Here is a 288,358-nt window from a genome sequence, read left to right on the forward strand (position 1 = left end):
CTGGCAGCAGAACTTGCTCATCGTGGACAAGTCCCCTAGTGGGTGGCACACCAAAACTAACACCTAAGCAGCAGGTGGGCCGGTGGCGGGGCCAGCATTTTTATAAGGGTGGCCGTGGCCCCCCTTGACCACCCCTTGGTGGTGCCTCTGTGGACCAGCCGTGGCGCTACGCAATTAATGATCCCATTAATAAAGTGGATCTGAAGTTGGCCAAACTAAAAAAAGGAAGGCATCAAGAATTGCTGTGTAGACGTCCAGTCGGTGACGGGCCGATGAAGACATGAGCCTCCTCCGTTCCGCCGGGCCGCTAATATACTGCATAATTATCCTGATCCCCGGGGGAGTCTGAACGCATATTTATAATTGCAGGTGAGCGTTACTCACTAACCTTGCCTGGCCCAGGTCTCCTGGTGGAACCGACTGCCGGACGCCCGGTTGCACCCAGCTGAAGGTGCTGAACCCCGGCCGCTGCCATTTTGGGACCGAGGAGTACCCAAGGGCTGTGGGACACAACCGAGCAGAGTCAGGACGCCTGAGAGAAGGGAGACACCACTGTGTCCTCTCGATCGGTGAGGTTGGGGGGGAGACCAGAGCAGTTTCCGGGGGGATCCCTGAGGCCTGGATGACACAACACCTGGGGCGACCCGCTTCACTGTTGGTGGAGGCGGACTGGAGAGGGCCATCAGTCCCCGGGGAGAGGCGCTCAAGCCCTTTTGACAGCGGGGCTGTAGGCCGACTAATAGCAGACTGCAACAGCTAAAGGGCCGGGATTTAGGCAGTGGGCCGTCACCCGCCAGGAGACGTAGTGCAGGAGCCGGCCACACTGTGCACCGCAGAACGATTGAGGCTGATACTAGCACCCAAACCCACATGAGGGACTGGGGTTCACTGTAGTGTGGTGGTGGTGGGGATCAGGATCCAGGCGGAAATAGTCGCTGCGAGATTCCAACAACCTAAGGCACAGGTGGAGAGGGACCACCCCCTTGCTGGGAGCGTCACAGTTGGGGAAGAAGCAAGGGATCAGAGCGACAGTCAGGAGATACCGGGACCCCCAAGTGGCAAGGTGGAAGAATTCTTGATTTGGCGAGGACCTAACTACAGTGGAGGATGGGGTGAGGGCAGCAGAGGAAGGCGAACCTTGATGAGCAGCACAAACACAGAGAGTCTGTTCCTTTGCTACATTGTGCCCTGAAAAGCCTGGCTTGGTCCCTCCCAGTTAATGAATGGCACCATGGTCAGGGACAAACTCAAAAAAACATCTACCCAAAGCAAAATTGACCAATATGCCACCAGCAGTGCCAACATCCCCAGTACACAGAGTACACAAGAGGGAGGCAATCCAGAAAATGGCAATATCTCCTTGCAAGACGTGATGGCCGCCATCGCAGGCTCCCGGTCCTCGATGGAGGGGAAGATTGACGGGCTTAGCTCGGAGGTGTCCATACTAAGGCAGGACCTACATAAAATATCCTCACGTGTGGAGGAAGCTTAGAAGCACATTTCAGATACTGAGGACACTGTGACACAGATGGAAAGTCAACTTGCAACTGTGGTACAGCAGCTCTGAGCTGTGAAGGACCGAGTGGATTAAGGAAAGGGTCGCTCCCGCCAAAATAATATTTGCATACTAGAGCTCCCTGCAAAATCAGAAAGACCTACTGTGGAATTTTTCCTTGAACAATTGATGGTAGACCTGGTGGCCCCCAAAACGTTTTCAAAATTCTTCTTGAATGAGAGAGCCCATCGAATGCCCACCCGAAGGCCTATTCTCGGGGCCAATCCACATACAGTGATCGCAAGGTTACTAAACTACAGGGACCGGGATACACAGCTTCAAATGATCCAGGCTAGGCTCACCTACAATGGATCCAAAATAGCATTCTTTCCAGACTATACAATGGAAGTGTAATATGCCAGACAGTCACTTGACCCACTTAAAGAAAAGCTGCTAACCCTCAGGGTTCAGTGCGAACTGCTATTCCCAGTCCAACTAAAAATATATCATAACAGAACCACCCTACACATCACAGATCCCTGCAAGGCCTGGACATGGGTCAAACAACATCTAGAAGGCGGAAAAAGGCCAGCTGAACAGGAATACAGCATTACTCAGCGAACAAAATCCCCATTGGCCCCTCCTCGTCGTCCGGCAGTCGACCGGGGGGCCGGTCCGACAGACGCAATGGAAGACGCTCACCCTGCTCAAGAAAAGGGATGAGGATAGTGGACCTATTAAGCAACTGCTCCTGTATCCTACCTGTTTGGTAAGGCTGTCTCACGGACTTACTGTATGGCCACAGCAGGGGAGGGATGTTTAGTTAAAGGAGAGAGCAACCTTCCTCATTTGAGTGCTCTTTTCTTTCTTCCTTTATTTCTAAAGCCATACAGTTGCGGCTACGAATGTTCGGGTGACAGGTACTTCGGGTGGGGTGGAGTACGGGGTGGTGGGAGTTGGGGAAGGTTTGGTATTGGTCACATCAGATGGGGTTAGCAGGTTTATACACCCCTCTACGGAGGTACGCACTCCTATAAGCGTAGGTGTCAAACTTTCTACGCACGTCACCCATTACACGTCTAAGCTCATGTGGTTATGACAGGGGGGAGATCTAGTAAGCTCTTTACCTGGAATGTAAATGGCCTTGGTTCTTGCATAAAAGGGGGAATAGGTTGGCAATTCCTTAACAGGTTCTCCCCTGACATTGTCCTTCTCACTGAAATGCACATGGCTGGAACAGCCTTTACACTCTTTTGCAGATCATACTATAGTACCGCACTACATTCTGGGTTTTCGAGGGGGGCCAGGGTGTATTAGTTCTGCTCCAGAAGCGCCTTCCCCTCAAGCTGCTGGTAGTACAACAAGACCCCAGAGGGAGGTTTGTCATGTTAACTGGCGATATATGGGGTGAAACTCTGGGCATTTTAGCGGTTTATGCCCCGCAACACTCTCGGCAGACTTGCTCAACCAATGGATTCTGGGAGGTGACTTCAATGATGTTATGGATGTAAGAATCTATCTATCTATTTATCTATTGATATTGATATTTTATTTGTATCGCGCTCGTACACAAGTGTTTCAGAGCGCGGCGAGGCAAGGGAGGGGAACAAGGGAGGAAAAACAACAATCTTACTAGTCCCAGTGACATTGAGAATGCGCAGGTGCATGAGAGAGGGAAAGGGGGAAAGTGCATGGGAAGGGGGAGAAATGGAAAGTGCTGAGCAAAGAAATAAAAATAAATAATAATTAAATAATAAAAAGCAACAAACAGTGGTAGTGCAGCCAGCAAGTGACAAGTGCTAGGTTTAAGGCAACAGACAAGGTGTGTCTGATAAGTGCAGGAAAAAAGGGCCGGGGGTGCTCTAGGGTTACAGAGTTACAGACCCCAGTACAAGGGATTTCCAGTAGGCATTGCGGGTGGATGGCAGGGTGAGCAGGTGCACGATGCCAAGACAGAACAGATCAGCAGGGGAGAGGAAGAGCGAAGCAGAAGAAAAGAGGAAGGTCTTGCAGTGCTTCCAGAACCGGAGATGGTTCTCCTCAAGTCCTCCTCAAGTTTCAGAGTGGCAGGGAGACTGTTCCAGAGGAAGGCCCCGGCTGAAGACAGATCTACTCCCAGCTCGTTCCTTTGAAAAACGACTGACCCTGAGGGAGGTAGAGGTGGAGGAGCGAAGAGTTCAGGAGGGATGGTTTTTACGGAGGGACAGCTGAAGGTATTTTAGACACAGGCCCCAGAAAGCCTTGTGGACAATGCAAAGGGTCTTGAATTTAATCCTTGCAGCCGCTGGGAGCCAATGGAGAGATTTCATGGCTGCAGAGATACGATCCCAGAGCTTGAAGCCAAGGACAAGTCTCGCAGACCTGTTCTGGATAAGTTGCAAAGAGCAGAGAGTAGAAGCAGGCAGATTTAGAAATAAGCCGTGGCAACAATCCAACCTAGAGAGAACCAGGGCTCAAGAGACAGTGAGCTTCTGGGGGAAGGAGAGGAAAGGCAGAATACCTCTGAGGAGGTGCAGTAGGAAGTTTTACTTTTTAGAGACATTAGAGATGTGGGCAGAGAAGGGAATCCTGGAGTCAACGATGACCCGAGGTTCTTAGCCTTGCAGGTTGGGGTAGGACGAGGGCCAAGGGAGGCCGGCCAGAGAGTGACAGGAAAGGAGGATGAAGGTGTGCCGATGAGGAGGATCTCCGTCTTGCTGGTATGCAGGCAGAGATCGTTGTTGGCACACCAGTCCTGAATGGCAGATAGGCAATCAGAGATGAGAGAAGGAGAAGAGGTGGCCGAGGTAAGCCTGATGAATGTCATCAGCATAGCACTGAAAATTGGAGCAGAAAGTGCCAATGTGGTGGGCGAGAGTTGCCAGGTATTGGTTGAAAAGCCAGGGTGAGAGGTTAGACCCCTGGGGAACACCGCAGGTAGAAAGGGAGATAGATGAAAGGACCCAAGTTGGACCTGGAGGGTCGATCAGAGAGGAAAGAGGTCAGCAAGGCCAGAGCCTGATCTGTGATACCCAGGTTGTCACAGAGACGGTTGAGCATGATGGCATGGTTGACCGTGTAGAAGGCAGAAGAGAGATTGAGTAGGATGAGGACAGATAGGATGTTAGTGTCAAGGTTGGAGAGCAGATTTTCACTGATGTTCAGGAGAGCAGTTTCCATGTTTCAGGCAGCTCTAAAGCCAGACTGATGGTCGTGGAGACAACCAACAGAATCAGAACGAAGGTTAAGCTGCAAGATGGCCAGCTTTTCCAGGAGTTTGCCAAGAAAAGGAGTGATGGAGATTGGGCGATAATTAGCCAGGCAATAAGGATCAGCTGTGGGTTTTTTGAGAAGAGGGTGCACAAGAGATTGCTTCAGAGGGGAGGGGAAGGTTCCTGAGGTGAAGGAGCAGTTGCAGAAATCAGCCAGGGAAGGAGCGAGGGTGTCAATGTGGTCCTTGATGGTTTTGGAAGAACGGGAGGATCCTGTTTTGACGAGACTTTCATAGATTGGGCTTGTCTAGAGACCTTGTCAGGGGAGAAAAGAGGAAAGGACGACAAAGAGGGTGGGGAGTGGCTATGGAAGGGCCAGAGGTCACAGAAGGAGAGGGGCGAAGAGAGGAGGGGACGAGAGGGTGGACAGGATATCCTGTTTTTTTAGATGAAGTGAGAGGTAAGGGCTGTGCAAAGGGCCTGGGAGGCGACAGGAGAGGTAGAGACTGCAGCAGGGTTGGCCAGCTCCTTGCAGATTTTAAAGAGTTTGGCCAAGTTGTTAGATGCTGCAGAGACATGGGCTTGGATGTGGGCTCTCTTCTTAGTGTGGACAGAGAATCAGTATCGCCTTTGAAGCAGGCGACAGGCCAGTTTGTCAGAGGAAGAACAAGAAGCCCTCAGTTCCTCTCAGACACCCTACACTTACATTTAAGTGTAGATAGGTCAGAGTCATACCAAGAATTGCACTTGGCTTTGGGCTTCAAATGGTTCCTCATGACAGGGGCAAGAGCTTCAAGAGTATCAGAAATAGAAGAGTAGAGCAGAGACAGGGCTGTGTCAGGATGTGAGTCAGCCAGAGGTGGAAGGGGGGGAGAGAAGGTGGCGGTAAAAGCCTCAAATGACACACGCTTCATGGCCCGGATGTCCGAGAAGGTTGGTGGCTGTGTTGTGGTAGGCTTGGCCTGGGCGGAAGAGAGGGAGAGAGGAGAGGAGAGAGGAGTGGTGAGAGGGATGGAGAGGGCGAAGTCAGAGGAAATCAAGACATCAAGTGTCTGACTTGCAGAGTGAGTCGGGCCAGAGGGGAGTATAGAAAGGGAGAGGGAATTACAGAAGTCACAGAAGAGAACCGAGGAAGAACAAGGAGAGTCTAGATGAATATTGTGGTCACCAAGAAGGAGGAGTTGAGTGGTCGAGGCCAGGAGGGAGGAGGAGCGGTCCGCCCACTCAGAGAGAAATTAGGTGATCTGGCCAGGAAGCCGTTAGATAGTAGCCACGGTAAGAGTGGCTAGGAGAGAGAGAAAGCCTGCAGACAAGGCATTCGAAAGAGGAGTATGTCTGTGTGGGAATGATAGAGGCAGGAATCCACTCAGGAAAGATGAGGTCTACTCCCCCTCTGGACGAGGTGGATCTCAGTGCGGAGAGGATCTTGTAGCCATCAGGGAGGAGAGTGTCAAAGCTCGTGACAGAGCTGGCCGTGAACCATGTCTCGGTAAGAACGAGGACATTGAGGTCAAGTTCTTCCAGGGGGTGGCATATATCAGAGGAGTGTTTGACGGCAGAGTGAGAGTTGAGAAAGGTAAGATGAAGAAGGTTGCCAGACTTGAAGGTCTTCCGGGGAGGGGTACAAATCAGAGGTACACCCTGCGGAGGTGAAGAAGTTAATTACCATTAACTATAAAACATTTGAATCATGTGTCTCAATTTTTTTACTTTTGTTGGGTACCAATAGCAATCAGTTTTTGAATCATTCAGAGCCAGAGAATTAGCAGCCATCAATATCTGTATGGCTTTAAATACTTTATTCACTCTATCTATCTATATATATCTTTTGTATCGCGCCACTCGCCCAAAGACCTCAGGGCGCTCACAAGACAGACAACAAAAAACAAAGAAAGGATTGCAAACAGTCTTTGTGTTATAGAGTTAAAGCAGAAGTCATATGATTATGAATCTATACCTCTATCAAAAAGAAACGTTTTCAGTTTTTTTTTAAACTGAATTATTGATGCACAGGCCCTAAGATCTAGAGGTAGTGAGTTACATAAGGTAGGTGCCCATGCATTAAAACCAGCACCACCAATCTTTTTTCTACGAGGAAACGTGGTTGATATAGTGTCATGCTATTGTTTGAACGAAGAGTCCGCCTAAAAGGAGTTATTTTCAGTCTTCAAGAAAGGTAGACAGGGGCTTCCCCTGAAAGACATTTGAACACCAGGACGGAGCCCTTGAACTGTATTCGCTGCTCGACTGGTAGCCAATACAACTTCCTGCGAGATGCAGAGATCTGGGATCGACGACCCAGCCCAAATACAGCGCAAACTGCTCCATTCTGTGACACTTGTAATTTCTTTATGGTAGCTTGGTGCCTACCAAAAGACTACAACAATAATCCAACCTCGTATTTACAATAGCTGCAGCAATCATAGCTCTATTAGCCTTTGACAGATACGGGTGAATCTGCCACAGCAGGTTGGTGTGTTAGGAACAGGACAATTTAAGGTATTAGATGTGTTTCTTAAAGGAAAGGTGTGAGTCGAAAAAGACTCAGAGAGTTTTAACTAAATCTGAAACCATAATGGCATTACCATCAACTATAAAACATTTGTACTATGTGTCTAGATTTTTTAACATTTGTTGGGTACCAATAGCAAGCAGCTCAGTTTTTGAATCACTCAGAGACAGAAAATTAGCATTGGGCATTCCCCTTAACCACATTGGCCGTTCTAGGTCCCAAGAAGGATTTGAACCAGCTTGCCTGTGGAGTACATTTTACTACCTTAAACAGTCTTTTGGCCAGCAATGCATGGTCAACAAAATCGAATGCCAATGAAAGGCCCAACAATAGAAGCAAAGCCGCACTACCTTCCTCGATAATGCCTGTAATGTTTGATTTTTTAATCCAGGAGGGCAGTCTCCGTCCCATGAGTCATATGAAGACCAGATTGTTCATTAGCCAGACCATCATTTTGTTCCACAAAATTCTGATATTGGGCACAAGCTATTTCGTCAATTATTTTTAGTATGAACGGAACATTCGTAATAGGTCTATAGTTCCCAGGGCCTGTTGGATCAAGGTTCTCCTTTTTTATTAGAGGGGTTATCCATGCCTCCTTAATATTTTCTGGGATATAAGCCTCTTGTAAAGAGAGATTAACAAATCTTGTAACCCAAGGGACAAGCGTTCTACCAAAATCCTTAAAGAACATTGCCGGAAAGATATCCCCCTTACAAGATGTGGGCTTCATTCTTTGTATTGTCTCCATTACCTCGCTTTCTGACACCTCTTTATATTCAAAGAGAACAGTATCTGGGTTAATTGTATTACAGGGAGATATTGTAATAGCATCAACAGGCTGTAACAACTTCACCTGATTCAGAATGCGTTGTTGATGCTGTGTTGTTTTTTTGGATGAAGCCTTCATGGATACGTTTGCACCAAGCATTGTCCTCAACAATAGCTGACTCAACCACATTTCCTTTTAATTCTTGTAGGACTGTAAACAGTTATCTAGGTTTTGATTTAGCCTTTTCTATTCTTGCATTAAAATTCTTTTCTTTGGCTTTAAACACTTCTTCCTTAAAAGATTTAGCTGCTAGCCTGTATGTTGCCATTGTGTCATTTGACAGGTTTTTCCGCCAATTGCGTTCCGCCTTACGTTTCACCCTCCTGGTATACACCTCTGTGGAAAACCACTGGTTAAAGCTGACCACTCTGTTCTGTTTTATCGGTCTTAAGGGAGCCAAAGATTCGAAGGCTTGATTTGTAGCAAACTCTAAAAGAAGATATAAAATGATCAAGGGAGAGATTCTCTTCCATAGATGGTAGTAAAGGTAACACTCGTAAATCAAAAGCCCCAATAGAGACTTTTTTACAGTTACGAGTTAGAATTGAGGGTCTAACTACTTTTAAGGCTTTAGTTGGAAAAGGAGGTGAGGGAACTTCGAAGACGAGGGAAAAGTGATCAGACCACATACACTTTTCCAGAGACGTTACCTGCACCTTCTAGTTCTTAGATAAAATCCAGTGCAAGGTATTACCCCTGTTATGTGTTGGGGCAAGAACGTGCTGATGGAAACCAACAGATTGGAGTGTTTGTAACAATGACAAGGCTTCATGATCCAGAGGGTTATTCGCCCATAGGTTAAAATCCCAGAGAATGGATCGCACACACCTCTGGGGTAGGAATCCAAACACACACACAAAATTAGCTGCCTTCTCCTCTGCATTGGGCCTATGTGATGTCGGGGGAGACTTACGCCCTTGTGAATGCGGATACTTGTTCCACTCTGGGGTCCACTCTTCCCTCTCTCGATTAGATAATTTTTTTATCCCATGGCGAGATGCGCACAGAGCAAAGACTGCAACCTAATTAGCTTGCGGTTTCTCGGATCATTCTACGCTGGTCATAGAGGTCCAGAGTGACGCAGCAAAGCTGGGCCCGAACTGGCATCTGAACAACTACTACTTGGGAGTTTGTAGAACACATTAAATCCAGAACTGCTGAATACTTTGAAATTAATGACGGCTCGGTGGAGAGCCCTGTGATGCTGTGTGGGGGATATAAACCGGTCCTCCGGGGGGAAATTATTTCATGGGTTGCAGCCCACAGAAAGGCCCAGGTCCAAAGAGTGCAGGAAGCTGAAAGTGAAGCAGTGAAACGGGAGGCAGAGTATATAACCTCCGGTTCTCCAGAGGTCCATCAAGCGCTAATCGCAGCTAGAGAGATTCTTAGGAATGTCTCCCTGGATAACACAAAACAGGCCCAATGGGCAAAGCGTCATCACGTTTTTGAAGAAAGCGATAAAGCTGGGAAAATGTTAGCTTGATTTGAGAGGAGGGATGAGGGGTTTACGAAGGGCGGGGAGGAAGTGGTGAAGACAGATGAAGAAATAACAGAGGCCTCGGCCGACTACTACGCAGTTCTCTACCAGAACCCATGAAAGGTGCAGGAGGGTGCCATACTAGATAATCTGACGCTTCTGCACCTGTCGGAGGCTCAAAGCCTACGACTAGAAGGGGACATAACCCAGGAAGAGATTGAGAATGCCATTGCCCAACTTAACTCGGGGAAAACCCTAGGCCTCAATTGATTCCCAATTGAGACCTGGAAGAAAATCGGGAAAAGTGTAGTTGAGCCCCTGTATAACATGTTTCAGCACTGTATGGGGCAGGGCATCTTCCCCCGGACTTGCGGAGGGTGGGTATAGCAGTCCTCCCCAAACATTCTAATCCAGCAGAGCTCTGTGGGTCCTACAGGCCTATCTCATTGATCACGGGGGAAGCAAAGATACTCACTAAGGTGCTAAGGAACCGCCTACTGCCGGTCATGTCGGCCCTTATACACCGCGACAAATGCAGGTTTATGCCTGAAAAGTCAACCTGGATGAATATTCATAGGTTGCAACTAGCGCCAGAGCACACCCCAGTGGTAGAAAAGCCACTTGCACTGTTAGCAATAGACTTTGAAAGGGCATTTGATTCGGTGGTGTGGGACAGCATCTGGGATACTATGGATGAGATGGGCTTCGGAGATAGCTTCATGGCCTGGGTAAGATGGGCTTCGGAGATAGCTTCTGTATGAAGCACTGATTGCAGAGGTATGGGTGAATGGGAGGGTCTCTAGGACCTTTCTGCTGGAACGGGGTACACTCCAGGGATGCCTTCTGTCCCCCTTGCTATTTACCATCGCCATTGAGCCTCTGGCAGTGTGACACTGTCAAGACAGTGCGTGGAGAGGTTTCTTTTGGTTGCAGGGACATGAAGACAAAGTCTCCTTATATGCAGATGATCGACTGATATATTTGGACACACCAACTCATTCATGTCCCATAGTAACACAAAGGCTGCACGATTATGAAATATACAGTGTTCTGTGGGTGAATTGGAGTAAATCGGTTCTCTACCCGGTTCAGGGTGCAGACTTAGCGATCACATCGAACTGCCCGTATCAGGTCGAAAATAACAACTTTCGTTACCTTGGAGTTCAAATCAGTAATAACTACAAGCTATTCCTTGCCCACAATCTACATCCGATCACTGATCGATTTGTTAGGGACGTTCAACACTGAAAGGCCCTGCCGCTGACCTTGATGGAGAGCGCAGCTTTGTTCAAAATGTTGGCATTGCCACGCTTCCTCTACGTACTGCAGAATGCCCCTCTGCTGATCACCGACCTAGAATTTAAGAGGATAGACTCTGCCCTACAGGAACTGCTGTGGAGTGGGAAACAGCCATGGATAGCCCTGGCCTCATTACAGCGATCAGTCTGGGAAAGGGGCATCGGACTTCCAAATGTCCGATGCTACTTCTGGGTGAGTCAAATGGCAGTAATCAATGACATATTACACAGGGACCCAAACATGCCACATATCCGAGCAGAGGAGAGGGGAATGGAAAATGCATTTCAGCTTAGCTACTTGTACAGACGGATGGAGCGAACCTCCCCCTCAACTGTGATGCAACATATAGTCCAGGTGTGGATGGCAGCCCATAAACATATCAGCAGGGGGGATAAACTAACTCTGGCTTAACCGCTCTGGGGTAGGCCGCTCTGGCCTGGCTGACCTCTTTCCTCTCAGATCGACCCTCCCAGGTCCAACTTGGGTCCTTCCTTTCATCTATCTTCCTCTCTACCTGTGGTGTTCCCCAAGGGTCTAACCTCTTGGCCTGGCTTTTCAACCAATACCTGGCAACTCTCGCCCTCTGCATTGCCACTTTCTGCTCAAATTTCGAGTGCTACGCTGACAACACTCATCTCATTTTCAGACTGCCCTCTGCCACCTCCTCTCCCTCTCTCATCTCTGATTGCCTAACAGCCATTCAAGATTGGTGTTCCGCCAATGATCTTTGTCTGAATGCCAGCAAGATGGAGATCCTCCTCATCGGCACACCTTCACCATCCTTTCCCCTCACTCTCTGGCCGGCCTCCCTTGGCCCTCCTCCTACCCCCACCTGCGAGGCTAAGAACCTCGGGGTCATCTTTGACTCCATCCTTTCCTTCTCCGCCCACATCTCTGAGGTCTCTAAAAAGTCACATTTCCGACTGCACCTCCTCAGAGGTACTCTGCCTTTCCTATCCTTCCCCCAGAAGCTCATGGTTTCCCAAGCTCTGGTTCTCTCTAGCTTGGATTATTGTAACAGCCTCTTTCTAAATCTACCTGCCTCTACTCTCCGCCCTCTGCAACTAATCCAGAACAGGACTGCAAGACTTGTCCTTGGCCACAAGCCCTGGGATCGTATCTCTCCAGCTCTGAAATCTCTCCACTGTCTCCCAGTGGATGCAAGAATTAAATTCAAAACCCTCTGCATTGTCCACAAGGCTTTCTGGGGCCTGGGTCCAAAATACCTTCAGCTATCCCTCCGCAAATACCTCCCCTCTCAAGCTCTTCGCTCCTCTACCTCCAACTCCCTCAGGGTCAGTCGTTTTTAAAAGAAACGAGCTGGGGGTAGATCTCTGTCTTCAGCTGGGGCCTCCCTCTGGAACAGCCTCCCTGCCACTCTAAAACTTGAGGAGAACCATCTCCGGTTCAAGAAGCACCTCAAGACCTTCCTCTTTTCTTCTGCCTTCGCTCCCCTGCTGATCTGTTCTCTCTTGGCACTGTGCACCTGGCCACCCTCTGTCCTTTGGGCCCAGGTACCTGCTCACCCTGCCACCCTCCCGCACTGCCTCCGGGCCACCCCTTGCACTGGGGTCTGTATCTGTACCCATACAGCCCCCCCTTTTCTTCCTGCACTTATCAGACCTACCCTGTCTGCTGTCTTAAACCTAGCACTTGCAAATTGCTGGCTGCATTACCACTGTTTGTTGCCTTTATTATTTATTTATTGTTATTTATCTGTTTCTCCTCTGCTTCGCACTTTCCACTTCTCCCTCCTTCCATGCACTTTTCCCCTCCACCTCTCCCATGCACTTGCGCGTTCTCAATGTCACTGGGCCTATTAAGATCGCTGTTTTGTTCTCCCCTGTTCCCCTCCCTTGCCTTGTCGCGCTCTGAAACACTTGTGTACGAGCGCAATAGAAATTAAATATCAATCAATTACCTACTGCCTGAACTGGTTAAACTGCTGGTACTGTCTCGGCGGGTCACAATGGAAATTCATACAGTGGGTGACATCCTCAAGGAAGTTGTCGCCTCCTCCTTTGTAGAGTTGCAGCAGGGGTTCGACCTGCCAGACAAGAAGCAATACCACTACCTACAGATCTCACACGCACTACGCACACAACTTGCAAACCAGCCCGTAACACTGCAAAGCTCCCCCTTGAGAAGAACATTGTATTGGAACGTGTCACCTCTAAGGTTACCTCCACCATTTCATAACTGCCTTTGCGACCCCAGAACTCTCCAATATCAAGGCTAGATGGGAAGTGGAGGTGGGACCCATTGAACCTGAAGATTGGGTGGAGGCCCTGATGTTCCCTAGGGAAGTGGCAATTGTGTCCAGGCTTTGCCTGGTGCAACTAAAAAGTTTGCTTGCACAGAGCATACTACCCCAGATTATCGATGTTCTGATGGGGTCACATTGACGGCCTTTATTGCTTGAGGTGTGGGGAGGAAGAAGGCTCCTTTATACACCTTCTCTGGAGCTGCTAACAGATCCAGCACTTTTGGGTAAGATGCTGCCACAAGCCGTCCAGGGCGCTGGGCACAAAACTCCCACTGGATCTTAAGATGCTGCTCCTGTGGATTTTGGGGGAGAACTCACATAATCAATATGAAAGGTTGTTTTTGTCCACGGCTATAGGGCTGATAAAGAGGAACATCACACAGAAATGGGAAGCCTTGGCGTGCCCCTCTGTTGGACAATGGGTGGTGGAAGTCAACATTTGTGAATCCATGGAGCTGTGCATATATACTGTGAGGGGCTGCCCAGGAAAGGCGAACAAGATCTGGGAGCGATGGGGAATGGATAGCTGATCAATCCATGAGGGGTGGATATGGGATCTGGAAATGATAAACGACAGTTGACAGGGAGGGTGCGAATGTTTGGCGCTGTACTTCCTTATTTATTTCAATGCTAACTTATTGTGATTCTATTTTCTTTATTGTTATGTCATTTAAAACCAATAAAATGGCTTAGGAAAAAAAAGAATTGCTGTGTAACTGCTAAACTATATTGATTATCCTACTTAGTTCATCCACAGGTATTACCTTGAAAATTCTTATTTGATCAAAAAGGGGTTGCCCCAAAATTAAGATAATTAATACAAGTACATGTTACCCAAACTTTACCCCAACTAATTAAGCAACTATACCTCCTGTCCTTTGATTTACAAATGCTCTTAAAAAGATTTTTAAACACCTGTAGGCTTGCCGTGATATTCGGTTAGTCAAGTCAATTCCATTCAGTTAACGTCTTCATTAATCTTTTATAGTGAAAAATCATACCTAATTTTAGATTTCACCTTGATATAGTGTAAATAATATTACCCTTGTGCAGTCCATTTACCTGTAGGAGTACTTAATGATTCAACTTCAACCTCCTTGCCACCCTTGTGCAGTCCATTTACCTGTAGGAGTACTTAATGATTCAACTTCAACCTCCTTGCTACCCTTGTGCAGTCCATTTACCTGGAGGAGTACTTAATGATTCAACTTCAACCTCCTTGCTACCCTTGTGCAGTCCATTTACCTGTAGGAGTACTTAATGATTCAACTTCAACCTCCTTGCTACCCTTGTGCAGTCCATGTACCTGTAGGAGTACTTAATGATTCAACTTCAACCTCTTTGCTACCCTTGTGCAGTCCATTTACCTGGAGGAGTACTTAATGATTCAACTTCAACCTCCTTGCTACCCTTGTGCAGTCCATTTACCTGGAGGAGTACTTAATGATTCAACTTCAACCTCCTTGCTACCCTTGTGCAGTCCATGTACCTGTAGGAGTACTTAATGATTCAACTTCAACCTCTTTGCTACCCTTGTGCAGTCCATTTACCTGGAGGAGTACTTAATGATTCAACTTCAACCTCCTTGCTACCCTTGTGCAGTCCATGTACCTGTAGGAGTACTTAATGATTCAACTTCAACCTCCTACTGGCTACTTCTAAGTAGCCAGGAGGTTGAAGTTGAATAGCAATACATGAACCTGCTTAAGAATGATTGAGTATGTGCAAAAATAGGCTAACCATATCCACATCAGTTAAGGATAGCGATTCATATATAAAATAATCTTTGTTTCTCTTTTTGTTTCCTTCTTTACATATGTTTGATTCTGTTCCTGGGGCTATTGATATATGTATGGGTATTTGACGTGTTTGTTTTCTCACATGTATTAATTGGATGGGAGCTTATGTTGTAAATTTGGAAACTTATCACATACCCATTGTCCTGATGACGCTCACCATGAATAAATGTATAACCTGGCGAGTAAACACGTGTTGGCACATAACTGGCACATTAACTAAACGATGATGCAAGAATCTAAAGTAACTGATGTTTACGTGTGCTCTAAACTCAATCTACACACAGGGAGGAGTTTTTTGATTTGAAGATGACTACAGTAAGTAGTTTTGCATAAAGGTTTTGAACAGAATTGTCATTTTTGACATTTTCTTTGGATTGAGGTATCTAAGGAAAATCACTGGCTCAGATCATATCATTTTTGGAAAGACATAAGAATGTGTGTTTCTTTGTATGTTTGTTCCATTTTGAAATGTGAGCGGATCTCTGACATTGTGTGCTAAACAATGGGATTGTGCAATAAAAGATTGAATTGTGTTTACCAAGACATTTGATTAAATATGAACTAGGAAAAGAAGTGAACTATGAAATATGATGTGCAATTGATATGGTTACTTTGTAGCGGGATAACTGTTGATGGCAACCTGTGTGATCTAGGGACTGTCTAGGCCCAAGCTGATGAACAAGAGACTTACCACCAGCAGACAGAAAGACATTACTCTCAGGTCGTGGGCGAAGCACTTGCTGTCATGTGTGGTGTGAACACTTCCATTTTTACATTGTTGCCCATTCAGTTATTGTAATCACCAATCACAAGCCATTAGTGCTGATTATGACTAGTATAGCCATCTGTCCGCCAGCCCAAATATAACACACCTTGTTTTAATAACAGGATTATGCAGTCACACTACAAGTCGAAGAAGGAGTGGACAACCCTGCTGATTTAATTTTTCAACACCCCAGGCAACCCAGCTGGTGCTGTGGTGTGGAGGAGACCTGGGTTAAAGATTACCTGGTCATGCAGGCGGACTACCTATATCGGTGTCCCTGGAGGACATCCGCGCTTCCGCGCTTGAAGATGGGTGCCTTCAAGCAATTCAAAACACGGTACATACTGGCAACTGGAAGGATTTGCTAGCATCGCATACGCAACACGCATAAGAAGCAAAGGCGCTATTCCAGCCACCCTGGTTGAAAAGGTTATAAAGCTTGCCTGTGTATGACATTAATGGGCAAGAAAGACAAAGGCCCCCATTATAATTTTAGAGGTATCCTGCCGGTAATTCTGGCGGGATACTGGCAAAACTGCCTTACGGTTTCTGCGGTCCGATATCCCAGTATTACTGGGATGTTACGGGCAGCAGAGACGCCGGTAAATTCCCATTTCATGGAGGGATGGAATTGCCAGAATTACCGCCACCAGTAATACCTGTGCCAGTGATGCTGGCATTTATTTGCCGGCAAGTGCTTGAACTACCAGCAGGTCAGGCCTACCGGTAGATCACTGCCCCCACGGGCAAACTTGTGTTTCCCCAGTCTGGGAAAAATGCCAGTGCTGGAATTACCTGCATTTTTTCAGAACTGGGTTGCTCATAATGAGCTGCAAAGATCGGTCCTAAGTGATATAATTGTTTTTTTGTTAAACCGTTATATCAAAGACTGATTTAGAAAGAATGATCTGTGCTCGCACAGAGTGGTCTTTCTAAATCAAACTGTCACGCCCCTGCCGCATACGAGTGTGTGCAGGGCTGACAGGCACGTCAGGACCCGGAAGCAGCGTCAGGGGAGATCGGGCAAGTTTATGTGTGCCTGTGTGTTTGTGTGTGTGTTGTGTGTCTGTGTGTGTTTTGTTTTGGGGGAGTCTTGGGTGGGGAGGTAGAGGCGGAGGCTGAGGGAAGGGGGATTCAGGGGGTTAAACCCCCTGACTTTGCACAAATCCAGCAAGTGAGGGTGGGGGGAGGGTGGGGGTGGGCTGGTGGGCATAGCAACATACTCTTTTTGCTTTTTGTAGGCCACCTAAAATCGGCCAAAAAAAATCTGTCTTTTTGTTAGGCGACCTACAAAAACTGAAAATAAGACATAGAAACCCAAAGTTTTGCCTAAGGGAGAAGGTATGGTTCACAGGGCTAATGTCAAAGGCGGACACCGTGATTTCAGTATGCATGTGGTGCCAAACGACAGGGAACAAGAATGCACAACCTACCGTGGAATTACCGGTGAGGAGTGAGACATGATCAGTGAAGATGTGGGGAAAGTATTAAATGATCAGCATTTAATTCTAATAGTTGACAAAAGGAGTTTGTCTCTTCAATTGCAGCTGACACGGTCATAACAGTTTTCAACAAGTTAATTGCAGCATATGGCTTGCAAGCCTCTGTGGGGTCAGACAATGGAACACCCTTTTAATAGGTGCAATTTGGGAGATTTCTGGAGGTCCTAGGAATTGGGTACAGACAGGTGGATCACTGCATGCTGGCTGATGGAGACGTTAAGCATTTAATGTGAGCTGTGAACAAAGCATTCCTAATTACTTGTAAACATGGAGAACCGCCACCAATAGCCCTCCACACTAATCTAGGTGAGTCGATCCAGCATAAGCATTTCTAGGGTGAAAGGTGAGAACCATAATCCTGGCATCTTGGCGGAACACCTGAAATGGACTCACAGGCTGAAGGACAGGAACAAATATCTGCAAATGAACAAGAGAAAGAGTGCAAGCACAAATGAACAAGAGTCCAAATGCAATAGAAATAAGAGAGCAATCATCCAATGATATTGTGCTAGACTCACAAACTGAGCATGCCTTTTGAACCAATTCCAACGACCGTGACAGTGATGAAAGGGGTAGATGAGCACTCACCAGGAACAAATGTTAGATCCAGAAGTTGGAAGAAAAAGCTGACCTCAGAACGCTGAATAGGAAGTAGATCCAGAACTGATATCTGGAAGCGAGATGGTGGTGAGTGACATAACACTTAAATAGTAGGGGGAAGCCCAGACATACACTATCTAGTGATATCCCTACCTTTTTCTGAGAAGGGGTAAACTATAAATTCAGGAGGTAGTTGGATAGTACAACTGTTCAACTCGGGGATACAAATTTGCTCAAAAAGTATCAACATTTGATTTAGAACTTAGTAGATAAAAAAACAACAGTCACATCATGTTGAATTATAAAGTGCATACATAGTAAAAACTATTTTAAAACAATAGTCTTGTGAAAACGATATCCTTAATGGTAGAACAATGAACAATTACTGTGTTCCATTTGTGATCATACAGCATCAGAGTAATTTATAATCTTTCTGCTAGTACCAAACACAGTTTTTGTTTTCATATATAGTTCTAGTTCAACAATTGCTAGAACTTTGAACTCAACATGTTTCTGTTCTCAGTGTTGATAGGGACCATTCATCAGGAGGAAGGTCACTTGGACTATAATTATTATACAAATCTAAATCTTCCTTTTTATGAAGATATAATGAGGAGGCTGGAGGACAGCAGTTGCCTTAACACACATTTCCTTTATTGGTCAAATATAAACAACTCAGCACCGTAAGGGAGTCTTTTCTGGAACTCAATGACTTGAGTCAGTCTTTTTGGAAAAACGAAAACTCTTCTTCCTATGTCTCCTTAGGTAGGGGTGGACCTGGAAGGTCTGGTGGCTAATCCTTGTACGCCCAGGTGGTCTCTGGAGCGGCTCTCTCCTCCACTGCTTGGTTGTTTTGCAAGAGAACAGTTGAACACCGCTCAGTCTGTCATTACTTTCCAGCTTATATAGGGGTTGGGTAATTCCTGGCCAATCAACATACACGTTACCCAATAGTCTATATCTGGCCCGTTGGGAGGGCATCTTGAGGCAGATGGCAGCACTCTGCAGTGGTGCCCAGCCCAGGGCTTAAAGGCAAAATGGATGGCAAGAGCCAATCAAATTCCTCACCTGGCAGAGAAGATTTACATTTAAACAATAATTTTAACGTGTCAGCAGAAGCAGCAAACGTGCGGAGGCAGATGACAAAAGCCTGATGTGAGGACTCGTCCCGAGATCTCACGAGAACGAGCACGCGAATAGCGCAAAGGAACAAGAAAGAGTTCAGACGGGGAACGGACAGTGAGGGCTACAGTTGTGCCACAGCGCTCCTCCTGAGGTGAGGCCTGAAGCCTCCATTGAGCAGCTAGACACCCTGGTGCTGTTCATCTCATGGCAGAGAGTAATTCCATGGCTACCAGATGGAGCCTCGTGGGAGCTCTTGTAAATAAGTTAAGACACTGAGGCAGAGACTAATACATCAGTGCAATGAGGCCAACTGCACTGACGCCTCTTGGGACAACCATCGGACTTGGGGCCTTGCACATATGGGCATAGTGGTCTGCAGCCCTGCAGCGGCCACACGACTTCCCAATTGGTGGACACTCCACCGGGTTTGGGAGGTCATACCCGCACTTCATACACGAGTTGACCGGCCCAGAACCTCTGTCGCGCTGCCCGCCTGTCAGACATCTGGACCTTCTGCCTCTGCCCACAGCACAGACGTCCTCCACCTTGTTGGGACACACCCCAGACTCCATGCAGGACGCCCGTAGCTCAGACACCTCATGTCACCTCCCCAGTGCTAAGATGCGAGGGAGGGTAATACCAGGTTCTCTCAGGATCTGTCGACGTAGCTTTCCAGAGGCACACCCTTGAATCAGCTGGTTCCTAATCATGGCATCAGGATTATCCCACGCACAGGGAACTGCTAGCCTGCACAGCCTCCCATAGAATGTGCCCAACGTCTCATCGTCCTTCTGGCGAGACGCACCCATGAGAAAACGTTAATAATCGGCATTTGCCAGAGGCAGAGAATAGTTGTGGAGGACATCCTTCGCTGCAGCTTACGAGTTGTCCTGAGGCTGGAGGGATAGAAACACTTCATGCACTGCAGGCCCAGCACAATACAACAGGGTTGCCACCTTGCTGTCATCGTTGTTTTCTATGGTGGCCCTGAAGTACATCTCCAGCCTGTCCATCCACTGTGCTGGAGGTGGTTGTTGTTGCACAGCTGGTGGGGGTTGCTGGACTGCCCCTGCAGGGGGTGGGTGGGGCGCAGCCTGGTCATCATTCATGGTGGTGAGCGCACAGGCACCCCAAATGGATTGAAAGGGCTGCAACTCGCACCTCCTCACCTTGCAGCGTGGACTTTACCCCTTCTCCACATAAACCAGTCACTGGCAGGCTGAAATTCTTCATCCGACATTCACCAGTGGGTATGCGAGAATGTGTTTCCCCACAGCAAGCACAGTTCCAGAGGCCATCGGGGGGCAGATGGTGCAGACAAGGCCCCTAAAATTAAGCTGGGTGGGCCCAGGGAACACACAAAGGAATAGGAGGCCTCCCCTGTCTCCACACCCAAAACTCGACCAAAATGGGCGAAAAATTTAGAAATTCACATCAAACAGCACATCATGTGCAAATTGCAGCTATCCGCCACAATGTGTTCCAGAAATTGGGCCTGGATGGCTCACCGTTGCTCCAGAATCGAGCTGTGATCCTTCGAGGCCCGGATTATAAAATGGACACCAGCCGCGTGGTTTGCATCCTTCTCTGCGGCATTTCGGATGGTGCAAATCTCATAAAAATCGAGATTGACACCTCCGCTTTCACCGCCGTGCCCAGGATTGCAGATCCGTTCTTTGTCGCCACTGTTGGCCCTCTCCGGCCCCTGCCGGAGATCCCGTGAGCCCCGCCCATCCACAGACACACACGCACACAGCTGCTTCAGGTTCAGGCTCCCCGGTCACACTGACTCGGCCGGGAACGACCCGTTTATTTATACCGCACACGACGGAGTGAAACGTCACTCCACCACGTGCGCACGTCCTTAAAGGGGCAGCGCCAAATTGGTGATCCTGGTAACTGCGTGTCCTGCTCCGGTGACCCGGGAGCAGGACATAACAGGCACGTGTAGATGAAAATGATGGGGTTAAAGTCCACACTACACAATAATCTCCAATGTATCTGTGGGTCGGTCCCTGCCTTTGTTGCGTGGGGGAGGGAGGTTGGGGGGCAAGAATGCTGGCTCATTTTTTTAAAAAAATCCTTGTTTGTAAAGTGTGTTGTCTTTGCTGAACGCAGAGTAAGGAGCCCAATGGGAGTGCTGCGGTCTGACAAAGAAGCCATTACATTTCCCGTCAGTCATTTTAGAACAGGCCATAAACCTGTCCCCGAAAAACACGCCATTGCCAGTTTCGTACACGTAAACCAAATGTCCTAAATGCTCCACCGGAATTGCCACGGGAGGTCAGTCCTGAGGTGTGACACCAAAGGTGCCTCGCCGCCGTGCAGCACAATGTGTGAGCTTCCCGAGACCTGTCCGTGTGCAGCTGGGAGCCTCGTTCTGAGCTCGGGCTCTGACGTCACGTGAAAGCCCTCTATCCCCCCTGGGATAGGGGGCGGGGCCGTCCCGAGCAGGCTCTCTTTGTGCACGGAGAGATGAGCTGCAGGGATGGTCAGAGCGGCGCTAGGCAGTAGCCACAGCCCGGCCGGGGTGGGCGCGGCAGGAGCGGCGCCCCCTGCCTGGGTCTGAGCCCCCTCGCCCCCCACCCCACTTCCACCGCATCGCCTGCAGGTAGGTGCAACGGGCACGGGCGTGCACGCCTTTCATACGCGCTGCGGCTGATGCACGCACACTGCACCGAGCAGAGGGGTGCATGATGTGTTGGCGTACAGCTGCAATCGGGGCGTTCAGAATAAAAGAGCAAGTTTGCATATATGGGAAATGTTTCAGTTTCCAGCTGGAATCCGCCGGACTAAGGCTGGCTGCTGCGGGAGCACACGAGCGGCCGCAGAAGCCGCAGGATTTAGGCGGCTGGGAGATTGCCCACCGCACTGCCTGGCTGGGAAATAGATTAATTTGAGGGTTCTGCTTCAAACGGATAACGTACTCTGCGCTTGCAGATCGGCTGCCTGCGGTATGTTGGAATGACTGCTGTGCCACACTGCGCCATGTGCCGTACACAATCCTGTAGAAGAATGTGGGCCAAAATATAAGCAAATAAAATGTGTCCTGCCATCCCGGATATTTTCTCTGCAGCGATGGGATGCTGAGATGTCCTGAGCCCGGTGCAGAATGCCTGTGTGTGTGTGGTGAAATGCCCTGAGCCCGGTGCAGAATGCCCATGTGTGTGTGTGTGTGTGTGTGTGTGTGTGTGGTGAGATGTCCTGAGCCCTGTGCAGAATGCCTCTGTGTGTGTGTGTGTGGTGAGATGTCCTGAGCCTGTGTGTGTGTGTGTGTGTGTGTGGTGAGATGTCCTGAGCCCTGTGCAGAATGCCTCTGTCTGTGTGTGTGTGGTGAGATGTCCTGAGCCTGTGTGTGTGTGTGTGTGGTGTGAGATGTCCTGAGCCCGGTGCAGAATGCCTGTGTGTGTGTGTGTGTGTGTGTGTGGTGAGACGTCCTGAGCCCTGTGCAGAATGCCTCTGTGTGTTTGTGTGTGGTGAGATGTCCTGAGCCCTGTGCAGAATGCCTGTGTGTGTGTGTGGTGAGATGTCCTGAGCCCGGTGCAGAATGCCTGTGTGTGTGTGTGTGTGTGTGTGTGGTGAGACGTCCTGAGCCCTGTGCAGAATGCCTCTGTGTGTTTGTGTGTGGTGAGATGTCCTGAGCCCTGTGCAGAATGCCTGTGTGTGTGTGTGGTGAGATGTCCTGAGCCCTGTGCAGAATGCCTGTGTGTGTGTGGTGAGATGTCCTGAGCCCTGTGCAGAATGCCTGTGTGTGTGTGTGTGTGTGTGTGGTGAGATGTCCTGAGCCCGGTGCAGAATGCCTGTGTGTGTGTGATGAGATGTCCTGAGCCCGGTGCAGAATTCCTGTGTGTGTGTGTCTGTGTGTGGTGAGATGTCCTGAGACCGGTGCAGAATGCCCATGTGTGTGTGTGTGTGTGTGTGTGTCTGTGTGTGGTGAGATGTCCTGAGACCGGTGCAGAATGCCCATGTGTGTGTGTGTGTGTGTGTGGTGAGATGTCCTGAGCCCAGGGGCAGAATGCCTGTGTGTGTGGCATGATGTCCTGAACCCGGTGAAGAATGCCTGTGTGTCTGTGTGGCATGATGTCCTGAGCCCGGTGCAGAATGCCTGTGTGTCTGTGTGGTGAGATGTTCTGAGCCCAGGGGCAGAATGCCTGTGTGTGTGGCATGATGTCCTGAGTCCGGTGAAGAGTGTGTGTGTGTGTGTGTGTGGTGTGTGTGTGGTGAGATGTCCTGAGCCCAGGGGCAGAATAGCTATGTGTGTGGCGAGATGTCCTGAGCCCAGGGGCAGAATGCCTGTGTGTATGGCATGATGTCCTGAGGCCGGTGCAGAATGCCTGTGTGTCTGTGTGTGTGTGTGGTGAGATGCCCTGAGTCCAGGGGCAGAATAGCTGTGTGTGTGGCGAGATGTCCTGAGCCCAGGAGCAGAATAGCTGTGGGTGTGGCGAGATGTCCTGGGGCAGAATGGGTATGTGTGTGGCGAGATGTCCTGGGGCAGAATGGGTGTGTGTGTGGCGAGATGTCGTGAGATGTCCTGAGCCCAGGAGCAGAATATCTGTGGGTGTGGCGAGATGTCCTGAGTCCCGGGTCAGAATGGTTGTGTGTGTGGTGAGATGTCCTGAGCCCCGGGTTAGAATGGCTGTGTGTGTGATGAGATGTCCTGAGCCCCGGGGCAGAATGGCTGTGTGTGTGTGGCGAGAAGTCGTGAGCCCAGGGCGGAATGTCTGTGTGTGTGTGGTGAGATGTCCTGAGCCCCGGGCCAGAATGGCTGTGGGTGTGGCGAGATGTCCTGAGCCCAGGGGCAGAATGGCTGTGGGTGTGGCGAGATGTCCTGAGCCCCAGGCCAGAATGGCTGTGTGTGGCGAGACGTCCTGAGCTCAGGGGCGGAATGGCTGTGTGTGTGTGTGTGTGTGTGGTGGACGGGCATGGCATGCGGCTATCAGCATTGCTGTGTCACAGACCCACCCAGCAGCTGCGGTCCTTGCCAGGAACGGGAAAGGGTCTTTTTTTACACGCAGACACCCCCCCCCCACCCCAGCCCCCACCACCCTCCCCCTACTGCTCTCCCCAGGCCTCATCTATTCCTGGATGCATTTCCCCTTCTTTGAAGCTTGTGTGTGTGGAAGGCTTCTGAATTTCCTGCACGATACGGCAGCCTTGGAAAACACGTGACAATTCATGGCATATTATGCTGTTTTGAAAAATCGAGCCGTACTCTCATTTTTCCTTGAGGTATGTGTATAATAGTTATTTATATAGCTTTTTTTCTAAAGAGCTTTTATGTAGAGCATTTTTAGAGAATCTCATCGTTAACCTGGAGAGCGCAGCACCACGATTGCTCGTTTCTAGGCGCTGCAATAATTGCTCTCATTGTCTCACGCAGATCTCCGTAGCGGGTGCTCAATTTATTGATGAGTCATATTGGTCTTCATTTTATTGCGCTATAATAGCTGTCTAATTTAAACGCAAATTACCTAACACATTTTGTAAACATTATTTTCCCATTATGAATGCAAAGTGTGCCATTTCTTCAGACCGGGCTCCACCGGAAACACAGTACAGATGGCACTTAGCGCAGCGAGGCCGCACCCATGCCGGGTTAGCGCTTTACACATACCCGTGCGACACTCACATACTTGAATAGTTTCAGGATTTTCAGGGCCGAGCACTAAGTTAAGAAAAGCAGCATTGTTTTATTAATAAGACACGCCATTCCCGCTACTCCGCCCAGTTCTTTCACCATGCATCGTACCACTCGCACACTGTCATGTAATGTCTGTAGGGTTTCATGGGCCATGATGTGCACTTTGAAGCGCAATGTATTGTGGGTACTCTTATTATCCCGACACACTGGGCCACGCTGTATCTCTTTCGTAAAGATAAAAAGGTGTACGTGGGACGCTCAGGGATTTAATTAAGCATGTTGTTGTACAGAGAGCTCAGCAGCAGGCGCGTTAACCCTCTGATCTATCCGAGCAGCCTTCATTGTGAATTTCAGCAGTACACTGGAGGGTACCACAACATCCCCCCCAGAAACTGAGCGTTTCATTAGTTTTGGCTATTTATAAGCCGAAACTATTGCAGCCAGTACAGCTAGGGAGAAATGGCATATGGGGAGGGACACACAGCTTGTAGGCGTTGTTTGGTTATTTACCCACCCATTGACTGGCCATGCTACTCCCAATAGCCATTCCCACCAACTTCCTGCCCAAAGCACATCCTCCTAGGATCTCTGGGCTAGCCACACCCTCAAACTGTGTGGGGGAAGTACACAACCTGACCATGTTTTTTCAAAGCAGTCTTCTGAGAGTTAATGGCTTAATTGGAGCTCTAAACGAGACTGGTGTAATAAAAATGTCAACAGCCACCTGATTTATAAGCACTGTGCTTGTCCATCACTGAAGTCCTGTAATAAACAAGATTGGCAAAGGCAGTTTTGGCTTGTGTACATGTATTATGCAGTTGCCAGTCACTGCTATTATATGCCCAGGTACTCGCACCCCTTTGCAGCTGCTACCACTGATGACCAGTTAATACCACCACGGCAGTGCCTGGCAAATGCCTTTCCCATGCCTACACAAAAGCCCAAAATGTTGGCATTGCCAATACTTGTTTTATATAGTTGCAGGGTTCTCTATCCATAACCTCAGTCAGGCAGTTTAGAATACCCTGCCTGAATGACCCTCTCAGCAGTTTAAGTTTGGATTTAGTTTGCGTTTTTACTTTGCGCTATTAACACTACCTTTAAGCCAACACAATTGGATTGGGGTAAACCCAGTGATCATTCTCAGGCACTACCTGTGTCTCACTGCAGAAAACACACCCGCCTAGGATCTCTTTGAGCTAGATTTATCACACAGTAACATCAAACGGTGTGCCCTATAAGGCCTCCATGGGCCATTTCTAAACAGTTTTCTGAGAGTTAATGGCTTTATTGCTGCTATAATGAGGTCCTGGTGTAATAAAAATGTTTTAAACAAGTTTGCCTTCGTTGATTTATATATACCAGTGTCTCTTCACATCTGTTCCTTGCACTGAAGTCCTGTTAATGTCAGGCATTGGCACGCCAGCAGTTTCGGCTTGTGTATAGGTAATAGAAAGACATTTGCAAGGTGCAAGCATTGTATGCCCAGGTACTCCGCACCGTTTTCCAGTTGTGCTATTTTGTGGTCTCATAGTACCATAATGCATACAGAAAAAAAAGCCAAAACTTTGGGCTTTGTCAATGCTTGATGGAGTTGGATTGCAGGCATTTTGCAATCTTGGAGACCTTAGCATCAAGCAAGTAGCTAAAGTTCAGGTTCAGCTCACATGTTGGCATGCTGACAACGAGAACTTCAACACACACACACAGATAATGTTAACTTACTTTTCAGCAAGGTGTTATTTTGGAAGGTAGTTTTTACAAAAATGCACACTCGGCTGATCTCACAACAACGATTGAACTCAAAATGCACAACAATGTGTCATAACGTTTTTGGAACTAAATGTTGTCACTCGGTGGAGTTCACATTTGTTTTTTGTCTCTTTTAAGAATGGAAATCTGCAGTAAGTTCGTATTCTGTTGTGGTGTGGAAGTGCATGCTGTTCGGCATTACAAAATGGTAACCCCTTGCTCCATATAAGTGCCACGGGCCATGTCTGACAAAGAAGCACAGCAGCTTCCGTGCCTCCTGATTTCCACAGTCTGGAACTGGAGCAGATCCCCACATGCCGGGGAGCATCTCAGATGCACAGCAGCTTCCGTGCCTCCTGATTCCACAGTCAATGCCGGGGAGCATCTCAGATGCACAGCAGCTTCCGTGCCTCCTGATTCCACAGTCTGGAACTGGAGCAGATCCCCACATGCCGGGGAGCATCTCAGATGCACAGCAGCTTCCGTGCCTCCTGATTCCACAGTCAATGCCGGGGAGCATCTCAGATGCACAGCAGCTTCTGTGCCTCCTGATTCCACAGTCTGGAACTGGAGCAGATCTGCAGATGCCGGGGAGCATCTCAGATGCACAGCAGCTTCCGTGCCTCCTGATTCCACAGTCTAGAACTGGAGCAGATCCCCCAGATGCCGGGGAGCATCTCAGATGCACAGCAGCTTCCGTGCCTCCTGATTCCACAGCCAATGCCGGGGAGCATCTCAGATGCACAGCAGCTTCTGTGCCTCCTGATTCCACAGTCTGGAACTGGAGCAGATCCGCAGATGCCGGGGAGCATCTCAGATGCACAGCAGCTTCTGTGCCTCCTGATTCCACAGTCTGGAACTGGGGCAGATCCCCAGATCCCGGGGAGCATCTCAGATGCACAGCAGCTTCTGTGCCTCCTGATTCCACAGTCTAGAACTGGGGCAGATCCCCAGATCCCGGGGAGCATCTCAGATGCACAGCAGCTTCTGTGCCTCCTGATTCCACAGTCTGGAACTGGAGCAGATCCGCAGATGCCGGGGAGCATCTCAGATGCACAGCAGCTTCCGTGCCTCCTGATTCCACAGTCTAGAACTGGAGCAGATCCCCAGATGCCGGAGAGCATCTCAGATGCACAGCAGCTTCCGTGCCTCCTGATTCCACAGCCAAGCTTCTGTGCCTCCTGATTCCACAGTCTGGAACTGGAGCAGATCCGCAGATGCCGGGGAGCATCTCAGATGCACAGCAGCTTCCGTGCCTCCTGATTCCACAGTCAATGCCGGGGAGCATCTCAGATGCACAGCAGCTTCCGTGCCTCCTGATTCCACAGTCTGGAACTGGAGCAGATCCCCACATGCCGGGGAGCATCTCAGATGCACAGCAGCTTCCGTGCCTCCTGATTCCACAGTCAATGCCGGGGAGCATCTCAGATGCACAGCAGCTTCTGTGCCTCCTGATTCCACAGTCTGGAACTGGAGCAGATCTGCAGATGCCGGGGAGCATCTCAGATGCACAGCAGCTTCCGTGCCTCCTGATTCCACAGTCTAGAACTGGAGCAGATCCCCCAGATGCCAGGGAGCATCTCAGATGCACAGCAGCTTCCGTGCCTCCTGATTCCACAGCCAATGCCGGGGAGCATCTCAGATGCACAGCAGCTTCTGTGCCTCCTGATACCACAGTCTGGAACTGGAGCAGATCCGCAGATGCCGGGGAGCATCTCAGATGCACAGCAGATTCTGTGCCTCCTGATTCCACAGTCTGGAACTGGGTCAGATCCCCAGATCCCGGGGAGCATCTCAGATGCACAGCAGCTTCTGTGCCTCCTGATTCCACAGTCTAGAACTGGGGCAGATCCCCAGATCCCGGGGAGCATCTCAGATGCACAGCAGCTTCTGTGCCTCATGATTCCACAGTGTGGAACTGGAGCAGATCCGCAGATGCCGGGGAGCATCTCAGATGCACAGCAGCTTCCGTGCCTCCTGATTCCACAGTCTAGAACTGGAGCAGATCCCCAGATGCCGGAGAGCATCTCAGATGCACAGCAGCTTCCGTGCCTCCTGATTCCACAGCCAAGCTTCTGTGCCTCCTGATTCCACAGTCTGGAACTGGAGCAGATCCGCAGATGCCGGGGAGCATCTCAGATGCACAGCAGCTTCTGTGCCTCCTGATTCCACAGTCTGGAACTGGAGCAGATCCCCAGATGCCGGGGAGCACCTCAGATGCACAGCAGCTTCAGTGCCTCCTGATTCCACAGTCTGGAACTGGAGCAGATCCCCAGATGCCGGGGAGCACCTCAGATGCACAGCAGCTTCCGTGCCTCCTGATTCCACAGTCTGGAACTGGGGCAGATCCCAATGCCGGGGAGTATCTCAGATGCACAGCAGCTTCTGTGCCTCCTGATTCCACAGTCTGGAACTGGAGCAGATCCCCAGATGCCGGGGAGCATCTCAGATGCACAGCAGCTTCCGTGCCTCCTGATTCCACAGTCTGCAACTGGAGCAGATCCCCAGATGCCGGGGAGCATCTCAGATGCACAGCAGCTTCCGTGCCTCCTGATTCCACAGTCTGCAACTGGAGCAGATCCGCAGATGCCGGGGAGCATCTCAGATGCACAGCAGCTTCTGTGCCTCCTGATTCCACAGTCTGCAACTGGAGCAGATCCCCAGATGCCGGGGAGCATCTCAGATGCACAGCAGCTTCCGTGCCTCCTGATTCCACAGTCTGGAACTGGAGCAGATCCCCAGATGCCGGGGAGCATCTCAGATGCACAGCAGCTTCCGAGCCTCCTGATTCCACAATCTGGAACTGGGGCAGATCCCCCAGATGCCAGGGAGCATCTCAGATGCACAGCAGCTTCCGTGCCTCCTGATTCCACAGTCAATGCCGGGGAGCATCTCAGATGCACAGCAGCTTCTGTGCCTCCTGATTCCACAGTCTGGAACTGGAGCAGATCCGCAGATGCCGGGGAGCATCTCAGATGCACAGCAGCTTCCGTGCCTCCTGATTCCACAGTCTGGAACTGGAGCAGATCCCCCAGATGCCGGGGAGCATCTCAGATGCACAGCAGCTTGGAACTGGAGCAGATCCCCCAGATGCCGGGGAGCATCTCAGATGCACAGCAGCTTCCGTGCCTCCTGATTCCACAGTCACTGCCGGGGAGCATCTCAGATGCACAGCAGCTTCCGTGCCTCCTGATTCCACAGTCTGGAACTGGGGCAGATCCCCAGATCCCGGGGAGCATATCAGATGCACAGCAGCTTCTGTGACTCCTGATTCCACAGTCTGGAACTGGAGCAGATCCGCAGATGCCGGGGAGCATCTCAGATGCACAGCAGCTTTTGTGCCTCCTGATTCCACAGTCTGGAACTGGAGCAGATCCCCAGATGCCGGGGAGCACCTCAGATGCACAGAAGCTTCTGTGCCACCTGATTCCACAGTCTGGAACTGGGGCAGATCTCCCAGATGCCGGGGAGCATCTCAGATGCACAGCAGGTTCCGTGCCTCCTGATTCCACAGTCACTGCCGGGGAGCATCTCAGATGCACAGCAGCTTCCGTGCCTCCTGATTCCACAGTCTGGAACTGGGGCAGATCCCCAGATCCCGGGGAGCATATCAGATGCACAGCAGCTTCCGTGCCTCCTGATTTCACAGTCACTGCCGGGGAGCATCTCAGATGCACAGCAGCTTCCGTGCCTCCTGATTCCACAGTCTGGAACTGGGGCAGATCCCCAGATCCCGGGGAGCATATCAGATGCACAGCAGCTTCTGTGCCTCCTGATTCCACAGTCTGGAACTGGAGCAGATCCGCAGATGCCGGGGAGCATCTCAGATGCACAGCAGCTTTTGTGCCTCCTGATTCCACAGTCTGGAACTGGAGCAGATCCCCAGATGCCGGGGAGCACCTCAGATGCACAGAAGCTTCTGTGCCACCTGATTCCACAGTCTGGAACTGGGGCAGATCTCCCAGATGCCGGGGAGCATCTCAGATGCACAGGAGCTTCCGTGCCTCCTGATTCCACAGTCAATGCCGGGGACAGATTCCACAGTCTGGAACTGGAGCAGATCCCCAGATGCCAGGGAGCATCTCAGATGCACAGCAGCTTCTGTGCCTCCTGATTCCACAGTCTGGAACTGGAGCAGATCCCCAGATGCCAGGGAGCATCTCAGATGCACAGCAGCTTCCGTGCCTCCTGATTCCACAGTCTGCAACTGGAGCAGATCCGCAGATGCCGGGGAGCATCTCAGATGCACAGCAGCTTCAGTGCCTCCTGATTCCACAGTCTGGAACTGGAGCAGATCCCCAGATGCCGGGGAGCATCTCAGATGCACAGCAGCTTCTGTACCTCCTGATTCCACAGTCTGGAACTGGAGCAGATCCCCAGATTTCGGGGAGCATCTCAGATGCACAGCAGCTTCCGTGCCTCCTGATTCCACAGTCTGGAACTGGGGCAGATCCCCCAGATGCCGGGGAGCATCTCAGATGCACAGCAGCTTCCGTGCCTCCTGATTCCACAGTCTGGAACTGGGGCAGATCCCCAGATGCCAGGGAGCACCTCAGATGCACAGTAGCTTCCATGCCCCCCGATTCCACAGTCTGGAACTGGAGCAGATCCGCAGATGCTGGGGAGCATCTCAGATGCACAGCAGCTTCCGTGCCTCCTGATTCCACAGTCTGAAACTGGAGCAGGTCCCCACATGCCGGGGAGCATCTCAGATGCACAGCAGCTTCCGTGCCTCCTGATTCCACAGTCAATGCCGGCGAGCATCTCAGATGCACAGCAGCTTCTGTGCCTCCTGATTCCACAGTCTGGAACTGGAGCAGATCCACAGATGCCGGGGAGCATCTGAGATGCACAGCAGCTTCTGTGCCTCCTGATTCCACAGTCTGGAACTGGAGCAGATCCCCAGATGCCGGGGAGCATCTCAGATGCACAGCAGCTTCCGTGCCTCCTGATTCCACAGTCTGGAACTGGGGCAGATCCCCCCAGATGCCGGGGAGCATCTGAGATGCACAGCAGCTTCCGTGCCTTGTGATTCCACAGTCAATGCCGGGGAGCATCTCAGATGCACAGCAGCTTCTGTGCCTCCTGATTCCACAGTCTGGAACTGGAGCAGATCCGCAGATGCCGGGGAGCATCTGAGATGCACAGCAGCTTCTGTGCCTCCTGATTCCACAGTCTGGAACTGGAGCAGATCCCCAGATGCCGGGGAGCATCTCAGATGCACAGCAGCTTCCGTGCCTCCTGATTCCACAGTCAGTGCCGGGGAGCATCTCAGATGCACAGCAGCTTGTGTGCCTCCTGATTCCACAGTCTGGAACTGGAGCAGATCCGCAGATGCCAGGGAGCATCTCAGATGCACAGCAGCTTCTGTGCCTCCTGATTCCACAGTCTGGAACTGGGGAAGATCCCCCAGATGCCGGGGAGCGTCTCAGATGCACAGCAGCTTCCGTGCCTCCTGATTCCACAGTCAATGCCAGGGAGCATCTCAGATGCACAGCAGCTTCTGTGCCTCCTGATTCCACAGTCTGGAACTGGGTCAGATCTGCAGATGCCGGGGAGCCTCTCAGATGCACAGCAGCTTCTGTGCCTCATGATTCCACAGTCTGGAACTGGGGCAGATCCCCAGCACAGCAGCTTCTGTGCCTCCTGATTTCACAGTCTGGAACTGGAGCAGATCTGCAGATGCCGGGGAGCATCTCAGATGCACAGCAGCTTCCGTGCCTCCTGATTCCACAGTCTGGAACTGGAGCAGATCCCCAGATGCCGGGGGGGGGGCATCTCAGATGCACCGCAGCTTCTGTGCCTCCTGATTCCACAGTCTGGAACTGGGGCAGATCCCCCAGATGCCAGGGAGCATCTCAGATGCACAGCAGCTTCCGTGCCTCCTGATTCCACAGTCTGGAACTGTAGCAGATCCCCACATGCCGGGGAGCATCTCAGATGCACAGCAGCTTCCGTGCCTCCTGATTCCACAGTCTGGAACTGGGGCAGATCCCCCAGATGCCGGGGAGCATCTCAGATGCACAGCAGCTTCTGTGCCTCCTGATTCCACAGTCTGGAACTGGGGCAGATCCGCAGATGCCGGGAAGCATCTCAGATGCACAGCAGCTTCTATCCCTCCTGATTCCACAGTCTGGAACTGGGGCAGATCCCCAGATGCCAGGGAGCACCTCAGATGCACAGTAGCTTCCGTGCCCCCCAATTCCACAGTCTGGAACTGGGGCAGATCCCCAGATGCCGGGGAGCATCTCAGATGCACAGCAGCTTCCATGCCTCCTGAATCCACAGTCTGGAACTGGGGTAGATCCCCAGATGCCGGCGAGTATCTCAGATGCACAGCAGCTTCTGTGCCCCTTGATTCCACAGTCTGGAACTGGAGCAGATCCCCCCCAGATGCCGGGGAGCATCTCAGATGCACAGCAGCTTCCGTGCCTCCTGATTCCACAGTCAATTCCGGGGAGCATCTCAGATGCACAGCAGCTTCTGTGCCTCCTGATTCCACAATCTGGAACTGGAGCCGATCCGCAGATGCCGGGGAGCATCTGAGATGCACAGAAGCTTCCGTGCCTCCTGATTCCACAGTCTGGAACTGGAGCAGATCCCCAGATGCCGGGGATTATCTCAGATGCACAGCAGCTTCCGTGCCTCCTGATTCCACAGTCTGGAACTGGGGCAGATCCCCCAGATGCCGGGGAGCATCTCAGATGCACAGCAGCTTCCGTGGCTCCTGATTCCACAGTCAATGCCGGGGAGCATCTCAGATGCACAGCAGCTTCTGTGCCTCCTGATTCCACAGTCTGGAACTGGGTCAGATCCGCAGATGCCGGGGAGCCTCTCAGATGAACAGCAGCTTCTGTGCCTCATTCCACAGTCTGGAACTGGGGCAGATCCCCAGATGCCAGGGAGCACCTCAGATGCACAGTAGGTTCCATGCCCCCCGATTCCACAGTCTGGAACTGGGGCAGATCCCCAGATGCCAGGGAGCACCTCAGATGCACAGTAGCTTCCGTGTCCCCCGATTCCACAGTCTGGAACTGGGGCAGATCCCCAGATGCCGGGGAGCATCTCAGATGCACAGTAGCTTCCATGCCTCCTGAATCCACAGTCTGGAACTGGGGTAGATCCCCAGATGCCGGCGAGTATCTCAGATGCACAGCAGCTTCTGTGCCTCTCGATTCCACAGTCTGGAACTGGAGCAGATCCCCCCCCAGATGCCGGGGAGCATCTCAGATGCACAGCAGCTTCCGTGCCTCCTGATTCCACAGTCAATGCCGGGGAGCATCTCAGATGCACAGCAGCTTCTGTGCCTCCTGATTCCACAGTCTGGAACTGGAGCAGATCCGCAGATGCCGGGGAGCATCTGAGATGCACAGCAGCTTCCGTGCCTCCTGATTCCACAGTCTGGAACTGGAGCAGATCCCCAGATGCCGGGGATTATCTCAGATGCACAGCAGCTTCCGTGCCTCCCGATTCCACAGTCTGGAACTGGGGCAGATCCCCCAGATGCCGGGGAGCATCTCAGATGCACAGCAGCTTCCGTGCCTCCTGATTCCACAGTCAATGCCGGGGAGCATCTCAGATGCACAGCAGCTTCTGTGCCTCCTGATTCCACAGTCTGGAACTGGGTCAGATCCGCAGATGCCAGGGAGCCTCTCAGATGTACAGCAGCTTCTGTGCCTCATGATCCCACAGTCTGGAACTGGGGCAGATCCCCAGATGCCAGGGAGCACCTCAGATGCACAGTAGCTTGCATGCCCCCCGATTCCACAGTCTGGAACTGGGGCAGATCCCCAGATGCTGGGGAGAATCTCAGATGCACAGCAGCTTCCGTGCCTCCTGATTCCACAGTCTGGAACTGGGGCAGGTCCCCAGATCCCGGGGAGCATCTCAGATGCACAGCAGCTTCCGTGCCTCCTGATTCCACAGTCTGGAACTGGGGCAGATCCCCAGCACAGCAGCTTCTGTGCCTCCTGATTTCACAGTCTGGAACTGGAGCAGATCCCCAGATGCGGGGGAGGGGGGCATCTCAGATGCACAGCAGCTTCTGTGCCTCCTGATTCCACAGTCTGGAACTGGGGCAGATCCCCCAGATGCCGGGGAGCATCTCAGATGCACAGCAGCTTCCGTGCTTCCTGATTCCACAGTCTGGAACTGGAGCAGATCCCCACATGCCGGGGAGCATCTCAGATGCACAGCAGCTTCCGTGCCTCCTGATTCCACAGTCTGGAACTGGGACAGATCCCCAGATGCCGGGGAGCATCTCAGATGCACAGCAGCTTCCATGCCTCCTGAATCCACAGTCTGGAACTGGGTAGATCCCCAGATGCCAGCGAGCATCTCAGATGCACAGCAGCTTCTGTGCCCCCCGATTCCACAGTCTGGAACTGGGGCGCATCTGGAGAGGCTCATGAGCAAGTGCTGTTCCCAAGATGTTCTGAATGGCACCTGGGAGATGCTCCCAGCACCCCCAGAAATGCTCCAATGTTCTAGTGGGCTCAGCAGGGAGGCAGCGGTAGAAACCACACAGACACATTGCTTTTTAGAAAAGGTAGAGCCACATTTATTTCAACACATCACAATCGTCATAAAGCTCCAAGGTATAAACGTAACCCTAAAATCAGAAAGCATACTTATTATTCAAAAGCTATTAACATTGTATGTACACATCATCGGGGGTTCCCCCTGTGACAGTTGGTCCAGGTGGAACTGCACACTCCGCCCCCCAGGGGTGCAGTACAGCAGTGAGGTCCACCTGTGTCATTGTGGACCTTCCAGCCATACCCTATGTTGGGGGGCAATCCCAGGTGGCACCGTTCCTTGTCCGAAACTGTCCGCCTCCTGGCCACGCCACCCCTTTGCTACCCTCCCTGTTGGACCCCCATCGGCCTGAAACCCCCAGTGAGAGGCAGACAGTGCCCTCGCCACTGCACCTTATTGGCCTCAGGGTCCCCCGGGAGGGGCACATCAATGACCCCTTGGTCCTCCCCCACCTGCCACAGGGCCCACGACCCACCGATCAGGGGGCACGTCCCCTCCCATCCCCCCAAAGTGTGTGGAGAGTATTAATGCCAGAAAGTTCCCAAGTAACAAATCAGTTCCTTTGCTCAATAGGTGCACCCATTCCTGATGCAGATTCTTCGAGCCTCTCCCCGAGCCAGGGGAGTTGCTAGGTCTGGAAAAGACCCGGGGCTAAGCTGATGTCGGGACTCGGGGCTAGCTAGTCATTTGGCTGTAGCTCCTGAGATTCTATCCGGGGCTACAACCAAAAGACCCGGTGCTATAGCCCCTAAGCTCCCCCTCCCCCCCCTAGCAACGCCCCTGCCCCGAGCCATTGGCCCCCACTGGGAGCCGTCCCCGAGCCCCTGCCAGTCTTGCTACATCGTTGTTTAGTTTTCTTGCTGAAATGTTCAAGGGCCTAGTGGGGCCCGGCACACCCCATCTTGTCCTCGGTATAATCTGTGACCAAGCGATCACTGTTTGCGGACAGCTAGAACCTGCCCATCCAACCGAAAAGTGACACCAGTGCCACGCGCATTTACTTCCGCCCCATGGGTGCCAAATCGTTCCACCCCCACATGGAGGATCACCAAATCCGATTCAGGCAGCCAATGTTCTGCCCTGCGTTTGGCTACTGGGACACGCACATCGCCCACCCGCATTCCCCCTTTATTGATCCAGGCAAATCGTCTTGTCTGCGTTACTTGAGAGGTCGGGTTTTGCCCCCTTTCCCTCCTGGTCGGTCTTTGATTTCCTTACCCAAATGTGCACCCAGCTGGCCACCCCAAAATGTACATCTGAGATGGCCAGCCCTCCTACCATGTCGTCCCTAGAGGCCCCAACTATTTCCACCAACCTGAAAGCCCCAAAGAAGGCTGTCCCAAAAGCTGCCCAAAAGAGTGCCACTTCGTATGTGTTCCTGCAAATCTCCTCCAGTGCCAAGAACTCAGTTGTGGTGGGTCCAAGGGCTTCCTGGAGTCACGCTTTCGATCGCCCAATCTCCGCCAACCTGCCAGCGCTTTTTTAATGGCGAAGTTGTTGGAGGGGCTATCTACCCGGACAAGGCCTGCCACAAACCTTACAGCTGCCACCTTCTCCTTAGCGGTCCCCGCATTGCAAATAAAATAAATATATGCCCTAAAAACAAGATCAGTGTATCCCTGTGGAACAGGTCACCCATCTCCCTGCCGCGGCAAAATCCCCCGTATTCCTCAAATGCTTTCTCGTAAGCTGTCTTTGACTTCTTGGTCAGAGTGCCTGCGATCAATGGTGCTATAACGGGGCACCAAGACTCCAGAGAGTATCAGGAAAGGGGGTCGTCCCCACCTCTGCCTGAGGTCGCCATCTCCGAAATTCCTGCATCTTGAAACGAGATAAAACATCTGCTGCGTTATTGAGCACCTCTGGGACGTGCCCACCCCTTTTCAATGTGCTTCAACAGCCTAAGTACCATGGGGCAAGATGCCCTTTGATTTTTAATCGCCATCACCACTGACATGCTGTCAGACCAAAATACCACATGTTTCCCTCGCAACCCCTCGGCCAATATTGCCAGGGCCACCGCGATGGGGAAAAAGCTCTAAAAATGCCACATTTCTTGTCAGCCCCCTGCTGGGTCATCTGTCTGGCCATTGCTGAGCACACCACTTGTCTCCCCATATTGCCCCGAAACCCACGCTCCCTGCCGCGTCTGTGTACAGCCCTACCTCTCTGTGGGAGTGGGCTTTTTCTGGCCAGGCCCGCACCTCATTAAATTCAGACAGAAACCTGTCCCAGACCCGTAAATCCTCTTTTACTCCCAGAGACAACCTTGTGTGTTGGTGGTTCTCCTTCAACCCTGACGTTGCTCCCGCTATTGCCCGCGAGAATGGGCGCCCCACACGTATGATCCTAAGTGCGAACTGTCCCACCAAGCGCTGCCGTCGGCCCAGCGTAACCTTCGTGGCCCGCAAGCAGGCGGGTGCGGACTTTCCTACCATTCCTCCACCTTTCCTGCCGGGAGTCTGCATATCCCCTGTGTAGAGTCAATCTCAATACCCAAGAAAGTAATGGTTGTGACGGGTCCCTCTGTTTTGTCTTGCGCCAGCGGGACCCCCAGTCTCCCCGCCACCTCCTGAAAAGCCCTTAGTTTGTGTACCACCCTGGCACCCTCTAGCTGCTGCTTCGTCACCCATTCCAAAAAGGTGCTGAAAGCTTCAAAATAACTGCAGGACATGCAACGGGCCATAGACCTGGGTTGGAGATGGGAGACGCCAGTGCCCTCGCATCCCCCACTGAGGTGACTGAAGTCGGAATTCCTGATGACCAGTGAGCCCCTACAGTCCCGACCCGACCGTCTATGCACCTGTATTTCCCACGCTCGGCTCAGGTCCCACAGGGCTCCCCCATGGTTGTGTTATGGTCCCTGGGGACCCTGCCCCAGCTCCAGTACTCCCCCCCCCCCCCATACCTATGCTCCCTGGTCCCGGAGCCCATTGCCCCGCCAAGAATCCCTCATTCACCAGTCCTGTGTCCCCTTGCAGTGCTTGGGTCCCTAGTACCTCTTGCATAGACCACCCAGAGTGACCCCCACCACCATACCCTGGTTGCCTTTCACCCAAGCCCCCTATGGCACGCCCCACTGGCTTCGTCCCGGGCCTGTTGCCCCCCTAGTACCGTATTACCTTCTGCCCCGCAAGGTGGTGTGGGGATCGCGGGTGCCGCAGCTGCCTGTATCGGGAGCTCATTGCTGTGGCCTCCACTTGCCCCAGTGCACCCGTGCCTCCCATGGGTGGGACCCTGACTGTATTGCCCCAGGAGCTGCATTTGTTGTGGCCATTCGCATCACTAGGCATTGTGGTGCCAACGCCTGCTGCCCCAATGTGCCCTGTCCCAATGCCTGCTGCCCCCCGACCCCACTCTTTCGCAAATCTGGGAAATTGCTGCACCCTCTGTCGCTACGGACGCCATATTGCTTGCCACTGCATTCATGTTGCACACTGTGGGTGCCGGTGGAGGTGCCGCCCTGCTGTTGCACAGGTGCCCCAGAGGAGCCAGCCTGTTCCTCTGTGGTAAGCATTCCTCCTTCACCCCCCCTCCCCCCTTTGCCCCTTTCCTTTTTTTTGCAGCAGAGAATGCCGCCCTAGGATGTACGTTCTTCCTCCTAGGGCGTGCTACCCTTTGTTCGGCAGCACCAGCCTCTGGAGGTTGCTCTCCTGTGCTGGACCCCAGTTGATCCATGACAGAATCTATCCCCCCACCCACCCCCATGTACTACCCAGGTAATGTAATCAGGCTTCCCCAAACCCTTTTCCCCACTTTGATCCCTTTAATGTACTCCTGTACGTGAGCGTTAGTTGCAGTTCACAGTTTTCTGTGCTATTCTTTGCCGGAGCGCAGGGACGTCATTTCACCAAAATGCCAGGGGTAGGGGAAATGACATCACATGACCCTTGACCTCTGATGACATCACAGGAAGGGATGTCATTTGACCACACCCCAAAGTTACATAATAGGAAGCGATGGTACACAACCTTTCACCCTTTGACAAGACAGGAAGTGGCATCCCATTGCATTGTTCCTAAGTACACTACGAGATATATAGTTATAATATCAATATAATGTGATATACATTTCATACAAGAATGGCTCACCATATGTATCATTAATATCAGGGTGTATAGGCCCATATTACTGTGAATTTCAAGCAGACGTCCAAAGCCAAATGATAATGTTGTGTTATTATATAGCACTTGCGCTTAAGCGCTGTATATAGATCAAATATACATAAAATATCACCCAACCTGTGTTGGTACTCATTTATCGAACTCAGAAAGATGAAAGTCTGAGTTGGCTTTGCCCGGATTGAAACTTAAAACCTGCAGATCACACATCGCAGCAGCGAGCGCTCAACCCACTGAGTTATCTTCCTGGCTATACCTATCTTACCGGCTATAGTAAAATGGGCAATTACATGTCTAAATGTTCTCAAAGTCAGAAAGCAAATTACAGTCTTTAGTGGATACCATTAAACTGGTAACTGAGATTTAAGAGCAGACCAGTTCATCTGCAGGTCTGGTGCAAAGCTGGCCACATGTCAAGCCTGCGTGGAACTACTTTTCAGGCTTTAGTGGTTGGCAAAATACATACCATTGGGAGGTTTCATAACTGTGTAGTAAAGAATTTAGAGTAGTACAGGGAAAGCAGCACACTCACACGGCATTCAATACTCTGGGCACTCCTTACCTCATACATGCAAACAAACATCCTGAACAGCATGCCATGGAGATGGGAAAGATGAACACATTACAAAAAAGCATTAATTGTGGCACAATCAAATCAAGCCCCACTTTATGTGCTCTGGTCAAATATTTCTACACCATACACAAGCTTTTAGGCACAAGGATTTTGTCAAGTGACCGAGGACACCGAGATGGAATGTCTTGTGATGATCGTAACAGAGACGACAGAAAAAAAACATGCTATAACTGCAACTTGCAAAAAGCAAAATACATATTCTGAAATTGATGCTTATTGTACTCTAAATGTTTTTTGGAATATTTTTTTATGCATTGTGAATTTGAGGTGTTGAAGAACAGAATAAGTCAGTGACTCACCCCCTGAGTGGGCCTGAAATAAACCTTTAATGAATCTAGCAGTTATTGTACAGAATTCCAGAAAGACACATTATTTGTTATTCCTATTCTTTCTTATTTGGGGTCACTGCTTGAAGTGTTACACTTGTGGAACCCCCTGTTTTTTTAAGAGGCCTGAACAAGAAAGTCAGCCACTCCAGAAACAAAGAGCCACATGGCACTGCCAGGAACATCAATTTAAATTTTTTTTTTCTTTTTCGGGGTACCAAGGGAGACCTCAGGGGTAGCAAGAGAGACTTCAGGTGTCGCAAGTGCGACCCCTGGTGAACCCCAAATGACAGGATAAGCGAATGTTCTACTGTGCCCTCCTGCCCCCTTTTAAGGACCATGTTGGCACCGCTGGCCCACCGCCCCTGCAATCCTCCAGATCTGCTCCAATGTTATGCTTTATGAATCAGGTGTAAGTCAGCAGGTGCAAATCTTTGATCTCCCAAATGTCTGTCCTCTCAGTCCAAAATTGCAAATGGCACCCTGAATCTGAAAGCAGGCTGGTGGCGCATTTTAGTGCGCACCTGTGGGACCAGCCAGTGCAGAACGCATGCCAGTTCACTTATCTACAAACTGCGCCTGGAGATATTGGTGCCTATTTTTTTTTATTTTCACTACAGGGCAAAACCCGTGCTGAACCCCTTCCCAGCTGGAAACAGTGCATTTTAAAGTAGATTTTACAGAATAAATGTAAAAAAGCTGAACAGATCTATAGGTTTCTCTCCACGTGTAATATCTCTGCAACAGCCACACAACCTGCTGTGCTACTGTTTAGCTTTGTGCTTTGGGGGCTGTCACTCAATTTTAAAGAGTTTAACAGTGCAGGTGGAGCCCTGAAAATGCACAAAGTCATAGCGGGGCTAGCCCTACTTTGCCGCCTATCCATATCATATGAGTTCACAAACTAGACCAGAGAGACACTAATATTTTTGGGAACAAACAGATCACAGTCAACAAAATGGATGGTCCCAGCCTACTTCAGCGTAAATGACCTACAACTCCTTTTGGGTGGCCCTTTCCAATTTCCATCTTCCACCAGTATTTGAAGTCCTTATTGTCCTCGGATGACCCCTGTTACTTCCGGTAATTTCATAGCAGACCACCACCTCTGGTTACCAGGCCAGTAAGCCTCCGACGCCCTGGGGTGGAGCGAATAACCCCGGGTCCTCTGCATTCAGTTGTCGGGGAGTATGAACTGTCCATAAGGGTGTCGGTGCCCGTCTAACCCCGATCCTGGCTCACGCGACCAGCGGGTAATCCTCACAGTCAGCAGCCGCAGCGTGACTCCTCCCCGGCTAGGGCCGCTTAGTAACTGGGCATCCACTCTAGTTCGGGTATCTCATGGCTTATAAGCCAATCTCCAGCATTGTCCATGTGTGCAGTCTCATTTGGGAAGTACCGTCTATGGGAGCACAGTGCGTGGTTCCTGCCAGGTTGCTACAGGAGCAAGGGGACAGCTGCCCCCTTTATTTATTTATTTCACACGCTCACAATCGAGGCGCTGTTACCTGCGTATTTATAATGCGCTTAATACCCAGCGGTTTTTAAGCGTGGACCCGGGGATCGAACCTGTGTTGCTTCGTGTCATGTTGTTTCCAAGGCGAGCACGTTGCCTCTGTGCTATCCTTAGCACCTGTTTCCGGCGTTTATGGCCACACCAGACAAAGCCCAGGACCGCGTGAGTGCCTCCCTCTGTGCATCCGAAAAAAAGCCTCCTATGAGCGCTGGCCACCGCCCTGGCTGGGTCTAGTGCGTGGCGCTGGCGCAGCAGAATTTCTGCGCACGCGGCGCAAATTGGCCACACGCAGTTGCTCTTTGTGAATCGCGCCATTTGACAATGTAATCTATTTTACCCGTTAGATGTAAAATGAGGCACCCACTGGACAGTCTTCCAAGGTTGGGATATGCCCCCAGTCGGCCTCGCGTTGGCAGTTCAGTTCTTGACACGTCTGTCAAGCTTGTCAGGTTAGGTTCTATTGCAGACACCTGAGCATTTATCTGCAGCCGGGATCCCACTGGGAACACCATGCTTAAGCCATCCTTCATTTTATTTTGAAAGCAGTCGAGACACCGCACGCTCTTCACAGCGTCTCGTTCAATTATTCAGTAGCTCGCGCACTCCCCCGTTTCCAGGAGTCGGGCGGTATTTCTAATTGACTATTAAGGGCACTTAAGAACAGGTATCTTTGGATATAGAATTTTCACTATATATCTGGGGCCATGGAGGTGTAGTATTAGATTAAACACTTCCTTAAAGCATTCAAGAGTCATTTTTGGTCTCGCCATATTTAATTTGTCTTGACCAAAACAACCCTTAACATAATATGAGTAGCTTTTTTAAAATTTTATTTTTATAGAACTCCATACCAGTCTCCCTATTTCATAGTTATTTAAATGGCAGGTGGCTCTATTGCGTGGTACTCATTTTAACGACCATGGCCGGATGAAAAACTCTACCGGAGGCGGGGCTATGTCTGCAGGTTACACACATTTGTTGAATCCCCGAGCTGCCCATAATACCCAGAATGAATCTTTGTGATTGACACTCAGGAACCCCTATCGGATGTGACTCTGTGGCTGCCTCGGACCTTCCCAAGATGGCTGCCCTCGTTGGTTCTCCATAAACACGAGAAGATAGCTGATCAGCCGTTGGCAAGCGTGTGAGTGCCCAATTACGGATGGCGTCAACCAGTGGCGTAACACAAAATGTGGGGGCCCCCCTGCGAGCCATGCTGAGGGGCCCCCCACAACTGGGCAACAAATCACAGTCGTGCCACACTCTGGGCCGGCCTAAATTATCACGCTTGCACAATACGCACAACCGTTCTGCTGAAGGGGTATGCCGCACACTGTACTAGGAGAAAGATATAAATATGTGTTTTAATGCAATTTACGGCACACTTTCTGAGAAAAATTGGCTAAAAAGCCAGAGTGTTTGCAATGGTTTTGTAGGGTAACACCAATCCAATACATGCAAGTCACCAACGGTGCACAGGAACATTAATGCTTTGCTATTAAAAATGCCATGCCACAATGAAAACATGTCCAACTGGCTGCACAATGTAGACCAGTGTAGACACGTTATAACATTACAGTAAAGCATGCCAGGCCACATTAAGACATGCCTAAACTGGTTGCACCAAAATGCCAGTCGAAGCAATAAGACTCATCAAGAAGAGAGCACACATTCAAGCCTGCGTTTCTGCCACCTCTAACAACATGGCCGAACACTTTAAAATCTGCAAGGTACTGGTCAATCCTGTTGCGGTCTCTACCTCTCCTGTTCCCTCCCAGGTCCTCTGTATGGCTCTGGCCTCCCACTTCTCTGCTAAAACTCAGGACATCCTGTCCTCTATCTCCTCTTCCCCCCCAGTTACCTTCAACTCTCTAAGAGTTTGACGCTTCTCCATGCAGAGAGTGGGGGGTAGATCTCTCTCCTCTGCAGGTGCCTCCCTCTGGAATGGCCTTCCTGCCCCTCTCAAACTTGAGCGGACCACATGAAGTTCTGGAAGCAGCTCAAAACTTTCCTCTTCTCCTCTGCTTTCTCTCTCTCCCTCCCCTGCTGACCTACCTAACTGCTGTACCGACTGGTTGCTTGGCTACCCTCAGTGTCTCACTGAGTCCAGGCTCTTTCTTGATAAGTCACCCTTGCACTGCCTCGGGGCCTGCCACACACTTAGGGGCTGTAACTGTAACTCTACAGTCCATTGTTCTCCTTGTACTACCCAGAGCCGCGCTGCCCTGGCTGCACTTACTAAGAGCATTACTGCCCTGTTTTCCCCTCCCCTCTTCCTTGCACTCCCCCCCCTCACTTTCCCCTTGCATTTCTCATTCTAGCACTTGCACGATCTGAATGACTCAAGGCCTAGTAAGATCGTTTGCCTTGTCCTCCCTCTATCTTCCCTCCCTTGTCCTTTTGCACCTAGAAACACTTGTGTACAGGCGTGTTATAGATGACTTATATCATATATAATTTTATCGCCCAAAGAAATATACAATGCCGCAGTAAGAAACGGTTAGACTGGCAGCATCCAAATGCCAGTCTAGCCACGTAATTACACTTAGCAGGACTGCTTTATCAGAAATGCCAAGTTAAAAAAAGTCATACCAAACTGGGGAATGACTAGACTGGCTGCACCAAAGAGCCTCACTAGCCACTAATACCACATATCAAGCCTACTTAGCATGGACATGGACAACCATTATGATTTATCACACAATCCCGCCCCCACACATCCCCTCTCCTTCTCACCCCCTACCCAACCTCCAAAATCAGCTCCTTGGCCCAGAATTACCACCACGTCCCTCTTCCTTGTCCCAGAGCTTACGTATGAGGTTCCTTGCCTCATAGGTAAGTACTGAGATGAGGAAGAGTGGGACTAGGAGTAATGAAGGTTACAGGTAGCTAAGTTAGGCATTACCTCCATGTACCTCTATCTCATCCAAGTACTTGTGTATGAGGCAGAGTGCCTCATACACAAGTACTGCCTCATACACAAGTATTGGGACAAGGGAGAATAGGGCTAGGAGTAATAATGATTACCAATAAGTAATCAAGGCATTAAACACAAGTAGTGGCGTAACACCATTGAGTTGACTGGGCTTCAGCACCCCTCCCCCCCTGAAAATGTGGGCTATGTTGACTCTACCTGGCTGACCTTCAGAGCAGTCACCGGACAGAACAGGACACAGATGTTAAACAGCACCTGGGTTTCGCTGTTAACAAGGGCCCGGCAATTACTAACGTAAAGCGTTTCACTGTTAGTACCTGCATTCACATGCCATATTTTTTAGGCAATTAAAATCGTGATATGGGTTTAGTACTTGCATGCCATGGGAGTGATTGGAATGGTAGAGAGGGAACAGGAGACCACTCATTCTCACAGCAGTCCATAAGTGGGTGCTTTCACACTTAAAGGAGAGCATTAACTGCTTGTAACATTGAAGCTGCACTAGAATAGTCTCATTAAAATGCGTAAGAAGTTAGATGCCCCCACACAAATAAGTGTGCCCCTCCCCCACCACCCGTGAAGTTGGCGCCTCTCCCAACATTTGAAGCATTAGCCACCCCGAAATGTAGGTTTTGTTGTGCCCCTGAATACAAGCACACACACCATTCACCGTATACACACATGCACACCCAGCCATCCATACATTTAAGTGTGCACCCTTTCTCCATACAAGCACACCCAAGCAGCCACCTGTACATTTAAGTGTGCACCCTTCCACCATAGAGGCACACACACCCAGGCACCCACCCATACATTTAAGTGTGCACCCTTTCATCATACACTCACACAGGCAGCCACCTATACATTGAAGTGTGCACCCTTTCACCATGCAGGCACACCCAGGCAGCCACCCATACATTAGTGTACACCCTTTCATCATACACTCACACACGCACACGTCATGGGGTTTAGGGGAGCCCTATTACTTCAAAAAGAAATTGTTTCTTTTTGAAGTTACTCTGACTTCATAAAGAAATTATATCCGTTAAAGACCAAACCATAACGGAAATAATTTCTTTATGAAGGCAGAGTGACTTCAAAAATAAACCTATTTTTGAAATCATGGGGCTCGCCACTCCCCATGACATGGAGGCCTCCAGCCTGGGGTCTTCCATATCACAGGGTGGGGGAGCCCTCGGACTTCAAAGAGAAAGTTTCTTTTTGTAGTCACTCTGCCTTCATAAAGAAATTATTTCTGTTACAGAAATAATGTCTTTATGAAGGCAGAGTGAATTCAGAAAGAAACCTTTTTTTGAAAAATAAATCTTTTGGAAAAAATATTTCTTTTCATTTTTTTCGCCCGAGCTCAGGCTCACTCCCAGACATGTGCTAGCAGGGCCCCCCCTCACTGCGGGGGCTGCAGGGACCCCTGTTACGCCAGTGGTGTCAACTCAGTCGGGTCTACAACCATGCGTTAGCCCTCTCTGCCAGCCCAGAGGCAAAATGCACATGTGCCTATTAGCCTGTGTCCGCCCACGAGTACCATCCGCACGGAAATACCGGGCAATTCTCCTCTGAGCCCAGGTACCACCAGCAACCCCAGCCTTGTTGGGCAACTCACCTCTATGAAGCCAACAGGTTCTTCTAAGTTTGAAATATTGAAGCCCACCGTAACATTGACATACTTCTGTTCCCGATCTTTATCCATGAACCCTTCAAGGAAGGGAAGGTGTTGGCGTGGCTAAGGGGAAGACTCATCTATGAACCTCTTTTCTTTGGCCATTTATTGCTCAATTTCTAATCTTCCTTTTGCAACAAAAATTATGGCGAAAGTGAGGCTTCGTGCAGGTATTTCTTCCACGCTGTCGCTGCTGGGTGACACACACCACACATGCAACTGCCCTCCCAGCGCTGGAGGATCATCGCTGATGTGGTTAGCAAGAGGCAGGTGCCACCATGGTCAACGTTTATCTATACGCCCTCATGTGGTCTTAGACTTCTCTCTCCACTCGCCACACTCACTGATTAGTTGTAAGGTCGATATGGAGCTCCACTTGTTCTCTTGAAGAAGTTTACATTTTGTTGTCCCCACGCGCTCAACGCTCACTTGTGCGTGTGGATCCTGAGCCATTCTGCATCACCTTTTGTCACACATGGATGGCATCCAAGGGAGTATGGGGCCCTTCAGTTAGACAATGGCCCTCATTACGAGTTCGGCCGAAATCGCGTCCGGGTCCTCAGAATGAGGAATTACCGGGCCATTCCGAGTTCGGAAGGCCCGGTAATTCCTCTCTCTAAGGACCCGGACCCGGTCCTTCCCCATTCCCATTTCAGCCCCCATAGGGCTGAATGGGAATGGGAGAGGGAGCAAACAACGGGCCATTACGAGATTTGCTCCCTCTTCCCCTCACGGGACCCGGTAAGCATGCCTGGTTTTCCCAGGCGTGCTTACCGTGTCCCGCGGGGGGAACTCGTAATGCGGCGGTACGGGGTGAACGGCGCCGGCACCTTTTACGGCGCCGTTCACCCCGTACTGCCAGGGTCGTAATGAGGCCCAATTGCTTACTGGGTCCCGCGAGGGGAAGAGGGAGCAAACAACGGGCCATCTCGTAATGGCTACCGCCGAACTCGTAATGAGGGACAATGTGTTTTGATAACACCAACTTTCCTATATGCCGAAGAGTACATTTGTTCATCTCTAGAGATTAAAAATATTTTTTGCCACAATAACAAGGAATGTGGGATCTCTTTTTTTCTTTATTATTATTATTTTTTAATTTGTTATAGTTGCCTTAACAACTTTTCAAATTTTTAACATACACATATACTTCCTATTTTACATTCACATCTCATCATTTTACTGATACAAATCCAGAGTAAGTAGATAAAAAGAAAACAAAATTGTTATACAAAGAAATACATAAAATTCATTATATCCATTATAATTTAACACAAGGAAGACTTAAAATACACCTTATTACTTAAAATTCATAGGATACCAAAAGGCTGGACACCATCATATCTTCGGGACACTTATCTACTTATTACAAGCACGCCCTTACTCGCCCACACCCAAAGGTGAGCTCATTTCCCTCCATAATTTTCCAATCCAGGTAACACCATTTGCAAATACTGGACTATGGCTATCTGCATCCTTGAACGCGTACTTGAAAACAATAAATGCCACATTTGGCCACTCTCCATGGAACTCTGTGTAATTATCACCCCTTCAAAACACCTTGCCCGTACTTCATATAGGGCTTCACACTCTACTATTAGGTGTTGAAGGGTTTCTCTTTGTTGTAATACACAGCAGTATCTACAATAGTTTTGTTCCTGTGTCAACCCTTTTCTTTTACAAAGTACATCTCTCGTGCACCATAGATTTAATCTGAATCTCAGATAACCCATTCGCACTTTCGGTGATGGGCTTTTTAGTAAATAACTCGCCATGACCCCGTATTTTTAAATCCCAATTAGAAGGATATTAAAATCTTTGTATTGTGAGCATCTTGTTAAGTTCTCAGACAAGTCTGCTAGATATATTTTCACTTTTGCTCTATCCAGATTTAACATCAACAATTCAATGGAGATATCAGCTTCAGCCAATTTGACCAGTACATGATTTCTCCACTCAGTAGCAAATGGGCTTCTAGATTTAACAAATGATAGGCTATCACCTCTAAGATGTTATTACTTTTTAGACCCAACAAACATTTGTGAAAAAACGCAGACTGCCTCCATGTTACCTGAGCATACTTGGATAAAAGTCCAAATTCATGGCGTATGATCGCTATCGGGACACTACTTGGTAAATGTAGTATGTTTCCAGTATCCTGATTCTAAGAGGTCCCAAAAGCTCCTTTTTTGGTAAATTTCCCTCAACACCATATAGCACGATTGGTAACACCTTCATTTTATAGAACAGTGCTATATGTTTCAAGGAAAATTTCCTACATTTATTGACTAAAACTCTTTACATTCTCATTGGATACCCCCAGATATTTGTACGGGGTAACACTCAGAAATTGAGCGTCCTGTAACTTTCATGAGTACTTCTTACTCGTTACACCCAGCTTCTTACCGCACCTTAGTATTTGGGTCTTCTCAATATTAATTTCCAAATTATTTGCTTGAACGTAGGACCCCAGCTGTGTCAACATTCTTTGAAGGCCTTGTGGCTTTTGTGACAACAGAACGAGGTCGTCCGCGTAAAGCAGATACAGAATTTTCTGTTCCCCCAACTTGGGAGGGTCACCCATGCAGTTATAGAATTCTTCACCAAGATCCAAGGTAAAGAAATTAAACAAGAAGGCTGCTAGGGAGCACCCCTGTTTTAGGCCTCTTTGCGTCACAATTAAAGGTGATAACTTGCCATCTAGGATAATCCGAACTCTCATTGAAGTGTTCGTATGAAAGAGGATTTTCAGCGAAAGGAGGGATTCAGGACAGTCATGATGTTTTAGTTTCTCAAATAGAATACTTCTATTGGCGGAGTCGAAAGCAGCTTTGAAGTCGATAAACCCCCTATACAGAGGCTGCTTTCGCTCTGCCTGCTGTGCTTGGATCATACTCAAGGTGATGATGTTTGGGATAGTCCCCATACCCTTCATGAACCCTGATTGCATGGGGTCAGTTAAGTTTTTACTCTTCACCCATACCTGTAGCTGTTTAAGGATTAACCTACAGAATAGTTTACCGGGAAAATCTAAAAGGGAGATAGGTCTATAGCTACTCGGTGATTGTCTATCGCCCTTTTTATAGATTGGGACCATGATGGCTTGCGTCCAAGTCTCCGGCAAAGTCTGAGTTGTATTCACCATTGAGAAGATCTTATACAATATTGAGGCCCAAATTTCTGGATGCTTTTTCAGCTGGTAATTAGACAGACCGTCCGGCCCACTTGCTCTAGAATTACTTGCTGTTCTAATAAGATCAAGTATATCTGACCATTCAAACTCTAGATAGAAGGAGGACAGTAAACCCAGCTGCTCCACTGTCTGATTATTCTTTACCTGGGCATACAACTGAGTAAAGTGTTCGACCCATACGTGTGTGAGGACTGCAGTTGACTGCATTACTACTTGTGGAGTTGCTACAGAATGGTTTATAGCAGTCCACATTCTGGAGATGTTTTTACTAGCCAATGTTTTTAACATCTTAGCGCTGTCTTCCTGATACATTGCAGCTCGATGGACCTTCACCCAATTTCTATAGCTTGTTCTAAGGCTATTGGTTAGCTGTTGTCTAAGAGGCATAGGCTCATTTCTTACATGTCTCAAATCAGCCCGGAGCTGCGCTTTCTTTTCTCTAACCGCCATGTCAAAAGTGTGAAGGTGAACTCGAGTGGATTTTACTTTATAACTTTGCTGTTGTAATACCTGTATTAAATCAAGGTATACATGTCTCATATTTCCAGAATGTTTACACTTTTCCCCTCGAGCCAGACTTAACATATTATTCAGTTGTGCTGCCTCCGACTCTGACCATCAGAGGCGATTTCCACCCGCATTCACCACACTAAGCTGTTGCAAGGAGTCCAATTTACTACTTTCAAGAGCACCTCTCACCCGCCATCGCGCCATAAGCATGTTATGATCACTTGCTTTTGATTTAATCACACAAAAATGTGTCATCACCGGCCACAATACCCTGTTTACATATATGTAATCGATCATTGATTTACCTTCACCTTTATGCCATGTCTCAACTGGTGAATATCCGGTGCCAGAGCTCCATTGCGCATGCACAAGCCTCTTGCCTCAATTAAGGAGTTCCATCTAGTATGTCTTGCCTTATTTCTAATATCTATTTTCTCCAAACACTTCACATTTAGATCACCTGCCATGACCAACGCACTAATCTTTGGATCTCCCATTACAAGAAAAACGTATCATCTGACATGGCAATCGGGTTCCAGTATACATTTAATATCGCATACCCATCTTTTGCAGACATTACTTTTACCAATACCATATATTAATTTGGGGCCGCACAGCGTTTGAAGGTCAACCCCCTCCCCATTTTTACCGTTGTTAGCATGCCGGAACTTAGGTGCCCAACAACTAGTTTTTGAGCAGCATTTATGTGAATTTCATGATTTTCCCAAAGCGGAAGTTCTGAGAGCCACGTCTCTTGAAGGAGTATTATGTCCCATTTATTTAACTCACTTTGATCATTATTAATGAGGTGTTTAAACCCCATCTTGTTCCAGATACTCGGCTCTCTTGTCCTTCTTCCTCTAGTTACTTCTGATTATGCTGGCAGCGGCACACACACATGGCTTTGTTCTGCTGACATGCCTGCATCATGTTTGTTTCGCCTGGTGTTTTTACTTGCACCTTCTCCTGATCTTTTCTCAAGTATTGCTCACTATTTCCTCGTGCCTCTGTACTCAGTGCAAACCCCAATTTAAACAACTCCTCTTTTGTCTGCCAAATTAAATTCTGTACTACCCTGGATTTAATCCAGAGTCTTACCGAATTTAGGCATCCCTTCCTAGTAAATTCAACTAGTGCTAAGTCGGAGGATACAATATCCTCCAATTGAGGAATCTCAGAGAATATGGCCATCACTGCTCTTCTATTCAAGTCCTATTGGGTGGCCGGCGGTGTTCTACATGCTAAAACCAGAGAATGGGCCGCAGGAGGTTTCCTAGGAGGGTTCCTTACATTTCTGACCTCACCCTGTTGTAATCTATCATTGAAAGCCGAATGGGTTGTTTGCAAGTTTTGCACCACCAGTTTACTTAATGCATTTTCTATTAAGCTAATGATGGTACCCGTCATATCCTTCTGCGCTCCCTGACTGTCATTTGGCAAGCTTTCTCCTAATGTTCGCGAGGTACATTGTGTAGCCCTGGTGGGAGGTCCCATCGGATACCTCTCCACTTCCTTGGTGGCTGTCACCATCTCACCACTTTCCCCCTCTCTAATACTCTGGCACGCAGGCCTGTTACTCTCATTTTTCGTATTTGTTACATTACCCTGCAACTGTAACTTGCCTACATCAGGACTGAATATATTCGGCATAAAGGATGGGGCCACAATTGGATGGCTAATTCCAGCCATGTATGCATCGACTGCCTTCCGAATTTCAGTTCTTTGAGCAGTCAGTACCACATCGCTGACCACCATTCCCTGGATGTCTTGTCGGGGTGCCCCCTGAGATCTTATCAATTCCTGGTTCACCACTTTCTCCCCCTCCAAGCTCTTTGAATCCAGCACCTCCATTAGCTCATCTAACGGGCGATATTCCATTGCTTGTACCGGGACAAACTTAAGGGTATCATTCCTTTCGGCTTGTGTAAGCTGTTGATATTTTTCTTTAATGGCCTGGGATGCTATTATAGTGTTTCGCTTAGGCAGTGAGATGGCTTTAAAGAAACGTTTCACTGAAGATGTGCCTATATTTTTGGGGACCTGTTGGTTTTCACCAATACTATCTCTTTTTTATTTTCAGGTGCTCCTGATGTTGATGACGTGGGTGACTTTCTTCGTAACTCTCTTTTACTTAGTTTAGAGGTGACTTGCTCTGTCCTTATAATATTCCCTTCCAGCTGTGCAGGGCAACCAAGAGCCTTATCATATATAATCTCTTTAATACACGGCAGCACAGGGCTAATTTCCTTTATTTCTTTTCCTAAAGCACTCTTTTTACTAGGCTGGTTTCTACCAGGCTTACTTTCCGTTTGGGACGCTACCGAGAACACACCCCTCTTTTTTCTTCCTTTGTTTACTTCCTTATCCCCCGAAGGACACCCAGTCGAACTTTGCCTCAAGGATTGCCATAATAATATTTTTTGTAGGCTTTCAGCCTGCGATTCTAATTTTTGTTCGCATGTTTGCAAAATTCTAGTAAAGGCCTGCATCGTTAAATTCATTGATTGTAAGGTTATACCGAGCATATTGTCCGATTGGTGAAAAATGAAAGATGTATTTGTGCTATGGTTAGACATAATCACTTTAATTGGGGACGGAGAGTCATCTGAGGCCAGAGATTCTTCAATACTCTGACTGCTCTCAGAAAACATCACCAGAGACCCCGAGAGATTTTCCGATAACAAATTATTTGAAAAAACTAAATCATTTGGCTCCAAGTCAATGATCACTACATCATTAGAGGTCTGCTGACTCGGTTCTATCATGTTTCGCATTGGGCATGTGACAGGAACAGACTCCAATATGGCAGTATCCGTTAAAGACTGTTGCGCAGTAGGATGCTCACCCCTCTCCTCACTAGATTTTTCAGTTACCATTAACTCATTAAATTTTTTCCCACAACTTTTACTAGGGCCTGCAAATTCCTTGCTTGACTCACCCCTCTCCGATGTATCAAGCACCGGGGTTACAATTTTTGCTCTAAACGCCGACAATGAGCCGTTACAGAATTGGCGGATGTCAACATTCCCCGATATTACATTAGAGTTGGCACCGTGTCTGGGTGTAGAACATGCAAGGGAAACAGACCTATGCTTCATTGGTAACGGGTCTTTCATCCTACGTAAAGGACTTCTTGCTGGCATCCCGGTTTTCAGCGTTTGAAGGATCATAATTCTTCACTTCTTGCTCAGGCCGCGTCGCTATGTGCTATGAGCCACTGCGAGCACTAAATTCAAAGTGCAAAATACACCAAGAAACCTTTGAGCAGGAGAAGTACCGGGGAGCACCTCTGCGTCTCGGCGAAGAGGCAAAGAGGTACTTCCCGGTACTTCGTGCTGGTGCACGCGCGCTGGTGCGCGCTCCTGCTCCCTTTTATCGCGTCACTTTTCTGTAGGCGTGGTGGTCTCACCCCTCACATATGCCACGGACTATAAAAGAGATTAAAAAGTAGATTAGTAAATAGTAATCTCAAGTCCTTAGTTAGTCCTTAGTTCTTTTGCATTAGCTGTGGTATAAATACTGTTGCAAGGCTTCACAAGGAGCGTCCCAAAACACAGCACAACAGCAGCACAGAACGCGGCCAGCAGGGTCGGCAAAGAGGTACTTCCCGGTACTTCGTGCTGGTGGGTTATACCCTCGCCCTCTCCCCACCCCTGGCTCTCTCTGCCTTCCCCTCCTGCTTAGCATGGCACAACCACAACATTGATTTTTTTTAATGATGTTAGTGCATATGGTGCTTATGAGTTCGGACCCGATGAAATTGAGTAAGTGAAGATCTCTCCAGTATCGAGCCTATACTCTAATTATATTATGGACCACAGGGAACCTCTTTTATGAAATCAATTAATATGGTTGTACATTCTTGTAAATGTGTAAAGTTTGTAAAATTCTAACATTGTGAAAGGTTTACTTTTTAACCATGACACAATAAATAAATAAAAAAAACATAAGATACCATGCTATAATGTGGGTTGAGAGATTGGGCATGAAATTCTAAATTGTGGGAAAGCAGCACATGAAAGGATATGTGGGAGGTTTGAGAGCTATAAAGTCATTCCAGATAGGATAAGTATGTTTGAACAATTCATTACAAAATTAGTCATTTCACCAAGGGGATTGGCGCACGGCACAATTATATCCTAGGTCTGATTTACTTTATTGGTGACGACCACGCTCGGCCTGGACAGGCATTTGGACGTGCACCATGGTGATGTGGGCTAAGTGGTGGACGACGGGTGTAATCAATTGGCCGTTCTTTCTCAGATGGACGAAGAGGATTCCATTTTGTATTTGGGGTGCAACTGTTGCCGAGTGGCGACCAAGTCCGCCTACACACCGATCAGTCTTGCAGGAGCTCACCTTCCTGACTGATATGACTGATATTCCTCACTCCGGTTCACCAGTGCTGATGGCTGTTGTATCTAGCAAAGGCAAAGCTGGATATCAAGGAAGGCCCTACTACATCACAAACTTGATGCAAGGCATAACATAAGCAGTGTTGCATAGCAATTTGCTGTGCAATGCTGTAGGTTTGCTAATTAAATTGACACTTATGTAGCAAAGCTAGCTATTTAAATGACCCTGTTCAATGAAAGCACAGCTCACCCTGCATTCCTCTCTTGCCCTCAGGGCTCCCTTCGTCCTCTTTTTTTTCTGTTCACTGCAAGCTCAATTGGGCTAATGGAGAGAGAGTGCAGGAGTAATCATGACCTTTACTCTTAAAAGCACCAAAGACCTGTGTGCCCGTGCTAGGCGAGAAAAGCTCTTTCTTTTTCAAATAATTGCAAACCAGGGTCCCTTCATGCAGCAAACCTTCACATTTTACAGCCTCGTCTCAGTATTGTCTTACTTCAGTGGTACACATAAATGGTGCTCTTTTTATGTCTTGGGCACAAATAACTTCTTGTGACATTAAAAATATGAGTACAACATTGCTAATCAAATATATTTAGCCACTCTGCTAATCCATTTTTGAAAACTAATGTATGCTTTGTGATGGGTGTACTAAAGCAGCCTCACCTCGCTAACAGTCTATAAGCTGAGAAGTGATCAGGGTGTCTAATGTAACTATCATTCCAGGTCTCATGTCCCATTGCTCCCCTGTTTCTCAGGGAGCCGAGTGTCTTCCACATAAGTGTTCTTGGGTGTGGCATCATATTGACCGCACCAAGCAGGCTCTGGCCTCAACACAGTCGGCAAGTGTGCACTCTGATAACAGCAAGACCATGAGCATCTGCTCCCATCTCACAATATCATCCGCCACCATTGCCTGACAGAAGCTACTATGCATCATCTAAGCAAAACCATGGGGATATAGTAAAGTGCCTGTCAGCGGGGGCCCAAAAGGCGCTTTAAAGGTTGTGCATGTGATGTGACCTCTCAGAATCTACTCACGCTTGAACCCAACAAAGATCCTTCCTAGACAGCATGTCAACATGTGTCCAAGAACCAACACCCTTGCCCCACCTGACCACATGGTTTGATCTTTGAAAAATCTATGGTACAAGTGTAACAAAATACGCATGTCAAAGGCAACAGTTGTGACTTTTGTGTAGGCATGGAAGAAGCATTTTCCAAGGCCTGCAATAATGACAATAATGGCATTACCTAGCCATAAGATGGTGGCAGCTGGCATATGGGGTTTGTACCTGGTCGTATCATGGCAGTGCCTAGCAAATGCCTATCTAATGACTATACAAGAACCAAAACACAAACCAAAACGTTGGCCTTTTCCAATGCTAGTTTCTAACAGGAAATGAGTGCAAGGAACAGATGTAAGGACACACATAGTCCTAATAAAGCAACTGGGTGCAGGCACACCTGGTTTAGACAGGTTATTCCATCAGGATCAGGTTTACTACTGCAATCAAGCCACTACCACTCAGCAAACCGCGTAGAACTGACATTGACAACGATTAACAGGACAGAGTTGGTTTCATAGGTGTGTTGTGGTTTGGGAGGGACAGGTAGTGGATGGGAATGGCCATCTGCATGTTAAAATCCTATCCCTTCTCTCTATCTTCAGTTCCCATGCCGATAGTGTCACGTTAGAAGCAGCTTATCTTAAAAACCAAAACTAAAAAGTAGTGGCACTCTGACCCCAACTGGGATGGGAAGAAACATGGAGCATGTTATTTTTTAATTTTTATTTATTTTAGTTGGTTTAATCAAACCTTTAGAAACAGCAGAAAAATGACAATCTTGTTACATCTAACATTTTGACATCTTCTGTTGCATTAACACCAGATTGTCAGTTAGAGTTCATAGAACATTCCCATTTGTGACCAATTTCAAGATTTGTTCGCTCCACATCAAGACATTCCTTTATGACCTGCAAAAAAGTAGTCGGTGCAAACACCGCTGTTCTATCTGACCCACCAAACATTACTTTCCACCAATCGTCAGCACTCAATGATTGATGTTTATTAATCACAGGACCCAAGATTTGTGTTCTTTGGTTTCGGAACGTAGAGCAAAACAGCGTTAAGAGCTTCAAAGTCTCCCTGTTTGCTCTGCAAAAGCGACATATAGGATCTAATTCCGCATAGCGCGCCCAGATGCCTAGGCGTTCTTTAGTCGCCAACACATTAAGCCTAAATTGCATGTACAAAAATCTCGATTTGTGGTCTGGAAAGCGAGGTAAGTAGGCTTGCAGCTGACCGTATGCTCTAGCTTCGCCAGGGGCCTCATTCATCAGTCTATATTTTGACCTTAAGTCACGTGTCTGGCGCCAGTCAGATCTCCATAGCTTCTTTTTAGCCAAGTCCGGATTTTCAATAAGTGTTTTTATGGTAATGTCATGTTCTTTCAAGGCTTCAAGACATTGTTCATTCCACATTGAAAGTACAGTGTACACTTTGTCATTATCGGGATTATGCAATATTTTTACTTGAGGGACTGGTATTGTTAGCATCCTTCTCCTGAATAAGGTTAATACATTCCAGCATACTCTAGCCTGGATTGAAATAAGGCCCAGTTCGTATCGTATGCAGACCGTCTGGGTTCCCTTAGGTAATTGTAACACTCTGACCCAAAAGATATTTTCAAGTGTATTCCACAGATCATGTGAACACCCAAAGGCGTTTTCCGCAACGTAGATTAGGGCCGGCACTACCTTTTGTTGGAAAAAGGTGATAGTTGGCTTTAGTGAGAATTTTCCATATTGCTTGTTTATCATGGAAGCTTGGCATGTTATAAGGTTTTTGTTTGGCAGGATTTGTTAGGGAACAGGGGTGAGAGGGATGTGCAAGAGAAGCTAAGTCACTTGGATTGTTTTTAATTTTATTCTCTTCTGTCAAAAGGATTTCTATTTAGATGAAACTGCTTGGACTTTGGATTTTTTCTTCCCAGTACACGTTTTCTAAAAACAAGCATTGGCAAAGCCAACAGGTCGGACATTTGTGCCGGCATGGGCTGGGCATTAACAAGGCACTGCTATAATGGTACCTCCTCGCCATACGATCTCAGCAGCTGGATGATGGAGTGATTACCTGGGCATATGATGCCAGTAACTGGCAACTGTATATTTAATACCTCAAGCCAAAACTGTTGGCTTAGTTACTGCTTGGCTTTAACAGGACTTCTGTGCATGGAAGAGATATACAGCAAGTGGCTTAAGGCACACTTGGTAAAAACATTTGTATTACACCACTGGCCATTTACAGCTGCAATTAAGCCGTTAACTTCAAGCAGAATTCTTAGGAATAACATTTACAAGCTAAAGTGTGATGTTACTTCTTGGTAGATCGAGCTCAAAGAAATCACAAGAAGATGTGTTTTGAAAGGCAGGAATGACCATAGGGTTAGCATGGCCACGGCAGCCAATGGGCGGGTCAATAGCCAAACAACACCCACAAGCTGCGTGTCCCTCCTCACATGTCATCTCCCTTCTACCTGTACTCCGATGCAATATTTTGGGATTATGGGTGGCGCTCGAGCCCCACCTAATAGCCCAACCTAAACACCTGGGAGGTGGCATTTGGATTTTTCTTTCTTTATCAACCTTGATGAGACATTTTGTATTGCTCCACACTCGCAATTTCTAATAGTTCAAGTGCAAAGAAATCTAGTGGTACAGCGACAGGTGTTTCGTAAAAAAACTAAATTCAAATGGAGGAGGGACATTCCTGACTGTTAAGGTAGCCCAGTAACCTAGTATTTCTGTAGGCTAGCAATTCAGTAACTTGTGTGACTCTCTGAGAGGATTTTGTACCAGAAATGTATATCACACAGGGGACTTGGTACCCCAATGGTAAATATCAGGCACATTTTAAAATATTCTTAAAGCTGAGATTGCGAAGCGACGGGGGATAGCTCTATGGCAACGTGCGGGTCTTGGAAGCAAGACCACGCTGAGCAAACAAACACAGGTAAGAAACCCGGATCCACGCTTGAAAACACTGAGCGCGTTATACATAACCTGCACTTCCACCATTAAATGAATCTAGCGCCTAGATACCTACGGGTTATGTGCGCTGCAAATAAATGCAATTTTCTTTTTTAATTAAACAAATACAAAATAATAAAAACTGAATAACGCTGGCGATATGTTGGTCCTTTTCACCTAAATATTCTAAGAGGAGATACTTTACTATCCCAGCTCTAATCCCAGGAAACCTGGGGAAAGAAAGGTTTTTGATTTTCCATCCCCGTGGGTGGAGTTGCAAGGAGTCCCCGCCGGAGACCTTTGAGAAACCACTTAAATATAGCACCAAAGGGAACAATGGAAGTTCATTTGCATATTTTAGGTTCGCATTTTGAATAATTGAGCAGTTGGGGTTGGGGGGTCCTCGGGGGTTGTATTAAGCCCTTTCATAGTTGCATGACTTGAGAACGACGCGTGCTTACCATCCTGCATTCTAAGTGTTTGGTGATCGCTGTCGAGTAATCTGTAAATTATGGAGTATTGTAACTGACGTGGCAGGGTTTTAGAGTTTCAGGGGTTAAATGTGTTGTGATATCTTTTTATCCCTGTATGTTTTATGATTTTTAATTTTAAATAAACACTAATCTTTCATGCAGCAGAGTCATTTTGACAAATATTGGCCTATATTGGCTCTGCATAGACCAGGGGTCTGCAACCTTTGGCTCTGCAGATGTTTTGGACTACAACTCCCATGATACCTTACAATTGACTATGGTGACTAGAGATGATGGGAGTTGTAGTCCAAAACATCTGCAGAGCCAAAGTGTTTTGGACTACAACTCCCATGATACCTTACAATTGACTATGGTGACTAGAGATGATGGGAGTTGTAGTCCAAAACATCTGCAGAGCCAAAGGTTGCAGACCCCTGGCATAGACTATGAAACAAGCTTTTGGAGGTGCTGATAATGACTCAAAAGTGGATCAAGGGGATGCCTTTATATAAGCAATACATGGGAACACCATTTGAGCATGCGCAAATAGATGTGCATAAACGCTATTACCAAAAGGTTTAGTTGATCCAGGTCAAAAGGTATTATCGCTGTTCCAGCACAACAGAAGCCCAAATTAGTCAGCTTTAAAGAGCCTGTCAAGTAAAATGTAGAGACATGCATTCATTCCAAATGCGGAGCATTTCTATGCAATGCCTGTGAAAAGCAGTCAAAAAATAGCAGTAGTGGAACACAGTTCCCTTTAGTAACCGCTCACTTCGACCTCTATTGAAAATTGGAAGCTCTTGGGAATTGGTTGTTAAACGATGCCAGGGCAGAGTAGGCATCCAGACTGTACCAACATAAATGGCGGTTCGGGGGCCATGGCTCGTTCGTACAGTGCAGCTGATATTCATTTCTGGGTGAAAGGTCACTGGTTCAAGCTCTGTCAAAGGAAGTTGTTCATGCTCCTATGTGGATACTGAATCTCGCTGCCAAGGATCAAGGAAGTCTTTTTTTTCTTTTTTCTTCCTGAATGGATGTGCCCTGAAAACAAAAAATCCTGAAATACTGGAAGGACGATTGAGGCCGGCGTTGAATGCACAGTAGCGGGCCTGTTTCCGGTGTAAGCGGAGATTCACGCTGACGCTGGAATATAATACGCACACTGGGCACAATGTGTACTCCCTCGCGTGTGTCCTTCTCACGCTTTATTCCGACCCAGGGCAGGTGTGCCCGGCATGAAGTGAGCTTGTTTGCAGTTAGGATCTGTGAACCCTGCATTGCACCACACCCCACTGAGCCACCCCAGGTAGGTTTAGCAGAGGACTGGGGGGTCACCTCGGAAGCAATGCCCCAGTTCTTTGCTTGTAGATGCCATTGTTATTTATTTATTTAGGAAACGTTTTTATAAAACACGCCCCAGAGCCCACACATAAAACAGAACAAGACCAAAAAACAGTCCAGGTAGAGCAAGGGATGCAGGGTGAGTAGGCAGGAAGAATCAAAGGTGGAGACAGATTACTCTGGCGGTAAATTGAAGGGATATGTCTTCAGCCTTTTTTTGAACTCCACGGTTGTTGAGATGGCTCTAAGGCCATATGGGAGCGCATTCCAGGCAGTCGGGCTCTGGACATCGAAACTACGTCCACCAGTCTTAGCGAGTTTGAATCTAGGCTGTACAATTCTGAGTTGGTTCTCAGACCTGAGAGTGTGGTTTGGACCATAGTGCAATAGGCGATCAGCAAGATATGTAGCGGCCAAATTGAGAAAACATTTGTGAGTCAACGTAAGCAGTTTGTGAGTGATTCTAAGCTTCACAGGGAGCCAATGGCGATCCTGCCTGGCAGCAGTTATATGAGCTCGCCCAGAGATGCCTGAAATGGCGCAAACTGCTCTGTTCTGGGAGACCTGAAGGGATGACACATTAAGCTGGGAGACCTGAAGGGATGACACATTAAGCTGGGAACAGGCACGTAGGAGGCTGTTACAGTAATCAATGTGAGAATTGATTAGGGCAGTGGCAAGGATAGCGTGTCAGGAAGGGTCGAATATTGCAAAGTAATTTGCTGATTAAGCCGCAAGATGAGCGAGTCTGAGCGACATGCTGGTTCATCGTAAGCTCTGCATCCAAGGTAACACCCAAGGTCTTAATTTTTTTGCCACAGGGATAATTGTACCAAAAATGGAAAAACTCTTGTATTCCAGTGGTAGGGATTTAGGTTTAGCGCTGGAGGCTACAATCAGAAGTACTGTCTTCTTGGTATTCAATGCCAAGGAGTTGGTAGCCATCCATGCATGGATTACGGAGTAGATGGAATTGAGATGAGCTAGATCCCGGGAATAGGAACCTGTAAGCTTTAAGGCGACCTGGGTATCATCGGCGTACTTGGTATACTGGACACCCAGGCCGTCCAGAAGTCTCAAGAAGGGGATGATGTAAACATTAAATAAGGAGGGGTAAAGGCAAGACCGCTGCGGAAATTCACAGGTTATAAGACTAGACTTGGAGGAGGCCTCAACCACAATGACTCTGGCATTGCGTGGACCAAGAAAAGAAGATCCCCATTGAGACGCCTTAGGGGAGCAGCCAACAACTGTACCGAGTCTATCTTCCAATAGTGCATGGTCCACAAGGTCAAATATATGATAGGTTATTTATTTATGCAGAGGACAGATCCAAAAGCAGCAACAATGCTGGTTGTCCGAGGTCATTGGTATTCGGTAGATTTGCCTTGAGGTCCAACTTAGCCGTTTCAGTACCATGCCCCATTCTGAAGCCCGACTGATGAACAACAAGAATCTAATTTTGTTCAATGAAGTGCTGAAACTGAGCATATGCCACTTTATCAAGGATCTTTAAAAGAAAGTGGACATTTGTAATTGGTCGATAGTTATCAGTAACAAAGGGATCAAGATTTTCCTTTTTCAGGAAGGGGGTAATCCAGGCCTCTTTAAGAAATAAAGGAACAGACGCCTCAGCAAATGGAAGGTTGATACATTTCGTACCCCATGGGCAAAGCTCGTCCATGCAGATGATGATAAGGCTAGAAGGGCAGGCATCGCCCTTGCACGAGGTAGGCTTCATGCAAGAGGTAATCTGAAGAATAGTAGATTCAGAGCAGCGAGTGAAAGAGAAGAGAGGAGCGGTACCCTGAGGACACTGAGATTCAACGCAAACAGCTTTGGGGTTGACCCCAGTATAGTGTGTGTCCCTAGTGGACTGGATGCTACTTTGGTGTGTATTAATTTTATTAATAAAGCCATTGTGGATGGATTGGCACCCGTCTGTGTTTTGCCGGGCTGGCATAGAACAACCCTTGCCCTTACATTCACTCAGAATAGCGAATAATTCCTTAGAACTGGTTTGGGCCTGCGTAATCCTGTTATACAGAGAAGATTTAGCAGCAATAATAGCTTCCTTATATTGCTTGACCAACAATTTATAGTTGGGCAAGGTGGTGGAAGAGGGATTCTTGCGCCAACAGCGTTCAGCGGTCCGTTTCTTCTGTCTAAAGTGGACAATAGTGTCATCAAACCAGCCCTGCAGATAAGGGTGTATCAGCCACTTTTACTCTCTAAAAATAGGCAAAAACTCCCGAAAAAACGGGGAGTAAAACACTCAACAAATAAATGGGAAGCAGGCACATATGACCATGTGCCCCTGCTTTGACTCACAGCTCCATGGATATGCTTGGACCAGACCACAGGAAGAAATAGCAATGGCAAGAAGTGAACCTGTATCTTTTTATGTGCATGAATAACTAGGTGCAAAGAAATCATTTTTACAAAAACATTTCCATTTTCCAGTAAAAAATTATTTTTACTCACTTATAACATACTCCGATTGGGAATTGGATTTACATTTGTACTCCCTAGAAAATCATTTTGCTCCCAACTTTAAAAAATAGGGATTACAATAATCGCGCTTCAAATTCGTATCTGGGGCTCTGCTTACTGGGCTTACTGGGCAATGAAGGCCCAGGACTGGAGCATCCTGGATGAAAAGCATGCATATATGGCTTGCAAAATCCTTTTCATTGGGTGTGTATAGAACAAGGGAACGATGAAGTAGTCTTGTCTAGTCTAATATATTGATCTCGCAATTATTACTTATTACATTTCAAAAGACCTCTGATCAGAAGCAAGATAGACATCTTCATAAAAATTTGAAGGGGAAAAAAAACATGCATCTATGAATTGAGAGGCCAAAAGTATGCACACGGCGGTGAGGGTGGGGGGTACAGACATTTCTTACTATGTTGTATATTGGTCAGTAGAATGGGGGAGGGGGAAGAGATCATGTCATGATGCCTACCTCCAAGGAGCCAGGTCCGACCCAGCAACCCCAGAGGCAGGCATCATTCCCCCCAGGGAAGTGCCAGCGGGCCCAAGCTGGGGCCCTTTTGACACAGTCCTGGCGCCTTAGGCGCCAGGCTCATGTTGGACCTCTGTCCTGGCGCCTTAGGCGCCAGGCTCATAAAGCTAGACATGTGTTCAAGTGTTTTAATGTGCACTTACCTGATGCAGACCATGCTGCTACATCCAGGCCCTCTTGAGGCCTGAATGGAACTACTTTACCTGTGGGACTACTTTCCACCTGGGTGTGGTCAGGGAAGGATACATACCTGATCGGTGGAAGGATACATATCTGGAACTTCTCCCAAAGCTATTTAAACCACGCCCGATCAGCAACTCACGCTTCGCGTTGTTCTGCTCCTCGCAGCTGGACGCTCACCGTGTCAGCTCCTGCATCTGGACTTCAGCCACGCCTGTCAGCATCCTGGGTCGCCTGCAAAGGGAGATAAGAGAGAATTGGGTGGGGAAAGAAGACCTTACCTGCTAAAGCTGCATCACGGAGACATCACACCGATGATCCTGAAAGGGAAGACATCATTTTAAAAGCATTTGGCTTCGATCGCTGCAGCACTGCATTTCACTCACCTATCCTGGGCACCTCCATCTTCAGCAGCGATCATCCGGATCCGCAGCCACTTCCCAGAGCCTAGAGAGAAAAAGACAAGAATAAGAGGTGAGAGAAGGAAGGGAATAGGAAAGGCTCAGTTTCCTTCTAAGACTTACTTGTTGGGTCATTCCCATTTCATTTCGGGTCCTGCCGCTTCCTGGCATTCCGGACCCCGGCCCCTATGGGGAAAAAAGACAAAGACATTGAATGAGCGAATGCAAAGACATTACCTGAACGCTCATCCAGAACTTACCTGTCATTTACTGGAACTGCACGTTTCACTTCGGGTCGGCGCCATATCTCCGGCATTCCGAACCCCGGCCCCTAAGGGGAAAAAGACATAAGCATTAGCGCTTGCTGCAAAAAGACAATGAACATTATTATTAAGCTTGAACTTTTGAACTTGCAACAGAACTCTTACAACGCCTCACCTGAATAGTCAAGCTTATTTTGAACTCCCATCAAACCTCAATCGAGTGAAGTAACTGGGTTTCAACGCGCCCCTGCATCAGAAGCAGGATGGAGAACTCATCCTTCCAGATCCTAAGGTGAGACTTCACGGGGAATCGTGGAAGGGTATCGTGGAGGGTTGGAAGGGAGTGGGAGGCTTGAGCATTATTCCGTCAGTAGGTAATACTCCCTTTTCACGCACAGGGGAATATTCCTGCGAGCCAGGAAAGCCAGAGTAGAGGGGCCCTTCCTGTCCATCTTCAGAGTCCTGCGCTTCACCATTGAAGAAGCATCAGCACTCGAAGCCAGACCTGCGCCTCCGTGGGAATCAGGTGAGCGTGACAGATCACGAGTGAGCCATACATGGCGGCCTCTGTATGGGAGGAGGAAGTCACCCTGGACGTTGGTTTCCCGACCTCATCACTCCGTGGCATACGCAAGTTTATCAGAAGTGACCCCGGCTCTGGTGGACTACATACATGGAATCATACCTAAGAGACAGATGTATTTTCTCTAACCGGCAGGTCAAATAGACCGAGTTCCATCTTTTCTGGAAAGAGGTGGTGGCGTGAAGTCAATTCCCAGCAGGAGTGTGGTAAAGCTTTACATAGGATCACCACAAGCACACACACACCCAGCATGTTTTTTTTTTTATTCTGGGGGAGGTTCCCCCCCCCAAGACCCCCACCTTTTATAATAATACCCCAACCCCAACAAAACACCCCCCAAAATAAAAAATTTAAAAAACGGGGTTTCTGGCGATGAAAAATCTGGCGATGAAAAGTACCACGACCAAAAATAGGTCGGCGAAATGCGTGTATACCCATCTAAGAGGGGGGCTTTTGGTGATGTATGTTGCATATAATGCGATTGAAAACATATTAATTTAGTAAGACTGGTTAAAACTAGTGTAGTAACTAATTAAACTGGCCCACTCAGGCAAAAAGAATGGTCCATTCTGTTTACAAAATACTGGGCCATCATTGAATCAGGGGCTGGCACTTTGGCATCGGCCTATTGCCCTATAGGCCAGTCCAAAGCTGCGTGTGGGTAGTACAGAGTCTGCAAACCATCTCAGCAAGCATCCCTAATCAGAAGTGTGTGAGGCGCAGGCTGGGTGCACAGGGTCCGGTGCCTACTGAGAGGGTGGGCCGTTGCTGACCCACTCGAGCCAGGACCTGAAGCAAAGCCTCTATCCAGGCGATGGCTTTCAACACTTTCTGGAAGGCTCGTAAGATCTCTGGTGATTTCCAGAGGTTGGCACTGTGCGCAGAGACAGCTCTCCATCTGCCTCTCATTTGTTTGAATCTGGTTTGGCACACTGTGATATCGCATTGCTTGACAAATCTTTCTTTGCGGGGTTCCAGACAGGCCCCTTCTACTCATAGTTGATGAGAATTACACATGTTTTGTATTTTTTTTTTATAACGCGCCTAATACCGTACCTGAGTTTGGTTTCTAAGCGTGGATCCGGGTTTCGAACCTCTTTTGCTCTGCGTGGTCTTGCTTTCAAGACCAGCGCGTTGCCCCAGTGCTTTAATCCGTTCACCAACGGAGCACGGACCTAGCTTCGGGAAGCAACAGAGCGCTTTACAAATCATAAGGGAAAGGACACGGTGAGGGAAGCAGAGATACAAGGGAGCACGGAGATCCCAAACGAGAGAGCGGGTAATTTGGCACAAAGGGATCAACAAGCAGTGGTCGAAGTGAGCAGGAACGGTCGGGAGTGCTGTTGCACTACTTTTATTTTTTACTGTTAAAAGCTCCACTACTTTTTGCAACTATTTTCACCATTCGGGAACTGTTCATCGTGATGTTAGCACACGCTTCTCCACTTCACCACCGGATATCAGTTACAGCTGAAGTGAAATCTGTTTCAACGCAATTGGCTGTCAATTGGATTGAAAAATGTGTTGCACGTTGCTCCCTTCCTTCCTACTCTGTCTGCCGCCCTAGTCACAGTTCCACGACTTTTCTGGTACACACCCAGGGTGGGGAGTGGAAGGTGTGTGGACCTAGGTGGTTGGGAGGAGCCATTACTCCCTATTTAGAATCATATGCTTAAGCGCCTAGATACCTCTGGGTTTTGTGCGCTATATAAATGTTTAAATAAATAAATATGCTTTGTTCCATTGGAAGCCACTAGAGGGATTTTAAGGCAGGGGGACTCCAGGGTCAACATACCAAGAGAATAATATCAGGTTTTTATTTAGCGCTTTGTGGCAGATTCCTCTGGCTTCTATGCGGTCTAATAGCTCTTATTACTACCCAATTTTGATTGTCAGTCTGGAGCGACCATAAAGCTTACATAATTCCAACCAATATATCATTCAACAGTGGGGCAGTTTCAGAATCTGTGCGCTTTGATGCGATATGGATTCAGGAAGCAAAATCTGAACCTTCAGCGGTGCTGAGGCACTTAGAAGTGCACAGGTCCCCCAACCTAGATTTATAACTATTTTTGGCAGTCTGCATAGCAGTGCTAGAAGTGTACCAATAAAAGTAGTGGAACTGTGACCCGGGCAGGGTGCAACGTGCAACACATCTTTCAAGGGTTGCAGTCCTGCTGCTTGACAGCCACTTGAGTTGAAAGAGATTTCAGTTCAGCTGTAACTGCTATTGGACGGCAAAGTGGAGAACTGTGCTTTAACTTTACAAAGAACAGTTCCAGACTGGTGAAAATGGTTGAAAAAAGTTGGGAAACTGTTAAAAGTAAAAAACAAGTAAAGTAGTGGAACTCTACTACCGACCATTCCCGCTCACTTCGACCTCTGGTTCATAGAACGCCATCTGTTGATCGACCACAGAGACTCCCAGCCTCGATCAGTAGCTACATACACCCAGCCTAAATGGGGGGAAGATATCTGCCAGAACAGTGTGGGAAGCGGAGATATATGGAAACGCATTTTGTTATTTTAGCTGCCGAGAATATGGACGATGCTCCATTAGCTCTCTGCTTCGCACAGATTTCTGACCTTGAACGGTTTTTAATATCTTCTTGGCTTGGTTCCGATAGCGTCCCTGCTTCCCTGGACTTTAACCCGTACTCTGGTGGTATTCCAGAGAGAACAACATCTATCGCTGCAACTGCTTACATGTTATCATCTTTCCAAAGGCCTGGCAGCTCTCCACTCATTGCATGTGGCTGAGGGCCGCTAGTCCCCGGCTCTAGGACTGAGGTCTACACCCTGTGGCTCGCCAGATCTTTTGCACTACAACTCCCAGGATCCATCAACATTGATTTTGATGGCTAGAGATAATGGGAGTTTTAGTTCATACCATCTGGAGAGCCTAGGCACATGGCTTTCTTTAAACAGGGACTTCCGTTTTTGCCAGCTAAAGTCACTCGGGATGTTCATTTCTAGGAGCTAAGTTGAGTGAGCCACGATTCGCGAAGATTGCCGGATGTTACAATGCGGGTACGTTTAGTTGTGCCTTTCCTGTGATTACAGCCACACTGCGGCACAGCCTCTACGTGGTTATCCATGAAATTGACGATCAGAGAAGTGTTTACCGGGAAACTGACAAGCCTTTGCTTTCGCAGCAATATGCCCAGAATGTGTGTACAGTTATCTTGAGCGCCAAGAGGCCATTTATTGGCACACAAGAGCTGTAAACATCATAACCTCTGAGTGGAGACTCTGAGAGTTTTCAAACGGTCCATGTGTGGCGCCGGTCTGCAAGAAGCCAGGTGCAGAACAGGAAGGGGGTACATAGCACCCCCTATCCGGTATACCACCTGAATAAATGGACATAATAATGAAGATGGTGCCTCTACCTGGAGTGAATGATGAAACTCCACATTCCCCTCAAAATGACGTGAATCTGTACATACTGTATGATAACAATGACAACCGTAAGGTGCAGAAAAGTCTTCTAGTGATCAGTAGCACACATTCCTTAAAGTGCCAGGGAAACCTCATACATTAATAGCGCGCGCGCGCGCGCGCGCGCTCTCTCTCTCTCTCTCTCTCTCTCTCTCTCTCTCTCTCTCTCTGAATCGGAATAATTTGTGATTGTAGTGGAAACAATCATAAACATATATAACTTCAAACACAACTAAAACATCATTAGCATATGAAAACCAACATAGGATTATAAATTCATATATACATTGCAGCTGGATTCTATTCTTGAATAGAAAAATAATCTTATTTTACACATTATCTAAAACCTTTTTTAAAGCGAAACATCGATTACAATCCATCATCATCGATACAGCGGTATAAAAACATCCATCTGTGAACGGAGGATAGCTCGGGGGCAACGTGGTGGTGGTCTTGGAAGCAAGACCACGCAGAGCAACAGAGGTTCAAATCCCGGATCCACGCTTAGAAGCCGAACTCGTATCGGTATTAAGCTTCATAAGAAACCAATAAATAAAATAAATAAATCTATATATACTGTAAAGGTGTGGAAGGAGGAGATCGGCTCACAGGGGGCATGTTTCTGGCTATAGATTTGTATTGGTAGTAAAGTGAAAGAGAACACCCTGTCTGACCCTAGTTCTAAGAGCGGTTTCCCTGCCTCAAAGAATACTAAGGAGCGTGCCAGGATGTCAGTCTAAAGCAAAGAGTCCACCATCCTGTGTCCAAAACCTATTTCCGACCCTTACACTATAAACGCAACTAAAGAAAAGGGCAGACCTTCTTCATTCCGAAGAATGGTTTCTTTCTTCAGGATAACAACCGAAAGGTCACTTCTGGCTGATTCAAAATGAGATGTTCTTCTTAAGTGATACAAATCAAAAGTCTCAAAGGTTCCTCGGATTGAGGTTCCAGTATGGCACATAGAACAAAGAGTCTTGTATCTTTGCAATGTCAAGAGAAGGACCCCACCCTCTTGATTCCTTTTACAATGTCCACAGACACCAGGGGATATGTCTCCCTTCCCCTAGTCTTTTCCACAATGCTCACTGTGTTCACACCCTACCTGGTTCACTTTCCTGTCAGGCACTCTGAATATATCAAAGGTTCTGTGTGTAGCTCATTATTGGGTGTGGATCCCAATTCCTCCTTGGCTTTTCCTTAACGGTTCGTACCTGGTTCACTATTCTGCACGGGATTCTTGTTGTAGGGTCCCTGACCCTTGTGGTATTGGCTTCTCTCTCTTTTGGGTCCCAAACTCATTTGGCTTCTTGCTCTCTTGATCTGTGCAGCCCTGGTCTTCCACGCTGCCAGGGACTGCCACAAAGAATATGGCTGTGTAGGACACTTCTTATTAGGTGCGGGTCCCGACCTTTGTCCCACTGCAATATAGTCTTTCAGGGTTCCCAACAAACCTTCCGGTTTCCCAACCCTCCTCTGGTTGCTCACTGGTCTCTGTCTGCTGCTTCTGGGTCTTTCGCCCCGGTTCAGGGACCTCCTGTGTTGGAGTTCTGCGGCGGCTCCGCAGCGTCTTCCTGCCTTCGGGCATGACGTCCCAGGCAGACCATGCTCTCCAGCTCTCTCGATCAGCTGGTGCTTCATCTTCCTGACACGGCCCGTCCATGGCAGAGCTCTTCAGAATGTCTCTGGTAACCGGTAAGCGCCCCGCCCTTGGTTCCTTCACTCGCCCTTTACCCGCTGGATCCACAGCTCCCGGTTCCTCCAGAGAGGATCTCTCACTGAGTTTGAATTTCCCTCTTCTTTTTCACACATATCTTGGCCAATAGGAAATCCACAAAGACTATATATGATTCACAGAGGTGCTCTCTATGCTTCTGCACCTCCTCCTCATCTCAGTACTGCTCTTGAGAACTCCTAGTGAGTCAGTTGGACTCTTCTTCGTCTCAGTACTGATCTTGAGGGCTCCTAGTGAATTAGTTGGATTCTTCCTCGCCCCAGTACTCCCTGCCTTGCTGGTTATAAGAAAACAGATAGGAACTCTAGGGATGGTGTGGTAGGGGGTTAGGGAGGTAGGCTGATTAGGGTTGGGTGAACTATGGGGATACTATGTTCTCCCCGGACTGTCATTAATCCTATAGGGGGGTTGGTTTCCCTCCCCATGAGATCCACCCACTGAGTACCACCCCACGGGGGACTTGGGTAGCAGCCTCAGCTCCCTGGCCTCATGGGAAGGGACTCCCCTTAGGGGAGAAGTGATGACATCCGAGGATTCATCCCAACGTAAAGTTATATATATCTGTCCTAACAAAATCGGAGAGAGAGTCTATACACAAGCAAGTGTCCTCTTCAGATGCAAAGTGCATGGCTAATAAAATAATGAATTGCCAGCTTCTAGACCATTCCTGCATCGAAAGACAAAACAAGGACATATTGAATCAATCTAATCCTCTACTTTTAGTTCTGGTATTAGCGTTCTCTTACGTATGAGTATACGCTGGGCAAAGCAAGAAAAAAATGGCCTACGGATTCCCATTCAAGTGCATAAAAAGGGAAAATATACATTCAATCCCAGAACCCAATAATTTTCCCAAGACTGTGTACAAGGTAAGAAAATGTCATCTTAACCGAACCAAATTCACACGCTGACGCGAGAATCAACACCATTCAAGACTAGTCTCCAGTAATTCTGGGCTCCAATTTACTGAGTTAGTTCTGTTAGAAGATCTCTCAAGCTCTGTGTCTTCTGTTCTGGACGACCTCTCAATTAACAACAAATGTGCCTATCTCGTAAGGGCTTTAGCTATCAAGTTAGAATTGTCAAACCAGTGACTCCCATTGAACGATGTAAGGGTTATTTGAACCTGATTGAGCCATCTGATTTTCCATGCTCGAGCACATGACAAAATATCTGTAATATTTTCTCTAGATAATGAGGCATTTGGGTATGCAAAAGTAGCAAGCCACCCCAGCATAGGGGCTATATAATACACTGATTCTCAATGTACCAACATTCTAATTCAGAATGAATAGCATACACTGGGGCGCACTGGGGGACCGTCAAATACTTAAGACAAAATGTATTAGCTACACATTGCAACTTTGCTGAAGACTCTACCCCCATATTTGAGCCCTGTAAAGCCCAGTGGCGCATACCTTTGCTTTATAGATCTTAACCATCATCGCCATGGGTTGAATTCTAAGATGCCTAGAGAAAGCAAAAGATTCCTGCTCATCCTGAAGGCTTGCTTTTTCCTGTGTTCTCTACCCCGACCACATGAAGCAAAACGTAGTTCCAGAAAATCAAAATAATGTACTGTCTGTAAGGGCGACTCATTAATCATAAATACTCTGAATACTTTTTTGTTTTTTTTCCATTATGTAAGAGAGAGTTATGTTGGAACCGTTCAGCCCACCAAAACCCTGGACATTCTGTGAAAAACTATTAGTTGAAATGACTTTAAAGTGTTGGTTTAATGCAACAAAACCCTTGACATTTGGCAAGCATTGGAAACTATTCCACCGTAACTCTGAGCTCTGTGTTGCGCAGCAGATAATCGTACCCATGACCTCACAAATGACATCACTTTTTACATCATCACTGTAAACTAGCACACACTGATGACCGCCATGGCCTGTTGCCACATTGCCCATTCCTTGCCTTCGGCCATGGACCAGCCCCTGACAAGCAACACAAAGTAGCCAATTGGCCTGACTTATGACAAGGCTCAGTGGCCACTTTACCCCCATAGTGGGTCAGTGGGCCACTGGCCATGGCCTGCAGCCATAACTACTAGCCCCACACGGGCATAAGCCAGGATTCCCAGGCCACCCAAACTAGCCACTTTGGCCATTTTATCCCCATAATAGTTCCATGGATACGTGACATTTCTGTACCTATGCACCACACATACTGTGAAGACATCATGAAGGAAGACACAGACAACAGATTCAAAGTTCAAACAGAGATACTTTATTAACTCAAATGTCAGGATGGTAGTAGGCCTAACTTGCCCTATGCTAAGGTGGGATTTCCCCAACCTGAACGAAACTAAGGAAAGTGAGTCAAAGAGTTCAATTTAAAGGTCTGTCTGTGTCCAAAACCTATGCTTGCCCTCAGAACTAAAACTAAACAATGTGTAGGGATGTCCCTAATCAAAGAAATGGTGATCAGCAAAAAAAAGTTCTGAGCTTCTTCCAGCTCTTAGCTTCCTTTTCAGCTCCCCTTCCCCAAATTCAAGAAAGTTCAACACAAGTCTCAAGATGATCCTTTCTCAAGTTCAAACAGTACTTCCACAAATCCTTGGGGTTCCCTTCCCTGAGTTCAAGGCAACACAGTTCCACACAAAAGGGTCTACGAGGGTTCCGTCCTCAAGACAGTACCATAGTTCACCAAGTCTCAGGGTTCCCTTCCCAAGACTTCAACGTAGTAATTGATATTTTTTAAGTCTTCCAAAGTTCAACACAACTCCAGGCCAACTTGATCCTCCTTCTGGTTTACATCACAAGCTCACTTACAGTGCTCCTTCTTGGTATATTTCACAATGGGGGTCATTACGAGGTAGGAGGTAGCCATGCCGCTATTAGCGGCATGGCTACCCCCTTACCGGGTATCGGGTCCGGGTTCCTTGAATGAGGAATTACCAGGCCATTCCGACCTTGGTGGGCCCGGTAATTCCTCATTCAAGGAAACCATCCCCATTCCCATTCAAGCCCCCATAGGGCTCTGCTCGCGGGACCGGCTAAGGGTGCCTGGTAAAACCAGGCGTCCTTAGCGGGTTCCCGCGAGCAGACTCGTAATGAGGCGGTAAGGGGTTGACGGCTCCGGCACCTTTACCAGCGCTGTTAACCCCTTACCACCTCACTCGTAATGACCCCCATTGTCTTTGGCTTTGACAATTCAGGGCTAAGCACAGTTGTCAGACCACACGGTCCACCCATCACAGGTTGCACAACGAGGAACCCTAGGCTCCTCAGCCCACACAGGTTCTTCTGTAGGTGCCCCTGTGTGCAGATTCCCATTCACTTAGCTTTCTCTGTTGGCGTCTTGGCTTTATATATGTGTTCACACTCTCCTTGCTTCTCCTGGGTAGCCTCTTGGCTTTGCCATCAGGTGTCACATATCTCATGCCAGGCTTTGGCCTTGCCACACTGTTCCCATTAATCAAATACACTTTGAGGTGGTCTTTTGTCTTCTCCACCTTTCTGTCGCACTCTCTCACACTTATGCTCTTATGTCGTATGTTGCACTTTTATATATGTCCAATGGCTGTTGCCAATATCTGTTCATACTTTATTGGCTTTAGCCAATGCTTGTTTTCTCCTCTTCTACGGTTTTCTTCTTAAGGGTTCTACTTCCCATACATTCTTATAACTTTCCTCATATGTATTCTCAAATGCTTTGTGGTTCGAAACACTCCGTAAGGCTTGCAAGTGTTGTTTTATATTTTGAAACAGAGTGGGAAATCCAAAAATGCTTTTCCACACGCGAGCATTCCTGAACTGCAGGCCAACTTGCTTTTATGCACAGTCAAGGGGGAGCACTCCGGGGCCATAAACACACGATGGACACACTGGGTATGTCGGGCTCTCCATCTCCGTACACCGCTTATTCCTCGATCGCTGTCTCTCTCTGTGTTTCTTTCTCCACATCTTCCTTGTCGGGATGGAGTTCCCTTCGCCGCTCATCAATACTAGGGAAAATGGGAGCTTTCTTTGCTCTCGAGCTGTCTTTTGCACCCACCAGCCTTAAGGGCTTTGCCACGCGTAGGTCTCAGACCTATGGCAGCCTCTCGGGACAGCCTCTCGCCTCAGCGTTCGCGTCCCGCTGCACGGATCAAGTCTCCTGCTCTCTCGCACCCCTCTTTGTAAGGCTTCTCGGTGTGCACAGCTTGTTTCCTTGGCTTCTCTCACCTTCCTTGATCGCCTCGATCTGCACTTGAGGGAGATATTTATCCCGGCCAGCCTTACCCAGGTGCAGGTCATTTTCCTTCCATCTTTGATTACGCTATTTTTTGTACTCGCCGTCCATCTTCTTCATCCCGAGTACCAGAGTGTTTTTTTTCGTCATTTTCTTCGCCTCAGTACCAAAGTGGTGTTCTGAACTTTGATTGTGAAGGGGAGGATAGGGATAGGGTCTACAATAGCCTAGAAAGGCCGAGGGAGGGTTAGATTGTTCTTCAATAGGGAAAGGGTGATACCATGGGCCTCATTATGACCGAGGCGTTACCATGGCGCTAGTAGCGCCATGGTTAACGCCGGTATTTTAAAACCAAGAAAGGGGGTCACATGGATGAGTACTAAATTAGTTGAAAAATACTCAAATCGTAGAATAGAGGTGGACAGATAAGAGGCCCAGTCATAACAACTTCACATTTTCATATTTTATTATTTATCAAAAAAACACTCTCAAATTCTGTAAAATACATTAACAAAATATCAACATTGAAAAGATTATAAGTTGATGTTAGTACAAACAATCCTTGTGTCAAACACGTTTATATAAACAACGACAATTTAGTTCACACATTTCTTGACCAAATATTAATATTGGTCATTCATATCCATGTTATGTTCATAAATTTCATTCAATAATGAAGATGCTGTCACAAGAAAGTACTGCAAGCAAGATAAAGTGCTTAGTGCAAAAAGGTGCTAGGTGGTGGTATTTTGCCAACTGCGCCATGGTGGATGGCGGAATTACCGCCCCATTCCAAGGATGGAGGGGCGGTAATTCCCCATTCACCGTGGGCCCTTCCCCATTCCCATTTTTGCCCCCATAGGGTTCAATGGAAATGGGGAAGGTGGAAATTACGGTACCGCAAATTGCGGTACCGTAATTACCACCAAGTTCCCTTTGCGGGTCCCGCACTTAACAGCTGGTAAAACCAGCCGTTCAGGTAGGGACCCGCAAAGGGACCTCGTAATTAGGCGTTAAGGGTTTAACGGCGCCGCCACCTTTTACGGCGCCGTTAACCCCTTAACGCCTGGGTCGTAATGAGGCCCCATGTCTTTCCTGTGGGCACCCCACTCCCAATCCCCAAGGACCATCCACTCAGGTGATCCCCCCCCTCACTTCTCCACCCCCAGGACCGGGATCCAAGAGCGATGGCCTTTCCCTGGCCACCTCTGAAGATGATCCAGGGGGAGTAGGAGGGAGGATACCCTAAGGTTTCTCCCAATACACCTATGCAATATGTTTTTAATAGGTCTTGAAATAGACCAAGAGAATGTCTTACATTAACAAGGAGTTTCCTGTGATGTCCACTGCGATGTCATGAGTGTGCTCTTGAATTGTCAAAGATGTAATAAGCGATGTCTGGAGTGTGCTGATCTGGGATGTCATCTGTATTTACATTAACAGGGAGTTTCCCGTGATAATATATGTTATGTCATCAGTGTGCTCTAGTTTCCAGTGGTGTCAATGATGTTATAAGTGATGTGGTTTGTGATCCCAACAGTGACATCATCTGATATGTCATCAGTGGGCTTATGGGCTGCACAGTGGGGGGCTCAAAGGTAAGGTGGCGTGGCTTCCAACACTTGCGGATTTCAAGGGTTTTGTTGCAATAAACATCACTTTAACATGGATCTGATCGATTTCGTCAAATCATTTTTGCCAAAAGGCATTTTGCCGAATTTCTTTTGCCACTTTTTCCACCTTTTATTAATCGTTTGCACCTGCCACCCTCCCACCCTCTTCATATACCATACCTCAACTTAGTACATATAGATTTGTGGTAAAAAAAAAAAAAGACAACGGCATCGCTTCAAATAAAGATTTTTCAGTGAATTTTAAAGGTTTTGTTATGCTGTAGCTCACACCACTGTAGTACTGTTTCTTTTCATATCACCTCAGATATCAAATTCAATATTATGAGCTTGTGTCTAAGCTCCGCAACATGGGAATTGTCCCCATAACAGGTCTGTGCCGACTGCGGCCATGGCCAGTCGCCATTCCGCGATAGTGAGGAACTAGGATGAGAATGCGTGTGACATTTGGTGTTTCAGCATCCATTTTGAAAAGGGTTTTCTGTGACCGCTCCCCTTTGCTATTGCAAGATTTTACTGAAACACCCAATTGCTAATGTTTATCCTCCCACCCCATATCCACCCTGATGCAAACCCTGCTGTGGTAATGGATGCTCAGCACTCCACGTAAGTTACTTCTGCTTCATTGTCCCCAGGTCATGCACCTTCAGCAGTACATTAGGAGGGGGACACAGCAGACAAGACAGGAAGGAGAAACTCTGGGCTTGCCCCACACCCCACTCACACTCTCACCAACTGATCAGCCCAACCGTCACTTGCAGAACTCCACAACACTCCCATGCCACTGAGGAAGAGACCATCACATTCCACCACCCAGCTAGAGGTATGAATAGATGGCACGGGGGTTCATTTATCTATCTCCCAGAAATGAAAAGTCGCCATTTTATTTGATTGATGCAGGTGGTTTCCACTGTAAACCCATGTTACAAAGAAAAATGCTCAAAGTGATATTTAGATGGGGGAAAGGGGTGTGGAGGCAGGGGTGTTGCTAGCTCTCGAAAGGATCAGGGGCTATGTTAATGTTGGGACTGGCGGGATTTGGGGCTTGCTAGTCTTTTGGTTGTATCCCTAGAGCTTCTATCCGGTGCTACGACCAAAAGACCCAGGGCTATAGCCCCCTTAGCCCACCCCTTAGCAACGCCTCTGTGTGGAGGGATGGGGCTGTGGAGGGGGGAAGTGGACAAAACAGGTGACCAGTTTGGGGAGATCTGGAGAGCCTGTTTTGAGGCGGAACATTTTCAGCTCACTGTGGGAATCCCACAGGATTACTATGAAAACATCACAAGAAAGGGGGTAATAGGAGAGGGACCTCAAAAGGAGGATGGGGACATATGGAGAGTGGCAGTGGGGAAAGGGAAGCGTTTTTACATGTTTTGAGCATTTGTCAATGGTTATACGTTGAAATACCGAATTTAAAATAACGAGGCTGAAAAGGCAGAGATTTCTGGTCGAATTTCAAAAATGTCTTTTCGTTTTCTTGCACTTTAAAAAGCAATGTGCAGGGAGACCCCCTGCAGCCCCCACCCCCGCTCCTTAATTTATTCCCTACCCCACCCCATCTATTTTTTTTTTTAAAAATCGAAACTTTGGATCCAGAAAAACTCACTGTTTTCAGCCTGGTTATTTTGTCATTGGCTTGTTATGGGGAATTACCTTTGTCAATTACATCAGTAATTGGCAAACGCTGCATTACTGCAGGAAGGATTACCATAGCAATGCAAGAAGGGTTGGCAAAGATTGCGGTTACCGATCTGCAGGAAGTTGCTGGAGTAAACTCTCATAAAAATTGGAGAAGGTGGAGAAAGGGCAACAGTGAACCATGATCTTTAGCCTGGACCATGGTCTGTAGCCTAATTGTGGCACCATGGACAGTGGAATCGAGTTATAGACAGCGCTGCGGAGGGGACACCACGCAGCTAAAAAAGCGCGGTCCAGTAACCTGGGAGGCAAGGAGGACAGGTGGGGAGAGGGGCAAAATACCGGCTGACAAGGCAGCAGCCGGTGGCACAAGGGAAACAAAACACCTCTCCCCCTTTTCCCTCCCACAGACTCACAGAGCCATGCAGGATGAGGGGCACAACAGGGTGCCACAGCGCAATAGAAGGTGCCAAGCACCAGTGTCAGGGAAGCAGGAAGCACCCAAGGTGCTAACTGTAGGCGGCGCCAGCTGGACGGGGGCGTTGCAAACCCCCACACAGGCAGACATAGCCTAGGGCTATTCACCAAGGATATAAGGAGCTGCCCAAGTGCAATCCATTTGGTACTCCGCACGGAGCACCAAACAAGTAGTCTGCGTACGCAGAATACTTTTTCTGTTTCCCGAGAACCCACCCACCCCACCCAAGAAAAAGGGAAAAAAGAGAAGAGATACAGGGCAACGAACGGGGCCCACATCGTCGTGGTAAGAGCAAGGCGGCACGGGCCAGGGGGCACAACTCTGGACCTTGTGCCCAAAAGTGTACATTATGTATTATTATGATGATAATTGTGTGATGTGCAATAAAAACCACAACCTTTTATTGCCAACACTTACACAATGTTTTGGTGGTCTCTGGGGAAACAGTGGGGGACAGTCACTAACTTCTTGGGTCCATAGGTTATTTTCTAGTGAGGGGGTGTGTGGGCTACAGCCATAGGCTGTGGCCACTGGTCCACTGTCTCGTATTCTAATTGGTGCATTGTGGACAGTGCCCACCGCCATGGCTGGTGGGAGCTAGTTTAATTATTCCGACTTGGACAGCGGCCATGACCGGTGGGATCCTTTTATTGCATGTGAGAGGGCATGGCCAAAGGGCCTGGTCACTGGGCCGTGAACTGCAGAGGCGTAGCCAGGATTGTCTAGCAAATGGGGCCTGAAGCTAATGTAGTTGGGCCCACGGCACTGACAGAAATATATGTAAATGCCCACACCGTGCTGCTGAGCGGGCATTTACAGATTTTGGGTGGGCCTTGCCCCTCAGGCCCTACCCTCTCTACGCCTGTGCCGTGAAGGGGATCTAGCATAACAAAAGGCTTGAAATTCAGTAAAGGAACTTTAGTGTAGCGAGAGTTAAGATAACCCAGCTTAACGCATCCAAAACCATCCCCCGCAGTGGAATTTGGATCTCGCATTCTTACCGCCAAATGTTAAGTTGGTTTTTGGTTTTCAAAATAAAGTCCTGTATTTTTTAGGAGTATGTTTTTTGTTCCTTTTAAATAGGCCGGACAGCTGGAACTGCTCGCTTTATCTATGTATGAGTAAGGCACGTGATATGGAAGCGGGACGAGAGGAAATGGCAGCTTGTGTACAGTAAGGAGCATTACATGTTGTCCATTGCTCAGAGCCCTCCGTCCTCTCCCCGGGTCCTCCTGGTTGAAGAGGGAAACACCGGAAGACGCAGGGGAGTGTGGGGCTTGGATCTGGAATGGGATATGGGAAAAGAAGTTTGTTCTTCCACTTCGCGGTATCTCGAAATATCTCTCTGGGAAGGCGGGAAGCCTCCACATGAGTGAGGAATGTGACAAGTCACCGGGACAGCAAGCAGTGATAATGATAGAATCTGCCTCTTGGTTACCTTTCCAATATGTTTTCCACCAACTTTCTACGGGCAAATACAACTGACTAATTGACCTAAAAGAGATTTTCTGTTTTGCATTGAACTTCGCTTTACCAAATGGCTCCATGTCACCGGATCATTGCTTTTCCAGTCCAGATCTTTCCTTTTACAAATCCTTGTTATCAGGTGTGTTAGTCCAGTTCATTTATTGGGAGAGATCCAAGAGTATCTGGCCTTCATTTCTCTGTCTACAAAAGAAAACTTGTGAAAAACTGGTTTTTCAACAAATACGATTACTGTCTCAATTTCTCTGTTTCTACTGTTTTATTTCTATCTCTGTACACACGATGTGATACCTGTGGGTTTGGGCGTTACACAAATGCAATAAATAAATAAATAACAGGTCATCTTGAACAATGATGCCCAAAGCTGCTCTTTCCAAGCGGCTGGAGTGTCGAGAAAGTTGCATTTGCGCAGATCTCTTGACTGCAAGGTAGGATAGTGGTAGGGGACGGACGTCACCTGACATCACCTACAGCACCCATTCTCTACAATATCTGAGTCGCCAAAGAGAGATGATTCTCCGAGCAAATAGTGTGAGCATGTCCATAAGGAAATCTTCACGAGGCAGTCCTATCAGGACACAGGAGCCAGGAACAAAAACACCATTTCAAAAGTGTGCCTGTCTGGGTGGGCCTTGTGTAATAATTGAATAAATATCAAGTGTTAAACACACCTTTAAAACAATGTAACAGAACCAATTGTTTTGACTACTGCTGACAGTGACAAACGTGAAAACCTGTTCCAGCCGTTGGGGTTTAAGTAAATGGCTCCCGATTTCAAGGCAGCAAATGACTTAATTTATAAGTCCCCATGGAATAGGGGAGGAGGTGACAGCCAGATAGTAGCCAGAATTCAATTATTAAGAAAGGAAATGCACCTCAAACAATACTTTGTTTAGTGGGAAATGGAGTTAAAAGCCATTAAATAGTTTCTGTAACAGTGGAAAAAAGGGTTTCCTTTTTAAAAATTGAAAGGAACACATTAGTGAAAATGTGTACTGAAAAGTACCGGTGGAGCGCTGGCCTATATAGTTCAATAACTGTAACTCAAGAGTCAAATTCTGCTTTGTTTTATTTGGTCATTGGAACAGTTGCCCACTGACTAGGAACAGTTCAGAGCTCGTGCAGGCCCCCACACAGAGTACAAGTTAAGTTACAAAGTAAGGCATTTTTAAAATCTGTCCCTAGGTTGTGCCATGTGTCAGTCCACGAGATGTGGTCCTTTGAGTCTTGCCAGCTCGTCATGGAGCTCAGCTCAGTAACTGAGCAACCACTGCCAGCTGCTACGCTGGTGCGACTGTGCGGAAGAGCAAGTGAGAGCGAACTCTGGTTGGCCTTACCAGATGATGTGTACTCCGGACGCATTGCTGTGGTGCCATCTTGTCAGTCCACCGGGTGTGGTCCTATAAGCCTTGGCCAGCTCTTCATGGAGCTCAGCTCAGTAACTGAGCAACCACTGCCAGCTGCTACGCTGGTGCGACTGTGCGGAAGAGCAAGTGAGAGCGAACTCTGGTTGGCCTTACCAGATGATGTGTACTCCGGACGCATTGCTGTGGTGCCATCTTGTCAGTCCACCGGGTGTGGTCCTATAAGCCTTGGCCAGCTCTTCATGGAGCTCAGCTCAGTAACTGAGCAACCACTGCCAGCTGCTACGCTGGTGCGACTGTGCGGAAGAGCAAGTGAGAGCGAACTCTGGTTGGCCTTACCAGATGATGTGTACTCCGGACGCATTGCTGTGGTGCCATCTTGTCAGTCCACCGGGTGTGGTCCTATAAGCCTTGGCCAGCTCTTCATGGAGCTCAGCTCAGTAACTGAGCAACCACTGCCGGCTGCTACGCTGGTGCAACTGTGCGGAAGTGCAAGTGAGAGCGAACTCTGGTTGGCCTTACCAGATGATGTGTACTCCGGACGCATTGCTGTGGTGCCATCTTGTCAGTCCACCGGGTGTGGTCCTATAAGCCTTGGCCAGCTCTTCATGGAGCTCAGCTCAGTAACTGAGCAACCACTGCCGGCTGCTACGCTGGTGCGACTGTGCGGAAGAGCAAGTGAGAGCGAACTCTGGTTGGCCTTACCAGATGATGTGTACTCCGGACGCATTGCTGTGGTGCCACTCCGTCTTAGGCTCGCAATTATCCGTATATATAGCAACGATAATAAAGTTACAATGTTGGGGTGTTTTGCCAGTTTACTTTGGGCTGAGTGTGGGGGTGCAAGCACACGATACTGCAAAGAAATATTGACAAATAAGCTCACAGTGCCATCAGGTTTTGCTGGGTGACTGGGACTGCCCCTCCCCGCTGAGGGTGCAAAATGGCACTAGTGCAGCTGCATTCCTTGCACCAATGGTAGGTACACCCCAGAAAGGGCCCATGATATGGGATACGGGTGTTGCAGGCAGTGGCAGATTTAAGGCCAAGGGCCCCGTGGGCAGCACCTGACACAGGGCCCTAGGTGGGCTGGTCAAGGAGGTGGAGCCCTTTAAAAGCAATTCAGTTTTCAACTTTTGTTATGCACCCTCAAGAGTCACTAAACTCGAGTTAATGATAATTATTGGTTATGCAAATAGCGCTTCGCCAAATCACTATACATAGAACATATTCACATACAATAATCACCTAACTAAAGTTGGCACTGATTTATCAATCTTGGAAGGATGGAAGGCAGAGTTGGCCTTGCCAGTATTAGAATCTTCAACCTGCAGATATCACACTCACACACCCCATACAGAAACAAGTGCTGAACCCACTGAGCTACATTGTTACATAATAATATACTGTCCACTCATATAGCACACAACATAAACTTCGCTTGGCATATATGTGAAAACCTTGATTCAGAATAAGCAAAATAAACATCTCACATTCTTTTTGCTTGACCCATTTCCATAATGTATATACATCGGGAGCCCATACAAGCAATTCAGCTTGCAACTTTTCTGATTGGCCACCCCAGGTGCCACCCCATTATCCTAAACTATGATCATTATGTGTGTGCGCTCCTACTTCATGCCTCCCCTGCATAAATCAGTGCCCCACTTTGGGACACCCCAGCCAAAAGCAAAGTCAGCTGTCAAGACTGCCAACAAGTGGTCTGTGGGCCCAGTGAAGCAACACTTCTTTCTTGCCACTCGAGGTGCCTCGATGATCCTACTAGCCCCCGCTCTTTTACCAGTCTATCACCGCCTGCGGCCTGATAGCCATTGCTGTGGGTTTTAAGTAAATGATGTAGCGCCCTGCAGCGCCAACTTGTTACTATTCTCCCCCAATCAAACTGTTTTGTTAACGGATTGCGTGCGGAAATGCTGAAGAACAGTTTCAAAACAGCTAGAATGTTTCCCAACGGCAAAGCAAAATGTGTTGAGATTATCTCAAACAAAACAGTTAAGAAGCTGTTCCATGCTATTTAAATACCGAAAGGGGCGGGCAGATTTCCTTACCATCCCTTTACAGGTATGTGTCGCAGGCGGGATCCGAACACGACCAAAGGGCCTCCCAAGACCTAACGAATGCACTTAACCACTACACCAATGCAGCTCTTTTAACACTGTGAATGCTGCGGCAGAATGTGTCCTTTGTGTACCTTCCTCACTGACGTTTATTTTATGGGAATGGATGGCACTGGCTGGAGTCGCAGCAGAAACGTGGCCTGTGTCTCAGAGAGAGACTGGGAAGGAAAGGGGCGGGGCTGGGCACAGGGGCCCGCTCACCGTTTGTCCGCCTGGCGACCATTAAATCCACCACTGGTTGTAGGGCGGTCCTAAGGGCACAAGGGCCGCCCTGATCAATGCTGGGAGCACCCAGCCTATTCTCTGGTTGCTATGTTTGCGGGCTGGCTTGTGGGCCCATGGGCCATCCGGATAGTTTTCGGAGGTCGGGAGGGGGTTCCCAGCATGCACTTACAGTTGCCGTGGACTCCCGGGCTTGCAACTGCACTGTGATCAGACAGCTGGACAGTGGCCTGGGGGCAAGCAGGTTACACATACTGATCAGGGATCACCCAGATAAGTGGGAGCCGTGGTCACAAGGCGTCAACCAGCAGGCCGGGGTAGCAGGGCCGTGATCACACAGCATCATCCTGCAAGCCCAGTAAATGAGATACGAGACAGTAGTGCCATTCATGGAGTCTGCTGCCATTCTAAACGCACGTGCTGACTGAGGCTCCTTTGATTGTGAGCCAAATCATGACAGAGTCATGACACATCCTTAAAGGGGACAACACCACAATGGGCAGAGAGGGGCCAGGGTGTTGAGGAACTGGTGGGAAATGGAGACCGGTGGAGATGGGACCCATACTGGGAGCTGCACTCAGACTGGGTGGGGAAAGGAGGGAGGGTAGCAAGCACTGAGCCAGGTGAGGAGAGCGCGCAAAGACCAGAAAGGGATGTGTGCAGGTAGCAGATAAGTAAGTCAGTGCCATGGATCAGCAGATTCCCTACAGTAAATTGTGACCCGGCATTGAAAGTACGCGTGGAAAAAGCATGTCTTAAAAACTGCAATCAATGAAATGAAAGATCAGGCTTTCTCCATGTTGCCTGGATTATTTCATGGGCTAGAAGAGGTACAGCCCCAAGCATTGGTCTTGTCTGGAGGGCCTTTATTCTCAGGGACTGGCAGGACGATTTCACTTGCACTACTTGGACCATGATGGACACTCCAGTGCCGAATAGCTATGGAAATTGTTAATGCTGTGCTTTACATAAACTGAAATAACATGACCGTGGGTCAAAGGGCGACCTCAAACCCTGAGAATGTTTTCAGTCATCATGCAAGGTAAACAAGCATGGGCAATGCCAACAGTTTGGGCTTTTGTGTAGGAATGGGAAAGGCACTTGCCAAGCACTGCCGTAGTGATGTGAACTGGCCATTGATGGTAGTAATTGTAAAAGGCTGCGAGGACCTGGGCATCTAATAGCAGTACCTGGCAAATGTCTAATACTTATACAAAAGAAAAACTGTTGGCTTTAGCAATGCACGATTTTAACAACCCTTTGGTGAAGAGCATGCATAGTGCTTATAAACCGAGTGGATGAAGGCAGACCTGGTCTAGACCTTTTTATTACACCAGTAGCTGTGTTCACAGCTCCAGATAAGTCATTAATTCAGAAGTCTGCTTTGAAAGAACACCCGCCGGCACTATGAGTGCAACATTTGATGGTAAGGCTTGATTAAAGCGAGCTGACAGAGTCCCCATCAGGAAGTGTTTTGGACGGGGAGGCACAGAAACTGGGTGGGAGTGCCCATAGGGATTAGCATGGCCATGGGCAGTCAAGCTATGTGTCCCTCCTAAGATGCCATTTCTCCCTGGCTGTACTCTAATGCAATAGTTGTGCTATTCGCCCAGACTAAAAAATGAAAAATTGTACATCTGAAAAGATAAGATAGATCACTGACTTAACCCTTGACATCTGCGTTAAACTAGCAGAACATAGGTTTTATTTCCTAAAGAGTTGACCATCTTCATTCCGAATATAGATGCATTGAGTGCCATTACAATTGGTCAGTACTAACAACTATCAAAAAAGCGCTTAGAACTGGGAGGAATCTAGCATGATGGTAATTTATAAATCTTTGATGGTATGAGGGGGCTTAGCACAGAGTGATGAGGTTGGGGGTGAGTTAATAGAGAACGTTCCAATCCCTTCTGTCAAGACCCAATCCGTGCTGTGAGCGTCAATGGAGTGGAGAGCACCGCCATGCGATGTGTGTGTATGCTTCCATCAATATTGTGCGATGCCTCTTCCTTCCACTGAATGCATAATTTCAACCGTTCTCTGAATTAGTCTCGTATTTCCCAACAAATGGTGGTCAGCAAGCTTTGTTTAATTCAACTGGAAAAGGAGAACATTGATTAAGTCGGTTCAGTGTCACGCAGTTCACGGCCGCTTTGCGCTCGAGTTTGTGACACTCGAAATTACCCAGGTGCCAGTGTGCTTCCTGTAGGTGTTATTTCAGAGCCTGCTATGTTGGCATTCCATGAAAAAACACTTTCATGGCGTGTTTCTGGTTCTAAAAATATAGAGCTGAACAATCATACTGGACCTTCCGCAAGCTGCTGAAGACTTGGCTCCTCACCTAGAGCATCTTCTCAGCTCTTCACTTAGAGCATCTTCTCGTCTCTTTATTTAGGGCATCTTCTCGGCTCTTCACTTAGGGCATCTTCTCGGCTCTTCACTTAGGGCATCTTCTCGGCTCTTCACTTAGGGCATCTTCTCGGCTCTTCACTTAGAGCATCTTCTCGTCTCTTTATTTAGGGCATCTTCTCGGCTCTTCACTTAGGGCATCTTCTCGTCTCTTTATTTAGGGCATCTTCTCGGCTCTTCACTTAGGGCATCTTCTCGGCTCTTCACTTAGGGCATCTTCTCGGCTCTTTATTTAGGGCATCTTCTCTGCTCTTCACTTAGGGCGTCTTCTTGGCTCTTCACTTAGGGCATCTTCTCAGCTTTTCACTTAGAGCATCTTCTCAGCTCTTCACTTAGAGCATCTTGTCGGCTCTTCACTTAGGGCATCTTCTCAGCTCTTCACTTAGAGCCTCTTCTCGGCTCTGCACTTAGAGACTCCTCTGACACGTCCAAGTCATTGACTTACTGCTCTTGTAGCTTGCTCTGCAACAGCGCCATGATGCCTGTAGGCTTAGGGCGCTTTATAAATGTAAAAATAAATAAATAAATACACATATAATACTATGAGACATACGTGATTTTCTTTTAGTAATGTGTGGGCGTCCATGGAAGTATTTGCTCAGGTATAGCATGAAGACCCTGCCTCAGATTAGGTAAATAAATAATGATTGCTCTTGCCACGGTTCATGCTTTCCAAGGACTTCTGGTGCCAGACACTGTAATACCAATACCTTGCCTGCCAAACTTAGATCAGAAGACTCGCTCTGGACCTTCCGGAAACAGCTCTTTTGCTAGAAACCCGAAACTAAGGGCCTCATTACACGGTAGGCGGTAAGGGTTAACGGTCACCGGTAATGGTACCGGTGACCGTTAACCCTTACCGCCTTACTACGAGGCCCCTTTGCAGGACCCGATATTAACGGCTGGTCCAGACCAGCCATTAATGTAGGGACCCGCAGAGGGGCCTTGGTGATAATTACGGTACCGCAATTAGCGGTACCGTAATTATCACCTTCCCCATTCCCATTATGCCCTATAGGGCAGAAATGGGAATGGGGAAGGGCCATGGAGGAAGGGGCAATTACCGCCCCACCAACCTTGGAATAGGGCGGTAATTCCCCTTTCCGCCAAGGCGGTGCCGGTAATTTACCGGCATGGACCAAGGTGCTAATTGCACCTTGGTCCACCGCCTACCGTGTAATGAGGCCATAAGTCTCTCTGAACTACCCGCTAGCGTGTAACGCCGTTAAGCCGTTTTCACCCTGCACAACACATTTTATTCATTACCCATGCAACCACAATTGTACTTTCCTGTCTTGTTCTTGGATGACTGACGCTGACACCTGTTCAGCTGTGTAACATGTCATCCTGTAACTATAACATTGGAACTCTAACCATGACTAACTCTGTAAGGATGCAACGTGCACCTATGCATAACCTTTGCTGTAAGAAAAGCGCCCAGATGCCCTCGGGTTGGGCGCGCTGTGTAAATTGCAAAAATAAATAAATACAATCTTTCCCATGCACTAGCGCTTTCTTAAATGTCTCTGGGCCTAGTAAGATCGCTGTTTTTCTGTTTTTTTCTCCCTTGTTCCCCTCCCTTTTTGCCTGGTCGCGCTCTGAAACACTTGTGTACGAGCGCGATATAAATAAAATATCATTTGATTTCATTTACCTAGTAGGAGGCCGCAGATACTGTAAACTGGAGAATGCAGTGTTATCGAACTGCCCCATCCTGTCCAGCCCCCCCCCCCACACCCCCCATGTGCCAATCGCCCTGCACATGGTCGCAAAGACCAATAGCTGCCACGCCTGAAACAGGCCACCTAAAGAAGGGAAAAGCAGTAGCAGTCTCCCCTACTTGCAAGAAAGCTGCAGTCCAAGCAAGGGGGCAACATGCCGCTCCCATCCATGCTGGAGCCATCACATCTACCCCCTTGAGAGCTGTGGTGCCTTTCCAGGAGACCCCCAACATGAAATTCTGGCATCCACAAAGTAAATCAAAAGGAACCTCTTTTATAAGTCCTCAGAATGGGGCACGAGAGAATGTGAATCGAGGGATAAGGAGGGACGCCATTTTACAGTCCCCAGAACGAGAGATGAAAGTAGTGAAGCTGTGTTGTGTATCTCGACCTATTCACACAGATGAATAAAGGTTGCAATACCTATCATTTTTATACACCCGGTAAAGCTTTTTGTTATAACCCAGGTATTTACTAGGGGGCAATTTATTCTCCTAATCAAGCATGCGGTCATCAAAAATGTGGCCCAAGCTAAATAATTACTAGATATTTATAACGCCTGTATTTTTTAAAAAATGTTTTTCAGCGAAAATCTCCCTTCCATATATACTGTTATTTCCAAGCCTTAACAATGAAAATGTCTTCAATTTCATTTTATGCTTTTTATTCTTAATCAAAAAAGTTCTAAATGCATTTAAATATAAACACTTGTTTCCACCTAGACCCCGACATCTTTTGATTTATTCTGCACTGTTACTATATTATGCTTCTACGCACACATTTATGTTAATATATATCAGTTATTTTTTTTTTTTTTTTTTTTTTAAACCTTTATTTCCACATAACCCTTGCTAAACATTTATTTCCACATAGCGCGTGCCGGCATGTGTTTCAAGCCTATCCTGGCTCTTTTTGAAGGCTTGTTCATTTTTTGACGCAGATTATTTAAAGTCATGTATATTGATTGTGACAAGTGACATCAATTCTTGTTATTTTTGCTGATTCAAGTCATATTTTTTTTTCTCTAGCTAAGAGCCTTTTCCATTTTCTTGCTGACGGGCTTCAAATCCCCATGAAGAATAAACTCTTTCGAAATTAAATACTGGAGGCCTGTTAATCCTGTATTTTTGTTTTTTAGACTGCCAAGGCAGCCTTTTGGTATTATGTTAAACATTCACCTCTGGAGGGACTAAGGGAACAATGCTTTGTAAGTCCTAAGAAGCAGGGATGGGAGAAGGATTTGCTTTTTCCTATCCTGTGGATGGATGAAGGTTGGGACGTTTAGCCCAAAAATAAACGTGATTGGCCCTGAAGGTGAAAGAGAGGCTTTCGACCTGACACTGAGTGCAGCAGCTGGCTCTACAATGAGACCAGTTGGGTCGGACGGAACCATGTGGATCAAGTGTTTTATCTCCTTCCCTCACAGTTTCCCACCCTGTCCTCAGCAATGTATTGCCTCTGAGAACAAGAGACTCATTACAAATTGTTAGGATAGATTTTCTTTTTGCAACTTCCTGTGACGGGTCAGTAATGCAAGGCGTACAACTGTTTGTGGTTTACTCAGTGTTAGGCATTTTATTTATACTCAAAAGATGCAAAGGAAACCTCACTAAATGTCTTGGGTATCCTTCACCTGTTCTGGGTAGCTCCCTTTCCCAGGATAATCGAAAGTCTGTCCCTGCAAGTGTTCATAAAGAAAAGTAAAGTCTTGGGTCAGTTTTTAAGAGTTCCTAAACAGACAAAAGTTCACCAAAACGAAATCCTCTGGTATTTGCTCCTTGTCTTCCTGTTGAAATGTTTCCCTTCCAATCCAGCAAAGAAATAGCACCAATGGTAATCCTGGATATCCTCTTTCCAGGATTTTATTGTAACAGTTCAAGAACAAAAAGACTACTTCTACTTCAATGACTGTCCATGAGTTTAGAACCTCTGCAACATCGTTAATATACTTTGTCTGGATGCAGTTTCTTAGGGTGTTGCTTTCCTCTCGACAACTCCCTTCTACTACTGTTACTAAGGAGGTAGACTCCTTTGCTCCACAGTATACCTCTGCTTCAACCACCTTTAATTCAACATTCGCTGACATAGACAACTGGGTATTTTAGGAAATTTAAAGACAAGACTCTTCGACCTTCACAGGTAGGCAAGGCACTCTTCTTTCTTATGTGATAAGAAAAGGGCAGCCTCTTTGCCTGTTTTACAGCCCCAAGTATAATCTGTCTGTGCTCCCAGACTGCTTCTCTTTCAGCTTCCACAGGCGTAACATTACAGACGGTTGGCTTAATCTTCTTACAAGCACTCAGCTCCCATCCCCAGCTTTATTCACACCTTCTTGGTTCCAGTGGCTATCCCAAGGCTGTAACACCACTCTTCCAGCATTAGATAACCTGGTCTCACTTGTATCAGAGGACACAGGACCGTTACCAACTTTAACTTCAAAGGACAGATGGTTGGATCTCAATAGGGCTGGTTTCACATAGGAAGGACTCGCCAACTGGCTTCGGCCAGGAATGTTCTCTTTAAATCAGCAACTTTTATATTTATATAATACTTGTTCAAGAGGTTACAAGGTTCAGGTTTCACAAGAGAAACGGATTTAGGAATACGCGACCACACTTTGATGGAGATTTTGAACTTCAAAGAACTGTAGGGACTTGCGTTCCCTTTTATTAGCAAGGAGTGATACTTTGACTCTGATCGGGAATCCCATTTGTCCACACGTAACCTTTCCTTATAATAATAATAATAATTTAGCATTTATATAGCGCTACAAACCCTTGGATATTCGTGCACTGCTTATTATTACCCATAGTGTGTGGTGCTCATTTATCGACTTCGGAAGGATGAAAGGCTGAGTTTGGCCCTGCCAGGATTCGAACCTGCGTCAGCAGGCTCTGCACAGATGTCAAAGCGAGCACTCTACTCGCTGTGCTACCGGATACCTTCATACAATATTGCTTGTAACACTTGTGAAAGTCGGCTTTACCTTTTTGAATGACTTTATAAAGCGTTCCCCTTCTTGATTGGAGACAAGCGCCTGCTCCGGTAAAGTCATTCAGTTCAACAATGGAAATGAAATCTTTTTGTTTAGACAAGCACACCAACTTGCCTTAGATATGTGTGTGATACATTTCCTTTGTTAGTCAGACGTTTCACATCATCTAACAACTTCTCCTCGCTCTCCTTCTTATGCGAGATACAATGGAGCTGGCAGCAGTTACCAGCAAGGGTTTTCAGTGAATCTGAACACAGAGCTTCACTCACCGGCTCCAGAAACACTGCAGTTGCGGGCTGCTTCCACTTCCTGACCTTTCTTTCTTCTGCTACTTCTTTAGGCCCTCTTGGGACCCACATCCCTCTGCAGCATGTGTGTCTCCAGTCCGGCCTCGTCTGCTTCACTCCTCAATTCCTCAGCTTGCTTCTGCACACGGGCCTCGGGTTGCAAGATGATCTCGGCTCTGCCATCACAGCTACTAGGTGCACCTGGGAAGACCTTCAATCCTGCCATGCCTCTCTCAGTGCAGCCACGGCAAGGCAGGGTTTGTGAACACATGACCAACTCAGAACCTGCAGGTGAAATCTGCGCTTCTTTTGTCCCATCGCCCCTTAAGTGATCACACTTACTCATGAATTGCCAGCCTTGTGCTCTTCTGCTACTACTGCCAGCCTTCCATCTTCTGCTCCAGCTCTGTCTTGCTGCAGCCTTTTTTTCCTTACAAGTGGGCAATTAAGTTCAGCTGCAGGCCCTTAGTTTTAATTGCCTGACCGTGGAAAAGGCTGTTAGGCCTACTTGCCTGTCTTTCACTTCTACATGCCTCCCAAGTCTTCTTCGGCTCATTCCCTGTGGCATTATGGGACATGTAGTTCACTTTAGTGTAGTTATGTGTTTCCACTTCTTTCATACTTTTAAGGGCAGTTTTTATTCCCTTAATATTTTTAGGACAGGGATTGTGGGTTTCAATCTCATCAGAGACAGATGGTATAGAAAAGGCAACATTTCCGCCATTCCTTGTAGTGTACCTTTGGTATTGAGAAAGGCATTTGATTTTAGGGATAACAAAGATTTGTTCTTTTAATGTGATAGGTTTGGATGTTACAACCTTAGGTTTTACCACCTTAGTTTTAACAGGAGATCAAAAGATATTACAATAGCAGCAAGCCATGACCTCCTCTGGTAGGGTGGTAATAGTATCCCTTTTAGAGGAAAAATACTGTCTCAACCTATGGATTCCTCTCACTACTCTGGGCACTGTCTCCACCCAGGTGATCCTCCTGCAGTACACCCCACCCCCAGGATTGGGATTAGGAAGTGTTTGCCCGTTCCTGGTCACCCGGGAGAAGACTTTAGGCTGGATTTAAGTGGGGGATCCACAGGATTCCCTCCATTCCCCTCCATAGTGTTCTATGGACCCTCATTCGTTTTGCTCTGTTTCTATCCTGCCCTGACTTGCTGAAAGTAAGTAAAGCCTTTCGCTTCACTGCCCTGGCCTTTTGCCCACTTGTTATGGAGAAACTGATCAGTCCTTCAAACTACCAGTCCTGGGAAACTTTGTTTCACTTCAAAATTCTTGTATTTTATATTGCACACAGCATCTTACTATCCAGTTCAATGGGGATACTTTTGTTTCACCCTAGCAGTCGTTTTCTCTGATTGGACAACTACTGACAATTTAAATGGTGCAGATACTTACCATTGGCGTGCTTGGACTTGCTTGCTTCCAGCTCGGAATTTGGATAAGAGGAGGAGGACTCCTGCAGCCATTTCTTCAGATTGAAGTGGGAGCCAAAAATCCCTCGAAGAAGAGCAGACCGTTGACGACCCGAAGACAACTCCTGTAGTGGCCCAGCATCCCCTCCAGTATCCCACCCAGTGAAGCCCTGCTCCTCTGCTTGATCTCCGAAGACCCAGAGTGGTGCTTCAGCCCTTGGACTAGTGGGACCAACTAGCCCCAACGCCTTCTACAGGATCCAGCCATTCAGAGCCTGTGGAAGTGTCCTTGGATTGCCTGGTGGACTGCTGACCAGCTCTCGTGGGCTACCTCGCCAGAGCCATCGCTGTTCCACGTTTCAGCCCGCAACCTTGGTAATCACCAGCTCGTGCCACAAGTCACCTTCTCCTCGAATTCCAGCTTCCTATCTTCAAGGGAATACGTCCTGGAGCAACTCTTGTGACTGCAACTGGAAGGATGCCTGTTGTCGCCTGCAAACCATGATCATTGCTGAAACTCCCCTGAAGTGTCCTAAAGAGGCCTGCATTGTTGGATTCTGTATTTCTTCGCTCATAGGGATTGCATCTTGCAGTTGCACCTGACCAGAAGAATCCTAGAACCTGCAACTGCTGGGCATCTCTCACTGGAACAAAAGGTAGAAGATCAAGCGCCCAGCAACCCCCAGATGTTCCATAATGACTTCTGGGAAAATCGGACTCGGGGTTAAGTAAGCCATAGGATAATACTGGGATCAAGTTCCTTTGTCTCCTGTCTCCCCTGCACTCACCTTTGGTCATCAAACCTGGGGTGGACATCTTGCCCTGGGTTAGCCTTGGCTCTAGAAGAAAGGAGAACATGTACTTATCCTTGGGGAAATTTGTTACTGAACTTTTAATTAGTTTAAAACGAATTACCACTGCAAGCCCATTGCACCATTTTTAAAGAGAACCCATACCTGTGAGAAACACTGTGTTAGATCCTATAACCTTTGGGCACCTGGCCCCATTCATTTTAGGGTTTTGTAAGGAAGGCATGGTATCAACAGTAAGATGGACACAAGTGACCACAGTTCAAGGGTGTTTATTGAACTTCAAAAAGGGTTTGAAAAACGCCTATGTAATCCTAAATATAAAGATGGGAGCAAGCTACGACCATCAAATAATAATAACACAGTCCTAGTGGTGTCTTGTGAAAAATTAAAAGGGCCTATACTAATAAACCTATTGTCAATCCTTACCTCTAAATACAAATAGTGCGGGAAACAATGTTATGCAAAAGAAAGAAGTGTTCAAGAAATGATATGTCAGGTTGTTCAGGCCGTTGGGCTCCTTCCCCACGTTTTCAGCATGGGACAAGGCGGTAGCACAGACTCTGGCTTCTCTTTCAAAGTCTCTTCTTTCAGAGGGCCTGATGCAACAAGCAAACAATAAGTCATTTTCCGCTTAGGATTTCACACATACTCAATTTCTCAGGTGATTCACTAATCACCTCGGATCCCCGCTGCCAGGCTCAGATCCACTTCAATTCAATATTCAATCAGTCTCCGTCCGCTGGGCTCAGACCGACTTTACTTCCCTTTATTTATTTATTTTAATTTTTGTTATGCGTTACACATCCATGGGCCTCAGGGCGCACTTTAACACAAACTTGCTTTATCTCAAAAAGCTTTCAATTGATCTCCCTCTGCCAGGCCTGCATCAACTTTATCTATGTTGTCATCAACTTGCTTGATGGTATCAACATCGAAGATTTTCAATTGTGCACAGGATTTTGCTAGACCCATCGCAGGACCACTTCAATGTACAGTTCTTTTTCCAATCATTCACCTTTCTTAACTCTCAGTTGTATACCCTACAGAGACTTTCAAATGAGCACCACGCTGTGCCGGACCACTCTGTCAGTTTCAAAGTTCAATCACTCATCTGTTATTCACGTTTACTTGCATTGGTTAGCACATGTGTTTCATATACTGTTCGCTCCAGCGTTCAGCATACAGTGTTGCTGCTGGCAACCTTGGCTTCAACACAGACCGGTCTGGTATCAGTTTCCCTGACTTACATGCTGTGCTCACTTCACTGATGCTGCTTTGTTGTAGGAGCCAAGGGAAGTACCACAGCGGCAAGTGATTCCCCCCGCCTTGACTATCGACGCAGGAGGTCCCCGGGTACCTCTGACACACAATGCAGGATTCTTCAGCCTTTCCTCCTGGTCTTACGCTTTCTATTCTTGAAGGTTTATGAAAGTAACAGTTCCTCGTTGAAAAGGTCAAGGGAATTTACCTTCTTGCGATCCCCTTCTATTTTGCTGTCTTTCAGCTCGTATTAAAATGCCATCTTGGAACTGCTGCTTCCTTGTGTGTTTTGTCTTGCTCGGAGTGTGCTCTCGTGCTCCACCTTTTATCTGTGTGGGGAAGTGTATTGGAATTCAGGTGTGTGTGATGGTCAGTAATTGCCTGACCCTGCCTGACCATTGTATTGGGACATGTTAGGTATACGGCTCGGTTGTTAGTTGTTTTCTCTCATAGCGATCTGTCCATGAGAAAGTGTTTGTGTTGTGAAGAAGGGGTTGGGGGTGGGGGGTTTGAGTTCCTAAACATCCTACCTTGTAGGAAGGGGTAAAGGTCTTATCAGGAAGGCGATACCACATTTCACCATACTGTGTCCCTATCCCACTCCCGAAGACCCCTCACCCAGGTGATCCTCCCGCACTGGTCCACCCCCAGGAACTGGATCCAAAAGCGATGGCTGTTTCCTGGCCACCTGGGTGACAGATCCCCGGGGACTAGTGGGTGAGACACCTTCTGGTTTCTCCCAGTTTGGACTTCTAAAGTTAGGACACTGTACTTGTAATTAGTTCCCAGCATACTGCATTACTTATCTGCAATACTTGGTTGAGTTGTTTGATGAAGTATATTAAGTGAACATATTGGTGATTGCATATATTTGTATGATAGAGTGTCGTTTGAAAGTACTTCTTCTTGTTTTCCCTTGTTAGTGTGTTGCAAAGGCCTAAATAAGTAACTGCATTTTTAGAACTGACTGTCTAAATTGAATTATTGTTTATTATGTTGTGTGGACACATTGAGGGCCCCTGGCCCCACCCACACTCTCCTGAGACTAAGTCTTGACTTCTCTTGCAACCTTGATTAGGTTTTGGCTAACTCTCAGAGCTCCCTGTTCACCATAACACCAGGCCAGATTCTAGAAATCCATCTTAACACAAACATGTGTCAGGACCTATGATTCTGCTTCTACTCCTGGACCTCCGCTCTGATCATAGCATGCAACAAATACCTTACTGCCCTCTCCTTTGCACTGGACTTCCTGCTTCTCAAACCTAATCCCCTAATTTCACAATTACCCTTACAAACTTTCCTCTACCCTCCAAGCTTTGCTCACACCTCCCAAGGCAATATCCATTGCCTCCTCCCTCTCTGTGCTAATGACTTTGCTTGTTAAATTTCTCTCCTCTCTCTCTCCCCCACCCCACCCTCCTTCTGTCCAACACTTCTCCCTCCACCCCTTCTACTCTCGACTGCTTCTCCCCTTCCTCTCCTACAGAATTAGGACCCATCCTTTGCCGCATCGCACTCCTATCTACTCATTTGCTCCTCAAACTGTCAAAGCTTTAGTCTGAATCACCCGCCCTCATCTCTCTGTGCTCTTTAAGCTCCCTCTCTATTCTAGACTCTTCCCTGCCTCCTTCATATGTGCAACCACCCTACCCCTTTTTAAAGAAGCCCTCCTCTGACCTATCTTTTGAGGCAAACTAACATCCGGGTTCCCTGCTACCCCCTTATTGAGAGGTCCTTGAGCGGTGGTCTTCAACCGGATCACTAAGTATATTGAGGTTGATGGTCTTGGCAACCACATAAGTAGTACACGCTCCTTCTAGACTGTACTCATGCACATCTCTGGCTTTCTCTACAATACTCACAACTCCAAACTTTCTTCTGTGCTTGTACTTTTTGACCTCTGCAGATTTTGACACTGTCGACTACTCCTCCCTCCTCATCACAGTACAGGTTCTTGGTTTTTGCAAATCTGCTCTAGCCTGGTTGCCTCCTACCTGAAAGGTTTCTCCTTTAAAATCTCCTGACCTCACCCCTCTCCCTATTGGTGTCCCCCCAAGGATCACTCCATGGACCTCTGTGCTTCACCCTCTGGACCACTGGCATAAGCAGACGACTCTTGTCCTTTGGCTTTCACTATCACCTCTTTGCTGACAAGGCTCAAATCCTTTTCTCCTTCATCCCAGCGACCTTGGAAAGGTTACCAACTATCTCACTGCATCAGTACATCGATTATGAAACAGAAAAATGCGAATTTCAACCAGATACAAAGAATGCACATCAACTAATAATGTTTATATTTTCTTTACTGTAATCATACCACACATTTAATTTGCAACACTTGCATTTTTTGGATCTGAAACATTTCTATATTAATTTATTTAAACGTACTATTTTTAAAACCGCTTGAGATGAAATGGATCCCAACATTGAATTGATCAAAATCTCCCACAGTTTACAAACACCTCAATTCTGAGGACATCTAGTTTAATTCGATACAAATACACATTCCCACCCAGGGAAGGGTGCTCAGCCAATCAGGTGGCTGGAAACACAATGTATGGCCTGTGTTTTCAAGCCACCCCAGGCCCTTCCCGGTTGTTGCCATCTTGATTGTGGGGAGACAACACGGAGCCACTCCCTGTGGACTCCCCATGCCCCCACCCACTCCTGAACCCCAAAAACATCCCACACCCTTTCCCCACTCATCCCTGCCAACTTTACTGCTGGACTGGAACTTTGGGCTCTTTCCTGGCAACGGCCGATACAATAGATCTTTTTTGTTTTAACACGAAATTGGGCTCACACAAGACACACAGAGCCCAACTCCCATAAAAAACTATTTGCACTCTGGACGACCCTGGGGTGCGATTAGCAATCAACTCCCGCTTAGGGGGGTGCTCTGGCCTACCTAACCTCAGGCTGGTTGGCCGACACTGCCCTGTACGCCCCCCTAGATTTGGGTGATTGTTGCATTAAAGCCTCAGGTAGTCCTATCATCACAGATAGTTAACATTATATAAACCTGCCACATACAAAATATTCAGCCCCAAATCAATTGATTTCTTATACACTCTGCCTGTCATGCACATTGTTTGGTCCTCTGCGCGTATAAACCGGTCCGATAGAACAGAGAGCAGACCGCTCGCTTTGATATCTGTGCAGAGCCTGCTGACACAGGTTCGAATCCCGGTGGGGCCAAACTCAGCCTTTCATCCTTCCAGCTCGATAAATGAGCACCACACACCATGGGTAATAATAAGCAGCGCTCAGATGCCCGAGCGTGTGTAGCGCTATATAGATGCTAATTATTAATATTATTATTATATATCTGCTGGACCTTTCTGAGAGGAACCCATGATTTTAATTTCTTAGTCTCACTAAGTGTGACTGTAGCAATGCAAGAAATAAAACAAATTAGCTTATCACCAACTCATTTTAGCCCATGTATTCTAACTGCAATACTTTTTTTTATATATGGGATCATTTAAATGATTTTACCTCGCGAGTAAAACCTCTTTGCAACTAAGCCGCACTCCTCTTTTTTTATTTAAAGCGCATTATTTAGCTTGGAAAGCTTCTTTTTACCCGACATTGTAGTAAATGAAACCGTTATTTATTCATGTGTTGCTTTTAAGATATGTAAGGGCTACTTACATTTGTTTTCCTTATTATGGTACTTTTCATGAAAAAATAATAATCCTACTTTATTGATGATTTATTCTAGGTTTTTCATTGCATGTAGGATTTCGCAAACAGGACTTTTATTTACTTATCTGGAAGAGAACCACACATTTCTCTTCTCAGAAGGATAGCTATTGAATGCAGATTAGTATTTCAGCCCACTGCTTTTTTCGAATCAAATACAACAATGGCATTTACCTTTTGTAGTCGCCTGGGACCACAAGCCTCATATTGTTTCCGCCACAAAGATTAAATGAAAGGAGCGGAGGGGCACAGTTCAGGCACATTCTGAGACCTGGCACATGCGTGGTTCTCACCCCAAAAGAACACCATTTCAGAGGCACCGCCGTGCTGGGCACTCGGCAGTGTCTTTATTGTGGTAGGACAAGCACCGTTGTTCCAAGTTGTCCAGCAAACTGGTGAATTTGTCCTATTGTCCAGGCTGAGTACTAGCCAAGATTGTCTAACACGCGGGGCCTGAAGCTAATGTAGTTGGTCCCACCGCAGTCACATTAACACAGAGGGGGCATTTACAGATTGTGGGTGGGTCGTGCCCGTGACCCTAACCTATGTACGCCTCTGTGTCCAGGGAAAAGAGGGGCCCAAGCTAAGGGGAAATATTATTAGTGACCTTTGAAGAGACTCCTCTACAAATGTAATAGTGCATTTCAATATTCAACATATATACATATTGATTTTTCATTTGCAGTGTGTATTTCTTTATGGTGATAGGTACATTTTGCGGGATTGAGGTCCTGCCTGCCAGTGTGTTGATTCGCACCCTGGAGGGGCACTCAACAAGCCGGCCCACATTCCTACACCCACCCGCTCATGATATGATAGGTTATTTATAACGCACTTAATACCCAGAGGTTTCTAAGCGCGGACCTGGGGATCGAACCTGTGTTGCTCCGTGTCGTCTTGCTTCCAGGGCGAACACATTGCCCCTGAGCTATCCTCCCGAGACATCTTCCACTGGTGCCAACATTTTGTATGACTCCCCGGTTCTGGCTCCGAGCATACCTTCTCTCTAACATCACCCACCCCATAAACCACTTGGAGACCTGCAGCCCTTTTCCCGACTTACCTGCCCACTGGTCAGGTCTTTTCCTCCCTGCGTTGCTGCCTCGCTGCCCACGCCTCAATGAAAATTGAAAAAGTACTACCCTTTTATTTTACCTATGGCAGCAGTTTTTGTTTTTCAATGGGAGATTGGGAACGTGCAAGATGCACACAGCACTCTCTCAGGCTTACATGTGCTCAGGCTGGTGGGCCTTGATGTACTTCCCAGGATGCGGGGGTAATTGCTATGTTAAGGTCCTCCATTTGTATCTCTCTCTAACACTGCACATGGAATTGTATATTTAGAAGCGAACTGATCATGTTAGGGGTACCTGCAGTCCATCTTTTGCCATTAAACTGGGTAATAACATCGCCTATTATAGTTCTTGAAATCGGACGTGAAGTGCTAGTGCTATATAAAAAAACTGAGATTCTTAGTAGTCTGACCTATGGCTACTCTGTACTCCGCAACAATCCCCTTGGAGTGCGGCCTAGTAATGTAAAATGTAGACTGTGAACTGTGCTTCTCTGCCACGTTGTAACCCTCACAAAGCACAGTAAGGGTAGTGTGTCAAGCTAGAAGGAGGACTCGGACTTAAGGACATGTTTGTATGTAGTTTTTATTCAAATGAAAAGAAAACACATCCCTGTCCCTACTACTAAAATGGCGTTTCCTTCCTAACTAAACTAAGGTGATCATCTGTAGCCAAAATCAAAAGGAGTCCTGTCCACTACACTGGCCCTACACCACTTAGCAGAACTTAAAAGAAAATAGGTGGAGTGCCCTGCACTCTTGGTTCTCCCGAAAGGTGTCTCTGGTTGTCCTAGGAATCCCTCCTGGGTCTGTATCCAATGGTTAGAAATAAGTAACAGTTCTTCTCAAGGAAAACACTTCTTCTCAGTCTATCAAAAGTGCCTGAGTTTCCCAAAGTTCAACCAAAAAGTCTCAAGTTCCTGGAAGAACAAAATGTTCAAAATTCTGTAGGTGGAGGGATATTTCCCAGATCCCTTTCCACCAACTTGGTCATTCTCTCCACACTTCGAGCAACTTTAGGGAACCACTCTGCTCCCGTGATATCTGCTTTTCACTCTGTCTGTTGTGCTCCTGTGACATCTTTGAATTCCCCTCACCCAATGGCTCAGGCAGTTCCTTAGGGTTCCTATGACCATCTTCTCCTGGCTTTCTTTAGTTTTTTTGTGACTTCTCCAGACTTATGCTGCTTGGGTTTCTTAGGCTCTCATAACCCTTCTCCTTGTCTCTTGCCTCTTGCTCTCTCTTCTTTAGGGTACTGTGACCCTCGGATGGGGTTTGGGCAGTCCTTCCCTCTTCCTCACTCCGATCTGGGCAACCAGCGCACCTGCTGTGTTGGGGTGCTTGCTCCAGTGAGGGTCCAAGCCATCAGCAATGGCAGCATTTTCTGCGCTGGATGTCAGCAGTCTTCGCGTTCTGCTCGTCTTGACTCTCTCTCTCTTGTTGGTTACCGGTCTCTCTTGTTGGCTTTTGGTCAGAGAGCAGAGGACCCAGTCCTCCCTTTGTGCCTGGATTTGCCAGCTGTATGTGGTCGCACCTCCAGGTCCGATTTTGCTTTGCGTGGTCTCTGCCTCTTAGGCCCCATGCTTTTCTTTGTCTGCCAGACAGCCGGCCCCACTGATCTGCACGGCTCTGCCCTTTGACGACTTTCTCACGTCTGAGTCTCACTTCGGCACTGGGTTTCGACTGCTCCATTCAAGGGTTGTTGGCCCTTTATTCTCGCTTCTGTAATGAGAAGGGGCATGTTGTCCATTATAGTTTGTCAAGCAGGAGGAAAGTCCAGCATTCTCTTTAGTCAAACACATAGATGGTGTGTCCTCTTTTTTTACTCCCATATAGGCAGAGAGTTTACTGCATGTAGGGAGTTCCCCATGGGAATGTTATGTTATTTTGCATTTGTATAGCGTCTTATGTACCATTGGTATTATCTCAAGGCGCTGGTAGGTTGAACGCCCTCGGGAACCGCAGTTCAAGTCAGTTGAGAGAGAGTCGTAAAGTGCGTGGGCGCACCAGGTATGTGTGCAGCCGGTGCGGTTGTTGCACGATAGCTGCTTCTTAGCGGTAGGTGTGGTGCTGAGGAGATCAGTTGAATGTGTTCAGTCTGGAGGGTTGACAACCAGACTGAGTTATGGCTGCGTTAGGCCTGAGGAGACGCCTAAGCTAGCCGGTGTGTGCCAGCTAGCTGTGTTTTATAAGGATGATGGGTGGTTTGATGGGTCATGTTAGTGTGAGAACAGCTTTACCGAATGTGTCATAGTACTGCTGTGTTCTAGTTGAATGGTGGTGTATAGGAGAGAGTAAGCGTAGTAGTGTGATAGAGTGGTAATCAGTGAAGTGTATACAATCAGGCACAATCTACCTACTAAATTTAACTTTCAACACAGAGACGCTATTAGGGTACATTCAATGTTGTTGGTGATACTATCTTAATTCAACTCTAATACAGTGACTCTAATAGGGGATGCTTCTAGGTTGAACTTTAAGACAGTGACGCTATTGGCGCACACTCAATGATGTTGGGAATACCATCTAGGTTCAACATTAACACAGATGCTACAAGGGTGCGCTTTCTAAGTTCAACTTTAACACAGTGACGCTATTAGGTTACACTTTCTAGATTCAACTTTAAGATAATGACGCTATTAGGGCACAGACATTGATGTTAATTAGGTACACTTTCTAGATTTAACTTTAAGATAATGACGCTATTAGGGCACAGACATTGATGTTGGGAATATCTTCTAGATTTAACATTGAGACAGACGCTAATTAGGGTACGCTTTCTAAGTTCAACTTTGACACAGCGACGCTATTCGGTATGCTTTCTAAGTTGAACTTTAACACAGTGACGCTATTAGGGCGGGCACACTCTAGATATCATTCACAAGTCTATCTAAGTGCGGGATATGCTATCATTCACAATTCCTTTCAGGTGTGGCACATGCCATCGTTCGCAATTCTATCTATCATTTACAGTACCAACTAAGTGAGCTATATGCTACCAGTCATAATTCTGTCTAGATGAGGTACTTGCTATCATTTACAATTCCATCTAAGTGTGGGACATTATATCATTCATGATTCCATCTAAGTGTGGCTCTTGGTAACATTGTTGCACCTGTCTTAGTGTGAGGCTGGTTAATCTTCATCATTGTCTCTGGGAGTGGCACAAGTTAACATTGGTAAGTATGTTAGTATGTTATGCAGGACAACATTTACAGTCCAGCCTTGAATGGATTTATCTTGGTGGTCAAATCTCTCTAGGTGTGTGTTGGTGTCTGTTCACTGCTGGCTTCACTAGCTTCCCCTGCTGACACCTGCAGACACTTTCTGGAGCCGCCATTGCAGGAGCCGCCCTTTGACTTGGGGTCCTTAGCCGCAGGGGCTGCCGGGCAGATGGCTGCCCTGGGAAGGTCAGTTATGACCCGGTGAATGTACCAATCAGGGTGGGTTGTTTACTGGGAAAAGGCCAGACGCAAACAAAGGACTACACCCCACAGACTGCATCCTTTGGATGCAGCCCAGATCACAAAAACGGCCTCAGAAGCCAAAACAAACACTAGACAGACATCAGATTAGCACACAGTGCTCACCAAAAAATATAAATACATAAATGGTTACATAAATAAATAATAAAATTTGAAGAGAAAAAAAATATATATTATAATTTGAAAAAAATACTCCCACCACTCCAAAAGAGTGCATAAAACAGGCCAACAACGGATTACAATCATTGTGAAACTACTCATTCACAATCAACCAGCACCTAAGGTTGATTCAAGACTGGAGTCCCTGCCAGATCCTTATGGCTCTCCACAAAGCAAATGGAAAATGGCTGAATGGGAGTCCTTATTCCCTAAAGGGGAGTCACGTCCATTAACATCCCACCTACCCAAACCCCTAGGGAGTGTTTTGCAGAGCAGGCTCACCTTCCTAGACTCAAATGGGGTGGCTCCCCCTAGGGAAGAAGGGACGAACTCTCCAAATTCATCACAGGCCCCTCCCTTTAAGGGAGAGCCCCCATTTCAGGAGTAAGGGGAAAACAGCTAAGGAAATCTGCATTCCGTGTTCTTTTCCTTTCCAATGTTCCACAGAAAAAACAAACAGGTTGTAAATCCAAAAACCACCTCACAACCTTGGCATTAGAATCTTTTCGGAGACCAATCCAGGTAAGCGGTGAGTGGTCAGTCACCAGTTGGAACTTCCTCCCCGTCAAAAATAGCAAAGATTGGCAACTGCCCATTTCATGGCTAGGGCTTCATGCTTGATAGTGACATAGGCCTGTTCCCTAGGAAACACTTTTCTGCTGGTATACAGGACAGCATGTGCCAATCCTCATGCCTGTGGGCTTTTGTGTGAAATAAATAAATAATATTTCTTTTAAACCGTCATGCACCTGTGAAAGTACTGCCCCTAAGCCCACTTTGGAGGCGTCCGTCTGTAATATGAACTCACGGTTGAAGTCCTGCATCTTCAACACGGATTCCTGACAAAGTACTTGTTTCAGGCCTTCAAAACCTTTCTGATGTGCCTTTCCCCAGATACGTTTTTGTGGTTGGGAGTTCTTCAACTTATCAGTGAGACTGGCAGACAGTGTAGAGTAGTTTGGTATAAACCGCCTACAATAACCTGTCAGTCCCAGGAAGGCTTGAATGTCTTACTTGGTCTTGGGGGTTTCGGTGTTAACTGGACCACTTGGACCATTTCGGTTTGAGGCTGAATTAACCCATTCCCCATAAAGTGTCCTAGATATTTCACAGCCGATTGAGCTAGGTGATGCTTCTTGGAGTTAGCACAAAGGCCTGCTTTCCCACAAGGCACAAGTGATCTTGTATAGATGGTGTATTTGTTCTAACCAGGTGTTACTGTGGATGATATCGTCAATATAGGCACCTGCGAAGTCTGAGTGTGGTCAAAGGACTTTGTTCATTAATCTCTAGAATGTGGCAGGCCCCTCGTGTAACCCAAAGGGTAGCACTTAAAACTGGAAGAGCCCTTGTGGGACAGAAAAGGCTATTTCCTCTGTCAGGTGGATTCTGGGGAACTTGCCAGTATCCTTTTGTTAAATCTTATCTGGATATTGTATTGCGGCTATTTGGCTATAAGGGAAGAACACCAACACTTACGTCTCCCCAGCTCCTTCTCTCAATAACTAATAATTGGACTCAGGCTAGCAGAAGACACACACACACCATATAAGGTTATAAAAAGTGGCTCATTATAGGCCATTTATTAGTGTCAAACAACTGATAATAAACAAATAAAACACTAATACATACAAACATGTATACATAGATAGATAGATTAGAATATAAATGTCATCACCGTGAGCCATATGACAGAGGAAAACTTCATCTTGGCCACCAAACAACACTGCTTAGTCCCTCAGCAGGTAGGCAAAGAGATAGCTATGGTCCACGGGTCTGAAGCGAAGCATCCTCCCTATCAGCGAGACTGCAACACCCGGGGTTCAACATCCAACAACCACCTTTTCGTGATGCCCTCTCTTTTCTGGCTCATCTCCCCCTCCCTTCCAAATTGCGTTCTGCCGTCGGCCGAAAGGCAGACCACAAGTCGAAGAGACAAAGGGTGGAAAAATCCAGTTGAAGGTGGAAAAACCCAGCGCTCCTCTATTTGCATGCATTCCCAGACCCCTTATCGTGCAGATGCAGCACACTCCAACTCCCCGTCTGTATTTGTCCTTCACTGGACAATACAAGAACTATTCTCTGTAGTCAGTTCATTTGCAAAATATCTATTTTATTTATTTTTTATTTTATTTATTTTATTACATTTGTTACTCGCCCAGACCCTTGGGTATCACAGCGAGGTTACAGACAGCTTGAAAATGCATACATTGAGTCTGTGACCTTGCTCTGTTTTCCCTGCTACTTGTTCATTCTGTGAGGCCCGCAGAGGCGCAGACTTTATTACTGAAATGATAGATGAGTGTTCAAAATGGCTGCGCATTGACACCATGTTATACTTGCTCGCATTTTACACACTAGCATTACAGATATGTATCAGACTTATCCTAGTTTTTCAATGAGCTCATCTATCTGGTGCATGGAATAATTATTAAAACTAGTGAGCGTGGAATGTTTACTTGCTTTCCGTGGAAAAACCCACAAACACAGCCCCTTTCTCTGAAAACACCAAAGCGCTGCTCTCCTTTTGGTATTCATCCTTAAACTGGACTGGGAAAGGGAGCAGGCCATTGTGTGAGCTGAAAGTAATGTTGCACCATCTCATCTATTGGCTTCAACTCGCCATGTGTGAATATTGCACTCCTCGTGTCTCACAGTCTGGTATTTTGCCAAGAAAACTATTTGGTATTACAGTAAGAAAACCAATACAGTGGGCCTCATTACGAGTTCGGCGATAGCCATGCCGCTATTGGCGGCATGGCTGCCGCCAAAATCGTGTCTGGGTCCGGGTCCTCCGAATTAGGAATTTCCAGGCCATTCCGAGTTCGGAAGGCCCGGTAATTCCTCCCTCCAAGGACCCGGACCTGGTCCTTCCCCATTCCCATTTCAGCCCCCATAGGGCTGAATGGGAATGGGAGAGGGAGCAAACAACGGGCCATTATGAGATGGCCTGTTGTTTGCTCCCTTTCCCCTCGCGGGACCCGCTCTGCACGTCAGACGTGCAGAGCGGGTCCCGCGAGGGGAACTCGTAATCAGGCGGTATGGGGTTGACGGCACCGGCACCTTTACCGGTGCCGTTAACCCTGTACCGCCCGACTCGTAATGAGGCCCAGTGTCATCTAGGCGCACCTGCAAGTTTTAAAACCACACAATTGAAAATGAAACATAGTTCACAAAACAAAGAGATTTTACTGTTTTTCGAAAATACAGACATGACTCACATTTAATCACCAACGAGTTGTGGTCGCTATTGTCGACATATGTCTGTCCTCTTGAGTGATGTAATCTGATTTATGGACAGTCGGTCCTGTGCTCCTGCCGACAGCTGATAGATACATGGGTAGAGGGGTCTGAAATGTGAAAATAGAATAAGGCATTTCAGTCAACTCACAAATGCCGCAGTGGCAGCCATCACTGGAAGTTCACCTCGAGTTCAGAGCCACATGAGCGATGCATTGTGGCACTGCAGATTCATGCAAACCTCTCGCTCAAGAGAATTCTTGGTCTTATAGTGCTATTTTTGTACGTTTTTTTTTTTTTACATGTTTATGAAATCTCAATCAACAAAAATGTATAGTGCTATTTTATGCATAGCTTTTTAAATCCAAGAGAGGAAAAGGAGGTCGCTCTCAATGATGCAGAAAATTGCATACGCATTTCCCCCTTCTTAGGTATCATCAGTGTAGTATAGTCTGACATCTTTCTGGTTGAAGCAAAGTTAAGGTAGGTTTATAAGAGCCTGAAAAAACCTTTCACCCAATGGCTATTTGATGGCAGTGTCGCATGTGTGAACTGCCTGTAGTGTTATTGTATTGTAAAAGCTATCTTAATGTGACTTTGTTGCCACATCTGCCAACATTGTGAGCACTTTGAAATTGACTTACTCCCTAAATCCTTTATGAAAAAAAGTAAACTTTTCATTTGACATTGTCATCCAGTCCATTGTATTTCTATCAAGTTTAAGTTGGACCGTTGTTTTTATGTGACATGACCGTTGTTTTTATGTGACGGGGCCTTCAGCACTTTGTAGATGTCATCCATGTCACAAATTGCAGTTTTTGTCATCAACATGTGTAACCTCAATTGACAGGTGATGTGCTGATTGCTGCAATACAATACCTTACACCTCTGTGAACCACCCCCCATACGTTAATTTTGCCCCATGACTGATACATCTAAAAGAAAGCGGAACTGCTCAGCTCTCTCCATGGTTTAATTCTAGACACAAACCACACTGTCCATGTACAACCTTTCTCTGAACCCCACATGTTGCATTATCTGCTGTCCTGCAGTGTAGAACCTGAACGGCATCGGCTAGGGGTGCCCAGCAAATAGTGATTTACCCTGCTGTGTTATGCTTATGTACTCTTGTAGATCATTGGTAATGTTGAGGCAGTAGCACTCAACTTGAACATGAGAACATCCCTGGCAGCTGGGTTCGTACCTCTCCACCAGAGCAACTTTCTTCGAACTGCAATGATCTGAAATGTCCTAAAATGAAAGCAAACTGTGTGATGAGAATGAATGATATTGAGGGAGAGTGATTTGACCTGAAATGATATCACAAATTGAGTGAACCACAAAATAAAGCCACACTCTAAAATAAAACGCTGACTTTGGTAGAGCAGTGAGGACTAAATAGGTGAAACATTACGCATTCCACCGCTTGATGCCCTCTTACAGTATGCATCCTCTGTGGCCATTGCTCGTCTAGGTTTCAGATTAAACATTACTTTGAACAACCTCAACCAGTTTCCCCGGGCCACCAATACCCTATCTGAATAAGCATTGTATCTTGGGAAAGAACATATTAAATAACTTCAATTTATGATTTGTGGATGGCTTGTAGTTACTGCCACTATTGAAAATGCAGAGGAAATCATTGCATGTCTCTATGGCAACTTCAGAAGTTGAGGCCTTGTATAAATTGAAAAAGGAAAAGCTTAGACTCAGAGAAAACCAGTTGGAATTTAACATGGCTAAGCCTCAGTTTGACAGAATAGAGAGACAGAAAAGCAAGGAACACCAGTTGGAGTTGGCCAGAGTACAAGGGTCTCAAACCTCCTCCAGAGGTTCTGGATCCTCTTCTCATCCAAGATTTCCTAAGGATCTGCTTACTATGTATGATGAGAAAAACTATATAATTGATTGGCTGACCGCTTTTGAGTATGCTTATGAGGTACAAGAAGTAGGCGAGCCTGATAAAATAGCTTGGTTTCTCAGCAGACTACCCCATTCTGGCTGAGGTGCCATTATGGATATGTCTAAGGCTGACAGAAAAGATTTTGACATATTGAAGCAGGCTCTACTCTCAAAGTTTGGAAGACTCGTGCCCAATACTTAATTTAGAGAGTCCAAAAAAAGATAGTAATACTTTGGTGTCTTTTGTGACTGATTCCTTGAATAATTTGCGTGGCTGGCTAGAAGGCCATTAAGTAACCACTTTTGAAGGCATGATCAATTTGGTCATGTTGGAACATATTTTTGCTTCTTGTTCCCCTAAGCATAAGCAGCATTTGGCAGATTCAAAAGAGTTAGATCCTAAGAAGCTGGCCATTGCTGCTGATTTTTGGTTTTCCTATAGAGTGACCCATAAGGACAAACATGCTTCTGGTAAGCATGAGGAGGGCAAAAACCAGAAAGAGGGTGGCTCTAATAAAAGATCTTCTTCCCATAATGCCCACAAAAAGTTCCATAAGGGGAATAAGCCACATGAACATGGAAAGGGTAGTGGGACTAACTATCCCAAGCTTGAAAGTGGACACTCTAACCCTCCCTACATACAAAGGTCCACTGGAGCTTGTGGAGCTGGGCCCGGGGGGTCCACTCGGTGAATCTGCCCTTCCTTATGAAGAAGAAGAAATACTCACAGGGGCATCCTTCTCCTCGGATTCTTTAATCTCTGGGATAGGGTCGAGGTAATTTTAGTTTCCATATGATCCTAGGAACCTATAGTTGCTGAGGCGGATGCCTCCATACCTGATAATACCAAGCATTACTTTAAAGATAGTGTGTTCGTGTATGGTGTAGACACCTCTGCCACTAGGGACAGTGGAGTCATTCGAACTGTAGTGGATTCCACTCTGGTAAATTCAAACGCTCTGGCCAAAGCTCCTCTGATGCCCACTAAGTTGGCTGATGGCACCCCTCTCAAGTTTCAAGTTATACCTGTCACTTTAGCTGTGAATGGTGTGGAGTTCAGGATACCTGTTCGTGTACAGAGGCAAGTCCGTGGAAAAGTTATGTTAGGGAATGACCTCAGAGACTTAGGTCTTGTGGGGACACTGCAGAATGTCCACGCACTAGGTTTCAGACCAAGGATGCCTTAGCCAAGCCTGAGGCTCAGCCAAAGCCAAACGGGAAACCTAAGGCTAAAGGAGAGATGGAACTGAGAAGAGGGAAAGAGAATATTCTCCCTAACTCACCTACCACTGAGGTGGAGGTAGTTGGTCAAGTCTCTGAACCTGACGAGGAAGAAGGTCTACCTGAAATATCCTCATGATCACCCTGAACTGCAGAGTTTACTTGCAGAAGGGTGTCCCTCAAGGGACAACTTCAGTAAGGTCCAACATAAGTGCCAATCACTTGAAGGCCTAAGGAGACAGGCTGCTCCCAATTGGAGGGTGATGCCCCTGCAAAGCATAGGATTTATTGGAAAGGTGCGCTCCTATATAGTGAGCCCACAGAGTCCTCTGAAGGAGACCATAAGAGGTTGGTGGTTCCGTTTAGGTGAGACCCTTCCTCCAGCAATTGGCGTAAGGGCATAAAAGGGGAGGAGAGGAGGAACGAGCTGGAGCAGGAGTTGGAAGGCTGGCAGCAGTAGTCGCAGTAGAAGAGCATGAGGCTGGCAATTACTGAGAAAGTGTGGTCAAAGAAAGGACACCGGAACGTGGGACAGCAGATTTAACCTGCAAGCTCTCAGAGGGTCCTGTGGTCTCAAACCTTGCATTGCCGTGGCTGCACTGAGGAAGACGTGCTGAGAGTGGAGTTTCCCCCATGTGCGATGATAAGCTGTGATTGCAGAGCTGTGACCGCACTGACACCCGAGGCCCGTAGCAAACAAACTGATAAGTGAAGGTGACTCCCCATTGGGGTGGCGGGATCAGAGACACCCGTGCTGTAGAAGGGTGTGGATCCCAAGTGTACCCAAAGCAGTAGTAGAAGTAGAAGAAGTCAGGCGATTGAAGCAGCCCACAGCCGCAGTGTTCCTGGAGGTGGTGAGTGAAGCTTGGTGTTCAGGTTCACTCAGAAAGCCTTGCCGTTACCGGCTCTAAAGTCACTCATGTACGTTCAAAAGCGAGTATAAACTGGTAGTTGTTGAGGAAATCCTTTTTACAATGGAAATGTAGCATGGTTGAACAATTTAATGTTGCCGAAGTGGTCGTGTGTCCCTGATTAAAGATGGAACGCCTGCTAAACCAATCCGAAAACCCTAACGTTGAATTTAACAAGAGTTACAAGTAAATAAGGCATCAAAGGAAGGTCGCGTGTGGCCAATTGTATATCCCAAAAGGAGTTGGAAAGCATATTGGTGATACTAAGTGGGAATACAATCACTGGCATTCCTTTAAGGTGTAAGATCTATCTTAAGGAGTGATCGTGTATGCCTAAATCTGTTTCCATTTGAAGACTGAATCTTGTAGACTTCTGAACATTTATTCTTTAAGTCTAGACGTTGCGGTACTGACGAGTAGAACAAGCATTACCCAAGCCAAAAGGCATATCCTTTTCAAAGTGGAACAAGCCCAATTTAGATCTGTTTACCTGATCTGTGAGGTTGTTAAATGTCCAGTGTCATCTGGTACAAGTGTGGCATTGCTACCTGAAGCTGGAAGAATGGCGATATAGCTTCAGGGTAGTTGCTAGAACCAAGAAGGTGTGAACAAAGCTTGAAAGGAGCTTGGGTCCCTGTAAAGAGGTAGTTGTAATCTGTTATGCTGAAGTTGAGAGAAAGTCAGTCTTGAGGCAAAGGCAGGTTATACCGGTGGAGTAAAGCAGGCAGAGGCAAAGAGGCTGCCCTTTTCTTGGAGCAGAGGAAAGAAGAGTGCCTTGCCTGCCTGTGAAGGCCGAAGTGATTTTTGTCTTTATTTGCCTAATCAATCTTAAGCATAAAGTTGAAGCAGAGGCACCTGATCTCTGGTGGTGTATACAACTGTCAGTGGATGTCATACTGAAGTTGGTTGATGTGGTAGCATAATGTGGAACAATGGAGACTGTTCCCACAGTAACAGTAGTAGAAGGGTGGTTGCCAAGAGGAAAGCAACAACCCAAAGAGAGGCATCCTGACAATTATACCAAATGTAATGCAGAGGTCCCAACCAGTTGTAGAGTTGTAGAAGATGTTGTTAACCTATTTTCTGTAACTGTAATCTTGGAAAGAAGACATCCAGGATTACCATTGGTGCTATTTTCATGGCTGGAATTGGAAGGGGATCTTTTCAGTGGAAAGCTGAAGAACTGTTGCCAGTAGATTTTTTAAAATCTTTTGTTTTGACTTGAAACTTACAAGGACTGGTTCAAGACGTTTCTTTCCTTTTGAACATTTTGGCTAGTTAACTTTTGGAAAACCATGGGGATGCGATTTACCTAGGACGGGTGAAGGTCATCCATATGTTGTTCATTTATTGGTTATTGTTTTATTATTTAGCTTTGAATGTTTTGTTGTTTAGTGTGAGGGCCAGTTTGTTTATTCTAGGAGTTATTCCCTTGGACTTAGAATAGGTAGGGAATTCCCTGGTAGATTAGGACAAGATAGGACAAGATAGGATTTATTTGCCCAGTTTTCTGTTAATAAAATGTCAAATTCTGAGAAAAACACAAGGAGTCTCTGCCTCTCATTACTGACCCCTCACACATCCCTAGGGTTGAAATGTGAGCCCTGCGTCTGGCTTCAGATGGGGAAGAGGATGAATCTGAACCTCTCTCTGACCTGTTGCAAGACAGTCCTTCTGAAGGCTCCATTGAGGGTGTCAAATTGTCCCTTCAACTGACTCCACAACAGCAAGGTAAGGAGCCGTTTTCCCCCATGTTTACTCCTCCCAGACTTGACACCTTGATACAAGCATGGCATTGACATTATTCAGTGTGCCTACCATAAGTAGGAGGTGTAGGATGTCAGACATAGTTGGATCCCACATAACGTCTGAGGTCAACACGCGTTGGATCTAGGGGTGATAGAGCCCTCCAGTAGTCCTTGATCCAGTCCTGTGGTTCCGGTACCAAAAGCAGGAACTTCGGACTTTTGATTATATGCTGACTACAGCTTTCTTAATGCTGTCGCCAAGACAGATGCACATCCCCTGGCATGAACTGGTGTATTTGCGGGCAAGCTAGGTGCGGCCAAGTACCTTAGCACCTTTGACCTTACTGCAGGCTATTGGCAAATATCCCTGACTGAAAGTGCCAAGGAGAGGACAGCATTCCCAACTCCTGAGGGACATTACTATTTCAGGGCAATGCCCTTTGGCTTGAAGAATGCACCTTCCACTTTTCAAACATTGGGAAATCCTGTCCTGAGCCGGTTGGGTGAATCCTGCATGGCATAGCTGAACGATATAGCATTTTTCAGCCCTACTGGGAAGAACATGTTAGACATCTTGAGATAGTGTTGCAGACTCTTAAGCAGGCCCACCTAACCATAACGACTAACAAGTGCCAGATTGGCCATGGTTCAGTAGCCTACCTTGGGCATGAACTTGAGGGGGCAAGATTACCAGTAAAATACAGGCTGTACAAGACAGGAACAAGATTCAGCCTGTTTCCGGTAAAGTACAGGCTGTGCATGACCCCCATAACCCAAACCCATTTTGAGAGCTTTTCTAGGCCTCAATGGGTGTTACACAAATGTCATGGCAGACTATGGAACCATACCTGTCCTTCTGACTGTCCTCACAACTACTAAGAGACCAAGGAAAGTCACTTGGACTGAGGATTGTGAGAAGGCCTTCAAAGGCCTGAAGGATTACCTTTGTCAGGCCCCTGCTCTCAGGGCAACTGATTACCAGAGACCTTTTATTGTACAGACAGATGCCTCTGGTACTGGGATAGGAGCTGTCCTTTAACAGTTAGATGGCAAAAGCGGGGAACCTCCTATATGTTGTATTCACTATCAGCTTAAGGACGGGGGTGCAGGTGGGCGGCCTAGGAAAAGGAATGTTTTTCTATTGTATGAGCCCTTTGGAAGCTGAGACCCTACCTCTTTGGTACTCACTTCACTTTGCAGAATGACCATAAGCCCTTAAAGTGGCTAATGAACATGAACGGAGAAAATATTAAATTGCTCAGTTGGTCCATCAGCCTTGAAGGCTTTGACTTCACCATTGAGCATAGGCCCGGAGCACAGCATAGCAACGCTGATGGGCTGTCCAGGATGTATTAGTCTGGTGGGGTGGGGGGGGGTGTTAGGAAATATGTATCTTTTGCCAACTTTCCCTCCATAGTTTATATGGACACCCAATCTTTTTGCTTTGTTTTGTAACCTGTTCTGACATTTAGAGGGGAAGTAAAGCCGTCAGCTTAACTTACCCTGCCTTTTTCTCATTTGTTATGGGGAACCTGATTAGTCCTTCAGACTATGTAATGTAACTGCCATTTGGATAGTACCTTTCACCATTGGTATGATCTCAATGAGCTCTAGGTTGAACACACTCGGTGGGCAGAAGTCCTGGTATGAGAGAGGATTAGAAAGCGTGGGTGCGTTTTAGCCAATACGAAGGAAGGTAGGGATGGCCAAGTCCCTGCTAGCCAACCATGTTGAGTTGGGAAAGTGGGTGGGTACTGAGTTACTACGGCAAGCATGTGAAAGCAGGAGAGGCATTATGTGTGCAGCTAGACTGAATTTCTATTGTGGGGGATTGCTGCATTCTTATGGCAGATGTGTTGTGTAATGTGTTTTAGAGCAATGCATGTAGTGGGTGGGTACTGAGAGGTAGTCTTCAGAGAGTGTGAGAGCAGGAGAAACATTATGTGTGCAGATAACCGAATTTTATTGTGGGGGATAGCTGCATTCCTATGACAAAGGTGATTGTTCACTGCTTCTTAGTGTGGTGCATGTAGTGGATGGCTGCTGAGAGGTAGTCTGAAAGTGTGTGAGAGCAGGAGGCTCATTATGTGTGATGCTAGATGGAATTTTATTGTGGGGGATAGCTGCATTCCTATGACAAAGGTGATTGTTCACTGCTTCTTAGTGTGGTGCATGTAGTGGATGGCTGCTGAGAGGTAGTCTGAAAGTGTGTGAGAGCAGGAGGCTCATTATGTGTGATGCTAGATGGAATTTCTATTGTGGAGGATAGCTGAATTCTTATGGCAGAGTTGTTGTGCAATGTGTCTTCGAATATTGTTTGATAGCAGAGGCATGCTGGTGAATCCATGCGCATAAGCATGGATTTTGATACTTACCTGCGTGTCCTGGCTGGTTTCTTGGTTGCGTAAATGCATCTGAATCTTGAAGGTGGTGAATTCAGGGCATGGCTAAGTTCTACAGTTTCGTTATATAAATACACCTAGTGTGATATAGTGGCTGCAGTCTACAATTCACCTAGATTCGATATCTTGGCTGCACACTGGAATGCACCATACAGTCAGATAAAAGATGAAACATTCCTGCATATCCCTATGCGAAGCTTCAGCAATACAAGCATCCCCACAATGCCCTGCCAACCAGCCTGGACCCGGCTTCTAGTGTGTCATGTGGGGAGTGAGTTATCCATAATGCAATGGCTGCAAACAACCTGCAGACACACCTGCGAAATGGCTGGCCTTTTTCTTGTTAACACATACCATTACTTGGACTCACGCACTTTTCCAAACATGAGGCCCAGCATACAATTCAACCTAATCAAAGGTGGGCTCACTATCAAATATCACTACTACAAGAATTCAGACATAGGTATGCTAAAAGGAAATCACAGCTGGTTGGAAAGTGCCATGTTAAATTAGCAAAGATGCAAGAGTCAAAGCTAAGAACTATCCCAGGATAACAACAAAAACAAATGGGCAGACCAAAAATAAAATAACAGACAATGGATTCAGAGTAGCCTGCCCCGCTTCCACCAGCTTCCACCCATCTAGCGCCATAGGTATGTCTTAATCAATGGTATTACTAGCGGAGCAGTGCCAAAGGAGGGAGCTCTAACATTCTTGTCTGATAAAAAGAGGAAATGCAAAGTCAAATTCCATCTACACTGCATACATTATTATCAGTGCTGGGAAACTGTTTCCCTTTGATCTTTTACATATTTATGACTTTTTAACATTGCACACAGCATTTTACAATGCAGTGCAGTGGTGGGTGATATTTTTGTATCACTCTAGCCTTTTACACTTGGGATTGTTGGTTACTTCAATATGTGCCCAAAGACAAGCCGGCGGCAGCAATTCTATTTTTACAATGTTTGTGTTATTTCTAGTGTGCACATTCGTGTTTACCTTGCATGGCTACTAAACGTGGCTAGTGCTCTAAAATGGCCATGCCACGAGATCTTTGCTTGATCCTTGGCCATATTGTTGTTTGGCCTTCTTCCTGCCTCACCGGGTCACGAAATCCAATATAAGGTCATACACTTGCCTGGGAAAGCTGCAGAATTTGCAGGCTAGTGATGCCTTTGTGTGTATGTGTGTGTGTGTGTGTCTGTGTGTGGGAAAGGAAGTGGGTGGGTCTGTCAGAGAATCTTTGTGTGGGGCATGAGTGAAACCAATAGGTGTCCCTGATTAGACAACTACTGGCTGTTTGAATGGTGCTGATTCTTACCATTGGCCTTTAACTTGCTTCTAGGCTGCATTTTAGAGAAGAGAATTCCGGCAGCCCTTTTTTCAGATCAGAGTCTGAGCAAAGAATCCCTGTAGAAGAACAGCCGACGGAAGATCTGAAAAAGACTCCTAAGGTGGCCTGGCATCCCTTCCTGCTTCTGGCCCAGTGAAGCCCTGTTGGACTACCTGATCTGCAAAGGCCCTGTGTGGTGCTTCAACCATTAACCATTCTCAACCTTTTCCTGTGGATCCAGCCATGCTGAGCCTTCGGAAGTGTCAATGGACCACCCAGTGGACTGTCCAGCTCTTCATTGGGTTATCTCGATAGAGCCATCGCCTTGCCACATGTGCCGCTGTACCTCAATAAAACCTTTGCCTTTCCACATGTGCAGCCGGAACCTGTGGTATAAATCGCCTTCCTGACGAATTTCAGCCTCTGAGCCACAAAGGATCCTGCCATGGAATGACTTCTACAACTCCTACTAGAAGGATGCCTGCCATCGTCTGTGTGCGGTGGCTGTCGCTGGAACTCCCCTTCCCGTCCTGTGAAGTGTCCTGAAGAGGGCTGCGTCAGTGAAACTTGCATTTCTCCATCGTCAAGGGTTGCAGTCTGCTCCTGGACTCGACTGAAAGAATCCTTGCCCCTGCAGCTCCTGGGCACCTCGCACTGGAACCATCAGTGGGAATTCCAACCTCCAGTGACCCCCCAGTCGACCCATCAAGTCATGTGAGAAAAATGGAGTTGGGGGGGTAAGTAAACGCAAATTTGTCTCCCCCTGTCCTACAGAGCATACATTGGGAACAAGTCTCTTTGCATCCTTGCATTCCACTGCCTTTTGGCCGTTGAACCTGAAAGATAAGATAGATAAGAACACGTTTTACTAACCTAGTAACTTTGTTGCATCTCTTATTTTGAACAATCGCCAACACAAGTAGCTTACCTGTTACCTGTTACAGATTCTGGGGAGAAACAATGTGGCTCCTGTGAATTTTGCGCACAAGGCGCCATTCTTCTTAGGAATTGGACTGCTGAAGTTAGGCAATATCACTTGTGACTTGGGTCCATCTTCACTGCATCACGTTACTTACCTCCTTTACTGAGTTAAGTCATTGAATGCATTTCCTGAACCTATGGCGACTGTTTGCTAATTGAGTATTGTGCAAAATGATCACCTGCTTGTTTGTGTGTTTAAGGTCCAGAATAAATCCTGTTGGCCTCATTACGAGTTGGGCAGTATACCAGCGGTAAATATGCCAGAATACCGCTAAACTGAATAACTGTTACCACCACTTGATCTGGCAGAATTACTGCCGGATAACAAGTGGTGGTGGTGTAAATCCCCATTTATTTGGAGTCCATAGGACTCAATAGTTTTTTGTTTGGTGGAATTACTGCCGCGGAATTACCGTCGCAGTAATTCTGCTGATTCTGCCGATTTGTCAGCCATGAGTGGGAGAATTTACCTCCATGATTTTCCTGGAGGTAAATCCTCCACTCCAGGCCCAACTGGATAATTTGGTCTAGCGGTAAAGTTGACCACTTACCGCCATACTTGTAATGAGGTCCTTGATTTTTTAAACATTCCTGTCTGAAATGAATTATTGTGTGCTTCACTGTGTGGACTCATTTGGACCCCTGACCCCACTCGCACTCTCCTGAGAATAGACTTGACTGCTCTCCACGTTTACCTTGATTGGGTTTTGGCTAACCTCTCAGAGTTCCCCTGTTGACTATAACTAGGGTGGCCTTCTGAAATCTGTCCACCAGGCCAGATTCCAGAAATCCATCTAAACGAGGGGTAACTCCTTTTTATAGTGCACTGGCACTGACCTCCTGATGGTGAGCACATGCAGCTATGCAGGACTTTACTGATACAGTGATGCACCAGTACACCTGCACAGTGATGCTTGGAGGTGACTGACTCAGACGGCGCCATGTTTGTTCTGTCTTTCCAGCCTCACATGAAGCAGTACCAAAACTTCAAGGGCCATGGTGATGTAGCCAGAAGATTGGGGCGGGGAGAAACAGCGAGTTCCTGGCAGTCCCTGTGTATACTGTGGACAGAGCACGCATGCGCAGTTATGGTGATTCCCTCTATGGAATGCCAAGGAGAAACCTTGTGCCAAACTGACAGGCTTGGCCTCGAATTGATCTGACTGCCACATCTGGGGGGCATTTTGAATGCAAGGTAGTGACTGTGTGTCGATTGATGCAGCCATTCCAGAGGAGAACAAAGGAGCAATATTTTCAAATATTGCTCTAAATTACAGTAAGAATTGCAAACCGTGAAATATGGGTGGAAGATCCGGTATCTTCGTGCCGAAATTCTAGAGGGTATGCAGTCATCTGTGGAAGAAATTGCATAATAATGCAGCCTTAAAAAGGGAATTTATTTTAGGGATGCATTCAAATAGGGATACATGACAAATATATGAATTCAAGTGCCATGTTTTGTGTTTGAACAATGATTACAGTTCAGATTTCAATTTGGTCAAATGTTTAATACTAGTGTACAGGCATGTGTACACGGGCCAAAGTGCAGGTTTTCATTCACACAGTAGGGCCACGATAGAGCGTAAGCCTACAGCTCCTTCTAGTGGTGATAATAGGCGTAGCCATGCAAATTGGACCTCTGTATAACCTAAGGCAACAGCTCCCTCTAGCTGAGCTTTCTGTGCGTTCGGGCAGCCTCTACTGTGCATAACAGCATCGGACAAATATACATCTGGCCTTTTATATTATTAAGATAGGGGGAAGTTCTTTTAGTTGGACAGTTCTGCTGTGGTTATCGAATTAGCTGCAATTTAAGATGTTGCATTGCATTCTGCCCCTTGTAAATGGCCCTCAATTACAGCCTCTTTCGTGGCAGTTCTTTTAAAACGAAAAAGCACCATCCTCGCCTCGCGATGCAATTTGCAATTTCCTTAATCATGTATCTACAGCTATAACTCTTCCCACTGATATCAATTCCACCAGCATGTGACAGGTGGTGGAGGCAACTGGCTGAACGTGTGCCTTTCCCAAACTCAGTGGGGGCAAACCCTGAGGGTGGCACCAATGCCAGGGAGATAATCATGCGCGTGCACACTAAATGCGGCACCCCCAAAAGCAAAGAATTGGGCCTAATGATGCATTCCAGCGATGAAATAGTAGGGAAGTCCCGGAAATCATGGATGGAGAGGACAAACAGGGCGGGTGCACACGTTGGCTCAGCGGGGTAAGCGCATACTCCTCAGGGATGGGGTTGGCACACAGGCCAGGAACAAACAAGCAAAGGCAATTCCAACAGTTTGGGCCTTTTGTGTAGGCATGGTAAAGGCACTTGCCAGGCACTGCCATGGTGCTATTAAATGGCCATTGATGGTAGCAGGGGCAAAATGGTACACGCACCTGGGCATCTAATAGCAGTGCCCGGCAAATGCCTAATACTTACAGATGAGCAAAAACTGCTGGCTTTGCCAATGTTTGTTTTTAACAGAATTTCAGTGAAGGATACGCATAGTGCTTATAACTCAAGTGTCTTAAGGCAGACTTGGTTAAGACATTTTAATTGCAACAGTTTATATTTATTTATTTGTTTCAATGTTTATAACGCGTCACATGCCCATGCGCCTCAGGGGGCACAAGAAGAAGACGAGACAGAGACAGGCAAGGAATCAATAGCTGGGAGATTGAATTCGGAAAGCCCCATACTTAGCCTGGGTCAAGATTGAAAAGGTGATGTTGGACTTGTTTCCTGAAGAGTGCAAGATTGTTAACCAAGCGGATAGGCCCAGGAAGCATGTTCCAAAGTAAGGCAGCCTGGGTATCAAAAGATGCCCCTCCAAGTGCTCCAGCTTTGTATCTGGGGGGAGCAAGTGTAGGGTAGTCAGAGGACCGAAGTCGTCTCCCTGAGGTGTGGACCTTCGAACGATCCTTTAAGTGTTTGGGGCTAACACTGGACTGGCATTTAAATGACAGCGTGAGAATCTTGTGGATGATTCTGTGTTTCACTGGTAACCAATGCAATGTCCTACGCATATCGGACACATCGGCGCGTTTGGACATGGCGCGAATGGCACGAATTGCGCTGTTCTGTGCAACCTGTAGTGACAGTCTTGAGTTTACAGCGCCAATTTCATTAACTCTCAGAAGACTGCTTAGAAAAAACACTGGCAGTCACTTTGAGTTGTTTGCTCAGCCTCCCCTCTGAAATGTTTACCTCTGCATTAGTTTCTCCCTCTTCAGCTCTTTTCTTCTCTCCCCCCCCCCCCACCTTTGTGTTTCTTTCCCTTCTCTGGTCTTTATTCCTGCCCCACTCCTCTTTCTCCCATTTCTTTTATCCTTGCCTCCACTCCATTTTCTCCCAAATCCTCTCTTCTCCTTTTCCCTCCTCTTATCTTCTCCCCACCTCTGCTCCTCTTTCCCATATCTCCTCTTCCTCCCTCCTCCATCCTACTCTTGCTGTCCCACCTTCTCGATGCACAGCCATGCCCCACACAGCTCCCCTCCTCCCATTCTCCTAACTCACACACAGCAGATGGAGTCCCCTTTTATACCGGCTGGATCCTGTATGACAACATATCTGTGGTATCCTGAACGCTTGTGAGCTAGGTGATGCTGTGGGAATGTGGCATGGAATGTGGAATGTGTGTTGCAGGAGATTCCGGGAGTGACTATTGGTCAGGACCTCAGCATGGGACCGCGTGCTGGAAAGATGCACTCTCCTGGTGTTCCTGTCTTGGCCTACAACTGTAACTGAAGAATAAAGCCCTTACCTTCTTTTGTACTTCTGCCCTGCCTGGTTCCTGAATTGTGTCCCCTGCTAATATCTAATTGGCTAATATCCTTCTGGACTTCGAGACCTGCACCAGAGACCACGTGGTCACTGACCAGGCAGCCCTGCAGCTTCGTGGGCCTACTTATCATAAGGCAGGGGCACAATCTTTGTTTCACATTGTGTGTGGGGATTCATCATGGTGGCACTGAGGCTTGTAATCTCTTGCTGTTAGTACTATGTATTCTGACACCTTGCAGATTGCACAAGCAAATGAGACCATCGTCCCCGATCCATCAGTGAGCTGTCCTTATGAGTTTCCACTTTTGATTGAACATGTCTGGCTCTTACACAATCCCTGGCCACTGGTGGATCCGCAGACTGCAGTGCCATTCCACTGCAATTCTGACATTGAGCGTTCCACATGATAACCGCCTGCCATCTGCTGTGGTGCTTGGATGGTGGTCTACCCTAACACTGTTGAGGGGTGGTTGCGACTAACACTGTGTGGAACACATGTGAGGCTATGGATGGACAGGGGTACTTGGGAGATCTTCTAGACTCACCTTCGGGAGCCTGCACCAGAGAGTCGGTGGTGTTCCCCTACATCTAGAGCCACCCCAGTCCCAACCATTAGAGCCAAAGATGGGACTTGGTCACAGTAGACAGAATACAAAGAAAGGCTATCACGATGGTGAAGCGTTTGGAAGATGAATGGTACGAGAGGAAGATAAGAAGTTTTAATGTGTCTTCCCTAGGACCAAGGTGAGAAGATGACACCTAACTGGTAGCATAACAATTGAAACTCAAGTCAATAGCAATGAGACCAATGACAATAGCACTATTGGGTACTCTAATCGCAAATAGATATAAATTTAAAAATGACTGAAATATGACTAGGATACATGGCCTTACCTTGACCAACAAACAGTTGGATTCAGCAGGCCGAGCAGTATGTTGCAGGCGAACAGGTAAATGGCCACAGGTAGCACACTGACGAGTTTGCTCGAAGCGGTCACAGATAGCACGACGACGAGCAGATTAACATAGATCTCAGTGCTTCTCAGGTAGAAGGTTCAGGAGTTGACTTGCAAAGCACAAAGATGTTCTCATGAGACATATCAAGTGGTTTATAAAGTATTAGAAATAGGGGTGTGTTTGTGAATGAATGACGTGTTTATGTCGTGGTGTTATGTGGTTTGCAGGGGGGCGGCCTGCCTCAGGGGAGGCCTGCCTGGAGACACAGGGTCTGAGGAGGCCATATGAGCGATTGCCCCTTTGGCGTGGGATACCTTTTGAAGTGTACATGCTGTTTGGCACCTTGGCCGTTTGTGCCCCTGACAGCCCCCCATGCCAGCGCTCATCCCCGGGTGCGAACTGCCTTTGATAGGGGAGAGGGGGTGGATGGATGGGCCGATGGGCATGCAGACAAGGCACATGAAGACTGCTGAATGGAGACACACTGATGTGGATTGCAGGGGGGCGGCCTGCCTCAGGGGAGGCCTGCCTGGAGACACGGGGTCTGAGGAGGCCATGTGAGCGATTGCCCCTTTGGCGTGGGATACATTTTGAAGTGTACATGCTGTTTGGCACCTTGGCCGTTTGCGCCCGTGACAGCCCCCCATGCCAGCACGCATCCACTGGCGCGAACCGCCTTTGATAGAGGGGGGGTGGGATGGATGGGCCGGTGGGCGTGCAGGCAAGTGTGTGGGAGCGAAGGGCCATTAGGCCCCTCTCATCCTTTACTTCTCAGTAGAAACTCGGACCAAGTGCCTCCAGTAGTGGGTTCGCCCCTTGCCCTTATCTGATGTTAACTTTGGTTGACATTCGCGTAGATGGGACCACTGAGCAGGACACGGGGCATCCATTTTTGTACCACCTTTCCACTCCATCTTGGTGACCAGGCCTCACTGCGCAGAGCACATGGCCCCCACCCTCGTTCCCACTCTGAATGGAAAACTACAGAGGTATTTGCAACAGCTAATAAATGTAACACATCACTCTTCCTCTGAGATCACTGTCCTGCATGTGAACCAGCCTGAACTAAGCACATAGCTCGTTCATCTCCACAAACGTGTCCTTGCCCACGCACCCTCGTCAGTGGAAACTTACTGCCATTCTGACCCTGTGTCCCTGCAAGGTATTCTCTTCATGTGCCAGACCACTGACCACGCCATGATGCCCACCTAGCAGATCACCAACTAACATTAGACCCCTACTGCAGTATATCGTTGCCTATCAATAACAAATGCCACATAGCGGAGATTCTTGTGAGCACAGACCCACACTTCAAACAGTGTATTATAGTGGTCAAGACCCTTAACCTAAGGCCTGTATAATCCAATGTTAATTGATAGTATAGATATGTGTGACTTTTATAGAGACATAACCTACCGAAAGACTTTGAACAAGTGTTATTTATTGCATGCATTATTGAGAATATATTATGTTAGCTTAGATAGTGACCACCCTGCTTCACAGCGACCTGATCTTCACCCATTCTGAGCACAGATGTCTGACTTACATCCTTGAATGGAGACACACTTGATTCATTTAAAAAATAAAAATAACCATTGTTAAAATATATGTGGTGTTTTATTTTGTATCTTATTTTGATGGCACAAACATACAAGACTTTACACATTGTACAGGTCAGGTTGCAGCACAGCGAGGGAAAATCCCCTGTATTGACCGCTGTCACTTGGGAAAGTTTCTCTTATGGCACGAACGGCACAGGCGGGTATTACTCTTCGAACGCGGTGTCCAAGCCTCCCGTGAAGCCACCATGTAAAGGAACGATAGGCCACCAGCCTGTACCACCTGTGAAAAGGAATGAAACAAACTGTTTTTAAATGACCAAGATAAGTTTAATAAACGTTTGTTGTCAATGACAATTCTTGTAACTAATGGCATTCTGCTCGGACAAATGCTATCTAGACACTGCACACTATTGAATGACTTTCATGCGTTAACAGATATGTATATGTAATTTTGGATATAGTAGAAGACCATGAAATAGGAGTGGCATGACAAGCAGAGTATACTTACTCGTTACTCGGATTTCGAGGACGAACAGTTGCGCGAAGTTCATGCATAAGCACCATCATTATCCTCAACACGGACCGTGTGAGGCAGGCTGCCCTGAAGTCTGGCAGCTCGGTGATGCATTGCGGCCGTGGATCGCCTTCCGAAATGTAGGCCACGCATCCCGAGTTTTCACAGCAGCAGCAGTTCCCGTCCTCGGTTGGCATTAGCTTGCACCGGTTGCATGTGCACCAGGTGGAAACACCGTCCATGCGACTAGGTCCAGGGTCTTCATCCGTTGATTCGTCCTGCCAACTGCCGTCCGAAGCCCCGTCGTTTTCGAGTGTTTCCCTTTCCAGTAGTTCCTCCTCGGTATACTCGGGCTCGTACATGTAGGGCGTTATTGTAGCCATTGTGTGTTAAACAAACTAAAATAATTTATAGCAGTGGTACTGGTATCTGTTCACACGGGCTACAAGCAACAAAGGTAGCTGACCACAGCACAGAAACGAGTCACAGAATACTCAAAGTAACACAGAGAGAGTAATGGAATCGAAAATCTACTGCTGTGTGTTGTGAAGCGGTCTGTTTATACTTATTGAGGAAAGAGGCGTCCTGCCATTTCCATGGCGACACGTCATTAGTTGAAGCGCAGCGATTGTTGACACGAGACGTGCTTTGGCGTTGGGAAATGGGCGGTACGCGTCTGCTGATGACAGGCTCAGGGGCGGGGGATATGATTTAGTGCCGCAAAAGCAGGTCAGCCAGGGCGATGGGGCAAGTGATAGGATTATCACAAAATGGCAGCTCCCTGATGCCTGTTTTCGCGTGCGTTTAATGGACGAAAACTCAGGTAAGGTCCATAGGACATTTTTCTAAAATCGAGCGATTTAGGCTTAAAAACACATGGCCGACCCGTAGGGACAATAAAAATGTTTGACCGAACCATTCCTTTAAGAATTAAAAAAATTCAAGAGCACCGGGCCCGGACGGACTAACCAACGTCCTGATGAAAAGAAATCCGGGCCTGTGGGCGAACTTTCTCCATCATCTGTTCAAGGGCATAACACAGGTAGCAAAGGTCCCGGACTCATGGAAATCGGCGGTGGTTGTCCCAATCTTCGAAAAAGGGCTTAGATCAGACCCAGACAACTACCGTCCGATCGCGCTCCTGGATATACCGGGCAAAATCTTCGGATCCTTAATTCTAAAGGAGTTAACTAGGTGGAGTGGTGATCATGGACAACGGGACCTCTGGCAATCAGGGTTTGTAAAAGGCATCGGAACTGGCTGTAACATCTTTATAATCAACTTATTGAAATCTAAAGCAGCAGTGACCAAGGGAGGCAAGGTGTACATGGCTTTTATTGACCTCTCTAAAAGCTTTCGATGCTATGCGTAGGGAGAAACTCTGGGCTAAGTTGCAGAACTGGCGCTGTCCGAGCTCCTTACTGGAACACCTCAAAGATTTACACCAGGAAACATCTGTCTGAGTGAAACTAGACCAAGTGGGGCATCTTTCAGAGGCCATAAATACTAATGTAGGTCTAAAACAAGGATGCCCACTTGCCCCGGAGCTCTTCATTTTATTTCTATCTGACATTGAAGATGCATTCAAGGAGGTTTGCTTCTTTCCACCCAAAATAGCTAACACTGATGTGGGCATACTCCTATATGCGGACGACATTGTGATAATCGACCAAACACCTATTGGGTTACAACGTCAAATCCTTGCGTTGGAAAAATACCTTGACACAAATGACCTGATAATAAACCCAGCAAAATCTAGGGTAATGGTGTTTGGCGAAGATGAACGTCGAAGAAGAGCCAAAAACTTTGTATGGTTCTCTAAGAAAGAACCCATTAAAGTGGTAAAAGAGTTCATATACTTGGGAGTAAACATCAACACTAGTAGAATTGAACAACCCCCGTATAGCTGCACTGCACAAGAAAGCTTTAAACCTTGCAGCGCAAGGGAAAATCCTATTAAAAATGTTTTGCAACTTTTCGCTACTGCCACTAATTTCCTTCTACAGAGCCAAGGTGGTTCCCATCTTGACCTACGGAGCTGAAACCTCACTCATGCTGACCGAAGATATTTGGCCACTGCTGGAGGGTATCTTTTGGAAAGGGGTACTGGGTTTTCCAAAAAGCATTCCAATTCAGATTGTTAGACGGGAACTGGCACTGACATCTTTAAAAGCAATTGCCAGATGGAATTCAATCTGCTTCTATAGGAAATGCCTGGAAGATAAGCCCAAGGGAGGCTTTATAAAACTAAAAAAGGCCATGTTAGATCCAAAAGAACTGATCCTCAAGGAATGGAGGCATATCTGTCGGAGAATAATTGGAGACCTAAATGAATCAGAGTTCACTGCTTCAAAACCCCGACAATTTCAAGAGGAAGCTCTACCGGAAAGATTGGATTGACACCTTAGAAGACATACTCAGATATAAAAATCGAGACGAATTCTGTGCTACACCAAGAAAACGTAACAATCCACCATGGTACCTCCAAATCTTTCCTAACTGGTTCCTGCGTCAGCAATACTTGCGATTTTGCTTAAACATATGTGGCCCAAGATTTGTCAGATCGGCTTCACAGGACGCGGAATCAAACTTCACCTGCACTCTTTGTAAGGTGCAATTCTCCATCCCTCCAATCAAACACCTAGTTATGAACTGTTCCATATTGGCAACAGAAAGACGTATCACCATGGGAGACATCATCATCAAATATGGGACCGCGTCAGAAAAGCTTTGGTGGATCACTCTGATTGAAGGAAAGAAATCAGACATCATAATTGCCCTGACAAAATTTGTGTTACTGATCTGTACAAAACTAGCAATGGCAGAGAAAAAAAAAACTGAACTCTGAGTGAGCTCTGCTGACAGTGATGACCCAGAAACGAACTTTGGGGAAGAGAAAGAAATTAAAAGAAAAGGAGATTCACATCCTATTTGACCCTACATGCCAATATTCTACTCTACAACCAAAGTATCTCTTCCTGTGTTTTCTTCTGTTTTTTTTCTGTCTCTGTCCTTCCTTATTCTTTCTTCTATCTTTTTCTTTTCTCTTCTCTTCTCTTTTCCTATTTTTTGCAGTTTGGGAAACATGAATTGTTTTAATTGTCTGTACAGTCGTATGGATTTTATATTATATATAGGCTAAAGGTTTTCAAGAGGAATCCAAATAAGCCAATAAAAAAATAAAAAAATAAAAATAATGTATTTTAAAAGTGTATTCTTTTTAGTCTCGCATAACTTTAAACCAAAAAGCATAGGATAGGTGTGAGGTGGAGAGATGGATGGACATATGGGTGGAGAGACAAATGGGTGGTGTCACGCCCAGTTGCTAAACAGACAACTCAGGATGGAAAAATGACAAATGTATTTTATAACAGAAAACGCCCAGGGATTAGGTTGTACTAAGTAAATGAATGAGGTGGTTCAATTAAATCACAAGTTCTAGCTTGCTTAAGGGGCACAGTTTGTCAGTGTCTGTTACTCACTTCTATTGTGCTCCACCTCCTGGTGATCAAATCAGTCAATATGGCTTCAAGGGTTCCCCACACTTCCTCTTGCCTTGGTTGGTGTTTACCACTGCAGTTGTCCTGATCAGGACGCTGAGGTCTTGGGTGGATCCTTCCACCTGCTAGGCTGGGAGGGAGCCAGCCTTGCGTTAGATGCTACCCCTAGATCAGTCTGTGCCATATCTCACTTGTTCCAAGGACCTCAGGGATAAGCTTCAGGATACTTGCCGTAGACTCTGCAATTCCCCAAGATGTCCATGTTCCTTCTCACTCCTGTCGCTGCCTCATTCCTCCTGAATGCCTCTGGTGTTTTGGCCGTCGCTCCTGCACCAATCTGTTTCTCCTTGGGTGGTTCTGTTTTTTCAGCGTCCCTCTCTCTCCTCCAGCCTGTCTTTTGTTTTAGTCCTCTGTTTTCTTGTTCTGAAACTGTATTTAGCTCCTCCTCATTTATTCTTCTCTCTCTCCACTGCCGCCTCCTCTCTGTTATCTGTGATTTCTAAGCTCTTCTCAACCGCCTCTGCTCTCCTCTTCAGCGCTCTCCACTCTTTTTTAGCTCCTTATGAATTCTCGTTCTTCCCTCCTCTCCACACTCATGCATTTTCTCCTTCACCTGCCTCCTGTTTGCTCTCTTGATTCCTCGCTCACACTCCACCCGTCCCACATATTGCCACTGTCTTTCTCCTTCCCACCCTCACACTAAGGTTTGACTATAGCTGACTCATATAATATGAGCAGACTCGCCTCCTGGTAATGCACATTTTGAACATTGCAGAGATTGGCTGGCTGAATTCAAATTGTCTTTCAAAGTTGTTTCTCATTGTAAGTGCATCAACACTGAATACAAGAGGGGCACCCACCATCTTGCTGCTCACACTGCTCCGGTAACTCCTACTGTTGGTTGTCTCTTCTGTGGCCTGCAATTGTCTACCCCAGTACCTCTCCTGTCACACGAGTGATATTCTTGAACGTTTACTGTCCAACTAATGGAAGTACCTGGCTGCTACTGATGTGAAACCATTGTTGAATGTCTATGGGTTGGAGACTGCGAGGCCTCACAACTGCTGACTCACTTGCAGGTCCTCCTGCTCAAGCTCAGGTTTGTTGTGAATTGGGTAATTGACAAGTACAATTTGGCAAATGATGTTCGATGCAGCTTTGTGGTGTGCCAGGCGTCTGTTCTGACGAGGAGCTCTGCAATGCCTGCAGACTTGAAGGGTGGTTGGATTTTGGGCAGATAGGTGTAGCCAAGGTGTTTTTACTCTGGCCCGCTGGTTTGCTTTGTCACCAGTTCCAGAGGGTGGCCACCATCTAATAGCCCTACCCCGGCGAGCGGTGGAGTTAACGCATGCTAGGCAACCGACAGTAAGTCCAGGACTTTAATGCTAACATGAATAGGGCAATGGTCCCGAGTTCCTAGGCTGCACGCTTACCACACTCCACCGTGATGGCATTTTCCTCCCCTAATGGCATCTCTATTGATGATGAGCATTCATCTCCTAACACATAACAAAATAGCCGCAGCTTTTAGCCCTGGTAGGGGGCCTTGGCTTTCTCCACATAATTATATAGCCATAGCTTTTAGCCCCTTGTAAGAGTCTAGATTTGCTCAATGATATGTTCGCACACAACCACTAGAACACTACTTTGACCATGCAGGACTAAAGTATAGTACCTCAATCTGCTGGGGACAGTGGCGCCTGACCACAAATGTAACTGCATGGCTGTGCTCGAAGAGGGCTTGGAGTCAGCAACCACACCCTCCCAGCTACTCTTCATAGAAGCCCTCTGTTGGTGAGGCGTGGGCAAAAGGTAACGAGGCATACTTAACATGCTATATACAGTAAGCCTCTTACTACACATGCCCTAACGCTATTGCATCAACAACTACCTATGTCCACTGAGAACATGCAGTGTGTCACAATTCGCTGTCTCCTTGTGGTCTCAAATAAGGCCACATTCATACAATGCGTGGCCTGCTGCCTTGGTTCTGCTGGGGCTCTTTGTGCAGGCTCTCCCCACTCCTGTATGGAATACAGTGGTCAGTCAAAAGGTCGTAAAAAAAATCTCGAATGACAATAATGTCGAAACAAAAATCTCGAAAAAAAAAAGTCGAATTTATTATTTATTTATTTATATGTATTTTTTGGGTCAGGTAAGTAAAAAAAAAAGGGGTAAAATAAAAAAAATGAGAAAAAGGGGGGTTGGGGGGAACCCCCCCATTTCGAAAAAAAACATTGAAAAAAAAATGTGATTTCTTTTTTTTTTTTGTTCAACCTTTTTTTTTTAGATTTATTTTTCGATTTTATGACTATAGACCATGGAATAGTCCTCGCAAGTCTGACAACAGATGCTCTCCTACACACAGAGCCCATTCACCTCAATGTTGGTGCCGCTGCGCTGCACGGGGTTAGCGGACCAGCCTTGCTGGACCCTCCTCCTGACTGCAACTCTTTTCTTTTGTGGGGATGCGCCGCCTCTATGCTCCTAGGCTCTCGGATTGCCTGCGGCAGTTTCTGCTATGATATGCCTCAGTTGATGCACACCTTGCCACAGCCACTGCCTACCCTAGGGGGAGTACTGCGTCACTTCCCTCAAAAAATCAGTACATTGCTCCTGCCTTTTATAGTATGGATAATACAGTGATTGGGGGCCATACTGCCTCTCATTTGTCCCCCCCCATTGATGCCCCATTGATGCTTCTTTAAATCTGATTTGGTCCTGGACCCTTGCACCAACCTCCTTCTCTTGCGGTAAGACCTACTCACTCCTTATCTCCAGGCAAGTTGGTTATACAAGGTTGAACCTCTGCTGCTGCTTGTGCCCACCATGTTAGAATCAGGCAGAAAAATGATTGCAGTCTTCCATGTCGGCATGCCTCCTTCATATGTCATGGAAATTAGCTCTACCTCCCATCTTCGCCCCACCTCACCCCCGTTCATGGGCCTTTTAATGCTGTTTTCAGCTAGAGATCCCTGTCACCCCCTGTCCCCCACCGAGTTCCCCAGTCTCCCTTTTCTATGTCACAGTGCACTTTGGGGATGTGTATTATTTTGAAAACCTAAACAGTGCACAGGCTGTGTTATCTCTGACCTAAGCACATAACCCCATATGTTGTACTATTCTCCTTTTTTTTGTTTTTCCAACATTATTTTTATTGTGTTAAACATAACAAGTCATGCAGAAGCTGTGATTATTACATGTTTTACCAACTTGTTAGAACATTTAGTGGAAGGAACAGCTCTTTGCGTAATTAAGTCTTAGCCAGTCCTGCGTTCTCTTCAATAACATTTTTAACTACAACAGAAAGGGGGTGGGGGACAAGGGACAAGGAGCTGTGTGCACATTAGGAACAGATGACTGTCTGTTTTGACAAGGAGACAATTTCAAGGGTTCGAGGTGACGCTTCGCTGGATTTCGGCAGGGTGCTTTAGAGCAGGACCTTCCGGGTCAGGGTAAATAGACTGATGGTTAGTGACAGTTCAGAGGCGTGGAGGAGCTCAGTTGCATATCCGGCTTGGATCTGTACGTTCTTTTCAGTCTTGGGTTCGCATCCAGCGTAAGTTAGGTGGTTGCCTCGCCACCCTGGGGAATTGCTGCACATAGTCCAGAAAGGGCGCCCATATGCGTTCGAATTTGGGTTTATTGCCTGATCTGATGGCTGTGACTTTCTCAGCTGCAACAATTTCCCAGCATTTGGACCACCACATCTGTGTAGACGGGCCCTCTGGGTTTTTCCAGAGTCTGGCGATGGTAATTTTGGCCGCCGTCAGGAGATGGGAGCATAGGTCCGCCAGGCTGCCGGTTAGGGGGAATTGGCCTTCTCCTGTCGCCCCCAGTTGCACGATCCCTGGGTCCCAGGGGATGTTGAGTCCGGTGATTGTTTTAATTTGTTCCAGGATGTTTTTCCAAAATAGGGTGGCTTTAGGGCATGACCAGAAGAGGTGGAATAGAGTTCCGCGGTCCGGGCACCCCCTCCAGCACTGCGCAGGGATAGCCGGGTTACACTTGTTAAGGATTGCCGGAGTTCTGTACCATCTGTAGCAGACTTTAAACGCACTTTCTTTGTTCGTCACACATTGTGAGCTTTTCAGTGCACGGGACCAGATGTGGTGCCATTTCTCTGGTTCAATTGGTCTCCCAATGTCCTCTTCCCATTTCACCATGTACGGTTCTTTTTTTGTGGGGTCTGTTCTATCTAGTATTTTGTACAATGCGGAAATTTTCCCTTTTGGGGGATTTGTTGAGAGGGCGAGTTCCAATGCTGTTAGCTCTCTGCTTCCTTGTTGTTTCCTGACCTGGGGATTCGATAGCCAGTGCCTCAGCTGGGTATAGTGGAACCTTTCTGTTTCCTGGATCTTGAACTTTGATTTACACTCTTCGAAGTTTAAAGGGAAGCCATTCTCGAAGAAATCAGAAACAGTTTCTAAACCACCGGCCTGCCACTCCGTGAACTGGTTTGGTGTGATTCCGGGGGAGAAGTCAGGATTGTCCCAGATTGGCGTGAGTGGGCCCATTGTGCCTCTGCATTTCCACCGGCGGGCAGCCGCTTTCCAGCTGGCAACCGTGTTTCTTGTTGCTGGTAGGGGACCCGGGCCCCTTTGGGCTCCTTGGAGTGGGGCAGAGCTTCCAGTGGGATCTGGCTCCAATCTTCCTCTAGTTGTAGCCACCGAGGGCCTTTGGCGGGGAGCTTCCAGGCAAAGGCCCGGGCTAGTTGGGCCGCGAGGCAGTACCTTGACACGTCTGGGACCCCTGGGCCGCCCAGGGCAGCACTTCGGAGCATGATACGTTTTGGGATGCGGGACTTCTTTCCTTCCCAGACTAGATTCAGAACCTCTCCTTGCAGCTTTTGCAGGGCCTTTCCCGGATCGACACCGGCAGAGCTTGGACATAGTATAGCAGCCGTGGCGTAAGATTCATTTTTATCGCAGTAGTTCGGCCGAACCAGGAGATCTCCTGTTTTTTCCAGCGGTTGATGTCATTTTTCAGGTCTCTGAAGAGTGCCGGGAAGTTTGTCTTGTACAGCTTCTCGGTTTTGTTGGGTATATGAACTCCTAGATAGTTGATGCTACTTCTTGCCCAGGGGATTTGGAACTCCGCTTCGAGGTGAGATTTGGACTTTCTTGGGATATTTATGCCCAGTGCAACTGATTTGGAGATGTTTATTGTGAATCCCGATGCTACTCGGAATTCTTCGAGCATTTGCCATAGGGCTCTTATTGATTCTTCTGGTCTGGTGAGTGTGAGGAGCACGTCGTCCGCGTATGAGGCAATTTTGTAGGATACTTTTTTAATCGTTAGGCCGAGTATTGATGCATTTCGGCGTACCCTTTCCGCGAATGGCTCCATAGATAGGGCGAATATGAGTGGTGAAAGAGGGCATCCCTGCCTAGTGCCTCTGGTTATGTTTATTCTACTGGATTTGGCCCTGTTGAGACGAAGATTTGTAGAAGGTCTTTGGTAGATGGCTAGGACCCACTTTGCAAAATTCGGGCCGAAGCCAAAGTGCCTTAAAATGTTCCCAACATAGCCCCAGTCGAGCATATCGAATGCTTTGTGCGCGTCTAAGGAGAGTACTGCGAGCCTTGTGCCCAGTCTGTTCGGTGACTCAATGATGTTGATGGTTCTGCGGATGTTGTCTTGGGTACCCCGACCCGGGATGAATCCTGTTTGGTCCGGATGGATGAGCTCTGGGAGGGAGGGGGGCCAGCCGATTTGCTAGGATTTTCGCAAATATTTTCGCATCATTGTTTAAGAGCGTTATGGGCCTATACGAAGCACATTGTGTTCGGTCTTTTCCTCGTTTAGGTATCAGTACTGTTATTGACTCATTCATAGACGGAGTCGTGGAGCCAGTGGACAGGAATGAATTGAATAGATTTGCCAGCTGTGGTGCTAGCAGGTGAGCAAACTTTTTGTAGTATTTTGCCGATAACCCGTCCGGACCGGGTGTTGTGTTCTTCAGGTGACGGATCGTTTCGCTGACCTCCTCCTCTGAGATAGGGCCCTCTAAGTCCGCTAGGGGTGGGGGTGGCTGTTTCTTTGGGATTAGGGCCAAGAATTGGCTGATGGCAGAGGTAGCTGTCGGAGGCCCTGCCATGATTTCTTCGTGGTGTTGCACCATTAACTCGAGTTTTTCGGGGTCCAGATAGCGTAGGGAGCCGTTTCTATCCAGCAGGGATTGGATGTGGTTCCTGGTTTGAAGCTTTTTCAATTTGTGTGCTAGGAGCCGGTTCGCTTTGTTACTGTTCAGGTAATAGTATTGTTTGGTATAAGTTAATGCTCTGGCGGCTCGTACCGCTAGGTGGATCTCGAGCTCCCTTTTAATTTTTTTAAGTTCTTGGTGCGTTGTTTTCATGTAACGGGCCTTGAGTTTGTTTTCCAGTTCTGTGAGTATTTGCTCGAGCTTCTGTTGCTTTAGTAGGTTTTGGCGCTTGAGTCTGGCTGTCAAATCCATCGCCACCCCTCAGATCACTGGTTTCGTGGCATCCCACACTGTTGCTGTTGAGGAGTCATGGGTTGTGTTCTCGGTGAAGTAATTCCGAATCGCCTCTGTGAGGGCCGAGCTGGCCGCTATGTCGGTGAGGATGTAATCTTGCAGTTTCCATTGCCGCTGGTTAGGTTCCGGAGCCCCGTGGATAAGCAGCGCCATTGTGACTGGCGCGAGGTCCGATATTGCGATTGGTCCAATCTGGATATTCTCCACACAGGGGGCCATGTTGTTCGTGGATAGCAAGAGGTCGATCCGTGAGTAGCCTTTATGCACGTGCGAGAAGGTGTAGTCCCTTTCTCTCCAGTTGTGGGATCTCCATATGTCTATTGTCTCGGTTTCACGCAGGAATTCCGCCAGGGCCAGGGATTTAACAAAGTCCTCCCTCGAAGCTGGGAGCGTCTTATCCATCGTCGGATCCGGGGGGGGGGTTGAAGTCCCCTCCAATTAATAAGCAGCCCACTGCGAAGGTCGTGATAGTTGGGAGGAGGCTGTGAAGGAATTGGTCTTGCTCTTTATTTGGCGCATAGATGGCCACCAAGGTGATCGGTAGCTCCACTAGGAGGCCCTTCAAAAGTAGGAATCTGCCCTCGGGGTCTCTTTTGATAGTGATCTGTGTTAATGGGAGGTCTCTTTTTAGCAGGATAGCGACGCCTCTCTTTTTCTGTGTGGCCGAGGCAAAGTAGCGCTTTGGGAAGCGCCAGAACCGTAGTCGCTTTTCATCGTCCGCAATGAGGTGGGTTTCCTGGGTGAAGACAATGTCAGCTGCTAGTTGGTCTAGTTTGTGTTCCACTGCTTTCTGCTTTCTAGGTGCATTAAGCCCCTGCACGTTCCAGGTTGTAATAGTTAGGGTCTTGTCTAGCGAGCCCATCTTTTGGATTTCACATAGGTCAGTTCGAATTGTTCCCTGAAGCTCTCTTGGTCCTTGTCTTTGCGTGATGAAGTTCTCCGTCCTTCCATCTTCGTGATGATTTCCTCTGCTCCTTTTCCCCCCCTATCTCCCCACCCCCCGCCCACCCAACAATAACAAGGTTTCCGGGCCAGCCTTCAACCAACGGGGCATACGGCCGGACCGGTGTATAAACTCTGCTTGGAGGCAAACCTTGCCTCTTCCTTTGGCCAGTAAACATTCAGGTTGAGATTGACTGATTTAAGTGATAGAGGCAACTTGCGGTAATTCAGTCTCCCCTCACGGGGGGGTAGATAGTCGGGCCAGGAGGGAGCGTGTGGTTCGAATGTTCTAGGTTGCCCCTTCAGCGGTTGTTGTCCCTTTTTGGCTTGCCCGAAGGGCCGCGGGGTCTGCAGCGGCCATGGACCCTGGTCCAGGCTCTAGTGGAGTCCCCACGGGATCTCCCAGGAGCCTCGGCGACTTCAGGGAGGGCCCCCTCTTCACTCTCCGGGTTCATGAATCCCTCGGCTTCTCTAGGAGAAGGGATAGACCAAGACCTACCCTCCCAATTGAAGAGTAGAGAGGTGGGGAAGCCCCAGCGGTATGTTGTTTTCCGATCACGCAGCCATTCGGCGAGTGGCTTAAGGGCTTTTCTTTTTGCGAGGGTAGTCGCTGCTAGGTCCTGGTATAGGGATATATCGGTGTCACGGAAGTGGATTCGGGCCGAACTTCTAGCTTCCTGCATGATTTCTTCCTTTACCTTATAGAAGTGGATTCTTGCTAAGACATCCGGCGCAACATTTGCATTTTGTCTGGCTCTAACTCTGTGGACCCTGTCCAGTTCCAGAGGAGCTCCATCTGGGAGCGTTATGATGAAGCGAAATAAGTCGTTGACATAAGCGTTGAGCTCCTCGTCTGGGACAGAACTCGGGATTCCCCTCAAGCGGATATTGTTGCGTCTAGCCCTATTTTCAGCCTCCTCTTGTTTGTTCTCGAGGGACTCGCACCTGGCCTCCAGCGCAGCGAGTCTGTCCGCCCCCTCCCCTATCTCGAAGTTGTGTTCAGTCAGGGTGGTTTCGATTTCTTCTGTTCTAGATTCCACTTCCCCCACTCTCTTGTCCAGGGAGGAGATTCTGCCTTTTAGTTCTTCTGTCCCTTTTTGGTACTCCTTAGTTATGGTGGAGAGTAGCTCCTGGAGGTCCGCTTTGGTCACAGCTTGGGTTGGCGACTCCGTGTTGTGCTCCGAGGGGGCACAAGAAGTGTCATTTCGCTCCCCTTTCTTTGATTTTTCACCCATGTTGGCAGATAGTAAGGTTGCAATGTCTGATTGTTTGGCTGTTTTCTGGTTCCTGGACATTGTCCCTTGCGCCCTCCGCTGGCCCCTGCACGCCCCCCACCCGGGGTGGATTGTTGTAAAGGAACGGGACTTCTTCTTGGCCCTAGCTTCCTGGCCGGGAAGATTTAGATATAAGAGGGGACTTTGCTGTGGGGCCAGTTGGCTGATCACCCCCTGTGTCCTCCGTGGCTTGGAGCGTCAATAGTGGCCGTAATGGTAGTGGTGGAAAATTATAGGGCCGTGGCCGTTCTCAGGAGGAACAACTCTATGCTGGTTGCGTAGTACTTCTGTAGAGAGGTGGGCCCAACGAGGGTGGAAGGATATGGCCTCCCCTTCAGGATTGGGGTCCAGCTCACTCCCAGCGGGGTTCGTGCTAGGGTATGCGTAATGCGGCAGGTGCCGCCTTACCTTCCTCAGGGTGCCAGAGCCCGCCTCTGCCGCGTCAAGGTGGTTCGAGGATACGATTCTCTCGGACTCCAGGAGGCGTTATTGGTGATGTGTTGCAGGGAGAGGAACTTCCAAGCTTCCTGTCCCAGCTAGGATGATGGAGACCACGGGTTTCACAGACCCTCCGCAGCTGCGGTCACCGATGGGTCCACTGGACCCGGAGGGGAGGGAGGGAACCACAGGCAACCCCCCCTCACGGGACTCAATCCACCGCCTCCACCGATCTCCCCCGTGTCCGCACCGGAGGATGGGCTCTAGGCTTCGTCGGGGGGGAAGAAGTAGGAAGTCAGTGAATTCCAGCCGAAGCACGGTGGGAGGAGGGGGGCCCCTCCGTGGCTGGCCTCGATGCTACAGATGGCAATCGCGGGACTCAGCAGGCGTCGTGGGAGAGATACTGGTGAACTTGATGAGGGCGGCTGGTCTTCTTGCTGTGGTTCTGCAGGCCTGCTCAGGTGCCGCCGGTGCTAGCTAGCAGGTTCATAGGGCTTCGTTCAGAGGTGGGGCCCGCTCGTTGCGCTGAGGGGACCCGCAGCTGCAGATGCTACCGTCACAGTAGTTGCTGATATTCTCCCCAACTGCGCCCCGCACAACCCCGCCCCCCCCCCATCGGAGGACACCCCACTGCAGCTGCTGGTTTGAGACGGCAGTCGGGGGAGGCAGCGGTATTGCTGTACTCCCACTGTCGGGCCCTGATGCTTCCCTCGGGCTGGGGTGGGGGAGGTGCTGGTAAACTCCTGGAGGAAGGCCGGGTCCCGTGCCTTCAGTTGGTGGTTGCTGGAGGGGGACGTTTGGGCCTCGTCTGTCCACGGGGTCCGGCGGAGGGCGCTGCGGGGTGCTGCAGGCGCCCTGGTTGCCCGATGCTCCACCGGAGTTCCTCCAGATAGCGGACAATCACGGGCCGGAAAGGACGGGTACAACGACTCGGAGACGGCGGGTGAGGGAGATTTGATTTGAGGATCAACCCGCTGCCACTGCTAGCAATCGGCCGCGGTGTCCACTGTTTTCAAGGTCCAGTTTTGCGGTGGTTCAGCTGTGCTCTCGGGCCGGGGTGGTGAAGGTGCTGGTAAGCTTCAGGAGGGATTCAGCGAAAGACCCTAAGGAGTGACGGGGGCACCCCAATCGCCACTACTCCCCCGATAGTCCTCCAGGAAGCGGGCGGCTGTAGGCAGTCGCGGGTCTCACGCGGGACTCATGCTTCGGAGTTTTACGTTGCTGCTTCCCGTGGCGGGGTCAGCCGCCGCCAGTCTTCCGACGCGAAGACTACTGCTTTCGTGGTTGGATTTACTACTAAGCCTTGATGTCGATGCTTCCTCAAGCAGGGGATGCTGGCGGCCAGATCGGTTGTTGTGAGCATCGGAGGGGGGGGCTCCCCCAGTTCCCACTCCACTCGAACGTCGGAAGGGGCTTCACTATTCCGCTCCACAGTCCGCCATCTTAGCTTACCACTCCCTCGCTTGGAGAAAACAGCTCCAGCTCGGTCCCACTCCCGTTTAGAGCGGCGAAATTAAGGCATGGGCAGCCGGAGCCTCCCGGCTCTGTAGGACGTCGATTTTGTTCGCTTTAGCCTGTTTTTACTGGGGCATTGCAGGTAACACGCGGTCGTGGCCGGGAGCTCTCACCGGACCCGACCGTTTACCATGGCGCCAAGCCACGCCCCCACTATTCTCTTTTTTATGTTTTGTTGTGTTACAACCGGCCAACATACATCTTAAATATTTCATTTGGAAGGGACATGTGCAACCATAGCTGTTTGAGTTGATCCTCACATATTACAGTTATTTTTTCAGCCTTATTGGATCTTCAGTGTTGCCGCCATGTTGGGAGATTTCCCTCGTGGGCCTCTGCACCTCTGGTCACTGAGCCAAGGAACTGAAAAACAAATTGAAAGATGCCTTTTCTTCAATGTTACTTGGTTCTCTTTCTTCCCTATGCACTTTGCCTGTCCTAAAAGTAATTTATGTCCCCTGTTCAATGATGTTTTCAGCATTCCTGTCTTGTGCCTGGAAGGGCCACATACAAACATATGCAAGCACTGAAGCTTCTGTAATGATAAACAGGTGATAATTGATTGCGTGTGGTGACATGACATATGACTGTACATTTCTCTTCTCCTTTGTCACTTTAGGTTAGAAGTAGAATATTTGAAGACTGTTGTGGGCTGTGAAATATTCAGAGATAACGAGCTGTGACTTTCTATCTATGGATCCCAAGCCCAGTAACTGAAAGAGAGAAGTTGAGGACAAATGCAGGGCGAGAATCAACAAAACCAGGCCGTCATGGAGGAACCTGCACCTAAGGGGAACAGGAGCACTCCCCAGAGCCCACGGCGGGGCTCTCTGCGCAGGGCAGCGGCTGCGGGGGCTGCAAGCTTCGATGGCGGAGATGCCACTGTGGAACGGAAAAAGAGAAAAAAGAAGGAACCCCGGCCTGAGTCAATCATCGTCTACAGGACCGAGAGCGATAAGGTGGAGGAAGAGCCAACGGACCAAGAAGGCGGAGGGGAAAAGAGCACAGAGGAGGGCTCCCGATTTCTGGGCACCCCCTTATCAGATGGTAGGTATGCTTCTGTGGTGAAGACTTTCTACATGGCAACGAAACACGCTGTCATTTTGGATATGAATGATGATGATTTAAATTCAATTCTTACAAAATGGCTGCGAGAAGCCATGGAAAGTGGCTATTGGTATGATCCGGGAGGGTATGATGACCCAAAAGCAAAAGCTGCTTGATTCCAATGATCAAAGGTAAGGCGCACGGCCATAAGTGTTGATGATGAAAAAAATCCCTGTCCACAAATGTTCTCAAAAGATTGATAGACAATGAAAAGTCTATTCCCTGTCAAAGGGCTATAATGGGAACCTATGATATTAATGTGTATCTTATGTGATATGCACAAGACACACAGCATACTAAACAATATATGTCAGTTCGCAGCTTCTTTCCTGATCTTCTGCTGTTACTTGTAACTTTGATGAGTTTTACTGAAGCTCTTTCAACCAGTAGGCCTCTACGAGTCAGCACAAAACACACAACACATAGAAACAGTTTTAAGATTGGGAAAACAAAAAAGATACTAAGATTAACAAGTATATGATTAGGTAATAACCATAAACGATAAACATGGATTACTCAATACCAGAACATGAAAATAATTATTGGCAAGGCAAGAAGGTCTGCATCGACTGATCCCTGAATGCTTATAACTTGGGGCGTTGTTGCAATATATTGGCATTGGGATTTAATTGTCTCTTTAGATTAACGCACAGTTGGGTCCCTTGCGCTGTTCTTAACTGTTCTTTGTAGTTTAGCATCTTTTGTGACCCAAGCAGCTGTACTTTAATGACCCAGTTTGAGCTTAAGGGCAATAATTGGAGAGTTGAGCATGAACACGAACCAAGTCCACTGGCTTTTTTTCCCCTTTGACAGTGCTCCCTTTTCTGGGTTGCCTTCTGTATGCCAGTCCCCTGGAGTTAGGGAGATGCATGGCTATATTTAGGGGGGAACATTTTTCCCTCAATTTCTAGTTGATTGGCACTGAATGCAGCACATTACTGTACCCTACTACTCGAGGATATAGATTCTCTTCAATAATTTCAGGGCAGTTGCCATTCCCATTCCTGGGTTTAACATTGGTGTGTGCGTGGCCAGCTCAGGGCTTTGCATTGTTCGGAGATAGTAATGTTTCGCTTATCATTTATTTGGGCCTGTGTTCTTTTGTCCAAAATGTTTTGACAGGCAGGTACCTACTTCGCCCCTTTTTGCTTTGCTGGCGTTGCTGGGTGAAATGAATTCAGTCCATTTTCCTGTTGATATGAGATGTATAAGTCTTGGTGGTAATGGTCACTGAAGACCTATCAATTTCAGGTTTGCATCCGGAGGCCAGAGGAGGAAAAATGGCCCATCTTTCTTGTCTCACTTGTGTCAGCCTTCCATAGCATATCTAAAAGGACCTGCTGTATGGCTTGGGCTATGTGAACATTTGCCAGTGTAGTTTTGATTTCTTCCACTTCATATCTCTGAAGTCACCTTGACTATCTCTGAAGTCAACTTTACTCCACACCCTCCCATACCCCTGTGTGGCTCGTCTCTGCATTTATCAATTGTAGTGGAATACAAAATGTGTGTCCAAAGTTTTCTCCTTGCGATGATGCTTCCCTAGATTGAAATGTGGGGGCCCTGGCTTCCATCTAGTAATAGAGGCAATCTTAGGGCCTCATTCTGAAATGGGAAAACCTTGACTAATGCATGTAAACACGAAACGAAACAAGATGCCCCGCCAGAAAATATTTGAATCTTCAGAACTAAATTCAATGCACTGTTCAAATGCAGTGGATGCAGAAACACTTAATGATACTCTGCCGTCATTGCCTAGTAACCCTAGTAACGTAGGCACCAATTATATACAAGCGCTTATTTTTTGTGTCTTCAAAATATCACACATGCCTTTTGAGACCTGTCATTTACAGGTCTTATGTTTATTGTTACAAAAATAGACATAAAGTAATTGTCTAATCTTTCAAAAAAGGTAGATACATATCTATGCATCAGATCTTTGAATACAAGAAAGATAATGCATACATCCAGTGGAACATACAACATATACATGTGGACATGATTGGTTCTTTATAACATGAAGCAGAAACAGAGAGTGTATTTCATAAAAAACAATAAACACAAATGATTCTAAATGTGTTACTTGTGTACCAATCTTCGAGTCCTTACTTAATGGCCAATCTAAATGCACACCACCTAAAGGCCAGTGAGAACCTAATCAGAAAACCAGGGGTCTACGTAGAGCCACAGTTATATTTATTTATTTAGCATTTGTAACACGCGCCAAACCCGTAGGTATCTGGGCGCTGGAAAGCAGGTAATAAACATTACAGGGTTACCACAAGCAACAATAGAAAACAGTGGTTTGGCATAAATCATAATAAGAATATTTACATACATAAGATATTAACATATAAAGTAATCCCATTAGTACATAGTCATTAGTATTTACATGTGCAACCTTAGGCACATAGGTAATTTACAAATGACGTAGAGCAGATGTATTCGCAGAAGCGTGTTGTATAAGGAAGAAACTGTAAGCATTGGGGCACAGAGGCTACACATTGGAAGTGAGGAACCAGGCTTTAAGGTTTCTGTGGAATGCGGTGTGGGAAGGGTCAGATCTAATGTCTAGAGGTAGGGTGTTCCAACCTTTGGCTGCCACAACTGGGAAGCTGCTTCCCCCACCTTTGTTCTTTTGAATTTCAGAACAGAGAGAAGGATGGCTGTAGCGGAGCGTGTGGTCTTGGTGGTTTGGGTTGGAGTTAGCAGGTTGGTAAGATATTTAGGAGCTAGGTTAGTGAGGCATTTGTGGGTGATTACCATTGTTTTGAATTTGATCCAGTCCTGACCTGGTAGGCAGCACACTTTGTGTCTGATTTCGGAGATGTGTTCTCTTCTTGGTATATTTAGTGCTGCCCGTAAGACGTTGTTTTGTTTGACCTGTAGTTTATTAATGCTGGTAGTTGCAGTGCCAGCCAGGAGGACATTACAATAATCGAGTTTCGACAGAATGAGGGCTCTTGCTAAGGTTAGGCAACTGTCTGCTGATAAGTAGGGTCTGCAAGCGTTAATGAGTTTGGCGGTGTATGCTACTGATGAGATTATGGAGTTAACTTGTCTGGAGAAGGTTAAGGAAGAATCAAAGTACACGCCCAACGTTTTGACTTCTTTCGAGACGGCAATGGTATTTCTATCTATTATGAAGTGATTGTATTTGGGGTCAAGTTTTTTGAGGTGTGTTTGGGTACCGACTAGGATTAGCTCCATTTTGTCATCATTTAGACAAAGTTCGTGTTGGGCCATCCAAGATTGGATCATCTAGTAGATTTCGTTGAGGATGGTGGAGTCGGTGTTGTAGTCTCCAGTTAGGTGTATTAGAATTTGCGTATCCTCCGCATAGTGTGTGTAAGATACTCCACGTTCATCAAGGCGATTGAATAGCAGCTTGATGAATATGTTGCAAAGCGTTGGTGACACGCAAGATCCTTGAGGAACCCCATAGGGAACGGGGGCTAGGTTGTAAAAAACTCTCATAGGCTAACGCATTCATATGATCAAGAACTGCAGGCCTCTTTCCCCTGAGCCTCCTGTACTTCAAGGGGGGCTTAATGTTTCTGCGGTTGAAATTTGTGTACCACCTTCCTCGGCACCAATTAGAGTATAGCGAACCCTGAGGACCAAAACAAGAAAAAGAATCTATGCAAAACCAGCGCAGTCAAGTTACTATCAAAAAGGAGGGGAAGAGAAAAGGTTCTAAGTTAGCCAAAAGGAGTGTGATGAAAATAAACCAATTTAAACCACCACTAATGCATGTAGCCTGTTGGGTTTCCTGAATGGTATAGAATGCTGCAGACTCAACAGACACTATGGCTTCCTTAGGCCTGCTTGGTTCTTGGATCTTTTTGCGCTTTGCCCTCTCTTTCCTCCGAAACTCTTTTGTCTCCTTTCGCTTCTAGCAAGACCCGCTTGAAGATGGACCTGAGGATGTGATACGGCCATTTCCTTACCACTATTCATGCTCTTACATGGCCCAACTTTGTGTTTGCACTTAACAAAATGAAATGTACAGAGTGATCTACCACACCCAACAAGCAGTTATCCCACCACACATGCACCATAGGGTCAGAGGCACAAACAAAATGAAAAACCTACTGAAAATGTGTTGTGAGGTGCTTCATGTGTTTGTGATGTTGTTGGAAAGGAAGGAGATGTGTTGTGAAGTACTTGTTCTGTATGTTGAGTTGGGGGGAGATCTCTCTCCGCAGCAGGCGCCTCCCTCTGGAACAGCCTTCCTGCCTCCCTGAAACTTGAGGAGAACCATCTCCGGTTCCGGAAGCACCTCAAAGCCTTCCTCTTTGATTCTGCTTTCTCTCCCCTTCTCCCCTGCTAAATCACTGAAACTGTACTGAATCAGCAACTGGGCCACTCGCCAATCTCGGTCCTTGGCCCAGCCACTCTCCCCTGCACTGCCTCCCCGGCTACCCCTGCACTGCGGGACTGTCTCTATATCCCTACAGCCCCCCTTCCCAGCACTTGTCTGCACTTATCCTGCACTTGCCACCAGCTGGCCCTTTTATTTATCTTGTATTTTACTAATCACTTTGTACTGCACTTTCCCCTCTCCCTTTCCCCCTTGCACTTTTCCCGTCCCCCCTACCCATGCACTTGCACGATCTGAATGACACCTGGCCTAGTAGGATCGTTTGTCTGTTTCCCCTTGTTCCCCCCTCCCTGCCTCGTCGCGCCTTGAAACACTTGTGTATAGGTGCGTTACAAATGCCATATCATATCATATGCATGGAATGCATATGTGAGGTAGTGCAATGTTTGGTGATGAATGTAGTGTGAAGGTTCCAGCTCATGTCAGTTGAGCCTGGGTGATGGGACCCAGTGGTTCCTTACTTAAGAGCTTGAGGTATTCATGTAATAAAGATATGATAAGAAGCTACAAATGTGTACAGAAGTACCATTTTTACAAAAAAATTAAATAAAACACTGAATGTACAAGATGACTGGCCGCACCCATCACACTGCAGAGTGCACTGTACATGCAACGTAGATTCAGAAGGACAAAACAAAATTAAAAACATAATACATAATGGAAAATATTCCACAAAATAAAAAATATTCCACAATATTATCAGCCACACCCAACAAGGAGCAGAGTAGGCCCATGGGAAATGCGCAATAGGATTACAGGGACAACAATTAAATGGAAAAATTAGTGTGAAAGGAAAATGTTTCTGTCAAACACACAAGATGATTCGACGCACACAACTCACAGTAGGGCCGCCGTGCATGTGGAGAAGGGTTGCAGGGACAAAATGAATTTTAAACATACTGCAAAATGAAAAATTGTCCTTGTAATGCACATGGTTGAGCAATGGAGATTTAGAAAACCTGCTTGCGCAGTACAGGATAAGTATTTTGCCTAAGGGTTGTGTGATAAATCCAATGGTATCATCACTTCTTTCCCGGCGGTGGACTTCCCCAGGTGGCCAGGGGAGAGCAGCTGCTGCCTGATCCTGACCATGGAGGCAGCTGTATGAGGGAGGATGTGGCAGGGCACCATCGGATAAGGCGCAGTGTCCCACCCCCCTTCTTCTTTTGAGGGTCCCCATCCATGACCAATACTTTGATAACATATTGTTATACCTCCCCTTCACCTAGGAAGGATATGTAAAACCATCCGACAAGGTCTGTGTTTAAACCATCAAGACTTGACTTACCCTCCAGAATTCATGAAAAGGTCTTCCCAGACTTTACTTACAAGTTATCAAGAGCTAACTTGCCTTCAAACACCTCTAAAGATACTTATACAGATTCAACATCAAGAGTGGACTTCCACTCCCATAACTGCAGGAGTACTGGGACGAGGAAGAGGAGCCGAGTAATGCAGAGCAAAAATTACCCACAGTGCAGGTTGCACTCTAGTTGTTAAATAGAGATTTAAACCCCAGCCACAGCTGACCAGGGCGCGCTGCTGGAAGATAAAGCTGCTTCTCTTGGGAAGTTCCGAGAGACTGGGGAGCTGCAGATGCTGTTGTGGAGCCATCCGGCTCAGGAAGACAGAAGTGGGAAGCTGACCTTGAGACCTGTCATGCTGTGAGAACGCCAGAATCAAGCACAGGACTCTTGGGAATTTGCAGGTGCGGAGCAGCAGCATTGTCTTTACCGAAGCCGAGAAGAAAGCAGAAGAGCCCAGCAGGAGTTATGGGAGGCGTACCGCCCGAGGGCAGAGAAGCGAAGAGAGAACCCAACCGACCGCCTCCGGCTGACCACGGGAAGAGAAGAGAATGCCAGTAAGAGCCAGTGAGTTTCCCAAGGGGAAACAGGGACACTGTGGCGTACCGGCAGATGTGTCGAAAGAAAACGGATGTAAAGCCTGTGAGTTAAATACTTCAAGAAAACAAACATGAAGTAAGAGACTTTAAGATTTGCAAGTGTGTGCTACACATATTGAAGAAAAGCCCTGGCCGGATTGTGTACAAGGCAGGTACTGTGTTCGATAAAGCAGACTCAAGAGTATTTACATTTGAAAGTGTGCATAGAGCACACAGGAAAGAAAAGCCCTGGCAGGGTAGTATATCAGGCAATTGCAAGTGTTCTAAAGAATATCCTGGCAGGAGAGTATACCACGCAAGTGTAAGAGTATTTACATTGGACAGTCCTGGTAGAGAAATACACCAGACAAAGACAAATTTAACATTTTACCAGAGGTATAGCAGCAAAAAGGGGTCTTGAGACGGATATATCGGGACCAGCCAAAGGCTGTGTGAAACCAAGGAAACAAGAAATAAAAACCTGACAGGAGAGTACATCAGGTACCCTAATGAGATAAGGATAAAGAACCAAGTTGTTTTTGTGGATCAGTTCCATTGTGAATTAAGAGAAATTCAAGGAACTGATATCTTTGAAGAGAAATCCGGGGGAGGGGAACCACCCTCTGGAATAAGGAACTCTGCCCTTCTGCAACGTTTGTGTTGGAGTTAAGTATTCTTCACTGGAACACTTATAAATCACTTAAGGCCAAAGATATTACCCTTTTCACCTTAGAGTTTATTTTGATAGAGTGTGAGGGCCAGATTAGAACTTTGGACACAGGATGGTTTTGCCATGGACATTCTGACATTGACAGGCCCTAAGTTTTGGTTTTAGGTGGGGAATCACCTCTGGCGCAGGGACACAGAGGTATTTTGCCACCCCTTTTATTTTAATAACAGTTTTTGACCAAAACTATGAATCCCTTGAGTCTCCTTCTTGGCTCCTCACATATGGCGTCAGATGAACTAGCTTGCGCAAACTGGGGAACCCATCGGAATTCCATGTTAGTCTTCTTACTGATATCTTAAATGATATTAACCATCCAACAACTAGAGGAAGTAGACTTTGTATTTGAGACAACCGTGGATGAGACCATCCTTAATATTAAACAAATGATATTAGAGCAGTTTCATTTCCCCCATTAGAAATCAATGGCTTCTTTTCCTTGGTCGCCCTTTGCTAAACACTTTAAAGCTATCAGTCTATGATATAAAACCTAACAGGAAGTTGAATCTTGTGGTTAACGCTGGGATAGATCTGCCCCTAATAGCTACCCTAGGCATACAACCAAGTCTCGTGACCCCCTATGATCCCCATAGGAAAAGAAAAACTAGGGGAACCTACCAAGCCGTGTGACATCTTAGATCAGTCTCAAGAACTAGAAAGATATTTAATTATTTAATTTCTTATAACGCGTCACTCGCTATGAGGCCTCACTGCACACAAAAAATGAGACTAGACAGAAAGGACATAAGAAATGCCAGGAGCTAACAGAATTAAAACCATTTGGGTCATGAGGTTGCAGTGATGGCCAATCCAGCATAGAGAGGTAGATACACCTCAAGAACTAGAAGAGTAAACATTTTCTTTTTCAATCAGACAGGTTCGAAAGTCTCAGTAGTGTTCCTGATATTTACACTTTTGAAAGGGACATTGATTTTTTTTCCCCCTCCTGAAGTACCCACCATCACAGAGAACCTCAAAATGGCCACTATAGAAAATTTGTTGACACAGTTAACAGCCCACCAGATCCAAGCTAAAACACGTTTTCAAACCGGGCTTGATCTGTGAAGGCATCATGAATTGGACACAGACATCTGAATTAAAAGTTTGGGATATAGACTTTTATTTAAACAGAAAAGAGGTTGGAAAAGGCCTTACTTGCCCTATGCTAAGGTGGGATTTCCCTACCTAAATAAACTAAAGATAGTCTGTATTAGGAAGTCCAAATCAAAGGTCTGTCTGTGTCCAAAACCTATACTTGCCCTCACATCTATTTGTATATAATGTGTAGGGATGTCGGCTTCAAAATGGTAAGTGTTCAAATAAAAGTTCAGAGCTTCTTCCAGCTCTTGGTTTTCAAAGGGGTTACCTTCCCAGTGTTCAAATAGTTCACAGTGAAAATAAGGGGATCCCTTCCCCAAGCTTCCAAGTCTTTCAACAACTTCAAAACAACACAATTTCTTGGGATACTTCCCAGCACTTCTGATTTGGTTACCTTTCACCAATTTCATAGAGTTCAGTGCCTTAATTTCAGACCACACAAGATTTCCTTATAGTCAATCACTAGCTTCTTAGTGAGTGCTTTAAGTGGCTTTTCCACAGGTGGGTGGGTGTACTCAGTCCAGGCGCAATTGTTGGACCACACAGTCCACCCACTACAGGTCAAGCAACCAACACACCTTACTTGTTCCTTCTTCACATGCACATTGCCACTGTCTCAGCTCTACAGTGGTGTTTGACTTCTCCTGTCATGATACTTTACCATTGTTTATTTTGCCACCATTCACCTCTTGCCAATGCTTGTTCACTCAAGTTACACAACTCCTTTATATCCTTATGGCTCTTGCAAATGCTTGTTCATTCAAGTTACACAACTCCTTTATATCCTTATGGCTCTTTCCAATGCTTGTTCATTCAAGTTACACAGTTCCTTTATGGCTCTTGCCAATGCTTGTTCACTCAAGTTACACAGCTCCTTTATATCCCTCTGGCTCTTTCCAATGCTTGTTCTCTCAAGCTGCACAATTCCTTTATGGCTCTTGCCAATGCTTGTTCTCTCAAGCTGCACAATTTCTTTGGGGGCGTGGCTGAGCAGCCATGCAGTAGAGAGGCTTCTTTTGCAGCTCCTGCTGATTCGCTATGATCCTGTCCTTGAACAGCGGAGCGTGTCGACCCCTAGAAGCGGTACTCCAGATGGATGAATAGTACGGGCATAACCAGGAGTAAGCAGAACGTTGTCGGGGCACAGATGACAGAATTCGGACGAGCGAAAAAGTGAGACCTGGGCCAGCTGTGGTAGAAACAAGATGGATTAGAGCTGGGGGTAAATGCTGTCAACTCGTGTTTGGGTGGACCCTTAAATGCAACAGTAATAGCATTACTGCTGCATTTAAGGGCTACCGCCCAACTCGTGATGATGCTGTATGTCTTTACACGGGATGAGACAATAGTAGAATTCAAAGCGGCAGAATACTGAGCACGAGTGCTCTCAGATCAGGCTCCCCCAGTGGTAATATGGCAGAACTTCCCCCTAGGGCATGTATCCTGACCTGGAAGCTTACAAGCATATCTCTTAAAGACGCAGTGTTCCTGGAACATTTGAGAGAGGGGGTGAAAGACTACTTCAGAAACAATACAGGGAGTGTACAGTCAGCGGGCACACTATGGGAAACCTTCAAGGTAGTGATTAGGGGGACGGCGATAGCAAAAGCAAAGGGAATGAAAGCAATTATAGAAAATAATCTATGTACACCGGAAAACAAGTTAGAAGCCATAGATTGCTCAGGGGACACATCCAGGAGGTCGTCCGCCTGCAGCAAGAATGTTTGGGACACTGGGAAAGATTAGTCAAACTGAGCTTTAGGAAATTTGTAGAACGACAACATGCGGAAGGGGATAAGCCGGGACGCTTGCTAGCTTGGCTATACAAAAGTGACTCTAAGAGGGAAATGATAAGGGCAGTGGCAGGGAAAGAGGGAGCGGTTTGTATGATTCAAGAAAGTATGAACAGGTGCTTTTATGATTATTATAAGGAGTATGCAGAGACATCAGTAACGCAATTGCCAGGAATAGACAAGGCTTTTGCGCAGACCTCCCCAAGCTAGACGTAGAGGCAGCGGTAAGTTGGCGTCTCTTATAACCATAGAAGAACTAGAAGCAACGATAAGAGGGTTGCCGACGGGTAAAGCCCCAAGGGCAGATGCCTTGCCCAGTGAATTTTATAAGGAATTCATAGCAGACGTGACACCCCGTTGCTAGCCATGCTGAACGAAGCACTAGACACGGGCACACTACCGATGTCACTGAGAGAGTCCATTATTGTCCCATTATTAAAGCCCAAAAACCTGACACTGACCACGGATCTTATAGACCCCTCTCGTTGCTTAGCCAGGACGGGAAAATACTTACAGCCCTCATGGCCAATATGCTTAAGCTGGCTAAATCTAAACTTATACACCCGGACCAGTCAGGATTCGTTCCAGACAGAAACATCACGTGCAACCTAAGGAGGCTATATCATGTCATTGACCACACCCAAGCCAGCACACCTCAATATGCTGTGGCCTGGCTCAACGCGGTCAAAGCATTCGACCTGGTCAGATAACCATGGCTACTAGCGATGTTGCAGAGGTTTGGAATGGGGCCAACATACATAAAATGGGTACAGCTACTGTATAGCAGTCCAATAGCAAGAGTCAAGACAGGTACCTATATTTCAGAGCAATGGCTGTTAGGAAAAGGCACCAGACAAGGCTGCCCATGGTCTCCAATACTATTTATTCTAGCCCTAGAACCATTAGCAGCGTATCTTCGGAAGGAATATCAACATGCGGACATAGTTATAGAGGGCAGTAGTAATTTGATATCATTATATGCGAATGATATGCTTTTATACTTGCAACACCCAGAAACCAATTTACAGTATATCTTAGATGTGTTTGTGTGCTGTGCAGATCTATCTGGTATTACAATGAACACACAGAAATCGTGTTTGTTCCCTCTAGCAGGGTACATGAGGAATTCTCTGAACACATTACCTGCGCTACCGATTAAATGGGAAGGGACTACATTCAGATATTTGGGAGTGGATATTTTCTGCGACCCCAAGACAGAACACCTACAGAACACATTGAAAGTGGTAGATATGACTTTCTGGGCCAGACCGCTGCTCTTGTTGATGGTGAGGGCAGCGCTGCTGAAGATGGTGGTGCTCCAGAGGCTTCTCCATTTTTTCACCAATGTCCCATACAATATACATAAGGACTTCTTTTAATAGACTTAACACTATATGTCGCAGCTTCTTATGGCACGACTCGAGGTGCCGAATGGCACTAACTAAATTGCAGAGGCCGCACGAACAAGGGGGTATTAAAGGGTCCACTTTTGAAGTATACTTTGTGGCGTGCCAGCTACAATTTGTAACAAACTGTCGATCGGATGAGCAGACCCAAGACACCTTGCCGCTACAGCCAGCATGCACCCCATTGTTCTTGAAGGAGGCAATTTGGACCGTGGCTCTGCGTGTCCCGAAGCCCCCGCTGCTGCTGACGCTGGGAAGGGCAGTATGGCACGGAGTTTGTCGCTTTCTAGAGGAAAAAACCATCCTACTCACCCCAGGTACCATTAGTGACACTAAAGGGGGAGGACTCACAATTTACACTGAATGTAAGGAAGTATTGGGAACCAATGGGAGACCTACTACGGGAGGGCAGACCAATGGACTTTGGTACATTCACCTCAGAAATAGGGGTACACAAAGGACAACATATAATACATGCTACCCTCATCACCAGATTAAAACAGAAATGGCCGGGAACAGAAGGGGTACTGAAGGAAGATGGTATAAAAGAAACACTCTATGATATTTCGGAGGGTGGGCACACAGTGTCAAGAATATAAAAGTTATTAATGTCATAGACAGGGGATATGCTTGGGCAGACCAGGCACAGCTGGGAAGCAGACTTGCAGGAGTAATTGACAGATGCAGCAGAGCGTTGGCTTATCACAAAAAAGGGTCCAGAAACGCAAAACTACAGTTGATTCCATTGTATGTAACGTATAGAGCATATCTAACCCCAAAGAAGATCGCCAAATTTAGCAAGGCGCCAGAACAGGCCTGGCCAAAATGCGGACTGATTAATGCGGACTTGGTACATATGTTCTGGGCTTGCACTAAGATTCGACAATACTGGGAAGAGATAGCCCAGGCCTTAGCTAGAGCAGGTATAATGTTGGACACAAGTTCTCCCACATCTTGTATGCTTGGCATTTTTGTGCGTCCAAAGCAGGCAAGGCATGTTAGTAAGTTGAAAGACTTAGCATACATCCTGGCGAAACGTAGAATAGCAATGGGATGGAAAGCGCAAATGGCCCAATTCACAGAGTGTTTTCCTATGGCTCTGCACCATTATAAACCGCTTCTGTGAATCAGACCCAAAGAGTCCAGACGTGCGCCTGTGGTGGAGTGATCTCCAAAAATGGATGCAGGCAGAAACCTCAGTGTGGCAAGAGGCGGCCCGCCGTGGCCATTGAGAACAATACATAGATCTTCTAGACTATTGACGGCCTCGGCACACAGTGATGCCCAAGAAGCAGCACTGGCACGTCGCAATCTGCAGACTAATGCTGATGTATATATTTAAGACAGTTGGATGTGATGTGTTTGAGCAATGTATGTGGTATAGGCTGGGGGCGTTGGTTGGGGGTAACACAGAGACACAATCGGCTGTACATTGTCATGCAACGTATATAAGAGTCTGTAAATTACATGGTTGTTAAAAAATCAATAAAGATTTTTTTTTTTTAAAGGTTCCCTTTTCTAATAGATTCTACCCTTGAGTGGAATAAGGCTGATACGTGGTTTTGCCTATTTCATACCAAAAACACCCAAACATGTGAGACAATAAATTACTTACAAAAGAACGATGCATTTACATTAATCAACGAGCACTTGTAAATCATTTAAATCAACTAAAGGCGGTGCAATGCAAGGGTATGAAATAACATTCACAATGTTGTATAAATAGTACAATATAGAAGAAGACAAAACATACAAATTATGCATGACATTAAAATGTACTTCATATTCACTTAGATTTCAATTAATTAAAGAAGTGCAACATAGAGGTGTGACAAGGCCAATGGGATTTTAGCATCATTCAGTCGTTTGGCAAAACGTGGCCTATATGTTTTCCAGTTGAATTCCTTCTGTGGCCACAGGATGATGAATATCCTTGAAGTAATGCAAGCGCTCCCGCTGAAGTGTCAGTCTGCTGTACCAGGGTCCCCAATTTTCTCCAGAGGTGAGCTAGGCCAGGAGGTTTAGCTTGATGCTTGAGTAGGTGATGTGCTGCTGTGTGGTACCTGGGTCCTGATCCTGTCACTCCCTCACAGCTTACTAGCTTTCTTGTTGAACCAACACTCTCTGGTACCTGGGGACCTGTATCTTAACTTGGACAATGGCCCTCGCTATCTTCCAGCTAACCTCTTCACCCAACCACCACACATCCGAATCATCTCCCACATCCGCCAGACAACTGATTCTCAGGTGTTCTCTTACTATCTTGCTGAACCTTCAGGAACCTCCCAAGTCTCTACTCCTCCCTCCTACAAATTCACTCTCCTATTAAGTTGGTTCTCTTCTCCTGGGTCCTTAGTATTTTTTCTATTTCTGCTCTTTTGTCTCAACTACCACTTTCCCCTCTTGACAGTAATCAGTTATCTTTCTCCTTCACCCTCCCTTCATCCACCTTAATGTTCTCCTCCAACATGGCAGAAAATGGAACAGCACAGGAACTGGGCCAGCAAACACTCTGATCCCCTCCTTACAGGCCAGTGAGCCTGCAAGAGCCGCTCCCCACTGACGCATCAGTGTGGCTTTCCCTATGTTCCCTGGGACAATGTTTTTCTGAATGCAGGCCACGTCGGTGATTGCTTCTCTGTCTCAGTAGGGATTTACAGGGTTAATAATGACTAACTCTTTCTCTTGTGCCTGTCCTGCCCCGGTGCGCTTGAGTTTGCCTTAAAAGGGTTTAAAGTTGAAGTGGCTCTCACTGATCCTCCCCATTCCAGTGGAGGGGCCCACATCCGGAGTGAGTGGTGGGCCCCAGCACCTGTCTCTGTCTCTGTCTCTGTCTCTGTCTCTCTCTCTCTCTCTCTCTCTCTCTCTTATTTTTGGTTATGAGTATTCAAAATCTGCTTACGTTCCTACTATCGAGGACTGCTTTCATGTAGGATCAAGCCTTCTTTAGGTCCAGTATTTTTAGTAGCACTACATTTCAGTGTGGAGAAGCTGTGACGTAGGTGCAAAAAGTAGTGAATGATCCTTACCCGTGTGCCCATGTGTGTCCATCTACAGGCATGTAGAGTAAGAAGTACAAATAAATAGCACAGCCGCTTACCTTGAGCATGGTGGCACCTAGGGGCACCTAGGGACAGGGTCCCTTTAAGGGGCCTAGCTCCAACATCTGGGAAACGGAGACAATAAGGGAAGTTAGGACCCCACCAGCCCCAAAGCACAGTGCTTCAACTTCCGCTGAAGCTGGGAACTCTACACCTAATGCCCCCTTAAGGTAATCTATGGACCGCAGTCCCACAGAATCGGCAGCGCTTGCACACCTGGCTCCCCTCACGCGGATGCAGGAATCCCTAATCAATGTACAGTGGGAAAGACGGCGACCTGAATTAGGATGGAAAACACAACAGTCAGTCCAGGGCCGGTCTTTGCATCAGGCAGTGCAGGCGGCTGCCTGAGATGCCAGCTGGTGGGGGTGCCAGAACGACTCCAATCAAGCATCATTTATTTGTAATTGTACAAAAAAAGAGGTATGAAATCCTGCACTCTGAGCACTGCAGCAGTGACCAGTAGCACGAAAGGCCAGCCAAGGTGCTGCTGCATCTGTCAGCAGTGATGTGGGCCCTGATCTTCTCAAGCCCCAGATGTTGATTTTATCTTAAAAGCAACATTTGTTGCTTCTCAGACAGTTCCCAGGCCTGGCCTGACCGCTTGTGGCTCCCGAGTCCTCAGCACATGAGCAGTGCAGAGTTCAGGTGGGGCTCCGGGAGATCAACGAGGACTAGGCAGCAGGCAAGCCACTGCTAAGCCCACCCACTACATGCAACTGAACTATCGAGTGCAAAGAAGATATCAGGCCGGCCACTCAAGAGGCTCTGCTCTCGGTAAATCCGCTCTGCGTTATAATTTAATATATGAAGTAATGACACTGCTTTTGTGAGCCTGCATGCTGTCCCTATAAGAAACTGCAAGCAGCCCCTTTCTGAGAGTGATAGGGTTTATTTTGCCAGCACGATGTCCCACTGAGCCAATGAGCTGCCCCCTCTCAGAGCCTCTACGCTGCCCCTCTTAAAGTCTGATGTGATATTGCCCAGATCACACACGTTGGTCAAGTGGGGGCGCTGGGATATAGAGTGCCTAGATGCACAGTCGGTCAGTAATGTAAGGCTAGGCCACGTCTCCTTCAAAACATTTAACTGTATGTATACCTTGGCTCAGGATAAAACACTGCACGCCTCCCAGCCAGCCCTAGTTATTATAAAGCAAAATATCAACGCATATATATGTTTAGGCTTTTTACATGTAGATAAGAGAAATGCTGCCAGCTTGTGAAATGTTTTTGGAGGCTGCACTGCCATGCCACCAGCCCCAACACCCTTTGTTAATATTTACGAGGATAGCATACATATTAACGGTACTCTGCTTTCCTTGTATAAACCACAGCCAGGAAGTGCCTGTGTAATTATAAGGGAAGGGGCAGTGGTTAATTGAAGAGGCCCTTCGCCAAGCGTCAAAAAACATTTTGCTCACAGGACATTTTGTATATTGGAAATTAAAATCTCACAAAATGCTTTTAACATTTAAAAAAATGCATTTACACCTTGTGTTATGCCAAACTGCGTAAAATGTTTGCTGCTTTTAACCTGAAAAAACTCACAGAAGGGTCCGAAATTACTGTTTGGTGCATTGTGAATTTTCAGTCCTATGGAAATAAAACATTGCCACCCATCACGCACAACCAGGGTCTATGGTCTGTCACCTCTGCTGGGAGTGAGCGTACCCCTAATTGACACTTTATCCTACCTGTAATATAAAAACCCATACTAACTAATGACCTTTCTTTATGGTCAGTGTCCTGTTATACACTTATCAAAAGAACACAATGAAAGTGCAGTGATTTCGGATTCAGATAGTTTGTAGTACATGGAATGGAATTAAATGTGGCTTTTAAACATTTCTTGGCTGTTACTATTAGTTTAAGGTTAACAAATGAAGTCAATCTCCACTGAAATACACAGGGGTGGTTCTAGGTATTGTCAGCTGCTGTGCGGCAAAGGACATGCAGGTTGCCCTATTTTGCAAATGTATTGACATCACAGAAAATGATCTTACAATGAGTGACCTAATTCTTTCATGCTAGAGGCAACAGAGGAAGTCAGTCACATTGCATGCAAGATGTCATCAGTAAACTAAGAACCACATAACTTTTTGATGTGCATTTATAAATTGCCGCTGACAAGGGGTGTTGCTAGGTCTGGAAAAGAACTGGGACTATGCTAATGTCGGGATTGTCGGGTCCCTGGGCTTGCTAGGCTTTTGGTTGTAGCCCCTGAGCTTCTATCCGGGACTACAACCAAAAAACCCAGATCTATAGCCCCTTCACCCCCCACTACCCCACAGCAACGCTTCTGGCCACTGACATATACATGAAACACAATACCATGAATAAACCTTTTTTTGAATAGCGTACACCATACATGCCTACATATCTATTCCATTCAACAGATGCTAGTCCAGTCCTGGTTTAACTTTGCATTCTGGGACTTGTAGTCCTGGTTTGCCCCATTATAAATCCAGGACTACAAGTCCCAGATTGCAAAGTTAAAATCAGGACTGGACTTGCATCTCCCTAACAGAATGGATAATGTTGGCATGTACGGTACAGTATGAACTGAATAACTTCCAGGCTCTTTTAATGATGGCAGATCAAATCATGTGTCCAGGATCAAGCACTTTGTGGGGAAACTGGCATTTGAGACCATTATTTAACTTCGCCACTTAAGCACATATATGCTCATGTCTAATTGGTAGAAATATGTGGTTGTGCCTGGATTTTAAGAATACTCTGTTTTATAGAAATTAATCGAAAAAGTGCAACATGACAAATCTGTGCATACATATTGTCCATTACAGTTGTAAGTGGTGAGTGCAGCTTTGCCAATTTGAAGCTCATTAAAACGTACCTCCCATCAACAATGAACAATGAAAGCCTGACATAGCTGGCTGTTCTATCAATTGAAAATTACATTGGCCAGTCTCTGATTCTATCTGATGTAGGGCTTGCATTTAAATGGGCAAAGTCAAGAAAGGTTATTTTTTTAAAACATAATACAGGTAACATTCTAAGATTGTGACCTATGATCTAATGTATGCATTTTGTATTGCATTTTTATCTAGTCATTTGAGTGCCATATTCACAGCATTTGTAACATGCAATTTTTGTTGTCATTTTTGGAGTTGGGGAGCCAAGGATGCTTTCCGCCTGGGGTGGAATCTGGTCTAAGACCGGCCCTGAGTCAGTCATCCATCTACTGCATAAAGCTTCCATTCTCAAATAGTTAAGAATGGATAGGCTAATTGAGTCCACCCTGGCCTAGGCTTAGGGTGTGACAACAAGAGCGTGGCCTGCACAAGAGGAGGGACTAGGCAGCCCCAAATCCCACCTCAGGGCTGGAAGGCATCCTGAGAGGGTGGGGCACAACAGCCAAATTATGCACCAGCTTACTCAAGAGACACACCAGACTTCCCTTACCCCAGAGAGTGGTGGCAGGCACAAAGAGGACAGACCACAGAGAGGGACGAGCTGATCTGTCCCAGAGGCATTAGAAGTTTGAGGACGAAGGTGGTGTTTAGCCAGGAAGGCTTCTGTTCCTCAGAACCATGGTAGGGGCAGTTTGGTTGGAATCCGGTGGGCTGAGCATTCAGAGCTTCCTTGTTTTGTGGAGACATTGAGTGAAAGTGGCTGTTGGGAGCATGACAATTCTTCAAGTAATGAATTTGTGTGGGTCAATCCAGGGACAGTGTGTAGTAATGATGTGGACACATGCTTGGTACGTAGCGCATCAAGTGAGGATGCCTGGGGGTGGGACCATTGGATGGAGAGCCATAGGAGCATCAGAGAGTGTGCAGGGAATTGGGAGAAAGGCAGTGACGCTTGCATGCCACTAGGTTTCATTGAATGGTTGCTTGAATCATTTAACTACTTCCCAGACCATTGACTGTATGATATGCCTTTATTTGGTTTGGTTATTCTCCTGAGTCCCTCTTGCCTGCCTCTCCAGCCTCTCCAGCAACAGCGCTACAACCACCCTTGCCTCCGCCAGGCATTCCACACCCATATCCACTCCACCCTCCCTTGTAATGACTTATTTTTTCCCTGTCTGGGGTGCCAACTTCCTACTCCACTCCCATATTGTTCTGGCCTCTCTCTCTTCAGCCTCTTCCCCACTTTCCTCTTCCCCCTTCCCCAAATTGAACCCCCACCAGCAGCCCCCCTCTAAAACGCAGCCCCCCTCTAAAACCCAGTCCCTATGCCTTACCCGCTTTCTTATACCAGAAGAGGGAGAGATAATATTTATTTATTTTACATTTATAAAGCGCTCACACAACCCGCGGGCATCGAGGCGCTGTTACAGGAATAATTTTATTTTTCTTAGTTGTAATTGTTTATTTTTTTTCTTAGTTACGTATTTATAATGTGCTTAAACACCCAGAGGTTTCAAAGCGCGGACCCGGGGATCGAACTGGTGTTGCTTCTTGTCGTCTTGCTTCCAAGACGCGCAAGTTGACGCTGAGCTATCCTCCCGGGACAAAAGATATAGAGTATGCACTTGTGTTTGTCTCTCATCGGCCTGCCCTGCATTTTGTGTGATGCTCAGCAAGAACCCGTTTGTTGATGGGTGTCTCGTGCCCGACTGATTCTCTTTTAGTTTCTGTGTGCAAAAAAGTATGCCTTCACTTCATCAAGGGTCCCTAGCTTTGTCTGTGCACAAATAGTCTCCTAAATGAAGACCCTACCCAACCTTTCTGACTGACTCTATCCCAACTCTTCTGCCCTTTTAAGGTACACCTTGTCTGTTCGAGCTTGCCTTGTGATCTGTGACTGAAAATCCCATCCCAGTCTTTCAAACACGCATGCCGAGCCTAACCCCTGGGCGCATTGGTCTGATGATGTCACATGACAATCACTATAAGTGGTCAATGAATATTGGGCAAAGAGCGAGACCTAATCCCCTTAATTGGAGCTGTTGGTATTGTCCGTACCAAGGGAAGGTTTACAGGCCAATGCAAAGTCCCAAAACCATGGGTTTTGGGCACAATCTAGGCCAACCAGGTTTTCAAGGTATTTGGACAAATTCGTGGGCATGCGAGCGTTGACTCAACAATGTGGTATCATTTATTTATTTACTGTGCATTTGTTAGGCACTTATACAACAAGTAAATTGTGATTCAAAGCACCCACGTGTCAACAGTGAGGCAACATGGGATTGAAAAACAATATATACACTGGAGGATAAAGACGAACCTACTATGCCTTGTGAGTATTCAGAACATGCAAGTGCAGAGAGGGAAAAGGGGGTGGGGGTAAGTGCTGGAGTGTCCGTGCTCGTGGGTGAGCAACAGAAGTAAGTGGCAAGTATAGTAAGTGCTGGGGAGCATTGAGCAGCAATAAGTGGGTAAGTGCAGGCCTACAATGGTGTAGGCCGGTGAGTGCCGAGGCAAGTGCTGTGTGTAAGCAGAGGCTGAGGCGATTGGGTGTGGGAGACCAGGGCCCTGAGGACACATAAGGGCCCTGGTCACCAATCACAGAGACTGCGAGGTTAGCAGAGGAGGGAAGAAGGGAAGGAGGAAATGAAAAGGAAAGTCTTTGAGCTTCTGGAATTTTAGGCAGTCTGGCTCAAGACAAAGAGGAAGGTGGAGGTTGTTCCACAAGAGGGAGCCAGCAGAAGCAAGAGAACGGCTCCTGGCCCTCTGTTTAGTGAAACACTTGACACACAGAGAGTTGGTTCCCACGGACCGTAGAGGTCTAGAAGGAGAATATTTAGTAATAGCAAGTTGCAGATACTGTGGTCCATGGCCCCAAACAGCCTTGTGGATGATGCAGAGGGATTTGAATTTAATCCGTGCAGCAACCAGGAGCCAGTGAAAAGTTCTTATGGCAGGAGAGATGCGGTCCCTGGGCTTGAGGCCAAGGATAAGTCTTGCTGCTCTATTCTGGATTAGCTGGAGTGGTCGAAAAGAGGAAGAGGGTAGATTCAAGAGAAGGTTGTTGCAGTAGTCAAGCCTAGAAAGAACCAGAGCTCTGGTGACATTGAGCTCCTGGGAGAAAGTGAGAAAAGGGAGAATTCCTTTGAGAAGGAAGAGTAGAAAGTTGGACTTCTTGGCAATGTCCTGGATGTGAAGGAGGAAGGATAGAGAGGAGTCGAAGATGACTCCAAAGTTTCTGGCTTTAGATGAAGGAGAAGGGGGGGGGAGCCCATAGAGAATGGCCAGAGTGAGGGGAAGAAAGAAAGAGCATGGATCCCAATAGGAAGGATCTCAGTCTTGCTGGCACAGCGGCAGAGATCATTGGAAGTGCGCCAGGACTGGATGGCAGATAGGCATTCTGGGATGATGGAAGAAGCAAGAGAGTCAGCAGGAAGTTTGAAGAAGAGTTGAGTGTCATCAGCATAGCACTGGAAATTGGGGAGACGGAGGAGATGATGCGTGCCAGCGGAGCAAGGCAAGTGTTAAAGAGCCACGGGGAAAGGTTGGAGCCCTGGGGGACCCAACAGTTGGAGAAGGAGGTAGGTGAGGAGAATGACCCAGAATGACCTCAGACAGACGATCAGTTAGGCAAGAGAGCGTTGGTCCTCATGGTCAGCAGGAGCAGTTTTCCATTAGACAGGAGTTTTATGCGTTTCATTCCTGTCCCTTTTTATCCTAACATTCCATTCCATTGCCTTTTTTGTCGTGGAAACTGGGTAGTAACATCTGAAAGATAAGAACACAACTTTCTTACCTAGTAACCTTGTTGAATATATTAATTGAACACACCAACACAAGTACAATTAGGACTTACCTACAGAGACTACATTCTGGGGAGAAGCATTGTGCCTCCTGAGACCTTTGGTCACAAGGCCCCATTCTTCTGAGGGATTGGACTGTTGAAGTTAGGAGAATTTACTTGTGACTGTGTTCCATCTTTACCGCATTGATTTTACTTACTTCTGATATTGATTAAGTAGTTTGAATGCATTTGAAGAAGCTATAGTTAATGTATGCATGTTTATTATTAAGTATTGTGCAATAATATCACCTGCTAGTCTCATTTTTAGTGTGTGTAAAGTGAGGAACTCATGGTGACAGCAAGTAAGACAGACACAAGTGATCACAGTTCAAGGGTGTTTATTGAACAATGAATGCTGTATGCAGGTTGGAAAAAACGCCTAATCTAAACCTATATCTAAAATGGGAGCAAGGGTTGACCATTAAATTAAAAATAAGGGAGTCTTATTGGCGTTGTGTCAAAACAAAAGGGCATATACGAAGAAACCTACTTACAAACCTCACAACTAATACAAAAAGGGGTGTGGGATAATTCTCAAGAAAAGAAAGAAGTGTTCTCAAATAATATGTCAGGATGCGGTAGCCTGGGTCTCCCTTCCCCATGTTTTGGACACAGGGTAAGATGGGAGCTTGGAGCACAGTGAAGTCTCGGGTTACTCCAGCAAGAGACGACAGTTCACAATGGCAGCTCTCAGGATACACTCTAGAGCGTTTAGCTATCGGGGCCACTGATGGCCAAGTCTCTGGTTCTTGAAAGTCTTTTGCATTCGAGGACCTGACGTATTCAACTTACTAAAACAAATAATTCTCTTTTCTATGGGCTTACTATGGGCTTACGGTGATGACTTTCAACCCCTGGGATTCCCCTCTTCTGGGCGCCAATCCCAAGAAAGTTTTTAACGATATCAAGACCCCGTATGGCCATGTTTTCTCACATTCGAGGGCATCTCTGATTCCAAGATAAAGTTACTTTAACAAATGTAAGTTAGTTTCTAATGTTCACTGGGTGATGGGTTCTGCCTTGGGCCCCCTTCTTCTGGGCGCTGACCCTTCTCAATTGTTTACCACAATTTCAGGATGGGTTTCCTAAGGGTTCTCCTTTGCTCGAAAGATCCCTCTTTCCCACATCTCAATATCTTTTCAAACAGTACCAATGGGCATCCCTTGCCGGATTCACTCCTGTCAACACACTGTTTCTTGGGACTTTAGACTTGCCCCTTCATCAGCATCCCTCCGCCGGCTTCACTCTTGCCATTTCTTAATCTTTTCTTTCACTTTTCTCACTCTTGGGTGACTACTTTTTACCCTTGGATCCCCCTCTGCCGGGCTCCGACCCTTCTCGATTCCTAGCCTCCCCTCACTGGGTTTACTGCGGCTCTCTATCAGGGTGATGGTGGCTCACCCTTGGGTCCCCCTCTTCTGGGCGCTGGCTCCTCTTTACTTTCAGTGTTCTTACTTTCAATGTTCTCTTTTTGCACAATTCAATATTTGCCCTTTTCACAGTGCTTCTAGATCATAGTCTTTCGATTGTACAGGGTTTTATCTTGCCCTTCAGTATAACCACTTTGACCTACTCCGCTGGCTCTCCTAGGGCCTTCTGGTATCTGTGGTTCTTCTCATATGGGGCTCGACTAGAGTCTCTCGAGTTAGCACGCACATGGTTCCGGTTTCTCTCTGCAGCTGGTCTCCCCTTCCATACTTGTAACAATTCTTTACACAGTTCACTTTCTTAATTCAAACTTGCCACTTTGCAATTCTCTCACTCAACACTGGTTCTTATCGATTCTCCCCTCGACTCACTGGCTGTGATGAACCGCTGACTTTTGGCTTTCCCGGAGTCAAGGGCGGTACCACTGGCGTGGGAGCTTCCCTCGGTCCTGCTTATCAGCATAAACTTGCCCCGTGTACCCTTGACATCTGTTACAAGACACTCGTGCTATTGTTAGCAGTCTTAGGCTTTCTTTCTCAAGGGTTCTGTGGGTCTGAGACGAAAAGGGCAAGGTCACTTCTATCCTCGCCACCCTCTCGATTCCTGCCACCTTTCTCCTTCGTCTGAACTGCCGTGTCTGCTTAGCCGTCTCGAAGTGCTGTCTGCCGTGCTCACCTTGCTCGTACTGCACTCTCTTGCTCCACCTTTTATCCCATTGGGGAAAAGGAAAGGCCATCAGGTGTGAGTGATTTAAGTCAATTGCATGACTTTGCCTGACCTGTGAATCGGGACATGTCAGGTAAACAGTTTAATTACAAGTTCGTTGTAAACCAGTATTCCTGTCGGACAGGGGAGGGGTTGGAATGTCAGAATGTCCTACAGAATAGGATGAGGGTCGGTTAGTAGATTGAGAAGGACGAAATGTGTTCGGTTTGTGAAATGGACGAGAATGACCGGGATTGTGAACAGGACATAGGGGATGGTGGTAATTTTAACTGTTGGTCACTTTCGACTGGGAGTTCTGAAAGTGACAATCAGAGGGACGGGATTGGTAGGGTTTGCAGGGCAAACTGGAATAGCCGGAATCATGAAATAAGCAAGGGGGATTGTGAAAACTGTAGTATTTTACCTGAGCAGGTTGGGAGTACAGCAAATAATAATCAGAGGGATGGGAAGAAGAATGATTGGGAGTATTTGGATATGGAACAGGAAAAAAGGGATTCTGAGAGAAATGATTTCTGAATACAATGGGGTATGGGATCCTAAGGGATTTGTTACATATGGAGGGGATGGTAGGTTTGGGTAAGATCGAGTTAACGTGAGGAAGGTTGGTAAACCTATTATAGCCTACAAATGCCCCAGGTATATTATCCTCCTCTCCATCTTCCCCAGAACAATTCTGCATTTCACATTGGGTTAATTCTCTGAGCATGACTGTGGGTTCCCTAACCTAGGTGATCCACCCTCGCTCATCCACCCCCAGTGTTGGGATCTGAGAGCGCCAGCCCTCCCCTGGCAACCTGAATAAGGGTTTCCCGAGGTTTACTTGGGGGAATACCCCCAGGTTTCTCATGGTAAAGGTCTAGAATAAATATTTGTATCTTTATAAATCCCTGTCCACGTTGAATTATTGTGTGCTTCACTTTGTGGACTCATTATGGACCCCTGACCCCACTCACACTCTCCTGAAAATAGCCTTGACTGCTCTCCATGTTTACCTTTTAATGGGTTTTGGCTAACCTCTTCGAGTTCCCCACTCACTACAACTAGGGTAGCCTCCTAAATTATGTCCACCAGGCCAGATTCTGGACATCCATTTTAACACCAAGTACAAATGATGTTGGGGCGGGTCTCTACATTCCCCCTGAATATGACAGTGGTAGATGGTGGCCCTTAATCCAAAGTGTAAATGCAGTCTGATGCGCATGACATGTTGGTTTACATTGAGGGTTTAGAATGTAAGTTTGACCTAAGGTTACTATCGATTTTCCTGCATAGATAGTTATCTGTAATGTGTTTGCGTTTGTTCCTAAATCCTCTCACTGTCTTTGAACCTATGATATGTGTTGAGCAAATGGGACACTATGGCATGAACACACAAATAACTCAATGTCATTTTCTCTGTTGCAGGGGGATGGAACATGCCATTGGACAGCAGGTATGTCACCCTAACCGGCACAATCACCCGGGGCAAAAAGAAGGGCCAGATGGTGGACATCCATGTAACGCTAACTGAGAAGGAACTCCAGGAGTTGGCCAGGTCCAAGGAGCCTATGAAGGAAGACACGCCAGAGGGGAAGAAGAGGTGTGCTGTCGCCTTGGACAAGGGTCCCCAGATCCTCCTGTGGAGCATTGCATGCCTCCCGGTCATCTTCGTCCTCTCCTTCGTCTTGTCATTCTACTACGGGACCATCACGTGGTATAACATTTTTCTGGTTTATAACGAAGAGCGGACATTTTGGCACAAGATAACCATCTGCCCTTTCCTGATGATTTTCTACCCCATCATTATTGTGGCCATATCTTTCTCTCTAGGCCTCTACACGGCCATCACCCAGATCTCGTGGTCATTCGGCGAGTGGTGGCGTGCGGTCCGGGATATGGAGAAGGGCTTCTGCGGCTGGCTCTGCAGCAAGCTCGGCTTGGAAGACTGCTCCCCATACAGCATTGTGGAGCTATTGGATTCTGATGATATCTCTGGTAGCCTGTCGGGGAAATGCTCGGCTCAGGGAGTGGAGACCTCTGCTGTTTAAGGCTTGGGCATTTAAAGGCCATTGGAACGCTAACCTAGGTTGACTGTAATTTTCCTGGTTTTATTTGCTTTCCTGTCTGTGGGCTAACACGCACGCCCTGAGGCTTCAATGGACTCTTCGGGCCATTGGCGAGGCCACCACTCACGTTCTTATACTGTTTTATGTAACTTGGAGCGTCAGCTGTTGATCTAGTAACAGTCTTACGTTTTAGCAAGACTTTTTTTTTTTAAAGCAGGAAAACCATGAAACTTTGAGTGAAAGCAAAAAAACACTTCTAGAAATGGATGTGCCAAAAAATAGATCAGTGGATCACTTCAGCTGGCTGAATTTGCCTTGTGTGGCAGATGGGTTCAAGATTATATGCAATGAGACCTTTCTGTTTTTGATTTTGTGTGTTTTGCTCCCATTATTTATTTCTGCATCTCTGCCAATCATTGCCATTTTAAGTGTGATGCACAACAGTAACACTGGCAGACACCTTCAGAAAATACAATTGTGTTTCTGTCGTTTTGGGCCTTTCTTGTGGTTCCCCTTCAGGTGCGACTCCCATCCTACTTGTTGGGATCAAGGAAGAGCCGGTTTGTTTCCAGTCCATAGTCTCTCTTTGGTCAGACAATCCTCACGCATCCCTACTGTTTGGGGGGTGCCTTCAGAGATGTCTGATGGGAAACAGCACAATAGCTCTTGAGAGGGGCAACATTTTTTCCAATACTGAGGAGAGCACCTCAAGGTGTACCTCCCAAACACTACATTCATGTTCAGGAATGGTATGTTAGTCATTTGAGCATAATGTATGCTATATTAATTGGCATTGAAGATGTGAAAGAGCACATGTGACCGGAATAGTGGACTACTGGAGATTCTTGTGGCAAAGGCTGGCCATCTGTAGCAACGCTCCCAATTGGCTCCTATTGTGTATGCGATCCATGTGTCTCAGAGTGATTAGGCCCAACTATCCATAAATGAATTGTGGGATTCGGGGGCCTGTACTATGATTGTACACAATGATGCTTTGAGTGGGAAAACAATTTCTCAAGACTGTCAATGGCTTGATAAACAAGGGATGCTTATTTAAATTGCATGCATATTTCTTTAAGCAGCAAGTGGATGTCTTTGAGTGTAATGGCAACCCATTCAAAGTCTCAAAAGTCAGGGAGTTGATTTCTGTAAATGGGTCTGTAATGTTTGGCACTACCGATGTTTTGTACTACAACTGCCATCAGACCTAGCCAGCATAGTCAATGGTGATGATGGATCATGCGAGTCATTCATCGTCCATAAAATATGGAGAGCTGCAGGTTGCAGACCCCTGCTTTAGAAGCATTAGGCATCTATGCTGACCTACTGAGATACATACTGTTGGTGGGGCCAAAGTCTGAGGCTTGATTGTAGTAGGGACGGAAGTGTATGGAAGGTCCTTTTCAGACTTCTTCATTGATAGAAAACACACTTAGGCCACAACAGTGTGGATCATGAGAGATCAGAATCAAGGTTTTGTCCTTCTGCACAGATGCAGGATGATATTTTCAGAAGTTCCAAGGTCATGATTTCAACCGGTTTGAGTGTTGTGCCTGGCATCAGTAAGCCCATGCTTGTTTTTGAGCCTTTTAAAAGTGATGTGTTCACCATGATGTCTCTTCCTGGCTATAGTACCACCCAGCGATGATGCCGGTGATATAGTGCAAACCATAGACTGATTGTCTTTGATGCTTAAATATTCTTTGGTATGACAACCTACCATATTTGTTATTCATTGATCAACCTCCGAATGATAGAAAGCTGGGTCGCGCTCACCAGGATTAGAACCTGCCAGGGGGACACACACTTGCATGCAGACACACACATGCCTCATGCTATATACGGTCTCAGCTGTTTCCCCCTTTCATCTGCCCACTCACTCTTCAGATTTGTATATATGTTTCTTTTGTTTGACACATTTCTGTTTTCTATTTTAATACCATAGTATTCCAATATGTGAACAGTTATCATCTGTGTGTTTTAACAATGAGGACAGAGCAGGAACAAAGAGCTTCCTAAAAGTCTTCAGAGCATGCCGGCGTATAAGCATTGCTTGCATCTTTCCCATCTGCATCGATGTCTACTGATTCCGCCAAGACTTTGGGAGCTGTGGCCTTCCTGAGGTAATGTGCCTCCTCAGCTGAGGTTAGCTGAGTCACAGGAGCAGATGTCATTGTAGTTTAACCGTGCAGAGTGTCTATTGGGGCTTAGATCGTTTGAGTCCTGTATGGCCTTCTTTAAATTGATGGATACATGTACTGTCTGCCATTTGATGCTCAGCCCATCCTATGGATTTGTGACCACAGCCAATGCACGGATCCTGAACTTTTTCCACTCCGACAAGTGCCCACTGTTGCGTATCGGAGGCACTGTATTATTGTGCAATCTGCTCAAGTTGGCTTTTAAAAAGATCTTGGTCTATGTTGGAGGGAGGCGGGAGGAGAAGGGAAGGGAGAGTGAATTGTTTTTTGCCAACCATGGCACGATGTTTCCAAGTCTTGACCGGTCGGGCATGAATCTGTTGTTTGCACTTGTATATAGAGGAATGTTGTTGTATGTCTGAATCTGTTGCACAGTTCTCTTCTAGAGTTGCACACATGGGATTGGGCAAGGATCCAGCCCGTAAAGTTACAATGCACTGGAAAAGGCATGTTTGGCTAGATTTGTATGGCACCAATTAAATTCTGTATGAGTGCACAAGACTATCATTATTCTGAAAAGTATGCTAACATGTTGTGTGTTGTCCTGAGGAGTCTGAAAAATAAATTCAGATTTTGCACCATTTTTCCTGAATTTCCAAGCACACGTATCACTATTTTTATTTTTTATTTTATTTATTTGTATTTGTTTTATTTATAACGCACAAACCATCAGGCCCGGAGGCATCAGGGCGCAATTTGTACAAAGTTACAATAATGCATATATAAGGACATAGAAATTACATTAACAGAATACAAACAGTGTTACTATCTACATACATTACAGTGATTATAGTGCCGTTAGGCTAGACAGTGGATATACCCACAGGGTGTACAGAAAATAGTAACGGAGGTCAGCAGACCAGAGAATGTAAGACAAGGGCGCAGAGCGAGACTTAGTGCTGGTCAAAAAGCCAAGATTTAGTTTTGGCCTTGAATGTGTTGAATGAGTTTTCAGCTCTGATTGTAGCTGGGAGGGAGTTCCATAGCTTAGAGGCTAGGACAGGGAAGCTAGAGCCCCCCGCTTTTTGAAGTTTTAACCTAGGGATCGATAGACAGTGGGTCTGGGCAGTTCTTAGCGGTCGAGTGGTCAAGTGGCGAGACAGCCGACTGCAGAAGTAGATAGGGGCCTTGTTAGCCAAGCATTTGTGCGTGAGGGCAAGTGTTTTTAGTGAGATTCTCTGCTTGACAGGTAGCCACTTTAGGTTGGTTCTGGATTCAGAAATGTGGTGGTTGCGGGGGATGTTTAGGGCAGCTCGAATGGCATTGTTCTGGGTTGGTTGGAGTTTATTCAGGTTCTCTTGGCTAGTACCTAGGTAAAGAGCGCTACAATAGTCAATTTTAGCCATAATGAGGGTTCTAGCTAGTGTGACACTGTTAGGGGTGGTAAGAAACGGTCTGCAAGCTGCAATAAGTTTGCACGTGTATGCAGAAGCAGATCTGACTGCATTTATTTGTCGAGATAAGGATAGGGTGGCGTCAAGGTAGAAACCTAACGTTTTGGTATCTTTCGAGACTCGTATGGTATTACCGTCTATGGTGAAAGACTGATAGGACGGCTCTAGTTTGCTCAGGCGTTGTGTGGTGCCCAGGATAAGGAGCTCCGTCTTGTCGTCATTTAGGCATAACTGGTGTTGGGCCATCCAGGCTTGGATGACCAAGTAGACGTCGTTAAGGGCCTTGGTGTCAGCTAGATAATCACCTGTGATGGGAATGAGTATCTGGGTGTCGTCCGCATAGTTAGTGTAGGAGACACCCAGATAGTCAAGCACATCAAAGAGTGGTTTCGTGAAAATGTTATAGAGTGTAGGTGACACGCAAGATCCCTGAGGTACGCCGCAGTGAATTGGGGAAGGGTCCGCGGCTGCGGATGGGGCAAAGACCCTCATGGATCTATTGCTCAAAAAGGATTTGATCCAGGCCTCAGCAGAGGACGAGAAGTTAGCAGCAGAGTGGAGGTGCCTGCATAGGATCTGGTGGTTGACCAAATCAAATGCGGCAGAGAGGTCGAGGACCAGTAGCATTGCTAGTTTGCCCTTATCCTTCAATACCTCAATTTGGGTTTTTAAGTCTATTAGAGCTGTTTCCGTCCCGTGTCTGGGTCGAAATCTGGATTGTCGTAGACCTAGCAGATTGTTAGATTCCAAGTAGTCTTGGATCTGAAGGTATGCTGCGCGGTCTAGAATCTTAAGCAAAAACGGTACCGTGGTGATAGGTCGGAAGTTAGTAGGTAGGCTTGGGTCGAGAGATGGTTTTTTGAGCAGTGGGATCACCCATGCGTCCTTAAGGTTGTCCGGGACCATACCTGTTTTAAAGGAGGAGTTGATGAAGGCCGTAATGAATGGGGCCAAATCATGGGCAAAGTCCTTAATGATGGGAGCTGGGCAGGGGTCACCTTGGCAGTTAGATGGTTTAATTCTCAGGATGATATTTTCTACCTCTGTAACGGTGAGTGGTGAGAAGCTAAATGGTTTGGTGTTAGCAGTGTCTAGAGCGGGAGCCCTAGCAGGGGAGAGTGAGCGGTTGTCGAGCTTCAAACTGTCCTGCTTGTCTTTAATTTTAGATTGTAGCGTACAGATTGTATTTAGTAAGGCTGCTTGAATGTTAGCACACCATTTACTATCTTTCGTGCAAGTGTCCTGGGGGGAGACTGGGGTTTCTAACTCTTTTAGGATTCTGAAGAGTTCCTTTGTATTCGAATCAGCATGCAGAATACGATTGTTAAGAGACTCTTTTTTAGCAGTGATGATAGCATCTTTGTAGGTGAGTGAGGCAAGAAGGAAACCATCTTTGTGCTCATCAGAGGGGTGGCTTTTCCAGTGATTTCCCGCACAGCGTTTGACTTTACGCAGCATTCTTAACTGTGGGGTGAACCATGAGTTAAGATGTGCTTGTGGTTTGGCCTTCCTAAGTTTGATAGGTGCTATAGAGTCTATGGCCAAGTGCATAGTTTGGTTATAGGTGTCTGCTAAGGCGGTGGGATCAGAGCAGATGTTGGTGGCCGCCTTGAGGGACGGGAGTAACAGTGGGAGGAGTTTCTCCTTAGTTATGTCCTACTACACATTTACTTGTGTATAATCAAAAAAATAGATTTTTACAAGAGTGGAATCCGTTCAAGACGATTTTGCCTTAATATCACGTTATGAATAGCTTTTCATAGTTTATGCCGTGGCCCACAGTTATTAATTGTTAAATTGGTGTGAGTTCAGCCTCCACACTCGATTTTGTCCTTTCCATAGCCAGGTTCAAACGTTTGGCAGCTGCCGTAAACCATCAAGTTTTTTCTCCTGCAATAAGGCGATTCCACCAGATGGATTCGTTGTCAGCAAAAGAGGTGACCGTCAGAGGGCTGAAGTAAGCAGTCCTGGCTTGGTGGAGAGCTGGGCAGAACATTAGCAGATGTCTTATCGATTCAGTCTCTTTCGGGTTTTGACAGAGTCTACAAATTTTATCCTCAGATCTTGCTCGGATCGCTAGAATTTCTAGGGTCGGTAGAACATTGAGACGGGCTTTTAAGAAGGTTCTCATCAGTAATTTACTTTGCAGTATACCATAGGTTCTTTCAGTTTTGTCGGAAGATGGGCTAATAATTTATTAGCTGATGCTTTTTCAGTCGTAGTGATCCAGTCCCAACATTCCAGTTTTGTTTTGATCCTAGTTGGATTGGACTTCAATTCTTCTTCGCTACATGCGATTGTCTGCAATTTTTGTTTTTGATCCTTGGCCCACAAATTCATGGTATGATTGGAGCCTCTTCCAATCTCTTCTGCTATCATATGGTAGATTTCCAGACTCTCATGATGGATAACTTTTCTATATAACTGTAGAGTACTGTGATCCACCACTGCTTTCAGCGATAGAAGGCCAAGTTCTCGTCTTATTGGAGCTACCGCTGTAGAGTTAGGTAGGCCCAGAACCGCTCTCCAGATGAAACCTTCGAGTTTTTCCCACAGCTGTGGAGGGATTGAAGGTGTGGCGTCCATGCCATAGGTCAACGAAAGAATAATCTTTGCCTTATAGAAGATGATCGCCGGTTGGTGTGAAAATTTGCCCTATTTTCGGTCTACTGCTCTCAATTGTGCTGCTAAGTTCTTTGCTTTCGACCAACAACATGGCTTGCATGTTACTAGATTTCTTGGAGCTATCAAGTTGTACTCCAAGATATTTGAATGAGTCGACCACTTCGATTTTTGTCTCGTTGAGCTGCCATTGAAACCGTTCTTTCTTTTTTCTGCCAGGTTTTTGCAAGATCATTATTTTTATTTTAGATCTGTTAATCTCAAGGTTATTTTCGTGAAAGTAAGTTGAAAGATTATCGAGTTGCTGTTGGAGACCAACCTGAGTAAGATCAAGTAATATTAGGCCGTCCGCATACAAAAGTCTCGGGCTCCTTGTAGAACCTATTTTTGGAGGGAATGATCTGATCTTACTTTGACTGTCTTTGAAATCTCCAAGAAATGATATAAACAAAGCAGGTGCCAGAGGGCACCCTTGTTTTACTCCACGGCAAGTTGGTATGGAGTTTGAAATTAGACCTTGGTTGTTTAGACGGACTTTTATGGTGGTGTTAGCATGGAGGCTGATTATAGGGTCCAAAATGCTTTCCGGACAATCCCATGTCCTAAGTTTGGACCACAGTTTCTGTCTGTCGACTCTGTCGAAGGCTTGGGACAAATCGACAAACGCAAGAAAAATTCGAGGTGCTCCTGTCTGGACTCTTTCCTTTAGTATATTCAGGCACATTATATTTGCGCTGGTGCTTGCATTTTTCTGAAATCCTGATTGCAAAGGATCTGAGCACATCGAGGTAAGCGCCCAATTCCAGAAATGAGACAGAAGAATGGAGGCAAAAACCTTTCCAATGACGTCAAGAAGGGCTATTGGCCGATAGTTCAGGGGGTCTTCTCTAGATCCTTTTTTAAAGATCGGGACGATCAACGCTTTTGACCATGAGTCTGGAACAGTTCTTTTTTCTCTGCATATTTTGAAAATGGAGCTTATGAGATTTGACCACTCATCTGGATGTTTTTTTAAATCACAATTTGCGAGACCATCGGGCCCTGGTGCTCTTGACGATTTCAGTTTCATTATTGTAGATTTGATATCACTGATGTCGGTCTGGTCGACCCATACTGAGTCTTTTGATCGTATGAATTCCTCGTCGTTTCCTTCAGCTGACTGAAACAAGTTCATAAAATGTGTAGACCATTTTTCTTCCAAAACTGGATTTATCATATGTGAGTTGGGAATCTTTTTAGCGTTGTTGATAAGGGACCAAAAGTCTCTGGATTTTTTGTTGGAAAGAGCCTTCAACATGTGTTCGGCATCCGATTGGTATAGGGCACATCTTGAGTTTTTCAGCCATTGCTTGTAGTGCCTTGTTTCTGTTTTAAGAGTTTCCCAATGGGTTGGTAGATTTAAAGATAATGCCTCTCTTCTTAGTTTTCTTATGAGTTTGCGTTTGGCCACCAGGGTCGCATTATACTCATGATTATGGTGGTTAATTTGACTGTTGAGATACTTTTGTGGTTTTTTGAATGCTAGAAGAAGAGGAATATAGCTCGATCTGGCCAAACCATTTTGCAGAGCGGGGTCGGTCATTAAGGTTGTAAATTGGTCTGTGAGTTTGGAAACATCTGAAGCGATCATACGCAAACGAGTTTGTTGCGAATTTAACTCGATTGGGTGATCATATAGTTGCGAGCTGGGCCCTTTTTTTCTGCATATGAGATTCAGCAAATTGTGATCACTGTGGTTAGGATTGATAACGTTGAAGGAGACTATGTCGAAATATACTGATTCGGAGACGAAGATGTAGTCGAGAGTGGCCGATGACATGTCACGTTCCCAAGTTGGTATCAGTGCAGGGGAATCTGTGGAGGCGGCGGAATTGAAAAGATTTCGAGATTTCATTGTTGCGTTCCATGCAGATCCCCTGCTTAGGGCAGAAGAGTTAGTGGATTGTTTGCTCGTAGGCGAGGTAGATGTTATGCAATTCGTGTTGAGGTCTCCACAGATCAAAATGTTAGAGGATTTATATTTGATTGTGATTTCGTCAATTGTGTTGGTCACTAGCTCGCACATGTTCGCTGTTGATGTCTTTTCGGGGTTCCAGTAAACATTTATAATTGCAACCGAATCCTGTGTTCTAAACTTTGTCGGAAGGGTTTCTGAGTTCCATGTGGTTAGAACAGCCAGTATTTCGTAGCTGCACTTTATGACCTTTGTGATGGATATGCCAGATCCGATGCGGGTAGCTGTTAGTAAACCCGACGAAGGTCGACCCAAAGGCCCCTTAAAGGCCGGAGATATTTCGATGCAATAACCATCAAGTGACGGTTTTTCACGCAACCATGTTTCCTGAAGGCATATGATGTCGTACAGGCTCAGGTCATGGCTGTCGGGCTTAGTAAGATGGACGTGGCCTCTAGTGTTCCATGATGCTATGCTTAAAGTTTCTCTCGCAGGTATTTGGTGAAACTGTTGGGATGTGAGTGACGTCGACTTAACATCCCCAGATGGTTGCTATCTCTGCATCCCTGAAGTTAGGACACTGTGAAACCAGTTCCATTTGTCTTTCTTTGTTGGTTTTTCGAGTTCAGTCGGGGTCTGCTTTATGTTTTTTCTTGAAGACCTATCGTTAAGCGGTGATAGTCTTTTGTTTTGATTACGAACACGGGGAGTTGTAGCCAGTCCTTGATGGCATTCAGACTCGTATTTTAGTCTACGTTCTTCTCTATGTTCAGCTCTCTCGTCATTGCTTTTCATGTTTCTCGGACGGCCAAATACAGAGAATCCGTCCGATGAAGAGCCGTCTGTTCTTGAGGTCTTAGATGATGATAGTATTGGACTTCTCCCCCTTCTGACTGTTCTATATAGATCTTCTGTCCGTGATTTGAATCTATAGTTTTTTCCAGGAGAATTTCTGTAAGTGGCTCATGGCGGTTCTTTGGAATTGGCAGAAGGAATCTCGTGCAGGTTGAATCCCAGACGGGCTAATTCTGCAAATATGTCTTGGGGTAATTCTTCCAGTGCGTGTTTTTTAATTTGCAAGTAGGCCTTTGCTTGATTCTTTCTGTGATATGGCTCAATCAGTACAAAATCATCAGATTTCAAGTTTTGTAGAATGTTGACCTTCTTGAGTGTTCTGAGAACCATATTTCGATTTAAAATCATATAGTGGTCGTTTGCTGTTTTTTGTTCAATTTTAAAAAGACGCGTGGAATGTAAAGACGGTCCTCTTGATTTGGGATGGACATCCAGCGATCGTCTCAGTGGGCTGTTTTTATGCTTTGTTTGGATAAAGGGCGCTGGTAATACTTTTTGTTGGTTCTGTGACGCTGGGTCGGATAGTACTTTAGTGGATTTAGGTTCAGTTTGGGGCAATGTAACCAGGGAAGTAATTCCCTCAGATGAAGAGCCGATTTGTCAAGCACATCTTTTGAGGTGGCTGGATTCGTTGGTCGTCCTTCTGTTTGGTATATGTGTTGAGTTAGGTCCATCAGCGAGCTTTCGGCTATAAATTCTTCGATGGACTTGGGGGAGGTTGAAATGCAAATCACTGAATTGCTGATATTTTGATTTGACTGGAGTGGATTCGATATTTCTTTCGGTGTTTCTTTTTGTTTAGTTCTCCCTGCCACCAGGGGATCCAAAGCCGACACTGTTTGAACGCCAATACCACCTAATTCGTTGACCGTAGCAATTTTCAGCAGTGGTTTGCTCTTAGAGGTCGGTAATGTCTTTTGTTGATTTTCCGTAGTCCTCTGGTGTCTGGCCACTGGGACGTTGGTTTGAGAGAGCTTTTCTGTTTGTTTTTTTAAAACCGGTGCCAGCTCAGGAGGTGTAGCCGAAGCTTTGGTCTGGGATTCTTTTTCCAAAGTCGGTGGTGACACTAGTTTGAGAGTCGACAGCAGATCTTCTATGCGGCTCAATTTTGAGTCCCACAACTCCATCTGGTCTTTGTTTCTTTGATTCAGCGCTGTGATGAAACCTTCAACATATATTAATTTGGTGTGCATCATTGCAGTTAAGACAGTACTGTCTTTCAGCGAATCATTGATCGCTTCATATAGCTTTCCAAATGGGGCTAAAGCTATTGTAATAGCAGACATAATTATTGGTAAATCATTTTTTTTCTAAGGCAAATCCATATTGCCAGAGGCTGTGATTTCGCTTAGTCTTCGATTTTTTGGAGGAGATCTGGGACGTGGAGTGTATTGAGACGATGAGTGAGATGCTTGTAGGTGGGCGTCTGATTGAATCAGCCCTTCATCAAGGGTCAAACGAAACGGCGAAGGCTGTAAATCAGGTGGCGTCAAAGACGGGCCGGCTTTCGGTTCAAGGCTCCGTTTAGGCTTGGACGAAATTTGTCTGTCGTGTGTTTGAGCAGACTCTGTGGAGCTAATCAAATTGTTTGGGTCAAGAGTGTTTCCCTCCAATACTGGAGAGTTATCAGTATCAAATTGGATTGCGCCCTCTGGATTAACAGTCACTCCCTGTGATTCTGAAACTGTGATGGTTTCTTTGATCGAGGGGACCTCGTTGTTAAGGTTTGCAGAAACCTTTTTTGGTGCCATGACTGTTCTGGGCACACAGAGGGCTTCTTTCGATCCTGTTAAATTATTTTGGATAGCAGATTGCCTCTGGGCCTGATTAGAAAACCCAGAAGTTAGTTTCCTTGCTTTACTCAGTGGTGGGAGGTCCTGGATGGCCTCCAAAATGTCTGCATCAGACAATTCTTTAGTTTGATCCAGTTTTCTTTTAAATTGCTTGTTTATGAAATCTTTCAATGCATTGGAGAGGAGGGGGGCCGGTAAGGTTGCCTTCCCTACTTTCTTTTGTCTATTTAGTTTTAAAGTTGTTGTGGTCTTTTTTTCCTTTTGTTATTTTGTTTAAAAGCCTCTTGGAGGTCATGGGCTTCTGGTCCTGGCACAGAAGTTGGTTCCAAATGAGGAATAGGCACTGCTACATGCTTTTCCGTAGGTAATAAGGGGTTGGAAATCCACGATTGTGAAGAGGGGTCCTTTAGGGCAGCACAGGGCACTGCAGCTAAAGCTTCGGCATTTCTCTTTACAGGAACGTTATCCCAGTCTGTTAATAGGGGGGCCCGATGGGGCGAATGAGGGTCGATATTTCTTGACGCTTCTTGGGAGGCGTGATATTGAGCCTCCACCATTATTGTGATTGAATTCGTGGCAAAGGCTTTGTCCTTCGGTGAGACCCCTGCGGGGCCCTCCTGTTCAGGCAGCGGCGAAACGACACCGCAGGATGGTGTCACAGTGAAAGCCTGCGCCCCACCGGAGTTCCTCGGGCGCTGTGCTTCCACCGTCTGCATTGCAGCGGAGCCCCGCTCCCTAGGAGGTCCCTCCTTTGTCGGAAACGGATCGCTCCCGACGGCACAGAACCCACACCCTCCACCCGTGACAGGCTGCACAGGGGCAATGGCCGGCCGTCCTCCGACAGCCGGAACCAAGGCACCCCTAGTCTCATTATCGAGACGGGAAGGCAGAGCCTGTGGGGTGGGGATGGGCTGCCGAAAGGGATGGTGCAAGCCGCCGGTCTTGCGGCCGGTCCGGCAGGCAGAGGAAACTGTCGGGGCCCCGTTGAAAGACCTGTGGCATCGGATGGCACTGAGCCGTGTATCCCCTCCACCGGAGAGACAGGTAAGGCGGAAAGCGTGGGCACAGAGGGCTCGGCCGCTTCAGTTGACGTTGTTGATTTTTTCGGATCCAAAATGTCTAACACCTTAGCTGAGGTATTGACAGATGCATTATGTATGTTGGAGAAAGTAGCTGAGTCACTGAGAGACTGAGTCACTGCGCTGGGGGGACCTCAAAGTGCTGGTCCGTGCTGCGCAAGAAAACAGTTTTTTGAGTCGGGAGAACAAAATGCTCCCTGTCCCTGTGTTGGTTGTGGTCGGGTTACTCGTGGGAATGGCAATAATTGTCTTCGGTGGTAGCCGTTGCTCCTTCAGTTTTTTCGAGGCCGGGGCCGATTTAGTTTTCTTAAAGTCGTGTGCTTTTAAGGAACTCTGTAGTATTCGCAGAGAGGCCTCAGAAGCCTTTAAAGTGGAGTCTGTTGTACTGGCGCTTGTGAGCGGGGAACGTTGGATCTCGGGAGAGCCGGGTGGGGGCTCCATTGCTCCTGTAGCAGACTGCAGACGACTGCTCACCCTCTGCTCACGCTCCGCTCACCGCTCTGCGGTAGTATGGCTGGTTAAAGGCACTCCCAGCAAAGAACAGTGTAGAAAGACTGGAGACTGCAGATGACTGCTCACCCTCTGCTCATGCTCCGCTCACCGCTCTGCGGTACTATGGCTTGTTAAAGGCACTCCCAGCAAAGAACAGTGTAGAAAGACTGGAGACTGCAGACGACTGCTCACCCTCTGTTCACGCTCCGCTCACCGCTCCGCGGTAGTATGGCTGGTTAAAGGCACTCCCAGCAAAGAACAGTGTAGAAAGACTGGAGACTGCAGACGACTGCTCACCCTCTGCTCACGCTTCACTCACCGCAACGCAGTAGTATGGCTGGTTAAAGGCACTAGCAGCAAAGAACAGTGTAGAAAGACTGGAGACTGCAGACGACTGCTCACCCTCTGCTCACGCTTCCTCTTCCTTTCCGGTCAATAATAGTTATCAATCAAGAGTGAGCAATCACGTATAATCAATCCACTCTGAAAAATACTTGTCCCCAAATCTCAAACTTCTGATTGAAAACACATCTTCAAAATACTTGAATGCACATGATCCATTTCTGTGCCACTGAATATTTTTGCAACTAACCCCTTGTAGACCTATGGTCACCCTGGGGTAGGTTGTATTATTCCCCTCATGCATGTGTAGAAGGGTAACCCCAAACCCTGATATAATAAAAAAAACTCAAAAGGAGAGTGAATGCATGCGTTGCCAGAAAAGCACTTTTATTACATGCAAATGGACGGGGTTGGGGAGGGGAGAGGTTTAGCCAGCTTCGTAAAGTGGAAAGCTAATGACTCCACCCCATGTTCAACAAATTTCCAGCTTTTATACACAAAATCCAATAATTTACATAATTACACATAACAGTTACAGAGTGTGCAGACGAGTGTGGTCTGCTGTGGATACCAGTTACTTGTTGGACGTGCTGCTCCTGGAGGCTTTGCAGTCTTTCTTCAGTGCCTACTATTTTTTGCAGCACCACCACCCCCTATAATTTCATCTACCCCGCACGGAGCACGCAGACGAGTGTGGTTGGCTGTCGATGGCGGTGGGCCGGGGGCCGGGGGTAAGGTGTTATCCACGCTGCAAGATCTTTCTGTGCTCATCGTGACCGCTGGAGTTACTGTGGAGAGTGTGAAGAGCATCTGTGAGCCTGGCAGGTAAGCAAGACCTAAGTATGGAAACGTGATTCCTCGTGCATGAGGTAAGATGCGTCTATTAAGTGAATTTATGTTGCTGAAGAAAGTTGTCTTAAGCAACAGGAGTGTGGTAAAATAAATCTGGATGGGGGAACATGAAAGCGGTGCGGTCTCGTGCCGCGAGCATATAAACGCGAAAGTGAATTTGACTGAAGTAAAGAAGGAGCATGCAGTGGAGTAACTTTGCTGAAAATGTTGGGGGGGACATGACATCTGAAGAAAAGATCCCCCAGCCAAATGAATGGGGACAAAATAGGGTGCCATGAAAGTTGGGGGGGACAAACACCTCCCCTAAAATTACGCCTGTGGGAGCATGGCCCGATTTTGACCAGACCAGACTTTTGTGTACGCACATAAATATCAATGAACTCCATAATGAAATGGTGGTTGGGGTCTTTCCTCCTCCCCGACCGGACTTGAATGTAAATGTGAGCCGAGGACTGGTTATGAACGCCCATAACCCAGAATGGGTTACAGACTCCAGAGCAGGTAAAGTGAGCACACATGAGCGTTCAGAAGTTATTTAAATTACATAATCATTATGAATGTTGATAACGAGGTGGTGTTGCCATAAACATTACTGCAGTCCGTGGACTGCCTTTAGACTGTTAATAATGGTACACTTGCAATGAATGTCACAAACGTTTCGGAGGGTTCGATTGCACACGATCGCTCTTGAGTGGTGGCAAACGAAACATCAGCGGGCTTAGATACAAACGCTCTGCTTTCGGCAACTTTGAAAGATGGGAGGATCAGTGAGTATTTGAAGCTCCCGGTACCTCCCTTAAAAATGCAAACACACCTAAAGAGGTAAATCGTAGATGATTCGGAGGACGAGCGTTTAAAAAATAAAAACCTTCTTCTATAAACGGTTGCAACGAAGCCTGGGCCTGGGCAGAGCCATGGAAATAGCGGATTCAGAACTGCTGGAGTCTGTTAGGCAGAAACCTGTGCAGTTCCTTTAGGGGATCACATTCACGGAGACAATGAATAGTAGTTCAAAGTTTTCCGAAGTATTAATTGAAACAATTTTTTAAACACACATGAACACTTTTTATGGGGGGTCCACCTTATTTCAGTGTGGAGGCTGATTCTTGCTCTAGTGCCGATTAGTGGATGACCTCAAAGAGCGATATTCACAGAAGGTTCCTCATATTATATGGGGGCTTCTGTCCTTAGGCATGGGGTGTCTGGGACTTCTACCCCTTTCTAGGGTAACTGTTTTGTTTCAGAGGAACTTGGGGCCACATTTCAGAGAGGAACTGTTTTATCTTCTTTTAATGACCTTCTTAGGAAGTGTGTGGTCCCCGATATGCAAATCACTCATTGATGGTTCAGGAAACAAATTGTTCATAAAAAATTGTTAAAAACAAGGAACTTTATCCATAGTACAGTGTTTTTATGGTCTAGTTCACGGGGTATCTCTAGTTGGTTTCTGAGATATCCTTGGTTAAAACATGGTCGACCGGTTTCGATGACGGCTATTTGTCATCTTCTTCAGGACCGTAATTTTCTTGTGTCTCAAGGAGATCAAGGGCAGGTGAGGGGCACGCGGTCCGTTAACCCATTCACCTAAGAAAACCAAAATGGGTTTTGGGTCTTGAGGTCATTATCATTTCTTTTTCATCATTCAAATAAATAGAGGAGTACTAAGTTATTTAGAACATATTAATAGACATTAGGATTTTCTGGACAGTCTGGTCATTCTGACTATTTTGGGCTTATTTTGACATTCATTGTTGGTGGTTACCTTCCAAAAGACTCCGGCGTGTGCAAGATGTTGGCCAGGGTTTTTTTGGGCTGCGGTGGTACGTCTCTCGAGTCCTGCAAGGTAACATGGGGTATATGTCAGAAACCCCTTACTGTCTTGTTTTTGAAAAATATATATGTATATATACCCCAATATCACCGGGGCAGAGTCATTGGGCTCTAGTTTTTTCTTTGTGGTAAGGCCTAGGTCATTTTTTGTGCTAGCGCTCGCCTGGCGAGCTGCACCAATTTTTAAACATGGGAGCAGTGGCAACCCATTGTTTGCATTCGTGCGTGGGCCGTATGCATTTGGGGCGTCTCTTCTCAGGTTAAACCCGATCGTGTGTACAGCTGTCAGGATGGCAGACCGAAGCACACGATCACGGGTGCTGGTTGTCGCTTAGGGAGCTGCGTGCCTGTTTGTAATGACTAGCATTATTTGGGTGCTAGCGCTCGCGAAATCGGCTACCCATTGTTTGCATATGTGCGTGGGCCGTGTGTTTCAGGAGTGTCGCTTTGGGTTGACGCGTGAGACATTGCGTAGGTGCCACTCACCGTGTGCCTTCTCGAGCGGCCGCTTGTATCTGGCCTCAATCCCTTAGGGACCTAAAGTTCCCTTAGGGACCACTGCAAAAGATTTAAGACTACAGGTATTAGCAGTAAACCCACTTGGTAGCAGTCTGCACCACACAGATTCACTTGGTAGCTGTGGCTGAGCAGTCAGACTTCCCTCAAGAAGAGTTAGGCAGTATATAAAGTATACACAATAGGTACAAAGATACAGTAGCACAAGCAAACACTGACCAGAGCTTTTATGTGGAAGTATATACTTATTTATTTTAAAAAGGCACACCTCAAAATCACAATAGCAGTAGAAAGTAAGTAAATTCCGCACACAGTCACTATTATATATATATATACACCCTGATTCAGTATTCAGACAAGTCTTAGTGAGAAACACCACTTATTTTCAGACAGAGGTGAGCGTTTAACCTAAGATGGCACTCTAAATACTTATAGAAAAAGGGAGGGAAAAGACAGAATTTATGAAGCAAGCAATCTTGATACTTTTCAAAAGAACCACAGTAAGTCAGGTATAGGCAGGGTCTACTGGATAGCAAGGAAGTTCAATTGCCAGGCCCACTCTTAGAGAGAGACAGGCGCAAGTGTCCAAGGTCACCCAGTGGGGTTATGCCCACAAGTCTTTGAAGATAGTTCAGAAAAGGACAGGATCAGTTCAGGATAAGTTAGCTAAGGTGTCCCAGGCTAACCCAGGTTCGAAAGCCGAGGATTAAATGTACCCTGTACAGTCGGTTGCAAGGGAAGCCAGGCGTAACACAGTACCTTAAGTGGAGAGGATCCTCCAGCGGGGGCAGTTGTTCCTGGCAGCGGGTGCAAGTCACGGCATCGTCCAGAGAAAGAGAAGATCTCGCCGTGGAGGAAAGCTGAAGGTCGTTGCACTGCCAGGGAAGAAACCAGCCGCGGAGTTCTCCGGTACAAAGGTACTACCCTTTCAATTCGCGGTAGTGGTGAAAACGTGGTATCCCGGTTGCCGGGGTGCTTGGCACAGGCAAGGCGGCCACGAGATGCTCCAGGAAGGCGAAAAAGGAAGCAGACTGGTTATCCCCACCAGTCGAAGGAAGAAGACTCTCCGGACTGGAGATCTCCTCTGTCGTTGGGAAAAGTGGTGAGACGGTTCAGCAGGGCTCCACCGGTGGTGTCATCGTTGCAGGTCGGCTCAGCTTCTCCCTCGTCAGATTCTTTGGTCCTGTGGCGACTTCTGAAGTTCCAGTCCCCAAAGCCCTGCTTTTATGCAGCAAACCCCTATTCACTCAGCCTAGCTGTCACTCAAACATGCTAAGTGGTGAGCCGTCCGGCTCACCACTTGGGCCAATCACACAAGAGTGCGACTTGAGTTGCCTAGGCAACTCAGTCCAGGGTGCCTAAACCCCCTCCCACACATCCTGCTAACCCAGACAGAGTGGCACCACTTTGGAGGGCTTCTGTGGAGAAGCCCGCCAAAAAGTGGAACAAAGGGCTCAACTTGGGTTGGAGTCACAGAAGCGAACACAAACGCCATTTTAGAACTGAGTTCTGGCAAAAAATACCAACCGGTGAATTATTATTAAATAAATAAACCGACGGTATGTTCGAGGCTATAAGAATTAAATAATTAAAGTTGGTAGCCTCGAACAATGGGAAAATCCCATAGAGATATATTCGCGGTTGAATATAAAAAGTAGTATCCACTGCCACCAGCCAAAACTCGATCAGGGGGGACGGAGACGTGCCCCCTCGACTAACAGACCCCGGGGCAATCGAATTGCCCCGACCAGTACGCCCACAATATGATGGTTTGTACTGGTTCTGTTCAGAATTTGAGACTAGTAAAGTCAATGGTGACTTTACATGCCCTGGGAGACAGTAGTCAGTCCCAGGGTATGGAGTCTATGTTGGGGAGTCACTATGGCACCCCTGTGTTACTGCACTGAGGGTGCTGTGTAACACACACACCAAAACACATGAAACCCTATGGAGTAAAAGACCCCATAGCCCATTAAACACATCTAAATCAAAGGAACACACTCAAATCATGCCTGAGAGTGGGAGTAAAAGAGTCTCACTCTCAGCAGGAGAAAAAAAATAAACCCCAAAAATCCAGCAAAGCTGCTGGGGGACTCACTAGGTTTGGGAAATTAGCCTTTTCAGAGAATTCTCCCTAACAGAGTCAACCGTATTGTTAGAACCAGTGATCCAGGCAAAATCAAGTACAGCCTCGAGGGGGTGCAGTGTGTCCATCTGCAACCGCAACCTTTCCCACTAACCTTCGATTTTGTGAAAGTTCTCATCATTGATGATGAACAGAGACCGGGTCCCTCAAGTGTGTTGAAGCGACAGAGCAGTTGCACTGAAGTGGAGTCCGGCGAGACTGTAATGGCAGGTGAGATAAATTCACAGGTTCTTCTATCAACTAATGCACACAAGGTGCATATCAAAGTCATACTAACTGAGGAAGATCGTCAAAGAAACGAAGATCAGAATGTACAAATTAGAAAGGATTGTTGTACTTTAGCTATGACTTTGAAAAAAGAAATTGGCAAAATTAATAAAGAACTGGAGATTGATCAAAACTCAGTGCGCTGCCTTAATACTAGTATTATGACTAGTCGAGATGATGAATTGGGCGCATGCTGCGAACCACCGCCAGAAGTCTGCTATCATCGGCTGGTTGAGGTGAACACTGATTTACTAAATCAATGCAGTGTTGCGGGGCTAGAAGGGTCTGTACCCCGGTCAGAAGTTTTTAATCAAAATTATGTAAATAAGCAATTCTGGGTGGGGCCTGAAGTGGCTTCTCAGAGGGTAAATGAAATCTCAGGACCGGTGAACTCTGGAAGTGTCACAAGTTCCTCAGAGAGCTCCTCGAATTCGGACTCATCAGTGTGACTAACATCTGAGATTAGGAAGATGAGAAAAAGCAGCTTTCACACAGTTAAAACGAATGTCCAACAACCAGTGAGAGAGTGTGGCAGGGGCATTGACATTGGTATTATGTCTGCCTTAAATATCACATTGGCCCCCTTCTTAACATTAGATGAGGTTCTAAATGAGAACCTAAAAGATCACTCGACCATGCTAGCCATGGTGCGCTCAAAGTTTATCTTTATTGAAGGTTATGTCACTGCTGTTCAGGTTAATAGCAGTGATCTCCCGTTGTCTAAGCTGCTAATTATTAACGATCTAATACATGGTGCCCAAGAAGTGGAGGGCAGAACCGAGAAAGGGAATTATGACTATCTCAACCCTTCAGGAATTGGATCGGAGGAGGAAATAGGAAGATCCGATCAACCGATGAGGAAGATCCGATCAACCGATGAGGTTGAGCTTAGAGGCTCTTAATGAATCTCTTCACTCTGATCCATCCACCATGGGATTTGACCAAGTAAAGAACACAGTTCAAACAAATAAGGTAACTCAAAGAGCAACAATTGTGGTCCCTATCAGAGGTGCAAACAATCAACATCTGGATGGATGAATCCATCATCAGAGATTACCCAATCTTCTCAAGGAGGAAGATGAAAAAACAACAAGGACAGAGACAGCCTCAACAATTGGCCAAAAAAATCAAACAATTTGATCAATCGGAACAAAACGAGATCAAATGATTCAAGATCATTTTTAAGAAATCTGATGGTACTGTTAACACTGGAAAAAAGGAATAAAAAAAAAGAAAATTGTGGGACAGACTTCCAATAAGGGTTGTTAAAATAGGCAAGTACGGGAGGATCTCTCGTGTGATAACTGTTGTGAGGTAACATCATAGGAGGATTCACCATCAGCATCAATAAAGCTCCAGAAGAGTCTGTCGACAGTTTCAAATGATGAACAACAAGAGGGCGCTTCAGATAATATGATGCACCAATTTACCCAAAACAAGGCGAATGACCAACGCCACACGGTGGTGTGGGGGGAGAGAGGGAGAAAAGACAGGGAAACCGAAGGAACTCTGCTGTTTACAACCATGGAACAGAGGCACCAGAGGGTGTCTAACGCAGTAATAACGTGTGAAGAAACTTGTATTTAGACCTGTGTTCTGTGAACAGAGTGTGAACATTCAGCAGACTTAGGGAGCTTTTCACTTTCTGATTTAGGAACAAAGGTGCCAGGCAGCTGTGCAGGCAGTAGTTGTATCGGACAAGTCTTGGTTGAGAAGGGACTCTGAAGATCCATTAAGTGGTCCGTTATTGGACGCAGAGAAAGGAGGGAGGGTTGTTCATCCAGAAGCAATCTTGCCCTTTTCAACCTTGGAACAACAACACCCGGCAGCAGGCAACGTTGCTGCTGTGCTGGGTGAATCTAAGTTTATAAAGAGTTTATAAATAAAGAGTAACTTTGAAACACTTTCAGAGAATCAAAGGGAGTTGCTCCGCAACGCCTGAAATAATAATAGTCATTGGGCCTCATTACGAATGTGGCGGAAAGCAACAACGGTGCCGGTAGTGCTACCAGCGCCGTTGTTACCTCTCCGCCACATTACGAGTTCTGCATGCCGGTGCCGGACTGCACGCATGGTCTGACCATCTCATAATGGGCCGGTAATGGCCCATTTGCGGGTGCCGGGGCCGGTGTCGAGTTTGGCAGTAGCCGTGCCCTTAATAAGGGCAAGGCTACTGCCAAACTCGTAATGAGGCCCATTGTGTCTGTTTAGAAAGAGTGTTTAGTTTGGGAGATGGCCTAATATTAAATCAATATAATGTGCTGAGGCTTTTCCGTTGTATCCCCAAGTTGAGGTCTATTGAGACAAGGGACATTGACTTGGTGGAGATTCCCAATGATAAACAACTTGATATGGTTTACTCATACCTGGCTTCTAGCTTGGTAAGAGCAATGCTATTGGAGGAAGCTGAGGGGATGCTCTCTCTTGGGTTCCTGACGGAGATAGTCCTGAAAAGTAACAAAACTAGTGACACAAAGGGAGGGAGGGGTATGGGAAACTGTCAAAACTCTGAATAGGCCTTTGCAGAAGTTCGTTGTGGTCGAACAGCCTTTAAAAATCTGTAATGGAAATGGAACTACCGAAGTTATCAGGAACCAGGATATGAAAAGTATCCTAATGGTCCCATTTACCATTTACTGTCGAAGGTCATGAATGCGCACAGAGGAAAGTGGTGTGCGGGCAGGAAGAACGCCCAGGCCTGGAGCAGAATAATACTTGGGCTTCCTTATCTTGGGCTTGTTTATCTGAGGCCCTAAATGGCAGAAAAGGGGACATTAACTAAAAGAAGGAGTCTCACTGGGGAGCGGTCACCTGACATCTTGGAATACAAGAGGATTCAAACACCTCTTTCTGGCAGGCAAGCTACAATTTGGCTCCTTTACCATTATGTGCTTACAAGAAACATAGCTACGCGAACCACCAATATTGGCAGGTTATTCAGTCATCCTGAATCCTGCTATTCAGGGCCTAAAGGGCAGACCCTCCTCAGGCCTTCTTATGGCCACAAAGAGTGGCTCTAATATGGAGGTCATTACGGTTGTTCACCCCAATCCATACATACAAATAGTGGTTATACAAAGTAAATATAAATCAGAAAGTGGGTGGTACATAATTTGGAATCCTGAGGATATTAAAGATGGAACGTTTATAGAAACCTTCACTGACCTTTTAAATGAATGTTGTGAATCCCTGCTTGACCCAAACATTATAATTATCAGGGATTTTAATATAGCCAATTATGAATGCATGGAAAAGGGGTAAGGACGGGAAGTACAGTAAATCGAACTGTGATGATATAAGGAGGTGGTTGTGGGTGGGTGTATTAAACATGAAATTGCATATGCTAAATGGATCAGTCGAAGACGAATTTCCAGGACACCGGACATGGAAACTTGGTACAAAGAGTGCAGTAATTGATTATATTTTTGTAAGTGTGAATCTTTTGGCGGATCTCACAAGATTTGAAATCACACCCTAGAAAAGAAGTGACCACTATATTCTACAAATGTCTTGGTACACACACATACACACACACGAGAATGGTAAAAAAGTCCTTTCTTACTGAATTAAAGGTGACTCAGGATCGCAACCGATTGCGAATATCGAGATAAGAGAATTGCAAGGTTATGGGGATAGAGAGGGGCGATGATAATAATGATAAGCTCTCCAGTATTGATTACCCACGATTTTTACTGGCTTTTGTATGTTCAGCAGGTTAGAACAGAAGAAAGGATTTTGCCCCTAAGCATGTTTAAAATTCAGCTATTGCATATGACGAAAGGATGCTCAGATCAGATCTAAAACAAATAAGTGCAGCCCATGTCCTGTTGAAAAAACCATGACCAAGATATAGAAACTGGGTTAGAGCACTTAGGTGAGGAAGGTTCAAGATGATGCAGAGAGCATGCTTTTAAACAATAAGAAATGATGGAGAAATATGGCAGCTGATTACTTCTGTGGGCTCATCCCCTAAAGCCTTGCAAGCAAACATAGCCTCAGAAGCAACATGGGTGAACCACTACTCTGCACTTTTTGATGCACCACAAGGCGAGATTGAGTTACAGGTAGGGTTAGAAGTAGTGGACTGGTCATTATCCTTCGAAAGAAAAGACATATATGAATTAATAAAAAGGGCTAGTAACTCGAGGGGCTCTGGCCAGGATGGATGAACCAACGTTATGCTTAAAAGAGAGGTGAAGGCTTTGGCAGATTATTTGATAATTTGGTTTTCTGAGATCGTGAGAGTAATGGCCATCCTGGCCTCATGTAAGTCGTCAATTGTAGTGCCAATCGTCAAGAAGGGGATTAGGGAGGATCTGAGAAATTTCTGCCCAATCGCCCTCTTCATGTGGTTGATAAACTATCTGCTTCCTTACTCTTAAGGAGGCTTTCAGACTGGGTGCGTACCGCTGGAAGATTCAATGTATACCAAACAGGTTTTGTAAAACGGGTGGGAACAATTCTGAATGTCCTACTATTAAACATCTTGAAGATGCAAGCCATAATGGGTAAAAAGAAAATATATTTGGCATGTGTGGACCTGGAGCAGGCTTTCGATTCTGTCGATAGACAGCTCTTATGGATGAAATTGGCTGACTGAGGGTGTTCATTAGGGCTGTTGCAGGCGATTCAAGCCTTGTATTCTGAGACGATCTTAAGAGTAAGGCTGGCTAGTACGCGCCTACTCTCGATAACAATGAAGTGAGGCTTGAAACGGGGGTGCCCATTAGCTCTGGCTCGCTTCAACTTGTTTATATCTGACATAGCAGATAGTTTGTAGAAGTCTAGAATGTTTCTGCCAAAAATACATAGGCGTTGCATAAGGCATTTGCTCTACTCTGATGATCTGGTCCTTATCGACCAAACACCCATTGGCCTTCAACACCAACTAAAAGACCTACAGCTTTATGTGTAGAGAAACAAGTTAAGTATTAATGTGCCTAAAAACAAACATTTTGATACTCCAATCTGCCTTAGGGAGAAGGGGACAAATGGCCACTTGGTTTTTCAATAACTAATGTATTGCAATGTTGAAATCTTTCACTTATTTAGGTATGCTGGTAAGTACTAGCTTAAACGACAGACCGAGAAGATTGCAATTGAAAATAAAGGCCAAACATCTAGCACCCCAGGGCTGTATTTTATTAAAGAGGTTCCATCGTGTTTCATTAATACCAGTAATAACTTTTTATAAGATGAAAGTGGTTGCTATATTGATATACAGGCCAGAAGTGTTCTTCTCAACAGCTCACTCTTGGTGGGCGGTCCTTGAGGGTCTGTTTTGGAGAAGGGTCTTGCATCTCCCAAAAGGTACGCAGATGGCAGTTATAAGGTATGAGCTGGGCCTCACATCACTGAGCAATGGTGGAATGGAAGTCCCTGTCTTTGTACCGGAAATGCATCAGTGAATCACCCGTGAGATGTTTTGAGCTATTGAAGAAGGTCTTTGGTTCCCAGAGTGAGCCCATTTCAAATGCATGGAAATCAGCATGTGTTGCAATCTTGAAGGAGTTGGGTACAACAGATAAGACTCTAATTTTCAACCCTACTGCGGTCAAAATAAAAATGTGGAGGAAGGATTGGGTGGATACAATGGACTCGAACGCAACACAAGCTTTATCAGAATTTTGAAGTGGGCTACCGACCCTACAATACATTGCTGTGATATTTGAGATTGTTTCCTAGTTATTTTTTACGATTACCATTTTTAAGGTTTCTGATAAATTTATATCCTACCAAAGAGGTTATAATGGCTAGGAAACAATGGGAGGGGGTCAATTTGAACTATAGATTCTGCAGTAACTCTGAAACCAGTGAAACACTGTATCACGTGATTTTAGTCTGCCTGGGCCTTATGGAAAAAAGAACATTATATTTGGGCAAGACCTTTTGAAAAATCAAAAATGTCCAGTGCAGACGAATGGAGGAGGAGGATTATTTGCGATAAGAATATGACAACCATCATTGCACTGATTAATTATTTAGGGGACATTTTCAGAGGAGTTTAAGTGGAGGGTGAAGGGTAGGAGCCTTTGGGCAGCAAGTGAGCAATCATGTAAACGTTTTTAATGTATGAATTGTGAATTGTTATAAAATATGATATTGTGTTAAAGGTTTCATCATGATGAATTATCTATATGCTTTTTTAATGTAGTGGGTGAAAGGTTTGTATTCAAGCCAAACACTGTATTAAAAAATAAACATAACAGCTACAACGTTATCCCACAATCTCCATTGGCTAAACCCTATACAAAGAAACCAAATATCCCCTAAATTCTCTAACCACATTGGATACATTTACTAAACGCAATCCCCTATTTACATGGCCTCATTACGTTGCCAGTCATGACCTCCTGAAATACAATTGGTCTGTTAACTCAAACAAATTTCACCAGTTTACTCGCCCCATTTGTCAGGGAAATGTTTACCCAGTTCGAGATAACCTCGATAAGATCCAATCATAGAGAGGGAGGAGTGAAGACAGCTGCCATTCCTTTGGTCACACAATAGCTTCCTCATTACCCCAGGCAAGCTGGTGTCCCGAATTGCTCCTTCAGCATTCCTTCGTAACACCTCATGCGACTTCCATCTTAAATCATATGGCCTCACTAGCATGTATCCTGCTTATCTTCCTGGGAACCAGAATGGAATCATAACACACTGGTCATGCTCTGCCCTCGAGCATCCATTTCATGTATTTACTGACAAACCCCAATCCAACCCTTGCAATCCTAACCAGACCCACTGGCCATTCAATGACAAGGCTTTGTGTTCCCAGGAAGTTGGTCCTTCACATCCATCTAACCATAAAAACAAACCTAATGACAGTTCATTCCATCCTCGCCCCAAGGAACCATTTGGCCTGCTATTGCCATCTGTCCACTGTGTTCTGCTTTCTCCCCCTTTCCTGACCTCGGCCATCAAAACACTCGCAGGTGGAAGGAAACTCAACCCCTGCAAACCAGAAAATCTGCGGTTTAAGGTTCTAACTACAATAAACCTGCAATCTTCGTAAAGGCTTTCTGTAAAGATGGCAGAACTTCTTCATATCACGATACTCTAACTACATATTTATCCTAAGTCATCCTAAGTCTCCATGTGTCCACTTCACAAGTTTACCTCATCGCCCCACAGCCGTCCTCTCTACCAAAAAATCCTTTCCTCACGTTTTTAGCCAAAAAAAGTTGTTCTCTCTCAAGTACACTGAGATCCTCACAGGTCTATTCTATACGCTACAAAGTTGTGCCCCACACAATAACATTGCAATGACATTGTTACTCATTATGTTGATACATCATGCAACCTAAAATGTATTCAAAACTAAACACAAAGTAACATATACACTGAATCTCCAAGCTACACAGAATAAACACTAACCGTAGCATTACTGCGTTTTACCAAGCAGCACCGTGGACTAATACAACTTATGTAGTGCAAACCTCTTTCCCCTATTGGGACACTGTACCTGTATCCCAACACTCCCCCCCTTTAGTTGATCCATTAACTAATCTATTTGAATCCCACTCCCTGATAAAATCATCCTTGGGGACCCACACACTACAAACATCGCGCATGCTCTCCCCACTACGAGCATACTCCTCTGGGGTACAAGACAAAAACAGGCACCCTCCATCTCTTCCAGAATCTACCCAATGCTCAGAATAATTATCTGAATCTGGTGAAGTATACAAGAAAGTACCTGGAGGACCAATTAAACTCATACTCATCCCAGGATCGGTTTGTATGCCACAATAATTATAATTGTTCTTTGAAAACATGCTTTAAGATGGGAATGACCTTATCTGCAGTCAAAGTAACCAACATCATAGTGGCTGTTCTAGGTAACAATGCAGAACAGCACCTCAAAAGTACCTGACGGGAGCAAAAAATCGCAAGCAGGAAAACAACAATGGGCACTAACATTTTGACAGTTAGGCCCAAGCAATATGGTACCCAAGAAAATAAAGAGTGCAGCCATGTTTGCCTTTGTATTCCAGCCTCTGTTTCTATGGCAATACAAAGATTATGCAATACTCCAATGGCATGGGTTAAAGCACCATTATCTAGATCATAAAGAGAATGTAGGTACAGCAAGAGCTGACGATCTTCTGACACACAGTAATGAGGGTGAGAATGATATGATGAGTCATTTTTACTGCGCCTGTACACGAGTGTTTCTAGGCAAGACAAGACAAGGAGAGGGGGACAGAAGGAGAACAAAACAGCAATCTTACTAGGCCTTGTGTCATTCAGATCGTGCAAGTGCAGGGAGGGGCGATGGTAGGGAGAAGTGCAGGTCACTCAATAAGTGCTGCTGGAGGGTGGCTCATAAGTGCAGAGAGAAACAAGGCACTGTATAGTTGCAGATACAGACCCTTAAGTGCTGGGAGAGCCCGGATGCAGTGTGAGGGCAACTGGACATGCAGGAGACTGTGCCCGAGTTCAGTGGGTGGCCAGGTGACCAGTGTGCAGAGCATCAAGGGACATCCGCAAGGTAGAGGACGACAGAAAGCGGAAGCAAAAAGGAAGGTTATGAATTGCTTCCGGAACCAGAGGTGGTTCTGCTCAAGTTTGAGAGAGGCAGGGAGGCTGTTTCTGAGGAAGGCATCAGCCGAGGAAAGCGATCTACCCCACTCTCTACTTGGAGAAGCGTGTGACCCTCAGAGAGTTGGAGGTGGATGAGCAGAGGGCTCGATAAGGAACGTGTTTAGGAAGAGAAAAATGGAGGTAGTCCGGTCGCAGCCCCCAGAAAGAATCGTTGATGATGCAAAGGGTCTTGAACTTGATCCTTGCAGCCACATGGAGCCATTGGAGAAATGTCAGAGCTGGAGAGATACGATCCATGGGCGTAAGGCCAAGGACAAGTCTTGCAGTCCTGTTCTGGATAAGTTGTAAAGGTTGAAGTGTAGAGACAGGCAGATTTAGAAAGAGGCTGTTCCAATAGTCCATCTTAGAGAGGACCAGGGCTCTGGAGACAGTGAGCTTCTGGGGGAAAGTGAAAAAAGGCAGGATACCACTGAGGAGGTGCAGCTGATGGTCTGACTTCTTAGAGAAGTCGGAGATGTGAGGAGAGAAGGAGAGGGTGGAGGTGAAGATAACACCACATTCTTATCCTCATAGGAAGGAGCAGGGAGAGGGCTGAGGTTGGGTGGCCAGAGAGAGAGAGAGAGAGAGAGAGGAAAGGAGGGAACAGGTGTCCCAATGAGGAGGATCTCAGTCTTACTGGCATTAAGGCAGAGATCATTGGTGGCACACCATTCCTGAATTGCGGTCAGACAATCTGGTAAGAGAGAAGGAACAGAGGTGGCTGAGGGGACCCTGAAGGAGATGTGGGTGTCATCCGCATAACACTGAAAGTCAGAGCAGAATGTAGCAATGCGATGAGCAAGAGGTGCCAGGTAGTGGTTGAATAGCCAGGGAGAAAGGTTAGACCCCTGGGGTACACCACAAGCAGAGAGAGAGAGATAGAAGAGAGGCAAGACCAAAGTTGGACCTGGGAGGGTCAGTCAGTGTGAAAGGAAGTCAACCAGGCCAGGGCAGGATGGCGTTGTTGACCGTGGTGAAAGCAGAGGATAGATTGAGGAGAATGAGGACAGAAGGAAGGTTAGAGTCAAGATTAGAGAGCAAGTCTTCACAGGTGTTCAGGCAAGCAGTTTCCGTGCTTCTGGCAGCTCTGAAGCCAGACTGGTGGTCGTGGAGACAACCAGCAGATTCTGTATGTGATGGTCAGTGATGGAGATTGGGCAATATTTAGCCGGAGAGGAAGGATCGGCAGGGGGCTTCTTTATAAAGGGGATTCAAGGGAGTGCTTAAGGGGAGAGGGGAAGGTTCCACTGGCAGAAATTGTCCAAGGCTGGATCAAGGGTGTCGATATGGTCCTTCAGGGTTCTGGTTGAGCAGGGGAGAACCTGCTTTGACAAGACTTTCATAGATCAGACTTGTCTAGAAACCTCATCAGGCGTGAACAGGGCAAAGGAGGAGAAAGGAGGAGGAGAAACGGATGAAGAGGGGCCAGAGGAGGAGGAAGAGGAAGTGTACAGGGTGTCCTGAGTTGTAGTGATGAAATGTGAAGCCAGGGACGTGCAGAGGGCATAGGAGGGAACAGGAGAGGTAGAGACTGCAACAGGATTGGCCAGGCCCATGCAGATTTTGAAAGGTTTGGCCGAGTTGTTAGATGCCACAGAGACACCGGCATGGACGTAGGCTCTCTTCTTAGAGAGGGCAGAGAGTCTGTACTGCATTTGGAGCAGGCAGCAGGCCATATTGTCAAGGGGTGCGCCTGATGCCCTCCACTTCCTCTCAGCCGCCCTACACTTCCATTTAAGGGCGATGAGGTCAGAATCAGACCAAGAGTTGCACTTGGTTGTGGGTTTCAAATGGACATCAAGAGTGTCAGAGATAGAGAGATGGAGGTTAGAGGCGGCTGTGTCAGAGCATGATTCAGCCAAAGGTGTAGGAGGAGGAGAGAACATAGCGGCAAAAGCCTCAACTGACACAGGCTTCATGGGACGATGACCAAGAAAGTGGGTAGCAGTGTTAGGGGTTGACTTGGCTGAGGGGTAGAGTGAGAGAGAGGTGGGAGGAAAGAAGAAAGTGGTGAGTCCAAGAGAGAGGAGTGGTGATAGGGGGAGTTCTGACGAGATCAGAACATTCAGGGTGTGTCTTCCAGAGTGAGTCGGGCCAGAGGGAAGAATAGAGAGAGAGATAGAGAGTCGCAGAGGTTGCAAAAGAGCCCAGAAGAGGGGCTAGTATCATCCAAGTGGATGTTCAGGTCTCCAGGGAGGAGAAGTTGAGAGGCTGAGGCAAGGAGGGAGGAGGAGAGGTCAGCCCACTCAGAGAGCAAGAGGTCGACCTGGCCAGGTGGCCTGTAGATAGTGGCCATGGTGAGAGAGAAGCCAGAAGAGATAGAGAGCCTGCAGACCAGGCATTCAAAGGAGGAGTAGTCAAGAAGCAGGGATCCACTCAGGGAAAATCAGGGCTACACCGTCGCTGGGACGGTTGGTTCTAGGATCAGAGAGGATCTTGTAGCCATCAGGAAGGAGAGTGTCAAACCTCTTGACAGAGCTGGTCATGAACCAAGTCTTGGTGAGACTGAGTACATTCAAATCAAGCTCTTCCAGGAGACAGCAAATGTCAGAGGAATGTTTGACAGCAGAGCGAGAGTTGAGAGTAGCAGCGTGGAACAAGTTGCCACCTTTGAAGGACTTCTGTGGAGGGGTACCAGCCAGAGGTACGCCTGCGGAAGGTTTGGAGGTGAATGGGCAGAGGAGGAAGGAAGAGATGGTAGGGTAGTCAGAGAGGAAGAAGAGAGACCCAGAGTGGTGGCAGAGGAAGGAGGCAGCAGGGTGGCCAACAAAGCAGCTGAGGGTGACCGAGAGGTGGCGGAAGAAGAAGGCAGCAGAGGAGCCATAGAGGGGTAAGTAGAGATAGCAGGAGAATAAAGGAAGTTCATATGGTGCGGGAAGCGTCTATCAAAAAGGAGGAGATTGGCCTGAGGGACCCCGACCAAGACGGTGCAATTCAAGTAGGCATACATGATGGTCTTAGAGTACTGTAAGGGGGCCAGGAGGGCCTCCCACCAGGTGGGAGATGAGGAAAAAGGATAGAGGTCAGAGACCATATGGGAGTCCATAGGCCTGGTGAGGGAACAACAAAGAGGATGTTGGTAAGGGTCTGCCTGGAGGAAGCAGATTTTGGTATGTACCAATTTTGGAGCGTCATCAATTGAATCGTTATCTTTTCCTCCTTGGTGGCATTAAACCCATGCTCGGTACGGTTAGCCATTTGGAGCAGTTCATATCAAGTCACTTGAAGCCATTTGGTATTCACAGCAGCCTGAACACCAGAAGCCAGGAGAGAGGTGAAAAAACACTTCCGTCTGGCTGAACAGCTTGTACTGCTCTGGAATGTTCCTTATTGTCTCTGAAGCTGTCGATGAAAAATAATTGGAGCGTGAATATCTGTGGAAGGTCCCTAACATTTTGTGTCCTTCAAAAGTCACTGATCTATAGGCTTGTTGTAGGGGAGAGGCACAGGCTTAACTCTGAAGTGGCACATAAACTACAGCGAGATGAGCATTAGGCACTCGAAGTACTGGTGAATGCAACGTGTAAATACTACACACTCCTTTGATTTGATTTGATTGTTTATTTATATAGCGCCTATACACGATGTGTTTCAAAGCACTTCAAGGAGGGAGGGAACATAGGAAAATACAGTTACATTCAGTTAAAGTCCTTGAAACAATACAGAATGTGAAAAATAACTATCGTAATAGGCCTGTCGACATTTCTGATAGTGCAAGTGCATAGAAACAAGTAAGGCAAGAGGTAATGGAAAAGAGGGAGAAACAAAGCAAGCAGTAACATTACTATGTCTGATGACAATTGATGTAGTGCAGGAGGTATACAAGAGGAGGGGTGGGAGGGGGGCACGGTGGGATAAGAGGGGGAGAAGGAGAAGAACAAGGCACGCTACTGAGCAAATTTGTCAGTGACAAATGTAAAAAGCAGGGGTGGGGGGAGGGAGAAAAACAAGGGGGGAGGAGGGGAGACAGACAAGCTGCTATCAAAAGTCAGAGAACAGATGATAGGAGTAAGTGCTAGGAGGGGGAAGGCTGAGAGGAGGGAGAAATAGGTAGGAAGGGGAGTAGGAAGGTAGTAGAAGAGGAGGGAATTAAAACCTGATGGATCACATGAAAACACATGGGGCATGAGCAGGGGGTCGGGGGAGACAGGAGACCACACGGGGCATGAGCGGGGGGTGGGGGGAGACAGGAGAAACACACTGGGCATGAGCGGGGGGTGGGGAGAGACAGGATAAACACACGGGACATGAGCGGGGGGTGGGGGAGACAGGAGAAACACACGTGGCATGAGTGGGGTTTGGGGGGAGACAGGAGACCACACGGGGCATGAGCAGGGGGGTGGGGGGAGACAGGAGAAACACACGGGGCATGAGCGGGGGGTGGGGGAGACAGGCGACAACACTGGGCATGAGCGGGGGGTGGGGGAAGACAGGAGACCACACGGGGCATGAGCGGGGATGGGGGAAGACAGGAGACCACACGGGGCATGAGTGGGGGGGGGGGCTCTCCGCAAAAACCGTCACCGAACAGGAAACGAACCGGAGCCTTACGATCGAGCCTTGGAGGCGGGCCGGCATTCCAAGGCATTCCATTTCCAAACTCAAGCTGAAGATGTGCAAAGTCTTCACATGTCCAGTATACATCCATGTTCATGTAAATCCCACCAGAAAGGTCTGCAATTCTATGATTTTGCTACCGCTCTGATTTGCACAGTGTCATCACTCCTGAAACACAAGGAAACATGTGTAAGCAACGGGATCTTAACAGGTTTTCTTTTTGCCTCTTACTTTTTTTCTTTAAATGAATTTTATTGGTTTTAACATATTCCAAACAATAACATGTCACAAAACAATATCAACGTCTGTCTCATTTAACATTCTTTAAAACATAACTCCTAACTCCCCCCTCCCAACTCCAACCCCTCAATGCCTAAAGCACTCATCTAGTATCTACGAAAATAGAAGACGAATAGACCATCTTGCGTGTGGAACCCTCATTCTCCAATCAAGTTCAGTCTGCTATCCCTCCTTCTATGGCTTGCACCGCAAATAAAGACTGTAATAAGGTCTACCATGCTGGAATACCTGCCGTGGCCTCACCCTGACTCCCCCATGCCGCCCTCTTCCATGCTACTGTTTCAGCCATTGCCCATCTCTTCAAATCCTGCCACCAATCCTCCACCACTGGGCCATGAGGAGACTTCCATGCCATAGCTATTCTACGTTTGGTAAGGATGCACGCCAAACCTTTCATCATGCAAGCATGTTTCGTGTGCTTAGGGCGCAGTAGGTGACCGAGCAAACATGCCCCAGGGGAAAGCACATCCAGGTTCAACCCCCCTCTCTGCAGTTTGCTTGCCACTCCCTGCCAGTATAGCCCCACTAATGATATGATATGATATGATAGTTTATTTATATAGCGCCTATACACAATGTGTTTGAAAGCGCTTCAAGGCAAGGGAGCGAACAAGGAAAGATACAATGACATTCTTAAAGGCCATGAACAGTAAGGATGTGAAATTAACTATCATACTCGGCCTGACGACATTTCAGATAGTGCAAGAGCTAAGACATAGATAAGGAAGGGAGGGGGAGAGTGGGAAGGAAATGGAAATAGACAGGCAACTACCCTACTAGGCCTGACGACATTTCTGGTAGAGCCGGAGAAAAACAAAAGGTGAGGGAGAAGGGTGCAGAAAGGGAGGGGAGGAACAAAACAAGCGAATATCATACTAGGCCTGACGACATTTCAGATAGTGCTGGAGGAGTTGTGGGGAGGAAAAAAACAGTCATGGCAGCGTGGAGGAAACAGACGAGGTTGCTATCATATTATGTCCAGGGACAATTCTGATAGAGTAAGTGCATAGAAGAAAGTAAGGGGAGGAGATAGAAAAAGGGAGAAGGGAAAGGAGGAGAGTAAGCAGTCAGCAAGAGTGGAGAGTGAATACAATTGCAGAAGTCAGTAGTAACACATAATGTTGCAAGCCAGGATACAAGAAGATGGGAACAGCATGATTCAGGGCCACCATGAGTACAAGATGCAAAGTAAGTCCAGCATGAGAGTTGAGAAAGATTGACGCACCGTGAATGAATGAAGTCCATAAAAGTCAAATCCAGCATTGGCCACAAGACGGTGATGGTGAAACCAGAATGTATCAGGACTGACTCCTGCAGAAGTAGGCTGGAAGTTGAGGGGAAGCAGGGTAGAAGAATCAAGCAAAACAGGCAACACATGTGTGCGAGAAGGGGGGGGCACAAGTGAACATCACAGGGGGACCAGAGGGGGTGGGCATGGCCTGTGGGGACAGAGGGAGTAACACAAGTTGGTGCTGGCTTACCTGCTGTCTGAGCATGGGGTCGGGCCCTGGGTCCTCCTGGTCTAAACAGGTCCAAACAGGAATTGCCCTTTTCTTCATCTGCCCTTCACTGCAGACGCCCGGGCGAGAGATGCCCTTGATCTAATAGTTAAGAGCAGGAAGGAAGAGGCAGGGCTAAGAAGGTGGATGGTGCTTAGACCAGGTGACCTAGATCCACTTGCACCTGCTCCCCATCTGCAAAGGAAAAGAGGCTGGAGGGCTTCTTAAGTAGGGAAACAGAGCGGCAAGCAGGAAGGCACCAGGTGGGCTGGGCTTGCTAATCCTGAAACAGAGCGGCAAGCAGGAAGGCACCAGGTGGGCGGGGCATGCCCAAAACATGCAACAAGCCCGGTCCACCCATCTTGCATCTAGCACACCCTTGTGCTACAGCGCCTGGGAACCTCGAGAGTCGGCTGATGGGTCATGTATGCCCAGTGTTTCACCAACAGCTGTATAAGCTGCAGTCCTGCGCTCCACAACACTCCTTTATGGTATCCCAGTACCTACCTCCATTGAACATCCGTAAACCCTGCCCCCAAGTCTTCCTCCCATTTACCCTGTGTCGCTAAAGGAGAGGGTGGCCCATTAGTCAGTAAGAGTTCATACAGCCGCAATATAGTGTGCCCTCCTTCAGCAATGTCGTATAGTACATCTACTACCTCATGTTTACCCATCAATTCACTATATGCAGGTTATCTAAGCACTATCTCCCTCTTGATTGTGCAATATACCAGGTATTGGCCCTTATGCAGTCCTGTGCGTTCCATCAGCTTTGAGAAGGGCATAAAGGACAAGTCCTGCAATAGGTCTCCTATTGTAGCCAACCCGCAGGTCTCCCACCTTGTAGGTACACTCCTCTTGCATTGTGTTGAACTGGCTACTACCGAGACCAGTGGAATTTGCATTGAGATTGGGTCTTTGAGCCCATCGCTGCCAAAGCTCTATCCCATATTTTCATCCCCAGGGACACCAAGTGTGGCCAACGGCCTACCCTGGGTTTCCTGAACCATATCAATTCTTTCAGGTAATGACTCGACCCTATGGGCTGAAGCATCAAAGTGTCTGGGGTAGGGTCATCTGCCAACCAATCCACTACAAACTGTACCTGTCCCGCCACATAGTATAGTTCAAACTGTGGATCCCTGATAGCTTCCTTAGCATGCGGCCTGTGCAGTAATGCTAGTCCTCTCCTGTTTTGCCACAGGAACCCTCTACAAATGCTATCTAAGATTTTAAAGAACGATTTAGATATGTAGAATGGGACATTTACGAAAAAGTGCAGAAATCTGGGGAGCACCACCATCTTCAGTCGGGCTGCCCTTCCCATCAGTGAAAGGGGCAGTCTAGCCCAAAACTTCATGGAACTCTTGACCCCCTCCAACGCCCTCAGCATATTCTGAGCGTGCTCCACCTCAGGGACATGATACACATTAACTCCCAGATACCTAAATGTAGTCACTTTCCATCGCAGGGCAAGCACAGGAAGCACTCTAAAATCCAACCTGTGCAGCCCCGCCAGAGGAAACAAGGCTGATTTGTCAATGCTAATCGTAATCCCTGACAGTTTCGCAAGGAGTGCCGTTGCTTCTAGTAGCAATTCCAAATTATCTTTTGGGTTTTGAATATACAATAGTGTATCATCCGCAAACAGGGATATCAGATGCCTGGTCCCATCTATTTCAATGCCTGCCTCCACATATTCAGCCCTGAGGTACTGAGCAATAGGTTCCATGGCTAGGACATAGAGAAGTGGCGACAACGGGCAACCTTGTCTTGTCCCCTTCTCCAACTCCTATGCCTCCGAAATATGTCTCCCAGTTTTGACCCTAGCAATCGGTCTAGTATACTCCAGCTGTACCCACTTGATATATACCTGCCCAAACCCAAACCTGCGCAAAGTTGCATAGAGCCAGTCCCATCTAACAAAGTCAAATGCCTTAACTGAATCCAGAGTGGATATGGCGCATGGCGTATCCCAGGATGCCGTGCTATCTATCACGTGATGCAGTCTTCTCAGGTTCCAGGACATGCTCCGTCCCGGTATGTAGACCGTTTGGTCCAGCAGCACCAAATCATGTATCACTTTTTTCATTCAATTTGCGAGTATTGATGTGAGTATCTTGGTATCTTGACTGAGCATTGACAGGGGTCTATAAGAGCCACACTCCTCAGGAGGCTTGTGGGGCTTAAGAAGTGGTATGATGATAGTGTCATACACCGCTCTTGGAAGTGCTAGCAGAGTTGGAAATACACATGAGATGGCTTCCTCTGGTTCCGTTTTGACGGTCTAGTCCTCCTGCAAGATGGCTGCCAATACTATATCCTGGGAGGAATCCTCTTCCTCCTCGCGTTGTATCCGTCTCTCTGGTTCACGCTGCCGGTTCCTGTTTTGTTCAGTGTACTAGCGTTCCTTCTTGCCTTCCGAGTTTCTTCCTGTATATTCGTCTTTCTCTCGATTTATACACATTCGGGTGTCATCCTCTACAGGTAATCTTTCACGGTACTTCTCTTATCTTTTGTTCACGTTTCTGGCTTTCACCTCTGTAAGCGGCATTTTTTTACGCGTCTGTTTTTCTCCTTGCTCTCTGTCTGTACACTTTGCATCCTTTCGCTCTTACTGTTACCGCTCGCGGTTCCGTTTTCCTAGCCTTGTCAGCCACGTTGTTTACTTTTGTTCAGCCCGTCTTTTCTTTAGTCTGTTTCTGATTGTCTGCTTCTGTTGTCCTTTTTTTTCTTTTCTTCTTTACTCGTAGCCTCCGGTCTCTTCTTGCCTATCGTCCCTAGCAACACTCCTTACGTTGTGCTACAGCTTGCTGCTGCCGTTCCTCTTCTGCTCAGTAGTGTACTCTCTTCTTCTGTTTAGGTCGGTTTACTTTTTGTGCTCTACTCCAACCTGCTGCTGTTAGAACCCATCCTTCTGGTTCCGTGGCAGCAGCCTATTTTTGAGAACCGTATTTGTCCAGTGACTTCCTTTCCTGTTCCCGCACTTTGTACTCACACTCAAAAGACTTCTTTAACTCTTCCAGTGCCAAATTGACTCTAAGGATTTACCCTGCTCATTGGGACATCAAGCAAACCCATCTGGACAGACACTTGCCATATCAAGGAATACAAACCAGATCTTGTTACATCTACGTCCAGGTTTTTTTGCACCTAGAAGGCTTAGTCCCTGATTTTGGGGGCTTGCTCCTCAGAGGTCCCCTGGACCTGGATTTTACTCTGGTCAAGGTGGACACCGAGGGAGCTCGCCCCTACTTATACCAAAGGAAAGAAAAGAAGACTAAGGAGCAGAAAGGCTACGGAGAAAGAAGGATTCTGAAACACAAGAAAGTTCCATAGAAGATTGTTAGGGAGAATTCTCTGTTTAGGCTGAATTTCCTAACCTTGTGAGTCCCCCAGCAGCTTTGCTGGATTTCTGGGGTTTATTTTTTTCTCCTGCCAAGAGTGAGACTCTTTTACCCTCACTCTTGGACATGTATTTGGTATGTTTCTTTGATTCTCTTTGTGTTGAATGGGCTATGGGGTCTTTTACTCCATAGGGCCTCATGTGTTTTTGTAATGTGGGTTACACAGCACCTTCAGTGTAGTAACCCAGGGGAGTCCTAGGGACCCCCCAACATAGACTCCATACCCTGGGACTGACTACTGTCTCCCAGGGCATGTAAAGTCACCATTGACTTTACTAGTCACAAATCCAGAACAGAACCAGTACAAACCATCATATTGTGGACGTAATGGCCGTGGCAATTCGATTGCCCCGGGGTCTGTTAGTCGAGGGGGCACGTCTCCGTCCCCCCTGATCGAGTTTTGGCTGGTGGCAGTGGAAACTACTTTTTATATTCAACCGCGAATATTTCCCTATGGGATTTCCCATTGTTTTATGCTAATTCCTTTATTTAATTATTTACGGTAGCCTCGAACACCGCTGGTTTATTTATTTAATATTTATTCTCCGGTTGGGATTTTTTGCCAGAACTCGGTTTTAAAATGGCGTTTGTGTTCGCCTCTGTAACTCTAACCCAAAATTGAGCTCTTTGTTCCACTTTTGGCGGGCTTCTCCACAGAAGCCCTCCAAAGTGGTGCCACTATGTATGGGTCCACAGGATGTGCGGGGAGGGGGATTAGGCACCCTGGACAGAGTTGCCTTGCCAACTCATGTCGCACTCTGGTGTGATTGGCCCAAGTGGTGAGCCGCCCGGCTCACCACTTAGCATGTTTGAGTGACAGCTAGGCTGGGTGAATGGGGGTTTTCTGATAAAAGCAGGGCTTTTGGGGTTAGAACTTCAGAAGTCGCCACAGGACCTGAAAATCCGACGAGGGAGAAGCTGAGCCGACCAACCACGACAACACCACCGGTGGAGCCCTGCTGAATCGACTCACCACTTCCCAACGACAGAGGAGATCTCCCTGCTGGAGAGTCTTCTTCCCTTGACTGGTGGGCACAACCAGTTTACCTTCTCTTTTCGCATCCCAGGACGTCTCGAGGTCAAATTGCCCGTGCCTCGCACCCCGGCAACCGGATAGCCCTTGACCCCTGAACCGCAAATAAAAGGACCGCTCCTTTTAACCTGAGAAACTCTGCGGCTGGTTTCTTCCCTGGCAGTGCAACGGACTCCTGTTCTCCTCCACGACGAGATCTTCTCCTCCTCTAGACGAAGCACCGACTTGCACCCGCTGCCAGGAACAACTGCCACCGCTGGAGCGTTCTCTCCACTTTTAAGGTGCCGCGTCCGCCAGGCCTCCCTTTCTAAAGATTGCTACAAGGTAATAATAACCCCTTAACCTTCTGGACTGGGCTGGCCGCCTTGACCTCTAACTAGTCCCTTTCTGTTGATCCAACTCTCCCTGAACTGGTTTGAGACTCTTTGTGCACTTTTAACCATGTGATCTTGGACACAGACCTCTAACTAGTCCCTTTCTGTTGATCCAACTCTCCCTGAACTGGTTTGAGACTTTTTGTGCACTTTTAACCGTGTGATCTTGGACACATTTCGACCGGAGCCTCTTAAAGTGGGTCCGGCCACTTGAACATTGACTTTTCGGTTATAACCTGCCTTTCTCTCCTCCTGTGTTCATCTAAGAGTGTTGGGATCTGTTTCTATCTTTGCTGTGCCATTTTCTCCCTTTTTAACTAAGATATTAGAGTGCCATCTACGTTAAGTGCTCACCGCTGTCTGAAAATAAGTGGGGCTTTACTTTAGAATTGTCTAATACTTTGTGAAGGGAGTGTATATCTTTTAGTGACCGTGTTTTTGAACTGCTTAACCCTTAGTGCCTGTGTGTTTATTAGATGTGCTTTAAATAAATAATTATATCTCTTTTACACCAAGCTCTGGTCAGTGTTTGCTTGTTCAACTGTGTTTACTTGACCTATTGTGAATACTCTGTATACTGCCTAACTCTTCTTGAGGGAAGTCTGACTGCTCAGCCACAGCTACCAAGTAAATCTGTGTGGTACAGACTGCTACCAAGTGGGGTTACTGCCAACACCTGTAGTCCTAAATCTTTTGCAGTGTTCCCAGAGGGAACTGCACAGGTTTCTGCCTAACACTGGTGTACAGCGGTGGGATTTGTATTGAGTATACACTTTAGAGTGCTTGTGAATACTTTGGGACAACTAACCACAAAGCTTAGCACTAAGAAGCTGTTTTTCTAACTATGTATGCTATGGAGAGTTATACCTTAGAATCATTGTCTGCCAAAACTGCTGATTGCTTAAAAGTATTGTGTAGACATAAGAATCTCTCTGAGAAAGGCAAGAAAATGGAACTTGTAGAAAGATTGTTAGAAAACCAAAGTCTGGGTGGTGGAGAGGAATCTACCCCCCCCAGCAAATGTAGAAAACAGTAATGGTATTGATCTAAATCAAAGTCTTGATAATGAGTCAGAAGAGGAAAGTGAACCTAATGAAGTTAGCCACTCTGAGCGCCTCTGTCAGCCTTACCTACTGTACCTACTGGGCCTATACCAGGTCCCACATGTAATCCTGCTTATTTTGAACTTGAGAAAATGAAGCTTGAATTAGAATACAAATGTTTTATTGCCCAATCTGAACGAAATCAAGAGCTAGAGTTCAGAAGGATCAATGCCCAAGCTGAGCAGAAGCAAACTGAGTTGAGACTCAGAGAAATAGAGCTTAATCATGAACTAGAAATGAAGAAGTTGCCTGTGGAAAATGCTTCTCTCTCCTCTGGTTCCTCTAGGAGTTCTAGTCCCAAAAGACCCCGGATGCCTAAGGAATTGATTGGTATGTATGAACCCAGATTGGATGTGTTGGATTGGTTAAATCAGTCTGAGTATAATCATGGGCTCCAGAACATCACAGGCAATGCTTTGCTTACCTGGTTGTTCTCTAGGCTCCCCCCTGTTGCAACTGATGCAGTAATGGAGTTGGGGGAGGAGGATAGGCAAGAGTATGAATGTGTGAAACTAGCTTTAATAGCTAGATTTGGGAAGACCCCTTCCCAGTATCTTAAGAGGTTTAGAACCCTCAAAAAGAATGATGGTACCCCTTGGGCTACCTGGGTGAGTGAGTGTTTGAAAAACTTAGAGGGATGGATTAAGGGTTACAAGGTGAACACTTATGAGGGAATGAGAAATATTTTTATGTTGGAGTCAATTTATGATGCCTGCTCTCCTGAGCTCAGACAACACTTGGCTGATTCAAGGGAATTAGATTCCAGGAAGCTAGCTAAGGCTGCTGACTTGTGGGTTGCCAACAGGGCTACTCACAAGGATTCAGGGGTCACTCAGAAAAAGGATGAGGGGAAGCAGCCACAAAAAGTGAATCCAGAGAATTCTAATACCTCCCATACCAAAGAGGGCCCCAAACAACAAAATAACCAGGGTAAACCCCAGGGTAAACCACAACAGGCTAGTGTACCTTCTGGTCAAAAACCAGAAGGAGGTCAGAGCAACCCACCCTTCCAGAGAGCATTTGGAACATGCTATCTCTGTGGGGCAACTGACCACATCAAAGGAGATCCCAGATGTAAGGGTAAACCTGCAGGGGTCAGCACAGTGTCCTTAGCCTTCACTCCAGAGGATGAAGTACAGATGGCTAGTGCTCACTTTGAAGTCTTTGCTGAAGAACCTATGGATCTTCACGCAACAGTAAGCTTAGAACCTATGGGTCTGGTTAGCCCCCAGAATAGGGTTGTGTATAACTCCCTACCTGTTAACTCTAAGGTGTATTATGTGGACAGTGTACTTGTCAATGGCCAGGATACTCCTGCCAGGAGAGACACTGGGGCCAGCAGAACAGTAGTGGATGAATCTTTCTTTCAACCTGAGGATGTGGCAAGAGCACCCAAAGGTCCCACTAAGATGTCTGGAGGCCCTGTCCAAATGGTTCCTATTCTACCAGCCCTCATTCAGTGTAACAACATGACAGTGAGGATCCCTGTCAGTGTTCAGACTGAGGTGCCTGGGAAAGTCCTGTTGGGGAATGACCTGAGAACTCTAGGAGTAGTGTCACATAACCCCAGGCCTCCCAGTATGGAGACCCAGAACCTAACCAAATTGGCTAGAGAGGCCACCTTAAGGGACCACTCTAAGCCTGTGGGAACCTCTACTGAGACCCCCACTACAAGCCCTGGTGTTAGTAAGTTGACGTATAACCCAGGCACATTGCAGGCTAGTACCCTAGGGAAATGGGAGCCCCAACCAAGCTCCATCATTGTTCCCCCAGTTTTAGAGTCTGTGACTCCCCCTGCTTCTGAGGAAGAGGAGGATAGACCTACTGGGCCCCTATCTGGACCTGAGAGAACTGGTAATTCTCAGTGCTGGTGGAAAACCAGAAAAGAAAAGTCTAAGGCCAAAAACCTTCAGACTGTTGGACCTTCCACAGAAGACTCCAACCCAAATCCTAGTATTAGGGGGGAAACTCCTAAAGTAGGTAAGGTTAGATCTAAGAGGAAGGGGAAGCAGGTGCATTGCCTAACCCCAACCCCTCCAACCAAGAGGCCTAAAACCCAACCTGCTCCCACAAGAGAGGTGGTGAGGAACCTTGGAGGCCCCTCTAGACCTAAGGGAATCCTTTATAAGGACCCCTGGAAAAAGCCTAACACAGGTTCAGAAGTTGTACCAACTTCTGAGGGACTGGTCAACCAGATCCCCTATAGTTTCAAAAAGACTGATGTTCCTCAAAGGGTTTGTAGCTCATATAGCTTGCAAAAGAAAACCTTTGAGTTAATCATTGAACATAGGTCAAGGTGTCACCACCAAAATGCTGATGGACTCTCTAGGATGTATGTCATCGACTAGAGGTATGAGTTTCATCCAGGAGTGGATTAAATCCTCCTGTCCCTTAGTCTGGGGGGGGCGAGTGTTAGGGAAAATTCTCTGTTTAGGCTGAATTTCCTAAACTAGTGAGTCCCCCAGCAGCTTTGCTGGATTTCTGGGGTTTATTTTTTTCTCCTGCCAAGACTGAGACTCTTTTACCCTCACTCTTGGACATGTATTTGGTATGTTTCTTTGATTTTCTTTGTGTTGAATGGGCTATGGGGTCTTTTACTCCATAGGGCCTCATGTGTTTTTGTAATGTGGGTTACACAGCACCTTCAGTGTAGTAACCCAGGGGTGTCCTAGGGACCCCCCAACATAGACTCCATACCCTGGGACTGACTACTGTCTCCCCGGGCATGTAAAGTCATCATTGACTTTACTAGTCACAAATCCTGAACAGAACCAGTACAAACCATCATATTGTGGACGTACTGGCCGGGGCAATTCGATTGCCCTGGGGTCTGTTAGTCGAGGGGGCATGTCTCCGTCCCCCCTGATCGAGTTTTGGCTGGTGGCAGTGGAAACTACTTTTTATATTCAACCGCGAATATTTCCCTATGGGCTAATACCTTTATTTAATTATTTAATTATTTACGGTAGCCTCGAACACCGCCGGTTTATTTATTTAATATTTATTCTCCGGTTGGGATTTTTTGCCAGAACTCGGTTTTAAAATGGCGTTTGTGTTCGCCTCTGTAACTCTAACCCAAAATTGAGCCCTTTGTTCCACTTTTGGCGGGCTTATCCACAGAAGCCCTCCAAAGTGGTGCCACTATGTCTGGGTCCACAGGATGTGCGGGGAGGGGGATTAGGCACCCTGGACAGAGTTGCCTTGCCAACTCATGTCGCACTCTGGTTTGATTGTCCCAAGTGGTGAGCCGCCCGGCTCACCACTTAGCATGTTTGAGTGACAGCTAGGCTGGGTGAATGGGGGTTTTCTGCATAAAAGCAGGGTTTTTGGGGTTAGAACTTCAGAAGTCGCCACAGGACCTGAAAATCCGACGAGGGAGAAGCTGAGCCGACCAACCACGACGACACCACCGGTGGAGCCCTGCTGAATCGACTCACCACTTCCCAACGACAGAGGAGATCTCCCTGCTGGAGAGTCTTCTTCCCTTGACTGGTGGGCACAACCAGTTTACCTTCTCTTTTCGCATCCCAGGACGTCTCGAGGTCGAATTGCCCGTGCCTTGCACCCCGGCAACCGGATAGCCCTTGACCCCTGAACCGCGAATAAAAGGACCGCTCCTTTTAACCTTAGAAACTCCGCGGCTGGTTTCTTCCCTGGCAGTGCAACGGACTCCTGTTCTCCTCCACGACGAGATCTTCTCCTCCTCTAGACGAAGCACTGACTTGCACCCGCTGCCAGGAACAACTGCCACCGCTGGAGTGTTCGCTCCACTTTTAAGGTACCGCGTCCGCCAGGCCTCCCTTTCTAAAGATTGCTATAAGGTAATAATAACCCCTTAACCTTCTGGACTGGGCTGGCCGCCTTGACCTGTAACTGGTCCCTTTCTGTTGATCCAACTCTCCCTGAACTGGTTTGAGACTTTTTGTGCACTTTTAACCGTGTGATCTTGGACACATTTCGACCGGAGCCTCTTAAAGTGGGTCCGGCCACTTGAACATTGACTTTTTGGTTATAACCTGCCTTTCTCTCCTCCTGTGTTCATCTAAGAGTGTTGGGATCTGTTTCTATCTTTGCTGTGCCTTTTTCTCCCTTTTTAACGAAGATATTAGAGTGCCATCTACGTTAAGTGCTCACTGCTGTCTGAAAATAAGTGGGGCTTTACTTTAGACTTGTCTAATACTTTTTAAAGGGAGTGTATATCTTTTAGTGACCGTGTTTTTGAACTGCTTAAACCCTTAGTGCCTGTGTGTTTATTAGATGTGTTTTTAAATAAATAATTATATCTCTTTTACACCAAGCTCTGGTCAGTGTTTGCTTGTTCAACTGTGTTTACTTGACCTATTGTGAATACTCTGTATACTGCCTAACTCTTCTTGAGGGAAGTCTGACTGCTCAGCCACAGCTACCAAGTAAATCTGTGTGGTACAGACTGCTACCAAGTGGGTTTACTGCCAACACCTGTAGTCCTAAATCTTTTGCAGTGTTCCCAGAGGGAACTGCACAGGTTTCTGCCTAACAAGGATCAGGTGAGGAGGAGTTTCAGCAGGGATTAACAGTTTATGACAGATAGATTCCCTCAAGCTCTGCGGAAGAACGCCAACCTCATAAGAATCATTAAAGGTGCTAAGCAAGTGAGGGGCCAATTCCTGGGCCTATGCCTTGTAGAATTCACCACCGAGCCTATCTGATCCTGGTGTCTTCCCCGTTGGCAGGGTCACAATCACGCTTAGTAAATCTTCTAGGGAGATGGGTGCTTCTAAGCTATTTCGCGCCACCTGACTCAGCACTGGAAGTGCTATCTCGCCCAGCACTTCCTCTATGTGTGCCATAGGTGTCCGGGAACTCTCCTGATAGAGGTTCTGATAGAATTCCAAAAACGCATCGTTGATGCCCTTCTGGGTATGGCACATGACTCTTTGTTCCGTGTATATGGAGTGTAAAGGCACGTGTTTATCCTCTCTCTTATACAGCCATGCCAGCACACAGCCTGGTTTATCTCCCTCGATATGTTGCCTCTCGGTATATCTTGCAAAACTATGTTTGCCCAACCGCTCTCAACAGTCCATGCATTTTTGTTTTAGTGCAAAGGCCTCCGCCTTCTTGTCCGGTAGCTGCTCTTGAGATTGTTCTAGTTGTCCCAAGCTTACCTCAGCAGCGGACAACTCTCTGTTAATACTTGCTTGGAAACCGTTTGATCCCGCTATGGCCGTTCCTCTAATCACCACTTTCGGCGCCTCCCAGAAGGTCACTGTGCTAGGGACACTTCCCTTGTTACGGAAAACATAGTCATCGATACCCTCTTTGATGCATTTGCGGAATGGGGGGTCATGCAGGGATTCACTTCTGAGCCTCCACGTGGGGATCGGAGAGCTAGGGGGCCCATACTGCCATTGCAGTTGAAGCGGTGCATGATCTGACAAAACTCTGCCCTTATACTGTGCATTTGTGATGAGATTAGCTATTTCGGATCCTATAAAAAAGTAATCTCGTCTCCTGTGCACCATATGCAGTGCTGAGTAGTACGAATAATGCCTGGTGTCCCTATGTAGGGCTCTCGAGGCGTCCACCAGATAAAAGAAGCCTAGGAGTGTCTGCGGGGTCTTAGCCGGCAGAGCTGGTCTAGTATATTTTGTGTCTGATCGATCCAGAAAAAGGTTTAGCATGCAGTTAAAGTCGCCACCCCATATTATGTTACTATCCCTGTAAGAGCTCAACCTGGGATATAGGGTTTGTAAAAACGTAGCCGCTCCATGGTTGGGAGCGTACATATTTACCAGAGTCCACTTTTAACGAAAGATTCTTGCTACAGGGTGTCCTCCAAGCAGCATTGTCTCTAGGGCACTTCTTCTCGCCTCAATTCAGTCCAAATACCTTAGCGAGTCTCATCCATTGGTCATCCATTGGTCACCTTGAGCTCCCTTTACGTCTCTCATCATCGGCTTCTCCTTCTTTACCACCCGGATATATCTTCACCCTATCCATCCATGTCTGCGCCTCCTCTGAAAGGTCAAAGAACCAGGTCCTGTTTTTATGCATGATTTTGAGCCGCGCAGGGTAGATCAACATATACTTCAGGCCTGCTGCTCGGAGCTTCGACTTGGTTGCTGTAAATTGCACCCTGCTTTTCTGGACTTGAAAGGTATAGTCACCGCCTTGTCTGGAGTATGCCAATATTTTCAGGACCTTGGCAATGATCAGCCTTGGTGGCACACCTGGAGGGGGGCTCTGTGCGCCCTCTCAATTGCAAAGACTTGAGTAAGGTTCCCAGGTTCAATCTCCTGAAGTAGCATGTTCTCAATCTCCTGAAGTAGCATGTTCTCAATATAAGACGTAGGGTCTGTGCCCTCTTCCCCCTCCGGCAAGCCTTCTATTTGTATGTTATGTCTTCTGGCAAGCCCTTCTGCTTCTTCCACCCTGTTTTCCAATGACTGACCTTCTGCTACAAAATATGGACTTTGTCCTGCATCACGAGGAGCTCTCCTGTGTTTTCCTTCGTTTGGGTCTCCAGGGTGGCAGTGCACTCCACCAAGATTCGCACATCCTGGCGCAGCAGTCTGACATCTAATTGCACCGCTGCAATCTGCGTGCCCAGGGAGGCCTTCAAGTCTGCTATTGCCTGCATCACCTGATTATGTAGCACCATAGTCTCTCCTCCTTTCGCCTGTGCTGGCTCCATGTCGCTACTAGGAGATTGGTGCTTGGCCTTGGCAAAGGCATTTAATGTGGATGACTTCATTTCAGTTTAGCTGACTTGGGAGGCATTAAGCCTACTGGGTTTTTGGTGCTTGGTTTCACCTCTTTCCGCCCGAGCCTCTGCTCTGGGTGAAAATAGCCATGTAGTAGTTGTGGCCAGGCACCAGCTGGAGCACTTATATGTGGCAATTGTAAGGGCTCACCAAGAACACCCCCTCCGTGTCCATAGGTCTTTCTCTTCCTGTGGGGCTCCACCCTGAACTTCCATAAATTGAGTTTTCGATAAGTGATTAAAGCTTTCATTCACAATCATCATTACAACAATCTTCTCTTTCACATCAGGCGTATCAAAACTCATTATTTCAGATGAATATGCAACCCTTTTGCCTCTTCATCTGCGGCTTGGTTTCCGCATGAAATAAAGTCTGTTCTCTTAGTGTGTGCTGTGCACTTAACTATTGCGATGGCTACTGGGAGTTGTAAGGCCTTAATGAGCTTATCCAATAAAGCAGCGTATTGCACCGAGTGCTGTCCGCTCAGTGGTAGCCCCTCCTTTTCCAATGTGCTAGCCCTGCGTGCATGGTTGACATCACCTAGGTGGAGTCACTGTACACTGTTACTTCCTGGTTCTGCGTGTTTCTCGAGCGTGACAATCAGCGCCAACAATTCGGCAGCCTGTGCTGAAAAGTGAGACGGTAGTCTTGCACTCACCATTACTTCGAACTCCACATTAGCCTTGTGCTTTACTACAGCAGTACCTGAATGCCTTTCTCCATCAGTTTGATCTATTCTCGAAGAACCTCCCCTGCTGCAAGAGCATTTTCTTTCACTCTCGGAATATCATCATAGAATGCCTCAGATTTGAACAATTATGCACTTGTTCATCCTCTGCCAGTGGTTCAGCAACAAACGTGGCAGGGTTCACCATTGTGCACCTAATTATTTTGATTGCCGGATTGGATATTAGCATTTCATAAGCATAGGCTCTCTGAGATGTCAATGTACCTTTAGGTTTCTCCAAAATAGCAAACAAAGCATGCTCAACAAATAACGTCACGGGAACACCCCATTACTATGGTTGCAGATTTCTCAATAGCGAACACGGCGGCTGCCAATGATTGTTCGCAAGGGAAGTAACCCCTCATTACTGGGTCCAAAATCCCACTGTAATACGCAAGGGGCTTATACCCCAATGTAGTTCTCTGTGTGGGTACTGCTGTCATAACTGTTCCATTTGTGTGCAAAAATAAAAAGAACCCCTCAGAATAATTGGGGATTCCTAAAACTGGTGCTGTGCATATTGCCTTTTTTAATTCATCAAACCCTTCCTCCATTTCCTCAGTTCATTCAATTCTTTCCTGATTCTGCTGTGCCTTTTTCAGGGCTTGCAACAATGGTCTTGTATAAGAACTATAATCAAATATCCATGCTCTGACATAATTGCACAGTCCTAAAAACTACTGCATTTGCTTTATCATGTGGGGTTTTGCTGTTTTGAAAATTGCCTCAGCTCTTTCAGGAGTAACCTTCTTTCCTTCATGTGAGATTAACTGCCCTCTGTACAACACCTCTTCCTGTCAGTACTGCAATTTCTCTTTGTCTACCTTATACCCTTTCTCTGCTAAAATGATCATTAGCTGAATCGAATCTCATCTACACTCTCCTTCTGATGTGCTGCAGACTAAAATGTCATCTACGTATTGCAGCATGACACTTGGCAAATCAATATTGCTTAAGTCCAGCTGCAGGAACCTATTGAAAATCAATGGAGACTCACAATAACCTTGAGGCAAACGTGTGCTTTTCAACTTCGTCTGATGGAACGTAAATGATGTAAGAACTTGGGATTCCTTATGCAACGGGATTGAGAGAAATGCATTTTTTAAGTCAATCACCGTGAAATATTGTGCCTCAACCGTGATACTACATAGGATCGTAGCCGGATTTGGGACTAGAGGAAATTCTACCTCTAAAATTTGGTTCATCTGCCTCATGTCCTGAATTAAATGCCAGAACCCACCCCCCCCTTTTGATTTCTTGATAGGATACACTGTGGTATTGCATGGTGACTCTGACATCACTAAAATGCCTTGATCCATCATGGTTGATATTGGAGGTCATTAGGACCTTGGAGGTAGCCATGCCGCTATTTGCGGCATGGCTACCCCCATTCCGGGTACCGGGTCCGGGTTCCTGGAATGGGGAAATACTGGGCCATTCCGACCTTGGAGGGCCCGGTATTTCCCCATTCCAGGAACCCAGACCCTGTACATCCCCATTCCCATTCGAGCCCCCATAGGGCTCAATGGGCATGGGGAGGATGCAAACAATGGGCCTGTTAATGACAGGCCCGTTGTTTGCATCCTGGTCTGCTCGTGGGACCCACTAAGGACGCCTTGTAAAACCAGGCGTCCTTAGTGGTTCCCGCGAGGAGACCTCGTAATGAGGCGGTAGGGGGTTAACGGGGCGAGCAGCTCTACCGGCCCCGTTAACCCCCTACTGCCACGGTCGTAATGACCCCCATAGTCTTAAAAATCCCCTCATCCACCTCTTGAGACATAGGATACTGCCTCGCTCGAGGTAAAATTGCTCCTGGCTTCAGCTTAATCATGACTTAATCATGAGGGCCCGTAGTATATAAGAAGATTGGTATTTTCTCCATGTCTTCATCAAAGAATGTGGGACGCTGCCACACAATCACCATTCGCTGCAGGATCTCTCTCCTCTCTGTCCTGATCTAATATGTAATGTTCATTTCAAACACTACTTCGTCATCTGACGGGTCATCTCTAAACATATCCTTGTCGGTGACGTCAGTCAATCGGTACCCTTCCCCAATAGCAATCACTGTCCTCCATGGCCTTCCCTCGTCATCAAATCCTTCAAGGATGGCCAACTCCCCTCGTACTATGGCTGCCTGTAATTCCAGGGATAATATCTGACCACTACTTCATCCATAAGTATCTGTGGTCTGAACAAAGATTTAACAGGTATTCTCATTACCTTACCCACTAAACCAGGTAGTCATGTTAACAAAATGCATACCCCATAGTGATAAACCTCTGGTTCTAGTTGCTTTCCTCACAAAGCTTTTTGCCATGAGAATGCCATAATAAGTTCACTTACATTCAGATAATATATTCCTGGTGTAGAACACACTATGGGCCTCATTACACGGTAGGCGGTAAACCATGGCGCTATTAGCGCCATGGTTCAAGCCAGTAATTTACCGGTACTGCCTTGGAGGAAAGGGGAATTACCGCCCTATTCCAAGTTCCTCCATTGCCCTTCCCCATTCCCATTTTTGCCCCATAGGGCATAATGGGAATGGGGAAGGCGCTAATTACGGTACTGCAAATGGCGGTACCGTAATTAGCACCAAGGTCCCTTTGCGGGTCCCAACTTTAACGGCTGGTCTACACCAGCCGTTAATGTCGGGCCCACAAAGGGAACTCGTAGTAAGGCAGTAAGGGTTTACCGGTACCGGTAAAATACCGGTACCGGTAAACCCTTACCGCATACCGTGTAATGAGGCCCTATGCCTTCATCAGTAAAAGACATTTTAATGTTCAACTTCGCCATTAAATCTCGGCCTAGCATATTAACTGCTGTTTCGAATACAATAATGGAACAAACATATCAAATTCTCCTATAAAGACTTGCAATTTCTCATTAAAAGGAACTCTACTTGTAGCTCCTGAGAATCCTTGAGTGTTCATGGCATTACCAGATAATAAAAATGTTCCCTCTCATATACATGAGCGAGTTTCTCCAGTGTCTACTAAAAAAGAAAAGGATTTGCCTCTTATCGTGACGTCAACCCTTGGTTCCACTTGAGGATTAGGCGTCACAGACAGTACTGAACACATCGAGTCATCCAGTGAGCTGTCCTATTGCGGGTACATACTTATTCCCGTACCTGTGAAAGGATTCCCACCCTCCACGGTGACACCTCCTATTCTAGGTGTCAATAACTGTCCTGTATCCGCACTTTGCTGTATCTGCATGGGTGCATGCTGTGACTGTCCTTGTGGCGGACTCAATGGTGCTTGCTGTGATTGCAAAGCCTCCTGTGTTTGTGGTGCTTGTGTCTGATACACTGTCTGATCTTGGGTGAATCCATCCCTGCTTTGTGGGCTATATGCTGGAGGATAAGCTGTCCCCCCCTCTTGAGAATTGGCCAGTCTCTACATACCCTTGGCTCCCACATGTTCACGCAGTATGTCCTGTCATTCCACATGTCCAACATACAGGAGGGAATCGTCTAAGTTTCCCATCCTGCATGCCCTGATTGCCACCTTGGTTATTCTGAAAACTTCCTTGATTATTCTGAAAGTCTCCTCTTCCGGGGAAGCCTCCACTGCCTCTCGGCATAAATCAATTTCCTCCTTGATCTGATTGCGGTTGGTTATTCACCTGCGGCATACCTGCTGCTTGCTGCACTCCTGGCCCTTCTCCACTAGTCAGCATTGCCCCTTCTATAGCATATTTGGACAATTTCTTCTGCACTAGTTTCGCTTCTTCGATCTTCCTAGTGTCCTCTTTCTTCCGATTTTCTCTTGCAACAATCGGCAATGATGAGCTATGGTCAGCTGTATTTCTTGCCATGGCTTCGCCTCCATACCCACCAGCTTCTTAAGCTGCCTCTGTACCTATTCTGGCAATCCCTTACATAGACTATGATAGAATACCGGTATAGATTTTCCCTGTGGTTCACGAGTTTCCAAAGAACACTACTCTTGAAAATTCTGAATGTAAATAAGCGTATCCTCCCCATCCTGCATTTTACGTGCCATTATTGCTCCCATATCTGACGTGTCAGGATATTGTACTCTAAGTGCTTTCCAGATTGCTGCTCTACAATTATTAAACAGTGGGCCATCGTGTGCTCTGTTCTGTGCAGTGACTCCAGCATATCCTGCTCTTGTCCAAATGTCGTCAGCCCTTTCCCCAAGGATGGCTGCAAGGAGACCCTTAATGTCCCCCATAGCTAACGTGTTTCCTCCTGTCATTTTTTCTAATTCATAAATCCATTTCCCTGCACCCGACGTTAAGGTGGGCAACTTGCATCTCAAGTTGTCCTTGACCATTTGGGGCCACGGAATATACTGCGGTCTGGCCCCTCCTTTTTCTAACAAGGGAAACTACCAGATCCCTAAATTGCAATCAGCTTCCAGCGTTTGCCTATCCATAGTAGGGACAATGGTTCCCAATCGCCTTCTTCCTGGCATTGACCTTAGTATGTTCACATATGGTGGCGAGTCCCCCCTTACACTATTGGATCGCCCTTTAGGTTGACCTGGCCGCGCCACAAGCTCTGGCGTCCTCAGTTTAGTTAGGTCCAGATCCAACCATCTAACTTCATTGCCTGTCAGAGAACAACCCTCGGGACCGCATGCACCAGCTCCGTCCTCCCCACGGAAGGTTTCCCTTTCTTCGTCTGACATATCTTGTCCCCAACTCGTATGGCTATTCTCTTTCTCGTCCCTATTAAGAGTTAGCCTGTCCAAAGACAAAGCTTGGTGCTCAGAACTAAACAGATTTCCCCCTTGCCTCGTAACTGTGAAATCTCAAATTGATCATGTTTCCCCTTGTTTTTCAATTTGCTTTTTGTCCTCTACACGTGATATGCTTTTGCAATTCTTTCTCCTATAGTTCCTATTTCAAATTCCTCCTCTATATCTACCCTAGAGGTCCCTGGCACCGGCTCCTGCTGTGGAAAGAATTCTTCTATGTCTTCCCCATGCTACTGCTGGATTCGGATCCATTAGCTCTTTCTCAGTGCGATCAAAGTCACATGCTCTCTGTCTCCTCTTTTGTTCCATTTCCTCATCAAATGCCATTTGTTTTTTTGCATCTTCTCCAACTCTCTCTTCCTACTGTCTTTTCGCTTCCATTCTCTCATTTTCCCTATGCACTTCTTTATCTTTCCGTCTTTGCATTCTTTTTTCTCTTAATTTCTGTTCTTCTTTTCTCTTCTTTTTTAGTCTGTCCCATTCTTTGATCGCTCTCTGCCTGTTGTCATATTTTCTTTGCTCCTCTGCCCTTTCTTCCTTTCTTAGCTGCTCTTCCTAATACATTTGTTCTCGTCCTTGTTGGCTCTTTCCTTTAGACTCATCTTCTTTCAATCGTTTCTCTCGTTCCCTGTATTATTTATCTTGCTCGTCCTGATCTTCCCTTTGCCTCACTTCCTCGATGCTCTTCCCATCAAGTTTGAGCAATAACTGACCGCCCGTCACTCATTCTGTATGAGCGCTATCTCGTCAGTTTTATCTTTTTCTCCTTTCCATCTCTTAATTTCACTTTCTATGTCCAGAGTCACACCTGACCGTTTACTTCTATCTTTGTCCTGTGGGAATTTAGGGATCACATCTTTCTCTAGAGCCCTCTCTGAGCTCTCGTCACTGCTATAAGCAGGCAGTTCATATGTCGGATTACTATATCGTGTCGCTGCTTTAAGCTCTCTGAGTGGATACACTCCTTCATCTTTTACGTTATCACCATTTACTTCAGGCGTGGTAGGGGGAGCAGAAGGTCTTCCCATTCCTCCTGGTACATCTTCCAAAGCTCTAGGCTAGCTAACCTTTTTTCCAACTTTTCTCCTGTGTATGCAGCGTGCAAATACATGTTCATGTGTTGCAAAACTGCTGTTGACAGCAATCCCTTTGTGGCCATGGCATGAACATCTTATCTGGCGTACTCCTTACCCATTCTGCACTATATTGCTTGTTTGGGTGCGTGTTTTGGCAACTGTTTGCACAAGTGTATAAGCGGAGTACAATCCTCTATTGTGACAAGTCTCACTCGACTGTCAATACACACAGACAACACTTTTCAGAAAAATAACACAATATGAGCATGCACCAACTGTCGCAGCTCCAAGCCTCTATATCTCACTTCACGTCAATCTACCTACTCAGTCAATACTCTCAATGACTAAATAAATACATATTTCTTTCTCTTGTCTTTTAAACATAATCCTGTTATTTTTGTTGCTCATCGACACTTCACTTTTCCTTTACACAAACATATATAACATGCAAGACACATAGACAAACTGGCTGGCCCACATATATCTCCAACAACGCTCCTCGTGGCTACTTTCTGCCCCTAAATTACTCCTGATAGGGAGCTTAGATTGTTTTCTTTAACAAAATCTATTTTGTTTGTTGCCTACTTTATCCACTTCGGATTTTAAAACAATCTCTTCTGACGTTCCTGAACGCAGGCCTCTGGGCTTATCCTATGGAATGCTCCTCGTCTATATACTCTTACTCAAATCTCTTTATCACTAACCTAATACCCAACTAACCATCTGTTACTTCCCCCATTATCATTTTCCCCAATGCAATGTAATTTTTGTCACATTTCTATCTACTCACCATTTGTTTTTCAGCTCCTGACCCTCGGGATTGTCTCCTCCTTAACCGACCGATTCTGCCTTCGGTCCGCTCAGCTGCCTGTAGAAACCGGGAGGGGAATTCCGTGAAAGAGGAATTCTGTCTCACCTATCTTTTTAGTGACTTGCACGTTTTTACTACTGCCCACTATCTACAGGGAGCTTCACGTTCCTCCAACTAAATGGCAGAGGACAGCCGATAATCCAACACCGTTAAAAGCCTATTAGGTCGATGGGGACTTTAACCATCACCTCTGCTACCACATGAACTCATAGACCTTATAGTCCTTTAAGACGAGATAGCAATACTTAGAGGTGGATGGGGTTGCAGAAGTTACTCAAACATCAATAATCAAAATGACTCAGGAAGTGGGCAAAACTGTGTTCTGTTTTATTATCAATTATCTAAAACAGGGAGTACAACGGACATCATCCGACGTTGCACAGCACGATCTCAACACATTTCAGAAAAAACTGTACTTTTATAACTAAAAATCATCCTTGCTGACGTCATACTAAGTGGCAAACTACAAAAACATATGAGTAACAGTCGTTGGCTTTCAGGGAACATCTAAGTATACATTCTATATAGCCGAAGGTTATGATTGGGTATCTTAAGTCATGTGGGCAGCTAAACCCACCCCAAATAAATGTTCATCATTATCATCACTAAATACACGACGATTGATTGGTTACACAAACTATAGGGCTCTTTACTGCGTGACCCTCTATGATTGGTTTGGCACTCTTGCACCCTTCCTGAATAGTCCACACACTAGCAGCACACAGGCTACCACTCCAGGTGCATGGAGATTTGGCGTGGTCTTGCATCCCCACCAATTAGCCCAACATCTAGCATCACTCCTACAGCCTGCCAGTCAATTAAAGCTTTGAACTTGGCCTTGCAGAAGCTGCTAGCGCCTGAGAAATAAAGGGAGTGTAGCATCATTCTGTCTTCTTTGTTTCGGTGTAGCTTGACTCAAGCTATTTTGATCCCACCCATGTGACCAGAGACCACTCTTTTGAGCCTTTTGCTGCATTTAATATTATTAAATGATGAACTCTAGACGCCTTCAGTGTTTTTTAATTCTGCTTCAAACACAAGTTTGCTCTTTTCTCATGTTCTTTGTAGCCTTTTTTGACAGGCGCCCAACTCACTGTGACCTCGTCTTCTTGGTGCTGGGCCAGCCAAGCCTTTCTCGAAATTTGCCTTCAATATCAGTAATTTCCAACTGCGCCACACACTGAAATCCTTTCCAACCATGGGATTTCGAGCCCTGCTAAAGTGCATTGTGGAATATCCAGGTTCTGTACATTCCTATATGTATACATTGGGGCATCGCCGCAAAACTATTGACTACATAGCCAGCCTTATAATAACTATTCCCTACTTGCATTACTGCGTCTGTACAAGTGTAAACTGATTTATATATTCTTCAGCGTTTCTGTAGCATGAGCATCTTCGTCTCAAGCCCGTAATGTTGCTCATCTTTACCATCTTCTCTTCAGCTCTTAGAGAATGTTTATGTTCTTTCACCTTGTCCATCTTTTCTAGGTGCGTCAGCTCTTACTTCACATAACATCATCAGTCTCCTTCCGTGTTCAAATGCACACTTCTTCTGGCACTTCAGCCAGACAGGCACCATTTCTTCGTGCATTTATATAGGGTTTTCTCAGTGGGTACCTTATCTCGAAGATTCTTTGCGGTATTGGCATTCTTACTGGAACTGCATGTGTCGTCATTTCTGATTCCCAAAATATAGGCAACGGGGGGCAGAGCTTTGGTGGGGGTACTTGGCTCCACCTCTACAGGACCATGTCCTCAATCTTCTGATTCATGTGTGCAATCTTACATTGGTCCCAGACTATTGTATTCAAAGGTGCATTTGTAGAAAGAGACTCCACGTAATGGGGTCTGCTTGGGAAGAAACCCCCATCCAAAAGAACATCTCAACATAGTAGGATCATTCCAGTTAGTCCGGATGATCTCAAAATGGTTGCACCTCCCAAAAAACAACCATCTGTGAAGATGTAATCTAAAGTGGAGTGCCAAGCACCAATATTCCATGTGGGACAACCGGCCAAATCTCCCTCTAAAACCTTATTTAGGTGTGACAGACCTAGGTTCTTTAAGCAGGTCCACCATTTGTTACCATTAGCGATGTTGACACTGTACCCAACATCCACATGCAAAGACGAGTCAGGGCCCTTTGTCTGACAGTCTGTCTGCCATTGATTGCACAATGAATTAAAGTCTCCTAAAACAATCACATTCCTATTGAAGTGTTTCCCCATCCAATCAACAACACACTCAGTGAGGCATTCCAGAAATAACAGTGGTCGAAGTGTACGAAAAGAAGTAGTGGAACTATGTTCCCTACTGGCCTGCACCGCTCCCCAAAGACCCCATCGCCACGCCCCCTCCCATGCACAATAAAACCCCGAAAACACATGTGCATGCTCTTTAAGGAAACGGCCTGTGCAGTGCACTTAAAGTGCAAGTTCCAACCTCTTCCTACACTTTTATTTTAAAACCAAACCATCCGGAACAGTTTCTTTTTAAAATAAAAGTATAGGAACGGTAAAACATAATTAAAAGAAGAAGAGGAGCACCGCTCCAGACCGCTCCCGCCCACTTCGACCACTGGAAATAGATCTGGATAAACCTTTTTAGTTACCGCAAAAGCATGGTGGGGTATAGAGACTGTCTCCTTGTGCCAAAGATTGTGCAAAACAATTTATGATGTCTGTCACACTTAGAAAAACGGAGGAGTGCCCCTTCCTTCATCTGGACAATTGTACGTATTCTACTGTTGCGCCAGACATTCACAACACGTATAGATTGGAATCATTCAAACTTTATTTTATCCACACTATTCTGGCCCCAAATTGCATGGTCATATGCTAAGCAACAGGGGGCGAGAAGTTAATGTGGTTTGCCTGAATTGTCTGCCGAAATTCAAGGGTTTTGTTGCATTCAATTTTCATCTTAAAGTCCCTGTAACTAAAAATAAACATTTGAACACATCTATACACCATTTAAAGCATAAGGGGTCATACATAATGGACAAAAAGATATGTTTGCATCTTATGTGGTGTTACATTTGCGGAACGCATTGTACTAGCTCCTCATTCTATAGTGGTAGCTCCTGGTTACTGGTTAATGCTTAATAAATAGGAGCTGATTTTAGTTCCTGCTTATCCAACCTTAATTTCGAGCCTGCATTGCCATTTTGATTTGGCAACCGTGTGGACTGCTTTGGCACGTTGATTAGAATGTAGAGCCCAGTGGGACAGATTGCTTTCAACCACTCCATTACTACTAGTGTAGGACTACTTTCTCACAGGTCCTTCAACGTATAAGAGCTGCTGGTGGGATGGAGCGACAGAGGGGGGAGGAAGGAGCAGGAAGTGAACGAGAGGAAGGGTGGTCGATTCATGTGTAAACAGAATTAGCACCCAAGGGAGAAGCACTAGCCAATTAGGAGAGCAGACTAGCATCACCTCTTACTCAATGCTGCCATTTTTCATTTTCTGCTATGTGCCGGAACTGGCCCCCGCACATACGCCTCACACTCTAATCCCCTCCCAGGGCTCATTTTCCCACCTGCACCTCCTCCTCGCCTTACACATATCCTGTTGGTTCATCCCTTGCCAGTTAGATTAGAAAAGGGACTACATTTCTCGGACCATGGCAGACATCTTCATTTGCAGTTTTATGTAAGCAAATTTGGCATGCAAGATCCGTGCAAAGCTGAATTCCTTTTCGTAAAAAAGAGCTGCTAGCACCCCTTCTCACAGTCCTTGGGGTGTTAATACGTTCATGTACCTCAGAGAAGGGCTTTACAGGCTGGAAAACCAAAATGATAATGACCATGCCTGCGGTCTATAAAGCTATTAACACATAGTGGTAGTAGCAGTACATTTTGGAGTTTTCATGGTAAATTAAAACTGGTGCTTTAAGAGTGAGTAAAGTAAATAGACAGACTGAGTTGGTAAATTAAAAGTGGTTTAATGTGGTAGCATTAATATAACATGGTTGACTTTGTAAGTTAAGCATTTTAATTGCAATTTGGTTGAACTGGAACCAGTTTAACATGGGCATACATTAGAGTAAATGGCTTTTCTATAAGAAAGTGAAATGATAATCCAATGTTTTATCTTTCTCTTTCATATGTTAAATAGCATGCTACAGCAAAATAAAATGTCATCCCAGAGAGGAAATATCTTGTTGAAACAAAATCTTGCCTGGAAATTGCTTTGTTGTTTCCCTGCCTTCTTCTGAAGACAGAGGGCCTCATTACAAGTCCGGCGGTAACCGCGACGGTAAAAGCGCCTGGTTACCGACGGACTCGTATTACCATTCCGCCTCCGTGATTCCCGGAATTACCGGGGCATTACAACCCCGGTTTCCCGGGAATCACAGAGGCGGAATGGTGTTAATCCCCATTCCCATTGAGTCCTACTGGACTCAATGGGAATGGGGATCATGGAAACACCGGCAGCATCTCGTAATGCTGCCGGTGTTTCCTCGTCCGCCTGCAGGCGGGCGGTGTTAAACCCGCCAGGTCATACCTGGCGGGAACATCACCTCCCGCCTGCAGGAATTGTGATCGCCCGGCATTGAAACAACGGCGGCGGGTTTACCGCCACCGTTGTTTCCATACCGGGCGATTTGTAATGAGGCCCAGAATGTTCTGAATGCAGTCAATACCAGTAGTTCTGGACTGCACTATAAACATTCTGATTGGCTGAGTGGAGGTCAACAACAATTTCCATTGGCTAATAGTTATCCCCTATTGTATCTCCCCTGTAGATCGAGTAAGGGACAATAATGAGTGTTTTTGACTGGTTCTGCTGTCAGTAATTCTTGTCAGTGCGTTCAACGTTTCAGCAGGAATACTGTAAACAACAACCAACACAGCAAGTTATACATTTGTGATATGACCTTACAATTAATTTTGAGCTCGGGCAGAGGCTAGGTCATCATAATACCCCGCCCGGGGGAACATAGAGTGGAGCTGATAACAGTGACATCTCGCTTTGTCTCATGTTTCAACAGATGACTCCTCGGCACTGTCAGTGCACAATTAGGTGGAAACAAGGTAGCTGCTATATGGGGACCATATGTCCTTCGATAGAGAGTACATAGGCTGTAGCGCGGACCATCGCTCCTCCATATCTGAGCGCTTGGAGCCATTCGGAGACAGTCGGGCTGGTTGGACGGAGTCATAATAAAAGGATACATCGGACAGCTAGTAACATACATAGACTTGCAAGCTTGTGGAGACCTCCACGCAATTGCTTAAATTGATGGAACAAGCAGATTGAGGGGGTAGTGCATAGTTCAGAGTTCAGTATAGTTGACATGGTTTCGCAAACTCCTACCCAGAACACATTGAGCATCAGACAGCTCCACAGCATATGTATATAGTTTGCTTGAGTTGCAGAGTAACTAGGACATGTGGGCAGGTGAGTGTGTGAAATATGGTGGAGGCGAGCAAGGGTATAATGAAATCGGTGCAATACTTTAAATTGTATCAGCCAAAATGTCGAGTTGAAGCACACTTCACCGGTTTTTCTGCACATAGTTTCTCATCTCTCTTCAGTTATGCGTTCCCCGAGATCCTTTGCCCAGGACTCCCTTAGCTCATCTAGAGGCTTGCAGCTCCGATCTTGCAGTGCTCCGTACAGTCTAGCCACCATCCCCCCTAGAGTAGTGCCCTTCATTATGGTGTCGAGAAGTGGTTCATCAGGCGGCTGTACCAGGAACATTATCCATGCACCTTTGAGTGCGCGGCAGAACCCTGCGTATTGTAACCACTGCCCTGAATGCCTATGGGGAGGTTTAGTCAAGTCTCTGTACTCTATAAAGGAGTTGATATTATAAACATCTGCGATCTCTGCATACCTGTCGTTGGCCCATTGGAGCACATCTACTTTGCTTATACTTGGGAGCGATGGGACAAAATTCCATAGTGGTATATTTTTGTGATACGGTCTAGGGTTGTTCAATGTCTTCCATATTTTATCCCACGCTAGGGAGGTAACAGTCACTGGGTCCATGTCTTGTCGTGTTTTAGGGCCTGGTGGGAGTATAAGTGAGCGCATGTCGCAGGCACCGGCAGCAAGCCTCTCTAATTTTAGGTGTGGATGTTGCACATTGGTATCAAACCAGTAGGTTGCATAGTGCGCGTGCACCTCCACCCAGTAGCATTCAAAGTTAGGGGCTGAAAGGCCCCCCTTATTGTATGATCTGGCCAGTTTATCCCATTTAAGGCACACTGTGCCCGTATGCCACATAAAGCTGTTTATTGCCTTCTCCAGTGCTTTGAAGAACACGGCTCCAGGCCATAGCGGGACGTTGATAAAATAATATAGCAATTTAGGGAAAACCAGCATTTTTAGGAGTGCGACACGCCCTGCAATGGTGATTGGGAGTTTTGCCCAAGTGTGAAGTTTGGTCTGCAGCTGAGGCAGGTAGTTGCCATGATTCCATGCATATAGGGAGACTTTATGACGTGTTACGGTTATCCCTAAGTGTTTGATTTCTGAAGGTGACCAAGTGAAACGCATTGGGTCTGGTGGGGGATTAGTAGTGTCGGTTAGTGGAAATAGTTCTGACTTAGCACAATTTACACATAGGCTAGACATAGTGCCAAACCTCTGGACGGTTTTCATATTTGGTGTCTTGTGAAAATATTGACACGTCGTCAGCGTATAGTGAGATAATTTCCGGTTCTCTCGTGATTCTGACGCCCCTATGCATGTGTTTACTCCGTATGTCGTCCGCCAGTGGCTCAATCACCATGGCAAACAACAGTGGCGAAAGCGGACATCCTTGCCTGGTCCCTCTGCATATTTTGATTAGGGGTGATAGGGTACCATTGGTGTTCACCCTGGCTACCAGGTGTGCATACAGTAGTTTGACCAATGAGATAAAGTGGGCCAAAATTGTATCTCTCGAGCACCGCCCACATGAACTGCCACAACACGGAATCAAATGCCTTTTGTATGTCCAGAGCCTTGGCCGCCGCCTGCGCCCCGGGGTCTATCTGTGCCAAGATATTAAGTTTAAAGCTGTGGCGCGACCGTGGACAAACCCTGACTGATCTGGGTGTATGATGTGTGTCATATAGGGGGCGAGGCGGAGGGCCAGCACTTTGGCAAGCATTTTTATGTCAGAATTGGTAAGAGAGAGGGGTCAGTAGGAGCCGCAATATTCAGGGGGTTTGCCGGGTGTTAGGGAGAATTCTCCAAATGTACTAATTTCCCTTACCTTTTGAGACCCCCAGCAACTTTGCTGGATTTCTAGGATTTGATTTTTTACCTGGGCAGAGTGTGAGCCTTTTTTTCCCCACTCTTCCATGTATTTTGTGTGTGTTTTATTTTTGTGTTCTTTGGTTATGGAGTTTTTAACAACTCCAGTGGCATCATTTTTTTCTGTGTGCCACACAGCACCTTCAGTGCAGTGGCACATGGGTGTCTTTTCAGACTCCCCAAAGGTTTAACTACCTTCCCTGAGAATGACTACCATCTCTCAGGACATGTAAAGTTAAATTGACTTTACTAGTCTCTTTAAATTTACTGACCCAGCACACCCAATCTTACTATAGAGTGCTCGAGGGGTTGCTTAGCTTCCCCTGAGTCAAAACACTCATGTAACAGTAAAATGTTACCTTTTCCTATTTTAAATGGCTGGTGGCAGTGGTTTAGATCAACTACCGTGATTTTTCGCGACCGCTAACAACGGTTGCTCAAAATCAGGGGTAGCCATGTTTTTCAATATGGCGCCCCAGACCTATCTGTAAAAACAGACTCTGGTCATCTTTTTTCTCCATTTCTTTTAGGAAAAGTCCTTCTTGTGTTTGTCTCTGCGCGCTAAACCAGGTTTGGTCCCTTTGTTCGTGCCCTTTGGCGGGCTTCTATGCTGAGGCCCTCCTCTGGTGCCAGAGTGTCTGGGGTGGACAGGATGAGAGGGAGGTGCCCGAAACACCCTGTGCTTAGTCTCCTAGGAGACCTGAATGCACTCTGGTGTGATTGACCGGCTGGCTGTCCGGCAAGGACAGCCACCCTGCTGTGTGAGTGACAGCAGGATGAATGGATGGTGGGAAAACTGTTTAAAAGCAGGCCTCTGATACTTGGAAAGCAGAGTCGACCACTGGAATGAAAGAACCGAAGAGGAGAGGAAGCAAGAGGACTGCTGCAACTCCTGGATGACTGGTGAAGCCCTGCTGCAGGTCCGAATTGCCTGAAACTCTGACGACAGAGAAGCCCTTCAAGGTTAACTTCTTCCCTTGAGTTTGGTGGGAACAACCAACTTGCAAGCCACCTGGACAGCGTCCTATTCTGGTCAAATTTTCTTCAGAGTGCTGTTTAAAACCGGATAGCCAGAGGGAAGGAAACCAGGGGGACTTTAAGGCACTCACACCTTAAACTGACGTCTTGCTACAGCTTTTGGTCTCGTCCCTGGGCAGTGCAGGAACTTCCCGACGTCCTCCTTCTTGTCCCCACGACTGAAGCACAGGAACAGCGAGATCTGCTCGAACTGCCAGGAACAACTGCCTCATCTACAGCTTTCTTCATTTAAAAGGTACTGTGCAAACGCAGTCCGGAAATCTTTTCGGCCATCGAGAAAGTGCGTGAAACTTTCCTCAACTACGAAGCCTTGTCCTTCCCTAAACATTCGTCAAACTTTTTGCCTAGCCAAATCCTTTAAAAATCGGTGGCAAAGACTTAACCGTTATGTACCAGAACTGTGCTATCCTATACAAAAGACTCTGAACCATTGACTTTGGCCCAGGCCTATTGAGAAGAATTGCTGGTTGTATTTAACTTGAACCCTTTGCCCTGCCTATGATTGTATTTGGGCTGTCTATTCTTATAACCTTGTCTTTTCCTCACTTTTCTAGGTATCTAAAGTGCCATTTTGCTCACACTTCATTTTTGAGCTAAACTTTTTTAGTTACTTACCGGTTGGATTTTTGTGGTGTATTAGTGTGTGATATTGAGCTGCTTGTGATAGTGTAATGTTTTATAAATGATTGAGTAAATACATGTATATTCTTTTACTGAGAAACCTTGAGTAAGTGTTTACTTGAATCACTGTATTGGTTGGTCCTTTGTGTAACTTGTTCTACTGCTCACTTAAACTCTTGTGATAAGTCTGGCAGCTCAGCCATCGCTACCACTTTACTGTGTAGTACAGGCTTGTACCAAAGGTGAAATTGTGCTTACACTTGTAGTCCTAATTACCTGTAGTGTTCCGAAAGGGTACTGCAGGTGATTTTGCCTAAAACTGGTTTACAGCGGTGAGGATAAAGTCTACTTGTTACATTTAGAGTGCTACTTTTACTTTTGTTCACATAATCCTCACAAAGCAAAGCAACACTAGTAAAGCAATTGTTTTATCATGACTGATATGGAAAGCTACAGGCAGGAGACCCTAGTGACTTTAACTGTTGATCAATTGAGAGATATGTGTAAAGCTAGGAATCTCACTGTAAAAGGCAAAAAGGTTGAATTGATAGAAAAGTTGTTAGAATACCAAAGTCTGAGGAGTGGGTCTGAATCCCTCACACCTGCAGCAAATGTGGAAAATGTTGATTGTTGATGAGGATGATAATGTTTCTGAGAGCAACTCAAATGTTATAGATGAGTTAGAGGCCCTGTTTTACCTCAACCTGCTCATAGGCCTCAACCTCTGACCACAGGGACCCACCAGGTCCAACATTAAGTCCTGAATTTGTCTCTTTAGAAAGAACGAGACTTGAGTTAGAGTTTAAAAGCATCCAAGCTCAAACTGAATGCAAACATCAAGAACTTAAACTCAGAGAGATGGAATTGAACCATGCACTAGAGATGAAAAAGTTGTCTGTTGAAACTGGTTCTCTCCCAGAGTCTTCTAGGTCTAAGAGGCCCAAGGATGCCGTAAGTATGTATGAGGATAAGCTTGATATTTTGGATTGGTTGGCTGCTTTTGAATATAACCATGGGATTCAAAACATTACAGGGAATCAGTTGATTCCTTGGCTTTTTTCTAGGCTACCCCCTGTTGCAACTGATGTGGTAATGGAGTTGGGGGATATAGACAGAAAGGAGTATGAAACTGTGAAGCTAGCTTTGATAGCTAGATTTGGGAAGACCCCTTCTCAGTATCTTAATAGGTTTAGAACCCTCAAAAAGCATGATAGTACACCTTGGGCTACCTGGGTGACTGAATGTTTGAAAAACTTAGATCGTTGGGTTAAGGGTTACAGAGTGAACACTTAAGAAGGTATGAGGAATTTGTTTATGTTGGAGTCTATTTATGATGCCTGCTCTCCTGAGCGGAGACAGCACTTCGCTGACTCTAAGGAAATTGATCCAAAGAAGTTAGCCAGGGCTGCTGACTTGTGGGTTGTCAACAGGGCTACTCACAAGGATTCTGGGGCAACTCCGAAAAAGGATGAGGGGAAGCAGCACAAGAAAGACAACAAGGAGAATTCTAATACCTCCCATTCTAAACAGGGCCCCAAACATAATAAGGGTAAGCCATGGGGAAAACCGAATCAGGCTAGTGTACCTTCTGGGGACAAACCAGAAGGAGGTCAGAACAAACCCCCATTCATCCAAACATTTGGTAAATGTTATGCTTGTGGGTCAACTGACCATGTGAAAGGGGATCCCAGATGCAATGGTAAACCTTCAGGGATCCACACTGTCTCCTTAGCCTTCTCCCCAGCGGATGAAGTACCAATGACAAGTGTAAACTTTCACCTACTGGCTGAGGAACCCATGAAAGTCTCAGCCAGTGTCTGTGGGAACAACAGAATTTAGATGTGTACAACTCTATCCCAGATAATACTAAAGAGTATTACAAAGACAGTGTTCTTGTCAGTGGTCAGGAGACCCCTGCCATTCGAAACACTGGGGCCAGCATAACTGTAGTTGATGAATCATTTTTCAAGGTTGAGGATGTTGCTAAGGCACCCAAAATCTTAACTAATCTTGCTGGAGGCCCTGTCCAAATGCTTCGACAGTTACCAGCTCTCATCCAGTGTAATGATATGACTGTCAAAATACCTGGAAGTGTGCAGAGTGAAGTGCCTGGGAGAGTCCTGTTGGGGAATGTCTTAAAAACTCTTGGAGTTGTATCAAGCACCCCCAGGCCTCCCAGCAAAAGGAAACAGGAGCAGACTAGGAAGGCCAGAGAGAGTACCTAAAGGGGCTCTCCAGAGGACATTATAGAGGAAACTATATATCCCAGTCCACAGGACTTACTGGGGGTCATTACGAGGTTGGAGGTAAGGGATTACCGGCACCGGTAAGGACACGGGTGACGGTAACCCCTTACCACCCTATTCCGAGGTCCCTTAGCGGGTCCCTTCCTTAACGCCTGGTTTTACCAAATTGCGGTACCGTTATTAGCTCCATCCCCATTCCCATTGAGCCCTATGGGGGCTCGAATGGGAATGGGGAATGGTTCCCGGAATGGGGACTTACCGGGTCCTCCAAGGTTGGAATGACCCGGTAAGTCCCTATTTCGGGAACCCGGACCCGGAATGCAGTAAGGGTTCGTAATGACCCCCACTGACTGCAATTTCAAAGAAGAAGGAGGAACAGGGGCAATCTAAAACCTCCAGGAAGAAACCAGCCAGCACTCCTGTGTTACCAACACGGACATCCCTGAGAGCACTGTCCAAGATCACACCTGTGATCCCTCCACCAGCTGAGGCTGAGTGTGTGGAGCAACCTTGTGTGGTTGAGTCAGCTGCTGAGGAATCAGAGGTGGAAGAGGACCTTGCTCCTGTTGGAGAACTGGATCCTGCAGACCATCCTGAGCTGCAGCCTTTACTGGCAGAAGGTGGACCCTGTAGGGCAGACTTCAGCAGAGGTCAAAGAGAGGTCAAAGAGAGTGTCCTACTCTTGAAGGTCTTCGCCAACAGGCAGCTTCCCAGCTGGATGGGCAAGAGCCAGGGAAGCATAGGTTGTACTGGGAAGATGGCCTCTTCTACAATGAACCGACTGAGTCTATCCCAAGGGACTACAGAAGACTTGTAGTGTCTCTTGAAAGCAGACTCCAGTTCCTACAGTTAGTCCATGAGATACCTTTGGCTGGTCACTTAAGTTTTAAGAAGACCAAGGAAAGGCTCTCTTTATATTTCTACTGGCCTAAGTTGGGGTCTGATGTAGATAAGTTCTGTAGGAGCTGTCACACTTGCCAAACCCCTGGCAAGAGTGGAGCCAAGAATGTGGCACCCTTGGTGCCTCTCCCAGTGGTGGGAGTTCCTTTTGAGAGCAAAGGAATCGACATTGTTGGTCCCTTACACCCTCCAACATCTTCAGGGAACAGGTTTATCCTGGTTGTAGCAGACCATGCTACTAGGTATCCTGAAGCTATACCTATGAGGACTGTTACAGCTCAGGCTATTGCTATGGCCCTACTTGGTATTTTTTACCAGAGTAGGTTTTCCTAAGGAAGTTATCTCTGACAGGGGATCCAATTTCATGTCCCACTACATGCAGGCCATGTGGAAAAACTGTGGAGTAACCTACAAGTTCTCAACTGCCTACCATCCACAGACGAATGGATTGGTAGAGAGGTTCAAGCATACAGTGAAGCACATGATAGGTGCTCTAGAGGAACCCCTGAGAAGAAAGTGGGACCTTCTACTGCCATACCTTCTATTTGCATATAGAGAAGTCCCTCAGGAAGGAGTTGGATTTAGTCCCTTTGAACTTCTTTATGGCCATCCAGTTAGAGGCCCTTTGGCCCTAATTAAGGAGGGGTTGGAGAGTGCTCCTTCCCGCAAGCCAGTGAGAGTCACTGACTATGTGATAGGTCTCCGGAGGAGAATATCACACATGATGGCAGAAGCATCAGATAACCTAAAAGCAGGTCAGGCTCTGGTCAAACATTGGCATGACCAGAAGGCCAACATGGTTGAGTTTACTCAAGACCAGCAAGTTTTGGTTATGGTACCTACCAGGCAGAGGGCCTTACAGGACAAGTGTATAGGACCCTTCAAGGTTGTGGATAAACTTGGAGAGGTCACTTATCTGGTGCACTTAGGCAATCCTAAGGAGGCTCCCAGAGTCTTTCACACCAACCGTTTGAAGGCTTATGTCTCAAGACCAGAAGTGGGAGCTTTGCTTCTAGCTTCAGCCCAAGAGGAGGAGAGGAGGAGAGTGAACCTCTACCTGACCTACTCAGAGGCCAGCCTTTAGATGAGAAAGTAGAAGGAGTTAATCTCTCTTCGAACTTGACACCTGAACAACAGGAGGAGTGCAAGTTTCTGTTAAATCAGTTTGCCTCCCTGTTTTCACTATCACCAGGCTTGACCCCTTGGGGCCAGCATGATATTCACACTTGTGACTGTTTACCTGTCAAAAACAGAGGTTACAGGATGTCAGATCATGTAAGATCCCACATAAAGGAGGAGGTCAACAAGATGCTTGATCTCAGGGTAATAGAGCCCTCTACCAGTCCATGGTCTAGTCCAGTTGTTCTAGTAAGGCAGGATCGAAGGAGTGGAGATCCTGTGTGGACTATAGAACTCTTAATGCAATCACCAAGACTGATGCCCACCCTTTACCAAGTACAGATGAACTGGTGGATAAACTTGGTTCAGCCAAGTACCTCAGTACATTTGATCTAACTTCAGGCTATTGACAAATAGCACTGACAGACCATGCCAAGGAGAACACTGCATTCTCAGCCCCAGCAGGCCTCTATCAGTTTAAGGTAATGCCTTTTGGATTAAAGAATGCACCTGCTGCATTCCAAAGGATGGTTAATCAAGTTCTGAATGGGATGGAGGACTTATGCATGGCATACTTGGATGACATTGCAGTGTTCAGCCCTACTTGGAAAGAACATGTTGACCACTTAGGATATGTTTTGCAGGCTCTTGAGCAGGCCCATCTGACCATAAAGGCTAGTAAATATCAAATTGGTCAGAGTAAAGTGGTCTACCTTCGACATGAGGTAGGAGGAGGTGAAATCAGGCCATTGCCTAGCAAAGTACAAGCTGTACAAAACTGGGCCACCCCTGCTACTCAAACCCAATGAGGGCCTTCCTAGGCCTCACTGGTTACTATAGGAACTTCATAGAGAACTATGGGACAATAGCTTCTCCCTTGAATGAGGTCTCCACTACCAATCTCCCAAATTCCCTAAAAAGGTCAGGTGGAATGAGGAGTGCACTCAAGCCTTTGAAGGCCTAAAGAAAGCGTGTCCTAAGAGCTCCTGACTATAACCAAACCTTCATTGTGAAGACAGATGCTTCAAATACAGGTATAGGTGCAGTTCTGAGTCAGCTGGATGAGAAAGGTAGGGAGCACCCCATTTGCTTCATCAGCAGGAAGCTGAAGGAACCAGAAACAAGGTGGGCAACCATTGAGCACTAATGCTTTGCTATTGTGTGGTCATTGAAGAAATTTAGACCATACTTGTATGGATCTACTTTTGTGATTCAAACTGACCACCAACCCTTGAGATGGTTGATGCAAATGAAAGGGCAAATGAAAGGGGAAAACTCAAAACTACTGATATGGTCAATCAGCCTGCAATGGTTTGATTTTACCATTGAACACAGGTTAGGGTGTCACCACCAAAATGCTGATGGTCTCTCCAGGATGTTTGACTGACACCATGAGTGGATTAAATCCTCCTGTCCCTTAGTCTGGAGGGGATGAGTGTTATGGAGAATTCTCCAAATGTGCTAATTTCCCTTACCTTTTGAGACCCCCAGCAACTTTGCTGGATTTCTAGGATTTGATTTTTTACCTGCGAAGAGTGTGAGCCTTTTTTTTCCCACTCTTCCATGTATTTTGTGTGTGTTTTACTTTTGTGTTTTTTGGTTATGGGGTATTTATTTATTTTTTTTACTTTATTTTATTGTGCTTGACAGAACAAATGAAGGGCAGGCAGCAGAACACAAATTATTGGTTACAAAATATGCATATACAGACTATGCATAACAGTGACATATGAAACCTGTAGGGTGTCATTGTGGAGGTACATCACTAGGCATACATGACATGGCAAGGGTTATGGAGTTTTTAACAACTCCAGTGGCATCATCTTTTTCTGTGTGCCACACAGCACCTTCAGTGCAGTGGCACAGGGGTGTCTTTTCAGACTCCCCAAAGGTTTAACTACCTTCCCTGAGAATTACTACTGTCTCTCAGGACATGTAAAGTTAACTTGACTTTACTAGTCTCTTTAAATGTACTGACCCAGCACACCCTATCTTACTATAGAGTGCTGGAGGGGTTGCTTAGCTTCCCCTAGTCAAAACACTCATGTAACAGTAAAATGTTACCTTTTCCTATTTTAAATGGCTGGTGGCAGTGGTTTAGATCAACTACCGTGATTTTTCGCGACCGCTAACAACGTTAGCTCAAAATCAGGGGTAGCCATGTTTTTCAATATGGCGCCCCAGACCTATCTGTAAAAACAGACTCTGGTCATCTTCTTTTACCATTTTCTTTTAGGAAAAGTCCTTCTTGTGTTTGTCTCTGCGCGCAAACCAGGTTTGGTCCCTTTGTTCGTGCCCTTTGGCAGGCTTCTGTGCTGAAGCCCTCTTCTGGTGCCCGAGTGTCTGGGGTGGACAGGATGAGAGGGAGGTGCCCGAAACTCCCTGTGCTTAGTCTCCTAGGAGACCTGAATGCACTCTGGTGTGATAAGCTGGCTGGCTGTCCAGCAAGGACAGCCACCCTGCTGTGCGAGTGACAGCCAGGCCGAATGAATGGGGGGAAACTGTTTAAAAGCAGGCCTCTGATACTTGGAAAGCAGAGTCAACCACTGGAACTAAAGAACCGAAAAGGAGAGGAAGGAAGAGGACTGCTGCAACTCCTGGACGACCGGTGAAGCCATGCTGTAGGTCCGAATTGCCTGAAACTCTGACGACAGAGAAGCCCTTCAAGGTTAACTTCTTCCCTTGAGTTTGGTGGGAACAACCAACTCGCAAGCCACCTGGACACCGTCCTATTCTGGTCGAATTTTCTTCAGAGTGCTGTTGAAAACCGGATAGCCAGAGGGAAGGAAACCAGGGGGACTTTAAGGCACTAACACCTTAAACCGACATCTTGCTACAGCTTTTGGCCTCTCCCTGGGCAGTGCAGGAACCTCCCGACGTCCTCCTTCTTGTGCCCACGACTGAAGCACAGGAACAGCAAGATCTGCTCGAACTGCCAGGAACAACTGCCTCAGCTACAGCTTTCTTCATTTAAAAGGTACTGTGCAAACGCGGTCCGGAAATCTTTTCGGCCATCGAGAAAGTGCGTGATGCTTTCCTCAACTACGAAGGCATGTCCTTCCCTAAACATTCGTCAAACTTTTCGCCTAGCCAAATCCTTTAAAAATCTGTAGCAAAGACTTAACCGTTACATACCAGAACTGTGCTATCCTATACAAAAGACTCTGAACCATTGACTTTGGCCCAGGCCTATTGAGAAGAATTGCTGGTTGTTTTTAACTTGAACCCTTCGCCCTGCCTATGATTGTATTTGGGATGTCTATTGGGCTGTCTGTATTTGGGCTGTCTATAACATTGTCTTTTCCTCCCTTTTCTAAGTATCTAAAGTGCCATTTTGCTCACACTTCATTTTTTAGCTAAACTTGTTTAGTTACTTACCGGTTGGATTTTTGTGGTGTATTAGTGTGTGATATTGAGCTGCTTGTGCTAGTGTAATGTTTTATAAATGATTGAGTAAATAAATGTATATTCTTTTACTGAGAAACCTTGAGTGTTTACTTGAATCACTGTATTGGTTGGTCCTTTGTGTAACTTGTTCTACTGCTCACTTAAACTCTTGAGATAAGTCTGGCTGCTCAGCCATCGCTACCACTTTAACGTGTAGAACAGGCTTGTACCAAAGGTGAAATTGTGTTTACACTTGTAGTCCTAATTACCTGTAGTGTTCCCAAAGGGTACTGCAGGTGATTCTACACAACACTGGGTTTAAGCAGAACTGGGATCACTGCCTCACATAGCGTGGGTGGGAGACTTCCTAAGGAAAGGGATTCAGACCACATCTCCAACAGTTCGTGGGCAAGGCGGGACTTAAAGTGTTTATAAAATTCCAGCGTCAGGCCATATATGGGCCAGGGGCCTTGCCAGCTGGTAGTTCGTCAATAGCGCAGGAAATCTCTTCCAGGGTAAAGGGGCTGTCTAGTGCCGCCCTGGTGTCCACTGATAAGGACGTCAGTGGGAGGCTATCTAGTTAGTTGTTGATTCACGGGTGTGTGGCTGTATCAGTGTTAGCATATACCTTTGTATAAACACATGGAATTCCAGGCTCATCCACTCAGCAGTGTGGACCAGTGTCTCGGTTGCACCTTGTATAGCAGGGATCTGCTGGCTGCCTCGCGACTGCCTGACCACCCTCGCAAGTATCCTGCCTGGCCGCTCACTCTCACCATATTTCCTCGCCAGATTGGGACCATCTAGGAACTTTAGTTACCTGTCCGCATATTGCTGGAAACTATCCAATTCCGTTTTACCTCTCCCAAACAGTGGTTGTCCAGGGTTTGTTGCAAGTATCTGTTCTAGACTGCGTAGAAGGTTTCACTGCGCTGTCCTGTTGCCACATATACATTTGAGTATCCCAGCCTCAGATGCCAGCACGACCCCACGGATATATGCCTTAAAGGCTTCCCACAGTGTTGCTTGTGTGTTAACAGTGCCCCTATTCAGGTCAAAGTGTTCATCTATACACTTAGTTAACTCGGCTTTAAACACAGGGTCTAAAAGAGATTGTGGTTTGAATTTCCACCCTCTGTAGCCATTGGGTGTAGCCCCAAAGGATATCTTTATGGTTACCGGGGAATTTGTATTTGTATTTGTATTTATTTATTTATATTGCGCAACCTGCCCACGGGCATCGGGGTGCATGTTTGGAAGGGTTACAGTGAAAGTTACAGAAGGCAGTTACATATTACATAATATATATACATAGAGCAAGGATATATAGATACATTTACAAGGTAGTCAGTAGTCTCAATATAGACAGAGGTGATTGCGGGGGCACAGCATGCAATAAATGTTACCAAAGGGTAGCCGAAGCTTCATCTTCATCATGGAGCCATTGTTTTACTCTGTTTTTGAAGGATTAAGGAGAGGGGACATTCCTGAGATCATTGGGTAGGGAATTCCAGAGCTTCGCTGCCAGGACTGGGAAGCTTGAACCTCTGGCAGTCTGTAGCTTGAAGCTAGGGATGATGAGTGTGTGTGCTTGTGCAGATCTTAGAGGTCTGGAGGCTGTGTGTTGAGTGAAGCGTGCTGTCAAGTAGGCCGGGGCTGCATTGTTCTGTGCTTTGTGGCTTAGAACAAGTGTTTTGAGAGCGATGCGCTGTGAAATGGGAAGCCAACGTATGTTGCGTCTAGTGGAGGAGATGTGTGCGCGCCTGGGTATGTTGAGAGCAGCCCTGATGGCGTTATTCTGAGTTACCTGAATTCTGTCAATGTTTCTTTGACTCGTAGAAGGCATTACAGTAGTCGATTTTGGATAGGATGAGGGTTCTAGCAAGGATTAGGCAGTTGTCTGTAGTTAAAAAGGGACGGCAAGCAGTGATTAGTTTGCACATATATGCAGATGCAGAGACTACTGGGTTGGTTTGTCTGGTGAGAGAGAGAGTGGAATCTAGGTAAATTCTGAGGGTTTTAGTGACATTAGTGACCTTGATGATCAGAGAACGATCAGAGAACGTCCTGGGTAATATCTCAGCATCACTTAAACCACCAATCAATGTGTCAGAGATATGCCAGGCGGAGTGGCGGTGAGTGGCAGTCGTGCAGTCTGCTATCCCCATTTCATCTCAGTCTTTCTTCAGTGACTATCTTTACTGAGAGGCGTGCTTCCAGATACCAGCTCCTACTACAAAAGCTCATTACCTCCGCGGAGCGGACGCGGAGTGGCAGTCGTGCAGTCTGCTACCCCCATTTCATCTCAGTCTTTCTGCAGTGACTATCTTTACTGAGAGGCGTGCTTCCAGATACCAGCTCCTACTACAAAAGCTCATTACCTCCGCGGAGCGGACGCGGAGTGGCGGTGAGTGGCAGTCGTGCAGTCATGCCAGGCAAGCCTGGCAAGCCTGCAAAGACGACCACACTACCGCCTGCACAAACGGAGCTTGAAGACGACATGGGCCGTCGTTTAAGAAGCACTAGCTCAAGCGCTAATGCCAGGAAAAACACAGCACAAGCCACTCCAAACTTCCCCTTTGACATAATCCAGCCTCAGGCTCACTTTACTCTAGACTCCATACAGAAAAGCCTATCAAAGGGAGTAAGCGACACAGCCTCCGTATTGTCTACCTCTCAACCTTCACCAACTTACGAAAAATGTACACCAGACTTACCCAGCAATTCACGAACGTCTTCGCCCGGGGTTTCCCCTCCTCATGGCGAAACTGAAGCTGGTAGGCACGACGACGGCCCAGCGAGTCCACGCCGACCCTCGGAAGCTCTAGCGATTTCCACCCGCCCGCGTCCCTTCTCAGTCATGACCGGTGCTCCGCCGTCCCCCGGAGGGGAGACGGCGTTGAGACCTCTGGACGGGCTGACAGGCGACGCGGCGGACGCCGGACGCCGGAGGGGCGGCTCAGTCACGACCAAGTCCGCTTCCAACCAACCGAGGAGAGAGGCCCAGGAGGAGGTGGTCGCCACGCCAGACGGGGGCCAACAAGTAAATCCAACGGCTCCAACGATACACGAATCTGCGTGTATCTCGGCCTCCCGGGAGGACGATTTACAACAAGCCCCGCCCTCTACCGTATTAACGGTATTAGCCCAGATCCATCAACACGCAAAGAATGCTGTAAACAAAGAGGAAGACTTGCAACTTCTACCCGACGTGGAACCTACATCTTCATTATCCACTGCTGCTGATGAAATCCTTACCCCAACAAACCAGAAAAAAAGACCACGACCCACACTGGTGTTCCCTCAAAAAAAAACAAAAAAAAAACAGGAAAAAATACAGAAAAAGAAGACTTCTAACCCATCAGTAAAGCAAGGAGCCAACGGCATCTCTGGAAAAGTAAACAAGACTCCCAACTCGAATCTAACAAAAAACTTGAAAAAGGGAACAAAACAACTCCAACAACCACTGAAACTTTTAATGGACTTTTTCCGTAAGCACTCAAAGGCTTTTCAAGGATTACGCCAAGACTTGACCGACGAGGAAATACTGGAAGCGACCATTGAAAGACCCCCTCCAAATAAACAACGCAGACTGAACCTCTTACCAAACACCCCTACCCCGCCCCAATCAAAAGCGGTAGAACACCCTACGCCACCCCCAACCAAAGAAAATGGGCAATTCGTGGCATTATTCCCAGCAACACTTGTCACTTCAAAACCTGTCCTTCAACACTTAGGACCCATCACAACGGAAGGAGTCGCTACAATAACACCGTTAGCACCCCGGCAGCTAAACAGCATTGATATTATCACAGAAGTTCCGGTGTCAATTGAGGTCGACACCGGTCCTTCATCCCCCATAGAGAGTAACCAATATTTCTGGACTCTACGCAGCTGGAAGGAGGGTCCCACGAGACTCCCTCAAACCACTCTACGGCTAGCCAAAGCCTAACCATCATTGGCAAAATCCCACCGGCTCACCTAACCCTATTAGAGGAAGCCCCAGAAAAGCATGACTTGATCTGTCACGTCGAGGAGCAAACATCCGGGATAGAATTAGAGAAAAAGCCCTCTCCCTCGGGGCGTGACGACAGCATCAGAACAAACAATTCACCCCCTGGTTTCCCCCAGAGAACGAAGTTTCCTCAAACGCCCAAACCTAACTTACAACTTGAGAGATCCTTGGACACCTTCTATTCTAATCTCAATACCTACAATAACCAAAGAAGACACTCATTAGACCACCCCTCCAGAACGTCAAATACAGGAATCACGCCTACATACCCACCAACCCCACTGTGTAGCAGTTCCCTTTCCCAAGGCTCAACAACCTCAAAAGACCCTCCACCAAAAAAACTTGATATGTGTACTCTGATGTCGGCCTTGACAATCGCCCTCGCCCCTTTTACCAAACTTTACGAGACCATCGGAGACACCCTGAAAGACCAAATTTCAATACAGGTGGCCATGTCAACTAAATTGACTTTCCTTGAAGGGTATATAATGGCCCTAGAGCTGAAACAAAAACAGGAGGAGTCTCCGAAACCACAGCATCCTACACCACCTAACGACATAGGAAATGACGCAGAAACAGAAGCGACCACGCGGCTACTTCACATACCACGTGAATCGAAAGCGACTCAAACCGCTGTATTCATTGATTTAACAGCGACCCCCAACTTACAAACAATGACAGAAAAAACCATAAAAGACCCTTCAGAGAGCACTACAAAACCTACGATCACTTCAAACCTAGAACCAATATTTCAAAATCAAGCACCCAACAGGGCTAAACTCCCACCTCTGATAAAAACCCTAGTAACCCAACCGACCTCACTGTTAACACCGAAGGCCAAACAAAGACCGTCCTTCGAAGAAAATGACCCTTTTAACCCCTCACCCAGAGGGGTCCAGGAGTTCTTAAATCAAGAAGAGTTGATGAACATCACACAGCACCTAACAGAGAAATCTACACCTCTCTCAACGAAAGAAAATCCCACGTCTGATACAACCACGTCCCAGGCTCAGCAACAAACCAGACCCAATGCAGAAGACTCTGGACCTGAATCTCCATTTCTAACTTTGAAGAACCGCAGAAGGACCACCACTAGGAAACAAGATGAAGAGAGGAATTATCATTCCCATCACGCAAATTACAACACAAAGAAAAGATCCGCGCCCCAAAACTGAGAAGAACGATCGCGCTCCTATCGCCCGCAGAACCGGAATGATCGCCACGAAGAAACTAAACGCTTCCCTCGTGACGCCGAACGACTACCATCTCGTCCACAAAGGCCCTCTAACAGACCCCTTACAATTAATAAAACAACCAGAGCCTCACTGCAAAAAGATCCTCAGATTAGATGGATCTTGAAGCTGGAGCAAATTCAAGGAAACCATGACAGAGTAACCTTAAACAGAAGAACAGTCCTTGACCTTTTCAGCTACATCCCTAATCTGTGTGCGTTGCAATCCGCGGACATCCGGATAGTTGACCCAAGTCATAGTCATCATAAGGCAATTGCCCATCTCTACATTTCATCCTCAACCACGAATAAAAACCTAAGAGCAGCAGTTGAAGACCTGCAAATCATGGGCTACGATCTAATTGAATCGACAAGGGAAATAAAAACTCTTAAAAACGTGGCATTAGAACCCACCACGAACTGTACAAAGGGGAAAATTGATCCAAAATATGTCCACCAATACCAACAATGTCTCACGAAAAGCGTCAGAGACATAGGAAGACGAAAAGATCATACAAATCGACCTGTTCAGAAAGAGCCTCCGAAACTACCCACCAAACCAACTGGCGATTCGCTTCCACCAGGCGACCATCCTCAGAAAACGCTGTCCTCCTCATCACTCCAAAGAGCCAATCAGGAACAACGGCAAACGACAGACTCAAGGAAAATTCAAAGGAAGGTCCAAAACGAGACTTACTCAAACGTGGTCAAAACCACGCCAGCCTCCACCCTTGAGACAATGTGGTCATGGCTGCCTAAGGCCTTGAAGTCCCAGCGCCAAAAATAGCCATTAATGTGCTATAACAACTGCGATATGACCAAGGACCCACACAGTCGGACTCCCGACCAAATAAAATTATGCTCATGGAACACTAGAGGCTTCCACCACCTAACTACCCAGAGCTCTATTGACTGGAACGAATACGACATCATTTGCCTACAAGAGACCTGGCTCCTTCAACCTCCGATCATCGATGGGTACGTGACTAACATAGTCGCAGCCAAAAAAGGCTTAACAGGTTGGCCAACTGCCGGCCTACTTGTTGCGATTCGAAGCGGTCGAGGCCTAACGAACATAGAAAAACTGAAAGAGACCCACGACACGCTGATGATAAAGCTAAACTGGTCGTTAGCCACAGAGAGCACCTCAGCCCACTTAAAGTCGATGGTCATCATTACTATATACTGGAACCCGGCCACGACAAACACTTCAAAATTCATCAAGGAAATGGAACGTGACATCGACTGGATCCATTTAAACCATCAAGTCGACCACATACTTATATGTGGGGACCTCAACATCAAGTGTCGCAACCCTGATAACCCTCCTCCTGCCAAATCGAAAGTCCTCTCTACTGATCAAAGGGCATCTAAATGGCTAAAGTTAATGGAATCTAGAGCATTCCATAACCTCGACCACACCTTCCTCGATCCAAAGAGGCTCCCAACTTGGAAAAGAGCTAACTCCAAATCCACAATAGACCACATCTTCATTTCTCGGCCACTACTAAATTTGGTAACTTCATTTAATGTGAAAAGAACAGAGGAGAGTGACCATAACCTCCTAGAAACCACCTGGAACTCAGTGATGCCAATCAAGATAGCGATGCCAAACAACATCGACCTAACACCGCAAGGCACAAGACTGAAAATGACCGAAAAAGCCGTAAACTCGTTAACAACAGCGTACAAAGACCTAACTTCACGAAATCAGCTGCCACCGACCGATTACACTCCTCTGTTGACAGCTTTCAGAATCCCACGTGGAAAGAACAGTGAAAACCGTCCACAGCGGACGCATACATTCGACAAATTAATCCAAGAGAAAAAGAGAGAGTTAAGGAGAACTAAAAGACTCGCTCTGACACTGAAACAACCTTTAGCAGCATCTGCCGCCTTAACAGCTGTAAAAACCTACAAAAACTGGCTGAGAGGTCACCGACATAATCTTCTCCAACAAGATGCTGAAAACATCCTCAGGGCAATAAACGGCAATCACGCCAGAGACTTCTGGACGCTCATCCATTCAGCTACTCCAGGAGCCCCTCCCGACCAATTAAATGGAATCGCGGCCGCAGCATGGGAGGCACACTTCGAAGCCTTATTCAAAGAACCGAAGTCCACCGAGGTTAAAACATTCGAAACCACCTCCGCATGGATCAACATCACCGACCAGGATGACATTCAAACTCAGATAAGAAAACTAAAACCGTCCCGCGCACCAGGCCCGGATGGGATAACAAACGTCGACCTCAAAACCCACCCGGAGGCGTGGTCCCAACTTCTGAGTACTATTTTTGCTCGCTGCGCAGCTTCCAGATCAATACCCCCATCATGGACCCGTGCGAACATAGTTCCAATTTACAAAAAGGGAAACAGAGCTGATCCAACAAACTTTCGCCCCATAGCCCTTTTGGACTCAATAGGCAAACTATTCGGATCCCTCCTTCTCCAACACTTCCTTAGGTGGGCAACCAACGCCCCCTGTCAAGATAACCTCCAAACAGGATTCAAGAAGAACCTGGGTACGAACGCAAATATCTTGATATTGAACACACTGAAAAACAAGATCCTCGAAGGTAAACCTAACCTATACATTGCGTTCGTTGACCTAACACAGGCCTTCGATAAAGTGGACCGTTCTAGACTATGGCAGAAACTAACAAATTGGAAATGCCCAGCCGAGATCTTGAACCCGATCAAAGCCTTATACTCAGGCACGTCAATGAGAGTAAGGTTAAACCAACAAGGGTCCCTCTCGGGAGAGATAAAAACATCTAGAGGTGTCAAGCAAGGCTGCCCACTCGCCCCCGCGCTGTTCTGGACTTATCTAGGGGACTTTCAAGACTCCGAAAAACTAATTCGCTCTTTCCCACCAAAACTGGGTGGAGCCCAGATCAGCCGCCTACTGTATGCCGATGACCTGATCCTACTGGATCACACTCCCATAGGACTCCAACGACAATTAAATAACCTCCAAAGGTACATGGCTGAAAACAACCTAGAAATCAATGAGTCCAAAACCAAAATGATGAGGCTCCAAAAAACATCAAAGAGAGTGGAAAAGATCAATCTTCGTCTCGGCGCCACTCAAATCGAAACGGTTAACAGCTTTAAGTACCTGGGTGTCACGCTAGACAGCTCCGCGAAAGACAAAGCAATGCAAGAAACCCTCATCGACAAAGTTAAGAACTTATCCAACCAGGGAAAGGCAATCGACCTCAAATTTGGTCTTTACTCCATAATACCAGTAAGAGACTTTTACAAAAAGAAGGTGATTCCCTCGATAACTTACGGATCAGACGCCATGCCCAACCTTCCGGCAGAGCTATGGCCAAAATTGGAAGCTCTATTCTGGAGGAAAATCCTTGGCCTCCCGAAATCGACACCGATAGCACCGCTCAGGAGAGAACTTGGCCTTTTATCTCTGGGAACCCTGGTCGCGTTGAACAGTGTCCTACTCTACAGGAAATGCATTATGCCAGGGACCCCATATGCCTATCGTCTGATAAACCAGGAACTTGAATTGAAATCATGCAACTCACTTTTGAAATGGGAATCAAACATGCTTGCCCTTCTACATTCAGCCGAAAGCTGTAAGGAAGAGCTGAAAGCCAACCCAGTAAAAGCTTCCAAAAAAATCAAAGAGTGGGATTGGATTCAAACTACAGAAATAGCAAACAAATACAAACTCACCAGCCACTTACCTCCTTTCTTTAAGAAACAGGATACACTGCAAACCTACCTCAAACTTTTCCCAAGTAGAGCAGCCCGTCTCTACTTTCTGAAAATTCGCCTAAATCTCTTAGAGACAAACGAAATTCTGGCAATTAGAGGATTATCGAATACAAACCGATGCCGTCACTGCAAATCCCCTACAGAAAAAGAAACGATTCGCCATCTTCTGCTGAACTGCCCCAAGACACGAGAAATCCGTCGTACCTATCTGAAGAACAACATCTCAGACTTTGCATCGTTAGACGAGGAAAATTGTTGGAACAAGTTGATTGCAGGAGACAAGCCAGGCTGGGCCCTAGCTACGGTAAACATTATGCAATACATCATCAACTTGACGCGTCCATTAGTGGCATAGCCGACCGCTGCTCTTCGGTCGATCTCTTCGACAAAGGGCAGATATAAGTCAGGCCTTTTTACACCCGGTTCTTTTGCTGGCCCTGAGCCCCTCGCCAGTATGCCGCATGCTCCAACAGCAGTTGCTTGTTTTCTTTTGGCACATGATGGTCGACTTCCTCTTTTCCTTGCCTATAACGAGAACTTTCAACTACTCGAACTAGACACTAAATTTGAAATTATTTAAAAAGGATCTTCAGTCTTTTTCGTTTTGTAAAAAAATCCGAAGTGATTAAATACAAAAAAAAAAAGAAAAAAAAAAAGATATGCCACCTGTCTATTCGACAGAGTGAATCGTGGACTGTGGAGTAGTACGAGTAGGAATAGAATCTGTACTTTATGTCGTTCTAAGTATAGTTGCAGGCAACACATCTTAATTGGGTTGCCTAATCCGCGTACATTCAAGCTAATGAGGTGCAGTGGTTCAACCCCCATCTGAGCTATCCATACTATGACTGTTTACTGGAATCTCATTATACCTCGAGAGAGTAGGTACATCAGCACTGTATGTGCTACATTTGTTGTTGGTACATACAAACACGTCAAACACTTTTTTAAGAACTTTATCTCAACTTCCCTCCCCCACCCCCATCCCTCTCCCAATCAGAGAGATGACATCCCCAATGTGAACTACCCAACTTCTTTTGCAGCCTTGCATAGGGGGGCTGTGTGCCGACTGCAGTGCATACCTGTCACGGTAATTTAACACACAGGCTATTATTGGGTGAGGAGGGGCGCCTGGTTTAGGCTTAGGGGCCAGTGTGCAGTGCAACCGTTCGATGGCAAATTGCAGCAACATCTTCAGGTTGTCTAATAAGGTCATCAGTGTTTGCTCCACATAATCCTCCATTGATCCCTCTATGTCGTCTTCGGGTATACCAATGATCCTTGGGTTATTGTGGTGAGACCTAGCCTCTAGGTCTTCATTCTTTTTGCTGATACTCCATACTTGCTTCGATAATGCAGTGACATTTGCCCTGAGTGCATTCATTTTGTCCTTGGTCGTGCCCACCCTGTTCTCGACTTCGGTAATCCGAGTGTCAGTTTTGTCCATGCAAGCTTTAATGGAGCAATTTGTGCCACTAATGTCATCCAGCTTCGAGTGTAGTGTGGTAAATCCTTCTCGCATGAACTCCATCATATGCTGGAGCTCACTGGGTTCCTGGGGTACCGTGCATGCCCCGGATAAAACACTTGTGCCTTTTGCACCCTCCACCACCCTAGCCACAGTCTTGGCAGACCTATTAATGGAGCTCTGTTTTTTGCCGGCTTCATTCGTCATTGTGCCGAGATATAGGCAACCATGTTCAGTGCCGGGGGGTCTAGCACAGGGTTTCCTTGTTGACCGTATAGTGTCAGGTTCTAGATGATTTGGCACTCAGGAGTAGCGCACCCATGTCGACCACAAGTTGTCAATCATAGTCCAGTGAGGGGCGCCGCCGTTTACTGTTTGGGTGGACACTGGTTGCCACTGTTCAATGCGATGAAGCCTTACTGGCTGTTGCCAGATCAAAGGTGGCAAGAGTGATGTTGTGGCAGCTGATTGTGGGCTCCCCTGCATTACCTGGTCTTGAAGTACACTCAGGTTTTGCGTGTTGGAGACAGAGAAATGAACTTCCTATTCCTAACGGGGCGGCACACATTGGTGAGGCAGGACACTGGGGGTCTCAATGTCACTGCTTGCAGTGATGTACGAATCTGCAGGCATCACCCCACGGCTCTGTGATGCTGGAAATGCATCGGAGGGGCAGGGCCTCTGTATCCTTGTCCTTTACTGCTTTTTATCGTGTGTTCTGTCGTGTTTTCCATGCAGGAGTTCACTTGGGACTCCTGGCGGTGCAGCTCTCTCTTTTGGTTTGGTGTACAGACCCATGGGATACCCTTATGGCACCCATGGGTGGGGGTACAACCCTGTGCCCCTAGTGTATGTTTTTGGGCACCTGTGTGTGGCCCACAGAGCAGGGTATGGGCTGGTGGAAGCTCCATGCTGAATTTGACAGGTGCTCTGAGTATCCTCCATTTTGGGATACCCAGGCCCTGCCATTGGAATCAGTTGATTCCTGATAGGAAACAAGATGGCCCCTGTGGCCTCTTGCTTTCTATTGCCTGTTACCTTGTTTTCCCAAAGTCATGGGAAGCCCTGACTCTGTCCCTTCCCCCTGACTGGCTGTAGGGTGGAAGTTCCATATATGGTGTTGTTGTGAAGTCCAGGCCAGACTGGCTGGAGCCTTCCCAGTGACTGTATGTTGTGGGTAAACCCTGTGGGTGGGACCTGGGTGAATGGAGTGTGTGACGAATACGCATTCTGTGTTGTGGATGTCTAGTATCTGGTGTTTGACACAATGACTGCGACAGCCCTGCCCGAAACTGGTATGAATGCAGTGTGGAGTGTTGAATGGCTGGGTACTTGTCCCAATACAAATACATTGTTGTGAGTGTCTGGAGAGAGGTGAATGGCCTGAATGCGCTAGGCACCTGATTGGATGCCTGCCTGCATGAATGCCCTTCTGACCGATTGGTTGCCTGAGTGTGACCCAGCAGAATGAATGGGAGATCAACTAGTATATTTAGGGGCCTCTCTCTGCTAGAATTTGTGTTCAGAAGCTGAAGAGAAACTGGATTTGAAACTGAAGCTTAACCTTGAAGCTCTGCTGGAAGAGAAGTATTGATGCTGCTCTACTTTATCAATTTGAAAGCTGCTGTGTCTCCAAGGACTGACCCAAAGAGGACCTGGTAAGGCGCCCTCTTCCCGAGCTATGAGGGACCATCGTGCACCAGCTGATCTTTGCCAAAGCTCCCTGGTAGACAGACCTATGACAGGCTGCCGACCGGAGACGGGGACCGCCGTGGAATCACAAGGAGAAGCGCCCGGACACTGTTGTCCATCATCGACAACGACTGCCGTCGCCGACTGGAGCCACCGTGCTCCCTTTGCCTAAGCAACATTTGATCCAAGGACGCTCTCGCCTGCACCGTCGACCGCTTTGTCCCACCGGAGAAAGTCGAGGCCGCTGATGCGCCGAGGAGCATCCGCTGGTGGGTTTCCCGCCACCTGACGACCGTAGAGACACCGGATGACTTGACGCCCTTGCTGGGCCACAGTTCTTCACAATCTCTTTGCGGTCCTGAACTATCGTCATCAAGGGGCCCCGCACGACTCTTCCTTGCAGAACGCCAACGCTCTGTCGTCACCGAGCACCACTAGGAGCGAAGCTGCTGCCTCGCCGTTATCGTTCACCCCTTTTTCCTCGTGGGAACTCGACGATCCGTGGCTCCTGCCTTAAAGGGAGCCAGCCGCTCAAGAAAGATCCGTCGACGACCCGACGACGAACTCTGCTATTCCAGGTACATTGGGGTTGTAGAACTATTTTAGAAGGAAATAAGACTCTTTTGAACAATATATGGACTGGGCTTGTACGATATATCTTTATTTACAGGTTGCCCAGGTGGGGGGGATCTCCACACAGAATTGTGCCTAGTTGGTAGGGTTCAATATTCTGCCAATTGTTCTAACCAACTGCTTTCCTCCTATATCTATTGTTGGTTACTTTTATTCCTTGATCTGTGTGACATTTGACCAGAGTATAGTTGATGCACTTTAATGAGATCTGATAATAATTGTGGTACCACTTTAGAACTCTATATATTTGCCATTGTAGATTTTCTGAGCACAAAGTGAGTTATTGTGATAGTGTACATAACCTTGAATATTAATTAAATAAAGACTGTGTTTTAACTAATACAGTGTGTGGACATTCCTTTGTGGGGGCTTGGGGACTACACTGTACTTAAGAACCAGCCTGCATCACCTCCTGAGAAGCTAGGCCTTGATTGCTCGTCCATTGTTACCTTATAGAGAATCTTGGTTGGGGTCCTCTGTGCCTCTCCTCTGCCATATAGAGAGCAGGAGTACAGACACCCCCCTCCAGTCTTTACAGGCTCCTTGTCACAGAGACTGTATGTTAAGTCGCTTCATGGCCGTTGGTCCCCTTAGTGTATAGCCATAATCGTGGGTCTCGTGGCCGCCCACTGCTGTTGGTGAATCAGTATAGTTGATCTTTCCCTGCTACTGGGTGCAGTTTGGTCAACTGCTTTGTGACTGGCCGTGAGAGCCAAAAGATCAAGCAGAGGAGGGTTTTGGGGGTGCCTTCAATCTGCACCTAGGGTATTCCTTAATGCACATGGTTAGTAAATGTATAGTGGGTCGTTGGATACTGCTGTTTGGCGGGGCAGTATAATGCCCATCCAGTATTGCAGGTGGGTGTAGAACACTGGTAATCTGTGGCGTTGCAGGGCGTGCTGTTATCAGAGTAGGGTCCACGTGTATGGAAGTGCTCCTCACTTGGAGTATAGGGTGTCCAACCCGGCTTCAGCAAGTCTCCGCCTCACCAGGCCAGAAAACTGCCCAGAGCAAGGGACCAATGGCATCCTCGGGATAGGCGGCGGCTTAGCGGTTATGGCCATAATAGGGAGAGGGCGGCCGCCACCTCACTGCAGCAGGAGACAAAAGTGAATAAAGATGCATAATGGAAGGCGTGGCGGACTCTCCAGTCATGTTTTTTTCAGTCCTGCGCGGGCAGTGAGATGAGGGTGGGACCGCCGTTAACATAATAGATATAGCCACTTACGCACCCAGCTGGGTGGAGCAGTGCGCGCTCGGCTGGGAGAGTGTAAGCGTTGGTAGTGCCAACTCCCACATGGCACTGCAGTGGGGCAGCAAAGTCAGTATAGTGGACAGCGCCTCAGCAGGGATCAGCACTTTCAAAGCCTTGGGGAGTCCACTAAACATGCCATGGGGACAATGTCGGGTGGGTATTCACCTACCACTTCGGGCTGGGAACACTGTCCATGTGTGGTCGTTCCGGGTGACAGCGCAGCAGAGCGCCCTGCAGGCATGATTCGCTAGATGAGCAGCAGCATCTTGGTAACAGCAAGTAGTGTCGAAGGGGTCCACTGCTGTTGCGAGCAGCCGAGTCCGGCAGCGTTAATGTGCAGTCTTATGCGCCCAAGGAGCCTCCGTCAGCGGATCCCCTGCAGCTGGGGAATGGGTTTTCCTCATCAGGGCACTTCTCAGCCCCCTGGGCGCGATGGTCAAGTTCGCGCCACTGCAGCTGGCCTCCACGCAGTGGGTGCGGACAACGGAGGCATTGGGCTCACCGCAGTAGCAGGCCGTGGTGGACTCAGGGACAGTCCAATTGCAGCGATTTTTGGTCATTGTGTGCCTTGACTGTTCCGCTTTAGTTATAGGCTCAATTCGAGTATTTGGTCTGGGATATATTCAATAAAGCCAGGCTATCCCTTGTGGCACCGGAGCTCCTGCTTTATGCCGCCATCATCGTTACACGCAACAGCGCCCCCCTGCTGTCAGTTATTCTAGTCAACCTCATTAGCAATAGCTTGACACCAAATCTTTAATTTATTTCAATTATGTATTTAAACCTTTTTTTATTATTATTTAGTTAAAACTTGTTCAACCTTAACAATTCATTATTTTAAAATCAATAATTTTAAAAAAGGTTAAAAGTTAGTCATAACAATAAATAAACACAAGTGATGAGAAATGAATAACTAAGTAGTCCTAGGTACCGACAAACATATTGATCCAGCTTCAAACTATTCAGGAATTTTACCACCACTACTGCAATAGAGGTTGGGTACCCAAAAACACATTTCCTCCAAAATTAATCATATTCATTATTGTCACACACAATAAAACACTTTTTAAAACACAGAAGCCTGTTTTCAATTCATGACATTCAATTAAACGATGCTTCAAAGTCTCTACAGCACCAAGTTCATTAGAGAAACTACATTCGGCCGGGTCATCCTGGATGATCTTCCATCTTAAAAGCACTTATCTTAGATGAAATAGATTCCATCTAAATCGAACAAAATCCTTTCTAGTCCTAGGGCAAGGAAAGAGATGCAAATGCACGGCCGGAATCGCAAACTTTTTATGTTCTTCATTCAGGTGGGCTAAACTACCATATCTGTGCAGTGATTGAATGGTGTTACACCAATCCCACTTGTACAGTGATTTCTTAACTCCCCCTGGATCGTACAATAGATCTTTCTTGTTGCGACTACTCATCAAGAGAATCTGATGGCACAACCAACCAGCAACTCCAAGCAGCACTCAAGGCAAAACTTGAAGATTTCAGATCCATAGTTGAGAGAGAAGCAAAATATATGTTCAGAGGCCACAAAGTATGCCAATATGGCGAGGGGCAGAGACCCGGAGCCCTTCTGGCACGATTAGTAACAGCCAAAAGAAAACCAATCCTAGTAGAACGAGTCCACGCCCAAGATGGCAGACTAGTGTACGCTGAAGAAGAAATTGTTGAAACCTTTTGTGAATTTTACCAAAAATTATACAATTCCCACTATGCCACTGATCCCAGGGACCTGTCCAGATACCTGGACGTCATTGAACTGTATTGGCTAAACGCTGAGCTCCGAGAACCACTCAACAATCCTATCTCGCTGGAAGAAATCCTCAAAGCAATTAAAGAACTCCCTAACACCAAAGCTCCAGGCCCAGATGGCCTAGTAGGCACATTTTATAAAACCTTCACCCACCTGCTAGCCCCACTCCTGTTGCAGGTATATGATGAGGCATTGACCACCAGAACACTACCACGTACCCTCCGTATGGCAAACATCATCCTTCTCCATAAAACCGGCAAGCCAAGGGAAGATTGTACCTCATACAGACCAATTTCTTTAGTAAACCTTGACAACAAGATTCTAGCAAAAATCCTGACGGCACGACTGCTTCCCCTAATACCTGCCATGGTACTAGAAGATCAAGCAGGATTCATACCAGGCCGCTCGTTGAGAGGCTCCGGAACTTTATTGCTGCTGTGCCCGACGAGGAGCTCCCGCAGAAGACACACGCATAACATGATGATTTCAGTGCTGGCACAAGGCTGAGATGCCCCGGTTGGATTACTGCCCTGGGACTTGCGATTGCTTTGGGAATCGCGATTGGATCGACTTCTGTGACATTGCCCTGTTTTTCACTTGATTTCACTGACCTCAGGTCTGTTTGGCAAATGCTGTAGAAGCTTCTGACACCTTGAGAAGCTGCCCCTCCTAGCTACAAGAGTATAAACTTGTTTTCCTGATGAAGACGTTGTTAAATGATGCAAATACGTCGAAACCGGTCGAGAAATTGGGGATGTGATCGTGCTGTATAGCTAATTGACCCACCCCAGGAGTAGACCACACCTACAATTACAGTGGTTGTGTACATTGAATGCACTTTACAAAACTAAATCTGCTAGCTATGATTTTTAACAGGCTTTATTATAGATGATTGTTGTTGGGTATATAGAATGTGCATGTATGATGGCTGTGTGTGGACGAATGAGTGAAGGATTTATTGTCAATTGTATGAATTGTATCGATTAGCATGTTCTTAATTCTCCTGCAATGTAAATAATATTCCAAGTGCTGATTAAGTGACAATTAATTTGTCTGTTTAAATGATGTATCAGGCACAATAAATCCTTTTTGATACTTTGTTTATAAACTGAACTCCTCTGGACCCTTCTGAGCTAATTTGCAATACAACCTTTGGCATAAGAAGGATGTCGGTGTCATGGAGGGACTTGATCCAGAGTGCCAAGCTGTAAGTGACTTCAATCCAGCACTCCAACTAAGTCAATGCCTAGTCTGGGATGCCCAATGGAAGCCCTTATTTATATATTTTATGTCAAAGTTCTTAAATCTGGATGATGGACCCTTATATAACGCCCTCTCTTTGAATCCCCCTGACCTCACTGAGCCAAGAAGTAGGTTTGTTTTGCAAATTAAAAGATTTATTTGAATAATTAAACAATATATATATATATATATCACTTTTATGAATACAATAATATCTGGATAGCACACTTATGAATATGAACAGTGATCAGTATTGGGTAATATTACAATAGCGACAACTCTTTAATCAGAAAGTAGTAGGAATAGGAAGGATAAGGTAGCAGATAATACTTTTATGGTTCAAGAAAATGCAATGATGAAAAGAATGCAACACAGACATAAACTTGATATGGTTCCAATCAAAAGACAATATGATCACTTTTTCCCCTGTGACAACTCACTCCCCCTCTATGCAATATGAAGAGATGGAAAGGAGAGCACACAGGTTTCAGGAATACAATCAAAAAGCAGTTCAATTCCAGTTCCCCCAGCAAGCTTATAGAAACAGGATGATTTTAAAGCAGGCAAAATCCTTTTAACGTGGTTGCAATGAATGTGAAAAATATGCTAAAATGATTTTAATTCACTAAAGGAGATTCAGGGTTAGTGAGAATTACTTGAGATTGGTTCAGGTCAACCCTAGCAATGGTTCATGAGTGATTATCAGGTTGGAAACGAAATTCAGCAGTGAAAGGCAAGAGACAGCTATTTTTACAGAAAAATTGAAATGGAGCTGAATTGCAATTCGGAGCACTTTATCTGCGTGCGTAAATCGCGATTAGCTTTAAAATGACAGTTAAATCTCATTCCTAGCACGTACGGTTCAAAAGATACGGACGTTTTTGTGGAGGTACATTTTCAGAATAAAGTCAAGATTTCAGAATGACAGATGGCGCTTTTACAGATTTGAAATCACAGGATGGACACAAAATTCTAAATGCAGTTCGTGACAGGTTGAAATAGATGGGATATGATTACTTTAGACTAAGAGATGACTATGCGCAGTTCTAGACTAGATACTCACTCCTAGCTTTGGACCGGAATGGGCCTCGTCAAAGATCTGGTCACGGGTTTTGGACTGCACTCTCTCGCCACCGGACAGGTCGGCACTCTGGTCTGCAATCAGCACGGCATGGAGGTCTGGTCTGGAACTGGATCTGACGGGTTCCGGATACAGCGCTGCTTTCTGGGTCTGGACCTCGGTTCTAGCTTAGGGTTCCTGGCTAGAAGAGACAGCTCAGCCCGGCTGTTGAATGTTTGGTTAGGTTGCTAGATCCTGCAGGCCTGCTGAGAAGAGTTCAGCTTTTGGGTTGGGCCCCTGCTTCAGGTTCTGGAGCTTGGTTCTAGAGTCTGGTCTCTGGATCTATCTGGAGTCTGGATATTGTCTGGTTCTGGTCCGGCAGAGTGCTTCGCAGGAATCAGTTGAAGTGGAAAAATTAGTATCCCTATCTGGGTCTCAGCCGTCTCTTTTTTATGTCTTTTGAAAGTGGGTGTGGAGGCTGATTCGACATGCCCAACCCACTAAAGATTTGATTGGTTAAAGGATTTACTGTGACCTGACTGGAGGATGGAGTAGTGAGTCATCCTATGTCATCAGGTGTCATGTTTATGGCTGGAGGAAAGAAGACTGCCCTTTGCTTTTACTTAGAAAATGAATTTTTCATAACAAACAGGTTTCCCAGATGCACAAGTGGTTCATAATACATGTACACATCACAGATGAATTAAGGCAGGTCTCTGTTCAAGCCCCATGTTCCTGCAATCTTGTGTTCAGAAATGACGACTTATTTTCGTTTTTAGTTGGTTTCGCAATATTGGTTTTGCACCAAATCTTACACAGACATACACACCCCTTATGCGCATATTACTGTAAGTTTTCATTTTTCTAGCATAAACACTGTGTCTACAATATTAATAAATCCCGGGGTTTGGTGTCAGAACATCATACAGATTTCAGCTTAGTCTCAAACTGTGAGTGAATTTTTCATATGAAGAATCCCAAAGTTGTACATTTCTGTCAGCTTGATACAATATTTTAGAAGCATTTTTCTTAAACATATATTTGGTGCAATATTAAATCCACAACCCAGTCTGGTCCGCCCCTAGAACCTTGGTGAGTCAGATGGTCACATGGCCTTGTTTCTCCCAGAGCAGTGTTGACAGTTATACCTCAAATCACATATTCTATCCATCCCAAAGCCCCCATTGTTCCTTCCTGCGGGCTGCAGAGAAAATCTCCTCCTCTCCTGATTTACATGTCAATGCGATATCCTGTGCTGTTGGTGGTAAGACCAGGTGTGAAGTCTTCCCATGGAAAGCAAACCTTTAGAAGCCTGAGCTGCAGCAGGCTGCCTTCTAGTCAATTGCAACTTAATTCCTTGTAAAAAAAAATATAACATTATAAATTCTTTAAACCAAGTCTTTTTCAACACGAAATCACTGGGTGGCACTCTATATGGCATTTTGATGGAATTCTCTTGCTTGGCATATTTAGCATCTGAAATGCAGCGCTCCTGTCAGGATTTAGAGCGCGCCAGCACCTGTAGGTGGCGAGCAACGGTACTGCACCCATTTTTACAGCTGTCTAATTTTTAAAAGGGGATTTTACTTTGATAGCATAGGATTCTTGCTAATATTGTACTGATGTGGATTCTTGCAGTAGAGTAATGTGGAACACCCCCCAAGAAGGTTGGATCTTTTTGGTGGTTTTGTGAGCCATTATTTTAGCATTTTTTGACACCAAATAAAACGGATTTTTGAAAAGCTCTATATTCCTTTGCAATCAGCATTGCTTTTTCCAAGTGGTTTCAGGCTGCTTTGTGGGTAGCCCAATGGTCGTTTTAGGCATTGATCTCCTGTGCTCACCAATATAGGCAAAAGTGGATGGCAACCTATCTTTCAGATTTTCACTGTGCATTTTCTGGTGATTTTGAGCGAGCAGCATGCTTTCCAGTGGCCTTCTGATGTTTCTGCGGCCAGCATGCACAGTGATGTTGTAGGGCTTGGATGCGTGGGTGGAAACATCCCACAAAGCGACAGCAATCCTTCACGATGCCGAAAAGGCCTTGGGCTCAGCCGAGTGGCCTTTTCTTTTCGCCATCCTGAGACGCATGGGCCTAGGTGACTACCTTGTCAGATTAGTCACTCTCCTGTACAAACACCCTACTTCCAACATTATCCTGGGAAACACTTGGTCAGCCGACATAGAACTGCAATCCTATTTGTGCTGGTAATGGAACCTCTTGCCTCCGATCTTCAATGCCGCCACCTAGACAAGGGCCTTTCCCTCGGCTCCCATAAATTGATTATTTCCCTGTACGCAGATGACGTAGCCCTATTTATCCAGAACCCTGCAGAGAATCAGAACCTGGTGATGCGGGAAGTGATCAAATTCAGCAATTTTTCAGGGCTAAAAATGTACCCCTCGAAATCCGTCATCTTCCCCCTGGCACCCAATACTAAAGAATTCGTAGACGACTTTAGATTCCTGTGGCAACAATCGAAAGTCAGGTACCTAGATATTATGCTGTCCAGTTCCGCCCGAGACAACTACAAAGAAACAGTAGAAACAATTCAAAGCAAAGTGAACAGATGGAAACTCCTACCACTTACGCTGTGGGGGAGAGTCTCCCTGGTTAAAATGGTTATCCTACCTACATTTCTATATATGTTCTCTACCATGCCTCTGCTGCTATCACAAAGCTTTCTTCGTCGCATCAGAAGCATGATCCTCGACCTACTGTGGGCTGGCAAGGTGGTGAGGGTGGCTTACACCACACTGATCCAACCCGTGATGACGGGAGGTCTCGCACTTCCAAACCTGGAACGTTACGACTGGGCCGCACAAGCCCAATTTCTCGGCCATTGGTATGCTACACACTTTATTAGGCCCCACGTCCAGATTGAAAGAGCTCTGGTGACCCCGTACCTCCTCAGAGCCGTTATCTTTGGACAGCTGCAAGTGCCTCGCACAACAATGACTATATTCTACACCACATATACCATTTGGAAAAAAATTGTGCAAAAAAGTGACATCCTGTCCAGGTTCTCCCCTCTAATCCCCGTGAGGTTCATACCGGGATTGCCCATAACCACAGAGAGGATCTACCTAGAATGGACCGATAAACTGCATATAAAATCATTAAGTGACCTCTTCCCTGAGGACATATTTATATCGCTACCACAAGCCTGAGACATGGGATGCGATAACGCCCTAGACATGTTCATCTATTTCCAGCTGCGCCACGCTTTCCAAACCACCCTCTCTGCCTTTCCACATCAACCACCCACGTGGCAAGTCCTGCATGGAGTGATACAATCTCAGGGCGAGGGCCGACTGGTCTCAAGGATATACAAATCGCTCCTAGTCGACACAACTCGCTTACCCACGGGCCCCAGAAGAAGATGGAAAAGAGCGCTTGGCACTCCAATAGCAGACAAAGACGGGCCTATATACTACGACAGACTCAGAAGGTCTCACTAAATACAAGATATACACAAATACACTTCGATTACCTGCACCAAGTGTATCGCACGCCAGCAAAGCTTCATGCACAACGTCCAACAATATCGTCAGAATGTAGCTGCTGCGGCGCCTCTGATGCAGACTTCATGCATTTAGCGTGGTACTGTCCATGCATTTCTTCATTCTGGAACCTTGTACTTGAGAAAACCTCAGCAATTATAGGGACACAGTTGGATCGTGAACCCACGTTGGCACTCCTAGGCCTAATTAAGCATTTACCAGCCGCTGGACGCAAACTGACAAGCCTACTATTGCTTCTGGCACGAAGAAGGATTGCAATCAACTGGGGACAAGGGCCGCCACTGAGTCTGAAAAGCTGGCTAAACGATGTGACCTACTGCCAGGATGTAGAGACATGTTTTTTAAAGACTCTCCCTTTGCACGCTCGACCCCCCCCCCCGACATCTGGGGACCCTATATTGCATACCTGATTACCACAGCAGACAGTCTCTTCGCAGTACTCGTCCCCAGCAGCAACACTGCGAACCCCTCCAGATCAAGAAGCTGACAACGGATTCACGTAAATCTGGCTGATGCACGTTTGATTCTGATTTCGCTAAATTGGGAGGACAGGGGGACAAGCGGGAATGTAGTTGCGGCCGGTGCGTGGCCTGTTCGATTTGTTTTAAAAAACCCCAAAAAAAGTTTAAAAAAAAAAAGAAGAGAATCTGATTGCACCTCTCTGCAAATTTCACCAACGTGACAACTTGCCCTTTTTCAATTTGGGCTCCCAGGCTTAAATATAGAGAGTTTTCGCTAAGGGTTAGACATTTCCGATACAAGGACAAAACGGACCATTGTGCTTTCGTTTTTAAAGAATTTAGCCCCAGGTCATACCTTATGGCAGCCGCTGGGACCGCTTTCGGAACCCCCAAAACAGCACACCATAAGATTCCTTCTACAACCGTAAGGTATTCCAAAACCCAATTTTACAACAATTCCGTAACATACAGGAGCTTTGGACAAGGTTTTCCATCATAATACTTTATGAGTGGAATACACAAATGTTTACAATATCTACTCTTTATTAGTTTCATTTGAGGTATATAAATCTCCACTGTTCTTCTCAAATGATTAATTATTCCGGGTTTACTGGGTAAATAAAAAATGGGGAAGCCCAGCCCAAATACACAAAGGAGTCCACAATCCCCAGCTTTTAGCTATCTAAGTTCCAACTATTACCCCCTTTTACTTTCCTCTTGGAGAAAGTCAGAATCTTCGTTTGCCCAGAGTTAATCATCAAGTAATTCTCACTGGCAAATATCTAAAATGCTGACAATAGTCATTGTAACCCATGGCCTGTACAATCAATAATCAAAAAATCCTCGCCATGCGCCAACCAACTAAGAGACATTTCCCCGAATCGAGGGGAAACAAAGACGGCCGGTTCCAAATACTTACCAGCATCTGCAACATACAAGTTAAATAGACACAGGGACAAAATGCATCCCTGCCTTAAACCATTTGAAGTGGCAATCCTTTGTGATAGTGCTCCTTCTCATTCAACCTTACTTGTAGGTTAGAATCCTCATGGATTTTGACATTCAGTTTTAACAAACCCTCAGGGATCCCCCAATTTCCTCCAAATCCTAATTCTAGTCCCTGGGGATCTGTCATCCAGGTGGCCAGGACACGGCCATCGCTGCTGGATCAAGGTCATGGGGGTGGAGCAGTGAGGGAGGATCACCTGGATGGGGGAAACTCTGGGAGTTGAAGCGGGACACCGACGGGTGAGACCTGGTATCCCCCTTCTTATAACACCTTTTCCACAGCCTACCACGTAGGATAATAAGACACTCTACCCCCCTCACTTTTCAGACACAAACACTTTCTTACACCACGAAAGACAACGGACTAACACTAGAGCCATTTACCTGGCATATTCCAATACAAGGGTCAGGCAAAGTCAGGCAATTGACCAGAATCACACACACCTGACGGCCCTTTCCCTTCCCCACAGGGATAAAAGGTGGAGCACAAAAGCACACTACGAGCAAGGCAGACCACGCAATGAGACAGCTATGTGAGCGTGGCAGTTCAAGAGTAGGAGAAAAGTGGCGAGAACCAAAAGGGTGATAAGGAGAGAAGCAACCTTGCCCTTTCCAATCTAGACCTGCAAGGCCTCCGTAGAAGGAATCATAATACCGCGAACAATAGCCAGCGTGTGTTGCAGCAGATGTCAACGGTACACGGAGCATGCCTACACTGATAAGCAGAAGATGGAGAGACGCTTGCTACTGTGCTACCGTCCTTGACTCCAGGGACTAAAAAAGCCAAGCGGTTCATCACAGCCGGTGAGTCGAGGGGAGAACCGATAAGAATATGAACTGTGTTGAACGAAAGTCACAAATGGCAAAATGAGGGAAGTTCAAAGAACTATTAACATTAAGGCAAAAGCAGCTGCAGACGGGTCCGGCACCACGTGGGTGTTCATTCGAGAGACTCTGGTTCATTACCTGTTTGTTGAAACTATTGATACCAGACGGCCCTGGAAGAGCCGTAAGGAAAAGGTCAAAATGGTCTTACAGGGGTATAGCAAAACCCCCTCTACAGTCCAAAGTCGTTGACCTGCATGTAATTCAAAAACTAAGAGAGATAAATCCTGCATAGTGGGGAAAGAGAAAGAACAATGTGATTAGCAGGAGTTGGCAATAGTGAACCCGACGGTGGGATGCTGATGGAATGGGGCGAGGCCTGATGTCCCAAGGAACAGTGTGTTGACAAGAATGAACCCGACAGAGGGATGTCCACAGTGAACTGTTTAAAAAGACATTAAGACTTGTGAATGCCACAGGAGGAATTGTTTTGAGGAAAAGCCGTAGTGAACTTGACAGATGGAGGCTGCTATTCGAGGTGAAGTGATCACCCAACATACAAGCAGAAAGGAACATTTGTTTACTATTTTGAACACACCAGGTCCTCGGCGGCAAGAGACTTTTTGTAGAAAAGAGACTTAATCACCGAAGGTCTTGATAGCTGAGAGCAGAACTGTTGTCTCGTGCTGGGAAAGCTCGAGCGTGGGCTGTGTTCAGGAGTCCAGCCTTGTCCCGTGTTTAAAACATGGGGAAGGGAGACCCCGGGTACCAAATCCTGACTTATCATTTGTGAACAAGTACAAGTACAAGAGAACATTTTAATAACTCTAATAGAGGCACTCATTTCTCTATGCCAAAGACTCATACCTATGCATCTTTTTTTATAATTTTTAACTGGTTTATCTTTACCACAACCTTTGTCCGAAATAATAAAATCTAACAAGTTTCCACTTATAAGAAGTTGAGAGGACCATGCCCTCAATCTTCTGATTCATGTGTGCAATCTTACATTGGTTCCAGACTATTCTATTCAAATGTGCATTTGTAGAAAGAGACTCCACATAATGGCTTCTGCTTGGGAAGAAACTCCCCATCCAAAAGAACATCTCAACATAGTAGGATCATTCGAGTTAGTCTGGGTGATCTAAAAATGGTTGCACCTCCCAAACAAACAACCATCCGTGAAGATGTAATCTAAAGTGGAGTGCGAAGTCACCCCTATTCCATGTTGGGAAACCGGCCATATCTCCCTCTATAACCCCATTTAGGTGTGACAGACCTAAGTTCTTTAAGCTCGTCCACCATTTGTTACCATTAGCTATTTTGACACTGTACCCAACATCTACAAGCAAAGACGAGTCGGGCCCTTTGTCCGACCGATCGTCTGCCAATGATTACATAATGAATTAAAGTCTCCTAAAACAATCATATTCCCGTTGGAGTGTTTTCCCATCCAATAAACAACAAACTCAGTGAGGCATTCCAGAATTAGATTTGGATAAACCTATTTAGTTAGCGCAAAAGCAAGGTGGGGTATAGAGACTGTCTCCTTGCGCCAAAGATTGTGCAAAACAATTAATGATGTCTGTCGCATTTAGAAAAACCGAAGGAGTGCCCCTTCCTTCATCTGGACAATTGTACTTGTAAGTATTCTATTGTTGCGCCAGACATTCACAACACGTATAGATCGGAGTCATTCCAACTATATTTTATCCACACTATTCTGGTCCAAAATTGCATGGTTCATTGCCCTTAATGAGCAGCAATGTGGACCAAGGACAAGAAGCCTTGAGTGCGGGTTGCACACCCTTAGTCTAGTTCAAAGTCTAGAAAAACATTCAATTTTGGTATTGCTACCTTGTTCCATTATTAATTAATCCGTTATAAGTAACATTAATGACTCTGATATCTCATGAAAAAACCAGCTGTCTTTTTATTTCAATAAAGACACCACTCGGTAGCCTTTGGCAAAAAATGCTAAAAATGTATGCATTTCGGACAACTGGTCCATCATCAGGGCAAATAGCCATATAAACTGCTAATTTAATCAATTAATCATTCACCAAGATCACATATAAATACAGGAAATAAAAATGACTGAACCATGTTATTGTCAAAGTCATCAAGACCCGAAGTAAATAATTTGTGTATAGCACCCAGAGACATAGGTGCATGTGACATGGCTGCAGCCACCATCACCATAACTACACCATAAGATATCCCTGATTAAACCATGTTACCAACAATTGCACCCTCTTTGTGACAATTAGCTTGGAGAACCTAGAAACAGTACCTGGTTTAGCTGGTAAAACATGAGTGGCGCACATCCAAGTGACCTGCTTCTAAATCTTCATAATCACAAAAATACGTGTTCCAGAAAGCGTGGTTCAAAGTAGCTCAATCACCTCTAAACAAAAACACAGAAAGACACCATAAGTATCTGCTGTTGAAACTAGCCTGCACCGAAATTACTCATGATCATCTCCTACATTTTGCCTCTCTCCTTCTAATCAATTCTTCTAACACACATCCTAGCATCTGTTGCCTGGGACCTCTAAGTTATTCATTTCAAGGTACAGTAATCACGTGACAATTAGTCACGTGATGCTAATTCTCAACCAACCTACGTTGAATCTAAATGGTACACAGAACCGGACATGTGTGGATCACATATCAGATCCATGAACATCTGCTAACAGTAAATCAGGTAGTGACCTCTCCTACAGTAGACCCACCCTCAGTCGTGAGCTAATTGTAAAGCCTGTACACCATGTTGCAGCTCCTAATTCATCTAGAGTGTGATTCCAAAACAGCTATGAAACACCAAACTTACTCTACGATTTAGTTACCATCCTACTGTAAAGCAAACATTACCCTTCTCTCAACTAAGATGAATATCGTTAAGGGTCTGAAAACCGGTCAAGTGATACCCCACAGGTACCCATTGGATCAAGCAGGGGCTGTTCATAGCAAAAAAACAAAATCCCAAACCATAAATTGCAGAAAGAAAAACCAGAAAAGAAAAGAAAATGAGGTACCACAGTGTGTATGGCAATTTACAATGGTTCATAGGCATAAGTTTAAACAATCACCAACATGTCCTAATTGTTAATTGCATGGTGAAGCTTGTCTAAGATTACCCAATACATTGTCAAATATCAATAAATACATTGAACAGTGAATCGATACCAGATGCAGTAAGACCATCTTGTATATTGCATACTTCATTTACATTCATAAGTAACATTGCAAATCCAATTCTTCGTTCATGTCGTTTGTTATCAGGGACTCGAGTCTGTCAATCCAGAAGGCCTCTCTTTACGCTCTTCTTGTAAAACTTGCAAGATACTAATGCTGCTTTGAATACAGAATAATAGAAGCACCAACACAGGTTTAATCTCACTAACCTGTCCTGCTGCCCAAATCGTGTAGATAATGGAATTCCCCTGATACACCCCTCTCTCTTCTTCTGCTAAAATGGCCAGAAGGAGAGAAGTGTTACAGGGAAACCCTCTGGGGAAGAAAACCCTGTCAGGTCCGGAGTGTTCCTCAATCCGTGATGTTGTGAAGAGCTTGCGTGTAATCCCAATGTGTTCCAGGAATGCGGGTTCTAATATGAGAGTAACAGGATAAGGGAGAAGAGTTAATAAATGAGACAGAAGTAGAAACCAGATAGAGTAGAAAGATGGAATGGAAGATTGAATTACCCTCTACGTGTCTGGTCCGGTAATACCGTGTCTATGTTTTTGTATGTCGTCTTCTGGTCTTAGAAAGCTGTAGTAATAATAAAACGTGATCAGACTCAAAACGAGAACAGATGGTTCTAGGAAGATCCTGTTGATATATGAAAAACTATCAATGCACCTTATGTCGTGTTCTTGCCCTGCCGGAGTAGAAGTAAGGAGAGAACACACAAGCGAGATAGCCTGCTGCCCGCTGCACACTGTTGCATGGCTAACCAAAGGAGATATGGTAAGTTAGTGTGTAGAAAAGGTTTCCTAACTGGACACCGCAATGTAAGAGTTTGTTCCCACGTACCCGATCACGAATCGTTCCGCTGTTAATGCTGGAAGGATAAGAGTCTGGAGGAGGAAAGCAGATCGGTGCGGAAGCGTGAGGGAAAGCCGGCGAGGCTCGGAGAATAGCAAGTTGCGTACTCTAGGGCGTCTTGGAAAGCGTTCTGAATCAAGTTGATAGAATATACAGCGGTCTGAAAAGGCGTAGACAACAATTAGGCGGTGAAAAAGAAGGTTTGGGAAATAGATATGAAAAGTTACCCTAGCAACGAACTTACGAAGCGTTGTTTGCGAACAGTAGCAACGCATTCGAGCGTTGTCCCGGGAGGCACATAAGTCGAACTCTGCAGAGGGGGCGGAGCTCCACAGCAAGCAATGCCTTGCAAGGCTGGAATACTGCAGCAACCTACACCCGCCAACTTGGAAGGAAAAATCAATGCCACACGAATATGGGACCAACAATGCTACAAAGACCTCCGTCTCCTGAGAGATATGACACTTCTCGCAATATCACCTCTGAATTCCTTTGTAGCCATTACTGACAGGATTTGAAACCTCATCTGTGCATTTGTATGTCCACATTCAATTTAATGTTGTTCTAGTGATGAATGCCTATTGTTGGTTTGTATACAAGATGTATGCTCATTCCATCTGAATTTAGCCTGTGTTTTGGTCTCTACCACATAATACATGCCACAAGGGCACCTGATACAATAAATCACATTCTCAGTAAAACAAGTAGCAAAATGTCTCAACTGTATACGTTCACCCATACGGGGATGGCAAACATACGGACCATTTGTCACGCTATAACAGTTGCCACAACTTAGACAAGGATAGGTGTCCTTCCTGTCCGTCATGTTAATGTTCAATGTCTTTTCTCTAGTGTTAACTAGCATGTCTCTAAGATTCTCAGTCCTTTGAAAGGTGAATACTGGTGGATCAGGAAATAGATCTTTAGTTCCTGCATCATTTCTGAGTATGTCCCAATGTTTCCTAATGATCGTTTTGTTTTTGTGGCTCTGTATGCTAAATTTGGACACAAATACTAGCAGTGGAGTAGCCCTCTTAGGTTTTGTTTGTAGTCATACTGTTCTTGTTTGGTTCCTTGTTTTCTCAACTGCTGTCTCTAAACTGCTCCTCGGGTAACCTCTGTCTTCAAACTTTCTTACTGTTTTATCAAACTCCATTTGCATTCCTCTGGATCACTAACGATCCTTTTAATTCTCAAACGTTGCCCATATTGTAGGTTCATCAGTGTATTTGGAAGATGAAAGATCATCTGATGCAAGAGGTTGTTTCTGTCGGTGGGTTTGGTAAAGAGGGTTGCCAATATCTTATTGTCTGTGACTTTGACTTCCACATCCCAAAAATTCACATTTAGTGTCCCGATCTCTGCTGTAAACTGCATCCGAGAATCTATCTTGTTGATGAACTTCAAAAAATCTTGCAATGTGTCAACCGTACCATGCCAGACGGAGAAGATATCATCTATATGGGTGTAGTCTCGGACCTGTACATAAAGCTGTTGGCTGTTGGCATACACAGGGGTCATACTGGCACCCATCGAGGTACCTGATGTTTGAAGGTAATGTTGCTTCTTGTATTTGAAGTAAGAATTTTATGAAATAAATTCTAGTAAGATCAAGATAAACTCTTTGTTGGCACGATAGTATCAGATTGTAGAAGTAACCATTCCACGGCCTCTTGACCGAGGTCATGAAGGATGCTCGTATAGAGGCTGCACACATCAACAGTAGACAAAGGGGGTCATTACGAGTTTGGAGGTAGCTATGGCACTATTAGCGCCATGGCTGCCTCCAAACCCAGGTCCGGGTAGGCGGAATGGGGACTTACCGGGACATTCCGACCTATGCGGACCCGATAAGTCCCCATGCCAAATACCATTCCCCATTCCCATTCGAGCCCCCATAGGCAAATTGCGGGCCCATTATTAGCTCCAAGGTCCCTTAACGGGTCCCGCTAAGCTGTTCCTGCTGGGACCCGCTAAGGGACCTCGGAATAGGGCGGTAAGGCTTTACCGGTACCGGTGCCAGTAAACCCTTACCGCCCAACTTGTAATGACCCCCAAAATGTCCATACTGGTGAGCTGAACTGTCTTAAGTGAGTGTTTGGAGAAAGTAGGTGGTATCCTTTATGTATGTTGATGTGGCTTGTATAAGCAGTTGTAGAAAGTGGTCGATGTAAATAAGGGTTGTAGCAATTCACTGATGGCTGCCACTGTAGGTCTTCCCAGAGGGTCAACCAACCTTTTGTGTATTTTGGAAGTAAGTAAAATGAAGGTATGATTGGATAAATTGTAGTAAGAAATGCTTTTGTTTTGTCTGAGATCCAGTCCAACTCTTCTGCTCTCTCCAGTATGTTGTCTATGTTTCTCTTGATTTCCAGTGTGGGATCGTTGCTCACTGGTGCATATACATTGTGGTCCTCTAATAGTCTCATACATTCATTATGATAGTGAATTGTGTTCAATAGTACCAATGCACCGCCCTTATCCGCTGGTCATATTGTGATCTCGGGATCTATATACAAAGATTGAATCTGTGATATTTCACCTCTATTGAAGTTTGAGTTTTTAGGTTTGCGGAAGATCAACTGTTTCAAGTCTGTCATCACCATATTCTGAAAAATGTCAATTTAAGGTACAGAAATTGGTGGCATAAATGTGCTCTTAGGTTTAAACTCTCTGTATGCCTCAGTATTCTCTTCATCGTTTGTCTCCCCAGATTCCCTGATGATTCCGAGAAGAATGTTTTGAGTTTTAATTTACATGTGAATTTGAATAAGTCAACCTTCATATTAAACTATATTTAGGTACGCATTTAAGTCCTTTCTGCAATGTCTTTGTCTCACGATTTGTAAGTTGCCTCCTTGATAGGTTAATCACTAAGTTCTTTGTGTTTGAAACCTGGTCTGCATCCCTCTTCAATCAAGGGCGTCATGATTGGTAAGTATCTTCTCCCATGGTACCTGTGTTGCTGCCTGATGTTCACGCCTCTTGAACTCCAGAAGCACCTTGCGGATTGTTGGTGGTATCAGTTTCTGTCTCACTCACGTATGATGACGATTACCCACTTGTTTTCATGGGGTGCTGTCGGTACTTATCCGCCCAAGTATAGACCTCGTTGTTCAAGTAGTCATACGTATCTCTCTTGAATTTTCTTAATTACTTAGTCTCAAGTTCGACTCTATAAGACTCCAATTTGTTGTTAATGTCGGTTGGGATCTCTGTAAATGTCTCTGCATCTGTCAAAATGAAATTTCTGTTGTTAGTTCACCTATTTCCTTTTCTAGTTGGTTGATAGGACTGGCTAATTCTTGTATGGTTAGTAGGATCAAATCGAGGGAACCTTTGTTAAGGATCTGTTCCCATTTTGCTACAAAGTCCTTATTCTCCTTACATAGGCCTGAGTGGAATACATAGGCCCATAGGGATGCGTTGAGCTCGATAATACTTCCCCAATGTTACAGCATGCAATTCACGATTGATCTCTTTCCTTATCACATATCCCAGTGGTTTGATCTTGTGTTGAGGGTCACCTGCTTTATTTGTAAGTCCTGTTTCTTTGATTAAATTAAGTATGGCATTGGCTTCATCAGCTGAAAAGTCGAGTGTAGTTGCTCTTTTATCTGTAAAATGCTCGATATCTTCAAACAACATTGTCGGCGTGCCTCCAATCAAAAAGGTTGTGCGGACAAAACTTGCTCAATGCACAAACTATGGGTGAGTGGGCACAGCTTATGTTTGTATAATTTATGATTTTGCTTTTTCACACCTTCTTATCGATAGTCATAGGTTTGGGGTGCATACCAGTAAATAAATGCCTCGGCACTGGGCACTTCATTGCCCTTAAGGAAACATGCAATTTTGGACCAGAATAGTGTGGATAAAAAAAAGTTTGAATGACTCCAATCTATACGCGTTGTGAATGTCTGGCGCAAGAATAGAATGCTTACAAGTACTATTTAGTTAGAGCTCCTGCCATAGGGTATCCACACTCTTGACGAGATAGGATGAGAGGGGGGATGGCTGATAAACTCAAATGGAGGGATCCTTTAGATGTAGCATGGAAATAGATTGCTTTTCAAGAGCCCTGACATGAAAAATACACATGGTGATTGGCATGTTTAGCTTCTGAGTACAATATTGGGTAGGTAGAGTGTTGTCTATCCTGGAATATGTCCCACAGTATAGTTCATGCCAGGGGATGTAAATATAGCCTGATCTGAGTATTCAGTGGATGGTGCCGAAATCCAGAATAGGACATTTCTAACTACTATCCTATATTTGCCCCACATGACAGACTGCACACAGGGATGTATAAGTCCAGTCTTCATGAGCTAAATCCATTGGATGTTTTCAGGATAGTCATACAAAATAAATGACAGGCAATTAAGGACATACTTCAGCATTTCCAACACACCTTTATGTTACAAAAACATATATAATGCACTCAAATATAAATATATTATAGTGCAGCGGTCGCCACACTATAGCTAAGGTGAGTATCGAGATACATAGGAAACCCAAAAAATGAATTGCTAATAACATTTGACTCATATGATGGTTTTGGCTGACATTTTGCAAACAGATTTGTTGTGACCCCTCCCCCCGACTGGACATTTTGGGAAAGATCCGTAAAAAAAAAAAATGTATTAAGAAGGTAAAAAAACACTTTTTCGGCCTTGTCCCCATTCATTTTCCAATAGACAAAAAGTGCAAATTTAGCTCCAGCGCACACCCATAAATGCTAGAATGGAATTGGACGAGGTAGGAAACCACTTGGGCACAGAGCGTTGACTCAATTTCCGGGAGGGGCCTCAGGGTATTCCGTCCAGTAGATGTTAAAATATTTGACAGTGTAATGGGGTGCCCCGTTCTCCCAAAAATATAGCTATCTCTCCCATGGTGTGTTGCAGCCATTTTTCCCCCAAAATTCTATTGCTAATAACATTTGACTTCCTTGATGGATTTTGATGAAATTTTCTAAACAAATGGTTTGTCAAGGGTCTCCTCCCCCGAACTGCAAATTTGAGGAACAATACATTATAAAATGAAACCGCTATTAAGAAGACAAAGCACCACAGTTTCACAGTTTTGAACACATTCATTTTTCCATAGAGAAAAAGTCTGTTTTTTTAACATCCATAGTGTAAAGAACGCTTGGCAGATTTGGACAAACAAAAACAACTTGGGCACAAAGCGTTGACTTCATTTCCTTGACTGGTTTGGGGCAAATCTGTCCAGTAGTTTTTAAATATTCGACAAAGAATGGATGCTCCCTGCGCTTTAAAACTTTTATATTGGTCTTAGTTCTTTGCACCACATAGGCTGAGAGAGGCTAATAAATGTTGATTTGATGGATGGATTTGGATGACATTTTCTAAACCAAACATTTGTCAAGGCCCCCCCAAACTTGGAACATTATGTTAAAAAAGGTTATTAAAAAAACATTAAAATGGGGGCGTGGCCTGGAGCGCCAATGATGAGGAAGCTCCGTTGATGGCCTCTGCGTGGGTCTGCGGCTTTCTGTAAAACTTTCCGGTTCCTGCTATCCCTGCAGCTGGTGCTGTATACAATGAGGCAGGGGATCCTCCCCCACACCCCCGGCTGCAACTTGGGAGCCTAACGCCCCCCGGATCACTATTAACGCAGCGTTGAAAGCTCCCCCGGGGCACCGCTCCGCGACCAAGATGGCACCCGCAGCAGTGAGTCTCCTCCCCCGCAGCCCGCCAGCTCCGTTCTGCCTGCACCCAGCTCTGGGGCCGGAGCCTCTCTAACGCACACCACCAGTGCGCGGTCATCGCTGGCTTCCTCCTACCCGCCGGCCGCCTTTGACCCCCGTGCGGGGGCCGCCCGCACCTCCAGCTAGTCCTGATCTCCTGAGCCGCGGGAGCGGCTGGATGAGCCCTGTGTTGCCGGCACTTCCCACCCAGTCTCGCTTGCCTGCGGGTGCCGCGGGAGAGGCCCCGCATTACCAGCACTCTCTCATCTGACCCCGCCTGCCCACAGGAGCCGTCAGATGGGCCCCTCCTCACCAGTGCTTCCCATTTGGTCGTCTTTCCGGCCCTGCTTTCCACTGGGACCTCCCGACCTGAGGGTTCCCGCCGTGGCTCCTCCAGGCCCTTTGCTTCCTGGGAAATGAGTTCCCCCACTGAAGCCTGAGCTCAGCGGCCCCGCCTTCCCCACTGGTGGTGGCGGCGGCGACCTGCAACTACTGGGCGCCCCCCTGGGGGGGGCTTCTGACCAGTATCCGCAATGCACCCCTGGGGCCTGTTGGACCTGAGGATTTGGCCCGTACCTTGACCGACTGCGGGGTCTTTTGCCCTCTGTCACAACCCAATCTGCTACCTTCCTCCGCACGGTGGCCCTGGCTGCTGGCATGAATTAGTCTCTTCAGGGCCCGCTGGAGCGGCCCCCAACCGCCCCCCCTGTCAACTAAGCTATCCCATCTGCTTCCTGGGGCCCCCCTGCCCACCTCCTACCGACACCTGCCGGCAAGTGCCTGCCCGCAGCATCTGCTACCTGGAGCTCTATGGCAGCGGGTGAGTAACGTGCACGCAGCCTTTCTCTCCTGCGTCTCTTCTCCACTAGGGTAACTTTATCTCCCCTCAAAGGAGCAGTTCACCCCCCTGCCTGTACAACCTCCTGGGGCGCCCCAGCCCACCCTGCTGTCCCAACCACTGTCAGCTCCGGATCCTGTGGTTGCTGGCCGTAATTACCATTCTCTCTTACTGGGCCATCTCCCCTGGAGCCGCCTCCCCGCTTTGGAGCCATGACCAAAACATTGAAATCCTCCAAATCTGCGGACATCTCTACCATGCTGCTGGCCCCGGAGAAGGGAAGAAAAACACCCCCCCCCTAAACTCACACCTCAGAAAACCACTGAAGACAGAGGGACGCTCGCAACAAAGGAGGACCTCCAGGCCTTTATGGCCGATATCAAATCGGAATTTAGAGCCTGTGTGACTGAACTCACGACCAAACTAGAGCAAACGAAGCAACGGGTAGGCAGTATCGAGCAAAGGATGGGAGAGGCCGAGGACCTAGCCATGGATCACACCAACTTGTTAACAGAGATGCAACGCACTGTCCAGACACTAATGGAGAGAACCGAAATCCTGGAATTTAAGCAGGAAGACATGGAAAATCGCTCCCGACGCAACAACCTGCGCATCCGTGGGGTGCCCTCTTCAATTTCTGATAAGGAGCTCCCCAAATACATAAGCTCCCTCTTCCAGTCTATGCTCCCGGACCTGGATAAGGCTCAACTCCTACTTGATCGTACCCATAGATTGCACCCCTGCTGGGGAACTGACACAGACCTCCCTCCGGACGTAATCACAAGAGTTCACTTTTACACCACTAAGGAGGCTATCTCAGCGATTGGCCGCTCGAGATATGAACTCACTTTCCAGGGCTCCCCCCTACAGATCTTCCAGGACCTCTCCCCTCTAACGCTCCAGAAGCGAAGAATGCTTCGTCCACTCTCGCTCTTCCTCCGAGATCAGCAGATTCGTTACCGGTGGCTGTTTCCTACGGCACTCCAATTTTCATAGAAAGGTACCCCCACGCACCATTAGCCACCTTGAAGACACAGCGTCCATCCTGCATCCGACCTCCCACGAGGGCGCTGACCCGCCCTCACTGGGCGGAGCAAGCCCTGCGCCGAACACAACCTCTCCCAAGCCGAAACGGGTCCCATGGTCAAGGGTACAAAGGAGCCGCAAACCTAGGTGATGAGGGAGGACTCTCGTGAAGAACCCATAGCACTGGAACCACCTAAAACCTTTGAGCTTGCCACGGACCCCATGCGGTCTATACCCTCCTCCAAGGTAGATGTCACCATGTTACCCTTGGAGAGATTTTCAACCATGTTGGTTACGCTGTCGGATGGCCAGGGGAGGTACCGATAGTTCACAATCGGTCCCCCTGGTCACAGTCTGGTCCTACCGTTGGAGGCCAATGTTGGAAGCTCACATCTCCCGTTGGAGATTACTCTTAAAACCTTCAGCCACAGGAGAGCCCAAAGCACCTAATCCCACACGGCTATGCCTGACTTAACTCCCCCCCTACCATCCCCCCCACAGCAAGCACCCTCGGGGAGCCAGCCCCCGCACCTAAAACTGAAGTTCACCACTCTGAACGTCAGGGGCCTGAACTCCCCCCCGAAGAGAAAACCATCCTACAAAGGCTGCAGAATGATGGGACCTCAATCGCCTTCCTACAGGAAACACACTTAATCCCAGCTGACTTTTCTCGCCTACGAAATAGACTCTTCCCTCTTCAATTCTTGGCATCTAACGGAACCAAAAAGGGAGGCACTGCTATTCTTTTTTTGAAAGACTTGAAACCCCAGATCCTGGACTCATTACGGTGCCAGGAGGGTCACTATATTGCTATCAAATGCATCATATTTGGGCAACTTTATACCCTCATTTCAGCTTACGCCCCGAATGAGCCCCAGAAAGGGTTCTATCAGGACCTAGAAGACTCCCTCCTTCCATTTATCGAGGGACAAGTCGTCATCGGGGGAGACTTTAATGGGGTCCCGGATCCCATCAAGGATAGGTCCCACCCCCCAACGTCCAGGGATCTGAAATTAGCTACAACCCTGCTCCATCTGCTCCGCACACTGAACATCGCGGACACCTGGAGGGTGCTGTCTCCAGAAGAGAGGGACTTCACCTTTTACTCGCATGTACACCGCACCTTCTCGGATCAACCTCCTCCTGGCCTCCCCTCAGATCCTGGCCTTCATGGATGAAGTGACGATTGGCCCCCGAATCCTCTCGGATCACGCTCCAGTCACGCTAACCCTGCGGTCCCACGACCCGGATCCGCCCCCTCGCCGCCAGTGGAGCCTCTATGACCCAATCTTGGGGGACATGACAGTGAGAGACTCGATCGCCAGAACGATTAAGTATTTCTTTGCGGAAAACCACGACGATGACACCTCCCTGTCTAACACCTGGGACGCCATGAAAGCAGTGCTTAGAGGGGAACTGATCGCCCAGGGTGCCGCATTCCATAAAAAGAAAGAAGCGGCAAGCGCCGTACTGGAAGCTGAAGTTTGTGAAGCGGAAGCCATCTATAAATGAAAGGGCTGGTCCCCGAAGTCCTACACGGTCTTACAGATGGCGAGGAAGAGGCTCGAGGCACACTACGCTGACGCCACGGCGAACCTGCTATCCAGGACCAAACAATGGTATTACGTTCATAACAACAAGGCTAACAAGTTGCTGGTCAATAAGCTGGCTAAGGAGAAGAGCAGAAATACCATCTTGGGCCTTAGCGACCCAAAAGGGGTGGTCCGGCACTCAGACCATGAAAAACTACGTCTAGCGGTCGCCCACCAGTCGGAGATAATGACGGCAGTCCCGAGAGATCTGGACGAGCAGCACTCATAAATCCAAGAAGCGGCCCTCCCGCTCCTGACCTCGACGGTGAGAGAAGAACTGGAAACGCCTATTACAACTGAGGAAGTGGAGGCAGCCATTAAAAGCTTGAAGCCTAGAGACCCCGGGCCTGGATGGATTCTCCACCCGCTTCTATAAACTCTTCCGCCCTCAATTAGTGGCCCCCCTGACCCGCCTTTTCAACTCGTTCGCGGCCCATGGAACGGTTACCCCAACGATGCAGGAATCCATCACGGTTCTCATTGTCAAGCCTGGAAAGGACCCCCTGGATAATAGCTCATACAGACCTATCTCCTTGCTGAACTTGGATGCCAATATATATTCCAAGGTTCTGGCCAATCGCCTCGCACCTATACTGCCGAGAATCATAGACCCAGATCAAACCGGGTTTATAAACCACAGTTCGACGAAGGATAACATTTGCAGGGCACTGGATCTAATAGAACTTGCCAGTCGGGACTCCCAACAACTGGCCCTCCTGGCGCTGGACGCCACCAAGGCCTTCGACAAGGTGGACTGGTCTCACCTGAGCCTCACTCTTGAGGCCTTCAGCTTTGGCCCGACATTCCGGAAGATGATCCTTGCGAACTATCAGGCCCCTAAAACCAGGCTGAGAGTTAACGGCCGCTTATTGGACCCAATCCCTCTTACATGCAGGACGAGACAGGGATGCCCACTATCCCCCCTGCTCTTCGCTTTGGCCACGGAACCGTTGGCCCAGCGAGTTCGAAAAAACCTGCAGATTAGCGGCCCGAAGATCGGCGCCACACAACATAAAATCACCCTCTATGCGGACGACATATTGCTAACTATTAGGGACATCGAGGCTTCCATGAGGACGGCCCTGACTGAACTCCACGACTTCGGGAGGGTAGCGGGATTCGCAATCAACTTTCAAAAGTCAATGGCTCTCGGAGTAGGTCTGAGCCCAGCCGAGAGGAAGGCCCTGGAGGAGTAAAGCCCGTTCCATTGGAGCACCCAATCGATCCCATACCTGGGGGTGCAGATCCACGCTCACCCAACGAAAATCTACCAGGCTAACTACCCCCACTCTTCGAAGACCTGGAAAAGGATCTCACCCGTTGGCAGGCGCAAGAAATCTCTTTGCTGGGTCGGATCACGACATGCAAGATGAACCTCCTCCCTCGCTTTCTCTACGCCTGCGCCTCTCTCCCAACCTTACTCCTGCTGCCCCCCATACTGCGGCTCCAAAGGAAGATGATCAACTTCATCTGGAAGGGCAGGAAAGCACGGATCCCTCGAAGAACAATGATGGCCAGCACGAGACTGGGTGGCCTGGGGGTTCCAAATCTCTGAAAATACCAAATAGCGGCACAGCTGGCCCACTTTCAGGCATGGGGGCTCGCCACAGGCCGCCCAAAGTGGGTGGAGATCGAACAATCCCGCCTCCCGCTCCCCCTTCGCTTCCTTCCGTTCATTCCCTCCGCCCTACGCAGGAATTGGCCAGGACTACTGACCGCCACGAAACAATCGATAAAGGCATGGGAATGGGCCCGCAGACGGCGAGGTATTCCGGGAGACCTGAGTGCATTATCTCCAATCTTCCTTAACCCGGTTTTCTCCCTGGGAGCATACCCAAAGAACTTCCGGAATTGGGTCGCGGGAGGCCTTGAGACGCTGGGGCAACTCTGGGAGGGGGACACTCCCTAACCTTCGAACGCTGTAAAATAACATTCCAGCTAGCGGAAACAGACAGATTTACTTATGCCCAACTCAGGCACTGGTGCTCCAACCCCCACACCCGAGCGGCGGCAACGCGACCCCTCGCCCCACTGGAACTAACAGTGAATGACTTGCCAGCCCGGGGAAAGATTTCGGCCCTTTATAAATGATTTCAAGAAGACCCCTTTCAGGCTAAGCCCTCCTATATGTCCCAATGGGAGATAGACCTGGGTCACGCCATAGAGGATCACACATGGGTGTACATCTGGACGAGAGCGCGCACAGCATCTCGCTGCATCACCAACCGGGTATGCACCCACAAATTGCTCCTGCGCTGGTACTACCCCCCCTGCCCCTTCACCACTTCCAGCGGGCCCCAGATCCTCATTGCTGGCGTCTCTGCGGTCTACCGGGATCCTACTTCCACATGTGGTGGACTTGCCCCAGGATGGAGGAGTTCTGGAATCAGTGCTTGGCCACAATAAAGGACGTCACTCAGGTGTCCATTCCACTTACGCCCGAACAGGTCCTCCTGGGGATCCCGCTCCCAGATGCTTACCGGAGATCAGGGAGGAGGGCGACGCTCATATCCCAATTTCTACTGGCGGGCAAAATTACAGTGGCCCGGACCTGGAAATCTGCGGAGGGACCGCTGATGACTCTCTGCTGGGTTAAACTCGGGGACATTCTGATAGCCGAAAAGGTCACGGCAGCTAAAGCAGGACTGCTTCACCGGTTCACCGACATATGGGCTCCTGTGCTAGATTATGACCAGAACTACCCGGCCTTGACATACAAACCACTTCTGATCGCGAGAGCCCTCTACTCTATGAGTGATCCCTCGCCGCCGGATCAGGCCGAATGAGGCCTGCGAACAACGCCCGCTGGGGAACACAAGGGGCGGGAAGAGGGGATATTGTGCCTTACATGATGTGGGAACTCACAAGCTATGTCAATGTATTTGCTCTCCTTTGTGCTGTTCAATAAAGAAACAAATAAAAAAATAAAAAAACATTAAAATACAGTTTTCAGCCTACCCCCACTCATATATATATATGATTAATGTTTGTTGAACCATAGAGTTGGGAATCAGTGGGAATATATACACAATGTCTTTGAGCACTCACTTGTACGTGAACAAGCAGCAAGCAGGCTGTGAAACGCGTTGTACCGTGTCTTTTTTTCTATTTTGGCTGATGCCGCAATAAAACTGGATTTCAAAAAGAAAAACTCATTGTCTTTTAAATCAAGGACGAAGCTTTACCCTGGCGAGTATTTCACTGTTCGGAGTGCCATCCCTCTTGGGGAAAAGAAGGATTCTTTTTCCCCCTTTTTTTGCTATATATATATATATATATATATATATATATACATATGTATATACATATATGTGTATATCGTGAGACACAGCAGAGGAAAAAACCGCACTCCACACATGAGGCACTGCAGATCCCAGAGATGACAAACTCGGATCAAAGTGAAGAAATGAGTTTAATACTGGTAAAAAAGTGAGGCAAAACACACACAGCAAACAAAACAGGACGCCAAGGCGGGGTCCTGAACGATGCGTTTCGCGCTTTCCTGAGCGCTTGGTCACGTTGGGGGAACAGAGAAAAAAATCACCATACATATTGCAGTGTAGTCCCTCTACCATTTTGCCCATCTCCATAGGTCTGCCACTATGCCGTTAAACCAGGGCGGCCATGTTGGGCTGGAGTAAAACCTCATATAGTCCAATGGTGGAATAAATTAAACATCGTAGTTTAACAGATTGCACAATAAAACAATTTAAGAAACATGTTTAAATTTCACCAGATAAAAAGTAGGCACAATGGAAAGAATAAAATCCCATAATAAAAGTTATGGAGTACAAGTGCAAATCCATACACATAGTTGCATTATGGGTATATAGCCTATGTTGACACTTAGAGATAAATGCATCAGTGTCAGTAATGCAACCATAAAATTAAAACATGTTTCGAAAAGACCATAAAGTGCAAGTGCAATAATGAAGGATCTCATACATTAGGCAACCCATAGCAACAACATAAAGTGCAAGTGCATTTCAGTACAAACATATCGACATAGCAGCAGTATACAATCAGAAAGATCGGTAATCATAAAGTGCAAGTGCATATGTAAACCGATATCTTCCTATCATAAAATACCATATTAAAATAAATATGGCTGCGGGCTAAAGTGCAATTAGATAAAATATACACCCTAGGATCTACAAAATTGAATGCCCGCATGCTAAAGTGAAAATGCTTGAGAACAAAAAGCCTTAGCAGTACTAGACCTATAAAGTAACAAAAACGGAGAGAGGGCAAGAATGGGGAGAGGGAAACAATATCTAGAGAAAAATAAAAAATAAAAAAGACAGATTTAAAATAAAAATGTCATGTCATAATCATAAAATAGCGTTCCCCAAATATATTAGAAAGGCAAGGCAGCCATAGAGCTGAAAAGAAAAAATATATATGGTTGAATAACACAAATAATAAAATTAAAATAAATAGAGCATTACCAGGCCAGGGCAGTGTACCAAATTGATACCTGGGAGAAACAGTATTAAGTAGCCAGAATCAAAAAACAGACAAGAGAGGGAGGAGCTGGAACAAGAAGTGCAAAGCTGTCAAATTCCCATAAAAGTGTGTAGCTCCTCATCCACATTGTGACCATTTGGGTATTTGGTATCAAAATCTAGGATGAACCTATTTCACTGAAAAAACCTTTAGTTTGGAAACGGTTAAGGTGAGCAATACACTGTAACAAAACATTTAAAATTCATGGAATAGCTCTAGTTGCAGGGACATTAAGGTGAACATTTAATGCAACAAAACCCCTGAAATTCAGCAGATAACTCAGGCAAATCCACCTTAACTTCTCGCCCCCTACTGAGCAGTGAATGATCACAGTGATAACATCACTGAGTACATCACTGATGGCCTCAGACATAAGATACCTCATTAGGTATGTTAAAATATTTATAGGGACCCTCTCTTGGTACATATGTAATTTCAGTATACTTAATAACAATGAGAACATTGTAAAAAAACATTAAATAGCTACACATGCAGGCCATCAGTACTTGTGAAGGTTTCATTTGAAGTATTTGGTTAAGGATGACATGTAAAGTCGAGACATTGCTCGACTGCACCACCCAGCAGGACCTCAAGAGTAAGGCGAAGTGGGAACTGGAGTGGGGCTTACAGTTCGAAGACGAAGAGTGGGCAACAATAACACGCTACCACAAAAAAGTATCTAGAAACGCACGGCTCCAGCTCATACAATTCTACATTACGAACAGAGCATACCTCACCCCAGACATCATCTCCAGATTCAGCGGGGCTGATACCACCATGTGCCCTAAATGTAAAGAACCCCAGGCAGGAATGACTCATATGTTCTGGGGATGCCCTGCAATACAGACCTTCTGGGCACAAATCAAAGCCAGAGCGGCGGAGGCGGACGTCACCCTGGAGGTGCACACACCAAAAGCATGCATCCTTGGGAGATACCCCAGGAACAAAAAGAATAAGCCACTAAATAGACTAAAGGACTTAATGTACATCCTCGCAAAAAGACGTATTGCAATGTCCTGGAAACGCCCCCATGCCCCGAGCTTATCACTGTGGTGGGAAGACCTGCGGAGATGGTCGACGGCCGAAACGGGTGCCTGGGAGACTGCCCAACGCCAACAAAGACTGGACACTTCTAATGATCTACTTCAATGGGTGGCGCTCACAGTGACTCTGTTCAGCCCGAAAGCGGACGGCTCCTCATGTGAAGACACTAATAGCCCATGACAGCTGTAGTATGTGAAACGCTCGGTTCAGAATGTTATGGTCTTGAAAGTTGGGAGGGAGTGAGGGAGGGAGGGGCGGGAGTTATTGAATTATTGTTAAGCGACCAGGCGTTGGTCCTCTTTGTTGTATTGTTGGAAATAATTTTTTACAAAAAGATGACATTTAAAGTACAAATATCAAATATTTTAAAAATATCAATACATTTGTCCATTGCAAGGAATATACACGATGGTGGCAAATATATGTAAGATATTTGTAAGATAACATAATATGTACACAGTAGTAAAAAACTTAATAGAAATAGAAACATGTTGAAACCTGATTGTTTGGTACATCTTAAATGTACAGATTTGAATGCTTGGTTGTGCTTATTATAAAAAATAGTATGTACACATATTGTTTGCTAAATGAGATGAGAAGAGTTAGAAAACACATATAAAAAACAAATAACGTGTACATATTGGGATATATTATAAGAATTCTAAGCATGGGTATTCAAAAAAATTTATAGTACTACAAAATTACATATATATACAGAAGAAATGTAGTTTAGAAATTCAACATTTGCTTGTAAATATGCAATTAGATTCATATTACTTTCAGTTTTTCTTTTCTAAATTATTTTTAATTTAATATCAAACTAAAACTAAAACAGGATACCTGTAATAGGAGAAGAATCTTTAAATACTATCCTATTTCTTAATATATTCATTTTTGTGTGTACTTGAAACTGAAGGCCACACACTATATTTAAAGAAATTACAGCTGAATAAAATGTACCTTATAATTACACCAGAAAATAATGTACCTTATAATATGTATATGTATTATGTTTAACAAAAAAGCTTTTACTAGCCAAGCCATGTGTGCTGTTATGTCTGATGCCCTCATTGATGTATTCAGTGATGTCATATATAATGTAATTAGTGATGCCATCAGTGATATAATCAGTGATGTCCCCATTGATGTCATCAGTGATGTAATGTCTGATGTCATCATGTTGGCCATATGCTGAGCAACAGGGGATGAGAATTTAAGGTGGCTTTGCCTGAATTATCTGCTGAATTTCAAGGGTTATGTTGCATTTTATGCTCATATTAAAGTCCCTGTAACTAAAGTTTTTTCCCCTGAATATATGATATTAGAAAACACATACATATGTCCTATAGTGAATTGCATACTTCATAGGATGTGATGTGTATTAGGATGTGATGTGTATATCATCTAAAATACTATGATATTGCTTGGTGGAATAGTGGTATCATTGACTGAAAAATTCCAATATGTTATATAATGAAAAACATATACTAGTAAGCAGGACGATTATTTTACATTTTAAGATATGTATGCGTATTTTTAAAACCATATAATTTACATTGGAAATAATATACTATTTGTGGGGGGGGTGCTCTACATATTGCAATACTTAGTTGGTGGCATTATACATCTTGCATACAACCTGGACTGAAATGCACTTTTTGGCCAGGAAAATAATAAAAACAAATTGCTCTTGACCGAATTCTTTATAGCATACAATCAATATAAGCATATTCTGCTGACTGAAACTTGCTGAGTGAAAACACATTTTCATATAGAAAAAGGAGTTTATGAATCACGTGACCCTGGCACTTTCTGCCTGCCTCTTGTCGCTCATTGTAACTCTATAGCAATCGAGCAATCGAGAAATGTTTCATTTTCCCATTCAAGCCGCTGTGTCGTGCAGGCCACAGTCCTTCAATGCACCCCAATTTCCAATTGATGTTAAAAGAATGCTTCCTATTCCACATATCCCGTATCAGAGCGCTGCAATGCTGAACACTATAGTGCTGTTCTCTTCTTTAGGGGTTAACTGTTGAGCTTTGACGCTGGAGGCTGCATTAGTTTCCCACTCACCTCTGTGGACGCCATGTTTTGAATTGCACGTTGACTTTAACGGGAGTTTTCACACAGAAACAATGATTGCTTTGTGTGTGTGAGGAGAAATGGCATTCGCACTGGGAGGTTCACTAACAGGCCTTTGCCTCTGAAGCGCTCTGAGGGTTGGGGCAGAGTCCCGTTCATGGCGGGAGCTTGACTGACTGTTAACCAGCCCTGCCAGGTTTCAGAAGCACAACCTAGTGGGAGGTCTCTCTTTCTCTCTCTCTTGCTCTTCCCCTCTCTCTCTGTCTCTCCCTCTCGCCCTGTCTCCCTCTCTCCCCCTCGACTCCATCTCTCACGCCTCCTATCTCCCTCTCTCTCTTCCTCACTCCTCTCTTTCTCTCCCTGCCCTCTCTCTCTCTACCTCTCCTCCTGTCTCCCTTTCTCCCTCTCTAACGCCCCCACCCCTGTAAAATGAAACATATTTCCGCCCCTCACAGATTTGAAATGGAGTTACCGTGAGATGGATCTTGTCAACCAGTATGGCACTTACATGTGTAGCCCAGGTTGGTGTTACCCTGGCCCGCTTGTGGACCCTTTACCACCAGGCCAGGAAGGAAAATACTCTTCACCACCGTCCTCCCAAGATAAGATATGTAAAGAAGACAGCATTAAGGAACCTGCCACCGGAATACAGAGCAGCATTAATAAGACAGGGCCACATACTGGGCTCCAAGGCTACGTAACACATTGGGCCTCATTACAAGTCAGCCGGTCCGGAAACAACGGTGGTGGTAAATCCGCCGCCACCATTGTTTCCGGAACGGCTGATTCCGAGTCCTGAAGGCGGGAGGAGTCACTCCGGCCAAGTCTGACCTGGTGGAAGTAACACCACCCGCCTGCAGACGGACATGGAAACACCAGCTCTGTCATAGACGGAACCAGTGTTTCCATGGTCCCCATCCCCATGGAGTCCTATGGGACTCCATGGGAATGGGGCTTCACAGAATTCTACCTCCAAAATTACCAGGTCACCGGGGTTGTAATGCCCCAGTGATTCCGGCAATCACAGAGGCGGAATGGACTTACCGGTCCGGTGGCAGCCTGCCTATTTTTCCGGCACGGCTACTGCCAGAATCCTAATGAGGCCCATTATCTTTCCACATACGGATGTCTATTTCCAATAATAAACACATGGGACACCAAACAGCTGTACACCATTAACCACATGGGTACTCAATCGAGTATGTGTCTACACAAGTAAATGGCCTGCGTCAAGTCATGGCTTAGTCTTGGCGACCAGGTAAAGGCGGCCTACCCTAACCCATTCAGGCCTCATTCCAAGTCCGGCGGTAACCGAGCTGGAAAAACCGTCAGGTTGCTGCCAGACTTGGAATGAATTACCAGCTCCGGAATTGCCGGAATTGCCAGGGCATTACAGCCCTGGTGGTTTGGTAATTCCGGAGCCAGCATTTCGTTACTCCCCATTCCCGTGGAGTCCCATAGGACTCCACGGGAATGAGGGCCGTGGAAACACCGGCACCATGTGGTAATGGTGCCAGTGTTTCCACGTCCGTCTGCGGCCGGTGGCGTTACGCCCGCCAGGTCAGACCTGGTGGGCGTAACACCACCGGCCGCAGAACTCGTAGTTAGCCGGACCGGAAACAGTGCCGGTACGGTTTTACCGGCACCGTTAATTCCGAAACGGCTATCTTGTAATGAGGCCCAATCTTTCCCAGGGCTCAAAGAGACTGCAATGGACCTGGCTGGGATGGGTTTGCACCGCAAAGGCCCTCTTCGCCCACAGCCATAACACTGCCAAGAGCGTGTAAGGCACGCAAAGTGGGCGCCAGCAACTGTACCAAATGAGGACTGGTCTACATGGCAACATATGTCTAACCACAAACGTCTTTTACCCTTTCCCATATAATCTCGAAGACACTTCCTTAATGTGGTTGACTCAGGGCCTCTGTCCAGCTTCATTTCCCGACTATCCCAGCTCTTCATTGAACCATCACATTGCCCCATACTGAGAGAGGTCATAAGCAATGCATAGCGGTGGCCGAGTTCTTATTGGTTTTTGTTTAGAGCTGCAGGTATGACTGATTTAGAAACCATAACTGATGATTTTTGGGGGGTATTGTGTTCTTACGTAGCAACTACGACCCCCATTTAGGAAATGTCCTTTCAGTTAATTTGTATACATTATTTGTGGAACCATAGTGTACTTCATCTTCACTGCTCTAGGTGAAAGTCTATCCTTGAGCACAACCCGTTGTTCAGCTTCATTTGTATAAAATAACTGACTAACTGGCTCACAGACACATTCTAGGATTACTCAACCCCAAGTTTCCTTTCAACGTGCAGCGCTCATGAGTAATCAGTATACTGCGGCACAACTGACTCTTACTTGCCAAAATGTAAGCATCCACTCAGGGATGGGTTGAGGTGCAGAAAACATCTTTTATCCTTGAGGAGAATACTGACAGAGAGAGAAACTGAGAAAGAGAGAGATAGAAGACTACCTGAAAGCTATGCCTCTCCAAGGCTGCATCACTCACCTGCCATAAAAGGGGTATCACTACATATTATCCCCAGCAAAAATATCGCTTTATATATGGTCGTCTGGAACGGCCATAGGCGATATTTTTGGGGGGGATAATTTTGGGGGGTTTTGGGAGCAGGGGTTGCGGGGGTGTCCACTGCTCCTTTAAAAATAATGCGGGGGTTGCAGGGGTGTCCCCCACAGGTTCCATGCCTTAATACCGCCGCAAAAATATGGCGATATTTTTTTATGGCGATATTTTTGCGGGGATATTAACACATGGAATCATAAAAGGGGCTCTCTAGCAGCCCTAAGGGTGCCTCAGAGGCAAAGATCTGTTGGCGAACCTCCAGATTTTAACATGAGTCATTTCCTGTCTCTGTGCAGCTGTTTTACCTAAGTGAGCCTGGGCTATTTGCATTTTCTAAAGGGTCACTGCGCTGCTCAGCCCATTAAAGGGTACCATCAAATCACCCGCACACATACAGCCATCACCTTGTTTCCATGCGTGAAAACACCTGTAAAAGTCAATAGGCCTCCTGAGAGGTTTGGTGGTATCCTGCCGGATTTACCACCAAACGGAATTACCATTACCAGCGCCTGATCTGCCGGTGTTACCAGCAGATTCCAGGAGCCAGTAAAGGTTGTGAAATCCCCATTCCATGGAGTCCCATAACCTTACCTCCACCCCAACGACAAACTTGTAGTTTGGTGGCGTGGAAAAAGAGTTGGTAACGGAATTACCACCACTTTTTCCCCGCACCGCCAACCTTGTAATGAGGCCCAGGGTCTACTGCAGTCTGCTGCTCCGAAACTCAAAGGTTAGCATGTAGCTGTAAAGAACAAAACAGAAGTAGACTGTTCAGCATTACATAGCCCTCAGCATGCCTATGTGGAAGGGGCCGCATTGGGAAACACTGGGCCTCATTCCAAGTGTGCCGGTATCCTGGCGGAAAATCCGCCAGGATATCAGCAAACGGACCGACCGTTTCTGCCGCCTGATATGCTGGTATTACCGGGATATTACTGGCTACGGAACTACCAGTAAATCCCCATTCCATGGCCTCCCATAGGGGGGATTTGACTGTATTTTTGGCACTGGTAATACCAGCGCCATAAATACCGGCTGTTTTATGCTGGTGTGGGCCTGAGTTACCTCTAGCTCTTGGCTGGAGGTAAGTCAGGTTACCCCAATCGGCATACTTGTACTGGTCTGGTAAAATGCTGGTATACGTAAATACTGGCCCTTTTTTTTTACCAGACCGATTTTACCAGAAGCAACTGGAGGAAATTGGAGTGTATTGGAGAACTGCGACTTGCATGGCACAGCGCCTTGCATGGGAAAAATGAAACAAACTCTGCTGCTCCAAAGTTACAATGAGCTGCAAGAAGCAGAGGGAAGGCCTCAGGGTCACAGCAGGTACAGGGTGATGTGATTGGTAACTAATGTTACTTTGTGAAAATATGTTTTTCACTCAATACGTTTCATTGTATGCAACTTAGTCAGAAAAAACATGCATTCCGTTAAGTCAGCAGAATGTGCAAATGTCCATGTTATGCCGCATAGAATTCAGTGAATATCAAGTTTATTGTATTTATTAGGGTGCATGTCAGTTCAGGATGTATGTAAATGATATAGTCACATAAGTATCTAAATCATTAGAAAACATGTTCAGCATATAGTGTATCATTTTCAGCATAAATCATGTTGAATATGAAATAATCCTCTCAGTTACTAGTATATTTATTTTCATAATGGAATTCTTCTGTCTGCATTACTATTTCAACACGACTTATCAGTGCTCACTTACATGACATACACATTTCATCCTTTGGAATATGCAATTTACTATACCATATGTATGCATTATTATATCAAATATACTTTTGAATATATTGTATATTGTTTTTGTAAGGGAAATATGTCTTGCAAATGCTGAATTATGTCAGTAACGGTCAACCATAAAAATACATTTGAATGCAGTAATATTGAATGAGAGACATGTATGTATGTATATATATATATATATATATATATATATATATATATATATATATATATATATATATATATATATATATATATATATATATATAAAACATTTTTTTTAGGATTTAAAAACACAGCAGCATAAAACAATACAAAACCATAAAAACCTGATCAAATTCACAACACAGTATTCCTAGTACAAAATCATAAACCAACCCCTCCTCAAATCTTATCGAAAGTGCCAAGGTCCTAATTTTCTCCTGTACATTTCACTTTTAAGAAGAGCTGTAAGGCTGCAAGGCGAGACCATCAGGCCGATTAATGGAATTAATGTGTGCCGAAAATATCTGCGCGAGCATGCGAAAGCGTGCGGATCGCAGCGCAAGTGCGAAAATCGCAGCGCAAGCGTGCGAAAGCCGTGCACACCGATTCATGGAAGTCCGAGCGCGTGTAAATTCGGAGGTGGGCGCTAAAATTCTGCGTGGTGCACGCGGGCGCACACATCATCAAATGGTGTGCGCTATGCGCACAGCGAAACCGCACATGCCGCGGCGCACACAACAAAAGTAGGCAGAACACAGGGCGTAACACGCGGAATGGGGAACAACGCGTGAAAATGTGGGCGTTACGGGGGAAGTACAGGAGGCAAATGCGCGGAACGCCCACACGCGCGCCTACAACACATATTCATGGAATCAAACAGGGCAAACGCGTGCGCCAAAAAAGACGCACTAATCTGGAAACAAGTACGCCAGCAGGAAGCAGGCGTGCACGGACCCCCGCAGCATAAAAGTGCACGCAAACAACAAACAAGCTCAGACGCTACGATGAATATACCGTTCCTCGCAGCAGTGGTCATGGGACACCGCAGGAGGAGGACGATAGTCAGGGCCAGAATTTTTACACCCAGGACCAGCCTTTTTGGGATGCCTGATGACCAGGTGTATGGGAGGTACAGGTTTCCAACTCACATAATACTCAACCTGGTGAGTGAGTGGGAGGATGACCTCACATCACCCACCCTGTGCTCCCAAGCACTGAGCCCCTTGGAAAAGGTGCTCAATGTACTGCACTTCTTGGCCACTGGTTCATTTCAGCGGACAAGTGCCATAGTGGAGGGGGGTGTCAGGCCATGCAGTAACGCTGCCTGCACCAGGTGTTGGCCATCATGACTGCACGCCCATCAGTCCGCAGGCACGTATACCTGCCCAGAACACCAGCAGAAAGGCAGGCTGCCGTCCAGGATTTTCACAGGGTGGCACACTTCCCCAAAGTGCTAGGTGCCATTGATTGCACCCATGTGGCTCTACGTCCTCCCAGGGCAACTGAGCACATCTATAGAAATCGCAAGCACTGGCATTCCGTCAACGTGCAGGTAGTATGTGATGCCAAGGGAATCATCACCTCAGTATATGCCAACTATCCAGGGTCCACCCATGACAGTTTCATTTACAGAATGTCAACCCTAAACCGGGACCTAGAAGCTGGGCGGCATGGCGATACATGGCTGCTTGGTGAGTATAAATGCCTCTGCACATGCATGCATGTCAGATACTGAGTAATGTCACAACCCCACTAATGATACCCATCATCACCTCCCCAGGCGACAGTGCCTACCCTCTGAGCACCCACATGATGACGCCAATTCGGAACTCCACCACACCACCCGAGGTAAGATACAACACAGCCCATATTGCAACCCGGGGCATAGTGGAGCGCACATTCGGAGTGCTCAAGTCACACTTTCGCTCCCTTGACCGCTCTGGTGGGCAGCTGCTATACGCGCCCCCAGTAGTGTGCAGGATCATAGTGGCAGCATGTGTCCTGCACAATGTTGCAACACGCCGGGGCCTGCCGGTGGACATGGTGGTGCCCCCACATCCCCAACCACATGCACCAACCAACCATATTTTACAAAAATGTTGAGATGTATATGCACGTATCTTTTACACTGGTTCATGTATATATGTTATGACTAACTTAACATAATTACAAACAGATTTAATCGATCTTTTATATGTTGTAAACGTAGGACCTATGGCCTACGCAATAAATTAGGAATTTTTTAATAAAATTAAAATGCCATCCTCTGTGTGTATTGTTCTTTGAGGTAATTCAATAGGCCTTGGAACAGAGCCGAGTTGTAGAAAAAACTGGGCTTTTGAACGATTTGGTTAATGGTTCATCCGGGGGACTCCCCTTTGTGTGTTAACTGTCACAACCATACCAGCCTGAGATTGGTCACCTGGAAGTGTTACATTGTGTGCATCCCTACCTACCGAAAGACAACCAATGCTGTGTTACAAAAAGACACACATTTATGCTGCATGAATGACTACCCCCTTGCAAAATACAACATGAAAATAGCGCCATGTCACCCAAGCCCTCCCCTTCTATGCCACCCTAAACACCATGGCATGTCATGCAATGTGAAAGCAAACAAAGGAATGCACAACACATGACACAAGTGTCACAAAGTGCACTGTCCCAAATGGAAAGAGGCCACAGACAATATGCTCCCAGTAATCAATAACAAACTGCACACATGACCAAATACTTACCAGCAACACAATGCAGCAACACAGCATGAAACATTGCCAAAATATGACAGTACAAACTCAAAGTAATGTAAGTCATACAACCTCAATAAGCCAGCACATCGACCCCTTCCAACTCCAGAGTGTTGCTGTCAGGCAAATGTGTCAGTGTATTGCATACAACATGAACTGCATCTGCAAAGGAGACGGCCTTGTGAAGACATGAAGAAGGTACCTGCGAATAAGGAGTAAGACATGGATGCACAAGCACATATCAATACACCATGCAGTGTTCAATACAAAAACAAACCCCACTAGGGATGTCCACACAGTTATGACTACAGACTGCCCACACAGCTCATGGTAGCCCAATGTCACTGTGTAAGTCACTGTCACTTGGTCACACCCTTTGTGAGCCCATGGAAACGGGAAGCAGGAGGGGTGTGTGTGTCAGGAACCCAAGCATCTAACCCAAACACAGGACAAGCCTACATGTGCCCAGCCGGAATACACAGTGGATGCCCACGGGAGCCACACAAGGCAACACACTGTAAAAAAAAAAAATGGCCATGTAGGGGTCGGGGCGGGGGGGCACCCAGGAGGTCTGAGGACAGTGTGCACACCAACACCCACCTGTGTGGATGTTGCGAGAAAAAAAACACCTCCATGGGCTCATGGCCTGCACGGCTACGCTAGTGTGGGAGAAGTGCTGCTGTCGCTCTCATCACCCTCTGCTGCTGCATCAGGAGGTGGTGGTGCTATGGGAGGCAGCCCATGCAAAGCCCTGGTATGGGCCTCCATGGCAGCAAGCATGCGGGTGTGGAAGGTCCCGTTCTGGAGGATGATAGTACGGAGATCCCCATGCAGCACCTGATGGGTTGCCTGCATTTCTGCACGCATGGTCTCCCGTGATGCCCGGATCTCCTCCCGAGTTGCCTGCAGCTCAGCTGAGAGCGAACGTGTGAGCTGCTCCAGCTGCTGTTCTGACCTAAAATTTGTGGAAGCCTCAAGTTCAACAAGAGTCTCCCTGAGGTTATGGAGTTCTACCCTCAGGGCTTCCATGTGGCCCTGTGACTCTATAGAAATGGCTTCGCACAGAGTCTCCAGTGCCGCCCGTCGGTCCCTGTTGGACGCCAACATGTCTTCGCTGTGTGATTGGCAAATGGAGTCTGTTGCCTGCCGTTGTTGCTCCATCTGCCTTTCAGGGGGGATAATGGAAGTGGCCACCCTCTCCATTGCCTGAGCCATCATTTCAACTGATGCTGCCTGTTGGGTTGCCATACCGTACATGGAGCTCTCCCATACAGTATTGCCTGGTGGCGTACGGCCACCGCGTCGGCAGGCACCACACCTGTTTGCGGCAAAGCGATCATCACCTTGCTGTGCTGGCACTGCCTGAGGCTGCAGGACTGCATTCCCCCTCTGATCTGCTGGCCCAGGAACAGGATCAGATGTTGTGGAGTGTGACCCTGCATCCGTAACCGCCAAAGGCGGAGTAACCAACACTGACATCCCCATAGAGGGTTCTACCCCTGGTGAGGTGGGTTGGACAAAACAGAATCCCTGCCAGAAACGCTCACCTGCGACAGCACATAAGTCTCATCATCCGATTCAGCGCCTGAATAGAGGTCTGGGGAGGTGCACCCAGAGACACCCCTGAACAGTATGGTCTGCAGTAACAAAGGGTTTTCACCCACCACCACACCACATCCCCCACTGGTGCCCGGTCGTGCCTGAGATTCCTCCTGGGTCTGCACCATCTCCTCCACCTCAACAGCATCAAGTGCGTCATCACCTGCAAAAACATGAAAGACAACAAATGGAAACAGGCATGAGCACCATAGCACACAAATAGGCCTGACAAGCGAGAGACCCAGTACATGAATTACACATGTCCCACATGATTATAACCCTGGCATGCATGCACTGTTAATGAGTTGGAAGGGGAGGCAAAAAGCACACACTGAGGACACCAAGATGGAAAAGCAACACATTTGCTGCATGCTGGGTAGCACTGGCATCACACATTAGCCTGTGAGTGGCATGTCCAATACACATGCATGACACATGCCATCACACAGATGGCAAGTAGCATAGCCATGGTACATTCCACAAGTACAGCCATATGTCAGTGAATGAGTACTGTCAGCCATCCATGTGAGATGGACATGATGAGATGAAAAATGCTACATAGTGTGACAAAATACGCATGTGCCACACACTGCAACACATCCAGTGTACAATAATACAGTGATGGCAGGCAGATGTACACATCAATGGTTGGTCACTTAAACTTGACAGGAAACAACTATCATATACCACATAGAAACAGGCCCCAAAAATCAATGTGAGCAGGCCAATACTCAATCAGCCTGAATGGTCTAATCATTCACATAACAAGGTAACAAATGTGGGCCAATGTGGGGTGTAATCAATGACAGAAGCATGTCACATATGTGACATTAGGGCTGAAAAATGCGTTGCAAAAGTGGGAGAATTGAAACAATCAGCCTGAATGAACACTGAAAAATTCAGAACAATGTTGTTGCAAGATGACAGTTCAAGGGCAACTGAAGTAATGTGGCGCTAAATGGCTACTGTGGGCAGAAGGGATACTGTCATACCCAAATCCAAGGCCGGTGAATGTTTTGGAGGAAGCACATGGGTGACCCATACCACTTAGGTGCACACACCCTCACCTGGCACTCAATCAGAACCCATCACCCACACTCACCGGACAATGCGTCGTAATCTGGTAGGTCTCCCACGCCTTGGATCTGTTCCTCTGTGACAAAGGTTCCAGCAACAGACTCATGTTCAGTGAGTTGGTTGTCCTCTTGTGGAGACCCACCGCCAGTCACCAGAGTAGAAGCATGATTTTAGGCCAGCTTGTTCTTTGCTCTGCGTTTCAGGTCATTCCACTGCTTGTAGCAATCATCAGCTGTGCGCCTCACAAATCCAAGGGCACTAATGATGTCCGCGATGGTCTGCCAGTGTGCCTTACGTTGACAAGGTGTGGTCTTGCACCCTGCAGTCACCATCATTTCGCGGCTATGTGCCGACACATAGGCCACAAGTGCATCAAGTTCGGCGTCATTAAAGCTAGGCTTCCTTGACGTGCCGGAGTGTGTAGCCGTGTCTGGGGTCTCAGCCTGTAGTGCCAGAGCACCCTTCTTCCTCTTTTTCAAAGGTGGTGCGGATCCTGAGTGGCTTACGTGTGGTTGTTGTGCGTATGGGAGTAGCAGTAAACTATTGTCCTGGGCAATTGGGGGTGAAAGGGGTAGGGTACTTGATGGAATTCATACCCTAGTGCTCTAGCAAGGCTGTCTGTGACCCCTGGGGGAAGATGACAGGTCACGCAACGCACAGGCACCCCGAAAACAAAAATGAACATGCACGCAACCCCTCATAGACCATGTGCGTGGAAAAATGAACCCGCACTACGCAGTGGCACCCAGAAACACAAAAA

General features: G+C 46.7%; 1 protein-coding gene across 2 annotated transcripts; it reads left to right on the top strand.

Annotated features, from left to right (window-relative positions):
• The first annotated feature begins 21,299 nt into the window (after window positions 1-21,299).
• On the top strand, window positions 21,300-165,952 carry TMEM169 (transmembrane protein 169). 2 transcript variants are annotated; one of them, XM_069616802.1, is made up of 3 exons: window positions 21,300-21,475; window positions 137,363-137,790; window positions 162,522-165,952. In XM_069616802.1, exons 2-3 carry the CDS (start codon window positions 137,481-137,483, stop codon window positions 163,142-163,144), a joined length of 933 nt encoding a protein of 310 aa, XP_069472903.1. In that variant the 5' UTR covers window positions 21,300-21,475; window positions 137,363-137,480; the 3' UTR covers window positions 163,145-165,952. The 2 variants fall into 2 exon arrangements, with proteins under 2 accessions (XP_069472903.1, XP_069472904.1); XM_069616803.1 differs by lacking the exon at window positions 21,300-21,475 and adding an exon at window positions 24,005-24,093.
• The last annotated feature ends 122,406 nt before the right edge of the window (window positions 165,953-288,358 follow it).

The sequence above is a fragment of the Ambystoma mexicanum genome, chromosome 9, assembly GCF_040938575.1.
Source record: "Ambystoma mexicanum isolate Mex_15411 chromosome 9, UKY_AmexF1_1, whole genome shotgun sequence".
Lineage (NCBI taxonomy): Eukaryota > Metazoa > Chordata > Amphibia > Caudata > Ambystomatidae > Ambystoma > Ambystoma mexicanum.

Excerpts from the sequence above, each read along its gene's own strand:
- TMEM169 (XM_069616802.1), top strand. The coding sequence starts at position 137,481 with ATGCAGGGCGAGAATCAACAAAACCAGGCCGTCATGGAGGAACCTGCA. Across the intron at positions 137,791-162,521 it reads GGGCACCCCCTTATCAGATG|GGGGATGGAACATGCCATTG; the intron begins GTAGGTATGCTT and ends TCTCTGTTGCAG.